General features: G+C 39.2%; 17 protein-coding genes and 1 long non-coding RNA gene across 53 annotated transcripts in view; 17 read left to right on the plus strand and 1 right to left on the minus strand.

Annotated features, from left to right (window-relative positions):
- The window catches only part of zgc:173726, an 11,076-nt gene extending 2,436 nt beyond the window's left edge, over window positions 1–8,640 (plus strand). For 2 of the 3 annotated variants that reach the window (XM_068216223.2, XM_068216224.2), the window contains exons 3-5: window positions 4,591–4,716; window positions 5,199–5,330; window positions 7,211–8,640. In XM_068216223.2, coding sequence (XP_068072324.1) covers window positions 4,591–4,716; window positions 5,199–5,330; window positions 7,211–8,256 — 1,304 coding nt within the window. In that variant the 3' untranslated portion in view covers window positions 8,257–8,640. 3 annotated transcript variants of the gene reach the window in all.
- Window positions 8,641–11,412: 2,772 nt separating this feature from the next.
- znf1003 (zinc finger protein 1003) lies at window positions 11,413–19,829 on the plus strand. The gene is made up of 4 exons (XM_017353384.4): window positions 11,413–11,465; window positions 12,120–12,302; window positions 12,411–12,536; window positions 15,500–19,829. Exons 2-4 carry the CDS (start codon window positions 12,248–12,250, stop codon window positions 16,327–16,329), a joined length of 1,011 nt encoding a protein of 336 aa, XP_017208873.1. The 5' UTR covers window positions 11,413–11,465; window positions 12,120–12,247; the 3' UTR covers window positions 16,330–19,829.
- Window positions 19,830–36,614: 16,785 nt separating this feature from the next.
- Window positions 36,615–45,361, plus strand: zgc:175284. The gene is given in 4 exon segments (NM_001113614.1): window positions 36,615–36,720; window positions 39,477–39,845; window positions 41,281–41,634; window positions 44,399–45,361. Coding segments are annotated over 4 exon segments (1,278 nt in total). The 5' UTR covers window positions 36,615–36,665; the 3' UTR covers window positions 44,899–45,361.
- Window positions 45,362–61,598: 16,237 nt separating this feature from the next.
- Window positions 61,599–76,445, plus strand: si:ch73-92e7.6. Its single transcript, XM_073936763.1, has 7 exons — window positions 61,599–61,729; window positions 63,399–63,929; window positions 67,215–67,675; window positions 69,763–69,870; window positions 70,287–70,422; window positions 71,179–71,697; window positions 75,758–76,445. Exons 1-7 carry the CDS (start codon window positions 61,675–61,677, stop codon window positions 76,303–76,305), a joined length of 2,358 nt encoding a protein of 785 aa, XP_073792864.1. The 5' UTR covers window positions 61,599–61,674; the 3' UTR covers window positions 76,306–76,445.
- Window positions 76,446–82,587: 6,142 nt separating this feature from the next.
- Window positions 82,588–96,076, plus strand: LOC101882596 (uncharacterized). The gene is made up of 6 exons (XM_073936765.1): window positions 82,588–82,750; window positions 85,773–86,447; window positions 88,997–89,293; window positions 90,870–90,871; window positions 92,731–92,866; window positions 95,325–96,076. Exons 1-6 carry the CDS (start codon window positions 82,696–82,698, stop codon window positions 95,969–95,971), a joined length of 1,812 nt encoding a protein of 603 aa, XP_073792866.1. The 5' UTR covers window positions 82,588–82,695; the 3' UTR covers window positions 95,972–96,076.
- Window positions 96,077–101,468: 5,392 nt separating this feature from the next.
- LOC108181080 (uncharacterized) lies at window positions 101,469–115,895 on the plus strand. Of its 2 annotated transcripts, XM_068216555.2 has the most exons (8): window positions 101,469–101,495; window positions 102,093–102,275; window positions 102,586–102,936; window positions 106,244–106,663; window positions 109,675–109,778; window positions 110,442–110,616; window positions 110,956–111,318; window positions 114,371–115,895. In XM_068216555.2, exons 2-8 carry the CDS (start codon window positions 102,221–102,223, stop codon window positions 115,015–115,017), a joined length of 2,115 nt encoding a protein of 704 aa, XP_068072656.2. In that variant the 5' UTR covers window positions 101,469–101,495; window positions 102,093–102,220; the 3' UTR covers window positions 115,018–115,895. The 2 variants fall into 2 exon arrangements, with proteins under 2 accessions (XP_068072656.2, XP_073792968.1); XM_073936867.1 differs by lacking the exons at window positions 101,469–101,495; window positions 102,093–102,275; window positions 102,586–102,936; window positions 106,244–106,663 and having other exon boundaries at window positions 109,752–109,978.
- Window positions 115,896–116,012: 117 nt separating this feature from the next.
- On the plus strand, window positions 116,013–127,534 carry LOC103909513 (uncharacterized). Of its 2 annotated transcripts, none has more exons than XM_009295886.5 (4): window positions 116,013–116,039; window positions 116,544–116,729; window positions 120,464–120,826; window positions 125,140–127,534. In XM_009295886.5, the coding sequence occupies exons 2-4, from the start codon at window positions 116,675–116,677 to the stop codon at window positions 125,403–125,405; spliced, it is 684 nt and encodes a 227-aa protein (XP_009294161.1). In that variant the 5' UTR covers window positions 116,013–116,039; window positions 116,544–116,674; the 3' UTR covers window positions 125,406–127,534. The 2 variants fall into 2 exon arrangements, with proteins under 2 accessions (XP_009294161.1, XP_073793069.1); XM_073936968.1 differs by having other exon boundaries at window positions 116,013–116,177; window positions 125,140–126,508.
- Window positions 127,535–128,539: 1,005 nt separating this feature from the next.
- Window positions 128,540–136,558, plus strand: LOC137488991 (uncharacterized). The gene is made up of 4 exons (XM_068216539.2): window positions 128,540–128,566; window positions 129,033–129,215; window positions 129,614–130,144; window positions 132,536–136,558. The coding sequence occupies exons 2-4, from the start codon at window positions 129,161–129,163 to the stop codon at window positions 133,165–133,167; spliced, it is 1,218 nt and encodes a 405-aa protein (XP_068072640.1). The 5' UTR covers window positions 128,540–128,566; window positions 129,033–129,160; the 3' UTR covers window positions 133,168–136,558.
- Window positions 136,559–136,659: 101 nt separating this feature from the next.
- zgc:110821 lies at window positions 136,660–146,772 on the plus strand (the record flags this gene model as incomplete). Its single annotated transcript, NM_001013285.1, is given in 5 exon segments — window positions 136,660–136,710; window positions 137,743–137,809; window positions 140,429–140,842; window positions 145,267–145,668; window positions 146,729–146,772. Coding segments are annotated over 3 exon segments (840 nt in total).
- Window positions 136,684–159,693, plus strand: znf1162 (zinc finger protein 1162). 13 transcript variants are annotated; one of them, XM_073936473.1, is made up of 6 exons: window positions 136,684–136,848; window positions 148,438–148,620; window positions 148,744–148,927; window positions 151,670–151,793; window positions 151,879–152,247; window positions 155,688–159,693. In XM_073936473.1, the coding sequence occupies exons 5-6, from the start codon at window positions 151,884–151,886 to the stop codon at window positions 156,266–156,268; spliced, it is 945 nt and encodes a 314-aa protein (XP_073792574.1). In that variant the 5' UTR covers window positions 136,684–136,848; window positions 148,438–148,620; window positions 148,744–148,927; window positions 151,670–151,793; window positions 151,879–151,883; the 3' UTR covers window positions 156,269–159,693. The 13 variants fall into 13 exon arrangements, with proteins under 13 accessions (XP_073792574.1, XP_073792577.1, XP_073792569.1 ...); XM_073936476.1 differs by having other exon boundaries at window positions 151,670–151,771; XM_073936468.1 differs by lacking the exon at window positions 151,670–151,793 and having other exon boundaries at window positions 148,729–148,927.
- LOC141380129 (uncharacterized) lies at window positions 149,080–153,319 on the minus strand. Its single transcript, XR_012397615.1, has 2 exons — window positions 150,824–153,319; window positions 149,080–150,247 (listed from the first exon to the last, which is right to left on the minus strand). It is a non-coding gene; the product is annotated as an uncharacterized lncRNA (long non-coding RNA).
- Window positions 159,694–160,574: 881 nt separating the features above from the next.
- On the plus strand, window positions 160,575–173,629 carry LOC100334054 (uncharacterized). Of its 5 annotated transcripts, XR_012397599.1 has the most exons (5): window positions 160,604–160,843; window positions 160,993–161,268; window positions 163,501–164,381; window positions 165,481–166,380; window positions 172,578–173,629. XR_012397599.1 is itself a non-coding variant. In XM_073936955.1 (4 exons), exons 2-3 carry the CDS (start codon window positions 161,214–161,216, stop codon window positions 164,352–164,354), a joined length of 909 nt encoding a protein of 302 aa, XP_073793056.1. In that variant the 5' UTR covers window positions 160,575–160,627; window positions 161,089–161,213; the 3' UTR covers window positions 164,355–164,381; window positions 165,481–166,989. The 5 variants fall into 5 exon arrangements, 4 of the variants coding, with proteins under 4 accessions (XP_073793056.1, XP_073793057.1, XP_073793054.1 ...); XM_073936955.1 differs by lacking the exon at window positions 172,578–173,629 and having other exon boundaries at window positions 160,575–160,627; window positions 161,089–161,268; window positions 165,481–166,989; XM_073936956.1 differs by lacking the exon at window positions 172,578–173,629 and having other exon boundaries at window positions 160,575–160,627; window positions 161,089–161,268; window positions 161,701–167,628.
- Window positions 168,525–170,242, plus strand: zgc:194221. The gene is made up of 2 exons (NM_001135988.1): window positions 168,525–168,911; window positions 169,321–170,242. Exons 1-2 carry the CDS (start codon window positions 168,622–168,624, stop codon window positions 170,213–170,215), a joined length of 1,185 nt encoding a protein of 394 aa, NP_001129460.1. The 5' UTR covers window positions 168,525–168,621; the 3' UTR covers window positions 170,216–170,242.
- Window positions 173,630–174,320: 691 nt separating the features above from the next.
- On the plus strand, window positions 174,321–193,333 carry LOC101882237 (uncharacterized). The gene is given in 7 exon segments (XM_073936766.1): window positions 174,321–174,451; window positions 178,133–178,501; window positions 180,188–180,275; window positions 180,277–180,988; window positions 185,504–185,660; window positions 186,559–186,825; window positions 190,474–193,333. Coding segments are annotated over 7 exon segments (2,796 nt in total). The 5' UTR covers window positions 174,321–174,396; the 3' UTR covers window positions 191,622–193,333.
- Window positions 193,334–195,532: 2,199 nt separating this feature from the next.
- On the plus strand, window positions 195,533–202,459 carry znf1171 (zinc finger protein 1171). Of its 6 annotated transcripts, none has more exons than XM_073936900.1 (4): window positions 195,533–195,559; window positions 195,932–196,113; window positions 197,173–197,261; window positions 200,042–202,459. In XM_073936900.1, exons 3-4 carry the CDS (start codon window positions 197,207–197,209, stop codon window positions 201,010–201,012), a joined length of 1,026 nt encoding a protein of 341 aa, XP_073793001.1. In that variant the 5' UTR covers window positions 195,533–195,559; window positions 195,932–196,113; window positions 197,173–197,206; the 3' UTR covers window positions 201,013–202,459. The 6 variants fall into 6 exon arrangements, with proteins under 6 accessions (XP_073793001.1, XP_068072644.1, XP_073793003.1 ...); XM_068216543.2 differs by having other exon boundaries at window positions 197,184–197,261; XM_073936902.1 differs by having other exon boundaries at window positions 195,978–196,113.
- A 1,033-nt stretch (window positions 202,460–203,492) lies between these two features.
- On the plus strand, window positions 203,493–209,790 carry LOC794515 (uncharacterized). The gene is made up of 4 exons (XM_005170374.6): window positions 203,493–203,562; window positions 203,941–204,096; window positions 204,821–205,093; window positions 206,211–209,790. The coding sequence occupies exons 2-4, from the start codon at window positions 204,042–204,044 to the stop codon at window positions 207,356–207,358; spliced, it is 1,476 nt and encodes a 491-aa protein (XP_005170431.1). The 5' UTR covers window positions 203,493–203,562; window positions 203,941–204,041; the 3' UTR covers window positions 207,359–209,790.
- Window positions 209,791–212,645: 2,855 nt separating this feature from the next.
- Window positions 212,646–225,144, plus strand: LOC103909512 (uncharacterized). 6 transcript variants are annotated; one of them, XM_073936893.1, is made up of 4 exons: window positions 212,646–212,910; window positions 214,804–214,939; window positions 216,953–217,306; window positions 220,841–222,393. In XM_073936893.1, exons 1-4 carry the CDS (start codon window positions 212,872–212,874, stop codon window positions 221,587–221,589), a joined length of 1,278 nt encoding a protein of 425 aa, XP_073792994.1. In that variant the 5' UTR covers window positions 212,646–212,871; the 3' UTR covers window positions 221,590–222,393. The 6 variants fall into 6 exon arrangements, with proteins under 6 accessions (XP_073792994.1, XP_073792996.1, XP_073792995.1 ...); XM_073936895.1 differs by lacking the exon at window positions 212,646–212,910 and adding an exon at window positions 223,919–225,144 and having other exon boundaries at window positions 214,809–214,939; window positions 220,841–221,521; XM_073936894.1 differs by lacking the exon at window positions 212,646–212,910 and adding an exon at window positions 224,707–224,953 and having other exon boundaries at window positions 214,809–214,939; window positions 220,841–221,493.
- A 76-nt stretch (window positions 225,145–225,220) lies between these two features.
- Window positions 225,221–232,448, plus strand: znf1173 (zinc finger protein 1173). Of its 6 annotated transcripts, none has more exons than XM_073936586.1 (5): window positions 225,221–225,281; window positions 225,350–225,435; window positions 226,186–226,252; window positions 229,103–229,471; window positions 232,000–232,448. In XM_073936586.1, the coding sequence occupies exons 3-5, from the start codon at window positions 226,198–226,200 to the stop codon at window positions 232,365–232,367; spliced, it is 792 nt and encodes a 263-aa protein (XP_073792687.1). In that variant the 5' UTR covers window positions 225,221–225,281; window positions 225,350–225,435; window positions 226,186–226,197; the 3' UTR covers window positions 232,368–232,448.
- The last annotated feature ends 6,809 nt before the right edge of the window (window positions 232,449–239,257 follow it).

A 239,257-nucleotide genomic window follows, 5' to 3' on the forward strand; every position in this document is an offset into this window, starting at 1 on the left:
CAAGCATCTTTTAAACTTTAGATCTGGGGGGTATTCCAGAAAGCAGGTTATGTGACATACCCGGGTAAGTTTGAGAGTAAGTAAGTGGATAACCTCAGCTTTCGGTTCCAAAAACGGAGGTAACTTTGTGGGTATGTATGTAACCATAGCAACTCACTCTCTGAAGATAACCTGCTCGGTAGCAGGTTATGTTCCAGTGTAAGTTTGTGTCAGAAGGTAAGCGAGCATGGCGTGCCCTTTTGATGAGGATCCTGTGGACGTAGAAGCTCAAATTATACGAGGTTTTTTTTCGCCGGGAGAGAGTTATAAGACCACGTATTGATGTGTTTTCATACCCTAATGATTATTTGAAGGAGCGTTATCGTTTTTCAAAAGAGTCGTTAGTTTATTTAACACGTCTTTTAAAACCGCATATTGCGAACGTCACAAACCGTGGTTCTGCTCTTAGCACAGAAAGCATTCTGTCCATAGCACTAAGGTTTTTTGCGTCTGGCCATTTTTTGTATAATGTAGGTGATGCAGAGCATGTGGGAAAGGCAACTGTTTGTAGAGCCGTTCGTACGGTATGTCTGGCCCTTAAACACCTCTTACCCACATTTGTACAGTTCCCTGGCCACAAACCTCTGCGTGTTATTAAGAACGAATTCCACAGAGTGGCAGGTTTGTTCTTTGAAGGAAAATCTATTACGCATATTTAATATGCAGTCTTATTAGTTATATCTATACATGTTTTCTTTATGCACACTCAATACTTCCATAACTTTGTTTCAGGGTTACCAAATGTAATTGGGTGTGTTGATGGCACCCACATTCCTATTAAAGCCCCTTCAATAAATGAGGGGGACTATGTTAATAGGAAATCTACTCATAGTATCAATGTGCAGGTAACAATTTCCGTGTGTCCTTAATTTTTTTGCCTTGTTAAAACCATTGAATTGTAATATTGCTTTTTTTCCCACCAACTAGGTAATATGTGAAGCAACCCAAATAATTACAAACGTCGAGGCAAAATGGCCAGGATCTGTGCATGATGCCAGAATTTTCCGCGAGTCATCATTATGCCAGGCATTTCAGCAGGGTATATTTTGCTTGATATAATGAATTATTTTGTTTTATTTATTTATTTTTTTACTATATTTGTATTATACACTTTAATCATTACAGGACAGTACAATGGTTACTTGCTGGGGGACAGAGGATACCCTTGTCTGCCCTATTTAATGACACCCTACCCTGAACCTGAGCCTGGACCACAGACACGGTTAAACCTGGCTCACAGCCGAACAAGAGCTAAGGTGGAGATGACCATAGGGATTCTCAAATCTCGGTTTCAGTGTCTGCGTGGGCTCCGGGTCAGTCCAGAGAGGGCATGTGACATCATAGTGGCTTGTGTTGTACTTCACAACATTGCCACTATAAGAGGAGAGAGCCTCCCTCCTTGTATTGAGGGAGATGGCCCAGAGGAACACCTAGACATTTTAGAGGCCAACAGAGACGGAAGACTTTTGAGAGACAGGATCTGTCAAAATTTTTTTTATTTTTTTTGCACTGGTTTGCCAGACAGTTCATTTCTTTAATTCCTGAAAAACAATAAATGTACAATTCAGTAAGATTTTTTTTATATATATATTACTTTATACACACACAAACTTAACATGCAACAGATTAATATTCACAGTTCTCACCTTAAGGCGATGCTCCAGTAATTGAATTTCAAGTGCTGCTTTTTTTATAAGTGGCCTTTTCTCTTCCATTTGAAGCTGTATAAGGTCCATCTCCATGTCACTTTTACTTATTTGTTTCTGAAGATGGACCTTATACAGCTCTTTTGCTGGCAACTAGGAATTGGAAAATGTATAATAAATGAGATTGTTTGGTCAGACAATAAAATTAAAATATGGACAACTGGCCACAAGTTCTTACACTGCTTAGATTATGCGTTGAGGTTGAAGGACCCTCATCTGTGGGCAAATCCCCAGGTATGTACTGTCAAATGACAATGACAATGAGTTTGTTACTCTGATGCAAAGGCGGCCATGCATTATAATGGTCTGCATTATACCTCAGTGGGCCTAGGAGCATTGTCCACTTCTGTCACAGCAGATGTGGTCTCTTCATCATCATCTTGATCATCCTACAAGAGAAATATGCAAGTTTACATCATCTGACAAAAAATAAATAAATAAATAAAAAAAATAAAATAAAAAAGCAACTAAAGGTCCCTAACAACAAATTACTTACAACTGTGACGGACCGTGTTCTTTCTGGAGGGTCCAATAACACAATATGTCCATCAGTATCTATATGAACACACAACCATTAAAATTATGTATATTATCAAATAAAACCAATACTACATGAAAGAGTAGCATGTCACAATAATACAACCAAGATCACAGTAGTCTATACATCATATGCAGTTAAATAAATAAAAGCTTGTATAAATTAAACATGTTCAAAAAGCCTTTAAGTGACAGAAATAGTCAAGTGAAAAAATGAAAACAAATCATAGAGGTAAACTTACATTTCACCATTTTTTCACCATCACTTGTTGTACATGATGAACTGCCCCCTTGAATGCCAGCAACCACTGGTCGTCCTTTATTAAGGGACAGAGCCAGCTCCTCACATGGGGTAAGGGGAGGTGGTGGTGGACCCCCGCCAGTTAGACGGGCTTCAGCCTTCTTTCTATTAGCTACATGACAGAAAGAGTACTAAATAGTGTTTAATTAATAGTTCAGTAATTGTGTAATGAAATATTACCTTTTTGCAGAATGTTTTTGTGTTTCATTTTAACTTGGCTCAGAGTTCTTCTGGCTCCAGAAGGATTGCACCTTATTAAATAAATAAATTAAATATATATATATATATATATATATATATATATATATATATATATATATATATATATATATAAATATATATATAACTATATATATATATATATATATATATATATATATATATATATATATATATAAATGTACATGTAGACATCACATTTAATTATGTTGCATTATAAGAAAACAGGAAACAATAACACATTTGTAATTTTATACACTCACGCATTTACTCTGTCCGTTATTTTTTGCCAAGCCAACTCTCTATCTTTAGCAGATGCAGCTGTATTGCTCCTTTTTAATATTACTGGCTTAAATTCCTCGTACGCATACATTAAAACCTCCAACTCCGCCTCTGTAAAATACGCCGCTCTCTTTTTTTTCGCTTTGACTTTCCATGGTGACTCATGAAATCAGCGATCCATTGAGAATGTCTTTATGTATGCTCTGTGCACGCGCATTAACTCTAGGTAACCAATTGAGGGTTGATTAAACTAACTCTTCTCAGGTGTTTTGGAACCGACATACTCATGGTATGCCGGTTTGGGGTAAATCAACCCAGAAGTTATGATTTACCAAATGGTAAGTTAACCCAGCTTTCTGGAATACCCCCCTGTAGTGTCTGCTTTTTGCTGGCTGTATGTGGGCGGAGTAATACACAAAGGGTAAAGAGGCTGCAGGAGTTTTGATATTGCGGAGTATCACACGGCTATCAGCCAATCAGATTTGAGAACCAGACAGAACTGTTGTGTGTATATATATATATAAATATATATTTATATATATATAAATATATATTTATATATATATAAATATATATTTATATATATATATAAATATATATTTATATATATATATATATATATATATATATATATATATATATATATATATATATATATATATATATATATATATATATAATATGAGCAATTGATGTTTAACATTTAAAAAAAAAAAAAAAGTTTCAGTAAAAAAGCTCTAAAATACTCAAAAATGCATCTGTCAATGTTTTCATACAATTATATTTGATTCACCAAAGTCACACAAGTGGCAATTTCACATCTGTCACATCCATAACAGAGAGAAGTCACATACATAACGACACTTTTTCCACATAAATGTAAAATCAAATAAAATCAATCATGTTTTGTTCTATAGTGAGCCGACTCTTCTCCTTTTTATAATTATTCTTTCTTTTGGGTTTTGCAGTTCAAGTCACAGAATTTCTACAAAGTATGTTGTATACTGTAAACTTGCTGACTTTTTTTGTCACATCCATAACACATGTTTATTTTACACATTTAAAATATAAAAAATGTTTACAGATTGAAATTTTTCTGCTCCCATGTCTCTGTGGCTAGTTTTTTAATATAAAGAGATGTTTCAATATACTGTTAAGATATACTTCCTCTGTCAATTTATGTTTTGAGAATTTACTGCAAATGTCACATCCATAACGCTGGACTTGCTCATATATATATATATATATATATATATATATATATATATAGATATATATATATAGATATATATATAGATAGATATAGATATGTGTGTGTGTGTGTGTGTTCTAGATACTAAAGGTTTTATTTGCACACATGCTTTTAAATGACATTTTACAGTTGGCACACATCTAATTTTAGTTGCAATTGCTCACAGTTTTTGATACTTGCTGGGGCACCATCTGCTGTTAGCAAACTGTTACAAACTAGCCTCTTTTCATTTAACTTATTGGCTTAATTTTTAGATGTGAAGCAGGAGAGTGAAGAACTGAGTGAAGATGAGGAGAAACATCAGGTCAAAAGTGAAGAAGAAACTCAATCAGAGACTGAACATTTATCTTTTCTACAATCAAACACGCATAACAATTACAGTAAGTACCTCTATCTTAAGATCCAGCCCTTCAGGTCTTATTATTTATGGAATTTAATTGCTCCCTGCCGCCATTGAAATTTGAATAAATTTACTGTCATTTGAAAAATAATAAAATGGCCGGTGAGTGTATTAAAAGACTATAGAATACACAAGACATGTCACTTGTATCTATTTGAATATATTATATTGTATATATTATATATATATATATATATATATATATATATATATATATATATATATATATATATATATATATATATATATATATATATATATATATACACACACATTTATTCATTTTTTTTTTCTTTTTTTCTTTTTTCGAGATACTAAATGTTACTTGCACACATGCTTTTAAATGACATTTTACCGTTCACACACATCTATTTTACATGGTCCTTGCTGGAGCACCATCTACCGTTAGCAAACTGTTACAGACTAGGCTATTTTCCTTTAACTTATTGGCTTAATTTTCAGATGTGATCGTGAAGGAGGAGAGTGAAGAACTGAATGAAGATGAGGAGAAACATCAGGTCAAAAGTGAAGAAGAAACTCAATCAGAGACTGAACATTTATCTTCTCTACAAACAAACACAAACAACACTCACAGTAAGTACCTCTATCTTAAGATCCAGCCCTTCAGGTCATATTATTTAGGATAACTATGGAATTTGATATAGTTTAAATAAATTTACTGTCATTTGAAAAAAATAATAAAGTGTCCAGTGAGTGAAAAGACTATAGAATACACAAGACATGTCACTCGTATCTGTTTGAATGGGGAAATGTGTAGCGGTCAATATGGTGAATAAAGCCCCACCTACTAGTACAGGAGCCAATCATTGATCGCTATATGGTGAATAAAGCCTGCCTTCTTGTACAGGAGCCAATCATGACCTTGCTGCAATTTTAGTTTCCCAAAACGGTATAATAAAGTTGAGTCGGAGTCTGTCTGAGGTGATCATAGGTCGAGGTGGACAACCATGACATGTGGAGTGCCACAAGGTTCAATTCTGGCACCTCTCCTGTTCAACCTTTATATGCTCCCACTAAGCCAGATAATGAGACGGAACCAAGTGATGACACTCAGATCTACTTAGCCTTACTGCCTAATGACTACAGCCCTATTGATACCCTCTGCCGGTGCATTGATGAAATGAACAGTTGTAATGTAATGTGTGTTTATATAGCGCATTTATTGTGTATGGCCATACACCCAAAGCTCTCCATAATCATGGGGGGGGTCTCTCCACACCACCTCCAGTGTGCAGCATCCACTTGGATGTTGCGACAGGAGCCACAGGACAACGGCGCCAGTGCACTCACCACTCACTAGCTATAGGGGGAGTGGAAAGACAGTTATAGAGCCAATTCAGTGGATGGGGATGATTGGGAGGCCATGATGGTTAAGGGCCGAGATGGAATTTGGCCAGGACACCGGGGTTACACCCCTACTCTTTACAAGAAGTGCCATGGGATTTTTAATGACCACAGAGAGTCAGGTCCATGGTTTGATGTCTCATTAGAAAGACGGCACCCATTGACAGTATAGTGTCCCCTACACTTACACTGGGGCATTAGGACTCACACAGGTCACAGGCTGAGCGGCCCCTGCTAGCCTCACTAACACCACTTCCAACAACAACCTAGTTTTCTCATGTCGTCTCCCATCCAGATACTGAACAGGCTCAGCCCTGCTTAGCTTCAGTGAGTAACCAGTCTTGGGCTGCAGGGTGATATGGCTGTTGAATAAGTTGGATATTCCAAAACTTTGTTCAGTTAAACAAAGAGAAAACTAAAGTCATTGCATTTGGGAACAGAGATGAGGTTCTCACGGTGAAATGCGTACCTTGGCTCTAAAGGTCAAACAACAAAAAAACAAGGTCAAGAATCTCGGTGTGATTCTGGAGTCAGATCTGAAATGTAGTCAGTCAAAGGTCTTTTTTGTCACATACACTTCCCTGTAGTCAAATACACTGTCACACCCCCCCCCCCAAAAAAAAAAAAACACTTCAAAGACATGTGCTGTTGGTCAGGGGTGTCAAACTCAATTCCTGGAGGGCCGAAGCCCTGCACAATTTAGTTCCAACCCTACTCCTACACACTCACCTGTAGGTTTCAAACAAGCCTGAAGGACTCGATTAGTTTGATCAGGTGTGTTTAATTAGGGTTGGAACTAAACTGTGCAGAGCTGCGGCCCTTTTGGAACTGAGTCTGACACCTGTGCTGTAGGTGAATTGAATAAACTAAATTGGCTGTAGTGTATGGGTGTTTCACAGTGCTGGGTTGCAGCTGGAAGGGCATCTGCTGTTTAAAACATGTTCTGGATAAGATGGCAGTTCATTCAGCTGTGTAAACACCAGAGACTAAGCCAAAAGAAAATGAATGAATGAATTGACCATCGATTGAAAGGGTCACTGACAATCATTGATTAATCATTTGCTTCCCAACTTGACATTTTTCCTACTTTTTCTTCATTTCATTTTTAGACCTGACGGTGAAGAAAGAGGAAAGTGAAGAACTGTGTGAAGATAAGAAAGTCTATCAAAGCGTTCAAACAGAAGTGAAGTCAAATACTTGCTCTTTGTGTGGAAAGACTTTTATAAAGCCATCGTATTTAAAACGACACCAGAGGACTCACACTGGAGAGATACCGTACACATGCGATCAATGTGGGAAGAGTTTCAACAAACCATCAACCCTTAATCAACACATGCTGATCCATACTGGAGAGAAAACACACAAATGTGATCACTGCGGCAAAACATTTCTAGAGCCTTCAGATCTAAACACCCATCTTACAGTTCACACAAAAGAAAAGCCTTATTCATGTTCTGAGTGTGGAAAGAGGTTTACACTGCTGCCATATTTAAAAAAACACGTTAAGATCCACACTGGTGTGAAAGAGTTCGTCTGCTCTGAGTGTGGGAAGAGTTTTAATACAGCCCGAAACTTGAAACAACACCAGATGATCCACACTGGAGAGAGACCTTACAAGTGTTCACACTGCGACAAGAGCTTCATTTACTTACAAAACCTGAAATCACATCAGAGGACTCACACTGGAGAGAAACCACACAAGTGTTCACACTGCGACAAGAGATTTGGTAATTTACATAACCTGAAACTACACCAGATGATCCACACTGGAGAGAGACCGTACAAGTGTTCACACTGCGATAAGAGATTTAGGCAGTTACAGATTCTGAAAAACCATGAGAGGACTCACACTAAAGAGAAGCCGAACACATGTACTCAGCACACATGTACTCAGTGTGGAAATAGCTTCACAAAATCACTACACCTTCAATGGCACATGATGATCCACCCTGGAGAGAGGCTGTACAAGTGTTCACACTGCGATAAGAGATTTAGGCAGTTACAGATTCTGAAAAACCATGAAAGGACTCACACTAAAGAGAAGCCGAACACATGTCCTCAGCACACATGTACTCAGTGTGGAAATAGCTTCACAAAATCACTACACCTTCAGTGGCACATGATGATCCACGCTGGAGAGAAAACACAAATGTGATCAATGCGGCAGAACGTTTTTGAGACCTTCAGAGCTGAAGAGATATCTTATAGTTCATACAAAGGAGAAGCCTTATTCATGCTCTAAGTGTAAAAAAAGTTTTACGCAACAGGCAGAATTAAAATCACATCAACCAAACCACACTGGTGTGATAGAGCATGTCTGTTTTGAGTGTGGGAACACTTTTGATACAGCTTTAGGCTTGAAAAAGCACCAGAAGATTCACACTGGAGAGAGACCACACAAATGTGATCAATGTGGCAAAACATTTTTGAAGCCTTCAGATCTGAATCTTAGAGTTCATACATAGAAGAAGCCTTATTCATGTGCTGAGAGTGGAAAGAGTTTTACGCAACAGGCAAAATTAAAATCACATCAACAAAACCACATAATAGTTTTCTTCTTTGGTCTGAAGCACACAGCGTCCATTTCTCCTAAAAAAAAAAAATATCTGAATATATAGTCATAATTTGTTTTAGAATCATGCCTAAAATCTACAACAATATGGGTCGTCACATTCAGATCAGCTCATAGATGGAGTTCCTCACCAAAGATTTTTGTCTGAAGGTTTTGTAATTGTAGGGCTTTATCATTTTGCACCATGATACAATTTATATAATTATGCAAAACTTCAAAATACAAAGCTTGTTTTGTTTGGTATAATGTTGAATTCTCTTAGGCCCCGTTTACATTAATGCGTTTTAGTTTGAAAACGCATAAGTTTTAAGTTAAGTTTTAAGTTACGCCAACCGTCCACACTACGCCGGAGTTCTCGAGCGCCGAAAACGGAGCGTTTTGAAAACGCTGGAGAGGCCATTTTCATTCTGAAACGCTGCTGCTCCGTCTCAGTGTGGATGAGCAAAAACGGAGACATCTGAAAACAGAGGCGGGGCTGCTGACATTCGCCTCTCTGATTGGGGCTTTTCCTCAATATTAAGTAGCCTAACACACACAGTTCAGTCCTGCATCCTCTCCTTGTAAGTTCAGACTTCGCAAGTTTGATCAAGGCTGCAGTCTCTTCTTCTCAATTTGATATGGAAAACAGGCTATACCGAGGACACGGGTAAATCTTCAAAGGGAACAGTGCACTTTATAACTTCATTCACATCACCCTGGCTACGTTGTTTCACTTTCTCAACAATAAAATGTAAACATGATTTAAGGAACTGCCTATTTTCATTTTAATATTAGCAACTTAGACAGCAGACATGTTGAGGCGTCGTGCTGCATGACCGTCATCTTCACTGTGTGGATATTTATTTTAAATTTCAGTGAAAATACGAAACACACCCTCTCTTTTGCTGATTATCAGTTTTAATAATCGATAATGGCCATTATAAAAGTATAACATACAATAAGTTTATACATTATAGGAAATAAAGGCAAGCGATCAGTCAATATACATAATGTAGGCTACGTGGTAACATTAATCATTAACTTATCTTTGCGCTCAGCCAAAACACGTTACCTGAGAACAAGTAATAGATTCCAATGACCAAAGTCAGAATATGTCGTTAGATAAAGACAACAAGATGAATGAAATATCCCGTTTAATAAATATAGTGAGATTAGATCCAGCAGGAGATGCTTGATGAGAAGTCCGACTAGCAGAGCTCTCATCTGGGTAGATGGGCTGCAGCGCTTGCCCGAGAGTGTCTGTGTGGTCACGTGATGTGCGTTTTCAGCGTTTTGGTGTGGACGGAGAGCAGTTCAGAAACGCTGGGTAAAACGCGAGTGTGGACGCGGATCGTTTTCATTCTAAAACGCCGTTTTAAAACTAAAACGCACTAGTGTAAACGGGGCCTTATACATCTTATATACAGGGCTTGACATTAACACCCCCCTAATGCGGGAAGATTTTAGCCGTGGTAGGTTAGACAGCCACCGTCACTTGCCACTTTGGCTGGTTGAAAAAACATTTTAAATTGTAGTTTTCTTAAAAGCAGTGTTCGACCATAAGGATGGCCTAATATTTGTGCAAATGGGATCTTACAATTGAGAAGAAACACAACTGCCTAAAATAATTGTTCGCACGAGCAAAAGAAAGCAGGTAAATACTGAATAAGAGGATAATCCTTTGCGCCAACGGCTGATGTGATGCGCTCGACTAAAACGCGTGCGTGCTCCAGTTTCCTTGCGTGAAGCAACTGTGCCTGGAAATGCAACTGTAGTGATTGGTTCTCTTTCAAATAGCTTTGCTCATGCACCCGACAGTCTTGCTGCTTTCAAGAGCTCCAGCACCGGTTGCTTTCACTTTGACCGTTCTTTGAGTAGATTATTCATTGGCCTATCGTTAACCGTGTGTGTTTGAGATCATCCTTTCTTTATCGCACATGGTGTGTTTTTCATTTGCTTTCTTTTGCTCACACTTATTTTTGTTAATATGGTTTAATTATCATCCTTTAAAATAGCATTGCTCTAATATGAGATTAGCTCCCTATTTATGTGTAGTTAACTGCTGTTCTGGGATATTTGGCCAGGACAGATTAGTGTGCATATTTTAGATGCATGACAGTAATTATGTTTTTTGAATGTCCATTTTTTTATTTTTTTAAGAATTGTTTTGTTAAATAAAAAAGTATACAGCTTTATTTTACTTGTTTTGACACATTTAAATTTTGTGGCTATGAAATAATTAATATTTATGTTTGGTGTGGTCAGAGATAAATTAGGTAAATCCTTCATTTTGAGCTCTGGAAAGTGATGTGAAATAAATCTGCTCATATATCACATAGCTGGAGAAACTTGAAATGGTAAAGATGAAATAAATGTTTACATCTCTTATATAACATATAGGTTTATTTCAACTTCTCAATTTCAGGTTTCTCTAGCTATGTGATATATTGTTTCTCCCAATATGGTAGTCATTTTGGTATATTTTTATTAACCATATTTTAATATTTTGCTGACTTTTGTTTACTGAATGTAGTAGCAAAATTCTTAAATTTGTCCGTCATGAAGATTTACTTATTAATTTGGATAAGTGCAGTTTTTACAACGTTTTAAATGTCTAATAAACAGTATTTCACCTCCTACATGATTAAGATGTTTTACCAATGAAAGGTGAGAAGGTTTGTTATTTGAAGATTTAATAAAAGTATAGTGAGGAAAAAGTAAAATTGGCGCTTTTTTTTGACCCATTGTTCCCGCCTTGCCGTGATGACGTCAGCACTGACGCGTTCATTGAGCGTCGAGTCTTCAGAGCTGAGGTGAGTCGTTGACGCTTTTTCTCGTGTTTACACAACAATAAAACACACTTTACAGTTTATTAAAGCGACAATCTGCGACTAGTTTCTGCATTGAGTTCACCTCTATCTGTGTGTCTGCTGACCAAAACAATACAGCAGGCAGAGAGCAGTTCTGAGAGGACAATATGAGCGAGTTTGTGTTTTTCTTCGTGAACTGATTGTCAACTGTTGTGATAAAACATGATGAATGTATTTTGGGAATTTAGAGAGGCAGATATATTAAGCTTAACATTAAAATAATGGTTTGTGTTTGCTCGTCATGTAAAGGGGTTTTATGGTTTGTGCGTTTTTACACACCATATAAACCTGTTTACCAGATATGTAGTAACAATAAGTTGATTTCTAAAGATAAGCTAACAAAATGTTTATAAGCTAAACCACAATATGTAGTACCTTTCACTTATTAAATAAAAACGCATAACTTAAAAAAATATGGCTAGATATAATTTAATTTATGAAGTAAGCACATTTAAAGAGATCTTTATTTTTTTGTCGTCATTGTAATCGAGAACTGGTTCTCAATTGACTTACCTGGTTAAATAAAGGGGTTTTATAATATGCTTTATTTCATCATTCAGTGTAAATTAATCAGATTTTTCTGTTTTTCTTTTGCAGCTCGTCCTCCTACAGTGCAGCTGTAAATACTGAAATATCCCCATCAGTTTACAAGTGAAGACGAGCATCAGACCATCAGGAAGAAGAGAAATCTGCAAAGACAGAGTTTATTGAAGGACAGTGAGAAGATGAGTGATCCAGAACCCTGCAGAATTAAACAGGAAGAGACTGAAGAACTAATAGGTTTGTGTTTATTCATTACTCTTTTGGTGCAAGCCATATATATATAGTAGTCAACATTTAGCAAACGATTAATAACTCGTCTCTTAAAATGAACTTATTGATTTTCAGATGTGAAGGAGGAGAGTGAAGAACTGAGTGAAGATGAGGAGAAATATCATGTCAAAAGTGAAGAAGAAACTCAATCAGAGCCTGAACATTTATTTTCTCTACAAACAAACACAAACAACAATCACAGTAAGTAGGAGATTTTAAGATCCAGCCCTTCAGGTCATATTATTTAGGATAATCATGGAATTTAATTGTCTCTGTTGTTTTCTCGTCTTTCTTCCAACAATGTTTTTAAGCCACTTGAATTTGGATTGTGTAAATTTCACAGCAAACTGCATTAGTTAAAGTCACTAATATCCTGCTAATGGCCTCCAATTCTGGACATCTGTTTAAACAGACACTTCTCTATCTTACTGATGCTTTCGCCACTATAGACCACATTTGAACTAGGGTTGTGCCGATAGACGATGCCATCCTCCATCGCCGAAGGCCGACAAACTTCACGATGCTGAGCCAGCATCGTGATCCATTGCCTCGCCCCACATTTATATTGATATATAACTTATTATTTGCATGTCATCTTAATAGCAATAACGGTCTTTTCATGAGCTGTGTTAAATTTTACATATAGCTGCTGCTTGCACATCTGACAGCATCGTGAGGATTAAATAAAAGGATTATACAGCACCTCTTGTGCTAATAATAAAATAACATGGTGGAATGTTAATCCACCATTAACACTTTTCCAAGAGTTGATAAAAGACTCGAGTGGCTTCAAGTCCGCTATGAAAATGACTAAAGCCATTCACTGTAAAGTCTGTGGGACGGGGTTTGCAGGTAACAGCGTTTGCCACTGAATCTACACATTTTAAGCGAGAGAGGTGCTGTATAATCCCTCATTTACATTTAGTCATTTAGCTGACGCTTTTATCCAAAGCGACTTACAAATGAGGACAAGGAAGCAATTTACACAACTATTAGAGCAACAATGAAGAAGTGCTATAGGCAAGTTTCAGGTATGTATGTTAACATGTTGTTATCTCTCTACTTTGTTGACCTCTAAGAAGGTTATCCGGGTTACAAATGAGAGAGCGCGCAGGGGAGGGGTTGATGAGGGGAAAAGTTCAGTTGAAGATGTCTCGTGTGTGTGCGAGGAGGGAATGAACAAAATAAAGTGTGCTTACTAAATAAACGTCGTGTTTATTCAACTTTACATGTAAAATGTAAGAAGCCAAAACATTAGTAATTATTATTTATTCATTAATTTTTTTTGTAATACAGTTAGCGCCGAGCCAGAGAGGCAATTGCTGAATAGTAAGAAAAGTAGTAAAAGGAGACTAAATAGTTGAGTTTTTAGTCGTTTCTTGAAGACAGCGAGTGACTCTGCCGTTCTGATGCAGTTAGGGAGTTCATTCCACCAACTGGGCAGATTGAACGCGAGAGTTCGGGAAACTGATTTCTTCCCTCTTTGGGATGGAACCACGAGGCGACGTTCATTCACAGAACGCAAGTTTCTGGAGGGCACATACATCTGCAGGAGTGAGAGCAGATAAGAAGGAGCAAAGCCAGAAGTCACTTTGTAGGCAAACATCAGAGCTTTGAATTTGATGCGAGCAGCAACTGGCAGCCAGTGCAAACGGATGAGCAGCGGAGTGACATGTGCTCTTATAGGTTCATTAAAGACCACTCGTGCTGCTGCGTTCTGAAGCAGCTGAAGAGGCTTAATAGAGTTAGCTGGGAGCCCAGCTAGCAGAGAGTTGCAGTAATCCAGTCTGGAGAGAACAAGAGCTTGATAATTTAATCCGCACGATGCTGTCAGATGTGCAAGCAGCAACCAAATGTAAAATCTAACAGAGCTCATGATGAGACTGTTAATGCTATTAAGATGACATGCAAATAATAAGTTATATAAATATAAATGTGGGCCGGGGCGATGAATCAAAATGCCGGCTCAGCATCGTGAAGTTTGTAGTAGAGATCTGCGCGGGACTAAATTTTGAATCCCGCTCCTGCCCGCACCTGCCAGGTTTTAGCCCGAACCCGACCGCTCCCGCTTATATTAAGAATTTGTTGTCCCGCTGCCCGACCCGCCCCGTTTTCTGCCCGCCGCGCCCGATCCCGCTAAAGAGCGGGGGAGAACAAAACCGAAAATCACTCAGCTATACAGTCCAGACAGCCAAGCTGTCTGTATACACACACACACACACACAGCACCAAGCACACACACACACACACACACAGACAAAGCTCTCTCTCATACGCGCGCGCGCACTAACACACATACACAAGCACCAAGCAAACACACAGGCGTTTGCTGTTTTATCAACTCAAAGGGTTGTAATACCATGTATCAAGTACCAATGTAATACCAAAAGGTTTTATATAAAGGTATATAAATGCTGAGTCCAGCTCCGGGCCGCAGCGCACATTACTCTCGGTCCGATTCCGGCGCGGATGCGGTAGCGCCGGCTCGCTTGCGGCCGCCGCATCTGGCCCGATTGATTCGAGCCGGAATCGGGCAGTGAGTCCACAAGCATCCGGCCCGAGTCCGGCAGCCGGAGCCGGGCCGAGTGGTAAGTCTCCGGCAGGCGAGAATCTAGCCGGAACTGGCCCGAGTGTATTTTGCTATCTGGGAAAGCTCTCTCTCTCTCTCGCTCGCTCTCTCTCTCGCTCTCTCATTCGTGCGCGCACTAACATACACACACACAAGCACACACACAGGCAAAGCTCTCTCATTCCCATAGCAATTTCCGCGATATTGCTAGACAGCCCGCTCCCGTCCCAAATTAAACCCGTTACCCACCGCTCCCGCGATTTATTCGGAAATTTATTCCCACGCCGCAGAAATCTGGTTGGGTCCCTCTGCAGACCTCTAGTTTGTAGACCATCGGCGATGGATGATGGTATTGTCTATCGGCCCAACCCTAGTATCCTCTCTTTCCGCTCAATGTTGATCCATATTTATAGCCGATTTGCAAATAGCGCAACTCGCTGCAGGTTCACAACGGCGGACTCAAGGAAACAAACAGTGAGTGATGTCATGGCACACACAAGTACAGACAGGCAACAGCCGTGTAACACAAGGACAATACAGTTTTACTGCTATTCACTACTTAAGATGTAACTTTGTTTCTGTACTTAATTTTCAGACCTGATGGTGACGAAAGAGGAAAGCGAAGAACTGAGTGTAGACAAGGTCCATCATAGTGTTCATACAGAAGTGAAGCCAAATTCATGTACTTTGTGTGGAAAGAGTTATAAACAGCCGTCACATTTACAACAACACCAGAAGATTCACACTGGAGAGAGACCGTACACATGTGATCAATGTGGGAAGCGTTTCAGACGATCATCAACCCTTAATCAACACATGAAGATCCACACTGGAGAGAGACCACACTATTGTGATCAATGCGGCAGAACATTTTTGAGGACTTCAGAACTGAGGAGACATCTTACAGTTCATACAAACGAGAAGCCTTACTCATGCTCTGAGTGTGGAAAGAGTTTTAGTCGTCTGTCAAATCTAAAAGTACATCAGAAGATCCACGCTGGGGTTAAAGAGCATGTGTGCATTGAGTGTGGGAAGAGTTTTATTAATGCACAAGTACTGCAAATACACCAGAGGATCCACACCGGAGAGAAACCGTACAAGTGTTCACACTGCGACAAGAGATTCAGTCTGTTACACTCTCTGAAATCACACGAGAGGATTCACACTGGAGAGAAACCTTACACATGTACTGGGTGTGGAAAGAGTTTCAAAAATTCATCACAACTTCGTCAACACATGATGATCCACACGCGAGTGAAAACGCACAAATGTGATCAATGCGGCAAAGCGTTTTTGAGGCCTTCACATCTGAAGAACCATCTTACAGTTCATACAAAAGAGAAATCAAGTTCTTTAGCTCCTTCAGAAATGTTCTCAGCTCCTCTACAAGGATTTCCAAATGATTTTTCCTGTTTTCATTCATGAGATAACTCAGGCAAAAAACAGTCAGTTTCTGTGTACATCCCTTCACCAGTAAGTCCCCGGCATACTTTAAACAAAACTGAAGAACAAACTGAAAAATCCATCTGATACTGAGTTAATTTTCAGTTTACTGTAGAAGTTCGAATCAGATGAGGGAGTTAATTTAGGCTACTTAACCCCTTTGAGCTGCCATTGGTCTGTGGTGATTCTGCTGTCAGTGTGTCTGTTCTGGTGCTCCGGCTTCTTTGACGTGCCGTTTCTTCCCTCAAATTAATTTCCTATTCCACGAGGGGTCAGAGAGGACAACATCCAAAACAGCAAATACACTGGAGGGTGTTTGTTGTGTTTTATTTTTATGGCACATTTAAAAAAAACACATGTTGACCAAAGTTCTTTTACAAATCAAACAACACAAATGTACACTTGCTTATATGAGCAAAATAAGATTCATCACAATCAAAAACCAGAGACAAAAGATGATTTTAAAATGAGATTTAAAAGCACCAAGGGAAGAGCGTGATCTGATGTAGAAAGGTAAACCATTCCACAGACGAGGGGCTGCAACAGATAAAGCCTCATCTCCTTTTGATTAAATTGAGACTTGGAAACCACCAACTGAAACTGTTGTGCTGACCGAAGAAGCTTAGATGAAATATACCGATGAAGAAGCTCACCGTAAACTTCACACTTGGTTCAATTGCCTGGACCATACCCAGTTCGATTGGGTTTTGGACATAGAGAAAGCGGCTAACGTCTATCTGCCGCAAAAATATTATATTCGGTCAGAACATCAAGCGATGTCTGCAGAAGCTGCTTTCGGAGGAGACAAGCGGACTCTATCACTGTGTTTACCCTGTCCTGTTTGTTACCAAGGTACAGTATATGATACATTCACACACACACACACACACACACACGAATAAATATTATGTAAACGATAGTTTGTTGTACTGTTGGCGGTTTACATCCATTATTTGGTACTATTGGTTTCATACCCGAATTGAACCGGACCAGAGTTTGTGTGAACCATACCTTTAGGTGGACTCAGGTACGGTTTATGGGTGCGCACAAGAGTTCAGAAGACACTTTCACACTAGCTAAACGTACCGTACTCTGATGTCAAATGAACTCAGGTGCGGACCAAAAGTGCTACTGAAACAGCAACAACTCGTACTGAATACTGCCGTAATCTAGCAGATTTATTAGTTTATTAAGGTGCTTGCATAGCTGTAGATCAATTTTGTTCTGAAACCGGGATTAAAGTTGTTGATCTTTGTTCTTGGTGCGGTTTGCGTTCATTCGGAAAAGTTTCTAAATGGACCACAATGATTAAAACAAGCCTTATGTGAGTAAACTCTCTTCACATTTCTCAGAGTTTAGTTTATTTTCCTGGATTCTGCTCGGCTGTCATCCATCATTTTTTAAATTTACGACAATGAGAAATCAGACATTATTACCAAAAATGTGCACTTTACTTTTGATGGTGATAGACATAGACATCACCAAATATAAATCAGAGATAAGAGTTTCCCATACATAGTCTCATTTAAATTTTGATTTTGATTGGTTGGAGGGTGTGTCAGTCAGTTTCGATTACAGTTCAAACTTAATATTAAAGTAGGGCTGTGCAATTAATTGAAAATTCGATTTCGATTTTGGCTTCTAACGATTATGAAAAAACATTAATCTAGGTAAACGATTAAAGGAAAAGACCGCATGATTCTGTGTGTGAGGCACGCACACAGAACAGAAGCATGCAGTCAGCATTCGGTCTCACTCGCACACTGAGACGAGCAGAGCGCAGTCAGCGCACACATCTAAAGTCATCTTAACGTGAGCGCTTTAATAGTCAAATAGGTGTCAAAACGTGGTGTTTAGTGATTGTTCATATTAACCCTCATTTGTGTAATAAACGAGTTTAGGATCAAAAGACATGTGAAAGAGAAAGTGGGATTTAGTGTAATTAGGCAGGTCATTGTATAACAGTAGTTTCTTCTGCAGACAATCAAAATATATTGCTTAAGGGGGCTAATATTATAGACTTTAAAATGGGTTTCAAAATATTTAAACATGCTTTTATTCTAGCCAAAATAAAAATAAAAAAAGAAGAAAAAATATCAGAGGAAATACTGTTAAAATTCATTGCTCTGTTAAACATCATTTGGAAAATATATATTTTTTTTTAATTCTCTGGAGCACTAATAATTTTGACTTTAACAGTAATCGTTTTGAATAATCTTGATTACAATTATGACCAAAATAATCGTGATGTTTCCCAAAATCGAGCAGCCCTATAATAAAGCATAATTAGAAAAATACTCATCAATTATGCCACAAAATTAAGTTTTAAGACTAGTTACAGGCGAGAATATAATTGAGAAATTCAGTGCATATGTCAATCTTGCCATGAAAAAAAATTAAGTTTTCACCAAAATATGGAAACCGTTTCTTGTTTTTTTTTTTTTTTTTTTTTTTTTGTTAAGCAAGTATTTTACATTACTTTAGAAATACTCAAAAATGCATCTGTCAGTGTTTTCAAACTACTCTATTTGATTTACCAAAAGACACACAAGTGGCAATTTCACATCCACCAGAGAGACGGAGAGACGTCAAATCCATAATCACACTTTTTAACAATAAATGTGAAAATATATAATTAAATAAAACCAACCATTTTTGTTCTATAGATAGCCGACTCTTCCTTTTGATTATCATTGTTTCTTTTGGGTTGTGCAGTTTAATTCACAGAATTTCTACAAAGTATGTTGTATACTGTAAACGCATGTTTATTTCTCTCATTTAAAATATAAAACATGTTTGCAGATTGATATTTTTCTGCTCCCATTACTCTGTGCTCAGTTGTTCTAGAAAATATACACAGATGTGTCAATATAATGTTAATATACACTTTCTATGTGAATTTATGTTTTGAGCTTTTACTGCAAATGTCACATCCATAACCCTGGACTTGCTCAATTAGTTTTTAAGTTATATTGGCAGTTTATGTATGGGGAAATCATGTCTTTACAAATTCGAAAGCTCCAGGTGGTCAGCGGGAGCTCTGTGAACAGTCACCCCCTCCTCCTCCTCCCCCAAAAGAAGCTTTATATCGGTCAGACCATCTCAGGACCTTCTGCTGGATCTAATCTCTTGCATCTCTGTTGTTAAAGTGTGATCTGTAGTTACTCTTTGTTGTATTTAACGGTCAGTATTTAGACTTTTGAACCTATTATCTGCTCTGATGTGTTAGTTTTGGCAGATCGCAAACATACGTGTTATAATTCATTTTTGACCGTAAATAATCTAATATCAAATGATGTCACTTTCGACTCATAGCTTTAAAGTTGTATTGCACGCATTACATGTTAAATTTTATGCAAATGTGACAGGACTGACAGAAACACGGGACGGTTGTAAAATTATTTATATCATATATTTGTAGAGTTTATTTATAATTTCATGTTTTTGATCAATAAATGTGAATAAAAACAATTTAAACATTATATTTCTGAAGTATTTTTTTTTCTAAATAACAGTTTTTAGCATAACAAATGGATTAAAGCTGTAGGTCCAATTGGGCTGAGGACAATGACAGGGTTTGTATAGTGTAAAGTGTTTTTAATAAAGAACAAAAATCCGAGAACCAATTGAACGACATATTCCTTTACAGGACAACTCAAAGAGATCAACCAGCTGTCTATTTTAGATGTAATACTTTTTATTAACTATATTAATGTTTTTAATTTTAGATAATGTACATTTCTGGTAGAACGTCCAATATTTTTACTCAATCGGCCGTGAAAAAAGGGATTGTAATAAGTGTCCTTTTAATTTTTCAAGAATCTAATTAACAGTATTTTAACTCTAAACCGAACGGGAATCCGACGGCTTTTTGGCGAAATTAGCAATTGTTTTGTATTTTAATTTGGCGCGTTTTTGTTTATCCGCCCGTGCTCCCCGTGATGACGTCAACTGAACTGACGCGTTTATTGAGCGTCGAGTCTTCAGAGCTGAGGTGAGTCGTTGACGCTTTTTCTCGTGTTTACACAACAATAAAACACATTTTACAGTTTATTAAAGCGACAATCTGCGACTAAATTCTGCATTGAGTTCACCTCTATCTGTGTGTCTGCTGACCAAAACAATACAGCAGGCAGAGAGGAGCTCTGAGGGGAAGATATTAGGGAGTTTGTGTTTTTCATTGTGAACTGATTGTCAACTGTTGTGATAAAACATGATGACTGTATTTGGGGATTTAGTGTGGCAGATATATTAAGCTTGACACTGAAAACATTAAGGTATTGGTTTGTGTTTGCTCGTCATTTAAAGGTGTTTTATGGTTTGTACTTTTTTACACACCATATAAACCTGTTTACCCGATATGTAGTAAAAATAAGTTGATTTCTAAAATTACGAAATGCTTTAGATAAACCTCAATATGAAATCCTTTTCACTTATTAAGTACAAACGCATAACTTTAAAAATATGACTAGATATAGTTTCCTTTATGTGGTAAACACATTTAAAAAGACATTTACCGTAAAATGTTTTATATTTGAAGAGTTCAGATGCAAAAACCTTTAAAAGCCGTCTGTAATTTTCCTCTAAGCTGAGCATTTTCATCAGGCTCCTGTGTATGTTCAGTAGCATAACTTTTATGGCAAAGAATAAGGCCTTTTCCTGGTCTTTAAAGTGAAATATCTCAAAATAAACAAAGGAGGCTGAGAAAAATGTTTATTTCCAATGGAAATTTCAGACGGCACTTAGAGGTTTACCCATCTGAACACTTCATTTATTATCAAATTAACTTTAATGATCTTATTTGAACTGTCTTGTTTATTTATGGTAGCTATAAACTTTTTTGCCATGAATCTATAAAATCTGCAAAATAAGTTTTAAGAGCAAGTTATGTGATCACCTATTGTGTTACCTAAGAGATAATATTAGCACACTGGATGTTATTTAGCATGCAGCAATTCATTTTGTTACTGGTGCGCCATTTAATACTCATGACTGTCAACTGTAGTCTTCATGGAATCAGCCTTCTCTTCAATCACGTCGACAAATTCCTTAGTTTCTGTTAATTTACGAAACTCCTATTGGGAAAAACTCCACTTTATTTAGTCACTTCTTCAGAATTCAGAAAACATGTGGAAATCTGCACTCTAGTAGTTTTATTAGCCTTTGCATACCCAAAGATCGCTACTCTTCAGTTTTCTGCTGCTGATTCTTGGAGTCATCTGCAGCAGACCTTAAAGCTCAACACTTTCATTCCACTATCATCCTTTAAAAATTCAATCCAGTAAATAGTACAAGATCCCTGTGCTTGTATTTAGTTTTTCATTTGTTTTATTTGTTATTATCTGCATTTGTGAAATTGTTATTGTATTGTGTCCCTGCTGCTTTGTACTGTATCTGCTTTTTATGTTGCCTCTTGGCCAGGTCGTCATTGTAAATAAGAACTGGTTCCCAATTGACTTTCCTGATTAAAAAAAGGTTATTATAATATGCTTCTTTAATCAGTGTAAATTAATCTGATTTTTCTGTTTTTTCATTTGCGGCTCGTCCTTCTTTAGTTCAGCTGTAAATACTGGAGTTTTTCCATCAGTCTACAAGTGAAGACGAGCATCAGACCATTAGGAAGAAGATGAGTGATTCAGAACCCTGCAGAATTAAACAGGAAGAGACCGAAGAACTAATAGGTAATAGGTCACTCTTTTGATGCAAGCCATATAAATATAGTAGTCAACATTTGAAGTTAAAATGAACTTATTTCCTAATTTTCAGATGTGAAGGAGGAGAGTGAAGATGAGGAGAAACATCAGGTCAAAAGTGGAGAAGGAACTCAATCAGAGCCTGAACAGTTACCTTCTCTGCAAACAAACACCAACCACAGTAAGTTGGACATTTTAAGATCCAGCCCTTCAGGTCATATTAATTAGGATAATTGTGGAATTCAATCGCCTCTTCTCTGTTGCCTTCTCGTCTTTCTTCCAACAATGTTTTTAAGCCACTTGAATCTGGATTGTGTAAACTCCACAGCACTGAAACTGCATTAGTTTAAGTCACTAATATCCTGCTAATTGCATCCAATTCAGGACATCTGTCTATACAGACTCTTCTCGATCTTATTGCCACTATAGACCACATTTGAACTACTTTAATCTCTAGAGTAGAAAGTATGTTTGGAGTTACCGGTTCTGCTTTGAAATGTGTTAAGTCTTATGTTCATGAGCTCAAGCAGTTTGTGGTAATGGGTGCCTGCAGCTCTGAGGTCGCTGTGGCTGGCTCTGGTGTACCTCAGGGATCAGTATTGTGCCCTTTACTTTTTAGCCCCAATCTCAATTCTGTTTTTGTACCCCTTTCACTTGGCTTTTAAAACAGAGTGTGAAGGGGAAGGGCTTCAACATTTACCCCTGAGAGATAGGACAGCACTACGACACGTGCACAGATCATCATATGTCATCACGATCTCTTGTTTATATGAGATCGGCGATCGTCACTGCTGTAGTTATTCCGGTTGTGTTATTTTTTTGTTTATCTTCAGGAAGTCACTGAAGGCATATATCATGTTATCATAATGATACAATGTGGCAATAAGCTCGTAACTTTACCGTAAGACATCCTTTAATACTTTATGCAACAGCACTTTTATAAAGTTTTCATCGGCCAATCTCCACCACAAGAAATCAATACTCATTTTCGGCTGCAAAAAACTGACTCAAGAAGAGGAAAAAATTCTAGTGTTCATATCTGGTGTTTAACTATTTGTAGATATTACTCAGCAATGTTAACTTATTAATTTGTGGGAAGGAGTTGTAAAGCATTACTTTGCTACAGCAATCCACATGTAAATAACGCATTAGTCTTTTAGGGGCGAAATTCAACTCAAACACCACCAAACTGCCCAAGTTACTTCAGAATCCGATGTCTACTTTACAAATATTGTGAAAAGTATTAAAAAATATGAGGCGATGTACATCGAAATAGGGGGTGCCATTGTATGGTCACCAATTGAAACCTGAATGCAAGCTGGTGGCTTAATAAAATTTTTATCAACCAATCACCACCACAAGAAGGCAATACTCATTTTTTGCTGCAAGAAATTCTCATTGGAGCATGAGATATATATATATATATATATATATATATATATATATATATATATATATATATATATATATATATATATATATAAAGAGAGAGAGAGGAGGATCTAAACGACTGGGAAAAAATAAAATAATTTACCATCGAATAAAAGGGTTGCTGACAATTGACAATTAATCAATCATTGATTAATCATTTGCACATTTCTCTCTTAAAGGGTCATGAAACACCAAAACACATGTGTTTGAGCTGTTGACAGTCGTTTATGTGTCCCACACTGCTAAAAACACTATTAGGACACCTATATTTCACTAAAAAGTGTAAATTGGTTGTTTTTGCGTTATTTCAAGCAAATTCGTACTTCCGGTTTGAAACTAATTTTTGAAGCTGCGTCACGGTCATGACATAATAGCGTGTATTCCAGCGTGCAGACTGGACGTCTGTGCCAGAGTGTGTCTTATTACGTCTTACAGTGTGCTGCATTAATGCATGAGTAAGGCTTGGTTCAAACCAATCAGCGCGCTCTATTGTGCAACTTCATTAATATTCATTACTGTCACAGTGTTTAGACGGCAGAGACGCCACGTTGTGTTGGCAAAATAAGCGTGTAGTGTTGCTTTTATAGTTTGCTGCAGTTCAGTTTCGTTTTCATTTTCTCTCTGTGAGAGCTCAGAGTCACGTGTGGATTAACAGTGTACGCGACGCTCGACAACAATAACTTACGTGTCTAAGGAGGATTATTGTTTACCTGAGAGCTGTTCTCATCTGCAAACGCTGAAATCCGGATTCGCTTGTAGTCTCCTCTTAATAAAGACGCGGCTCTAGTTGCTGGTGATTGTCCTGTCTCTACAGATTTGGTAAGTGAGCGACCAGTGCTCTTTGTTTATTCAGTTTGTTCGTATCGAACTAAGTTAACTATTGCACTGAGTGTAAACATGTTAGCATCACAACCAAACTTTAACCTCGTTTAGGATTTTCACCGCATTTAGTGACCGGAATAACAAACGCGGCTTTCTGACGCTACCTGCCGTGTGCATCTAAGTTTCCGGGAAATGCGGAGGGGTCTTTTCTCTCATTCGCCGTGCGGTATCAAACATTGCATGAAAAATACACGCTTAGAGCAGCTCCTCGAATCAAATATTTTGTTTGTCGCGAGGGGCATGAATGAATTTCCTGAATGAAAGAGCCAAACTGCAGTTAAAGTCCACCATTTAATAATTCAGCAAATAATTCGACTACAGATGTCCATGTAAACAAACTTTATCCCCTGTGTGTGTGTGTGTGTGTGTGTGTGTGTGTGTGTGTGTGTGTGTGTGTGTGTGTGTGTGTGTGTGTGTGTGTGTGTGTGTGTGTATATTTTGACTCTGAAACTCGCGCGTGCCCAAATAGACACTCCCACACCATCCCACTTTTCTTCCTCCGACACTCCCCCCTAAACAGAGCTGGACACGCCCACTTTTCTGACTTTTTCCAAAGTAGAGGTGTGAAAACACCCTGCTGAAACGAGGGGGTTTCATGGCCCTTTAAGATGTAACTTTGTTTCTGTACTTGATTTTCAGACCTGATGGTGAAAAAAGAGGAAAGTGAAGAACTGAGTGTAGACAAGAAGGTCCGTCGTAGTGTTCATACAGAAGTCAGGCCAAATTCATGCACTTTGTGTGGAAAGACTTACAAACGGCTGTCACATTTAAAACAACACCAGAGGACTCACACTGGAGAGAGACCGTACACATGTGATCAATGTGGGAAGAGTTTCAGTCTACCATCAACCCTTAATCACCACATGAAGATCCACACTGGAGAGAAAACACACAAATGTGATCACTGCGGCAAAACATTTTTGAGGTCTACAGAGCTGAGGAGACATCTTACAGTTCATACAAACGAGAAGCCTTATTCATGCTCTGAGTGTGGAAAGAGTGTAAGTCGTCTGTCAATTTTAAAAGAACATCAGAAGATCCACGCTGGTGTTAAAGAGCATATTTGCTTTGAGTGTGGGAAGAGTTTTATTAATGCTCAAGTACTGCAAATACACCAGAGGATCCACACCGGAGAGAAACCGTACAAGTGTTCACTCTGCGGCAAGACATTCAACCAGTTACAAAACCTGAAACAACACCAGAGGATCCACACTGGAGAGAAACCTTACAAGTGTTCACACTGCGACAAGACATTCAATCAGTTACAAAACCTGAAATCACATCAGAGGACTCACAGTGGAGAGAGACCTTACAAGTGTTCACACTGCGACAAGACATTCAGTAAGTTACAAAACCTGAAATCACATCAGAGTATTCACACTGGAGAAAAACCGTACAAGTGTTCACACTGCGACAAGACATTCAGTCAGTTACACGCTTTTAAATCACATAAGATGATCCACACTGGAGAGAAACCGTACAAGTGTTCACACTGCAGCAAGGCATTCAATCGGTTACACACTCTGAAATCACATAAGAGGATTCACACTGGAGAGAAACCGTACACATGTACTACGTGTGGAAAGAGTTTCAAACAATCATCACATTTTCATCAACACATGAGGATCCACACTAGAGTGAAAACAGTTCCAGCCAGTTCCGATTACAGTTCGAAATAGATGAGGACAGTTAATGGTGAACGGGGAAATTCTCAAAATTAGAAAAATACTCCTCTGTTATACCACAAAATCAAGTTTTAAGACTATTTGCAGACGAGAATATATTTGAAAAATTCTGTGCATATGTCAGTCTTGCCATAAAAAAAAAATACGTTTTTACCAAAATACGGAAATCGTTTCTTGTTTTTTTTTTTGTGTAGCAAGTATTTGACAGTACTTTAGAAACACTCAAATTCATCTGTTAGTGTTTTCAAACTATTCTATTTGCTTTACCAACGTCACACAAGTGGCAATTTCACATTCGTCACATCCGTAACGACACTTTTTCACCATAAGTGTGAAAATATTAAATTAAATAAAACCAATAATTTTTGTTCTATAGAGAGCAAACTCTTATCCTTTTTATTATCATTGTTTCTTTTGGGTTGTGCAGTTTAATCCACAGAAATTCTACAAAGTATGTTGTATACTGTAAACCAGCAGACTGTTTTGTCACATCCATAACGCATGTTCATTTCCCTCATTTAAAATATAAAACATCTTTATAGATTGTTATTTTTCTGCTCCCACAACTCTGTGCTCAGTTGTTCTGGAAAGTATACACAGATGTGACAATATAGTGTTAATATACACTTTCTATGTGATTTTTTTGTTTTGAGTTTTTACTGCAAATGTCTCATCCATAACGCTGGACTTGCTCAATTAGTTTAAAGTCAAATCGGCAGTTTATGTATGGGGAAATCACGATCATTCAGAAATCATTCTTTACACATTTCAGAAGCTTCAGGTGGTCAGCGGGAGCTCTGTTATAAAGAACATGTCTTTGGACTGTGGGGGAAATAATAATATTAATAATAATTCCTAACATTTATATAGCGCTTTTCTGGGCACTCAAGGTTCTTTACACAATGGGGAGGAATCTCCTCATTCACCACCAGTGTGCAGCATTCACCTTGATGACGCGACAGCAGACCACAAACCAGCTGATGGGTGGAGAGGAGACAGAGTGATGAAGCTAATCATGATATGGGGAGGGTTAGCAGGCCATGTTGGACAGAGGCCAGTGGGCAGATTTGGCCAGGATGCTTGGGTTAAACCCCTACTCTTTTTCGAAGGACATTCTGGGATTTTTAACGACCACAGAGAGTCGGAACCTCAGTTTAACGTCTCATCCGAAAGGCGGCGCTCACTGAGCAGTATAATGTCCCTGTCACTATACAGGGGCATTAGGACCCACACAGACCACAGGTTGAGTGCCCCTTGCTAGCCTCACTAACACCATTTCTGGCAGCAACCTAGCTTTCCCATGTGGTCTCCTATCCAGGTACTGACCGGGCGCAGCCCTGCTTAGCTTCAGTGGGCGACCATGTGAGAGTTGCAGAGAGCTAGCTGCCGGCTTCTGAGAACCAAATAAAGGACTTTTTTTATTTACAGAACATCTCACAGATATCGACCATCAGTCCATTTTGGAAATCTTTGGGATGTAATACTTTTTATTTACTTTATTATTGTTTTTATTTCAGATAATGTACGTTTCTGGTAGAACATCCCATATTTTAACTCAATAAGCCATGAAGGGATTGCAATAAGTGTCCTTTTACCTTTTTAAGAATCTAATTAACAGTATTTTAACTCTAAAACTGAAGACGGCTTTTTGTCCACATTAGTAATTGTTTTTGTTTTGGTATTTTAATTTGGCGCGTTTTTGTTTATCCGCCCTTGCTCCCGCCTCGCCGTGATGACGTCAGCGCTGACGCTTTCATTCAGCGTCGAGTCTTCAGAGCTGAGGTGAGTCGTTGACGCTTTTTCTCGTGTTTACACAACAATAAAACACACTTTACAGTTTATTAAAGCGACAATCTGCGACTAGTTTCTGCATTGAGTTCACCTCTATCTGTGTGTCTGCTGACCAAAACAACACAGCAGGCAGAGAGGAGCTCTGAGGGGAAGATATTAGGGAGTTTGTGTTTTTCTGTGTGAACTGATTGTCAGCTGTTGTGATAAAACTTGATGACTGTATTTGGGGATTTAGTGTGGCAGATATATATTAAGCTTGACACTAAAAACATTAAGGTATTGGTTTGTGTTTGCTCGTCATTTAAAGGTGTTTTATGGTTTGTACGTTTTTACACACCATATAAACCTGTTTAGCAGATATGTAGTAAAAATAAGTTGATTTCTAAAAACAAGCAAACGAAATGCCTGAGCGAAACCTCAATATGAAATATCTTTCACTTATTCAATAAAAACGCATAACTTTAAAAATATGACTAGATATCATTTCATTTATGTGGTAAACACATTTATAGAGATATTCACTATAAAACTATATTTGAAGAGTTCGATGCAAAAACCTTTTAAAGCCGTCTCTAATTTTCCTCTAAAATGAGCATTTTCATCAGGCTCCTGTGTATATGGTCAGTAACATAAAATTTATGGCAAAGAATAAGGCCTTTTCATCCTCCCTAACGTGAAATATCTTAAAATAAACAAAGGAGGCTGAGAATTTTTTTTATTTTCAATGGAAATTTCAGACGGCACCTAGAGGTTTTCCCATCTGAACTCTTTATTTGTTATCATATTAACATTAATGATCTTATCTAAACTGTCTTGTTTATGGTATTAAATTTTTTTTTGCCATGAATTTATTAAAATCTACAAAAGTTTTAAGAGAAAATTATGTGATCACCTATTGTGTTACCTAAGAGATAATATTATCACACTGGATGTTATTTAGCATGCAGCAATTCATTTTGTTACTGGTGCGCCATTTAATACTCATGACTGTCAACTGTAATCTTTATGGAATCAGCCTTCTCTTCAATCACGTCGACACATTCCTTAGTTTCTGTTAATTTACAAAACCCCTATTGGGAAAACTCCACTATATTAACGATCACTATTTACAAAACATGGAAATCTGCACTCTAGTAGTTTTATTAGCCTTTGCACACCCAAAGGTCGCTATTCTTCAGTTTTCTGCTGCTGATTCTTGGTGTCATCTGCAGCAGACCTTAAAGCTCAACACTTTCATTCCACTATCATCCTTTAAAAATGTAATCCAGTCACAAGATCACCGTGCTTGTATTTAGTTTTTCCTTGGTTTTACATTATTATTGTATTTTGTTTCTGCTGCTTTGTATGGTATCTGCTTTTGTTGCCTTTTTATGTTGCCTCTTGGCCAAGTCATCATTGTAAATAAGAACTGGTTCCCGATTGACTCACCTGGTTAAATACAAGTTTATTGTTGTTTCATCGATCAGTGTAAATTAATCAGATTTTTCTGTTTCTTCTTTTGCAGCTCGTCCTTCAGTTCTGCTTTAAATACTGTAGTATTTCCATCAGTCTACAAGTAAAGACGAGCATTAAACCATCAGGAAGAAGAGAAATCTGCGACGACGGAGTTTATTGAAGGACAGTGAGAAGATGAGTGATCCAGAACCCTGCAGAATTAAACAGGAAGACACTGAAGAACTAATAGGTTTGTGTTTATTCATTACTCTTTTGGTGCAAGCCATATATATAGTAGTCAACATTTAGCAAACGATTAAAAACTAGCCTCTTAAAATTAACTTATTTACTCAATATTCAGATGTGAAGGAGGAGAGTGAAGAACTGAGTGAAGATGAGGAGAAACATCAGGTCAAAAGTGGAGAAGGAACTCAATCAGAGCCTGAACAGTTACCTTCTCTGCAAACAAACACCAACCACAGTAAGTTGGAAATTTTAAGATCCAGCCCTTCAGGTCATATTATTTAGGATAATCGTGGAATTCAATCGTATATTCTCTGTTGCTTTCTCGTCTTTCTTCCAACAATGTTTTTAAGCCAATTGAATCTTGATTGTGTTAATTCCACAGCACTGAAACTGCATTAGTTAAAGTCACTAATATCCTGCTAATGGCCTCCAATTCAGGACATCTGTCTACAGACTCTTCTCGATCTTATTGCCACTATAGACCACATTTGAACTACTTTAATCTCTAGAGTAGAAAGTATGTTTGGAGTTACCGGTTCTGCTTTGAAATGTGTTAAGTCTTATGTTTATGAGCTTAAGCAGTTTGTGGTGATAGGTGCTTGCAGATCTGAGGTTGCTGTGGTTTGCTCTGGTGTATCTCAGGGATCAGTATTGGGCTCTTTACTTTTTAGCTCCATTGCCAATTCTATTTTTGTACTCCTTTCACTTGGTTCTTGAAATGGAGTGTAAATGGGAAGGGCTTCAAAATTTTCCCATGTGAAATGGGACAACACTACAACACCTGCACACGTCATCATATGTTAACATAATCTCTTGTTTATATGAGATCGATGACCTGCTGTAGTTATTCCAGTTGCGCTATTTATTTTGGTATTTGATTTCAGGAAGTCACTGACTGTCATAGATCATCTTATCATAATGATATAATGTGGCAATAAGATCGTAACTGTGCTGCAAGACATCTTTTTAGTATTTTATGCAACGGCACTTTTATAAATCTTTTATCGGCCAATCATCACGACTAGAAATTAATACTCATTTTTGGCTGCAAAAATCTTCATCTAATCATGTAATATATTGAGAACAACTCAAAAAGAGGAAAAAAAATCTAGTTTTCATATGTGGTGGCATATATATATATATATAAATTGTATGAATATTACTGAGCAGTATTACTTATTCATTTGTAACAAGAGTTGTAAAGTGGATTGCTGTAGCAAAGTAATGCATGTAAATAACACATTAGTCTTTTAGGGGCGAAATTCAAGTCAAAAACCACCAGACTGCCCAAACTACTTCAGAATCTGATGTCTACTTTATAAAGTTTGTAAAAAGTATTAAAATATATAGGGGGGTGTACACAGAATCATGGAGCGCTATTGTATGGTCACTATGGAAACTGAATGCCAACTGGTGGCTTAATAAAGCTTTTATTGGCCAATCACCACGACTAGAAATCAAAACTTGTTTTTGGTTGCAAGAAACCCTCATTGGAGCAGATGATAAATATAGAGAACGACTCAAAACGATTGGGAAAAAAAATTAAATAAATGACCATCAAATCAAAGGTCAATCATTGATTAATCATTTGCACATTTCTCTCTTAAGATGTAACTTTGTTTCTGTGCTTAATTTTCAGACCTGATGGTGAAGAAAGAGGAAAGTGAAGAACTGAGTGTAGACAAAAAGGTCCGTCGTAGTGTTCATACAGAAATCAGGCCAAATTCATGCACTTTGTGTGGAAAGAGTTACAAACAGCTGTCACATTTAAAACAACACCAGAGGACTCACACCGGAGAGAGACCGTACACATGTGATCAATGTGGGAAGAGTTTCAACCAACCATCAACCCTTAATCAACACATGAAGACCCACACTGGAGAGAAAACACACAAATGTGATCAATGCGGAAAAACATTTTCAAGGCCTTCAGAGCTGAAGAGACATCTTAGAGTTCACACAAAGGAGAAGCCTTACTCATGCTCTGAGTGTGGAATAAGTTTTAGTCGTCTGTCAAATTTAAAAGAACATCAGAAGATCCACGCTGGGGTTAAAGAGCATATTTGCTTTGAGTGTGGGAAGAGTTTCAATAGAGCTCAAGTACTGAAAATACACCAGAGGATCCACACCGGAGAGAAACCGTACAAGTGTTCACACTGCGGCAAGACATTCAACCAGTTACAAAACCTGAAATCACATCAGAGGACTCACACTGGAGAGAAACCGTACAAGTGTTCACACTGCGACAAGACATTCAGTCAGTTACACACTCTGAAGTCACATAAGATGATCCACACTGGAGAGAGACCGTACAAGTGTTCACACTGCGACAAGACATTCAGTCAGTTACACACTCTCAAATCACATAAGAGGATTCACACTGGAGAGAAACCGTACACATGTACTCGCTGTGGAAAGAGTTTCAAACAATCATCACATTTTCATCAGCACACGAGGATCCACACTGGAGTGAAAACACACAAATGTGCTCAGTGCGACAAAACATTTTTGAGGCCTTCAGTGCTGAAGAGCCATCTCAGAGTTCATACAAAGGAGAAATCATGTTCTTCAGCTCCATCAGAAACTTAATCAAGGATTTCCTAATGATTTTCCATATATATACACACACAAACTGCTCAAACAAATAAAGGGAACACTTAACATCCTAGATCTAAATGAAGTAACTGTTCTTATTTAATACTTTGTTCTTTAAATAGTTGAATGTGCTGACAACAAAAGAAATTATCAGTGGAAATCACATTTATTAACCCATGGAGGTCTGGATTTGGGGTCACACTCTAAATTGAATTGGAAAAACACACTTCATGGTGATTCAACTTTGATGTAATGTCCTTAAAACTGGTCAAAATGAGGCTCGGTAGTGCGTGTGGCCTCCATGTGCCCGTAGGACCTCCCTACAAAACCTGGGGATGCCCCTGATGAGTTGGCGGATGGTCTCCTTAGGGATTCCCACCCAGACCTGGACTAAAGCTTCCGCCAACTCCTGGACAGTCTCGCCCTATTCACACGGGGCTTCAGCGTCAACGCTTGACAGAGGGCGTGTCTGAAGTTGGAGCTGAAACGATCGTCATAGAAGCGTCAGCCAATGAAATTCAGTCAGCAATAGGCCACTGTCTGAGCTGGTGTATTTGCATACAGCGATCTGATTGGCTGACGCTTCCGTCGGCGCTTGAAAAGTTGAGCTGGTCCCAACTTCTGCAGCGAGGAACGCTTCTGAAGCGGCGCCGACGGATCCACAATGCAGTTCGGCAGTGCCTGACGTCACCCATTCAAAGTGAATGGGAAGCGTTGACGCTGACGCCCCGTGTGAATAGGGCGTCTGTGTTGCAATGTGGCGTTGGTGGTTGGAGCGAGACATGATGTACAACATGTGCTCAGTTGGATTCAGGTTTGGGGAACGGGCGGGCCAATCCATAGCATAAATGCCTTTATCTTGCAGGAACTGCTGACATGCTCCAGCCACATGAGGTCTAGCATTGTCTTGCATTGGGATGAACCCAAGGTCAACTGCACCTGCAAATGGTCTCACAAGGGGTCCGAGGATCTCATCTCAGTACTTAATGGTAGTGTGGCTACCTCTTGCGTGCGCACAGTGGATGGAGCAAGACATGATGTCCCACATGTGCTTAGTTGGATTCAGGTTTGGGGAACAGGTGGGCCAGTCCATAGCATCAATGGCTTCATCTTGCAGGAACTGCTGACACACTCCCAAGGTCTGCTGCACCAGCATATGGTGTCACATGGCGTCTGAGGATCTCTTCTCGGTACCTAAAGGTAGTGTAGCTACCTCTGGCGTGCACATGAAGGGCTGTGCGGCCCTGCAAAGAAATGCCATCCCACACTATTATTGACCCGCTGACAAACCAGTCATTCTGGGGGATGTTGCACATGTGCGATTGTCTTGTTTTAACAGTATTTAAAAATGGTGCTTCCTGTGTTGTCGTTTCTATTCTTGCGCATAAGTAACGATTCTCTGTAAACCAATAAACGTTTAGCAGTGAGTCCAAACTTAAACAAACCTTATCATCTTCATGAATAGCCAAAAAGCCAAGAAGACAAGCATAACCTGCTGTGTGTCATGTTGTTTACAAGGGCGTCCAAAAAAGCTTGAGTGATTTCACTCTCTCCAATGAGCTTGCAATCGCTTGCTGTGTGTCTAGGTCTGTTGCGATAGTCAATGTATTGACTGATCGCGCGATATACAAAAATGAGGGCGGTTAATTTTTGGAGTTACGATATATTCAGGGCCGGTGCGTCCATAGAGGTTACCTAGAATAGTGAGGGTGGCATCTGCGACCTCACTTTCATCCATGACACCCCTCTCCCTTTCATTTACGACACCGCCAACTTTCACTTCGCGGCACTTCCGTTTTCACTTTCGGGTTGTGGGCAGCGTGATCGTTGTTTGTCTAGAGCGCCAGTTCAGCTTGCTATGTATTGATATAGAATAGATATATTGTCTATTTTATAAAGAAATTTAAGATGATGATGATTAGGCTACATAATATAACAAGCTAACTTTTTTGTTGAACACACTGCATTCTGCTTTCTGTGGAAGACCGGGCTTATGCAGCATCTCCATGCACGCAAACAGAGAGGATAGTGGAGGTGAAGACAAGACGCAAACTCACTGACTCGTGTTTAGAAACTACAGTCAGTTAGGATAAACAAGTCGAGATGGACTTGGTTTCAAAGCCACGGTCTTCAGCTCTGGTGTGCAAACATTTTTACTTTAAGGCGAATGAGAAAGGAGAGTCCGCTAACGTGAATAAGCCAATATGTTGAATTAGTTTCAGAACAGTGGCAACGAAAAAAGGCAACAAAACTTATCGGAAATCACACCTTAAACATAACCACCCAACCATGGTAACAACAATCGCAATTGGTACTGCAGAGGGGTCTTCCAGACAGTTAACTGTAACAGATGTATTTACCTGCCAGCAGGGCCGAAGCAAGCTGAAATGGCGCTCTAGGCGAACAGCGATCACGCTGACTTAAACACGAAAGTGAAAAAGAAAGTGATCAGTTTGCCGATGTAAGTGAGGACTCGGAAAGAGGGGGAGTGGGTGTCGCGAATGAAAGTGAGGACCAGGGGGTTCGCAGCAGCCGCCCTCACTATTTTTCCACCCTAGGTGGGCGCCTAGGTCGCCTCTATGGACGCGTCTGCCCCGCCTGCCAGTGTAAATATAAACGTGACAGCACGAAATGGCACACACTCTCAGACTGGTACCGTTATATGGCTATAAAGATGTAGCCTTTAAACCAACCTGATCTCACGAGAAAACGTAAGTGTTTTATGTTTTGCCAGTTTCGTAAGAGTTTAAGTCATACGAAATTTGTACGATTTTAAAAATGAGGCGTGGCACCTAACCCCACCGCTAAACCCAATCGTCATTGGGGGATGAGCAAGTCGTACTAAATTGTAAGAATTAGATCGTACAAATTCATACGAATTGGCCACTAAAGCAAAAAGTTACAAATTGCCGTGAGATTGTGTTGGTTAAACACTTAAAATAGCATCATTTACAAAAAATATGCCGCAAACATTTAACAGTCTTGTTTTAGAATCTGACTGATGATTAAAAAAGGCGGCTGAGATGCATTAAAAGTCTACATTTGTTTACATCTACTATTTATTAATACGTATTTGTTTTAAGATATTTTTTCATGTTTCAATTTCAAACCTAAATATTCTAAATATTACTAAAGATAAAATATTCTTTGTAACGGTGTACCTGAATGTTTACACTATTATGTTCTATTATTAATGGATATAAGTTATAAAGTAGCAATAATGTTGTTTAACGCAATTAATTTGGGTGCAATATATCGCCCAGCAAAAAAATAGATATCGTGACAGCCCTATGTGCGTCTATATTTAAAATAACATGAGAGGCTCTAACTGAAGCTTATCATTCTCAAATAAATCATACAAAAAAACAAGCATAAAATCAAATTCAATGATAGAACATCCTTGATCACTGTCAGCTTCTCCGTCAAATGATGTCACTTTCAAATCATAGCTTTAAATGTGTATTGCACGCATTGTATGTTAAATTTAATGCAAATGTGACAGGACTGACAGAAACACGGGGACAACAGTTAATTTATTTGTGTTATATATTTGTAGAATTTATGAGGGATTGATTTTTAAGGTGCCTAATATATAAGTAGTAATAAGACTTTTTCGTGTTCATTAGCAAATGTTTTGGCTTGTCAGAATTATTTTAATTAGCCGCGTTGGAAAAAAAAACCGCCTTTGCGACATCCGTCCACCTCAACGTGATGACGTCAGCCATTACGCGTTCTGTCAACGTCGAGTCTTCTGGGCTGAGGAAAAAAATCTTCTGAGGTGAGGCGTTGTTTACAAAACAACATGACACATTTACACCGATTATAAAGCAACAATCTGCGAACGTCCTTCTGCGTTGAGTACGTCTGTGTGTCTGCTGACCAAAACAACACTGCAGGCAGCGAGTAGCGTTAGTTCTGTGAGGAAAATATGAGTGTTTTTCCATGAAAGTGCGTTTCGTTTTACGTTTTGAGTTATAAAATTGCGTCTGTGATCCGTGAATAGGAATTTATTTACTATATGAATGAAGTTTGACACTGAAAATCTTACATTTGTAGTTTGTGGTGGTTTTAATGGTTTGTCATTTTACATGCCACATATATGTAGCAATCTAATTTCTGTATTAAGCTTATGTTAAACATATATATATATATATATATATATATATATATATATATATATATATATATATATATATATATATATATATATACACACACATGGATATTTTAAGATAATCTTGCAATCATTGAGTATAAAATGAGCTGATCTGCTGTTCATCCTGAATGGCTGTTTAATGAGTGTTTATAGTGTGATTATAGTCATCATTTCATAGTATGATATAGGCTTATCAAAGTTATCAGAGCTGCTGAAATTCTCCTAATTTCATGCCAAAAGCTCCTCTTTGTTTATCACATTAGTTCCTTCAGATCTACATTATCATGATGATTTACTTCCTTCATAAATCAGTGTAAATGAATCAGATTTCTCTGTTTGTTCTCCTGAAGCTCTGCCGCCATCAGTGAAAGACAAAGACAGAGTTTATTGAAGGACAGTGAGAAGATGAGTGATCCAGAACCCTGCAGAATTAAACAGGAAGACACTGAAGAACTAATAGGTTTGTGTTTATTCATTACTCTTCAATAATGAGGCTGAACAGCAGTGAGGTTGTTATTCTATAAGCACTTAATCAGTTTTACTTATATTTGTTATCAATAACAATAAAAAATGTAGGGGTGTAATGGATCACGGTTGATCCGTGAATCATACGGATCACAACCCATGGTTTGGAACACACATGGTACATTTTTCTACTTGCAGATTAATCCTAAATTTGCAACGATCACAGAGAGATTGCATCAAGTGTCATTGAAATCATATGTTTGAAAACATTTAGGCTTTTCTCGTAAAATATAATGATGACGGAAGAAGTTGTGGTGGGTTATTGAGGATGTGGTGGGTTTCTTAGGTTATTAAAGGTGTTTTCTGTCACTATTTGTTTAGCATGCTATAATGCGTTAAGTGGAAGCTGCACAATTAATCAGTAAAAAATTAAGATCTCAACACTCACGAAACATAAATTATAAATGATGGTGATTTGCATGTTTAATAATCCTTCGTATCGCTGCATTTAATTCTGTTTCTGAAAAATGCAAAAGTTAAGAAAGAATAACACAAAGACTGAGAGAACAGTTTTAGTTTAGATAAAACTACTGATGTTTATGGTAAACATTAAAATTACTGTAATATACATTTAATGATGCTCAAAAATGAAAGTTGTAGGCAGTAATTACATTATTTAACCAATATGTGGCGACAACCAGCCATCAAAAATATGCCACTGAATAATTCTTCAAAAGTGATCATCTAGCAATAAAACGTGATGTTTTATGAGTGAATAACTGAATCATTTATTGAAAATGAGACTTAATGTAAATAAATATGGGTTGTACAAATTATAATAAAATATTATAATTTAGCGTCATCACCAACAATAGCAGTAACTGGATTTTTCACAGAACTGAATATTTGACAGTTTATTTTTATTCAACTGATTATTTCTTAATTTTATTTTATTTCTTAATTTTTTAAATTACTTTATATATATATATATATATATATATATATATATATATATATATATATATATATATATATATATATATATATATCACAGTTGAAGTCAGAATTATTAGCCCCCCTGTATTATTAGCGCCCCTGTTTATTTTTTTCCCAATTTCTGTTTAATGGAGGGAAGATTGTTTCAGCACATTTCTAAGCATAATAATTTTTAAAACTTATTTCTTAAAACTGATTTATTTTATCTTTGCTATGATGACAGTAAATAATATTTTACTTGATATTTTTCAAGACACTTCTATACAGCTTAAAGTGACATTTAAAGGCCTAACTAGGTTAATTAGGTTAACTAGGCAGGTAAGGTTAAACAGGCAAGTTGTTGTATAATGATGGTTTGTTCTGTAGATTATTGGGAAAAAAATAGCTTAAAGGGGGTAATAATTTTGTCGCAAAAATGTTTTTTAAAAAATTTAAAACTGCTTTTTTTCTAGCCGAAATAAAACAAGTAAGACTTTCTCCAGAAGAAAAAATATTATCAGACATACCGTGAAAATTTCCTTGCTCTGTTAAAAATCATTTGGGAAATATAAAAAAAAAATAAAAAGGGGGCTAATAATTCTGACTTCAACTGTATACACACACACACACACAGAACAAGAACAAACATTAGCTCGTACTTTAGACAAACAAAAGACAATATAAAAAAAACAACAAGGAAAAGAGACAAAATAAACACAAAGAAAAAAAAGCACATCATAGTCACAAAACATACAATCAAAACTGGTGAAGGTGTATAGCTTAAACCTCAGAGGGGTCACTGGATTGCTCTTGAGATGTTGATTTGTCAAATATTTCAAGAAATTGACCCCAAGTAGCCAAAAATTTTCTTGTGGAGCTAGTCAGTAAAAATCTGAGTCTCTCCATCTGAATAACAGACATCAGAAATCAAGTTCTGGAATGAGGGGGGTAACGGTGATTTCCAATTATTAAGCAATAGTCTTTTAGCCACCCCAATGCCATGCATTAAAGACGCTTGCATGGTTTGAGGGAGAGAAGATGTGTTTTGTGAAAGTCCAAAGATAGCAAGCTCGGCATCTGCCAGAAAAAGTGTATTGTAAGCCTTGGAGTACCAGTCAAATATGTTGGTCTAGAATTTGTTCAGTAGGGGACAGAGCCAAAAGGCATGAGCCACCGTGTCCTCAGCTATCTTGCATCTATCGCACATTGGCGAGACCGTAGGAAAGATTTTATGGAGCTTGGCTTTAGTGTAGTGTAGACGATGTATGACCTTGATATCTTCAATTCTTTTTGTCAAAATTACAGGTTTTAGGTTCAGTTTGGTAAAAACCAAAAGTGTCTTGCAGTGCTGTTTGTATAATAAATGGAAAACAAATTACATTTGTCATCTCCCCTTTTTGGCTGATCCAAAAAATGGTCTGATCCATGACTAAAAAAACCATAACGTGATCCGAACCATGAAATTTGTGATTCGTTACATCACTACTTACCTCCCTTGCTATAGTGTAATACACATGCACAGGTGGAACAAGTTTGCTAGATGGTGTAATGTCTTGTCATGGGAGTAATATTTAGCCTCCGCTGCTCTTATGCTTTGCTCGACGGAAGCCATTGAAATGAATGGGTTTCATAGTGCAGCACTTTCTGCGTCTGGTGTGAAAGCTGCTACTTATTATAATTGAAAATGTTTGCACTGTTGAGTGCTGCTTGAGCCTCATCTGCTGTTATCAAACTGATAAAATATAACCTCTTAAACTGAACTGATTTACTCTTCAGATGTGATGGTGAAGGAGGAGAGGGAAGAACTGAGCGAAGATGAGGAGAAACATCAGGTCAAAAGTGAAAGTGAAACTCAATCAGAGACTGAAAACAGTATTTTAATGAAAGAAACAGCCGCAAAAGATTTGACCTGCACTCTGTGTGGAAAGAGTTTGGGGCGCAAATATGATCTCAAGCGTCACATGAGGATCCACACTGGAGAGAAACCTTACAAGTGTTCCCACTGCGAGAAGAGGTTCAATCATTCAGGATACCTCAAAATACACGAGAGGACTCACACCGGAGAGAAACCGTTTCACTGCACTGCTTGTGGAAAGAGTTACACACACTCATCTTCTCTACAGACACACACTAAAAACGTTCACAGTAAGTAAAAGATCTACATGTCGGTACAGATCAAAGTCACCCTCATCAGCTTGAAAGCAACTCAATCTCACATGACCATTTGGGCTTCTTTATAAACTCAAGTTATCTATTTTATATGCACAATAGAGGAAGTATTGCGCACTTTCTACATCGTAAAATATCAAACTTTGTCAATAGCAAGCTTAGGTGTGCAAGCTTGTCATCTTTCAGCAAAGTTCTCCATTTATACATTGAAATAGGCCATTCATGCGTAATGTACAGATCTGTAGTCCAAAACAATTGGGAGAAGGATGGGGGTAAGTGGTTAGCACTGCTGCCTCACAGCAAGAAGGTCCCTGGTTCAAACCTCAGCTGGGTCAGTTGGCATTTCTGTGCGAGTTTGTATGTTCTCCCAGGGTTTCCTCCGGGTGCTCTGGTTTGCCCAAACACATGCGTTATAGGGGAATTGATGAACTAAATTGGCCACAGTGTATGAGTGTGTGAGTTAGTGTGTATGGGTGTTTCCCAATACTGGGTTGCAGCTCAAAGGGCATCCGCTGTGTAAAACATATGCTGGAAAAGTTGGTGGTTCATCCCGCTGTGGCGACCCCTGATAAATGAGGGACTGAGTCAAAGGAAAATTAATAAAAGTTTGGCACGGATACATTAAAACTTGAACATGAGTTGAACTGAGATTCAGATCAGAGCATCATTCTGCAGTTCACACTAGAATTGCTTCAGTTCGTATCAAGGTTTTAGGGCAGGGGTCACCAATCTCGGTCCTGGAGGGCTGGTGTCCCTGCAGGGTTTAGCTCCAACTTGCCTCAACACCTGCCTGGATGTTTCAAGTATACCTAGTTAGACCTTGATTAGCTTTTTCAGGTGTGTTTGATTAGGGTTGGAGCTAAATTCTGCAGGACCTCCAGGAACAAGTTTGGGGATCCCTGTTTTAGGGTCCCGATGTTTGGCACAGTTCAAAACATGATATGTTCAGTACAAAAACAGTACGCCATGGGTCTCAAACTCAATTCCTGGAGGGCCGCAGCTCTGCTCCAACCCTAATCAAACAGCTGATCCGACTAATCAATTGTTGTAAAGATTCTGAACACCTCGATTAGTTGCATCGCCTGTTAGATTATGGTCGGAGCAAAATGTGCAGTTTGAGAGACATGCAGTATACTGTCAAATAAGATAAAGAAAAAATGGATGTACAAGCAAAAGCACACATGAATACAGTAACTTTAGACATCATGTGATGCCTAATTGGTTGACATCGCCCAACCCTAGGTTGTACCGAACAGTTCGATATTGTTTGCAGTTTTGTGGCATCTCTTGCTTGCGCACATTTTTTTGTTGGAAATCCAAGTCAAATCTTTAGCCCTGCTAGAGCGCCTCCTGCTGTTTACAAACCTTTAAAAACTGGCCTCCTTAAATGAACTTTTTACTTCATTTTCAGATCTGATTGTGGTGGAGGAGAGTGATGACGTGAGTGAAGATGAGGAGAAACATCATAATAAAAGTGATGAAAAAACTCGATCAGAGATTGAGGATAGTATTTTATTGAAAGGTTTGACCTGCACTCAGTGTGGAAAGAGTTTTTGGCACAAATACCATCTCAAGCTTCACATGAGGATCCACACTGGAGAGAAACCTTACAAGTGTCCACACTGCGACAAGAGATTCAATTTTTCAGGAAACCTGAAAACACACTTGAGGACTCACACCGGAGAGAAACCGTATCACTGCACTGCTTGTGGGAAGAGTTTCTCAGATTCATCTACTCTACGAAGACACACAAAAAACTATCACAGTAAGTAGCAGATATTATCTAAAGATAAAGGTTGTGTTATTTATGATAACTGTAAGGTTGATAACACATCTGTTACACATCTTTTGCATCTAATTCATTATTTCAAATGCACCAACATGGAGATGAAGTATTGATGTTTTGTTTGTCTTGTTGCAGGCTAGGCCTCTCACGATATCTATATAAAGAGTTTCGTTGCAAAACAAGATATATATTCATTTTGAGAAATGTTGGTTATTTGACATAATTATTTAAGACATCAACAGTCAAGTTCATTTACAATTTGTGTACATTAAACTATTACTTGAGCTCAGTGAAGGCCAGGAACACAATATTCTTCAAATCCAGGATATTTTTTATTTAATTGATGTCCCTAAATAGTTCATAAATATGTCAAAAACCATGCCAAAATGCAACATATTTATATTAACATTAGCCCCTTTCACACATACAGACCTTTCCGGAAAATTACCGGCAATTTTCCAGAAAAGGTTGTATGTGTGAACAGGTCCTTTTTGAAATACCGGTAAATTCGTTCCGGCTATTTTCCGGAAAAAGAAGTTGTAACATTACCGGCAATTTGCCGGAATGCTGCGCTGTGTGAATGCAGAAGGAAGATTGCCGGAAATAGCGCGTCCACGTCTAGAACGTGCTGACGTGAGACGTCTGCTTTAGCCAATCAGAACAGTCAGACGCATTCACGTGCGCGCGGTTTATGAGAATAAAAGCCTTTGAATATTTTTCCAGACACCTTTAGCTGCTAGATGTTAGTCAGATCACGTTTATATGTTCCTTCTTAATGCTAACTGTGTAAATAATTATCGATAAAATGTTTATGATAATCTGTTGTTTGTTTACCTTCAAGCTCTGCGTGTGCCCATGAGCGCCCATAGCGCCAGCACACACACATAATGAACATCTCGACATGCGAAAGTGTTTCTCTATACGTTTTTATTAGAGTTGTTCACAATATTGATCATCCAAAGAGTTTTTAATGCAGTCAAATATTTACAAACGCAAGCGCAGCCGTTTAGAGGTCATTTCTGGTTAATGATGTCAGAATTTACCGGCATTTTGGGATGGATGTGTGAATGCTCTTTTCCGGAAAAATTCCGTTACGTCCTCGCCTGTGTGAACAGCGCTTTTTTGAATATACCGGTAAAGTCGTTCTGGAAATTTTCCGGATATTTACCGGTATCACTGTGTGAAAGGGGCTAATGTGAAGCATCTTAAATTGGTTAAAAAAAACTATACATCAGAAATATATGGAATAGTATATACAAAGATTGACTAATAATAAAATTCTGAGTTCGATTTAGCCTGAATATACACAACAAAACATAATTTTTAATTTAATTTTTTTTTTTTTGCAAATTTATCCACCTTAGGCTTTATTCTACTACTGTAATACCATTAAGGAAAGCTGGTGATTCAATGTTTTGTTCGATAAGTGAGATTAGGTTAGTTAAATAAATGACTTATAGCTTGTTACAGAAAAAGTAAAGGCCGGCTCCTGTATACTGCTGCTGAAAACCAAACCTGTATGATCAGCACGGGCGGAGCCGCAGTGTCACAGTTCTTGTCTCAGGGTGCTTTCACACCTGTGAATCGATTCAGTTGTTCCGAAACAGAGATTACAAATGTTACATTGTTGCTCTTTGCTCTTGGAGCGGTTCACTTTCACACTGCAAAGTTTCTAATCGGACCAAAAGAGCTAAAACAAGTCACGTGTGAGTAAACTCTCCTCACATTGGTCAGAGTGTCAGGGTTTATTCTGCAGAGTCCCACTCAGCTGTCAGGAGAGGTGGTGGTTTGGTGGTGTTTGACACGGTGCGCGTGACAAGTCTGAATAGTGAGGAGAGATGCGGTGGGGAGGTGGTGAGAAGGGTGCGTGACGTATTTGAGGACCAGGAGGGAGATGCGATATTACCGGGAGATCATCACTCGTTTGCGGGCATCCGGGACACTTCCAAACTTCCCGCCCTACTCATAATTCTCTCTTCATATAGCCGTATGCCTATTATATATCCATAAACCACAGTGGCATAACCGTGCTCGGATCGTTTGCTTTCTCACTGCAATCGATCCGCTCCAGAGTTTCACATATGCCAAACGAACCACGCTAACTGGGCAAACGAGACAGGTTCCGAAACAAATGTGTAGGTGTGAAAGCACCCTCAATTGCACCGTGTCTGCGACACAAGCTCGCCTCGCCCTGTCATACTGAATGAATTATTTCACTGTAATAATAATAATAATAATAATAATAACAGCTTATTTATTTGGTTGTTGTGAAAAAGCAAAACCGTTTATTTTTCTCCATAACAACCTGTGCTTTTTATGTTTCCCTAATAATAAATCAACAACAACAAGAATTAATGTGAGGTTTTAGGCTATAAATATTAGGTGCAAGCGCATAAATAAATCTTCAGATAGGCTACATGTAAGTAATTATTTTAAAAATAAACTTACAAAGGACATTTCGAAATGTTGCCTTGCAGACAGGTGTCTTGTGATGGGGAGGAGCGCAGGAAAAAAGGCGCACCCTGGCCTTCCTCTTAATTGACATCAGCGGAGACTCGTTCTCTGCTGTGTTGTGACTACAATATTTAAGGTTTTGTTTTCAAAGAAAATGTCGATGATGTCCATGCTTAATCAATGATCGACTAAAAGAGTCATTTAACCAATAATCAATTGTTTACTAATCGTTTGCATCCCTACTTCACATTTCTCATAAAATGTAATGTTTTCTTCCTTTAATTTTTAGACCTGATGATTAAAAAGGAGGAAAGTGTCCATTCCAAGGAGAAGCCACACTCGTGCTCTTTGTGTGGGAAGAGTTTTAAACAGCAGTCGCATCTGAGACGACACCAGATGGTCCACACCGATGAGAAGCCGCACAAATGTGATCAATGCGGCAAAGTGTTTCAGAGGAATTCAGACCTGAAGAACCATCTCAGAGTTCATGCAGACGAGAAGCCGTACACGTGTTCTTGGTGTGGAAAGTTCTTTTCCTATCAGTCGCACTTGAGGCAGCACCAGATGATTCACACCGGAGAGAAACCGTATAAGTGTTCGCACTGCGACAAGAGATTCAGCAAGCTGAATAACCTGAAATCACATCAGAGGATCCACACTGGAGAGAAGCCGTATACTTGTGCTCAGTGTGGGAAGAGTTTCAGACACTCATCATCTATTAATCAACACCTGCTGATCCACAGCAGAGAGAAAACACACAATCTGATCATTACAGCCATTCATTTATGAGGGCTTCAGATCTGAAGGTCCATCTTAGGCTCCATTTACACTAATGTGTTTTAGTTTGAAAACGCATGAGTTTTGCTATTGTTACACCATCCGTCCACACTACGCCGGAGTTTTCGAGCGCTGAAAACGGAGCGTTTTGAAAACCCTGAAGAGGCCGTTTTCATTCTAAAGCGCTGCTGCTCCGTCTCAGTGTGGATGGGGGAAAACGGAGACATCTGAAAACGGAGGCGGTGCTGCAGTCATTCGCCTCTCTGATTGGGGGTTTTCCCCCAATATTAAGTACCCTGCACACAGTTAAGACCTGCATCCTCTCCTTGTAAGTTCAGAATTTGCAAGTTTGATATGGAAAACACTCCTGAGGACGCGGGTAAATCTTCAAAGGGAACAGTGTACTTTATAACCTTATTCACATCATCCTGGCTACATTGTTTTAATATATCTTAATAATAAAATGAAAACATGATATTATGAGCTGCTATTTTCATTTTGATATTAAGAACTTAACCGACAGCAGAAATGTCGAGGCAAATGTTAACAAAATTGTTATATTTTGTCGTCAATTTTCAAAGTAACAAATAAGTTTTTTTTGCCAATCAACTAATAAAAGATGTTCTGTTTCATCTTTATATCTGTACATTTAGAGAGCAACAAATTATTATGGTATATTTGTAAAATATTTAAATTAGTTTCTTTACAGCCATGCTTTCCTCCAGTTAACTCAATTAATATGAAATTTCAAGAAAATTTCCTTCTTGGAATAACTTCATTTTTTACTAAAGACTTTGTTATTGCCTTTATATAATATAATTTTGCTTATCATTTATTATCAATATATAATTAGATTCCTTTTGTTCTATTTTGTAATAGGTAAAGTAGCTGCGGATTAAATGAAAAAATCCATTATAATCTATTAAAAAAAAATTTCCATTATCGTAAAAAATTCTTTACCTTTTGTAGAAAAGTTGACAAGAATCAGTTTAAAAAAAGGAATAAAGATTAATCATATATATCACTTGAATATATTAATCCGCGCTCCAAACATTTCTCAACAAAAACATAACGTCTTTCCTTTTAATAATTCGTTATAATGCTGTGAGTTTTATTTTTTTTTTTTTTATTGTAACATTTTAACAATACAACAAGAAATATATATATATATATATATATATATATATATATATATATATATATATATATATATATATATATATATATATATATATACACATATACATGCCAGGGGGTAAGCATAAATCAAATACAAATATACATATGTAAAAATCAAATAAATACATTGTAGAGTTCACAAAGTTTTAAAGTGCGAAGGGCTTTCTTATTTAGAGAGTCTCTGATACTACTAATATATTAGCATAATTCCGTCATCAACACCTTAAAGTTGGGTTTCTTATTGGTAAATTTACATTTATGAATGTAAAATTTTGTTAGCAAAATGATTAAATTAATTAAATAAAAACAATTTTCCTCTTGAATAGGGTACATAGAAATGCCAAGTACATGCTCCCATAACAATGATAGAGGTTTAGAACACTGTAATTTGTTATTAATACATTTTTGCACCTCACTCCATAAGTTTACTGAGTATGCGCAATGGCAAAGTAAGTGTAACGCAGTCTCCTCATATTCATTACAAAAAAATACAATTTATATCAATCCCATTTTTTAATTTTTGTGAATAATGTTTTGCTGGATAAAATCTGTGGAGAAGTTAAGATATTTCTTTAATTTTATTTCTAACATTGTATTTCTGTGGTAACAGCCACACTTTTTTCCAGCAAATCAGTTGATCCTTTAATAAAGACATCCAATAAGATTGAATATAAGAAATGCTGTGAGTTTTAACCGACCTCCGTTGCTCCCGCCTCGCCGGGATGACGTCAGCACTGACGCGTTCATTCCGCGTCGAGTTTTCAGAGCTGAGGTGAGTCGTTGACGCTTTTTCTCGTGTTTACACAACAATAAAACACACTTTACAGTTTATTAAAGCGACAATCTGCGACTAGTTTCTGCATTGAGTTCACCTCTATCTGTGTGTCTGCTGACCAAAACAATACAGCAGGCGGAGAGGAGCTCTGAGAGGACAATGAATGGGTATTTTGACGGCTACAGTTAAATGAAGTGTACATATTTAACTTTTGGAGTAATCTGTGAATATAATACGAATTTATTGAGTATATGAATGAAGTTTGACACTGATAACTTAAATTATTAATTTTTGGTGCTCATATGATTTGACAAATTATGATTTGTCAGACTCTTTACACACCTCATATGTGTATTAGCAATCTAATTTCTGTAGTGGCATGGATACTTGATAGGTTTTTAGACGTTAAATAGACTTCTGTACAAACAAATTGGTAAACTAGAGTAATTAGGGTATCCTGAAAACAGTCATTAAACATATTGAGGTAAAGTTGGCACATTATTCGCACATTTGTTCAGTGACAACTTGTGACCAATGACTGTAAAAAATATGGACGACGCGACAGCCCTTTTTCCCATTGAACGCCTTGAGGGCAAAACGCCTGCTTGACGGGCACAAACTGTCGCAAAAGACTGCTGAAATTGGAGCCAGACATGCGCAGAAGGACTGTCTGATGGAGCCAGAGGAGGAGCCGCGAAAATGAGCAGAGTCGAGCTTCCAACCAAACGGTTTATGCAAAATCAACTACGCCCCCCGAACTTCTCAGCATGCGTTTGCTGTCATATCAACACAAATGGATGTAATAACGTTAACAAATATGAGGGTTTTATATATTCAATCGCGCCAGCTCCGGGCCACAGCGCATAACTTACTCGCGGCGTCACGGGCTGATTCCGGCTCGCATGCGGCAGCGCCGGCTCGCTCGGCCGCAGCATCTGGCTCGATTCACTCGGACTGGAATCGGGCAGTGAGTCCAGGCATCCGGAGTAGGTTCAGCAGAGGTAACATTAGTCAGTCTGAGCTCTAAGAGATAAGTCTCCGGCAGGCGAGAATCTAGCCGGAACTGTGTTTTGCTATCTGGGTGGCTAGGCGTGTATCAGCAAACTAATAAAGCCCGAAAAAAGCCCTGAACTTAGCGAATAAACAGTGTTCCACCAGGATCATGTATGTCAGAAACTATAGTTTACTGCTGAACTCATTTTGTCATGGTAAAATAACACAGAAATCGAATAATAACATTTCAGTCTACTTCAGTCTCCTGCCGAAGCTCAGACGCGCTGCTTTGAGAAACTGTCAATCACAGCTATCAATCACGATGACACGCCCAGCATTAAATTACTGCTAAAAACAAACTGTTTACAAAAATGAAGATCTGCACCTATTTCAGCACAATAACCAGTGCCTTAATCGACCAGAACTATCTTTCGGGACATTTTATTGCAAGTGTAATATTTTTTTTTATTTGGGCTCAAGTCTCCTTCATTAACACGGAGGAGGCGGGCTTTATGACTTGTACTGCAGCCAGCCCCCAGGGGGCGATCTAACGGCCGAAACCTTCACTCAAACGTAGGCTTGCGGCACACTTGCTTGTGACACTGTCTTTAATGTTTACCATGGTACTATGAATGTTCGGTCTAAACTAGCATGTAGGAATGACTTCAAAACAACATTAGCACTATTCAATTGACTGTACACAATGCTGTACTTTGATAGTCATTGGCTGATAATATGATTTCTCTCTTTTTTAGAAAATACTATTATGGAGAATGTGTGAATATAAAACCAAATTTACCTCAATGTATAAAATGAGCTGATCCTGAATGGCTGTTTAATGTGTTTATATTCTGAGGCTCAACAATAATATCAGAGCTGCTGAAATCCTCTTTGTTTCATGTCAACAGTTCCTCTTTATTATATTTCATATGTTTTCAAATTTACAAATTGCCACATTAACTATCATAATAATTGCATGAGTGAATCAGATTTCTCTGTTTATTCTTCTGAAGCTCTGCCGCTTTTTTATTGAAGGACAGTGAGAAGATGAGTGATCCAGAACCCTGCAGAATTAAACAGGAAGACACTGAAGAACTAATAGGTTTGTGTTTATTCATTACGCTTCAATAATGAGGCTAAACAGCAGTGAAGCCAAATGTGCCTAGATGTAGGCTTTGAAAATAGTTGGAGCATTTTTTGCTTACATGCACACACATCTCATCCTGCCTGAGTATGCTACTCAGATATCCGAGGAACTAGTTAACTACATAGAAATGCCCTGTCGGTACATGATTTGAGCAGACTTTGTTTTTCTATTGAGCCTGGGCGGTTCTTGCATAGATAAGTATACATGTTCATGAGCGAAATATTGAGCTGTTTCAAACTGTTATGGTGGCGAGCTAGTCAGTATGTGCTCTGCAGCACAATTGTGGGCAGTGTGGTGGAGCATAGCTGATATTTTCTCTGCATTTTAGAAGGATAATTTTCTGCGGCAGATAATTCGGTGCATTCTTTTAATCAATGGTCTCAAACTCAATTCCTGGAGGGCCGCAGCTCTGCATAGTTTAGCTCCAACTCACACCTGCTTAATAGTGTCTAGTAGTCTTGAACACCTTCATTAGTTGCATCAGCTGTGTTTGATTAGGGTTGGAGCAAAACAGCAGAGTTGCGGCTCTCCAGGAGTTGAGTTTGAGACCTATGCTTATATTGAACTAATCACAATCATTTAGAACAGGGCTGCTCAATCCTGTTCCTGGAGATCTACCTTCCTGCAAAACACAACTCTCACCCTGATCAAACACACCTGAACCAGTTACTTAGGACCTGAATAGCACTTGATAATTACAGGCAGGTGTGTTTGATATGGGTAGAAACGGAAATCTGCAGGAAGGTAGATCTCCAGGAACAGGATTGAGCACCCCTGATTTAGAAGTTCACTCTTGTTTGATGTTTAAAATGAAAGTGAAAGTGTTATTTGTATTATTATGGCCTAGCTCTCATATGAAACGCAATGAATTCTTCTTTAAAGCCAGAGAAAGAAAAATGTTTTGCTGAAAGAGCCACAAAATTACCAACACCCTGAGCCAGTGAACAGCACCATTAGTGTGTGTAGGCTAAAAAATGTGTGAGAATTTTGGCAGATATGATACACATAAGCGATGCATCATTTCCTGAGTGTAAATTCGACTCTAGTCTCCTACGCTATAAATTACTTAGCTGTAAATGATATGTAGCAGGGCTTGATTTATATTAAGGGTGGGAGAAGAAATCCATTGACCACGATATCGTGATGATTTAAAAATCGATTGGTGTATTTCAAACTCGATTTACATTAAATTATGTAGTTTTTCTTTAGACGTGGAGAGTAGACGCTACCACTTTTATGCCACCAGAGGTCAACATGAATTTGTTGACGGTATCAACTTTAGATGATGCTGTATCCATTTTAAACTAGCGTAAGAAAGCGAAACCATGGTGGAGGCAGAGGATTTAACTTCTTTACATTGTATTTGTATATTTATTTTTGGGTAGTGCAATTTGCTAATCATTATTATGATTTGATTTCGATTAATTAGTTCACACATCTATTTTAAATCGGAAATGCTTCCAGTGTAGAGCATTAACTGCTATTAACAAGTGATACAAACTGTTAAAAACTAGCCTCCTAATATGAACTTAATTTTCAGATGTGATGGTGAAGGAGGAGAGTGAAGAACTGAGCGAAGATGAGGAGAAACATGTCAAGAGGGAAGAAAAAACTCAATCAAAGACTGAACGTAGTGTTTCAGTGAAAAGAAAAGCTGTGAAAAGTTTCACCTGCACTCAGTGTGGAAGGAGTTTCTTGCGTAGAAACGCTCTCAAGCTTCACATGAGGATCCACACTGGAGAGAAACCTTTCAAGTGTTCACACTGCGACAAGATATTTAGACATTCTGGAAACCTGAAAACACACGTGAGGATTCACACTGGAGAGAAACCGTATCACTGCACCGCTTGTGGGAAGAGTTTCACACAATCATCTTCTCTACGAAAACACAGAAAAAACAATCACAGTAAGTAGATCATCTAAAGATCCAGACCTTATAAACCGTCTAACCAGTTCAACAATAAATTAATCAAATAAAACATAACTAGCTAGACTATTCATGTGTACTAATAAGCTGTATTAGTACAAATACAAAAGTCCACAATATCCAAAGTATGAAGAAAATCCGCCAGTAGATGGCGACAAGTCTTAATAAGTGCGTCATTGAGCCTCAGAGATCAGTTCCTGAGTGTTTTACATAATTTGCTGACAACATACTGCAAAAACACACAGTCAAAATGATTAATTTGTTTGGTTTCTAGTTAGTTAACAGGTTTATTGGCATTAAATGTCTTTTCTGAGGTGAAAGTAGTGACTTAATTTAAACGCCGAACACTAAGAATTATTTTAGAAGGCATTTAAATTTGTAATACAGCTTTTTTCATCATACCCTAAAGTTTTGTATTTTGCAGATTGATTGGTATTTATTCAGAGTTCAAAAGTTCATGGTAAACCTGGAAAAGTCATGGAATTGTGACAAGGCGTTTTACTGGGCTAAAAAAGTTTTGGAAAAACAGATCATAGAAAGTCATGGAAATTAGTTTAGCAAATATCTGTATACTTGAAGTAGGGCTGCGCAATATTGGAAAAATCTGACATTACTATATTTTGTATTTCCTTGGTATCTCCCCCCCCCCCCCTAATTATTAACCCCCCTGTTTATTTTTTACCCCAATTTCTGTTTAACGGAGAGCAGATTTCCTCAACACATTTCTAAACATATTAGTTTTAATAACTTGTTTCTTATAACTGATTTATTTTATCTTTGCCATGATGACAGTAAATAATATTTGACAAAATATTTTTTAAGACACTTCTATACAGCTTAAAGTGACATTTAAAGGCTTCACTAGGTTAATTAGGTTAACTAGGCAGGTGAGGGTAATTAGGCAAGTTATTGTATAACGATGGTTTGTTCTGTAGACCATCCTAAAATAAAGTAAATAGCTTAAAGGGGCTAATAATTTTTACCTTAAAATGGTTTTTAAAAAATTTAAAACTGCTTTTAATTTAGCCGAAATAAAACAAATAAGACTTTCTCCAGAAGAAAAAAATATTATCAGACATACTGTGAACATTTCCTTGCTCTGTTAAACATCATTTGGGAAATATTTAAAGGAGAAATAAAAAATAATAATAATCAAAAGAAGGGCTAATAATTCTGACTTTAACTATATGTATTGCGATGTGAATACAATTTTACCAGATGATTTAACAGCTTTATTTGGATTGATTGGCGGGATTTTGTAGAGGGAGTGAATCTCAAATAATATACAACAATTAAATGACAACCATAGACAAATATAATATAGTAAAGACAAAAGTTAGTTCTAGTTTTCAGGTATTTATTATTCTATACTGAAACGATATATTGTGCAGCCCTAACTTGAATACAGGTTGTCCAAAAACTTGCTCACATTGTTAGTGCTGTGTAAGCAATGTTAAAATCAATTTTACATAAGGATAAAAACAAAATTAAATGAAATATAGATTGTGTGTTTTACGATATGCTGTAATAAATTTGATCGTCTTTGTTCTTATTATTTACCATGTATATGTAGACATTACATCAATCAAAAGGTCATAAAAATTTACTTGAAAGTTCTGGAAAACTCTTGGAAAAGTCATGGTGCAACAAGGAGTCTGATACGGAGGGATCCATTTGCAGTATATTTAATAGACACAGTTCAAACACAATCATACAATACGCACTCGCGTGCAAACTCACATCAACTGTATTCAATATGGGTCGAAGGGCTGGCGGCTGACAGTCACAGAGTAAAAGAACAGGCATGGGTCAGTGGCAGGCGGCGTGGTTCAGAGTCTAGATCACAGGCGTGGATCAAGGGCAGGCGGCGTGGTTAAGAGTCCAGATACAATCAAGGGTTAGGGCAGGCAGAAGGCAACTCAGAGTCAGTAACAGTCCAGGATAATACACGGTAGATCAGGCAAGGGAATACCGCTCAGAGATGTTAGCTGTGGCAGAACAAGACTTCGCTCTGAACTGGTGTGTGAGAGTGGCTTATATTAGGGAGCGTGGGTCGTTAGCGGGATTAGTCTCAGGTGTGTGCGCCTATCAGTTTAAGTGGATGATGTACTGCTAAAAGTCCGGTGATGGTGGCCTCTGCTGGCCAGCGAGGGAAATGACTGGGACCGAGTCAGTGACGCATGGAATTTAAGTTGTAAAAATGTGTATGAACCCTGTTCATTACTTTTTTTCTGCAACAAAACTGACAGAATTTAAAGGCAGAATTGCCCACACAATATTAGAATTTAAATGCCCTTAACAGATGAGAACTGATAACGTGGACCATATTTAAATAAATACTAAAATAACTTTACATTTAAAAGTCGTTTTTACACTGTCAAGTGTTGAGCAGGCACAAAAGAAGGCATGAAGTTAAAAAACAGCCTGTTAAAGTGTAACTTATTTACTTGATTTACAGATGTGATGGAGGACAGTGAAGAACTGAGCAAAGATAAAGAGAAAAATCAGGTCAAAAGTGAAGAAATAACTCAACCAAAAACTGAACATGGTCTTTTAATGAAAAGAACAGCTGTAAAATATTTGACCTGCACTCAGTGTGGAAAGAGTTTCAAGCACAAGTACAATCTCAATATTCACATGAGGATCCACACTGGAGAGAAACCGTACAAGTGTCCGCACTGCGACAAGAGATTCTATCATTCAGGGCACCTGAAAACACACGAGAGGATTCACACTGGAGAGAAACCGTATCGCTGCGCTGATTGTGGGAAGAGTTTCTCAGATCCATCATCTCTACGAACGCACACAACTAACTATCACAGTAAGTAGATCATCTAAAGATCCAGCCCTTACAGGTTGTATTATTAGCTGATGACACGTTTAAAGGGTGTTATCAACTTTACGTTTAATATTGTCCTTTGCAAAATCAAGTTCATTATTTCAAGTCAAATTTCAGACTCTTGTGATGATGGATTTGCCAGGCGAGCCCAATTTAAGAAAAACTACTTTAGAAGCACGTTCCACATTAGCCACAGGTTTGTTGGAATATCTAGCCAATTCCATGCATGTTCAATAAGAAAAGGTCTGGAGAGGGTTTTCTTCAATGCCAAAAATATTAGTAATTTATTAGATACAAATGAATAATTGGATGACAGAGCTCTGGGTTACGTTACCCCACTGCAATACAAGAATTACATTCAAGAGGTTCACAACTAACATACATTTCCTGACTCCAGCATATATACACAACTGATATTAACAGGTGGAGTTCTGGTTTAACGTCATTTGTCAGTAATTGTTCAGTCCTCCATTGGCCGCACCTTAGACATACTTCCTCTTTTTCTACGAATTCTCTGCACAACAAAAAAAGCATACAACTTTCTGTGTTCTGTGTTCAGTTTTAACACCTCTCTTCAGACAGGAAGTTTCTGCAGAGCTGAATTTAATTTTGGACCCGCATCTATCTACTTCTGCAAAAATGCTAATTAGTATGCACAGCACTCACACACAACAGTAGAAGTTCAGTTAATATATGACCCTTACATGACCAATACAAATAATTTTGTTTGAGTAAAAGAAAAAGAGACAAAAATAATAATAACAAAACATTCCTATTTTCCAACAGGTTTCAAGCTATATGGGAAAAAGAAAGGATCTTTCTGCAGCCGAAAAGTGTCAAATTGTGCAATGCCTTGGACATTTCACTAAAACATAAGAGTGATTGTCATACTGTGAAGAGATTTGTGGCTAATTTAGAGCACAGATGGGAGTAAATATAGTTTAGAATAAGAAAATTCAAGAGTTCACACTTAGCTGATAATCGATTATAAAGCTTGTTTGTCCTGGGAAAGAGCCTTGAGCTCAAAAGATCTTCGAGCCCACGGCTCCCTCTCGTTGCAGGGCGAGAGGAGAGTTTGAGCTTAGGTAGATCTCGAAACTCCCCTGCTGTAGAAGCTAATGAACAGATAGGGATTGCTATGAAGAGATAAATACTTACTAGGAGCATGTCTATGGTTCCGATTTGGATTAGTCAATTGACTTAAGGCTGATTTATACTTCTGCGTCAAACGCCGGCGTATGCTACGGCGCTGACGCATAGCCCTTCGCCGTGGCCATCGCCGTCACTGACATGCACCTCTCAAAAAAATGTAACTACACGTCGCAACGACGCGTAGCGTAAGCTCTGTGAGAGCCACGCGAATGGCGCAAGCGATTGTTTACAAGTGTGGAGTACCGTGAAGGAGCTCCGGATGGAAAGTTTTGTTTTGTGTTTACCTCATAGTTAAAGTTGTTGCACGTCCGCCGGTTCCTGCTTCAAAATGAGCGAGTTTGAGCCACTTGTACATCCCGGAAGTGTTCAGTAAAAGCAAAAAAGCATCGAAGAAACTCGACACAGAGGAACATTTACACCTCACTGCCAACTAGCGTTTCGGAAGTGTTAATGCAGACCAACAGAGACAGCGCGCAGAAGTATAAATGCACAGCCATGCGCGTTGCATGCGCCGTGGGTTACGCCGGTGACCTGACGCAGAAGTATAAACCAGGCTTTAGTTTGCATGTTTTTGGACGGTGGGATGAAACCAGGGGAAACCCATACAAGCATGGGGAGAATGTGTAAACTCCCCACAGAAACGTATGCTGGCTTGGTAAGGACTAGAACCAGTGACGTTCTTGCTGTGAGGCAACAGTGCTAACCACTGGGCCGCCGTGCCACCCATCTAGGAAAGGAGGTGGAGTAGGGGTGGAAGGGGGGATTCTTCAAAACGAAGATGACTGTGGTATGGAACTTAGGTGATTTATAGTGACTTAGGAATCGTCTGATTGGTGAATAATGAATTGGCTAATGCAGGACCAGCTGTGTTCAATCATAATCATGTGATCCTCTCGAAATTAGTTTATAAAAACTTCACTAACTGACCATCAACCATAGAAAGTGACAAATTTGCATCTGTATTTCACATTTTTCTCTTAAAATGTAAAATTTTTTCTTTACTTAATTTTCAGACTTGACGATTAAGGAGCCACATTCCTGCTCTTTGTGTGGAAAGAGTTTTAAAAAGCGGTCACATTTAAGGCAACATCGGATGATCCACACTGGAGAGAAACCACACACATGCACTCAGTGTGGGAAGAGTTTCAGACAACCATCAAACCTTGTTCAACACATGACGCTCCACACTGGAAAGAAACCGCACAAATGTGATCATTGTGGCAAGGCATTTTTGAGACCTTCACAGCTGAAGACCCATCTTAGAATTCATACAAAGGAGAAGCCTTACTCGTGTTCTGAGTGTGGAAAGAGTTTTACATATAAACAAAGTTTATGTCTACATCTGCAGATCCACAGTGGCGTGAGAGAGTTTGTGTGCTTTGAGTGTGAGAGGACTTTTATTAAAGCTGGAGACTTGAAACGACACGAGAGGATTCACACCGGAGAGAAGCCTTACAAGTGTTCACACTGCGACAAGAGATTTGGTTTGCCTGAATGCCTGAAAAGACATGAGAGGATTCACACTGGAGAGAAACCGTTCACATGTACTGAGTGTGGGAGAAGTTTCATACAGTTATCACACCTTCATCAACACAGGCTCATCCACACTGGAGAGAAACCACATAGATGTGATCAATGCAGCAAAACATTTTCGAGGGCTTCAGAGCTGAAGAGCCATCTTAGAGTTCATACAAAGGAGAGGTTGCATGTGCTTTCATAGGGTGCTTTCACACCTACACTTTTGTTTCGGAACGTGTCTCGTTTGCCCAGTTAGCGCGGTTTGTTTGGCATATGTGAACAGGGCAATCGCGCTCTGTTCCGCGCCAAAGTAATCGCTCCGAGATCGCTTGAATGAGGTGGTCTCGGCTCGATTGAAACGAACTCTGAAGCGGTTCGATTGCAGTGAGAAAGCGATACGATCCGAGCGCGGTTATATCACAGAGTTTTATGTATATGTAATAGGCTTACGGCTATATGAAGAGAGAATTATGAGTATGGCGGGAAGTTTCACGAGTCTCCGGATGCCCGTAAACGAGTGATGATCTCCCGGTAATCTCGCATCTCCCTCCCGGTCCTCAAATAGGCATCGTCGCGCACCCTTCTCACCCCTCCCCACCGCATCTCTCTGCTCAGACACGTCGCGCACGCACCCTGTCGATCACCACCAAACCACCACCTCTCCTGACAGCTTATCGGGATGCTGCAAAATAAACCCTGACACTCTGACCAATGTAAGGAGAGTTTACTCACACGTGACTTGTTTTAGCTCTTTTAGTCCAATTATAAACTTTGCAGTGTGAAAGTGAACCGCTCCAAGACCAAAGAGCAACAATCTAACAATTGTAATCTCTGTTTCAGAACAACTGAATCGATTCACAGGTGTGAAAGCAACCATAGTTGGTAAAGAGTTTTACACACCACATTAAAATGAACGTTCCTGAAAATTCCTCTCTGTATTCACAAACATTAGATTTGATTGTTAAATGTGTGTATGTTAATTCATTCCTCCATTGTCTGCCACTTATCCAAGGCTGGATCACAGGAGCGGCAGTCTCAGGAGAGAACCCCAGAATTCGCTCTCCACAGACACTTCCTCTAGCTACTCTGGGGAATCCCAAAGCCTTTCCTGGCAAGTAGAGATACATAGTCCCTCCCTGGGTCTTTCCCTGGTAGGTTTCCAGGAGAAGCATATGCCTGAGCCGAGTTTTTCTGGGTTTGACCAAGCTCCTCACCCTATCTCTAAGGGTGCACCTTGTCATTCAGGAAGAGAAGCTCATATCAGCCACATTTATGCAAGATCTTGTACTTTCAGTTGTGAACCAAAGGTATTTATTGACCACATTGTTGCTGCCACTGCACCAATCAGCCTGCTAATTGCATCCCTCCCTCGCTCTTGAGCAAAACCCCAAAATATTTGAACTCCCCCACCTGGGGCATAGACTCTCTTCCAACCTGGATTGGGCAAGCCACTAGTTTGCAATTGAGCACCTTGACCACGTTGAGTTTTAGGTGCTTATTCTCATCCCTGCCATCTCACCTTCTGCAGCAAACCGTACCATTGCATGTTGAATGACCAAGTCCAATGAAGACAACATCATCTGAAAATAGCAGAGATGAAATCCAGACCAGAACCTTATTTATTACTGGCAATGCAACCCAAACTCCTGCTTTTTTCATACAGGGACCAGACAGCCTTTAACAGAGCGTCTCTGACCCAAGGCTCCCAGATCACACCCCATTCACATGGGGCTTTCAGCAGTCAACGCTTGACAGAGGGCGTGTCTGAAGTTGGGGCTGACACGATCGTCATAGCAACGTCAGCCAATGAAATTAGTCAGCAATAGGCCACTGTCTGAGCTGGTGTATTTGCATACAGCGATCTGATTGGCTGATGCTTCCATCGGCGCTTGAAAAGTTGAGCAAGTATCAACTTTTGCAGCGAGCAATGCCTCTGAAACGGCGCAGACGGATCCACAATGCAGATCTGCAGTGCCTGACGTCACTAATTCAAAGTGAATGGGAAGCGTTAAAACTGACGTCCCATGTGAATGGGGCATCACACCCCACAGAATGCCATGATGGACACTGTTGAATGCCTTCTCCAAGTCCCAAAAACATGTGTGTAGTTGTGGCTAGTTAGGCATACTCCCATGAACCCTTGCAGTTCAGACTAAATCTGCAATTTCTTCTGAATCTGAGGTCCAGATATTGGCTGGATTCTCCTCTCCTGCAGTGTGATTTCCCTAAGGTTTGAACACACCCTCCGGTCCCTCTTTTCTAAAATGAGAATCACCACCCGAGTTGCCCAGACTAAAGGTACTGTGTCCAGTGATGTTGTGGAGTTGTTTCAGCCAAGACAGCCTTTCAACATCCAGCAACCTGAGGTTCAAAGGATGTATCTCGTCCATCCCTGCTGTTTTGCCACTGCTCACGGCATCCCCAGTCTCTGCTTCCTCAAAGATAGGCATGTCAGTGAGTTTGTAGAGATCCTCAAAGTATTCCGTCTACCGTCCGACGATATCCCCGGTTGAGGTCAGCAGCACACCACCTCCACTATAAACTCGTAGTCAACATTTAAAGTGGATCATCACCTTTTATCCAAGTTGTCCTAAGACAATTGAACGGCACCTATTCTTGTCCTAGGACAGTTTCGAAAACATTTTTTGGCTCACTTCGAATGTTGACTATGTTGTTGTAGAACTGCTTACTTTTCCTGGGGTGTCAGACAGTTTGCAGAATCCCTTAGAGGCAAAACTAGTTAGATTGACAAATTGTTGAATCTTCTTCCATGGTCTCCCCAAATTCTTCCCAAGCTCAAGATTTTGCTTTCGCAACCACCCGGGCTGCAGCACACTTGGCCTGGCAGTAAGCATCAGCTGCATTGGGAGTCACACAAGCCAACAAGACCTGGTAGAACTTCTTCTTCAGCTTGACAGCATCCCTTACTTTCAGTGTCCACCCCAGGTGGGGCTTTAGCCCATCAGAAACTTGCTCAGCCCCTGAATAATTCCTAATGATTGCCTCACACTTGCCTTCATTGATGATTAAACATAAAGTGCATAATAAACAATTTGAACCCAGTATTTAAGTTATTTTGCAGTACGCAGTTAGAGTAAGTAAAGTCATTATCATTGAGGACTTATACCTGTGCTGGGGCTGATGTTGGCAGATAAAACAGCTCTCTTGAGTTGGCGATCACTCTCTTGTCCTCCATTTATTTTGTTGTCTTATTTGTTTTTGAAATCTAGTCCTACTTTAATAATATATTTATAAGTTATTAACCGTGTCTTCTTTGTCGTGACTTGCAAGTCAGCTGTGACAAACTTTATAGGACAGACCGGTTAACAATATTTCCACAGTGCAAATTAGTGTTTGTTGTTATCAACAGCTTTCACGATGGAGCACTTTTTTTAACATCGAGTAAAACGCAGAATTTCAGACAAAGCAGAATAGCTCAGTAATATCACAACAGTTTTAATAAGTTCAGTTTGGAGAGAACTGCAATCACACAGGAGGAACAGTCAGCTTTCACTGGTGTGACTGAGTAACAGAGGTAATACATGTGTGGAAAACAGAAACAGTCCTCACTTTATTTACTTTCTGTGTGTGTTCATAAATTGTAGGAGCTTGTAAACATCTTGCAATGGTAGTAGGCATATGAGAAGTTTAATACACCTGAAAAATGTAAACAGGCCCTTTAAAAGCTTTTTTAATATGCACATTAAAAAACTGAAACTGTAAATTGAAATGGATTTAGCACCCCTTTAGTGTTACCCTCCTTTAACGCCTTGTGCTCTATTTTGACGATTTTATAAATTAATTGTAGAAAAGCTGAATTAAAATCAAGTGTAGAGTCGAATCGAGATTGCGATCTTTTTCCAATTAATCATCAAGCCCTAATAGTATGGATTATCATCACTTGTGTTTTAGCATAGACAAATTGTGCCTGTTCAAGAAAGAGAGAGTTTTTTTTAAGGAAAACAAAGATTTATTTTCTTTGTTATTTCGTCACCTTGGAGTTATAAGGTTCTGTCTGCGTTCTGAATGATTTTGAGATATCGAGCTTCAAAGTTTTTGCATTCAAAATTGCAAGCAGTATGTGTGTAACATTTGTTTTTTTAAATAAAAAGTCTTAAAATATAAACAACTTATAAAAAACATACGATAATGTAATTAAGTTGTCAATTAATAAGAATATGTCAATAATTAAATTGAGAAAAATGTCAGATAGACCAATAATTCCAAGGTGACGATTTCTAAAACTGTATACCACTACGTGATATGATACATTTTTCCCATTATTTTGATCAAGTATTTATTTTTTTAAATATTTCTTTTTATTAATGATCTTTTAATACTTTAAGCATTTATTTAATGATGATAGTCAGTAGTATTAGGAAAACATCGTTATATACCAGGGATGTCTGTCAGCCATAAAGGATTACATGTACTTTTCCATTTTCTGCAAATTTTACAGTGCCAGCATTTTTTTCACATCACACATGATTGTGTGTCAGATTTGGCAATCGTTTTTTTTTTTTTTTTGACAATCCTCCGTTGCGTCCGCCTCGTCGTGATGACGTCAGCGCTGACGCGTTTATTTAGCGTCAAGTCTTAAGAGCTGAGGTGAGTCTTTGACGCTTTTTCTTGTGTTTACACAACAATAAAACACACTTTACAGTTTATTAAAGCGACAATCTGCGACTAGTTTCTGCATTGAGTTCACCTCTATCTGTGTGTCTGCTGACCAAAACAATACAGCAGGCGGAGAGCAGCTCCGAGAGGACAATAGTGTTTGTTGGTCTTAGCAGTCTAATTTCAAAAATAAAAACTAGGATCTAGGACTATAGATTTCTGTTTAAAAAAGAAACGTTAGTTGGTAAACTAGAGTACTTTTATCCTGCAAGCTCTCTATAAAATTAGCTTGTCTTCTGCTAATCCTAAATGGCTGTTTAACTAGTGTTTATAGTCTGAGGCTCATCAATATGATCAGAGCTGCTGAAATCCTCTTTATTTCATGTCAACAGTTCTTGCTTTGTTTTCATCTCATTTGTTATAATGATGCTTGCAGGTCTACAAATTGTCACAATAGCGTTATTGTAATCATGACCAATCTTAAATTAAGCAGATTTTTTTTATATATTGCAGCTCGTCCTCCTTCAGTTCAGCTGTAAATACTGGAATATTCCCATCAGTTTACAAGTGAAGACGAGCATCAGACCATCAGGAAGAAGAGAAATCTGCAAAGACAGAGTTTATTGAAGGACAGTGAGAAGATGAGTGATCCAGAACCCTGCAGAATTAAACAGGAAGAGACTGAAGAACTAATAGGTTTGTGTTTATTCATTAATAAGATCTCTATCAGTTTGTTCTTTTTCAGTTTAAAAATAAATTTGTTTTAAAAAGTAATCTCTCTAAGTAATTTGACTTGATTTAAACATATCAGGATACAACTTGTTTAGAGTGAACCCCTGACTTGAGAGCTTGATTTGTCTAAACTGTGGCTTTAGGTTTGATGGTAAAGCAGGGCTTGAAATTAACTTTTTTACTTGGTAGCACCGGTGCTCCCAACTTCAAATATTTAGGAGCAACAAAAAATTTTAGGAGCACCAGAAAAAATTTAGGAGCACCCACCAAAAATGAATGAGCACCGCTGCAAATAGTTTTTTAAGGGATTTATTGTATTTTAAAACAACATCAATAGGACTGACAAAAACCAGAAACAACTATCTAACTAATGCTGCGAAGACATTGATATTTGTGTGCAATAATTCCAAAATGAATGTCTAATAATTAGGCCACAGAATATTAGTGATGATGAAAATGACAATAATAGTAACAATGAATTCCATTTCTCATTATGATACTGCCTTGAATGTGCATGAATGTAGGTTATCTGCTATAAAAAGTCTGTTCCTTTATGAAAAATAATTGTATAGTTTGCATCAAACAAAAATGAAGCATTGCAGTAAGAAATATTGATTTTGTGCTGCTGTTTTTATATGCATGTCAATTTAATAAATAATATTTCTGCTACAAAACAAACAAAAGATTATAATAAATAATTCAATTCAATGATGAAAGCTGCAAAGCAGTCATCAGTAAATAAATAAAAAAATAATATACACCTCAAACAAGAATAGACAAAAGAAAGAAAGTAAGTCTCACTTCTATCACTCTTTAAAAGTTTTGGTTTCAGTTTGTGTCAATTTAAAGGTTCAGTCTGAGCTGATCTTCATGTTTCTGTGTTTGTGGAAAAGCTGGCGAGTCAGCCGACCCAATTTATGAGCAGGCAGAGCAGGATTCTTGCGCTAACCATCGGCAAAATACCGGTCTTTGTTATGAGCCACAGTTTCAGTGTAAACTTAGTAAAGGCGAGCTCCTTTGGCGATGATATGTACAGTATTAGATTTGACTTTTAGCGGACATTTGCGCTGCATGGAGATTCGGGCACCTTCTCCAAGAAGCGTGCTCGATTGATCTCAGCTGGCGGATCATTATTCACCACGTGACGTGTCATGATCGCTCTCATCTGCGCCTCAACTTTAGGTGGGGTTGGCAAACCTGTGTGCTTTAAGTTTTCACTCTTCAGCTGTTTGTATTTCCCGTGGTCATAAAAGCTCCTTCCCTGTCATCTGACAGCGGAATACCTTGAGTGAATGACAGCTAATATGAACCAATATAGTGGCAGAGAAGAGCGATTCAGCACGTTTTTACAAAAAATCAAAACAGGTCGCACTACAACTATTATCTGCAGTCGCACTAATGCGCCCAAAAATATAATGAGGTCGCATAGATTAATTTTCGGGCACATATGCGACCAAAATGGTCGTAATTTCGAGCCCTGTAAAGGCCTAAGACTTGCTCGGACTTGACCATGTGTGTCTTGTTTCCACCTCTGCTTTAAATTACCTGACTGTGAGTGATGTGTGTGTGAAACCACAAACTGCAGCAGTGGTTCTCTAGCCTCTTAAAATCTAACTTATTTACTTAATTTTAGATGTGAAGCAGGAGAGTGAAGAACTGAGTGAAGATGAGGAGAAACATCAGGTCAAGAGTGTAGAAGAAACTCAATCAGAGACTGAACAAAGTATTTTAATGGTAAGAACAGCGGTTAAAGATTTGACCTGCACTCAGTGTGGAAAGACTTTCAAGCGTAAAAACACTCTGAATCATCACATGATGATCCACACTGGAGAGAAACCGTACAAGTGTTCACACTGCGACAAGAGATTCAGATATTCAGGACAACTGAAAAAACATGAGAGGATCCACACTGGAGAGAAACCGTACAAGTGTTCACACTGCGACAAGAGATTCAACGATTCAGGACGCCTGAAAACACACAAGATGCTGCACACTGGAGAGAAACCTTACAAGTGTTCACACTGCGACAAGAGATTTCGGGATTTAGAAAACCTCAAAATACATGAGAGGATTCACACTGGAGAGAAACCGTATCACTGCACTGATTGCGGGATGAGTTTCAGACATGTATCTTCTCTAAGAACACACACAGAAATCTTTCACAGTAAGTAAAAGATCCAGCCCTGCTAGATTTCATGTTTTTCTGTACCTTTGGAGTGTGACGAGCTGTTTGTGTTTATATGAGATCCGTAAAGTCTCAAAGACTAATATCTAGTTTCCACTCAGCAGTACGGGTCACCCTGAACATAGTTTTTCAGCCGAACACGTTACATTTTTTGCAAAGTCTAGTTCATCCTTTTAAATGTAGAAATACAGAAATAAATAGAGGTAGTGATGCGAGTCCTGTTTTGATTTTCATTCATTCATTTTCTTCTCGGCTTAGTCCCTTTATTAATCCGGGGTTGCCACAGCGGAGTGAACCACCAACTTATCCAGCAAGTTTTTACGCAGCGGATGCCCTTCCAGCCGTAACCCATCTCTGGGAAACATCTACACACACACTTACACACTACGGACAATCTAGCCTACCCAATTTACCTGTACCGCATGTCTTTGGACTGTGGGGGAAACCGGAGCACCCGGAGGAAACCCACGCAAAGGCAGGGAGAACATGCAAACTCCACACAGAAACGGCAACTGAGCCAAGGTTCGAACCAGCGACCTTCTTGCTGTGAGGCGACCTACCTACCTACTGCGCCACTGCTTCGCCCTGTTTTGATTTTGAACAACAATAAAGGACACAGCAGATCCTGTTTTTCTTCTTGGCTTGTGGCTGTTTGTTATGTGGCGTTCACACTAGACGTGGCTTGCACAAATAGATTGTGCGTCATTATATGCATGAGTTTACTTGCTTTATTTGCGCGTCAAACTTACTTTGTGGAGTTTCACAAACTAACTTATGGCTCGTTTCCACTGACTGGTACAGTACGGTTCGGGTCGGTAGGGGTCACCTTTATTAGGCTTGCGTTTCCACTAGCAAGGGTACCCTTTTAGTGGGCGTGTTGAATGACAAAGTTTTAGTCGACGTCATGCTCGCTCGAGAAAATGTCTACAATAAAGCGGCACAAGTCGCTCACATATTATATAAAAAGCACTTCTCACAAAATAGATGCTTTACACACATAAATACTTGCGTATAAATGTTTATTACTAACTTTTCTATGAACATGAGTTGATTATAACTGCAGATCAATGACGGTGCGAAATAGCCTACTGTAACGTCTGTAATTATATTAAATAAATAAATAAATGAACATATATGAACACATACAGCCCCTTACAGTCCCCGATATGTTACCAACTACAGAAGAACTACACAAAGCAGACATTTCGTCCTTAATTAGGTCCAAAACAACACAAAGTATAGCCTACAGTCAGTGCAAACCTCTCATCTGTGTCTGCAATCTTCAGCAGCACATGAAGCCTCTGTTAGAGAGTCATTCCATCATTCCCAGTTCATATTAGTGATGATGATAAAAATTAAAACAAGGCAGTTTGTTCACATTTGCTGAAGAAATAACGTGCTCATTGGCTTTCCTTTTTTTTCCGTGGTCCACTCTCGCGTTTGTCCTTTTCTTTCTGAATGTGTCACTCTCGCGTTTGTCAGCTTCTCACAGGATCGGGTTTCCAAAGCTTGTCAATAATCATAATAATAATCAAGTTATTATTATCAGCTCAAAGTTCGTTATTTCAGATATAGACGCGCGGCGAGCGCAAGTAATCTCTCGCTGTGTATTTCAAACATGGCGGGTCCTTTGTTTACATTCTGGCTTGTTGCGTAAGCGAATGACGTATCTCTGTAAACCAATAGCGTTCAGCTGCGTGTCTAGCTCCGCCTTTTGGTACCCTTTCTTGTGTTTGGGCCCCTTTCGAAAAGAGTGCTAAAAAAGTGGTACATTACGCCTTTTGACAGTGGAAACGGCCATAAAAGTGTACCACACCGAACCGTACCGTACCACTCAGTGGAAACGGGCCATAAGAGAGGAGCATGTGATATGATTGATCACGCCTGGTCTCACATCTGTAATCCTTAGTAAGCCAATCGGATCATTTCAAACTCACTATAAATAATCTGACAAATATTAGTTCCTCATCTTCGGTTTTTGATGAATCCCCCCATCCACCCCATCTCCACCTTTCCTCCTTTACCAGGGGAAGCTCTCGAGAACTGCCTGATCTTGTACGCCCTCACATGCTCATTGACCTAGGCTCAATTATCTCCAAGCTCAGGGTTCTCTTCCGGGACAGCATGCCAAACCTGCTATTATTATCAAGCAAAATCTAAGTGTGAACTCTTGAAACAATAGATGCGTATTCGTGTCATGGGAGGGGCGTCTGAATTTTTCCAGTTTGAAAATCTGAACACCGGACCTTGGCGCTGCGTTAAACAATCAGGAGCTTGCTCTTGTGGGGGCGTGATTATGACGTATCTCCTGTTGTTGGTGTCCCGGGGGCTCAGTCAGAAGCACAGCTGAAAGCCTTCGTCATCCAGGTATAGTTTCTAGAGGATAACTTATAAGCTCACAAAGCTGCTGCACCTCTGAAATGATCTAGTGGACTCAGACACTGCTCCAAACGTATCAACGCTGATTTTCAGCATTCATAAAGCACATAAACACTGTTATTTTCTCAATAAAATCCATGTTAGCCATTTAGCAATGAAGGTACAGTCACCGGGCTGATAGAAGCCCTGCCCATGATGGAAATCCGGGTCTGTTCTGAAGTGATTTTGACGTGCAAATAAAGCGGATTTTGACGCGTGAATGAAGTAGATTTTGACACGCGAATGAAGCGGATTTTGAAGTGTGAATGAAGCGGATGTTGAAGTGTGAATGAAGCGGATGTTGAAGTGTGAATGAAGCGGATTTTGACGCGCGAATGAAGCGATTAACTCAAAATGTTTACATGCCTATTTATCCATGCGTTCCGCATCTGGTGTGAACACATCATAATTGCTGTATTAAGTGTTAGCGCTAAACTCAGATTAGGAATATGGATTATCTAGATACCTCCAGTTATCTTTAAGGGTTTTAACAGCTGAAGAACAGTAGAAGAACCTAGATGTAATTAAAGGTCTAAAAAGCCTCAAACCCTGACTCTATGCTTTAACCCCTACAAATATAGTGTTGTTAGCATAATCTGACAAGTAAATGCTTTCAGTTGTTACTGTTTCAGCTCTGCTTGAGCTGAGACCAGTGTGTTATTGTCCACACAGTGGGGTTTAATGAGTCTCCCACACGTAATGTCAAGAGACCAGCTCGAAAAGTGGGAAAAACATCATCAAATAATATAAATAACCGTTGATTAAGATGCTCATTGACAATTCCTCTGTCACTGATTAATCATTTGCAATCCTATTTCACATTTCTCTTCTGTTCTTAATTTTCAGACCCGATGGTGAAGCTGGAGGAAAGTGTCAATAGTCAACATTCATGCTCCGAGTGTGGAAAGAGTTTTGCACATCATTCATTTTTAAAAACACATCAGAAGATCCACAGTGCTGTGAGAGAGTTTGTGTGCTTTGTGTGTAGAAGGACTTTTATTAGAGCTAGAGGCTTGAAACGACACCTGGTAATTCACACTGGAGAGAAACCGTACAAGTGTTCACACTGCGACAAGACATTTGGTTGGCCGGAAAACTTGAAAAAACATGAGAGGACTCACACTGGAGAGAAACCGTACAAGTGTTCGTACTGCGACAAGACATTCGGTTGGTCGGAAAACATAAAAAAGCATGAGATGACCCACACTGGAGAGAAACCGTACACTTGTACTCAGTGCGGGAAGAGTTTCACACAATCAACATCCCTTAAGAAACACATGAAGATCCACACTGGAGAGAAAACCAGCTAGGTATTATCAAAAGATGCAAATTAGATTCAGGTGCAAAACTAGTAAACATTTGTAAATAAAGCAGCGTTTCCATCAGCAACGGACTGCGACAAAAGTTCTGCCCTGGCACTGTAGCCACACCAGCCACTATTACCACAGACACAGCCCCACCCATGGACACGCACATTCACTACTTACATTTGTGTACAGATGATGAATATAGGCAGTACTATATCATGTGTAACAGATATTTAAACATTTAATGTATGTGACTGGAACAAAAACAACACATTTATAACTAATTTATACATACTAAAAAAAAATCTGTGAATCTTTTAGAGTCTGTGTGCCATCCCTTTATACCAGGGGTGACCAAACTTGTTCCTGGAGGGACGGCGTCCTGCAGATTTTAGCTCCAACCCTAATCAAACACACCTGAACAAGCTAATCAAGGTCTTACTAGGTATACTTGAAACACCCATGCAGTTGTGTTAAGGCAAGTTGGAGCTAACCCTGCAGGGAGACCAGCCCTCCAGGACCGAGATTGGTGACCCCTGCTTAATACCTTCTAATGCCCTCTATAGAAAGTCTAAAATTACTATAGAAATGGACCACTTGTTTAATTAAATGTCAAATTCTAGGGACATTTCTACCAAAACAAACATTTGTCATGTCCTGTCACGTTCGATTTCTTGAAACCATTCTTGTATACCTGTCAACATTGGGATGTGAAAATAAGGGATATGCCCACCATAATAAGGGACCCCCCCCTTCCTTAAAAAAAAGCCCCAAATTACTAAATATGTTCACTTGGAGCTGTTTCGTTGTAAATAAACAGTTAAATGGTCAGTAATATTTTTTAAATTATTATTTGTGTAGAGTTACTGAAGTTTGCCCTGCGCGCTTGCGTTTTTTTTTAGGAATTTCTTTGGTTTGGTGCGTCTATCTTGTCAATGCTATTATTAAAAAAAAAGGTAATGATTCGCAATCAAGTAATTGCTTTGTACTGTTTTTATTTTTTCTTTCTCTTACATTTTACGGGTGATTAAAAGACACAGACGTTTTGGACCAAAGCCTTCCTCAGTTTGTCACACTGAGGAAGGCTTTGTGCTGAAACGTCTGTGTCTTTTAATTTCACAATTTTGTTAATAATATAAAAAGATTAATAATTTAGAATATTAAGAAAAAAAAAAAATATATATATGTAATTATAGAATATTAAGAATATATATATATATATATATATATATATATATATATTTATTTATGTATGTAAGTAAAGCTTCTGTTTTGTTGTTAGTTAAAACCAAACAAAACATTTTTTTCATTGTATGGTAAATGTCTTTTTCCGCATCCTCAATTACAAAAAGAGAAACATCTTTCCAAAGCAAATGGGAATAACTGCATTGCCAAAATAAGTTAATTGTTTTTTAGCGTCCTTTTTTTATAGCTTTAAAACATAATATAAAGTAATAATTCAGATATATGCTATATCCAGGAACATTACAATAATTACAACAACAACCAGAAATGATACTGAAGCAAAAACATTTTTAAAAAAAAAAGTATTACAAAATACTTGTATACATATAAACAAAAATAATAACTTTGGATACAATCATCGACTGCAGCGGGGGATCAAAATTCCTTCATGAAATCTAACATTAAATCAATCTTTTTGTTTTTAATTTGCATTAGAGACTTTTTTTAATTTTCCATTTCTAATAAAAAGATATTGCATTTTGGTATACATTTCGCAAATTGTAGTTTATGTATAAAATATTTACCTTGTAAAATGTAGAAGTTAACAACATACTCAAATGTTCTTTTTGTGTGTGGAAAAAAGTGCAAATGACATCTTTTAAAGAGAGCCTGTAATTAACAATTCTTTGCCCAAATAACACGACACTAACATCATTCCAAAATCTAAGAGAGACATCACAGTTATAGAAAAGACGAGATCAGTCTGTTTTTTAGCGTCCTCCGTTGTTCCCGCCTCGCCGTGATGACGTCAGCACCGACGCGTTCATGCAGCGTCGAGTCTTCAGAGCTGAGGTGAGTCGTTGACGCTTTTTCTCGTGTTTACACAACAATAAAACACACTTTACAGCTTATTAAAGCGACAATCTGCGACTAGTTTCTGCATTGAGTTCACCTCTATCTGTGTGTCTGCTGACCAGAACAATACAGCAGGCAGAGAGCAGCTCCGAGAGGTGTGTAGGAGTGTTTTTCCACTGTTTGTTATGTCGCAAAGTATGATATGAGGAGGGAAAGAATGGGAATCTACTGAAATAAGGGTTTGAAGCACGACATGGTCATAAATTTGTGTGTTTCTCGTTGGTGTTAGCAATCTAATTAAATTTCTGTACTGGACTGAAAGCGTACTAATTTTAAACCAAATAAATTGCTATGGAAAAACAGTTGGTAAACTACAGTAATGTTCTGTATTTCATGTCAATAGTTTGTGTTTTACCTCAGTTATGCTGATGCCTTCAGATATACGAATTAGCATATTGTTTCATTATGATTTATTTCATGAATTAGTGTAAATTAATCTGACTGTTCTCATTTTTATTAAGAAGCTCGTCCTCCTTCAGTTCAGCTGTGAATACTGGAGTATCCCCATCAGTCTACAGGTGAAGACGAGCATCAGACCATCAGGAAGAAGAGAAATCTGCAAAGACAGAGTTTATTGAAGGACAGTGAGAAGATGAGTGATCCAGAACCCTGCAGAATTAAACAGGAAGACACTGAAGAACTAATAGGTTTGTGTTTATTCATTACTCTTCAATAATGAGGCTGAACAGCAGTGAGGTTGTAAAGCTTTAAGCTCTCTATCGGTTTCACTTTTACCTTTTATTTTATATTGTTAACAATGTTTGTTTTAAAAATGCACAAATCCTGATTTTTCCTTTATGAGTAATTTTGTCATTAAACACTGTACCAGCAGTCAGGTGTACAAACTGAACCTAATCGTGCATGTAGTTTGTCCCCCGCAGTAAAGGCGATTAATCCTCCTCCTGACTGCTTTACTGGGCTGTTGAGTTCTAACATTTCAACTGTAATGAACTGAATGGCTGAAGAAGATATGATTGTTTTGGAGATTGAACGAGGAGAAAAACCCTTTACTGTTATTGAATTTAATAAAAAAAAACTGGATTATAAATGTTCTATTATATTAATATAGCAAAAATGCATACAAATAATTACAGATATAATAAGATACATAAGTTAATCTCAGTTTAAGAATAAATATGTGTTAAATAAAGAAATCTCTTTAAGTAATAAGACTTAATCTAAAGCTTATCAGGGCCCGACTTTACTTGTTTAGAGTGAACAGCTGATCAATGAGACTTTCTTGATTTGTCTGAACTGTGACTTTAGAATTGATGGAGAAAGACTTGAGATTTATTAAATATTTTTTGAGACTTGAGGTAAATTAAATTACCAGACTGTGAATGATGAAACCACAATCTGCAGCAGGGGTTGACTAACCTATTAAAATCTAACTTCATTTTCAGATGTGAAGGAGGAGAGTGAAGATGAGGAGAAACATCAGGTCAAGAGTGAAGAAGAAACTCAATCAGAGCCTGAACAAAGTATTTTAGTGGAAAGAACAGAAGTTAAAGGTTCGACCTGCACTCAGTGTGGAAAGAGTTTCAGGGACAAACACATTCTCAAGCATCACATGATGGTCCACACTGGAGAGAGACCTTACAAGTGTTCACACTGCGACAAGAGATTCAGATATTTAGGACACATGAAATTACACGAGAGGATTCACACTGAAGAGAAACCTTACAAGTGTTCGCACTGCGACAAGAGATTCCGACAATCAGGACTAATGAAATCACACGAGAGGATTCACACCGGTGAGAAACCACACAAGTGTTCACACTGCGACAAGAGATTCCGACATTTAAGACACCTGAAATCACATGAGAGGATTCACACTGGAGAGAAACCGTATCACTGCGCTGACTGTGGGATGAGTTTCAGACATAAAGCTTCTCTAAAAATACACACACGAAACTTTCACAGTAAGTAAAAGATCCAGCCCTTCTAGATCGAATTATTTAGGATAATGGTGGAGTTGATGACACATTTAAAGGGATCTTATAATGCGATTTGACATTTTACTTTGGAGTGTGACGAGGTACTTGTGTTCATATAAGATCTTAGGGGTGAGACAAAATATCAATACGCAGATACATCGTGATTTTCCAGCTGCGTGTAATGGTGGCAGTGTACAATTCAATAGAAGTCATTAATTTGTGTAAACAATGAAGAAAAATATATATTTGCCGAGGCGGGATCTGAACCCGCGTCTCTGTGGGTCGGAGCTCTGCGACAAATTGTATTAAGGATTTCTGCACTTCACAAATCAATTAACATGCAAGATTAATGTAACGAACTGTTCGGGCACCAATGAGGATTGAAACCTGTCAAAAAAAAAAATGTGTATTTGATTATGCACCATTACCCCATACCTGTCAACATTGGGATGTGAAAATAAGGGTCCCCCCCTGTTTAATAAACAGTTAAATGGTCAGTAATGTTTTATTTTATTTGCAAAAAAAAATAAAAAAATAGTATACATCAACAGCGGCGAAGCAGTGGCGCAGTAAGTAGTGCTGTCGCCTCACAGCAAGAAGGTCGCTGGTTCGAGCCTCCGCTCAGTTGGTGTTTCTGGGCTCTATTTTGACGGTCCATGCGCAGAGCGCAAAACGCTTTCAGGGTGTCTCAGAACGCATTTTTGCTATTTTAAGGACGGAAAAATTGGCTTTGCGCCATGGCGCATGGTCTTAAAGGGTTGAGTTTATTTTCTTAATGAGTTATAGGTGTGTTTTGAGTATAAACCAATTAGTCTCATCTCCCATTACCCTTAAGAGCCAGCTGCCTCGCGCCATAAGCGCATTGCTATTTACAGGACGTAAAGTAAGTCTAAGTGGAAAAATGAGAGAATGAGAGATAATGGATCACTTTCACTTTCGCTCTTGGATAGGGAAACCTTTACACACAGACATCAATTAGTCTATAAATAAATAATTTTGTTTGTTAAGCACAAATATTAGTTTCAAAACTATTTCTAAATTCAGTTCTTATTTCCAGCAAACAAATAAATGAACAATATTAACAAAGTGTGTTCAAAAACCTGAGTTATATCCTAAAACACATGCTGTGCCACATATGGTCTAAAACCTGACAGGTGGACAAATCTAAGCTTGTTTTTAATAAAACAAATATAAATATGGATATAATAAATAATACTGCTAATAATAATAACATTACACAAAAGCAAATTGTTATGAATGAACTGAAAAAGCCTCCCGAGATGAAGAAGACATAAAAGCAGTGATTTTTCATATTTATGAAGGCTAGAAAATAATATGTTTTGTAATATTTTAATCCTTTATATTTATATTCTATATCTATTCTTATTATATCCTATATATATCCTTAATATTTACATTTTTTCATATGTAAAGATATTTGTCTATTGCTCTCTTGTGTGTATTAAGCAGTGTGTAAGCGAGGTGCAACTCTACGCTGGAGTTTAGACCGGGTTAGTTTTGGTCTGATGAAAAATCTATTATAGTTTCTCAAAATAGAGACGCGCCAGCGGTCCGCCTCAGAACGCCTTCCTTTTTAGACCAGAACGCCTATGGGCGCACAAATGAGCGCTAATGCATTTGCTATTTAAACAGCGTAGCGCAACGCCTCAAAACCACTCTTGCGCCAAGCTGAAACTACCAAGAGACTATTGCGCCACATTGCGCCGGGTGTATGATAGGGCCCTATGTGTGGAGTTTGCATGTTCTCCCTGTGTTCGTGTGGGTTTCTTCCGGGTGCTCCGGTTTCCCCCACAGTCCAAAGACATGCGGTACAGGTGAATTGGGTAGGCTAAATTGTCCGTAGTGTATGAGTGTGTGTGTGGATATTTCCCAGAGATGGGTTGCAGCTGAAAGGCCGTTGCGTAAAAACTTCTTGGTGGTTCATTACGCTGTGGCTACCCCGGATAAAATAAAGGGACTAAGCTGACAAGAAAATGAATGAATGAATGAATGAATACATCAGCAGCAGATACGTTAGCTAACAGTTCAGCTTTTTAAAATTAATAGCCATTATAATGAAGTAGAATCAAGTTATTAAATCTCATTAGCCGTTTCTTCATTGTATAACTTACACATTCTGATTAAAGAGCAACGAATACATCTCTTATTCATTTAGAGTTTCCATTTGATTATTTTAAATGACAGGTGTCACTTTAAAAAATGCACACATCTAACATTATAATGAAAGCATTCGACTGCTTTTTTAACTTCTTATGCTCATTTAAGATTAAATTAGTTGTGTTTAAAAAAATAAATAGATATTTTTTACAAACTATTTCATTCCGCATACATTTATATTACATAAAGACATTAACAGAACGCAGACATATTATTTGGGGGGCCTTGAGTTTATTCAGCCACCACAGACCTTGGGACAGTCTTGTAGATGATATTTTGAAAACCTTGGCTGACAATATTAGAAAAGGAAAATTGTTAAAATTGGATCATTTTCTTGTGATATATTGTTAATAAACCTAAAAACCTGTGTTTCCTACCTCTATAAGATCTGTAAAGTCTCAAAGACTAATGTTTTGTTTACATTGAGTAGTTCAGTCCGGTTTGGTACGGGTCACTTGTCAAAAAACTCCAAAAGAGGGAATAACATAATAGTAGGGGTGTAACGATACACTCAGCTCACGATACGATGTGTATCACGATATAATGTTCACGATTCGATATGTATCACGATATTTGGAATAAAAATTGAAAATTAAACTGAGATGCAAATTTTACCAAGTAAACTATTTTTTATGTATTTCTTTTGTTTCAACTTGTTAAACTGAACCTTCTTTTAGAAAATAAATTAAACAGGCCTGTCTCTGGAAAATAAAACAATTAAAAAACTTCTTAAAAATATTATTGAAATGACAGAGACAAAATTAAGGAACAATTTAAGTAAAGGTGCAAAAAAAATAAGCTTTCTATTCAATTGAATTTAACAGTAAGAGCTTAAGGCTTTGCTTGGTCACTTGCGTTTTTTGTGTGTGCAAAAAAAAAATCCACATTTCCAGGTATTTAATTAATATTTAATTAAATTCATTTAGAGATATCTCTAATTACAATTGTGACTAGTCAAAACTCATTTAGAGATATCTGCAAATATTTTTCAATGGAAGTCAATGGAGGAATATGACTAGTCATAATATATTTGCAGATATCTCCAATCTGATTTCGTACTAGTACAATTGTAATTGCAGATATCTCTAATTGTCATTCTGACTAGTCGAATTATAATTATGACTAGTCAAAATATAATTAGAGATATCTCTAAATATATTTATGGATAGTCAGAACAAAGGTTTAAATGCTAAAACGGCTTGCCATACGTGCGCGTCTATCAAAGTCTGCCCTCTGTAGTAACAGCTCACGGTCAGCTCACGTCTTGTGTGATTTTGCGGCGGGAACATTATATGAAGACAGAATGATATTTTAGGGTGAATTGTACCTTATAAATACAGTATGTGACTCTTTCAACACCATTAGAAGCTATCCCTGTGGCTGTGCAAAGTATGTAAATCACTGTGAAGACTTTAAAACTTAGGATGTTTGACCCAGTATGCGTGACAAAAAGCGAACGAGTCTAAAGCAATGACTGTACAACCCAAATGTTGCCAGACGTCTGATTTTGAGAGGATGGGCCATCCTCTATTTCAGCTCCACTCATCTTGGTCTGCTAACATTACTGCTGCTGCAATCTGAACTCACGTGCGACAGCAGGTGGAACGTAGCTCACGTGCAAACAGCTCAACTGATAAGAGAAAACGGACGTCATATCGTAATCAAATCGTCATAACGCAAAAATGCATATTGTGACATTTTTGCATCGCAATAAATCGTACAACGATAAATCGTTACACCCCTACATAATAGAATGACTTAATTGATTAAAATGGCTATTGCCAATTAATCTGTCTCTGATCAATCATTTGCATCCTCTATTTCACATTTCTCGTGTTAACTGTACCTTTTCTTTCTTAATTTTCAGACCCGGTGGTGAAGCACAAGGAGATCAGTGTCAATTATGAACATTCATGCTATTTGTGTGGAAAGAGTTTCATGGATCAATCAAGTTTATGGAAACATCAGAGGACTCACACTGGAGAGAAACCGTACACGTGTACTCAGTGTGGGAAGAGTGTTGGAAAACTATCACACCTTAATCAGCACATGAAGATCCACACTGGAGAGAGACCGCACACATGTGATCAGTGCGGCAGATCGTTTTTTAGACCTTCAGATCTGAAGAAACATCTTATGCTTCATACAAACCAGAAGCCTCATTCCTGCTCTGAGTGTGGAAAGAGTTTCGCGCATCATTCATATTTAAAAAAACATCAGAAGATGCACAGTAGCGTGCGAGAGTTTGTGTTTGTGTGCTTTGAGTGTGAGAAGAGTTTTGTTACACCTGGAAGCTTGAGACGACACCAGATTACTCACACTGGAGAGAAACCGTACACATGCACTCAGTGCGGGAAGAGTTTCACTCAATCGTCAACCCTTAAGAAACACATGAAGATCCACACTGGAGAGTAAACTAGCTCTGCTTCCATCCAAAGATGCAAACAAAAGCGATTCGCAAACTGGAATATCGCATAAAACAGTGCTCCCCAGCCTTTTTATCAGCAGTGACCGGGACAACGCTTGACAATTTTACCGCGGACCAGGGGGTGCGGTGGCTCGTAGGTTGCTAGGCGATCATCGACCGTTTACTCAGAGGATGACAAGCTGACAAAACATTGCTGCAGCTCTGATACAAGTTGTATTTATGGAGAAAATAACAAAGCACTGCAGTGTTTGGGTGATAATTAGTCTACCTTAATATGTATATTCCATACAATGTATGAAGCTTATTGGTTAGATCTTGACATGTGAGACGAGATGCACTCATGGGATTTATTTAAATGGGTGCGTCTGGAAGGTGCGAGTGTGCTACTACACTTGCGCACGCAAGCCACACACATCTATTGAAATAATGAACCTGCACGAAATACGCGCTATGCGAACGACTCCTCAAAGGCTGCCGTCATTTGCGATCTCCAACTGTTGATCTTCTTGCAAAGACATGCTGGATTCACCTGATTTGTCGACAAATGGGTTGCGGAACCATTCCTTGGCAGTTTGTGAGTCCTTCACTGGGCCTTTTCCCCTTAGCAAAGAATCTTTCCTGAGTTAAATGTGGGCGTTCAAATGACCAAGATGTAGTTGAGAGAATATGGTCATTTTTCAAAATAAGAAATCGTGCATTCATTCGTTTACTTTTCGGCTTAGTCCATTTATCATCCTGGAGTCGCCACTGCTGAATGAATTAACTTATCCAGCTTATGTTCTACGCAGCGGATGCCCTTCCAGCTGCAACCCATCACTGGAAAACATCCATACACTCTCATTCACACACATACACTACGGACAATTAAGCCAACCCAGTTCCCCCTATAGCGCATGTATTTGGACTTGTGGGGGGAACCGGAGCACCTGCAAACATGGGGAGAACATGCAAACTCCACCCAGAAATGCCAACTGACCCAGCCAAGGCTCGAACCAGCAACCTTCTTGCTGTGAAGCGACAGCGCTACCCACTTTGCCACCGCATCACCCCTAAAAGATCGTTCAGACTCAGATCATTAATAAAACAGAAATAATAAATGATTTCTAGTGCCGCCAGGAACCCATTGATCCTGGTGTGACCCGGTGGTTGAGGACCACTGGCATAATACATTTGTGAATAAAGCAGGGTTTGCATCCAATGAGTCAAGCAGAACTAAATTGTCACGTCATGATAAACTAGCAGCAAATATCAGACAGAAAAATGTAGTTTTGTGCGGTGGGAGGAGCCAATGTGGGCTGTTTTTCTTCTATAATTAATTGCGGATCAGAAGATGAAACACAATGAATGCAATGTGGTGGCTTTTGGGAGCGTGAGATGCTCAAGCAGTTCTTGAGGTAATACTAAAATAATAATAATAATACTGAACCACTGTGATGACAGACTTTGGCTGAGGCATTTTAGAAAGTCCAAAGCAACATTTCAGATGTTTTACAATGTGGTTTGTCCATTAATGCATCCAATCACACACATTTTAATCATCTCATTGTTGGGGAACGTACAGTATTAATCCAAAAATCACCGATGTGTCAGATGAAGAAGAACCAGAGTCAAAGTTTACTGAAGATAGCTTGCAGTTTCATCAGTAGAAGCCAGCTTCAACACTCAGTTCATAGCCTCCTGTGCTTACAATCTCAAAACAACAGCAATTATACTCTCACAGAACATTATAACGGCAATAAGGGCCAAGTGGGAAGAGTTTTGCTGCAGACAAGCGGAAAGTTTGTGTGTAAAACTCTTAAGCAGGTTACGGATGAAGAAACATCGTCTAAAACTTTGACAGCAGCTTCATTGTGGGATTTAGATCAGCCTAAAGATGGAGTTCCTCACCAAACAACATGATCTGAAGCTTTTATTATTAGAGACATTTGATTAGTCATTTTGCTTCAATTTATATAATTATGCAAATTATCAAAATGCAAAGCTTATGTTTTATATCATGTTGAATTATGCATATTAATCACCTGTAATTGTTCATGTTTATTCATTAGAGGTTTTTCAACATGAGGCTACAGTTTTAAGATAAAAACTAATATTTATTAAACTTAATCCTTATGATTTTTGAAACTGGATACCAACAGTGATATATTATTTCATTATTATGACCTAGCATACATGTTTAAATGTTACTTTTTATTAGCCATCTTTCAATATTTTGTTAAAACTGTTTATTTCCTAAAATTTAGTAGTTACTTCAGGAAAAGATCATTTAATTTTACACTGTCATGTCTGTCAGATGAATGATCACAAATGTTTCAAATTTAGCTACTTTTAAAGTGCCAAATAAACAGTATTTTACCTCACGATTAAGGTTTTTGTCCTCATTATCAAATGTTTTGGCTTCTCAACAGTTGATTTGGCGCGTTTGTTTACGTTCCTCCGTTGCTTCCTCGCCGTGATGACGTCAACACTGACGCGGTCATTCAGCGTCGAGTCTTCAGAGCTGAGGTGAGTCTTTCACGCTTTTCCTTCGTGTTTAAACAACAATAAAATACGCAGCGTCCTACCTCGAGTACTTAAACTACGCCCTAAAAGTATGTACTTTTTTGTGAAGGAAAATATCTACTTTCGAGTGTGTAACAAAAGAGTACGCTAGCTTTGAAAAGCTACTTCCTCTTTTACAGATCGCTGTTGCTTATAAGCCCTGTCAGCCACATTTCTGTCATGTTTAATTTAATATCTTATTTGAGAAGCAGCAGCAGGTTAATCTCCCATTTACGAGTCTTTCATGGAGAGAAATCTCCTCATGTCTTTGGATAATTCTGCATGCAGACGTTAATGTCCAAACACGTCTTTAGATAACTTCAGTATTGTTGTTGCAGATGAAATATAACAGAAAGTTTAATTCTAAATGAATGTAGATTTAAATATTTTCCAGTGGGCTAGATATTAATGAACAATCATACAAACATCTTTACCGAAGCCTCTCTACTTCCTCTACTTCTCTCTCTATGGTTGGTCTCGCGCGTCCACCATGTTTGTAGTTTATTTACACTTTTCAACCGCGTTTGTAGTTCTAATCTAATTCACGCCCAACGCACAATATACTGTCGGCAATATCAGCGCTTAGAGTAAGGACTGTTCTACACTCAAAATTTTTAGCTGAAACTAGTAAACCATCCAGGAACATTTGGCATGCTCTTTTCCAATATGGTACTAGGGATGCACAAAATGATTTCTTTGGAACCGATCCAATCCCGATACTACTTATGACCCTAATCATAACACAAACAGGTCTGTTAAATAAAGTATTAATACAATTATAATAAGGCTAAATAATTTTCTGTTAATGACAATCCATATTGTGCCTGTCAGTTTCACTTTCATTCATTTGATTTAATCAACTACTTTGACCACAAAGAGCCAGGCTTTAAAAACTATTCACAGCACTAAGAGTATTCCCTTCAAAATGATGAACCCAGTCGGAAGGATGAGAGAACAGAAACTTTTAATATTACAGAATAATTTTACGCACATTGTTGCGCACATAGTGTCTGCGCAGCCAGTGCGTGAATGAAGCACTTGATGCATCACTAACACACACTGCGGTATCTGCAAACACTTTCATTCCAAAACAGCAGCAAAAAAGGCCGGAAATCAGTGCGTTGAGCATCTGTCTTGTGTATTATTAAGACTTTGCTAAATCAAAATTTTCAGGTAGGCCAACTTGAAGAGCAAGATCGGATTTGGATCAGTACCAGCTGGCCGACACCTGATCCAGCAAAAATATGCGGTATCGAACCAATGTCCAATACAAATATTGGGATCGGTGCATCCCTATATGACACATACTAATTCTATTTTCAAATACTATTTAGGATGGATAGTTTATGAAATGGGACGCAGCAACTGTTGGAAAATAGGAATAATTTTTTTATTATTTTTGTTTCTTTTTCTTTTCAATAAACAATTATTTGTATTGGTCATGTAAGGGTCATATATTAACTGAACTTCTACTGTTGTGTGTGAGTGCTGTGCGTACTAATTAGCATTTTTGCAGAAGTAGATAGATGCGGGTCCAAAATTAAATTCAGCTCTGCAGAAACTTCCTGTCTGAAGAGAGGTGTTAAAACTGAACACAGAGCACAGAAAGTTGTATGCTTTTTTGTTGTGCAGAGAATTCGTAAAAAAAGAGGAAGTATGTCTAAGGTGCGGCCAATGGAGAACTGAACAATTACTGACAAATGAGGTTAAACCAGAACTCCACCTGTTAATATCAGTTGTGTATATATGCTGGAGTCAGGAAATGTATATTAGTTGCGAACCTCTTAGATGTAACTCTTGTATTGCATTGGGGTAACGTAACCCAGAGCTCTGTCATCTATTTATTCATTTGTATCTAATAAATTACAAAATTTTTTGCCATTAAAAAAACCCTCTACTGACCTTTTCTTATTGAACATGCATGGATTTGGCTATATATTCAAACAATAGTATGTGAAATGGGACGCAGCAACTCTTGTTGGAATATCTTCCTCAATTTCATGCGTGTTTAATAAGAAAAGGTCAGTAGAGGGTTTTTTTCAATGCCAAAAAATATTAGTAATTTATTAGATACAAATGAATAATTGAATGACAGAGTTCTGGGTTACGTTACCCCAATGCAACACAACAATTACATTCAAGAGGTTCACAACTCGCTTACATTTCCTGACTCCAGCATCCAACACACAACTGATATTAACAGGTGGAGTTTTGGTGTAACGTCACTTATCAGTCATTCTGCAGTCCCTTGGCTCTTGTAACCAAGACATACTTCCTCTTTCTGCAACCCTTCTCTGCATACCAGAACTGAACAATTATGTGCATCCTCAATATATTTCACAACTTCTACAAGCCTCATGACAACTTGTGACATGTCTAGACTTTGTGTTAAACAAAGGCCCCCACACTTATTCTTATTCTGCTTTTTCCACTTGTCAGCATGTTCCTTTTAAAAGTATGCAGCACAGTAAAAAAGAGGAAGTGTGTCAGGTCAAGATGTGTTCTAATACAATAGGAAAGGTTGATTAATCTGTTGCTAGCCTAAACATTTTTCTAATAAAAAAATAAAGACACAAAAGTAATAAAAATAAATTCCTTTTTTCCAACACTCTTTACATCAATGGTCTCAAACTCAATTCCTGGAGGGCCGCAGCTCTGCATAGTTTAGCTCCAACCACTTCCAACTCGCACCTGCTTAATAGTCTCTAGTAGTCTTGAACGCCTTCATTAGTTGGATCAGCTGTGTTTGATTAGGGTTGAAGAAAGACTGCAGAGCTGCGGCCCTCCAGGAATTGAGTTTGAGACGTGTGCTTTACAGTTTATTAAAGCGACAATCTGCGACTAGTTTCTGCATTGAGTTCACCTCTATCTGTGTGTCTGCTGACCAAAACTATACAGCAGGCAGAGAGGAGCTCTGAGAGGACGATACGTGTAGGAATTTATTCCACGTTTGTGTTTGTTATATGGCAATTGGCAAAGTATTATGTGAGAAGGGTAAGAATGGGTTTTGTTGGAATATCAAGCCAATTCCATGCATGTTCAATAAGAAAAGGTCTGGAGAGGGTTTTCTTCCATGCCAAAAATATTAGTAATTTATTAGATACAAATGAATAATTGGATGACAGAGTGACAGAGCTCTGGGTTACATTACCCCAATGCAACACAAGAATTACATTCAAGAGGTTCACAACTAACATACATTTCCTGACTCCAGCATATATACACAACTGATATTAACAGGTGGAGTTCTGGTTTAACGTCATTTGTCAGTAATTGTTCAGTCCTCCATTGGCCGCACCTTAGACATACTTCCTGTTTTTCTACGAATTCTCTGCACAACAAAAAAAAGCATACAACTTTCTGTGCTCTGTGTTCAGTTTTAACACCTCTCTTCAGACAGGAAGTTTCTGCAGAGCTGAATTTAATTTTGGACCCGCATCTATCTACTTCTGCAAGAATGCTAATTAGTATGCACAGCACTCACACACAACAGTAGAAGTTCAGTTAATATATGACCCTTACATGACCAATACAAATAATTGTTTGATTAAAAGAAAAACAGACAAAAATAATAAAAAATGATTCCTATTTTACAACAGTTTGTAGCACAAAATATTCATAAATTTGTGTATATCATTGGTGTTAGCGCTCTAATTTCTGTACAAATTGGCACATTGTTTAATAATGATGTTTCATAATTAAGCTGATTGTTTTCTTTATTATTTTGCAGCTCGTCCTCCTTCAGTTCAGCTGTAAATACTGGAATATTCCCATCAGTCTACAAGTGAAGACGAACATCAGACCATCAGGAAGAAGAGAAATCTGCAAAGACAAAGATGAGTGATCCAGAACCCTGCAAAATTAAACAGGAAGAGACTGAACAATTAATAGGTTTGTGTTTATTTGTTAGGGGCCAATCACATGAATGCACTTTTTGTGTTGAGAGCCGCCTTTTTAAAATGATTTACAAACGGCCGCAGACATTTTACACGCTGCTCATGCGCCCTGCGTGCCTTGCTTTTTAACTGCCTGCTGCGCCTTGTGTTTTTGCCCTTGCGCAATGTGCGCTCACAGTTGAAAAAAGTCAACTCTGAGCGGAAAAATCACGTTATGTCACTCGTGTCTTTTTCATTCTCTAATCAAATGAAACCAGAGCAAAGAGAATAGATCAGGGGTGGCCAACCCTGTTCCTGAAGAGCCACCTTCCTGCAGATTTCAGTTGCTACCCATATCAAACACACCTGAACTAATTAATTAGGACCTGAACACCACATGATAATTACAGGCAGGTGTGTTTGATATGGGTTGCAACTGAAATCTGCATGAACAGGGTTGGCCACCCCTGGCCCTTGCATAGAATGACCAAAAGGAAAGTGAAAGTGAAAGTGATCGGCTGTCCATTGGATCTTATGGCTGTTGCGATGGCAAGCAGCTGCTTTGTTTTTTATTTATTTATTTAAAAAGCACATTAAAGCTGGGATGCAACTTGAAAGATGACAATACAGCACTTATTATCACAATCATCAGCACTTTTAATAGTTTATTTTACAGACTTATTATATGCTGTTGTTCTATTGAACTTTCATTTCAAAATGGCCGCCGCGCCATCTAGTGGCTGTTTCCCAAATCGCACTAGAGTGTCACCTCTTGGTGATTCTATGCTCTTTGACCAGCGGTGGGGTTTTCGTTGAGGCACCTGCAGTGTTTGTGTTGTCAAGACAACAACAGAGACTTTTGAAGATGGAAGAGAAACTCGCGGTTTGCTGTTTTGAGTTATACAGAGCTGTAGGGCTTCACAAATCTTGAATATCACAATATTATTAAATTCATTCATTCATTTTTGTTTTCTACTTAGTCCCTTTATTAATCTGGGGTCCCCACAGTGGAATGAACCGCCAACTTTACCGGCATATGTTTTACGCAGTGGATGCCCTTTCAGCTGCAACCCATTATTAGGAAACACCAATACACACTCATTCACACACATACACTACGGACAATTTTAGCTTACCCAATTCACCTGTACCACATGTCTTTTTACTGTGGGGGAAACCCATGCGAACAGGGGGAGAACATGCAAACTCCATACAGAAACGCCCAGAAACGGCTGACCCAGCCGAGGCTCAAACTAGCAACCTTTCTGCTGTGAGACCACAGCATTACCTACTGCGTTGCGTCACCCAGATATTATTAAATATTAAAGTTTATATTAATATCAACAGCAACACTCGCACAATACCGAGCTGATTCATTAGTTGCCTAGAGACATAAAATTGCTTGCTTGTCAGCAAAAAAGTCAGTGAGGGGCTGTTTATGGAACGTGAAAGCGTGTTTGGTGTGATCGACCCCTTACTCTTCACTAATGAAGCAGGCAGGTTGTAAAGCTTTAAGCTCTACATCTGTTTTCGTTCTTTTTCATATTACCCTTTTATATTGTTTACATTTTTTTTTTATTTAAAATGGCATTGCGTCCACAATTGAATTTGAAAACAAAGATCAGATAATCAGTGCTCATTTTCAAGTGTTTGTGTGGACTAACATTTCATGTGGAAGCTGAATAGCAGCACGCTTATGCCGCATGATAGTAGGCTAACATAGAGATGCTGATGCAATCACTCCATCATTCATCAGTCGTGTGAAGATGCAGGACGAAAATGAACGAGGAGAAAATGCCTTCACTGTTCCTAAATTGAATTAAACAGACTTAAATAGACATGTTTGACTGGATATCCTAACATTTTAAGTCACACAATTACTTTTTCTTTCAGATTTTAATGTAGCAGATATGCAAATAATTAATTGCGTTATTATTAAAATACATACGTTAATTTTTTAAGTTTAGAAATTAATTTGTATTAAAAGTAATCACTTTAAGTAATGCCTAGTTCAGACTGCGCGATTTTAGCCCCTATTTTGGCTAGTCGACAGGTTTTGAGAAATCGCCGACAAATGCCTGAAATCACAGGCAAATCGCTGCTCGTGCACGTAATGACAATCACACAGTATGAACTATCAAAGACGCTGAGATCTGAGAGAATCGCAGATGAGTCGCCGATGCCTGTGAGATATTTGGTGTGCTGAATATCTGGAGCTGACGGCGATTCAAATCATGCCGTGTGAGTTTTGACTGAAAATAACATCAGCGATCGCCTACAGCTAATGAGAGAGCAGCATTCACTTGTGTGTGCGTGTGTGTATACCTGCTGCAGGCCAGCGGGAGGCTGGGGGAGAAGTTAACAGCGCTCTTTTTCAGTTTATTTGGACCCACGAAAATGGAGGAAAAACTAGTGGAGGTTTGACAGGACTCAGGAGCACCCGTGTCTATTTGACGTTTCATTCAGAAAGAAATTAGTTTATTATCAACTTAAGTTGAGAAGAAATGGCTAATTCCCTTTAAACACAGGTGAACAAATATGCACATTTTCTTCCCCATTAAAGGCTTCTTTCTCATTATGTAGTCAATAACAAAAGATATACGACGTGTTTTTGGCTGTGAGACGTAGTTTGGACGAAGTTGTCTGTGATTCTTCCTATAGTAAAGTCATGCAATGTGAAAGCCCCTGTCGCCGATACATTTTGCAGTGTAAACAAAGCAGCGACGAAACGCTGGCCCAGATAGTCAAGCAGTGTGAAAACATCTGTGACACGACTACTTGGAAAATCATGCAGTCTGAACTCGGCATAATTCGACTTGACCTAAAGCTTGTCAGGACTTGACTTGACTTGTTTAGAGTAAACCCCTGACTTGATTTGGACTTGATTTGTCTGAACTGTGACCTGAGACTTGCTCGGACTTGACCATGTGTCACTTTTCCCCATCTCTGCTATAAATTACCAAACTGTGAGTGATGTGTGAAACTGCAGCAGGGGTTGACTAACCTCTTAAAATTTTACTTGTTTACCTAATTTTCAGATGTGATGGTAAAGGAGGAGAGTGAAGAACTGAGTGAAGATGAGGAGAAACATCATGTCAAGAGTGAAGAAGAAACTCAATCAGAGACTGAACATAGTATGTTAGCGGAAAGAACAGCAGTTACAGGTTTGACCTGCACTCAGTGTGGAAAGAGTTTCAAGAGTAAAAAATCTCTGAATAATCACATGAGGATCCACACTGAAAAGAAATCCAGTAATTCAGGAAACCTGAAAACACACGAAAGGTCTCACACTGTAGAGAAACCTTACAAGTGTTCAATCTGCGGCAAGAGTTTCAGTCGTTCAGGACGCTTTAAAATACACGAGAGGACTCACACTGGAGAGAAACCGTACAAGTGTTCACACTGTGAGAAGAGATTCAGTAATCCAGGAAACCTGAAATTACACGAGAATATTCACTCTGCAGAGAAACCGTACACGTGTTCACACTGCGGCAAGAGTTTCAGCCGTTCAGGACGCTTTAAAATACACAAGATGATCCACACTGGAGAGAAACCGTACAAGTGTTCACACTGCGAGAAGAGATTCAGTAATCCAGGAAACCTGAAATTGCACGAGAATATTCACTCTGCAGAGAAACCGTATCGCTGCACTGAATGTGGGAAGAGTTCACGACATTTATCTTCTCTACGAAGACACACAAAAAAATTTCACAGTAAGTGAACGTCCCAGCTCTTCTTGGTCATGTTATTTAGGGTAATTATGTGGTTGATGACACGCGTTTAAAGGAGTCGTATTATTTGATTTGATGTTTTCCTTTGTCTTTGGAGTGTGACTAATGTCTTGTTTTTACTGAGCAGTTCATTGTTGAGAGCTTTATTGCCAGGTATGTTCACACATATAAGTAATTTGTTTTGGTGACAGAGCTTCTACAGTGCAACAGAATGACAGAGACAAGTAATATATTTTAAAAACAGAAGTAGTGAATGCACATATACAAATAGAGAAGTGTATGTAGAGCTATATACAATGTTATATGTGCAGCTGTTATGTGCAAATTGGCATGTAAAGTGCGTTTTTAAATAAGTGTATATGTGTATAGCAAGTAGTTATCATTGTTTTACAAATACTATCATCAAGTGTTAATGGGATGGATTGCCTAAGGCAAGAACTGTTTCTGTGTTGGGCTGTTCTGCTGTGTAGTGTTCGTAAGCGTCGACCAGAAGGTAAAAGTTCACAGAGTGCTGGGTGTGAGGAGTCCAAAGTGATTTTGGCAGCCCTACTGCTCGCTCTGGATAAGTACAGTTCTTAGAGAGTAGTACCAATGGTTTGCTCAGCAGTCCGAACTATTCGATATAGTCTTCGAAGGTCGGATTTGGTAGCTAAGCTAACTCAGACAGTTGGTGATGTGCACAGGGCTGATTCAATGATGGAGGTGTAAAGCTGTTTCAGCAGCTCCTTTGAAAGGTTGAACTTCCTCAGCTGATGAAAGAAAGTACAGCATTTGTTGAGCCTTTTTTGACAATGGAGTCAATGTGAGAGTCCCACTTCAGGTCCTGAGAGATGGTGGTGCCCAGGAACCTGAATGATTCCATTCTGTGTCGGACTGTTCTGGTGCGCAGTGCTCTGTAGCGTCGACCTGAAGGTAAAAGTTCACAGAGCGCTGGGTATGAGGAGTCCTGAGTGATTTTGGCAGCCCTTCTACTCGCTCTGGATAAGTACAGTTCTTGGGGAGTAGGGAGGGTTGTACCAGTGATTCACTCAGCAGTACGAACTGTTTAACATAGTCTTTGGAGGTCAGATTTGGTAGCTGAGCAAAACCAGACAGTTATTGACGTGCACAGGGCTGATTCAATGATGGAGGTAAAGAACTGTTTCAGTTGCTCCTTTGGAAGGTTGACAAAGGAATTACAGCCTTTGTTTAGCTTTTTTTGTCAATGGAGTCAATGTGAGTGTCTGACTTCAGGTCCTAAGAGATAACCTGAATAGAACCTGAATGACTCTTTTCAGGGCCGGGCTGTTCTGGCGCGCAAGGCTTTGTAGCGTCGACCTGAAATTAAAAGTTCACAGAGTGCTGGATGTGAGGCATCCAGAGTGATTTTGGCAGCCTTTCTTCTCGGTCTGTATAAGTACAGTTCTTGGAGAGTAGAGAGAGTAGTACCAGTCATTTGCTCAGCAGTCCAAACTATTTGACGTAGTCTTCGGAAGTCGGATTTGGTAGCTGAGCTAAACCAGACAGTTATTGACGTGCACAGGGCTGATTCAATGATGGAGGTGTAGAACTGTTTCAGCAGCTCCTTTGGAAGGTTGACCTTCCTCAGCTGACAAAAGAAGTACAGCATTTGTTGAGCTTTTTTGACAACGGAGTCAATGTGAGTGTCCGACTCAAGGTCCTGAGAGATGGTGGTGCCCAGCAACCTGAATGACTTCATTCTATGTCTGGCTGTTCTGGTGCGCAGTACTCTGTAGCATTGACCTGAAGGTAAAAGTTCACAGAGCGCTGGGTATGAGGAGTCCTGAGTGATTTTGGCAGCCCTTCTGCTCGCTCTGGATAAGTACAGTTCTTGGGGAGTAGGGAGGGTTGTACCAGTCATTTGCTCAGCATTACGAACTATTCGACCTAGTCTTCGGAGGTCGGATTTAGAAGCTGAGCTAAACCAGACAGTTAGTGACGTGCACAGGACTGATTCAATGATGGGAGGTGTTGAACAGTTTCAGTTGCTCCTTTTGAAGGGTGACGAAGGAATTACAGCCTTTGTTGAGCTTTTTTGACAATGGAGAGTCCCACTTTAGGTCCTGAGAGATGGTGGTGCCTAGGAACCTTAATGACTCTACAATGCTGACCATGATGGTCAGTGGGGGACAGCAAGGGCGTTTCTCCTGAAGTCCACTATCATCTCCGCTGTTTTGAGTGTGTTCAGCTTCAGGTTGTTGTGATTGCACCGGACAGCCAGCTCCTCAACCTCCTGTCTGTAGGCAGACTTGTCATCGTCCTGAATGAGGCAGATAAATGTGGTGTCGTCTGCAAACTTCAGGTGCTTGACAGAGGTGAAGTGCAGTCATCCGTATACAGGGTGTGTTTTTGTCCACACAGTGGGGTTTAAAGCGTCTCCCACATGTGATGTCAAGAGACCGACTCGGAAAGTGGGAATAACTTCATAAAATAATTGACCATTGATTAAATGCTGATTGACAATTGATCTGTCACTGAATAAGCATATGCAATCCTATATCACATTTCTCTTTTCTGTACTTAATTTTCAGGCCCAATGGTGAAGAAGGAGGAAAGTGTCACTTGTCAATATCTGTGCTCTTTGTGCGGAAAGATTTTTACGCAACAATCCAGTTTAAACACACATCAGCGGACGCACACTGGAGAGAGACCGTACACATGTACTCACTGTGGGAAGAGTTTCACACAATCAGCAAACCTTCACAGGCACCTGAGAATCCACACTGGAGAGAGACCACACAAATGTAATAAGTGCGGCAAATCATTTTTGAGTTCTTCAGGTCTGATAAGACATCTTGGAGTTCATACATATGGGAAGCCTTATTCGTGTTAGTGCAGAAAGAGTTTTATTAAACCTGGAAGCTTGAAATGACCCCAGGTCATTCACACTAGTGAGAAGCCATACAAGTATGTAAGCCTAAAAAACACAAAAGGACTCACACTGGAGAGAAAACCAGCCCTGTTTTATCCAAAGATGCAAATTAGATTCATGTGCGAAACTGGAACGTCGCATAAAACATTTATGAATAAAGCAGCGTTTCCATCCAACGAGTCAAAGAGAACGAAATGGTACTCCCTGATAAACTGGAGCAAATATCAGACAGAAAATGTAGATTTATGCAGCAACTCAAAGAGTTCTGGAGGTAATAATAATACAATGATGACAGACTTTGGCTGAGGCGTTTTAGAAAGACCAAAACAACATTTCAGATGTTTTACAATGTGGTTTGTCCATTAATGCGTCCAATCACACACATTTATCATCACATGATCTGTTCAAACTAAATCACATTACATCTCTTTGATGCGCATGCTGGAGTTTAATCTGTAATTGTGTTTCCGTCGCAGTTTATGATTCGTTGATTCACATCAGCTTATAGATGGAGTTCCTCATCTGAAGCTTTTATTATTGTAGACCTTTCAGTCATTTTGCTTCATGTTGTGATTATGTTATTATGCAAATTATCAAAATGCAACGCTTATGTTTTTATATCATGCTGAATTATGCATATTCATCACCTGTGATTGCTCAATTTAATTCATTAGAGGTTTTTCAGCATGTTCAGTTTGTGTCTGTTCAGGAAAGAGAAACTTCACAGTTTTAAGATAAAAACGAAGATTTATTGAACTTGTTTTGTGTGATTTCTGAAACTGGATACCAGCGATGAATATATGTTCATTATTTTATTGTTATTAGCTTAAAGTAGACATTTTTAAATGTTACTTTTTTATTAATCATCTTTTAATAGTGTGTTAATAACGTTTGTTTATAGTAAGTTAGTTGGAAGCAAGCTGAACTGACGCTCAAACCGAAAGTGAAAGTGACCGCCCTATGGGCTCTGACTTCAGGAAAAAAAGATCATTTTGTTACACTGGTATATCTGTCAGCATGAAGGATCACGTAAGCAGTCTTACACCTCACTCATGATTAAGATTTTCGTCCTGATTAGCAAATGTTTTGGCTTTTCAATAGTTAATTTGGCGCGTTTGTATACGATCCTCCTTTGCGCCCGCCTCGCCGTGATGACGTCAGCACTGACGCGTTCATTCAGCGTCGAGTCTTCAGAGCTGAGGTGAGTCGTGCGCGCTGTTTCCTCGTGTTTAAACAACAATAAACACGCGCAGCGTCTCAATCGCGTGCGCATACTGCGCCCTAAAAGTATGTACTTTTTTGTGATGGAAAATATATACTTTCGAGTGTGTAACAGAAGAGTACGCAAGCTTTGAAACGCTACTTCCTCGTTTACAGATCGCCGTGTTGCTTACTTATAAGCCCTGTCAGTCATCGACATTTCTGTCATATTTAATTTCATATCTTATTTGAGAAGCAGCAGCAGATTAATCTCCCATCCACGAGTCTTTCATGCAGAGAAATCACTTGTCTTTGGATAATTCTGCATTCAGACGTTAATGTCCAAACACGTCTTCATATTTCAGTATTGTTGTTGAAGATGAAATATAACTCAGAAAACGTGATTTAAATGTTTTCCAGTGGCCTTCCATGCATGTTCAATAAAAGGTCAGGAGAGTTTTTTCTTCAACCTTTTACATATAAGCAATTTGTTGGATACAAATGAATATTTGATTTACAGAATTCTGTTATCCTCAATGCAATGCAAGAGGTACATTCAGGAGTTGCGCAACAACTTTCATTTCCTGACCTCGACTTATATAGGCAGCTGAAATTAACAGGTGGAGCTTAGTGGAATTCGTCACATGTCAATCATTCTCCAGTCCTCCATTGGCTGCAGCCCATACATACGCCCTCTCTTTCTACAAGTTCTCTGCACAACATTAAAAAGTCTAAGCCCTTCTCAACTGCACATATTCTGTGTTAAATATACTGCTGACAGGAAGTTTCTAGCTGCTTAGCTCAAGTCAATTTTTAGACAATCAGGCCTGTTCATCTCTATCTACTTCTGCAAAAATGCTGATTAGTATGCAGAGCATCCCACACACAACAGTAGAAGTTCAGTCAATATGTCTTTAAATGACCAATACAAATAATTGTTTATTGAAAAGAAAAAGAGACAAAGATAATAAAATATATATTCCTTTTCCCCAACAATATGTCCACCTGTCATGTTTTGGACCATATAGGGCACAGGATGTGTGTTTGGATATAACTCGGTTTTTTGACCACACTTCGTTATTATTGTTCTTTTATTCGTTTGCTGGAAATTACAACTGAATTTAGAAATAGTTTTGAAACGAATATTTGCGCTTAATAAACAAAATTAAATATGTAGGGTAATAAATGCCTGTGCGTACAACACCGTTTCCTGGTCTATGAAAAAGAGAAAGTGAAAGTAAAGGGTGATTGGAGAAGGCTCATTCTTTATCCTCTTATTGCAGATGCTCTGTTTAACTGTTTTCTTGCTAGTGAAGCGTTCAGTTTTTACACTTACAAAGTCGCCATGTAAATAGCAAATGTGCCATGGAGTGACGCAACTGGCTCTTAAAGGGAATGGGAGATGAGACTCTGATTGGTTTTTCACACCTATAACTCATTAAGAGAATAAGCTCAACCCTGTTAGACCATGCGCTACCGTGCATAGAGTATTTTTCCATCCTTAAAACAGCAAAAGTGGATTCGGATATGCCCTTAATGCTTTTGCACCCTGTGCTTTAGACTTTGCGCCTAGATCGTTAAAATAGAGCCCCTACACTTAAAATGTTTACTGGTAATAGTAAACCATCCATGAACCTTTGGCATACTTTTTCAACATACTACAATTTGGGACATGCTAATTCAATTTTCAAATACTATTTAAGACGGATAGTATGCAAATTGGGACACGGCACTTTACAGTTTATTAAAGTGACAATCTGCGACTAGTTTCTGCATTGAGTAAACCTCTATCTGTGTGTCTGCTGACCAAAACAATACAGCAGGCGGTGAGGAGCTCTGAGAGGAAAACTGCGTAAGATTGAGTCCCACGTTTGTGTTTGTTATATTGCAAAGTATGATATGAGAAGGGTAAGAATGGGAATCTACCAAAATATGAGTTTGTAGCACAACATAGTTCTAACCATATAGATTGCTATGCAGAAAAACTGTTTATATGCTACAGTAATCTCTTTATTTCATGTCAATAGTTTCTGTTTATACCTAAGTTATGCTGATGCCTTCAGATCTGAAAATTGGCACATTGATTTATTATGATTTATTTCATCAATGAGTGAAAATTAAGCTGATTTTTCTCTTTATTATTTAGAAGCTCGTCCTCCATTTCAGCTGTAAATACTGGATTAATCCCATTAGTCTACAAGTGAAGACGAGCATCAGACCATCAGGAAGAAGAGAAATCTGCAAAGACAGAGTTTATTGAAGGACAGTGAGAAGATGAGTGATCCAGAACCCTGCAGAATTAAACAGGAAGAGACTGAAAAACTAATAGGTTTGTGTTTATTCATTACTCTTCAATAATGAGGCTGCACAGCAGTGAGGTTGTAAAGCTTTAAGCTCTTCATCAGTTTTCGTTACTCATATTTCATATTGACAATTTTTTTTATTAAAAATTCGCAGCACGCTTATGCTGCATGATAGTAGGCTAACGTGGAGATGCCGATGCCATCAATCCATAATTTTCAGTCATACGAGAATGCAAGATGAAAATGCCTTCACTGTTCCTAAACTGAATTAAAAAGATTTGAATAGACATGCTCGACTGGATATCCTAATTTTAAGTGACACAATTTTTGTTGTTATTATTATTATTATTTTTTCGGGGTTTTCAACTTTTTTGGCCAGGACAGTGGAGAGTATTGACAGGAAAGTGTGGGGAGCAGAGAGAGGAGAAGGATCGGGATAGGACAGCGAGACTGGAATTGTGAGCAGCGGAGTGCATGTGTCGACGCACTAACCACTACACCACTGACACCGACACAATTTTTCTTTCAGATTTTATGTAGCAGATTTGCATAAGATTATTGCGATATTAATAAGATACATAAGCTCATCTTTTCCGTTTAAAAATGTATATGTATAAAAAAGTAATCACTTTAAGTAATGTGACCTGATCTAAAGCATAACTTGACTTGTTTAGAGTGAACCCCTGACTTGACAAGAGCTTGATTTGTCTGAACTGTGACTTAAACCTGGTTTATACTTCCGCGTCAAGTGACCGGCGTAACCCACGACGCATGCAACGCTCTGCTGTGCATTTATACTTCTGCGCGCTGTCTCTGTTGGTCTGCATTAAAGGGCACCTATGGTAAAAAATCTACTTTTCAAGCTGTTTGGACAGATCTGTGTGTTGGTATAGTGTATAGACCGTCATACTGGGGTGATATGAACACACCCAGTCCTTTTTTTTCAATTTAACTACAAAAAAAGGGTCGGCCAATTGGAGCTGTTTTCAAATCGATCACACCATTACATAGGTGTGCGATCCCGCCGCCCACCGAATTGATTGACAGCTGCGCGCATTAACATGTTCCGGTAGTCGCGTGTATATGTCAACAAGACCAGGCAGACATACGCAAAGCAACCGGGAATAAAAGCTCTGTTCTGTTCGCTAGGATCAGCAATCATCATCACATGTGATTAAGAGTGAGTTTCACATGTTTAAAGTGTTTTAAAACAGAGTATGTGTGTAATTAATTACAGCGGTTTACTTCAGCTTTACTTCATCAGCACAGCCGCGTGTCAGAACAATTATAAAAGAAGACGCTTCAATCCCGGTTTGTGGAAGTTAAATCAGGTTTATTTTGTACATTAACATAACAGATATCCACACTTGAGGTTAGCCTTAACTAGGCTAAGCACTCTGTCTGTCTGCCTGCCTGCGTGTGTGTGTGTGTGTGTGTGTGTGTGTGTGTGTGTGTGTGTGTGTGTGTGTGTGTGTGTGTGTGTGTGTGTGTGTGTGTGTGTGTGTGTGTGTGTGCGCGCGCGCGCGCGTTAACTTTGTAACGATATTGTGTGTGACTCATCAATTCATGCTTAACAATACTGATTAGTAAAGGTTAGTTCTTACTGTAGTATCTCACAAACGCTACGTGAGACCTCCTTCCTTTAAGTCTGTCTGTTGTCTGACGCAGCTGAGGGAGGAGGCATGTAGAAACAGTAGGCGGGCAGAACTCGGCTTAAAGGTGCAGTACGACAAAACCACCCCCTGCTGGAAATCAGTATAAAACAGCATCTTGTAAAAGGTATAATGAAAAATCTGATGGGTATTTTGATCTGAAACTTTATATACACATTCTAGAGACGTAAAAGACTTATATTAAATCTGAAAAAAGGGGTAACCTAGGTGCCCTTTAACACTTCCGCAACGCTAGTTGGCAGTGAGGTGTAAATCCTCCTCTGTGTCGAGTTTCTTCGCTGCTGTTTTGCTATTCCTGAACATTTCCTGGATGTACAAGTGGCTCAAACTCGCTCATTTTGAGGCAGGAACCGGCTGACGTGCAACAACTTTAACTATGAGGTAAACACAAAACAAAACTTTCCATCAGGAGCTCCTTCACGGGACTCCACACTTGTAAACAATCGCTCCATTTGGCTCGCGTCCAGCTCGCGCTATTTGCGCGGCTCTTGTTCCCGCCCAGACTCGTCAGGGCTACCAAGCCGACCAATCACAGAGCTTGCGCTACGCGTCGTTGCGACACGTAGTTACAATTTTTGAGAGGTGCACATCAGCGACGCCAACGGCCACGGCGAAGGGCTATGCGTCAACGCCGTAGCATACGCCGGTGTTTGACGCAGAAGTATAAATCAGCCTTTACTCTGACTTGACCATGTGTCACTTTTCCCCACCTCTGCTACAAATGACCAAACTGTAAGTGATGTATGAAACCACAAACTACAGCAGGGGTTAAGTAGCCTCTTAAAATCTAACTTACTTACTTAATTTTCAGATGTGAAGGAGGAGAGTGAAGAACTGAGTGAAGATGAGGAGAAACATCAGGTCAAAAGTGAAGAAGAAACTCAATCAGAGACTGAACAAAGTATTTTAGTTGAAAGTACAGCAGTTAAAGGTTTGACCTGCACTCAGTGTGGAAAGAGTTTCAGGGACAAACACATTCTCAAGCATCACATGAGGATCCACACTGGAGAGAGACCTTACAAGTGTTCACACTGCGACAAGAGATTCCGACATTCAGGACACATGAAAACACACCAGAGGACTCACACTGGAGAGAAACCGTACACGTGTTCACACTGCGGCAAGAGTTTCAGTCATTCAGGACGCTTTAAAATACACAAGACGATCCACACTGGAGAGAAACCGTACAAGTGTTCATACTGTGAGGGCCTACTCACACTATGCCATCCGTACCGTGCCCAGGCCCGTTTCCCGGATCGTTTGAGAAGTGTGAGTGCGTTGAATCGGGCTCAAGCACGGTTCACTTGGCCGGCCCTGGCCCGGTTGGAAGAGGTGTGCCTGAGCGCGGTACGCTTGTGTGTGAGCGCGAAACGCGCCACAGCCCGAAACCGAAAGCGAGACGTGACTTTTAAGGGACTTTTTGATATGGATTTATTAATCATTCTTACTGTTCAGTGATCGCAAACTGCCGTAGTTTATTAAAGACGAGAACTCCTCACAGCACGCCAGCTGCGCGCCTTCAGCAGATCTCCTCATTCCTGCAGCACGAGAGCTTAATGATTGTTTATGAGCGCCAAAAGTGGCGGATCTGTTCGGTAAAATATCTGACTGTGTGTCCCCGCATCCCTAAGGACTGTTTGGCGAAATATTTGACTGCATGTCACTGCATAACAAACGACTGAAAGGATATAACTAGAGAAATCTTCACTGTGCTGCTAAATGAGAGCGTATGGCAAGCCGTTTTAACATTTAAACCTTGTTCTGACTATCCATAAATATATTTAGAGATATAATTATATATTTTGACAAGTCATTATTATAATTCGACTTGTCAGAATGACAATTAGAGATATCTGCAATTACAATTGTACTAGTACGAAATCAGATTGGAGATATCTGCAAATATATTATGACTAGTCATATTCCTCCATTGACTTCCATTGAAAAATATTTGCAGATATCTCTAACTGAGTTTTGACTCGTCAAAAATCCAATTCAAGATATCTACAACTGTAATTCGACTATTAGTAAATTAATTAGAGATATCTTCAAATATATTTGTAAATATCTCTAAATATTACGAATTAAAGACATCTCCAAATGTATGACTAGTAAAAACTCAGTTAGAGATATCTCTAATTACAATTGTGCCGAGTCAAAACTCATTTAGATATCTGCAAATATTTTTCAATGGAAGTCAATGGAGGAATATGACTAGTCATAATATATTTGCAGATATCTCCAATCTGATTTCGTACTAGTACATTTGCAATTGTAGATATCTCTAATTGTTATTCTGACTAGTCGAATTATAATTATGACTAGTCAAAATATAATTAGAGATATCTCTAAATATATTTATGGAGTCAGAACAAAGATTTAAATGCTAAAAAGGCTTGCCATAGAGAGCGCTTCTGAACAGCGCAGCAGCGATGACGTAAGCGTGCCGTGGCCCGGTATGGTGTGAGCGCGGGCCGTCGGGGGAGACGGGAGGGGGGACAAGCGTGCTTTGGCCCGGTTCGAGGCAACTGTACCTAGTGTGAGTACGGCCTGAGAAGAGATTCAATAACTCAGGACACCTGAAAACACACGAGAAGATTCACACTGGAGAGAAACCGTATTGCTGCAGTGATTGTGGGACGAGCTTCTCACAATCATCTTCTCTACGAAGACACACACAAAACTTTCACAGTAAGTAAAAGATCCAGCACTCCTAGGTCGACTCATTTAGGGGTAATTGTGTAGTTGATGACACACATTTAAAGGGGTTGTATGGATTTAGTAGGATTTTTTGCCTTTAGAGTGTGACGAGCTGTTTATGTAAGATCTGTAAAGTCTCGTTTTCCACTGAGTTGGTCTTAGCTGGTCAGGCTGGGAGATGACCAGCTAAAACCAGCCTAGCCAAGCTGGGAGTCCAGCCAAAACTAGCTATATCCAGCTTAAACCAGGCTAGTCAAGCTGGTTTTAGCTGGATTTGGCTGGTCATTTTCCAGCCTGACCAGCTAGGACCAGGCTGGAAATGGCTGGAAACCAGCCTCGAAGTGGCCAAAACCCCTCTAAAACCAGCCTGGTCGACCAGCTAAAACCAGCCAACCAGCCTAGGCTGGTTTAAGCTGGTCGACCAGGCTGGTTTTAGAGGGGTTTTGGCCACTTCGAGGCTAGTTTCCAGCCATTTGGTCTTAGCTGGTCAGGCTGGGAGATGACCAGCTAAAACTAGCCTAGCCAAGCTGGGAGTCCAGCAAAAATCAGCTATATCCAGCTTAAACCAGCCTGGTCAAGCTGGTTTTAGCTGGATTTTTCTGGTCATTTTTCAGCCTGACCAGCTAGGACCAGGCTGGAAACCAGCCTGGAAATGGCCAAAACCCCTTTAAAACCAGGCTGGTCAACCAAAACCAGCCAACCAGCCTAGGCTGGTTTAAGCTGGATTTTTCAGCAGGGTTGACATTAACTTTTTTGATCACCAGCTACTGTGGCTAGTAGATTTCCAACATTACTAGCCACTTGCCATTTTCACTAGCCACACCTTTCTTGTTGGGAAAATTTATTTGGCTTAAATTCGATGTTGATATGCTAAAATGACTTGATTTAGATGTTGTGTTGTGTCCACATGCCTTCTCATTCATTTAACATCTAGTGTGTATTGTGTATGAGCTTGCTCAGTGTGCATGAGCAAATGGGTTGTGTCACAGTGCAATCAGTTTTTATTTCATGACTTTTCAGGACTCAAAATTCAGGATTTACCCAATTTGTCTCTGACCACACCAAATAAGTATTTCTTAGCCACATTTTTTTTAATGTGTAAAAACAAGGAAATTATAGCTTTATATATGCACTTTTTAATACAACAAAACTTTTCTTAAAAAAAAAAACTTTATATTTAAAAAAAAATTATGGTCATGTATCTAAAATATGCACAGTAATCTGTCCTGGCTAAAGGTCTCAGATCACCAGTGAACTACACATAAACGGGGAGTAATCTCCCATTAAAGCAATGTTATTGTAAAAAATTAATCTGTCACTGATTAATCATCTGCCTATTTCACATTTCTCTTTTCTGTACTTAACTTTCAGACCCGATGGTGAAGCTGGAGGAAAGTGTCAATAGTCAACATTCATGCTCTGAGTGTGGAAAGAGTTTTACTCAACAGTCCAGTTTAAACAGACATCGGCGGACGCACACTGGAGAGAGACCGTACACATGTGCTCATTGTGGGAAGAGTTTCACAGAAACGGCAAACCTTAACAGGCACCTGAGAATCCACACTGGAGAGAGACCACACACATGTGATCAATGCGGCAAATCATTTTTGAGTTCTTCAGGTTTGAAGAGACATCTTGGAGTTCACACAAATGGGAAGCCTTATTCGTATTAGTGTGGAAAGAGTTTTATTAAACCCGGAAGCTTGAAGGAAACTGGGAAACTGTACAAGTGTTACCACTGGAGATTTTGTTGGTCAGTAAGCCTGAAAAAACAGGAGAGGATTCACACTGGAAAGAAATTGTACACACTTTTTTATTTTTTTTATGATTATTTTTTTCTCAACTTTGTTTTTATTGATTTTAATTATAATACAAAACTCAACAAACAGTACAGAATGTTAACTTATGATATTTCAGAGTCTACTTTCACACACCAACATTTGTTAAATTAAAATAACATTTAAAATAAATTATAACATAGAATAATATACAATACTTAAAAAATTTCTAAAATAAATAATAAAAAAATAAAATGCAAAAAAAAAAAATTATATATATATATATATATATATATATATATATATATATATATATATATATATATATATATATACCAAAATAAATAAAATAAAAATAAAAATAAAAAACTATTACATTGAATTTTAAATTACAGTCATCTTTCCAGAGAAAAGTGTACACACTTAGTGTGGGAAGAGTTTCACACAATCATCAAACCGTAATAGGTTTCTATCCAAAGATGCCAATTAGATTCATGTGCAAAACTGGAACATCACACAAAAAATTGTGAATAAATCAGCATTTCCATCCAATGAGTCAAAGAGAACTAAACCATCATGTGCTGATTAAACTAATTAGCATTATTATCGACAGCTATCATGATGCAGTGTTTCCTCTAGGATTTTTTCCAGCTGTGGTGGCAGACTCTGTTGGGCCTTTTAAACAGATCCACCATCTACCTGTGGCGTTATTTCATTGACAAATGATGACTGCAGTATTATAAGTCAAAATCTCATTCATGTAATACGAGCGAATCTCTGTCCTCGAGTGCAGACTTCCTCTGTTCGTGAACAAAACTTCTTGCGCGCCCTCAGATATACGCTGCTCAAGTGCAGATCTTCTTGTGCGCTCTCGAATAAACGCTGCTGAAGTGCGATTTAGTGCGTTTATGTAGTGAGTATGTCTCCAACATTTATTGGATTTGCTAGGAATATTTATGAATGTCTCCATTAAACCTACATAGTGACATTATTGCGTCCTGAATGAAAGTGAAACGGCTATAAATTCCAGCAAGATAAAGTCATTATATGCAGAGCCACAGACCTTTATCTATAAAGTGTAATTATGGAAACTGTGTTCATCATAACAGAAAGCTACGTCGTGTTTGCTGGCCTCTGTCAGTAAGTCAGTCAGCACGTCACTTTAAAGGGTTAAACAAATTACGCACAGCATTACTATGATTACAGAGAAGTTTGCGCTGTTATAATTCACTTACCTTTTAATTTGTTTTGGTGCGATTATAACCCGCTATTAAAAAACGGCTGAATGTTTTGAATGAGAAGCTGTAATGTAGCCGTGGCGGGATGAATTTTGGTGTGGCGCCCCGCCATGGAAGAATGAATGTAGCGGAAACCATGTGATGGAGCACTACTTAGCATCAAAGACTGAATTTCAGAATGCCGAACAGCTCACTAATAACGCAACAGTCTTCATCTGTTTAGTTTGTATTTTTTTCTGTGGTGTTTTCAGGGCCGGAGCAAGCTGAACTGCCGCTCAAGGCAGAGGTCGATCATGCCGCCCTCAACCCCAATGTGAAAACCAAAGTGACCGGTTATGAAAATGTAGTGAGTTGTCGCGGACCTCTTTTCCAGCGCATTATGTGCAGATATAACTGAGGACGCGCGGGTGCTGAGGGAGGGAGGAAGGTGTCGCGGACACTGCACTCTCTTTTCTGCCGCCCTATGCGCGGATATAACTGAGGACGCACGGGTGTCGCGGACCTCAATTCTACCACCCTATGTGTGGATATAACTGAGGACACGCGGGTGCTGATGGAGGTGTCGCTGATGCTGCCCTCTCTATTCAGTCATCTATGCGCGAATATATTTGAGGATGCGGGTGGCGAGGGAGGTGTCGCGGACATAACTGAGGACGCGGGTGGTAAGGAAGGTGTCGCAGATGCTGCCCTCTCTATGGACGTGCCGGCCCTGGGTGTTTTATGAATGAGGTCCAGTGGGAAGAGTTTTGGCCGCTCATCTAATCTACTCAGATGAGCAGAAAACAATTAGTTTGTGTGTAAAACTCTTATGCGGGTGACGGATGAAGAAACGTCATCTAAATCTTTGACAGCAGCTTATTGTGGGATTCAGATCAGCTTATAGATGGAGTTCCTCATCAAACAACATGATCTGAGGCTACTTAAGATGATATATGATCATCATTTCATTGTCATAACCTCCAATAATTTTTAAATATTACTTCTTATAAATCATCTTTCAATAGTTTGTACGTTTGTTTACTCAACTCAATCATAATACTGTTATTTCTGTCAACATGAAGGATCAAATTTGCTTTTTTATTATAAAGTGCCAAATAAACAATATTTCACCTCACTCGTGATTAAGATTTTTGTCCTCATTAACACATGTTTTGGCTTCACTGTAGTTGATTTGGCGCGTTTGTTTACAATCCTCCGCTGCTCCCGCCTCGCAGTGATGACGTCAGCACTGACGCGCTCATTCAGCGTCGAGTCTTCAGAGCTGAGGTGAGTCGTTGACGCTTTTTCTCGTGTTTACACAACAATAAAACACACTTTACAGTTTATTAAAGCGACAATCTGCGACTAGTTTCTGCATTGAGTTCACCTCTATCTGTGTGTCTGCTGACCAAAACAATACAGCAGGCGGAATGGAGCTCTGGGAGGAAAAAAATGTGTGAGAATTGTGTTATATCTCGAAGTATGATATGACAAGGGAAATTATGGGAATCCACTGAAATATGAGTTTTAAGTACAAAATATTAATAAATTTGTGTTGCTAGTTATTGTTAGCAATCTAATTTCTGTGTTGGAATGAAATCTCACTTGGAGTCTAAACTTGTAGATCGCTATGCAAAAACATTAGCCGGTAAACTAGAGTAATTAGTTTATCCTGCAAACTGATCTGCTGCAGTTTAATGAGACTTCATAGTCTGAGGCTCATCAATATTAACAGAGCTGCTGAAATCCTCTTTATTTCATGTCAGGAGTTCCTGTTTAACGTTATGTTAATTGTATTATTGTTTTAAGATCACATTAACTTTCATAATATTTTTTTTCATCAATTGGAGTAAATTAAACATAATTTGCTGTTTCCTCTTGCAGCTCATTCTCCTTGAGTTCAGCTGTAAATACTGGAGTATTCCCATCAGTCTACAAGTGAAGACGAGCATCAGACCATCAGGAAGAAGAGAAATCTGCAAAGACAGAGTTTATTGAAGGACAGTGAGAAGATGAGTGATCCAGAACCCTGCAGAATTAAACAGGAAGAGTCTGAAGAACTAATAGGTTTGTGTTTATTCATTATTAAGATCTCCATCAGGTTGTTCTTTTTCAGTTTAAAGTAATGTGACTTGATTTAAACATATCAGGACTCAACTTGTTTAGAGTGAACCCCTGACTTGATGAGAGCTTGATTTGTCTGAACTGTGGCTTTAGATTTGATGGTGAAAGACTTGACACTTGCTCGGACTTGACCATGTGTGTCTTGTCCCCTTTTCTGCAATAAAAGACCAGACAGTTAATGATGTGTGGAACCACAATCTGCAGCAGGGGTTGACTGGCCGCTTAAAATCTAACTTATTTACTTCATTTCCAGATGTGAAGGAGGAGAGTGAAGATGAGGAGAAACATCAGGTCAAAAGTGTAGAAAAAACTCCATCAGAGACTAAACAAAGTATTTTAGTGGGAAGTGCAGCTGTTAAAGGTTCGACCTGCACTCAGTGTGGAAAGAGTTTCAGGTATAAATATGATCTCAGTCGTCACATGAGGATCCACACTGGAGAGAAACCTTACCAGTGTTCACACTGCGACAAAAGATTCAGCGATTCAGGGTGCCTGAAATCACACGAGAGGATTCACTCTGGAGAGAAACCGTATCGCTGCACTGATTGTGGGAAGAGTTTCAGACATTTGTCTTCTCTAGGAAGACACGCACGAATCTTTCACAGTGAGTAAAAGATCCAGCCCTTCTAGATTTCATGTTTTCCTTTATCTTTGGAGTGTGACGAGCTGTTTATGTTTATCTAAGGTCTGTAAGATTTCTCGCTCACGTTTCGATTTACTAACAATGAAATGAACGTGAGAATGTGCGTTGGTCCGTGCTAACTTCATGCCTGGCGTACGTGCATTTCTTGTGTGTGTTTGTTTTATTTTCATCTGCGACTCCTAGAGGCAGTTGTGTTAAATTGCACACTACAAAGTATCTTTGGGGCGTGCAATGGCAGCTGTATGAGACGGGATCATCCGCATGTCTAGCAGGTATATAAGGTTTCCATACCATGCAGTTGACCAGCCAAATATTAAAGCGCAATTTGCAGCGATCGCCGATTTTCCAATGTAATCCGAGCGATCGACTGCACACACATTGCTATAAAGGCGCCATCTGAAGACGAATTTGCATATGTAAATCAGAAACATTTCCATTTAATAAATGTACAAATAATATGATGCTCAAATGCGCTTAACATAATACACACACTTATTAATGATTCCTACTTGTCTTCCTCGTGATGAAGAGAAGGCAAAATCTGCTATGTAGTGGGGGAAAAAGAAGATTGAGTTGTGTGGGATTCGCCGTACGCAGTGTGTCATACATCTGAATTTTCTACTGCGTACTCACATTTACAGCTTTGTCCGTACGCAATGTTTTAGTATGATTTCAGCGCAAGTCTTTGTACATGAGGCCCCAGGTCACTCTGATCAGCTTGTGTTTCCACTGCCAACAGCACCGTTACTTTGCAGTCGTGGTGTTTGCAAGAATATTCAACGTCATTCTCGACTGAAAGAAAGCTTTTAAGACGTTCACACATTGTATCATTTGTCAGCTGAAGTGGTGGCAGAAATTGATGGCTCTCTAATAGCTGTGATAAGTGTTGGGAATATGGATTATATAGATATGTAGTATAGTTCGTTGTTGTAGAGGGAAGAAGACAGGGGGTCCGTTCTTCGTACGTGGATTACTCAGTTAGCTGGATTTGGATATTGACGATTTGACACGATCCAGGATCTTTTCGTTCTTCAAAGCTGATCCGAGAGTTGTTGTCATGGCAACAGTTCTGCTAGCTCAAACCTGATCGGGAGCAGGTTCAATTCATATAAACAGGATTAGATCGGCTCAGTTCAAGCAAAGATGATACAGAAAGTATGTACCGAGTTCTGATATTTTCTTATAGTTAAAGTTATATACACTTGGGAAAATAGTAGATTTTAACTATATATATAAAGTTATAGTCATTAATAAAATAAATAAAGTTTTACATATTAATAAAATGTATGCAATCTGCACCCTCGAAATGAAAGTACAAAGACTGCCACCTGGTGGTGCAAAGAGAAAACTTATTGATATTAACTTTTTAGATCGCTTTAGTACAAATTGTGTATAATAGAAATGCACAATATGTGACTTTTTTTAAAAGCAATAATACATAGAACTAAACACATTGATTTGCATTGAAATACATGATGAATACTCTTGTCTTGACAAATGAAAGTGTAAAGCCTGCAGCTCACAACAAATGTGAAGTTATTGCGTGTCATATTTATCAAGCCGTTTACTGCTAATTTGATGTAATTTTGCTCACATGGATAATTGAATATTAATCAGATGATGTCATTACGCTGCTGTGCCGTCAGCCAATCGTTGCATTGCTGATCATGATTTCGAGGATCGATAGATCTGTCCTTAACAACACACGCCGCGATATCAGATCAGTTCATCCAGACATTCTAATCTGATTCACAAACTTGTTTGAAGAACCAAATAAGCGAGAGATCAGATATCAAGATTAAAAGATCCAGGATCTGCCAAATCATCTTAGATCATTTAAGCGAGGTACGAAGAACGGACCCAGGGTCGGCGATTCAGGTAAACAAACTGTTTTATTAATTTTATATGCCACCACACTTGTAGGTGTGTGTGTGTGTGTGTGTGTGTGTGTGTGTGTGTGTGTGTGTGTGTGTGTGTGTGTGTGTTTGTGTGTTTGTGTGTGTGTGTGTGTGTGTGTGTGTGTGTGTGTGTGTGTGTGTGTGTGTGCGTGCGTGTGCGTGCTCTCTTCTCTCGACTGCTCCTCTCGTTCCCCTTAAGAAGGGAGTCTCTCCGGCCCAATCACTAGAAAGACAGGTGTCATTTATCATTTCTGATTGACCTGCTGATTAGCCGCCGGGCTCCTAGCATGCTTTCTCCCCTTATTGGGTGTTCATCGCGCTTACCTCTCCACAGGATACCTCCAATTATTTACAGTGCTGGCCAGCTGAAGATTGCTGTGCCACCCTCGATGTAATTATAGGTCTAAAAGGCCTCAAACCCTGACTATCCTGCTGAAAAATCCAGCTTAAACCAGCCTAGGCTGGTTGGCTGGTTTTAGCTGGTTGACCAGGCTGGTTTTAGAGGGGTTTTGGCCATTTCCAGGCTGGTTTCCAGCCATTTCCAGCCTGGTCTTAGCTGGTCAGGTTGGAAAATTACCAGCCAACTCCAGCTTAAACCAGCTTGAACAGCCTGGTTTAAGCTGGATATAGCTGGTTTTGGCTGGACTCCCAGCTTGGCTAGGCTGGTCAAGCTGGTTTTAGCTGGTCATCTCCCAGCCTGACCAGCTAAGACCAGGCTGGAAATGGCTGGAAACCAGCCTGGAAATGGCCAAAACCCCTCTAAAACCAGCCTGGTCGACCAGCTAAAACCAGCCTAGGCTGGTTTAAGCTGGATTTTTCAGCAGGGTATATTCTCAAATCCATACAAATGTAGCATTGTTAGCATTAGCAATAATTGCCACAACACCTTTTGTTTAATTTTAAAGCTAACCTCCAGATTTCCTGATCATTCTCAGTGTTTTAGTGGAGATTATGGCAAGATGATTCTCTCAATGGTGTACCGCACATCTCTTTGGTGTTTAAAAAAATGAAGCCTGAGCTTCTTACTATTTCTTTTCTGACACCCAACAGTACAATAAATCATGGATCCTGCATTTCTGCTGTTTTTTAGCCGCCTCAATGCAGACGCAGCTGACAGTGATGCCAAAATGGCGTAAATGCTTTCAGTTGTTACTGTTTTGGCTCTGTTTGAGCTGAGACCGGTGTGTTATTGTATACACAAGAGGGTTTAATGCCTCTTCAACATGTAATGTCAAGGGACCGGCTCAAAAAGTGGGAAAAACATCATAAAATAATATAATTGACCATTAATTAAAATGCTCATTGACAATAATCTGATTAATCATCTGCATCCCTAATTCACATTTCTCTTTTCTGTACTTGATTTTCAGACCCGATGGTGAAGGAGGAGGAAGGTGCCAATGGTCAATATTCATGCTCTGAGTGTGGAAAGAATTTTACGCAACAATCCAGTTTAAACAGACATCAGAGGACTCACACTGGAGAGAAACCACACACATGTGATCACTGCGGCAGATCATATTTTAACCGTTCAGATTTGAAGGTCCATCTTGGAGTTCATACAAATGAGAACCCTTACTCCTGCTCTGAGTGTGGAAAGAGTTTTATTCTTCAGGTATATTTAAGAAAACATCAGAAGATTCACACCGGTGTGAGAGAGTTTGCGTGCTTTGAGTGTGGGAAGAGTTTTGTTTTACCCGGAGACTTGAAACGACACCAGAGGACTCACACTGGAGAGAAACCGTACACATGTACTCAGTGCGGGAAGAGTTTCACACAATCAGCAAACCGTAAGAAACACATGAAGATCCACACTGGAGGGAAAACCAGCTCTGTTTTATCCAAAGATGCAAATTAGATTCAGGTGCAAAACTGAAACATCACATAAAACATCTGTGAATAAAGCAGCGTTTCCATCCAACGAGACAAACAGAACTAAACCATCATGTCCTGATAAACTAGCAGCAGATATGAGACAGAAAAATGTAGTTATGTGCGATCGGAGAAGCAAATGTGAACCTTTATTATATTAAATTATTTGCGGATCAGAAGACGAAACGCAATGAACGCAATGTGTTAGCTGTTGGAGGCGGGAGATGCTTAATAGAGTTCTGGGGTCCGTTCTTCGTACCTCGCTTAAATGATCTAAGATTATTTGGCAGATCTTGGATCTGTTAATCTTGATAACTGATCTCTGGCTAATTTGGTTCTTCAAACAAGTTCGTGAATCAGATTAGAATGTCTGGATAAACTGATCTGAGATCGCTGCGTGTGTTGTGAAGGGCAGATGTATCGATCCTCGAAATCATGATCAGCAATGCAACGATTGGCTGACGGCACAGCAGCGTAATGACATCATCTGATTAATATTCAATTATCCATGTGAGCAAAATTACAACAAATTAGCAGTAAACGGTTTGTTAAATATGACACGCAATAACTTTCCACATATTTTGTGAGCTGCAGGCTTTACACTTTCATGTGTCAAGAGTATTCATCATGTATTTCAATGCAAATCAGTGTATTTAGTTCTACATTTAGAGAAGATTTTCTTTATTATAGTAGCCGTTTTTTAATCGGTGTAAAGAATAACTGGATGTTTACAAAAGCATTTTCATATTGGTAAAGGCATCTGCAACTTTTGTGAAGCATCAATCACTGGCATATTAACTATCAAAACATGTTTATGATTGCATAAATGTATTATTGCTTTAAAGAAAAGTCACATATTCTGCATTTCTATTATACACAATTTGTACTAAAGCGATCTAAAAAGTTCATATCAATAAGTTTTCTCTTTGCACCACCAGATGGCAGTCTTTATACTTCCATTTCGAGGGTGCAGATTGCATAAGTTTTATTAATATGTATAACTTTATTTTATTAATGACTATAACTTTATATATATAGTTAAAAAATGTGTACCATTTTCCCAACTGTATATAACTACTACTGTAAGAAAATATCAGAATTCGCAACATACTTTCTGTATTATCTTTGCTTGAACTGAGCCGATCTAATCCTGTTTATATGAATTGAACCTGCTCCCGATCAGGTTTGACCTAGCAGAACTGTTGCTATGACAACAACTCTCGGATCAGCTTTGAAGAACGAAACGATCCTGGATCGTGTCAAATTGTCAATATCCAAATCCAGCTAACTGAGTAATCCACGTACGAAGAACGAACCCCTGAAGGTAATAATATATTAATAATGAACCACTGTGATGACAGACTTTGGCTGAGGCCTTTTAGAAAGACCAAAACAACATTTCAGATGTTTTACAATAAGGTTTGTCCATTAATGCATCCCATCACACACATTTTAATCATCAGATCATCTGTTCAAACTAAATCACATTACATTTCTTTAATGCGCATGCTGGAGTTTAATCTCTAATTGTGTTTCCATCATAGTTTATGCCCATTTTTTCTTATCAGATCGAATGTTTATCCCACTCTACAGTAAGACTCCAACTGCATTTAATCCTGTTGCATTTTCCATCAAGCCTTTCTTTAATGCGATAATCCAAAATGCACATAGAAAACAGGAGAATGGAAACAGCTAAAGAACTTTACCTTTACACAAACATCCGATTTGATCATTGAATCTTCGTTACCAAATGTTCCAATTATTTCTAAATGAGGCATGTTCAGTCACAAAAAGCACAATAAACAATCTGCATTATAATATAGATACCAGTTGGGCAGACTTCTACAATGCAAATTAGCATTCATTATTATCGACGGCTATCATGATGGAGCATTATTTAACATCAAGTAAAAGACACTGCAGAACAGCTCACTAATAACACAACAGTCTTCATATGATAAGTTTGTATTTTTTTCTGTGGTGTTTTATGAATGAGGCCCAGTGGGAAGAGTTTTGGCCGCTCGTCTAATCTACTCAGACGAGCAGAAAACAATCAGTTTGTGTAAAACTCTTATGCAGGTTACGGATGAAGAAACGTCTTCTAAAGTTTTGACAACAGCTTCATTGTAGGATTCAGATCAGCTTATAGATGGAGTTCCTCACCAAATAACATGATTCTGAAGATTTTATTATTGTAGACATCTGTCATTTTGCTTTATGATATAATTTATATAATTATTCAAATTACAAAGCTGTGATTTCTAAAACTGCATACCAATGATGATATCCCTACTGAAAAAAAACAGCTTAAACCAGCCTAGGTTGATTGGCTGGTTTTAGCTGGCCGACCAGGCTGGTTTTAGAGGGGTTTTGGCCATTTCCAGGCTGGTTTCCAGCCATTTCCACCCTGGTCTTAGCTGGTCAGGCTGGAAAATGACAAGCTAAAACCAGCTTGACCAGCCTGGTTTAAGCTGGACATAGCTGGTTTTGGCTGGGCTCCCAACCTGGCTAGGCTGGTCAAGCTGGTCATTTTCCAGCCTGACCAGCTAAGACCAGGCTGGAATTGACTGGAAACCAGAATGGAAATGGCCAAAACCCCTCTAAAACCAGCCTGGTCGGCCAGCTAAAACCAACCAACTGGTATAAGCTGGATTTTTCAGCAGGGATATAATCATTATTATTGTTATTAGCATAAAGCAAACATTTTAAATGTTATTTTTTTATATTAATTATGTCAATGTTTTGTTAAAAACGTTTGTTTACTGAAAGTTAGTTGTTTCTACAGGAAAAGGTCGTTTTATTTTACACTGTTATGTCTGTCAGTCACGAAGGATCACGTTTGCTTTAAATTTTTACGTTTCAGATAAACAGTATTTCACCTCACTCGTGATTAAGATTGTTTACATTAGCAAATGTTTTGGCTTTTCAGTAGTTGATCTGGCGCGTTTTGTTTACGATCCTCCGTTGTTCCCGCCTCGCCGTGATGACGTCAGCACTGACGCCTTCATTCAGCGTCGAGTCTACAGAGCTGAGGTGAGTCGTTGACGCTTTTTCTCGTGTTTACACAACAATAAAACACACTTTACAGTTTATTAAAGCGACAATCTGCGACTAGTTTCTGCATTGAGTTCACCTCTATCTGTGTGTCTGCTGACCAAAACAATACAGCAGGCGGAGAGGAGCTCTGAGAGGACAATATGAGTGAATGTGTTTGTTGTATCGCAAAATATGATGTGAGGAGGGAAATTATGTGAATCTACTGAAATATGAGTTTGAAGTATAATATAATAATAAAAAGTATTTATAATTTTTAATAAATAAAATATAGATAAATTTGTGTTGCTAGTTAGTGTTAGCAATCTTATTTCTGTGTTGGATTGAGATCTAATTTGGAGTCTAAACTTAACTAAAACTTAAAACTTAAGCTAAACAGCCGGTAAACTAGAGTAATTAGTTTATCCTGCAAACACTTAATATAAATTAACCTGATCTGCTGCTGTTTAATGAGTGTTTATAGTCTGAGGCTCATCAATATTATCAGAGCTTCTTAAATCCTCCTTATTTCATGTCAACAGTTCCTGTTTTTACGTTATTAAAAATACTAATGTCTTAAAATCACATTAACTTTCATAATGGTTTATTTTATCAATCAGATTAAATTAAGCAGATATGTCTGTTTTTTTTTTTCATTTGCAGCTCATCCTCTTTCAGTTCAGCTGTAAATACTGGAAGATTGCCATCAGTCTACAAGTGAAGACGAGCATCAGGAAGAAGAGAAATCTGCAAAGACAGAGTTTATTGAAGGACAGTGAGAAGATGAGTGATCCAGAACCCTGCAGAATTAAACAGGAAGAGACTGAAGAACTAATAGGTTTGTGTTTATTCATTATTAAGATCTCCATCAGGTTGTTCTTTTTCAGTTTAAAAATAAATATGTGTTTTAAAAAGTCAGCTCTCTGAGCAATATGACTTGATTCAAACATATCAGAACTTGACCTGTTTAGAGTGAACTCCTGACTTGATGAGAGCTTGATTTGTCTGAACTGTGGAGTTAGATTTGATGGTGAATAACTTGAGACTTGCTCTGACTTGACCACGTGTGTCTTGTCCTCGTCTCTGTTAAAAATTACCAGACTGTGAATGATGATCCACAAACTACAGCAGGGGTTGCCTAGCCTCTCAAAATCTAACTTATTTACTTCATTTTCAGATGTGAAGGAGGAGAGTGAAGAACTGAGTGAAGATGAAGAGAAACATCAGGTCAAAAGTGAAGAAGAAACTCAATCAGAGCCTGAACAAAGTATTTTAGTGGAAAGAACAGCTGTTAAAGGTTCGACCTGCACTCAGTGTGGATACACTTTCAGGCATAAAAATGATCTCAGTCGTCACAAGAGGATCCACACTGGAGAGAAACCTTACAAGTGTTCACACTGCGACAAGAGATTCAGCGATTCAGGACGCCGGAAATCACACGAGAGGATTCACTCTGGAGAGCGACCATTTCACTGCACTGATTGTGGGAACAGTTTCAGACATAAATCTTCTCTGCGAAGACACACACAAATCTTTCACAGTAAGTAAAAGATCCAGCCCTTCTAGATTTGATATTTGTGCCTTGGAGTGTGACGAGCTGTTTATGTAAGTGTAATGAAGTTCATGGCCCTTTGGCCGCCAGAAAGAAGGAGGTGGAGAACCAACACAGTTTTTAAATGATTTATTAATAACAGTGACGGTGGTCTAAACCAAAACAAACTGAAAGCAAAAGTAAAATGCCCGGGCCCGGTCCTCTCTCGGCTTCCTCTGCCATCGTTCCTCCTTTTATGGTCCACAGCTCCTTCCGTGGGATCCGAGGCAGGTGCGCACCGCAGGTGTATCCACTTACGCGGTGGCCTCACTCCGTTCCCACGGCTCTCGGCCACGCCCCCTCGCCACAGTAAGATCTGTAAAGTCACAGAGACTAATGTCTCGTTTCCACTGAGCAGTTCATTTCAGTTCAGGTCACCCTGATCAGCTTGTGTTTCCACTGCCAACAGCTCCATCACTTAGCGGTTGTGGTGTTTGCAAAAATGTTCAACGTCATTCTCACATGAAGAAAGCTTTTCGGCCACTCATATATTGCATCGTTTGTGAGTTGAAATGGTTACAGAAATTGATGTCGCTCTAGTAGCTGTGTTAAGTGTTAGGAATTTGGATTATCCGGATACCTCCAATCATTTTAAGGGTTTGTTAGCTCGTTGTGCCACCCACGATGTAATTAAAGGTCTAAAAAGCCTCAAACCCTAAAGGCCCGTCCACATCGTGGCGCTTTTTGCTCGTGTTTTCTTTGTATGTTTAACACCTTGAGAGTAAATAAAAGCCAATGTGATCGTGCACACCCACACGCAGAACGCCAAGCATAAAAGCGTCATTTTTAAAGAAACGCCTCATGCTCTTTTTTTTTTTTTTTTTTTTTTTTTTTTTTTTTTTTGATGTGCCACGTAGGGTTGTAACGGTATGAATTTTTTACGGTATGATAATCGTAAAAAACAATACCACGGATTGACGGTTTCGCGGTATACGGTATTAAATAGTAATTCTCATAGCAAAGACCCTGAAAAGAATAAGAACACGTTTTCTGACTGAACAAAGGTTTTTCTATGGGGGAAAAAAATGCATTTATTTACTGACAATGTATTTGCTCAAAAGGTCTGGGAATGAACTAAACAGAAAAAAGTGTTACAAAATAACAGAACAGTGAAGCAAATTTGACTTTTTCCAAATGATATATTTTCAGTTACTATAAACAACACCACTTACAATAAACAAATAAAAAAAAATAAGAAAATAATAAATAATGTGTCAAAGTCCAAATAAACATGGTGCAAATCCTCAGTAAAAAATGGATATAAATATTTACTATACTATAAATAGTTACATAACGAAACTAGATTCAATATGGAACATCCTTAGGTTTTATGTGCCAGCATGGATATGGTTGTCTGTGGATATGGATTTGGATATGGTTGTCTGCAATGCAGACAAACAGCTGCACCTTCATTTGCGTCTTTTGAAAACAGCAAGAGCAGCAGTTCGTCTTTGCTGTGTCACTGTTTTGTCATGTTTCTGTGCTGCTGTGCATGCAAAAGTACTTAGTATGAGAATTATTTCATGCAAAACTTTTTTTTTGCGTTTTATTTAGCCGCGCATAAATGTATGCCTATCTCTCATTCCGTGTTGTTCAAAAAGCTTGGTCCACAAACAAAAGCGAAACCTATGCTTATTGGTTGTGATATAGCGAGTTTGAACCAATCTGGGCATGGAGGAGGGACAATGCATCAATGTATCGTGTCTGGTTTGTCCGGAGACACAGTGACGAGCGTTTCTTTGTCAAATCAGCGTTGTCAAATGTTGATGACGTAACCGCACTGATTCCGGAGCCTCTGAAAGTCTGCAAATGTTATGTGATACAGCACTGGAAAGCTGAGATTCTCTTCTTTATGCCAATCTTTGAATTGTATGAATGGGATCAGCGGATCAAAAGTTATTAAACATTTAAGAGCAATACTTATTTTTAGCCGCGGGCGGCTGTCTCGGTCTTTAAGGGTTAAAACCGTTGATATGCAATTGTTCATGGTATGATAATCGTGCACGTACAAATCGTGGTAAACCGTCATACCGGTATATTGTTACAACCCTAGCGCCACGCCAAAACCTTCTCCACCAATCAGATTGGCTCATTGTTAACATGAATGCTTGTAATATAATGTTGGTCTAGTTTTAATGGCAATACTACTTTTCAATAGATATCCACACAGGGAACAGTGTATTAGCGAGCACCACCATGTTCTATGGTAATTTAAAGAAGAAAAAGACAGAACTGGCTCTTCCTGCAGATGAAACTGAGGGTGAGATGAGTTTTAGTGACCATGAGAATGATGCAGACTGGACATTTGATAGAGAAAGTTCAGGTAGGTTAGCTCAGATGCAGATAAGACAGGCGTAGTATAGTATATAGTATAATATATATAAACAATGTTAGCTAGCAGCGTAACATTATTCTGATGCATCTGGATATACTAGACTTGTTATTTATTTGTTATAATATTTACTGAAGAAAATAGTTATATTTACTGTATGTTGTATATATGATAATACAATACTATAATTGATCTCAATGATATTCAGTAAAAAAGCTGTTGGAATATGAGTTGTGGTAAATTATGTATAAGGGGTCATTTTTAAGTTCTGTGGTAAAGCTCATAATGCTGCAACACCAATTAAATTATTTCAAACAAAAAAAAATTAATTATAAGTAAAATTTGAAATTTTTAGGTAGATCCACTGTTGGACGTTGTTGACATACGTCAACATATCATAAAGTAACTTTTTTTTTTTTATCATAATGCGTGCGGTAGGGGGTAATGTTTTGGCTCTGTTTGAGCTGAGACAGGTGTGTTATTGACCACACAGTGGGGTTTAATGCATCTCCCACATGTAATGTCAAGAGACCGACTCGAAAAGTGGGAAAAACATCATAAAATAAAATAATTGACCATTAATTAAAATGTTCCTTGACAATTAATCTGTCACTGATTAATCATCTGCATCCCTATCTCACATTTCTCTTTTCTGTACTTAATTTTCAGACCCGATGGTGGAGGGGATGAATAAAAATGTCCGTTGTCAATATTCCTGCTCTTTGTGTGGAAAGAGTTTTAGGCATCAAGCATGTTTCTGGAGACATAAGAAGATTCACACTGGAGAGAGACCGCACACATGTGCTCAGTGTGGGAAAAGTTTTGTACAATCATCATACCTTAAAAAACACCTGCAAATCCACACTGGAGTGAAACCACACGCATGTGATCAATGCAGCAAATCATTTTTTACCCGTTCAGATTTGAAGAAACATCTTGCACTTCATACGAACGAGAAGCCGTACTCCTGCTCTGAGTGTGGAAAGAGTTTTATTCTTCAGGCATATTTAAGAAAACATCAGAAGATTCACACCGGTGTGAGAGAGTTTGCATGCTTTGAGTGTGGGAGGGGTTTTATTATACCTGGAGACTTGAAACGACACCAGAGGACTCACACTGGAGAGAAACCTTACCAGTGTTCACAATGCGAAAAGAGATTCAGTCAGTTACATATCCTGAAAATACACCAGAGGACTCACACTGGAGAGAGACCGTACACATGTACTCAGTGCGGGAAGAGTTTCACACACTCATCAAACCTTAATACACACATGAAGATCCACACTGGAGGGAAAACCAGCCCTGTTTCTATCTAAAGATGCAAATTAGATTCATGTGCAAAAGTGAAACATCACATAAAACATCTGTGAATAAAGCAGCGTTTCCATCCAATGAGTCAAACAGAACTAAACCATCATGTCCTGATACACTAGCAGCAAATATCAGACAGAAAAATGTAGTTATGTGCGGACGGAGAAGCCAATGTGCACCTTTATTATATTAAATTACTTGCGGATCAGAAGACGAAATGCAATGAACGCAATGTGTTGGCTGTTGGAGATGCTCAAGAGAGTTCTGAAGGTAATACTATAATAATAATGAACCACTGTGATGACAGACTTTAGCTGAGGCGTTTTGGAAAGACCAAAACAACATTTCAGATGTTTTACAATGTGGTTTGTCATCTAAAACATCGTGCCAATAGTGTGACGCATTCATGTGTTCTGACCAGGGCTTAATTAACATAATTAAGCACATTATCAAAATGCAGAGCTCATGTTTTTATGTAAAATTTTCTTAAGCATATTTATCACCTGTAATTGTTCATTTTTATTCATTAGAGGTTTTTCAGCATGTTCAGTTTGTGTCTGTTCAGGAAAGAGAATCTTTACAGTTTTAAGATTAAAAACTGAGATTTATTGAACTTCGTTATTTCTAAAACTGGATAACAACTGTGATAAATGATCATTATTTCATTAACATTACCTTCTAGCAGACATGTATAAATACTAATTTTTATTAATCATCTTTTAATATTTTGTTAAAAAACGTTTGTTTACTGAAAGTGAGTTGTTAATTATGAAAAAGATGATTTTATTTTATAATCTTATTTCTGTCAGCCATGAAGGATCACGTTTGTTCTTCATTTAGCTACTTTTAAAGTGAAATAAACAGTATTTCGCCTTATGATTAAGATTTTTGTCCTCATTACTAGTAAATGTTTTGGCTTCTCAATAGTTGATTTGGAGCGTTTGTTTACGATCCTCTGTTGCGGCCGCCTCGCCGTAATGACGTCACTACTGACGCCTTCATTCAGCGTCGAGTCTTCAGAGCTGAGGTGAGTCGTTGACGCTTTTTCTCGTGTTTACACAACAATAAAACACATTTTACAGTTTATTAAAGCGACAATCTGCGACTAGTTTTTGCATTGAGTTCACCTCTATCTGTGTGTCTGCTGACCACAACAATACAGCAGGTAGAGAGGAGCTCTGAGATGTGTGTTGGAGTGTTCCCACTGTTTGTTATATCTCGAAGTATAATATGAGGAGAGAAATAATGGGACCCATATGAGTTTTTTGTAGCACAAAGTATTTACAAGTTTGTGTTTTGCTAGTTTGTGTTAGCGATATAATTTCTGTGTTTGAATAAACCTATGTTCTAACTATATAGATTGCTATGAAAAAAACTTGATAAATTCCTGGTATGTGGTATTTCATATCAATAGCTCTTGTTTTTACCTGAGTTATACCGATGACTTCAGATCTACACATTGGCACATAGCTTTATTATCATTTATTTCGTCAATCAGTGTAAACTAAGCAATTTTTTGTTTCCTATTTAGAAGCTCGTCCTTCTTCAGTTCAGCTGTAAATACTGGAGTATTTCCATCAGTCTACAAGTGAAGACGAGCATCAGACCATCAGGAAGAAGAGAAATCTGCAAAGACAGAGTTTATTGAAGGACAGTGAGAAGATGAGTGATCCAGAACCCTGCAGAATTAAACAGGAAGACACTGAAGAACTAATAGGTTTGTGTTTATTCATTACTCTTTAAAATTGAGGCCGAACAGTAAGATTGGGAATCTTTTAAGTCTGCATATATTTTGGTCAATTTTTATTATTATTTGGTTATGAAAAAAAATGTAAAACAAGCCTTTTTTTGTTTACGTTTTAAAATTCAAAAATTAAAATAGAAATATGAGGCGTCTTTCTTTTTTATGATTTTCATTTTGTATTTCAAATGACAAAAAAAATTATATCACCAGTAATATTGACTCATTTACGGTGATGAAATGTTGCCACACACAGACTACCACAGCAATTTATTTTGTTAAATTATGTTATAAAAAGGTATGTGATAACTGGATTTTGTTATGAGATAAATCTCATTAAAACAACATATTTCTTGTATAACAGCAGGTTATATACAGTTGATGTCAGAATTATTAGCCTCCTTTATTTATTTTTCTTTTTTAAATATTTCCCAACAGAGCAAGGAAATTTTCACAGTATGTCTGATAATAGTCTGATAATATTTTTTCTTCTGGATAAAGTCTTATTTGTGTTATTTCTCCTAGAATAAAAGCAGTTTTTAATTTTTTATGAACCATTTTAAGGTCTGTATTATTAGCCCCTTTAAGCGTTTTTTTATGTTCTACATAAAAAAAAAACATCGTTATACAATAACTTGCCTAATGACCCTAACCTGCCTAGTTACCCTAATTACCCTAGTTAAGCCTTTAAATGTCACTTTAAGCTGTATAGAAGTGTCTTGAAGTTTATCTAGTCAAATATTATTTACAGTCATCATGGCAAAGATAAAATAAATCAGTTATTAGAAACGAGTTATTAAAACTATTATGTTTAGAAATGTGTTGAAAATATCTCTCCATCTCTCCGCTAAACAGAAATTGGGGGAAAAATAAACAGGAGGGCTGATAAATCAGGGGGCTAAAAATTCGGACTCCAACTGTATGTTGTAGGGATAGTTTACAGTTTAACCCAAAGAATGAGCAGTCTGGTAGATGAAGAAGAGCCGGAGTCAGAGATTTAAATAAATAAATCAAGTTTACTGAAGACAGTTTGCAGTTTCATCCGCAGAAGCCAGCTTCAACACTCACAATGAGTTCCTAGGCCGCTCTGCTTACAATCACCAATCAATAACAATTATACTCTCACATAACGTCATTAACTGCGTCATACATATAGGTGTTCTAGCCTGATTGGTTAAAACACAGATAGACTAGGAACATTTCCACGTGAGGTTCGTGCGTACAATTCTGAACAATATCTAAACATAAACGTCAGACACCCTTTAGACTGATTAGAGCTGACTCCAGACCTGTGAAATGGATCAACAATCAAATACAACACACACACTTTAAGTATAATCTGTTTCTTATCCAAGGCTGAGTGTACTGTCAGCCGTCTTTATCAAAACTGGTTAAAAACTGGTATAATCTACATTCAGGCAGTTATATTCTTACTACACAAAGTCTATCTTGAATAAAAAGTAGAATCACTTTAAAAGATTTAACCGTAAAACTATAGCAAAATCACTTTAGACATTTTAGACAGTATTAACTCCTAGAAATAACAATAGAAACAGTTGTTTCCAGTCCTCAGTTCCACTCAAGATGTCCATGACCTCTGACCTAGTTTGCTGGCTCCTGAAAATAGGTATAAAGAGACAGGCAAATGCACTGAACATTCTTATATTAAGCAATGTGTTAACTTACTCATTAATTCAAATCAATTCACAGTTAAATACTGAGAAACAGGATGATGAAAAGGATAAACGTTGGTCCATGATGAGACGGACTGGAAAGCAGAAATCCGAATCCTTCAATGTATTCTGTGTTGGATGCTTTTATTTATACAGCGGCCCCATGGCATCAAAGAAGGAAGCAGAGAGTTTTCACTGATGCATGCACAGGGATTTATTTGTCCAAAAGCAATAATCCTCTTGAGACTGTATGAAACGCTGAATATGCTTCACTTATTTCTTGTCAACGTGTTGCCTATTGCACCGCAAAACTACGCAAAACCAAAAAAAAACAGTGTAAGCAATCATAAGAACGTGAAGCATAATATATTTATATTCACAATGTAAACCATATACATAGAGCATAACACGTATAAGAACGCAAAGCAAAGATCAATAATTACCACTAAAAGCACTAATATACAAACATACATCGCTCCGCTTTGCCATAAACGAGGAAACTAAATAACCTTTATCTTTTTTTATAACTAGAATCTGCTGTTCATAGCTGTGTCTCGAGCATGATGTAACAAAAGACAACCTGTGCACATTCTGACGCAAAACTACTAAGCCCAAAATCACTAAGCAACTTACAGGCTGTTGCCCTCTAGAGGTGGCTTAAAGATAGGTAGGAACCCCCCTAAGCAGGGCTGAGCCTGGTCAGTATCTGGATGGGAGACCTCATGAGAAAGCTAGGTTTCTGCAAGTGGTGCTCGCTGCAGAGCCATTTAAGGAGAGCTGAGCTCCAGCGAGGGGGAGCTTAAGCTTGAGCTCCACCTTTTTTGCACTTCTTCTACGAGTGATGTCACTGGGGGTAGGGTTAGGGGTGGGGTTGGTGTACGCATTAAAATAGCTTACAGGAGGCAGAACGAGAGCTCATGCTCCCCCTCGCTGGAGCTCAGCTCTGCTCAAATGGCTCTGCAGCGAGCACCCTCTCGGTTTCTGTGAGAAAAATGGTGTTAGTGAGGCCAGCAGGGGGCGCTCAACATGCCGTCTGTGTGGGTCCTAATGCCCCAGTATAGTGAAGGGGACACTATACTGCCAGTGAGCGCCATCTTTCACTGCAAAAAATGCTTTTCTTGTTTAGATTTTATGTCTTGTTTCTAGTCTAAATATCTAAAATTTCTTATATCAAGAAGAATTTTCTTGATGAGCAAAACATATTGTCTTGTTTTGAGAAATAATATGCCAATATTAAGTGTTAATATTAAGTTTATATTAAGTGAGTTTTTCCTTAAAATAAGCAAACCAATCTTGTTTTTTCTTTTGATGTAAGATTATTTTGCTTACCCCATTGGCAGATTATTTTGCTTGTTTTAAGGAAAAACTCTCTTAATATTGGCATATTATTTCTCAAAACAAGACTATTTGTTTTGCTTGTGTAGAAAATTCTTCTTGATTTAGGAATTTTTAGATATTTGGACTAGAAACAAGACAAAAAATCTAAGTAAGAAAAGCATTTTTTGCAGTGTTGGATGAGACGTTAAAGCGGGGTCCTGACTGTCTGTGGGCATTAGAAATCTCATGGCACTTCTCGTAAAGAGTAGAGGTGTAACCCAGTGTGCTGGCCAAATTCCCTCCATCAGCCCTTACCCATCATGGCCTCCCAATCATCTCCACCCACCAAATTGACTCTATTACCGCCTCTACATTCCATCTATAGCTGGTGTGAGGTGAGCGCACTGGCACCATTGTTTTGTGGTTGCTGTTGTATCATCCAAGTGGATGCTGCACACTGGTGGTGGAGTGTAGAGGACCCTCCCCCCCTCATGATTGTCAAGCACTTTGGGTGTATGGCCATACACAATAAATGCGCTAAATAAATAACCATTGCATTTGACTAAACTGTTTTACAGAGTGCTGATGAAAGACTTGCTTGGACTTGACCATGTGTGACTTTTCCTCCTCTCTGCTATTTATTACCAGATTGAATGTATCCACATCTTCAGCAGAGGCTGACTAGCCTTTTAAAATCTAACCTATTAACTTCATTTTCAGATGTGAAGGAGGAGAGTGAAGAACTGAGTGAAGATGTGGAGAAACATCAGGTCAAAAGTGAAGAAAAAACTCAATCAGAGACTGAACACTGTATTTTAATGGACAAAACAGCCATAAACGATTTGACCTGCACTCAGTGTGGAAAGAGTTTCAAGCGTAAAAACACTCTGAATCATCACATGATGATCCACACTGGAGAGAAACCCTACAAGTGTTCACACTGCGACAAGAGATTCAGGGATTTGGGAAACCTGAAAACACATGAGAGGATTCACACTGGAGAGGAACCGTATTGCTGCACTGATTGCGGGAAGAGTTTCAGACATTTATCTTCTCTACGAAGACACACACAAATCTTTCACAGTAAGTAAAAGATCCAGCCCTTCTAGCTCGTATTGTCCAGGACAGTGGTTCTCAAACTTTTTTCATCAAGTACCACCTCAGAAAAAAATGGTCTCTCCAAATACCACTATAATGAGCAGTGTTGAAATACAGTGGCGTAGTAGGCCCAGTAAAGCAGCTACAGCTATGCACAGTTCTAAAAGGTGGCAGATTAAATCCTATTATTAGGCCCACATGGAATCTGTGCGCGCAGAATTCCGCAGATTTTCCGCAGATTTCTGGAGATTTTTAGCCCATTATTAATTCTATTTATTTACTTCAATAAATGTGTAAATATGAATATTCAGTTTTTATTCAGTAATTTATTACTTTTTATTTAATATATTAAGATTTTAGATATGATACTCAGTTGGATACTCCCAAAATAATTCCACAGAAATCCGCAGATTTTTACCAAAATTCTCAGCAGAAATAGCAAAAAACATTAGCAGGTTCCTTCTGGCCCTGCCTATTATTAAGAATATTTATTATTGTCAGCCATTTGAAACATTATAAATAGTCTGAACATTAACACTGTAGTGTATTGTGCTTATATGTAAAAAAAAAAAAAAAAAAAAACCAACAAACTAAAAATGTCAACATTTAAAATTAAAATGTGCTTTTAAATGTTAAAAATGGTAGGTTAATGTTTGTAAAAATAAAAAGAAAAGTGCTGTAGTTAAATGTAAAGTATTAACATTTAGGCCCCGTTTATAGTAATGCGTTTTCATTTTAAAACGCATAAGTTTTGCTACGGTTACGCCATCCGTCCACACTACGCCGGAGTTCTCGAGCGCAGAAAACGGAGCGTTTTCATTCTGAAACGCTGCTGCTCCGTCCCAGTGTGGATGCGAAAAAACGGAGACGGAACTGCTGAGATTCGCTACCTGATTGGGGTCTTTGTGTCATTGCGTATCCTTCCCTTATTCGTCAAGCCCCTATCACATGACTATAACACATGGCTTTAACGCTACCGGAAAACAGTACTGTAAACAACAACATGGACACAGAAATGGGAGCGTTGTTTGCACTATTGTCTGTTTTAGGTGCCATTGTGCAGTTATTCATTTGTTACGTTTAGTAACAACTCAACCTCGTCGTCTGTCCACAAAAACACCTCTCTTGCTTTCTTTGCCATCGTGTTTAATGTCCAACCGGCGTCTGTTGACCAACAATAACCAAATGCGGAGTGAGACGCATGCTTCCTGTTTATACTAGAACACGCATGCCCAGAGTGCGCGAATGGTCACGTGATATACGTTTTTGGTGGCGTAGTGTGGACAGAAATATGTTCAGAAACACTAGGTGAAACGCTAGTGTGGACGCGGATCATTTTTGATCTAAAACACCGTTTTAAAACTAAAACACACTAGTGTAAACGGGGCCTTAGTAGCCAATTCATGAACACCTAGAAATGTTGCCTGGACCTCAGAAATGTAGGCTATATATATATATCCTATAATAAATATTATTATATGTCTTATTTATATATAAATCATTTTTGATCAATTTTGAAATATATGGAGCAAATACATATGACACATTAAATCTCCATGTACCACAAGAAGGAAGCCTGCGTACCACTAGTGGTACACGTACCACAGTTTGAGAACCACTGGTCTAGGATAAATTTGGAGTAGATAACATATTTAAAGGAGTCATATGATGTGATTTCAAGTTTTCTTTTGTCTGTGGAGTGTGACGAGCTGTTTATGTTTATATAAGATTTGTAAAGTTGCAAAGACTAAGGTCTCATTTCACTGAGCAGTTCAGTACGGTTTGGATCAGGTCACCCTGATCAGTTTGTGTTAGGGATGTAACAATATTGTAAATACCTTCATACCGCAATAGTAATTTTTTTCAATATTACCGTAGGCGCATGACTCAATAAAACTATATTTCTGATAAAAGTTTGCTCAGGCGAATGAAGCGAACGGGAGGTAGCGGGAACTACAATTCCCATCAGCCCAGGCGTGGCCATCATCCTTTGCAGTCTGTTGTCACTACAGATCCAGTAATGCGGAAATGGAGTGGGTTGATAGTAGCGGGGATGAAAAAGAGCTGGAAATGATCGAACCTAAATTTTAAATCGGATGTGTGGAAGCATTTCGGTTTTTTTCTAAAAAGATATGAAAAAGGAGAAAAGGTGACAGACAAAGAAAAAAACAGTATGCAGGCACTGCCAGACTGTGGTGAAATATAAGTCGGGGAATACGGCTAAAAACAGTCATGGGGACTGCAGAACACAGCACACTTGTTAGATTGATGCAGACATTGACTTGTACCGCAAAGAGACCTCTATCTCACTCATGGCTTGTCCTCTCAAGTGGTGGAAAGACAAAACCATTGCTGTTATCCTTGGCTAAATCATATCTCAATGTCCCAGAAACCTCAGTCCCAAATGAGAGGGTTTTCTGTTGCAGGGGACATGCCCAGAGATCCCAGCTTTTCCCAGATTATGGTTATATGGTAATTTTCCTCAAAAACCCATCTCTATTTAAGTGAGTGAGTGATTAAATGTTGAATGTGATGAGTTTTTCAACAATACTAAATTGAAACTTTATTTTTTTAATATGATTTAATAGTTTTTTGTTAATAAAATTGAAAAATTGAAGTTCCTGTTTTAAAACTTACAGATAGATGGCTGATTTGTATGTCATTGATATGTTCAGTGCTAAGGCAAATAAACACTTTTGGCATTTTTTTCGAGTCTTTTCATTAGTTTTGTTTTTCCTGTAAATTATTCAATAAATACCGTACCGTGCCTTTCATACCGAGGTATTACCGTACCGTGAAATTCTTATACCGTTACATCCCTAGTTTGTGTTTCCACTGCCAACAGCACATTTAGTCACACATTGCATCATTTGTTAGCTAAAGTGGTGGACAGTGACAGTGACGCCAAAATGGCGTAATCGCTTTCTGTTAGGGATGTAACGGTATTGTAAATACCGTCATACCGCAATATTAATTTTATTCGATATTATCGTAGTTGCATGACTCGGTAAAACTATAGGTCTTCTGAGAAAATTTGCTCAGGCGAATGAAGCGAACGGGAGGTACCGGAAACTACAATTCCCATCAGCCCAGGGGTGGCCATCATCCCTTGCGGTCTGTTGTCGCTACAGATCCAGAAATGCGGAAATGGAGTGTGCTGCTAGAAGCGGGGATGAAAAAGAGCTGGAAAACCCTAAAGCGGGTGTTGTCGCCGCGCGCGTACTGAATAGCGGTGTTGTCGCGCGAGTTCTTATCAGCTGTGTTGTCGCGCGAGTTCTGATCAGCTGTGTTGTCGCGCGCGTTCTGATCAGCTGTGTTGTCCCGCACTAACTGTAAAGCAAGATGGAGCGTGTGTCGCGTCGCGGGGGCACTTTTGATCATTTTGGAAGGGAACTTTCTATCCAAGACTAAAAAGGGCATGTGCACTGCACAGGTTGAGCCCTGTGTGTGCACGTGCCTGCAAGTTGGGGAATACGACTAATAATCAGTCATGGGGACTGCAGAAACACAGCACACTGTTCAGATTGATGCAGACATGAGATCTCTATCTCACTCATGGTTTGTCCTCTCAAGTGGGGGAAAGACAATGCACAACGTTACCCACTGCTGTCAACCTGGGCCAAGTCATATCTCTGTCCCAGAAACCTCAGTCCCAAATGAGAGGGTTTTTTCTGTTGCAGGGGACATTGTAAATGCCCAGAGATACCAGCTTTTACCAGATTATATTTATATGATAATTTTCCTTTAAACCCATCTCTATCTAAGTGAGTGAGTGATTAAATGTTGAATGTGATGAGTTTTCAACAATACTAAATTGAAACTTTATTTTTTTACATGGTTTAATATTTTTTTGTTATTAAAATTGAAGTTCCTGTTTCAAAGCTTACAGATAGATGACTAATTTGTATGTCATTGACACTTTTGGCACTTTTTTGGAGTATTTTCATAAGTTTTGTTTTTTCCTGTAAATGATTCAATAAATACCGTACCGTGACATTCATACCGAGGTATTACCGTACCGTGAAATTCTGATACCGTTACATCCCTACTTTCTGTTGTACTGTTTCAGCTCTGCTCAAGCTGAGATCGGTGTGTTGTTGTCCACACAGTAGGGTTTAATGCGTCTCCCACACGTAATGTCAAGAGACCGACTAGAAAAGTGTGAAAAACATTCTAAAATAATTGACCATTGATTACCATACTCATTGACAATTAATCTGTCACTGATGAATCATCTGCATCCCTATCTCACCTCTTTTAAAGTGTTTTAATTGTTTAACTTTTTTCTAAATTTTCAGACCCGATGGTGAAGAAGGAGGAAAGTGCCAGAGCTCAACATTTATGTTCTCTGTGTGGAAAGAGTTTTACGCAACAGTCAAGTTTAAGGAAACACCAGAGGATTCACACTGGAGAGAAACCACACTCATGTGCTCAGTGTGGGAAGACTTTCAGACAATCATCAACTCTTAATACACACATGAAGATCCACACTAGAGAGAAAACTACACTGCAACGACAGATGTGTCAAAAACCGACACACATGGTTGTGTTTATAGCACTCTGACACATGCTGTGCAGATTTTTAACACACAATGTGTAATTTGTTTTTGATGCCTCGCCATAGATCAGCGGTGTCCAAACTCGGTCCTGGAGGGCCCGTGTCTTGCATAGTTTAGCTCCAACACACCTGCCTGGAAGTCTGGTATACCTAGAAAGAGCTTGATTTGCTGGTTCAGGTGTGTTTTATTAGGGTTGGAACTACAATATGCAGGACACCGGCCCTCCAGCACCAAGTTTTGACACCCCTGTCATAGGTCTACACAGCACATGTTTTCTCCTGGGAGAAGGACGGTTTGCATTTGTGAAATACATCACATTTTATATGATTGACACATGAAAATCCCTCAAATATATTTTTGAATAGGGGGCTCAGTGGTTAGCACTGTCGCCTCACAGCAAGAAGGTTGCTGGTTTGAGTCCTGGCTGGGTCAGTTCGCATTTTTGTGTGGAGTTTGCATGTTCTCCCCAGGTTTGTTTCTTCTGGGTGCTCCGGTTTCCCCCCTAATTCCAAACACATGCGCTATAGGTCAGTTGATTAAGCTAAGTTGTCCATCGTGTATGAGTGTGTGGGAATGCAAGAGTGTGTGGGTGTTTCCCAGTACTGGGTTGTGGCTGGAAGGGCATCTGCTGCGTAAAATATATGCTGGATAAGTTGGCGGTTCATTCCGCTGTGGCAACCTCTGATAAATGAAGGGACTAAGCTATTAAAGGGACTATTTATTACAAATAAAAACAATTGCTATATAAACATCTGACTATATTAAATTTTTCCACCAATCATGTAATTTCTTCGCCATTTTAAATAGGGTATATGCGGAGCTAGTGTTTGTTCTCATACTAAAAAACTTCCAGTGAACGGTTCATGTGACCATTTTATACGGTTTATTTTACAGCAGCGATGTTGTAATGTCATTAAAATACAACCAGTTAAACAGACTTTGGCATTCATTGAGCTGCTCATGCGTAAAATGGGACGAAAAGCTCTTCACCCGCATGCGCCCGTCAGATTCGGCAGGTTAGTGCAGAAGCTCCATTGAATACACTGGGGTAAAATAAATGCTCATATTATAAAGACATGGCGGGGAAAATGTAATTTAATGCAGTGCTTTTTGTACAATCTGAGACCCACTTTATATCGGATATCACTCAGCCAGTGGAGATAAATTTTGCAACGGCATACAGTTAACCAGAAGCACTCAACCCAGGTCACCCTACTGAAACAACCAGCTTAAACCAGCCTAGGCTGGTTGGCTGGTTTTAGCTGGTCGACCAGGCTGGTTTTAGAGGGGTTTTGGCCATTTCCAGGCTGGTTTCCAGCCATTTCCAGCCTGGTCTTAGCTGGTCAGGCTGGAAAATGACCAGCCAAATCCAGCTGAAACCAGCTTGACCAGCCTAGCCAGGCTGGGAGCCCAGCTAAAACCAGTTATGTCCAGCTTAAACCAGGCTGGTCAAGCAGGTTTTGGCTGGATTTAAGACCAGGCTGGAAATGGCTGAACACCAGCCTGGAAATGGCCAAAACCCCTCTAAAACCAGCCTGGTCGACCAGCTAAAACCAGCCAACCAGCCTAGGTTGGTTTAAGCTGGATTTTACTGCAGGGTGACAAACCGAAAGTTCTTTAGCATACTTTGGCATTTACCCTATTGCATCTGCTATTTTTTCACTATGGCTGCCTTAAGAAGAACCATGATGGATGTTTATCAGAGAAGATGGGGAAATTATTTGGCATGTATGGAGGATGAATGAGGTCACTGTGGTGGGACACACTGCAAAAGTATAATTTTCTTACTTTATGCATTTTTTAACTATTAATCGTTTTTTGTACGTGTGCTTTTTTATTTATTGAGTTTGTATTATTTATCTGTGTTTATTTGATATATATGATAGCAGTATCTAATTACGGTAACTGAAGGGAAAGGGGATGTAAAAAAATGTATACGTGTGTAAACTGACTATACTGTTAAATTATTGAAGAAAATAAAGCAAATTTGAGGGCAACATGGTGGCTCAGTGGTTAGAACTGTCGCCTTACGGCAAGAAGGTCACTGATTTGAGTCTCGGCTGGGCCAGTTGGCATATCTGTGTGGAGTTATACTAGTTTATTAAACTTGTTCTTTGTGATTTCTAAAACTGAATACCAACGGTGATATGGATCATTATTTGATTGTTATTAGCTTCAAGTAGACATTTTTAAATGCTACTTTTTATTATTCATCTATAGTTTGTTAAAAACGTTTGTTTACTCAAAGTTAGTTGTTACTTCAGGGAAAAATCCTTTTATTTTATACTCATGTCTGTCAGCCATGAAGGATCACGTTTGTTTTTAATTTTGCTACTTTTAAAGTGCCGAATACACAGTATCTCACCTCATGGTTAAGATTTTTGTTCTCATTACTTGTAAATGTTTTGACTTCTCAATAGTTGATTTGGAGCATTTGTTTACGATCCTTTTTTTAAAAAAAAATGTATTAACAAGTACATAACTATACAATACTATACACAAAAAAATACATGCCAGAGTGTATATATATATATATATATATATATATATATATATATATATATATATATATATATATATATATATATATAATATAAATAATAAACATTCAGTAATTGAAAATCTTATATTCCTTAAAAATATTACAAGTCTTCTTTGCTTTGTTATTAAAAATGTTTTCCAAACTTGTGCAGTAGTCCTTAGTCTCTTGAAGAAAGTGAACAAAATTTGGCTTTGATCCAGTCCATTTTTTTATGTATATGAAACTTTCCCAAAATAATAAAAAATTGTACTAGAAAGGTAATATTAAAATATTAAATGCAAATATCATTTTTTTAACTTGAACACAATATTTGTTTTCCTTCTTAGAAAATTTTCCACATCCACCCAGAAAATCCTTGTATATACAATCACAAAACATGTAGACAATAGATTCCCTTTCCATACAACAAAAATCACAGGAATAATCGATATCCAAATTAAATCTCTCCAAAACCTCTTTAACTGGATATGTACTATGTAAAATTTTAAATGTAACTTCTTTTACTTTGTTATTTATACAATATATTTCACAAGAACGTTTGTTTACAATCCTCTGTTGCGGCCGCCTCGCAGTAATGACGTCACTACTGACGCGTTCATTCAGCGTCGAGTCTTCAGAGCTGAGGTGAGTCGTTGACGCTTTTTCTCGTGTTTACACAACAATAAAACACACTTTACAGTTTATTAAAGCGACAATCTGCGACTAGTTTCTGCATTGAGTTCACCTCTATCTGTGTGTCCGCTGACCAAAACAATACAGCAGGCTGAGGGCAGCTCTGAGGAAAATAGGCGGGAATTGTGTCTGTTATATTTCGAAGTGTGATGTGAGGAGGGAAATAATGAAAATCTACTGAAATATGAGTATGAAGCACAAAATATTTATAAATTTGTGTTGCTCCATAATGTTAGCAATCTAATCTCTGTATTTCAATATTATTAAAGCTACTAAAATCCTCTATTTTATGTCAGTGGTTCCTGTTTTTACGTTATTAAATATACTAATGTCTTTAAATCACATTAACTTTAATAATGGTTTATTTCGTAAATCGGTGACGGTGTAAAATAAGCAGATATGTCTGTTTCATTTGCAGCTCATCCTCCTACAGTTCAGCTGTAAATACTGGAATAATCCCATCAGTCTACAAGTGAAGACGAGCATCAGACCATCAGGAAGAAGAGAAATCTGCAAAGACAGAGTTTATTGAAGGACAGTGAGAAGATGAGTGATCCAGAACCCTGCAGAATTAAACAGGAAGACACTGAAGAACTAATAGGTTTGTGTTTATTCATTACTCTTTAATAATGAGGCTGAACAGCAGTGAGGTTGTAAAGATTTATTAAGATCTCCATCAGTTTTTTTCTATTTCAGTTTAAAAATAAATATGTATTTATTTAATCTCTAAGTAATCTGACTTGACTCGATTTAAACATATCCGCACTCGAGTTGACCTGTTTAGAGTGAACCCCTGACTGGATGAGAGCTTGATTTGTCTGAACTGTGGCTTTAGATTTGATGGTAAAAGACTTGAGACTTGCTTGGACTTGACCACGTGTTGTCTTTTCCCCACCTCTGCTATGAACTACCGGACTATTAGTGATGTGTGTGAAACCACAAAATGCAGCAGGGCTTGACTTGCCTCTTAAAATTTAACTTATTAACTTCATTTTTTAGATGTGAAGCAGGAGAGTGAAGAACTGAATGAAGATGAGGAGAAATATCAGGTCAAACCTGAAGAAGAAACTCAATCAGAGACTGAACAAAGTATTTTAGGTGAAAGAACAGCTGTTAAAATTTCCACCTGCTCTCAGTGTGGAAAGAGTTTCAAGAACAATTACAATTTCAATCATCACATGAGGATCCACACTGAAGTGAAACCTTACAAGTGTTCACACTGCGACAAGAAGTTCGATTTGTTAGCAAGCCTGAAGCGGCACGACAGGATTCACACGGGAGAGAAACCGTACAACTGTTTACACTGCGAGAAGAGATTCAACACTTCAGGACAATTAAAAATACATGAGAGGATCCACACTGGAGAGAAACCGTACCAGTGTTCACACTGCGAGAAGAGATTCAATAACTCAGGACACCTGAAATCACATGAGAAGATTCACACCGGAGAGAAACAGTTTCGCTGCGCTGATTGTGGGATGAGTTTCAGACATTCATCTTCTCTACGAAGACACGCACAAATCTTTCACAGTAAGTAAAAATCCACAGGGCTCAAAGCTAAGGATTTTTTTACTTACCCTGCCTAAATTTTCACTGGCTCCGCAAATTTAAAAAAGGTTTAATAGCTATTTCTTAGCCACATATTTTAAATATGTCAAAAGCCAAACATAATTGTTTACAAACACTTTTCTTTAAATTAAAATTATTAGTTTTAATTTTTACTTTTAATTCTTTAAATGTAAAAAAATACAACTCTGATGAAACTTAATAAAAAAATGTAATTACACACACACACACACACACACACATATATATATATATATATATATATATATATATATATATATATATATATATATATATGTAGTTAAAGTCAGAATAATTAGACCCTTGATTTTTTTCCCCAATTTCTGTTTAACAAAAAGATTTTTCAAACTCATTTCTAATCATAATAGTTTTGATAATGATAATGATTCTCTTCAAGCAGGACTCGGTACGCTTTTTTTTTGTTGTCTGCTTTTGGTGCGCACTCGAGTACGATTGCTGCACTCACACCTGCCCAAACAAACCGCACCAAGAGGAAAAACGAACTCAAGTGCGATTCAACCGAACTAAATAAGGCCGTACTCACACTAGGTACAGTTGCCTCGAACCGGGCCAAAGCACGCTTGTCCCCCCTCCCTCCCGTCTCCCCCGACGGCCCGCACTCACACTACAATCGGGCCTGGGCACGCTTACGTCATCGATGCTGCGCTGTTCAGTGAGAACCGCTGTCCCTCAGCAGCACAGTGGAGATTTCTCTAGTTATATCGTTTCAGTCGGTTTGATATGCAGTGACATGCAGTCAAATATTTCGCCAAGCAGTCCTTAGGGATGCGGTGACACGCAGACAGATATTTCACTGAACAGATCCTCCCTTTTTGGCGCTCATAAACAATCATAAAGCCCTCGTGCTGCAGGAATGAGGAGGTCTGCTGAAGGTGTCGTGCAGTGAGGGGTTTGATTCTTTAATAATCTAGGGCAGTTTGTGTTGACTGAACGGTAAGAATGATTAATAAATCCATATGAAACAGTCCCTTAAAGTCACGTCTCGCTTTCAGTTTCGGGCTTTGGTGCGTTTTGCACTCACACTAGAGATCTGTGCGGGACTAAATTTTGAATCCCGCCCGCACCCGCCAGGTTTTAGCCGGAACCCGACCGCTCCCACTTCTATTAAGCACTTGATGTCCCGCTGCCCGACCCGCCCCGGTTTTTATCCGCCGCGCCCGATCCCGCTAAAGAGCGGGGGAGAACAAAACCGAAAATCACCCAGTTATACAGTCAAGACAGCCTATAACAAGCTGTCTGTATAAACACACACACACACACAGCACCAAGCACACACACACACAGACAAAGCTTTCTCTCTCATTCGCGCGCACGCGCTCTAACACACTCATAAGCACCAAGCACAAACACAGGCAAAGCTCTATCTCTCATTCGCACACACACACACACACACCCCCCCCCACCTCTCTCATTCGCATACATACACACACACACTGCAACAAACAAGCTAAACACAGCATCGCGCTATTTCATTTACACACATGCATACGCGTGCTCACTCGGGAGTCGGGAGCGATATTGCTAGACAGCCCGCTCCCGTCCCAAATTAAACCCGTTACCGACCGCTCCCGTGATTTATTCGAAAATTTATACCCGCGCCGTAGAAATCTGGTCGGGTCCCGTGGCGCCCGCGGGACAGCCGCGGGAATGCAGACCTCTAACTCACACTACAAAAGCCCAAGTGAACCGCGCTCAGACACACCTCTTCCAACCAGGCCAGGGCCGGCCAAGTGAACCGTGCTTGAGCCCGATTCAGCGCACTCACACTTCTCAAATGATCCGGGAAACGGGCCTGGGCACGGTACGGATGGCGTAGTGTGAGTAGGCCCTAAGGCAGGTGTGAAAGCACCCTATAAGTTCGTAAAGTCACAAAAACTGATGTTTATATATTCAGATATATGATATATCCACCCTGGTGCTCGCGGCGACCTGGGTTCGATTCCACCTCGCGGTCCTATGCCAATCCTTCCTCTCTCTGCTCCCCATGCTTTCCTGTCAATTCTCTCTACTGTCCTGTCAAAATAAAGGTGAAAACCCCGAAAAAAATTATTATGAAAAAAAAAGAAAACTCAAGTTCCTCCTTTCAAATGTAGAAATAAACAAAAGAATAGAGGTAGTGGTGCGATTCCTGATTTGATTTTGATCAACAATAAAGGATCCAACACGTTATGTCAAGAAACATGAAAAGTGAGAATTACATCATTAAATAATATAATTGACCATTGATTAAAATGCTCATTAACAATTAATCAGTCACTGATTAATCATTTGCATCCCTATTTCACATTTCTCTTTTCTGTACTTAATTTTCAGACCTGATGGTGAAGCAGGAGGAAAGTGTCAATGGTCAACCCTCATCCTCTTTGTGTGGAAAGAGTTTTACTGAACAATCAAGTTCATGGATACATCAGAGGACTCGCACTGGAGAGAGACCACACAAATGTGATCACTGTGGGAAGTCATTTTTTAGCCGTTCAGATTTGAAGATCCATCTTAGAGTTCATACAAAGGAGAAGCCGTATTCATGTTCTGAGTGTGGAAAGAGTTTCACAACACACTCGCATTTAAAAGACCACAAGAAGATCCACTCTGGTATAAGAGAGTTTGCGTGCTTTGAGTGTGGGAAGACTTTCAATAGAGCTGGAAGCTTGAAACAGCACCTGGTAATTCACACTAGAGAGAAACCGTACCAGTGTTCACACTGCGACAAGAGATTTGGGTTGCCTGAATGCCTGAAAAGGCACGAGAGGATTCACACTGGAGAGAAACCGTACAAGTGTTCACACTGCGACAAGAGATTTCATTGGTCAGAAAGCCGGAAGAAACATGAGAGGACTCACACGGGAGAGAAACCGTACACATGTACTCAGTGTGGGAAGAGTTTCACACAATCATCATCCCTTAATACACACATGAAGATCCACACTGGAGAGAAAACCAGCTAGGTTTATATCCGAAGATGCAAATATCTGGGATGAATGGCTTTTACAATGGACACAGACTAAGGGTGCTTTCACACCTACACTTTTGTTTCGGAACGTGTCTCGTTTGCCCAGTTAGCGCGGTTCGTTTGGCATATGTGAACAGGGTAATCGCGTAAAAGTAATCGCTCCGAGATCGCTTGAGTGAGGTGGTCTCGGCTCGATTAAAACGAACTCTGGAGCGGTTCGATTGCAGTGAGAAAGCGATCTGATCCGAGCGCAGTTATATCACAGTGTTTTATGGATATGTAATAGGCTTACGGCTATATGAAGAGAGAATTATGAGTAGGGCGGGAAGTTTCGCGAGTCTCCGGATGCCCGCAAACGAGTGATGATCTCCCGGTAATCTCGCGTCTCCCTCCCGGTCCTCAAATAGGCATCGTCGCGCACCCTTCTCACCCCTCCCCATCGCGTCTCTCCACAGACAAGTCATGCGCACCCTGTCAATCACCACTAAACCACCACCTCTCCTGACAGCTTAGCGGGACGCTGCAAAATAAACCCTGACACTCTGACCAATGTGAGGAGAGTTTACTCGCACGTGACTTGTTTTAGCTCTTTTGGTCCGATTAGAAACTTTGCAGTGTGAAAGCGAACCGCTCCAAGAGCAAAGAGCAACAATGTAACAATTGTAATCTCTGTTTTGGAACAACTGAATCGATTCACAGGTGTGAAAGCAGCCTAAAACAACATTTCAGCTCATTAGTAACACAGCAGTCTTCATCTGTTCAGTCTGTGCTTGTTCTGCTGCTGTTTCATGAATGAGGCCCAGTGGGAAGAGTTTTAGCCAGTCGTCTAATCTCAGACAGGCAGAAAACAATCAGTTTGTGTAGCTTAAGGATGAAGAAACGTCATCTAAAGTTTTGACAGCAGCTTCATTGTAGGATTCAGATCAGCTTATAGATGGAGTTCCTCACCAAACAACATGATCTGAAGCTTTTATTATTGTAGACATCTGTCATTTAGCTTTATGATATAATTTATATAATTATGCAAAATATCAAAATGCAAAGCTTATAATTTTATATCATGGTAAATTTTCTTATGCATATTCATCACCTGTAATTGTTCAATTTTTATTCATTAGAGGTTTTTTTAGCATGCGGCCACAGTTTGTGTCTGTTCAGGAAAGATTTCCTAAGATTTATTGAACTTGTTCTTTGTCATTCATTTATTTTCTTGTCGGCTTAGTCCCTTTATTGATCCGGGGTCGCCACAGCGGAATGAACCGCCAACTCATCCAGCAAGTTTTTACGTAGCGGATGCCCTTCCAGCCGCAACCCATCTCTGAGAAACATCCACACACACACTCGTACACTACGGACAATTTAGCCTACCCAATTCACCTGTACCGCATGTCTTTGGACTGTGGGGGAAACCGGAGCACCAGGAGGAATCCCACGCGAAGGCAGGGAGAACATGCAAACTCCACACAGAAACGCCAACTGAGCCGAGGATCGAACCAGCGACGTTCTTGCTGTGAGGCAACAGCACTACCTACTGCGTCACTGCATCGCCCAACTTGTTCTTTGTGATTTCTAAAACTGTGTACACCAACGATGATGTAGACGAATTACCATCTTTGTAAGCATTCAGGATGCGCGCGCAGAGAGGTGGCAGCAAAAAAAAACAGGAGCGCTAGCATTTACAGCGAGGGAATGACATCCGATGCGGTACAGAGTTTGTTGTTGTATAAAAAATAAGTTATATTGATTGCATATTTACTATTTACATAATGCTTTCAGCGTATTATAACAGCTCGTCAAACAGTGATAAGCACAGGGATTCTGCTAAATTAATGTGTAAAGTGAGCGGCGTTCATCTGACAGGTCCATTTGTGATGGCACGCTCCTAATGAATATTGGATAAGACGAAATGACCGAGCATCCAGCCCCAAATAAACAATCTCACGGAAGCTGCAAGTGATTTAACAAGAGAGAAGTTTAAGGCCTACAAGTCTTTGGATGCCAACAATGTTGTTCTGTGGGGTCATGTGCAAGAAATATTGCTCCATGATGACCAGATTCAACACTAAAAACCGAGGTTCTGCCTAGCCAAAGACAAAGAAAGAAGACGGAACTGTACAAGGCCTGTAATCATCAACAAGCAAAACGACTGCATTCTGACAGCGAACTGCATCTGTACGGCAGGGTATGTGAACCTACACATAGCGGTTAAGTTGGATTTATATTCGCAGATTCTTTCTCCTTAATAATATAATTTCATAAAAGTATTATTTGCAAACTTTAAATCGTGAAATCATATGATCAGTCAATGACTATCAAAGTAAACACATTCACAGTCAAATAAACTGTGTTAATGTTGTTTTCAAGTCACACTTGCAGGTTATTTCAGACCAAATATTCAAAGTGCCGAGGTAAACAATATAGGGAATGTGTCACAAGTTGGCACTGAATGAATGTGACTATAAAACCAGGTTTACCTTAATATCTTACACTTTCACGTTTCATTCTCAGCATTCAGTGTCAGCTGTTTATTCACCATATGTAACTGTTTTGCTGAAATCATTGCTGCAATCAAAAACAAGTAATGTGTATTATTCAGCATAGCGTCAACTTGCCTGATATAAAGAGAGAACTGCAGAGTCCAGCATTTCTAATTAGGTCGTCAGACTTCATTCAGTTCTCTTTTAGCCAAAGACGTCTGCAGTTAGCATTAAAAGCAGTGTGGTGTACGGTAAAAGTTATGTTTTCTATTTTTAGACGAATTTGGCATCTAACCGCACTACACGACATATTTACTATTGCAACCGCCCTGCTGAAAAATCCAGCTTAAACCAGCCTAGGCTGGTTGACCAGGCTGGTTTTAGAGGGGTTTTGGCCACTTCCGGGCTGGTTTTCAGCCATTTCCAGCCTGGTCTTAGCTGGTCAGGCTGGGAAATGATCAGCCAAATCCAGCTAAAACCAGCTTGACCAGCCTGGTTTAAGCTGGATATAGCTGGTTTTGGCTGGACTCCCAGCTTGGCTAGACTGGTCAAGCTGGTTTTAGCTGGTCATCTCCCAGCCTGACCAGCTAAGACCAGGCTGGAAATGGCTGGAAACCAGCCTGGAAGTGGCCAAAACCCCTTTAAAACCAGCCTGGTCGACCAGCTAAAACCAGCCAACCAGCTTAGGCTGGTTTAAGCTGGATTTTTCAGCAGGGCGGAGACCCGTGTGACGTCATTTGGGTAAATGTAGCTTTTTATTAATCTTCTTTTAATATTTTATTAAAAACTTTGTTTATTGAAAGTTAGTTGCTACTTCAGGTAAAGATCATTGTATTTTATACATGTTAGTCAGCATGAAGGATCACGTTGTTTTATTTTAAAGTGCCAAATAAACAGTATTTCACCTCACTCATTATTAAGTTTTTTTTCCTCATTAGCAAATGTTTTGACTTTTCAATGGTTAATTTAGCGCGTTTGTTTACAATCCTCCGTTGTTCCCGCCTTGCCGTGATGACGTCAGCACCGACGCGTTCATTCAGCGTCGAGTCTTCAGGGCTGAGGTGAGTCGTTGACGCTTTTTCTCGTGTTTACACAACAATAAAACACACTTTACAGTTTATTAAAGCGACAATCTGCGACTAGTTTCTGCATTGAGTTCACCTCTATCTGTGTGTCTGCTGAACAAAACAACACAGCAGGCAGAGAGGATGTCTGACAGGACAATATGAGCTCAGTGTGTTTTTCTACATCGTGTATGAATATTTCGACGATTGTATGAGTAACATGGCAAACTATGATCTGTGAAGAGATATAATGGGAATATTCTGTGGTAGATGAAGTTGCATACACTAATTCTTTGTGGTGCTGTTTATTTTTTGTAAAGTATACAGGATTTCCCAGTTACATAGCACATGGGTGTTGCTACTGCTTATAATCATTCATTTTCTTTCGGCTTGGTCCCTTTATTAATCAGCGGTCGCCACAGTTGAATGAACCGCCAACTTATCCAGAATATTTTTTACGCAGAGGATGCCCTTCCAGCTGCAACCCATGACTGGGAAACACCCTTACACTCTCATTCACACACATGCACTATTGACATTTTATCTTACCCAATTCACCTGTATCACATGTCTTTGGAATTGTGGGGGAAACTGGAGCACCCGGAGGAAGCCCATGCGAACAGTGAGAACATGCAAACTCCACACAGAAACGCCAGCTGACCTAGCTGGGGCTCGAACCAGTGACCTTCTTGCTTTAATCTAATTAATCTTTTAAATTATTTAATTTTAATGCATCAATTATACTTAATTAGGTAAACTAGAGTAATTAGTGTTATTTCAAACACTTGTATAAAATGAGCTGATCTGCTGCTGTTTAATGAGTGTTTATAGTCTGAGGCTCATCACTGTTATCAGAGCTGCTGAAATCCTCTTTATTTCATATCAGTAGTTTTTGTTTTTTTGCCTGATTCATCATACTGATGTCTTCACATTTACCAAGTTCCACATTAACTACCTTGTTGATTTTGTTTTCTTAAATTTTTGACATTTAAAGAAAGTAAAAAAAATGTTTACTTTTTTTTGTTTAAGGACAGTGAGAAGATGAGTGATCCAGAACCCTGCAGTATTAAACAGGAAGAGACTGATGCACAAATAGGTTTGTGTTTATTCATTATTCATGACTGATCAGCTGTGAATGTCATCAGAGTGCCCCCCCACTATTCAAAAAATTTATTCTGCACATGCCCTTTGGATGGTCTTTGCACGGGCCTGGATGCACATACACCAGAGTAGTAGTTCTCAAACTGTAATACGCAGGCTTCCTTCTAGTGGTATGCGGAGGAATCGCTGAATAAAGTTAAAAAAATGATCACTTTTAACCCTTTGATGTGTTCGATAACACCAATGTGATTAGTAAATTGATTTTAATAGGCTAAACCCTTTATTTTTAAATTTTCTAAAGTTTGTTATGTATTCTGTCATTTGAAGCTAATTTCATCCCCATGTTTGTAACGGTTGATGGGGGAGTATCCCGTTGTTTTATTGTTATCGCGCAATGTTGATAGATTTAGTTTACTCACTTGCTTTTCTGACACACATAGTTTACTCTAACTCACTGTAAGCAGATCTAATTTAAATATGTAAATCCAATTTATAAATCTAAATTACAAGTTAATGTTAAGATTTTAAAGATAAACAGTTAAGTCATATATACAGGCAACGTACTTTAAAATTTATCAAAAAGAGTTTATATATAAAATAGCGTTGGGCCGATAGACAATGCCATCCTCCATTGCCAATGGCCAATAGACAACACGATGCTGAGCCGGCATCGCCGATCCTCCGCCCTGCCCCTGTCGCAACCCTGTTTGCGAAAACTACACACTTTTGCTGCGTTAACACCGCACTCGAAACGTGCGTCAAGCACGAGTGATTTACATGTTAAGTCAATGCAAGCGCGCAAAAAGAGATCCTGCGGCGCGAATGATGCGGCCATGACGCGGAATGCGCGAATGACACGGTGTGAATGGCGTGGTGCGAATTGAGCGTTTTGCTCGTTGGACGCGCGTTTTGCGCAAATCGCTCGAGTTCGAAAATCTGAACTTCAGCGGACATTCGCGCCGCGTTAACCAATCAGGAGCTTGCTCTTGTGGGGGCGTGATTATGACGTAGCGCCTGTTGTAAGTGTCCCGGGGTAAATAATCCAGCCAACACCGACAAAAAGTTCATCAAACTGGGCTTGGCTCAATTAGAAGCCAGCCAGGTTCAGTTTCTGGAGAAGTTTATGAGCTCATAGAGCTGGATGCATGACAAACATTTATAATTATTATCTTTAAACAAAAACAATGAGTGTAAGCCAAATCAAAGAAATTAACAAAACAAAACAATCCTTAAATCTAAAATCTAAACTAGGCGTCAAAAAAAAACACAAAATGAAAACCGAGATCTTCAGTGTATACGACACCCGAACTAAATTAATTAAACTACAAAACTCAAAATTGACGGGTGGCAAACTAATCTAACAAAACATCAAACTATACTAAAACAAACAAACCGGATAAGTCCGTCAAAGCTTAGTTTAGAATCACACAACAACCATCATATGTTACCTAAAGCCAACGAAGTTCAACAAGCAAACTCGAATTACCACAGTAACTGAGATAAATCACTAAATAGACGAAGCATTTGCACAAACAATCTGCGTGGAGCACAAATGGTACGCCAAGGCAGAGCGCACCACACACACTGGTCTGACAGGGCTTTAAATCCTTACGGCTCGTCCTGGGATTGGTGGAACCGGAGAGCGTCATAATGATGGTGGACAGAATAATAGACCAATAAGAAACCTACGGGTTGAGCAAACGGAGAGGACGGTGAAAAAAAAAGACAGAAAGAAAACATAATAAATCATAACAGAGTGGCAAACAGCAGTGTGAGTGGCGTTGCTTGTAAAGCGCATGGCAACATGCTTTGACACGATCAATCATGAACCTGGTTCGAATCCAGTTCTTCAAAATTCTTCTTTTTCCCCTGCTACATATCAGATTTTGCCTACTCTTCATCACGAGGAAGACAAGTAGGAATCATTAATCAGTGTGTGTATTATGTTAAGCGCGTTTGAGCATTATATTATTTGCACATTTATTGAATGGAAATGTTTCTGATTTACATATGCAAATTCGTCTTCAGATGGCGCCTTTATAGCAATGTGTGTGCAGTCGATCGCTCTGATTACATTGGAAAACCGGCGATCGCTGCAAATTGCGATTTAATATTGGCTGGTCAACTGCATGATATGGAAACCTTATATACCTGCTAGACATGCGGATGATCCCGTCACATACAGCTGCCAATGCACAGCTTAAAGATACTTTGTAGTGTGCAATTTAACACAACTGCCTCTAGGAGTCGCAGATGGAAATAAAACAAACACACACAAGAAATGCTTGTACGCCAGGCATGAAGGTAGCGTATACCAGCGCACATTCTCACGTTCATTTCATTGTTAGTAAATCCAAACATTAGCGTGAAATCTAGCGTTAGCAAAGTTTTTGTGCAACCGTCGTGTCCCAATGTCGTGTGCAGTGGAAAGGCGGCTCAGACTCAACACTGCTCAAATGTTAGTGAAAAATGGACGTTTTTAAAATGTCAATTCTGATTGGTTCCAAAATTTGGTTTCGTGACAACAGTACACTGTTTTGCCCTGCTAGAGCACCGTCTGCTGTTAATTAAATCGTTAAAAACTAGCTTCTTAACATGTTTGCTCAATTTTCAGAAGTGATTTTGGAGGAGAGTGAAGATGAGGAGGAACATCATGCCAAATTTCAATCAAAGACTGCACATTTTTCAGTGGAGGGAACAGGTTTGATCTGCCCTCAGTGTGGAAGGAGTTTCAAGAACAGTGTCACTCTGAAGCGTCACATGATGATCCACAATGGAGAGAAACCCCACAAGTGTTTGCACTGCGAGAAGAGATTCATTCATTCAGGACAACTGAAAATACATGAGAGAATCCACACCGGAGAGAAACCTTACCAGTGTTCGCACTGCGAGAAGAGTTTCAGCGATTCAGGAAACCTGAAAAAACACGAGAGGATTCACACTGGAGAGAAACCGTATCACTGCACCGACTGTGGGAAGAATTTCAGCCATTTCTCTTCTCTACAAAGACACACACAACAGATTCACAGTAAGTAGATCATCTAATGATGTGCCCATTCAAGGTCACAGGATTTAGGATTATTGTGGAGTCAAAATGCATATTTAAAGCTGTGTATGATGCAGTATCGTGTTGTCCTTTCTCTTGGAAGTAACACAAATTTTTAAAAGATAAGTTTTCACTAAGAGGTTCAGTTCCCTACGGTTCGGTAGTCATTCTTTGTAGTTGTGTAGACCAGAAAGTACTGATCAACCTGTTTCTTGCACCAAGAAGATTTTCAGGCCATTCACATATTCTTTGCAAACTCAAGTTCATTATTTTAAATGCACTAATACAGAGAGCAGGTGTAGATTATGTTTTGACATGACCTGAAAAGCTCTGTAACGAACACTGGAGACACACTGGAGATTCTGTTCTTCTTCTTGACTTTGGTTCGTTGCTGTGCACTGATTAATTCGGTGTCTTTAAAATGGTGGGCCTTCCTGTGTTGTTGTTTTCTTCTCTTGTTGCACACGCCAAATTACGCTTGTTAATAAGCGTACCAATAAGTTCATTCACTCATTCATTCATTCATTCATTTTCTTTTGGGCTTAGTCCCTTTATTAATCCAGGATCACAACAGTGGAACCGCCAACTTATCCAGCACGTTTTTACGTAGCAGATGCCCTTCCGGCCGCAACCCATCTCTGGAAAACATCCACACACACTCATACACTGTGGACAATTTAGCCTACCCAATTCACCTGTACCGTATGTCTTTGGACTGTGGGGAAAACCGGAGCAAACCCATGCGAACGCAGGGAGAACATGCAAACTCCACACAGAAACGCCAATAGGCGAACCAGCGACCCAGGGACCTTCTAGTTGTAAGTGACAGCACTACCTACTGTGCCACTGCGTCGCCCACCAATAAGTTTTCAGCTGCAAGTCTAGATCCACCCTTTAGTACAGTGTTTCCCAACTCTATTCCTGGAGGCACACAAACAGTACATATTTTGGATGTCTTCCTTATCTGAGACATTAACTTCAGGTTTTGGAGTCTTATGTTCTGATGAGTTGAATTGGTTGTGTTTGATTAGGGAGAGGTCGAAATTGTGTAGTGTTGGTGTGGGTTAAGAAACAGGGTTGGGAAACACTGCTTTAGTACTGTTGTGCTACGTACTCTTATGGCCCGTTTCCACTGACAGGAACAGTATGGGTCACCTTTATCAGGCTTGCGTTTCCACTACCAAGGGTACCCTTTTAATGGGCGTGGTGTATGACAGAAAATTTCAGTCAACGTCATTCTAGCTCGAATAAATGTCTACAGTAAATCTGTACAGGTCGCTTACATCATATGAGAAGCACTTCTCACAAAACAGATGCTTTATACACATGAACACTTGTTTAAAAATGTTCATTACTAACTTTTCTATAAACATAATTTGATTATAACTGCAGATCAATGACAGTGCGAAATAGCCTACTGTAACGTCTGCAGTTATATAAAATAAATAAATAAATGGACATATGAACACATACAGCCCCTTAGAGTCTCCGATATATTACCAACTACAGATAAACTACACACAGCAGACATTTAGTCCTTATTTGAGTTCAAAAACAACACAAAATGTAGCCTACAATCAGTGAAAACCTCTTATGTGTCTGTAATCTTCACCATCACATGTAAACTCTGTTAGAGAGTCATTCCATCATTCAGAGTTCATACTAGTCCAGAAGGCAATGATAAACAAGGCATTTTGTTCGTGATTCAGGTTGCTGAAACAATGTGCTTCTCTGTGTTGTCGGGCTTCTGCTATGTTCGCGCTTCACTCTCGCACTTGGCCTTTTCTTTTCTGAAAGGATCAGATGTCGGAGACACTTCAATAATCAGGCACACGTTATTATCATCAGCTCAAGAAGTTCGTTATATCAAATATAGATGCGATCGCGAGCTCCCTGGACAAAGTGAAACTGCTCACACTTTTAGACGGCCTCGTAAAACAGCAACAGGACACGGCTGATTTTGTTCTTCTTGGCTTTGTGGCTGTTCATTAAGACGATGACAAGGTTTGTTTGAGCTCGGGTCGACTACAGCTTGTTGTTATATGTATATAGTATTACGGTGTAATGTCTCGGCTGTGTATTTAAAACATGGCGGTTCCTTTGTTTTCATTCTGGCTTGTTGTGCAAGCAAATGACGTATCTCTGTAAATCAATAGCATTCAGCTGCATGTCTAGCTCTGCCTTTTGGTACCCTTGATAACCTTTGCAAAGTGTAACCCAGCTCACTGACTAGGTCACTTAAACAAATTATAAATAGTTTATTTTAAATTATAACATTTTATTTTATGATTGTACGGAGAAACATTGGATAAAGTTAATTTATATTATATACATAGTGTTTAAAAAATAATAATAAATAGAGAATAAAGTAAGTTTTGACTTGGTGGAGGTCGGAGGTTAGCTCCGCCCGCTTGCGTGTGTGTGAGAGCTGCCGGTGACGGAGAGTCACTTTGATTAATCAGCGCGAGCAGATTGAACGACATTAGACACTTTGAAACAGAAGTTTAGATAATCCAAATGATCTAAAAATCATATTGTTTGGGTGATTGACTGAGAAAAGCCCTAAAGTTTCTGATTTTAAGGATAGGAAGCTGACAACAAGGGATAGAAACGAGAGAAGTGCGAGAGGAGTACATTAATGAGACAACAGAAAACTTATATTTAATCTTTATTCTCCCTGTTTATCTTTATCTTTCCTTGGCTGGGTTTTTTTTTTTTTCTTGTGTGTGCGTGTGTTTCCCCTTTCGTGTTTCTGCTACAATATCCCGATCTGTCCCTGCCGTGGATGCTTTCTCGGTGGTCCGGACATGGCGAGCCGTCCTCTTTGAAAGATCGTGCCTGAAAGTAAATTAATTCGTTGCTTACTGAACTGGTAGGACAAAACATTCTTGCACTTTCACTGCGCTCATATTTTTGTTTTTATTCATTTTTTGGATTTTTCTCTATCTGGACTGATTTTTTGGATTTTTCACATCGAACTGGAGCTAAAAGAACTTTTGAGTGTTGAAACATTGAACTTGGACTCTGAATTACTACTTTTATTCAAATTTTTCCTTCGTATTTTTATTTTTCTTCCCCATTGTATATGAATTGTGAAACTGAATTGTCTCAAGTGAGTTTATCATCTGAAGTGTGGTGATTTAAGTATATATTCTATTGTTTTATTCTAGTATTCATCAAACTGAACTGTTTTGACATTTATTTATTTGTTTTATTTTGTTTTCCTCATCTAACTTGCTCAAACAAGCTCAAACAACTTACCTCAGTTATTCAACTTTATCTTTGAGTCTGACTTATTTGACTATCTAAAACTGGTTGTTATTTCTATACACTCTTGCGAGCGAATTAAAATCTTCTGACATCTGGTCCTAATAAGAAAATAGCAAATACTGTAAAAATAGTGCAATAGAAAACACATCAATAACACATAGATAAGGGTTACAAAAGGGTGCCGAAAAAGTGGTACGGTTTAGTTCGGTACACCTTTTGCCAGTGGAAACTGCCATAAAAGCGTAGCGAACTGTAGTGTACCCCTCAGTGGAAATGGTCCATATACATCTTTTATTTATTTATTTATCATTATTATTATTTTGTAAGTTTTGCTTTTCCACTTGTGTGAAAATCATCAACTTGTCAGTCGAAAGCAATAGGCTAACCTTTTCACTTGGTTTATTTTGCTTCTTTGGCAAAATACGCCTGTAGGCATGTGGGGTTGCACGTGTTAATGCCCCGTGAGTTAACGAATATACAAATCAAATCACGTTTGTTGTCACATCATCAGCAGCACTTGTGTGTGTGATGTGTGAAAAGCTTAGTTGCTGGCTCCAGCAAAATACAACAACATACTCCCAAAAAACAGGACAATGTAAAATTGGCAGTGCTGACAGCGATATGTACAATAGGCAGCTGTTGGCAGTATTGTTTCAAGTATGGGTTGGTTAAAGTGCAGTGCATGCTACATATTGATGGTGTGCAGTGAGGGTAAGAGTCTGTGTGGAGTGTGTTAAATGTTCATCAGCCTGATAGTCTGAGGGAAGAAGCTTTCCTTCAGTCGGCTGGTGCGTGACCGGATGCTGCGGAATCGTCTGCCTGAGGGTAGCAGAGAGAAAAGTCTATGGCTTGGGTGGCTGAAGTCGCTGATGATTCTCTTGGCTTTCCACATGCACCGCCTGGTGTAGATGTCCTGGAGGGAGGGAAGCTCACCTCCTACTACGCGTCCAGCAGTTCGCACAATCCTATTATGCAGGCCTTTGCGATTACTGCTGGTGCTGTTTCCATACCAGGTGGTGATACAGCCAGTCAGATGGTGATACAGCTTGTGTTGCATATTTATGCAGCAAAACTTTAAAAAATAAAACAATAATGATAACTCTTCTCTCAAAATAAACGTATTTGCTTAATTTTAGATGTGACGGTGAAGGAGGAGAGTGAAGAACTGAGTGAAGACGAGGAGAAACATCATGTCAAAAGTGAAGATGGTGAACAAAGTATTTCAGTGGAAGGAACTGCCATAAAAAGCTTCATCTGCACTCAGTGTGGAAACAGTTTTAGCCGCAAAAACACTCTCGATCATCACATGAGGATCCACACCGGAGAGAAACCGTACAAGTGCTCACACTGCGAGAAGAGATTCAGACGTTCAGGACACCTGAAAATACACCTGAGGACTCACACCGGAGAGAAACCGTATCACTGCAGTGAGTGTGGGAAGAATTTCACACAGTCTTCTTCTCTACGAACACACACAATAAACTTTCACAGTAAATGGATCACCTAAAGCTCTTCCAGGTTGCCTTATTTAGGGTAGTTGGGAATAGGGTTGTAACAATATACCGGTATGACGGTTTACCACGATTTGAACGTGCACGATTATCATACCATGAACAATTGCATATCAACGGTTTTAACCCTTAAAGACCGAGACAGCCGCCCGCGGCTAAAAATAAGTATTGCTCTTAAATGTTTAATAACTTTTGATCCGCTGATACAATTCAAAGATTGGCATAAAGAAGAGAATCTCAGCTTTCCAGTGCTGTATCACATAACATTCGCGGACTTTCAGAGGCTCCGGAATCAGTGCGGTTACGTCATCAACATTTGACAATGCTGATTTGACAAAGAAACGCTCGTCACTGTGTCTCCGGACAAATCAGACATGATACATTGATGCATTGTCCCTCCTCCATGCCCAGATTGGTTCAAACTCGCTATATCACAACCAATAAGCATAGGTTTCGCTTTTGTTTGTGGACCAAGCTTTTTGAACAACACGGAATGAGAGATAGGCATACATTTATGCGCGGCTAAATAAAACGCAAAAAAAAAAAAGTTTTTCATGAAATAATTCTCATACTAAGTACTTTTGCATGCACAGCAGCACAGAAACATGACAAAACAGTGACACAGCAAAGACGAACTGCTGCTCTTGCTGTTTTCAAAAGACGCAAATGAAGGTGCAGCTGTTTGTCTGCATTGCAGACAACCATATCCAAATCCATATCCACAGACAACCATATCCATGCTGGCACATAAAACCTAAGGATGTTCCATATTGAATCTAGTTTCGTTATGTAACTATTTATAGTATAGTAAATATTTATATCTATTTTTTACTGAGGATTTGCACCATGTTTATTTGGACTTTGACACATTATTTATTATTCTCTTATTTTTTTTATTTGTTCATTGTAAGTGGTGTTGTTTATAGTAACTAAAAATATATTATTTGGAAAAAGTCAAATTTGCTTCACTGTTCTATTATTTTGTAACATTTGTAACATACCGTATACCGCGAAACCGTCAAACCGTGGTATTGTTTTAGACGATTATCATACCGTGAAAAATTCATACCGTTACAACCCTAGTTGGGAAGTTGCTAAAATGTGTATAATGATAAAATAAAAGCATGAAGTGGTTTCTTGTTTTCCTTTGTCTTTCGATTGTGATGAGCTGTTTATGTGTATATAAGAACTGTAAAGTCTCGAAGACTAATGCCTTGTTTCCACTGAGCGGTTCCATACCGGTCGCCCTGATCAGCTTGTGTTTTTACTGCTATCACTACATTTACTTTATAGACGAGGTGTGTAAGAGGATTCATAATTCAATTCAAACATTTTCAAAACTAGATACCACACCAGCTTTGGTATATTGTTTTTTATTTTTGTATTTGCCTAAAGTAGTCATCATTTAAATATACTTGTTATTAATCACCTTTCTATATTTTGGTAAAAATGTGTGTTCACTGATGGTAGGTAGTAGTTGCTTGAGGAACAGCTCGTTTTATTCTGGTCATCTGTCAGCCAGGTGGACTACATTTGCCTTGAAATTTTCGCCAAGTGACTAATAAACAGCATTTCAGCTCACGAGGTTTGCTTTCATTTTTGTATCCGCATTATTACCTCGTGCGTTTTACTTATGTCAGATGAACAAGTTTTAGTAGTTTAAACGGTTTGATGATGCCATCATAATAATATTTCATCATTCAGTGTAAATTATAGTGCAAATCAGTGCGAAAATTAAGAAATGTCCTGTTATTTGAGTGAATTGTGCTATTTTGGGGTGCGTTTTGCAAACAACGACATTGCACGCAGCTGAACTATCAAAGTATGATGCATCGTTTAAAAATTAACATAAAACATATTAAGTCTTTAAAAGTAGTATCCAAAGAAAACAACCCTGCTGAAAAAAACAGCTTAAACCAGCCTAGACTGGTTTTAGCTGGTTGACTAGCCTAGTTTTAGATGGTGTTTTGACCAACTGGTTAAGCTGGGAGATGACCAGCATGACCAGCTTTAACCAGACTGGTCAAGCTGGTTTTAGCTGGTCATTTTCCAGCCCAACCAGCCTGGAAATGGCCAAAACCCCTCTAAAACCAAGCTGGTCAACCAGCTAAAACCAGCTAACCAGCCTAGGCTGGTTTAAGCTATTTTTTTTTCTGCAGGAAAGGCTTTAGAGCACAGTTGTCAAACTCAGTTCCAAAAGGGCCGCAGCTCTGCACAGTTTAGTTCCAACCCTAATTAAACACACCTGATCAAACTAATTGAGTCCTTCTGGCTTGTTTGAAACCTACAGGTAAGTGTGTTGGAGCAGGGTTGGAACTAAACTGTGCAGGGCTTCGGCCCTCCAGGGATTGAGTTTGACACCCCTGCTTTAGAGGAATTGCATGAGTCAATTTCTGTTAAAAATGTAAACAAAACAATTTTTTGTTATGTATTAAAATATATGTGTGTGTGTGTATGTACATACACATAGGGATTATTTTCATTCTGTATGATGTAATTGTGATTTTTGCGTTGTTGTTCTCCATTTGAGTTTGTAATTGGTATTGTTAAAAATAAATAAATAATTGGCGCGTTTTTATTGATCCGCCGTTGCGCCCGCCTCGCCGTGATGACGTCACAACAGACGCGTTCATTCAGCGTCGAGTCTTCAGAGCTGAGGTGAGTCGTTGTCGCTTTATCTCGTGTTTACACAACGATAAAACACACTTTACAGTTTATTAAAGCGACAATCTGCGACTAGTTTCTGCATTGAGTTCACCTCTATCTGTGTGTCTGCTGACCAAAACAATACAGCAGGCAGAGAGGAGATCTGAGAGGACAAAACTATAACGGTTAACGTTACTATTATTGTTTGATAAACTAGAGTAATTAGTTTATCGTGTAAACACTTGTATAAAATGAGCTGAACTGATCCTGAATGGTAGTATATAGTCTGAGGCTCGACAATATTATCAAAGCGCCTGAAATTCTCTATGTCATGTCAGTATTTCCTGTTTTTTTTACTTCATTCATTAAACTGATGTCATCAGATCTGTTAATTGCCACATTAACTACGATAATGATTTAATTTGTCAATGACTTCTGCAGATTTTTTGTGTCCAGTTTTTTCCTCCTTCAGTTCAGCTGTAAATACTGGAATATCCCCATCAGTCTACAACTGAAGACGAGCATCAGACCATCAGGAAGAAGAGAAATCTGCAAAGACAGAGTTTATTGAAGGACAGTGAGAAGATGAGTGATCCAGAACCCTGCAGAATTAAACAGGAAGACACTGAAGAACTAATAGGTTTGTGTTTATTCATTACTCTTCAATAATGAGGCTGAACAGCAGTGAGCACCTCATCAGTTCAGTTCTTTATTATATTACCTTTTATTTACCTTTGTTAATTATTATTTTTGTTTAGAAATGCACTGCATACTAAATTTTCTTTAAGTATATTCTTTCATTATTTTTAAATTATATCTAGCCATAATATTTAGATTCTGTGTTTGGACACCCCTGGCTTAGATTAATATTTTTGTATTTTATAAGCAGGATCAAACAAATTTGAATACTAGTTTTAATTTTGAAAATCATTTCCACATGCAGGTGAACTGCAAGAAAATGCTTTTCTTTCTTAGTTTTTGTCTTGTTTATAGTCCAAATATCTAGAAAAGTAAAAACATTCTCGTTTTTAGAAATATATTTTGTCCAAATAATTTTTTCCTTAAATCAAGCAAAATAATCTCGTTTCAAAGCAAAAGCTAGATTATTTTGCTTACCGCCTTTTCAATACTTGTATGCACTAGATATGATCTGCACTACCTCTCAATAAGGACCATCAGTCAGCTGCTGTATACATGATTATTGTTAGTTATTTATTTACTTATTGTTAAGTGTTTTAGGGCAGCTCAGTGGTTAGCACTGTCACCTCACACCAAGAAGGTCGCTGGTTATGAGTCAGTTGGCATTTCTGTGTGGAGTTTGCATGTTCTCCCCGTGTTGGCGTGGGTTTCCTCCGGGTGCTCCGGTTTCCCCCACAGTCCGAACACATGCGCTATAGGGGAATTGGATCAACTAACTTGGCAGTAGTGAATGTGTGTAAATAAGTGTGTATGGGTGTTTCCCAGTATTGGGTTGCAGCTGGAAGGGCATCCGCTGTGTAAAACATAGGCTGGCAGGTCATTCCGCTGTAGTGACCCCTGATGAATAAAGGGACCAAGCCGAAGGAAGGAAGGAAGAATGAATGAAATTGGCCCTATTGTATGACTTCTGTGTGTGAATATGAGTGTGTATGGGGGTTTCCCAGTACTGGAAGACATCCGATGCATATAACATGTTGGAATAGTTAGTGGTTCATTCCACTGTGATGACCCCTGATAAATAAAGAGACTAAGCTAAAGGAAATTGAATGAATGCATATTTAGTGTTAATCTTTTCTGAAACTCCAGAGCCAATACGACAAAATTTAGTTCGGTGTACACCAGTATGTTTGAATGACAATAAAGCTTGTCAAATTCCAAACAATCTAATCAGAATCACTCAAATGTTGTCAGCGCCAATAGTCTAGTGATTAGTGCGTCAACATATAGCACCCAGGTGCTTATGTAACCCCACCAGTCTCCGCTACACTCACTCCCCTAAACCTCACTCCCATCCAGGTCACGACACCAATGTAAGTCGGCCGGTCCTACGCAGGGCCGGAGCAGGCTGAACTGCCGCTCTAGGCAGAGGACGATCACGCCACCCTCAACCCCAATGTGAAAACGAAAGTGACCGGTTATGAAAATGAGTGAGGTGTCGCGGACCTCTATTCTGCCGCCCTATGCGCGGATATAACTGAGGACGCGCGGGTGCTGAGGGAGGGAGGTGTCGCCGACGCTGCTCTCTCTATTCTGCCGCCCTATGCGCGGAAATAACTGAGGACGCGCGGGTGTCGCGGACCTCTATTCTGCCGCCCTATGCTCGGATATAACTGAGGACACGCGGGTGCTGATGGAGGTGTCGCTCACTGACGCTGCCCTCTCTATTCTGTCCCTATATGCGCAAATATATGTGAGGATGCGGGTGGTGAGGAAGGTGTCGCGGACATAACTGAGGAAGCGGGTGGTAAGGGGGGTGTTGCGGACGCCGCCCTCTCTATACTGCTGCCCTAAGCGGCTGCCTAGGTCGCCTCTATGGACGCACCGGCCCTGGTCCTACGCCACCCAACCCGCTCCGAGCTGGTATCGAACCGGCGACCTTCCGCATGGGAGTAGGTTGCTCTAACAAGGATAACAAGGTTGCAGTAGCATCTGTCACTAGAGCACCTTTAGAGGTCATAGGAGTGAGGTTTACCTGCACAGCACTTACATGTTACACTCACGGTGACCCGAGTTTGATTCCTGGCTCGATATCTATTGCCTTTCCTTTCTCTCTCTCTGCTCCTCATACTTTTCTGTCTGCAAATCTTCAATGTCCAGTCAATAAAGGTGAAAACCCCTAAAAAAAATAAAAAAAAATAAAGAAGAATCAATCAAATGTCCACTCCATGAATGTAAAAAAATGCATTTTGCTTGAAAACACAGAGCAAATAGAAAGTGAAAGCATCTTCTGTATGATTATAGCCTAGCTTTCATGTGAAACCCTCGATTCTTCATTCAAGCCACAGAGAGACAAATGTTTTGCACAAGAATCAGCAGCATCCTGAGCCGGTGATCAGCATGTAGGCTTCTAAATATGTGTGCTTTGTTTCCTGTGTGCAACCTCATCGACTCGTTTCCTACGCTATAGATTACTCAACTGTGAATGATGTGAAACCACTTAGGAACTGCAGCAGGGGGGGTTTATTATTATTTATTTATTTGTATTACAATTTAGAGACAGTATTACAGCCTTTTTTGTAGATTGTAGATACATTTTTATATTCACACGTGCTCCCAAAATACATTTTACAGTTTGCACATATTTTTAGTCAGAAATGCTCACACTGTAGAGCCATGCGAGAGCGCCATCTGCAGTTAGCAAGCTGTTTTAAACTAGCCTCTTAAAATGAACTTGTTTCAACAGTATCTGGATGCAGCCTTTATGATGCAAGCTGAGATTGCATCACTCAGCGATGCGATGTCAGACACAATGCACTCAATGGAGTTGGTGACATCACTGTGACGGGTAGGGTTAGAGGTGGGCATAGGTGAGCCCATTAAAAAGCATTGGATGCAGCCCAGATTGCACTACACCACATCCAGACTCCTCTCACTTGTTTACCTACTTTTCAGGTGTGATGGTAAAGGAGGAGAGTGAAGACCTGAGCGGAGATGAGGAGAAACATCATGTCAAGAGTGAGGAAGAAACTCAATCAGAGACTGAACATAGGATTTCAATTGAAAGAACAGCTGGTAAAGGTTTCACCTGCACTCAGTGCGGAAAGAGTTTCAAGAACAAACACCTTCTCAAGCGTCATGTGATGATCCACACCGGAGAGAAACCTTACCAGTGTTCACACTGCGACAAGAGATTCAATGATTCAGGAAACCTGAAAACACACGCGAGGACTCACACTGGGGAGAAACCGTATCACTGCACTGCTTGTGGGAAGAGTTTTACACAATCGTCTTCTCTGCGAACACACACAAAACACAATCACAGTAAGTAGATCATCTAAACATCCAGCCTGTTCAGCAGTGAATTGTCATTTTGTTATTACTTCATCGTGTTTTGACTGTGAATTAAAAAATAGAGCTTGTTATCATTTCCTTATCATATTGCACATGCAAGTGGCGATTCCCTGTAAGCCAATCAGCATTCATCAGTGAGTCTAGCTCCACCCTTTAATACCATAATGTTGCTGTTGAACGAATAATTGAAATTGGCGAAAAGAAAATGTAAAAAAGGCGATTTGAAATGTTGCATTTAGATATTTGTAAAGCATGCAATGTGAATGCAATATAAATATAGAAACATATATTTATTCTACATTCAAGAGCAAATGCATGACTGTCCTATTTGTGTGACATAATTATTAAACAAAAGTAGCAGTAGCCAAGGGTCACGCCCACCATAACCGGACATCATGATTGAGCCAAGCACAATGCAATCCTAAATTAACATTTATATTGATTCCCAAATTCAGAGGGGAATAACTGTTGGATAACAATCACGTAGAAGTGCATATACCTATTCTGTAAGCCTAAACCTAACATAATCTGTAAACGTATCCCTAATACGTTTCCTAATACGTAATCCTGATTGGCTGATTGGAATGTTGTTCCAGGATCAACATAGATGTTAAACCAGCTACATGTCCTACTTGGTCAAATCAGGTTGGTGCACCATAATCATACCGGGAGTTAGAGCTGCACGATTCTGGCTAAAATGAGAATCGCGATTTTTTTATTTTTATTTTTTGCTTAAAATAAAGATCACGATTCTGTAGATGTAAAATAAAGGTATGGTGAAAACAAACATATGGCACATCGATAATAATATGTGTAGGTCTACTGATTTCTATAAATGATTCTATTCTACTTATAATAATTCTGATGTTGAATTATTATGTTTAAGATATATGCTTGCAATCTGTCATATTAGACAATTTTATTCACTGTTAACATCACACATTTGCCGTTATCAGATTATATTCAACAATATATAGGCTGGAGTAGTTATACTGACATTGTAAACATTTATTTTCATGCACAACTGTGTGTTCGCTATGACAGAAAAAACAAATAAAATGCTTGCCGTAATCATAACTCTAAAATGCGATATGATCATTTAAATGAAGTGCACACTTTCGGTTTCATTTTGACTGCTAAGTTCTTGTTCATACTTCTGGCGGCTCCCAAACGATCACTCTGCGCCACAAACAGAATATTATTTACAACTGTATAACCTGTTACTCTCAACATATGCAGGTTCAGTTCACTAAAGTAGACTCTACTTAAATATAGACTCGCGCGCGTGCCTTCTCTGTGATAACAGCTCACGGTTAGCATCTCAAGTCACGTGTGATTTCCCGGCCGAGAAAACATCATTATATTAAGACAAAAATGACATTTTAGGTGAATTATACCTTATAAATACAGTATGTGACTCATTCAACATCATTTGGAGGTGTCAATGTCACTGAGCAACGTATGTGAAACAATGAAAAGACTTGTGCAGCCGCCTTTTCTTCTCTCCTGAACTTGAAAATATGATTGACAGAATCGTAGAAATGTTGGATTAAGATCGTCTAGGGGTCGAATCGAGATTGCGATCTTTTAACGATTAATTGTGCAGCTCTACCAGGAGTGATGATGGTTTCTCTTGAGAGATCATATAAACGTCGATTTGCCATCGGCATATTCACGTAAAAGCCAAAAATAATATGTAAGGGCCAAAATTATTAAATATTAAAAATATTAGGTTTTCCTTTATGCTAAAAATCATTAGTATAGTAAGCAAATATCATCTTCCATGAAGATATTCAGTAATTTTCCTACTGTAAGCACTTTTAAAATGACATTTTTTGTGTGTGGATGCAGCAAAACTGCCAACAAAAATGTCCTGAAACAAGCCAACATCTTCACTCTCTCGTGTGCACTTTTTGGGAATTACCCATGCATGTTCAGTATCTATGTCAGGAGTGTCCAAACTCGGTCCTGGAGGGCCAGTGTCCTGGAGAGTTTAGCTTCAACCCTAATCAAACACACCTGAACCAGCTAATCAAGCTCTTACTAGATACTAGAAACTTCCTGGCACGTGTGTTGAAGCAAGTTGGAGCTAAACTTAGCAGGACATCGGCCCTCCAGGACCGAGTTTGAGCACCCCTGATCTATGTAAAGCTTAGGAATTCACCTTTCAGGACCATCTATTCTTCAGTCAATGCAGCGGTTACACCCGATACACTAGCGCCCCATTCACTTGTGGCATCAGCGTCAATGCTTGCCATTCACTTTGAATGGGTGACATCAGGCGTTGCCGAACTACATTGTGGATCCATTGGTGCTGCTTCAGAGGCGGTGGTTGCTGCAGAAGTTGGGACTTTCTCAACTTTTCAAGCGCCAACGGAAGCATCAGCCAATCAGATCGCTGTATGCAAATACACCAGCTCAGACAGTTGACGATTGCTGACTAATTTCATTGGCTGACACTGCTATGATGCTCGCATCAGCCCCAACTTGAGACACGCCCTCTGTCAAGCGTTGACACTGAAGCCCCATGTGAATCGGGCGTAGGGGCTTCAGCGTCAAAGCTTGATGGAGGGTGTGTCTGAAGTTAGAGCTGACGTGATTGTTGTAGCAGGGTCAGTCAATAAAATTAGGTAGCAATCGGCTTCTGTCTGAGCTGGTGTATTTGCATACAGCGATCCGATTGGCTGATGCTTCCGCCGGCACTTGAATAGTTGAGAAAGTCCCAACTTCTGCTGCGAGCAACGCCTCTGAAGCAGCACCAACAAATCCACAATGCTGATGTGATTGTTGTAGCAGAGTCAGTCAATGAAATTAGTCCGCAATCGGCTAGTGTCTGAGTTGGGCTATTTGCATAAAGCGATGCTATTGGCCGACTCTTCCGTTGGTTGTGTCCAAAACGTTGAGAAACTCCCAACCTCTTCAGTGTCAACGGATCCACTGTTCATTTCAGCAACACTTGACATCACCCATTCAAAGTGAATGGGAAGCATTGACACTGAAGCTCCTTTAAACAAACCTCTCTTGCATTAACAAAACGTCCAGTTATAGCGCCTCTGATTGGCTATTGACTTCATCACGTGCACAGAGGTAACTCTGCAAATTCCGAGGTAGTACATTTGCTCAATTTAACGCTAATGACAGCTATATTTTTGCAATCCAAGTAAATACATTTTTCACATATCATTTGGAAGATGATACAGAATGTCCAGAGACCGTCTTTGCAAAGGAAGGATGCCCTGGAAGATAACAAATTTGATCAATGTTTGGATCATCACGACTTTATGGAAAGTTCCACAGTGGAAGTTACTGAAAAGTTGCAGACTTTTAATTCGAGCATGTTAAGTAGGAAAATAGCTTGCATCCCCATTTCACATTTCTCCTCAAAGGTAACTTCTTTCTTTAATTTTCAGACCTGATAACAAAGGAGGAGGAGAGTGAAGATTTGAGTGAAGCCAAGAAGGTCAACTTCAGCGTTCGTATGAAGGAGGAACCCTATTCATGTTCTGTCTGTGGAAAGAGTTTTAAACATCAGTCGAGTTTAAGTCAGCATCAGATGATCCACACCGGAGAGAAACCTCACGCGTGTATTCAGTGTGGGAGGAGTTTTGGACAATTATCAAACCTTATTCAACACATGCTGATCCACTCCGGAGAGAAGCCGCACAAATGTGATCAATGCGGCAGAACATTTTTTAGGCATTCACATCTGAAAAACCATCAGAGCGTTCATACAAAGGAGAAGCCTTATTCGTGTGCTCTATGTGGAAAGACTTTTACGCGGCAGTCGAGTTTAAGTCTACACGAGAAGATCCACACTGGTGTGAAGGAGCATGTGTGCTTTGAGTGTGGGAAGACTTTTTTTCAAGCCGGATATTTGAAGCGACACCAGAGGATTCACACTGGAGAGAAACCTTACGCGTGTTCACACTGCGACAGGAGATTTGTTTGGTCAGAATGTCTGAAGATACACGAGAGGACTCACGCTGGATAGAAAACACATCAATGTGATCAATGCCGCAAAACATTTTAAGATCTGTATAAACATCTTCGGGTAGGGACACACCAAGTTGGTTTGGTGTTTTCCTCGTCACCTCTTAACATCAGTGCTTATTGGCCAGATTCAGCATGTAGAATTGGCTGAAGGGACCAATCTGATTAGTTATTCAGCAGTGAACCTGAGTGTGTCGTGTGTGTGAAGTGACATCACTAATAAACAATTCAAGTCAAGAACGAACACAAAGAGGCCAGCTGTAATTTCGCTGCATCTCTCGAATATTTGCAGACTATTTGGATTATTAGATCATCAGACATATAATTTGTGTGTTAGCATCGACTTGGCTTGCGTTGGTTTTCCCTGTGCGCTTATAATTGAGTAGTTTGTTCGCCATTTGGGTTTATAAAGAAACAAGCCGTCTAACGTTAAGTAGTAATGTCTTGGGGACTTCCGGCGGCAAGACGAGGAGGTAGTCGTGTTTTGTTCACGCTCTCACTATCTTTACCATTATAAGCACCAGTTACTCGCGAGTATACTTTGAAAAGAGACGACTTTAGTCCTAACCTAAAGCAAGCTAGCATGGAGGCTGCTGCTAACGCTACAAGCAACAGTTGCGCAGAGCAATCTTCGTTAGGGGACACTTCTGGTTAAAGCCTGGTTTATACTTCTGCGTCAAGTGACCGGCGCAACCCACGGCACATGCAACGCGTAGCTGTGCATTTATACTTCTGCGCGCTGTCTCTGTTGGTCTGCATTAACACTTCCGTAACGCTAGTTGGCAGTGAGGTGTAAATGTTCCTCTGTGTCGAGTTTCTTCGCTGCTGTTTTGCTTTTCCTGAACACTTCCTGAATGTACAAGTGGTTCAAACTCGCTCATTTTGAGGCAGGAACCGGCGGACGTGCAACAACTTTAACCCTGAGGTAAACACAAAACAAAACTTTCCATCCGGAGTGTTACGAACCCTTTTTTAATCAAATCAAAATAATTAAGTCATGAAGGGAACGCAACATAAAGAGTACACATGAACTTTGTCTAAAAAAGTTGTCTAAATTAATAAATTTATTACAACCAAAACAATCAAACAAATCATGTGTCACAACTAAATAAGAATGAATAAAGAATCAATAACTCACGTTCTCCCACAACATACAACACTAACCAAAGACTAAACAACCCAACGAATTAACAAATTAGAGCAAAGTAAGACTTAAAGAAAACAAAACAGTAAATTAAAGAAACGAATAGAAGCTTGATGGCTGGCTGTGAAGTCTCCTCTGTCTCCACTCAAGGATGGTCCATATTTATAGCCAATTTCAATAAGCGCAACTCGCCGCAGGTGCGCAAAGGCGGACTCTATAGGAAACAAACAGTGAGTGACGTCATGACACACACGCAAGCACAGAGACAGGCACTAGAGAGAAAGGCAACAGCCGTAACACGGAGCTCATTTACGAGACTCCACACTTGTAAACAGTCGCTCCAACAGACTCGTGCGGCTCTCGGTCCCGCCCACAATCATCAGCGATTCCAAGCCAACCAATCACAGAGCTTGCATTACGCGTCGTTGTGACGTGTAGTTACATTTTTTAAAAGGTGTGGGTTAGCGACAACGACGGCCATGGCCACGGCGAGGGCTGTGCGTCCACGCATAGGCCGCGTCGTAGCATATGCGTGCGCTTGACGCAGAAGTATAAATCAGTCTTAAGACTGAACTGATATCCTCATCCGACCAGATGGCAGTGACTATTAAAACGGAGATGTCAAGCTTTCAGATTGAAAGCTGAAATCAGATTGTCGAAACATTCCATTCGTAAATCAAAATGGATGCTCTACAACTAGAGATAGCGGGGCAAATTCATTCCGTTCAAACTAAGCAATCCTGTATGACTGACACTTTGGAGAAAATGGAGTAGTAAAGTTTTGGATAAGTAGCAGATCATCTTTTCAAGAAAGGTGCCTTAAATTAATGAATTATTTGAAGTTTTGTGCTGAGCTCATCCAACTTGCACCCTGATCCATTCCTTGCTCAGTAGCGCCCCCTAATTCCGACTTTAAAAACAAATTTTCCTTATTTTTTCGATGTATTAAAATTTTTTTATTTTTTGGAAAACCTCAGATTTCAGGTATTCAAATAGTTAAATCGCTTGACCCATCCTAAAATTGCATGTTCAGGGGGGAACGGGAGCATATGACGTTATTGTTTTTAAAGACTTACATTTTTGGGTGTTTACAAAGTCATGACAGCTGCAGTGTTTTCAAAAACCTCAACTTTGAAACCTGTTTTCAGATTTATGTCTTTCCAGTCACAAATCCACCATTATTGTGTAAACGAAGAAGCAAAATGCATAAAAAGTTTACTGTTTTTGGCTGAAAGTGTCATGCAGATGGACCCTTAATCTGAAGGGGAACAATCAGCTGTCACTGGCATGAGGTAAGAGCTACTATATGTGTAAAAATAAACAAAAAATTACAGAAAAAACAACAAAACATAATTATTTAACGACTTTCCTGTGCATTCGTACGTTTCATTAATTTGTAAACCTTTTATATGGTAGTTTGCATTAAAAGATTGGCATTATATTACTAAACATAGCCTGTTATTAACAGTAGCCAATGGGAAGTTTAATGGTGTATATGCACACAGACTTATAAATTCAGTCAGCCCCATGGCTTCCGGTTAATTGTCATCCCATACAAAATCGCCACGTTCAAGATCTGATTTAAAAAAAAAAAACACTAATCTTCAACTGCCTGGCTGAGATACAATATAAAGTGGGTATCAGACCAAACAAAAACCACTGTATTAAATTATATTTTTCTGCGTCATGTCTTTAAAATGAGGAAATTAATTTTACCTTTTTACCTATTTTCAATTGAATTTCTGCGCTTGCATGCTGCTAATGACGGAGCCTCCGTTTAAACGGTCAATCGTCTCTTTTTACACTTTAACAACCAAATGAATGCTTAAGTCTATTTAACTGAATGTATTGTAATTACCTTACAACATCGTTGCTGTAGAAGGAACAGTATGAAATTGAAAATAGTCATGTAAAGCTCTAACCGGATGTTCATCATTGGCTGAAAAACACTAGCTGTGCATATAGCCCTATTACAGTAATCATGTCAAGCAACGCAGTGGATTATTCATTGGTTTGACCCAGTATTTTATATAAATAAAATTTAAGAAAATTGATTATGTTGGCGCTATTTCTAAAACTGGATAAAACTACATAATACAATACAATTTTCTTAAATGTTAATTGTCTGTTGATATTTTGTTAATTGTTTACAAGTGGCAGTTGTTACCTCAGGAAAAGATCATTTTCTGATTATATTGGTCAGCCATGAAGGATTATGTTTGCTTTTTAACTTTTTACAACTTTTAAATTGGCTAATAAACTGGTTTTCACCTCAAACATGATTAATATTGGCTTGCCAATTGTTTGCCGTGCTGTTGACAGTCTTCTCTTTTTTTTTTATTGAATACAAGAATAATAACATCACTGCATTGAAGAAAACATACAATAACAAAAAATAAGAAGACAGAGAGAAAAAAAAATACACAGCCTCAATCATTAAGAAAAAAGATTGTCATAAGCTTAAAGAAACTCATTATTCTTATTATTATTAATAAGCTTAAGAGATTCAATATGGTACGAAATTTCAACAAGGAAAGTATTAAAAATAGGTATTGTTTTTAGAAACTTATTTTTGTATACAAAAAATTTACAGTGTAACACAAATAATTTACAATAAGATCGAGAGCATGATCATCATCCGAGAAAAACAGAAATATATCTTTTATTGACAAATTTAAATCATGTTTAAAAATGCATGATAAATAAAAAATAATGTCATTCCAAAGATGTTTAATGTGAGTGCAACTATAGAATAAGTGAAATAAAGTATCTTCATGTATATTGCAGAAAGTACACAAATTAGGTATATCAAAATAATTAGCAATTTGGGGATTTGTAGGATAAACATTATGCAAGATCTTAAAATGTATTTCTGTTATTTTGTTGGATATGCGGAATTTTTCAGGTAATAACCATGCTCTCTTCCATTGAATGCAGTCAGAGAAGTTGGTCCAAAAAATTACATCTTGGGGTGGTATATACAGAGTAATGTAACAATCGTCTGACATTTCTGTTGTCACATTTTTAATCAAAAAAAGACACTCCATCCAAAAAAAAGTTTAGGCATAATTGTCTCCCTCTCATTAAAGTAAAGAAAAGTCTTAAATAAATGCACATAACTTTGTGACAGTTGTTGACGGTCTTCCGTTGCGCCCGCCTCGCCGTGATGACGTCAGCACTGACGCGTTCATTGAGCGTCGAGTCTTCAGAGCTGAGGTGAGTCGTTGACGCTTTTTCTCGTGTTTACACAACAATAAAACACACTTTACAGTTTATTAAAGCGACAATCTGCGACTAGTTTCTGCATTGAGTTCACCTCTATCTGTGTGTCTGCTGACCAAAACAATACAGCAGGCAGAGAGCAGCTCTGAGAGGACAATATGAGCTCAGTGTTTGTGTTTTAACTTGGTGTAATAATACCAAATACATTTTGTTAATGCCAAAACAAATGTAAAATTTGACACCGAAAACAATAAATGGTAGATTTGGGGTGTTAATATCCACTATTTCATGCCAGTAGTTCAAGATTTCACCTCATTCATCATATGAATGTCTTCCTATCTACGCATCAATTGTGTTAGATTCAATCAGTCTATATAACTTATATATAATCATAAAATCATCATTTCATCAATCAGTTTAAATTATGGACGTTTTTTCTGTTTACTTTTTTCAAGCTGCTCGTTCAGTTCAGCTGTAAATACTGGAGTATTCCCATCAGTCTACAAGTGAGGACGAGCATCAGACCATCAGGAAGAAGAGAAATCTGCAAAGACAGAGTTTATTGAAGGACAGTGAGAAGATGAGTGATCCAGAACCCTGCAGAATTAAACAGGAAGACACTGAAGAACTAATAGGTTTGTGTTTATTCATTACTCTTCAATAATGAGGAACTAATTTTAGTTGAAAAATGCGTTGCAACCTCAATTTCCTTAATGTATTTTCCTTTATTATTTTACAATTATGCCTAGCTATATGATCTAGATTTTCTGTTTATTTAGTATTTTAATGGAAGTTCCTATAGTGCTTTGGCTTTACTTAAACAGCATGTTAACAGTTAAACTGCTTGTTTGATTATAGTTTGGTGTGTGTATCATATAGTACATCTAAGCACTGAGGTGCCACTAGTTGTGTTTTTTTTAACGTATAAATGTTTTATACTGCAACATCAAAAAAATGGTCACATGTTGTGCTTTGTTTTTGCGTTATCCCACTTTATCTTATGTAAGTTAATCTTTAAAGCCTGTTAATATGGTTGTTAACTTAAACACGATTGTTTGTGTGTGCAGGCAGGTGTGGGACTAAGAAATGAAAAAGCAAGATGATTCACTTAGTGGTTTACTGCACATCTCACGATATAAAAAAATTAAGTCTATTCCTGTTCTGACTTCCAAAAGCACAACAACTTATTTTCTGAGGGTTGTCTCACTCATTTCATTTAAGAATCATGTGTCTCTGTTGTTTATCCTGCCCCCACAATGCACACACCTCCGACAGTAAAGCCGCCTTTCCACTGCACACGACATTTGGACATGACTGTCGGAATACGCCCCCTTGTGGCAGTCGCACAGTATTTTCAGTACTGACGTGCACCATGGGAGAGAAGCTGTTCTTGCACTGTCCGAAATAAAGGAGTGCAAAAACAGGAGCCTTTGGCTGTTTCTCAATTCCAAGAACGCAGAGAACGGACTTGCGTTCTTGTGGAGAGCGGTCTTGCCAGGTGTCCTCGGAAGAACGAACTCAGGAGACCGCGAGGGCAGAGAACGCGTCCTTTGAGAAATGGGATGCTGCGTTCTTCCTGATGGTCATGTGACCTTCACGCGTTTTAAATGGAAATTATTTAAACATTACAGCAATCATACAACGATTTATTGTTTCCCGCTTCTTCAAAATATATACTTTGCATAAAAACATTATAAATATACTCTGCACAATATAAATAAAACAAATTTTAATACGAATTTCAGCAAACAAACAACCCTTAATGTGTTTATTCCTCTATTAAGATATTCATGTTAATGTTTACTTTCACCGTTTCATTTAGGGAAAGTCCTGAGGTAAATAAGTGATGTCTCTGAACTTTAATAATAAATCTAGATAAAATGCAGCGCTTCCCACCTCCAGTCGCAATGACTTCTGGGACTTCCAGAGCGAGTTCGGTGCTCAAGTCTGCAGCGGTGCGTCCTCGATATCAAGATCACATCCGGGAGGTTTCATGCGTCCTCCGTACTTGCCTGGTTTATACTTCTGCGTCAAGTGACCGGCGTAACTCACTGCGCAGGCAACGCGCACAGCTGTGCATTTATACTTCTGCGCGCTGTCTCTGTTGGTCTGCATTAACACTTCCGAAACGCTAGTGGGCAGTGAGGTGTAAATGTTCCTCTGTGTCGAGTTTCTTCGCTTCTGTTTTGCTTTTCCTGAACACTTCCTGTTTGTACAAGTGGCTTAAACTCGCTCATTTTGAGGCAGGAACCGGCGGACGTGCAACAACTTTAACTATGAGGTAAACACAAAACAAAACTTTCCATCCGGAGCTCCTTCACGGGACTCCACACTTGTAAACAATCGCTTGCGCCATTCGCGCGGCTCTCGGTCCCGCCCAGACTCGTCAGCGCTACCAAGCCGACCAATCACAGAGCTTGCGCTACGCGTTGTTGCGACGTGTAGTTACAATTTTTGAGAGGTGTACGTCAGTGACGCCAACGGCCACGGTGAAGGGCTTTGTGTCAGCGCCATAGCATACGCCGGCATTTGACGCAGAAGTATAAATCAGCCTTTAGGCAGCTGATGATGACGTTGCACGAGAACACGAGGACGCAAGACCGCTGAAGAACTCATATTGAGAAACAGCCTTTATTCTCTGTGCGCTCACAGTGTATGAATGAATGAATGCCAGAAACTTATAGACCGCTAAAAATATTGCAGGGAATATGGAGACAACAATATTTTTTTTATTTTTTATTACTTTATTAAATAATAAAGGATTCGCAGTGTAGTTCGGCAAAGTTAAGAAATCATTGATTAATCATTTTCATCCCTATTTTGCATTTTTTTCTAAAACCTAACTTGTTCCTTTACTTAATTTTCAGAGCTGATGGTGAAAGAGGAAAGTGAGGATCTGAGTGAATCCGAGAGGCATACGGTGAGAGCTGATATAAAGAAGCCACATTCGTGCTCTCTGTGTGAAAAGAGCTTTGCATATCAGTCACTTCTAAGACAGCACAAGATGACTCACACTGGAGAGAAACCGTACACATGCACTCAGTGTGGGAAGAGTTTCACGCAGTCATCATCCCTCACTCGACACATGCTGATCCACACCGGAGAGAAACCGCACAGATGTGATCAATGCGGCAAAACATTTCTGAGGCCTTCAGAGCTGAAGGAGCATCTCGAAGCTCACAGAAGTGAAAAGCTCTACTCGTGTTCTGAGTGTGGAAAGAGGTTTACGCATAAGCAAATCTTACGAAAACATGAGAAGATCCACACTGGTGTGAGAGAGCATGCGTGCTTCGAGTGTGGGAAGAGCTTTATTAAATCTGGAGACCTGAAACGACACCAGATGATCCACACTGGGGAGAAACCTTGTGTGTGTTCACACTGCAACAAGAGATTCACTCTGCTAGCGGCCCTGAAAATCCATGAGAGGATTCACACTGGAGAGAAACCGTACGAGTGTTCGCACTGCGGCAAGAGATTCATTATATCAGGACAGCTGAAAACACACAAAAGGATTCACACTGGGGAGAGACCCTACACATGTACTCAGTGTGGGAGGAGTTTCAATCAGTCATCACACCTCAGTCAACACAAGCTGATCCACACTGGAGAGAGAACACACAAGTGTGATCAATGCGGCAAAACATTTTTCAGTGCCTCAGATCTGAAGAAGCATCTCCGAGTTCATCAAAGAAGAAGTCTTAAACAAAATTCGCCTTCCTGAAAACTCTCCTGTGTTCACAAGCATGAGGTATCACTAGGGATGTAACGGTATTGTAAATACCGTCATACCGCAATATTAATTTTTTTCGATATTACCGTAGTCGCATGACTCGGTAAAACTATAGGTCTTCTGAGAAAATTTGCTCAGGCGAATGAAGCGAACGGGAGGTACCGGAAACTACAATTCCCATCAGCCCAGGCTTGGCCATAATCCCTTGCGGTCTGTTGTCGCTACAGATCCAGTAATGCGGAAATGGAGTGTGCTGCTAGAAGCGGGGATGAAAAAGAGCTGGAAAACCCTAAAGCGGGTGTTGTCTTGCGCGTACTGAATAGCGGTGTTGTCGCGCGGGTTCTTATCAGCTTTGTTGTCGCGCGCGTTCTGATCAGCTGTGTTGTCGCGCGCGTACTGTAAAGCAGGACGGAGGGTATGTCGCGTCGCGGGGGCACTTTTGATCATTTTGGAAGGGAACTTTCTATCCAAGACTAAAAAGGGCATGTGCACTGCACAGGTTGAGCCCTGTGTGTGCACGTGCCTGCAAGTTGGGGAATACGACTAATAATCAGTCATGGGGACTGCAGAAACACAGCACACTGTTCAGATTGATGCAGACATGAGATCTCTATCTCACTCATGGTTTGTCCTCTCAAGTGGGGGAAAGACAATGCACAACGTTACCCACTGCTGTCAACCTGGGCCAAGTCATATCTCTCTTGTCCCAGAAACCTCAGTCCCAAATGAGAGGGTTTTTCTGTTGCAGGGGACATTGTAAATGCCCAGAGATACCAGCTTTTACCAGATTATAGTTATAAGATAATTTTCCTTTAAACCCATCTCTATCTAAGTGAGTGAGTGATTAAATGTTGAATGTGATGAGTTTTCAACAATACTAAATTGAAACTTTATTTTTTTACATGGTTTAATATTTTTTTGTTATTAAAATTGAAGTTCCTGTTTCAAAGCTTACAGATAGATGGCTAATTTGTATGTCATTGACACTTTTGGCACTTTTTTGGAGTATTTTCATAAGTTTTGTTTTTTCCTGTAAATGATTCAATAAATACCGTACCGTGACATTCATACCGAGGTATTACCGAACCGTGAAATTCTGATACCGTTACATCCCTAGGTATCACAGTTGTTGAGTATAAGAATGCAGAAACATCAACTTCTCCTTTGTTTAGTTCTCGTGCGAGTACTGAAGGTTCGTCAGTGTATTTGTTTCACCCCTCCTCCACTCATTGAATGACTGAATATTAAACGAAAGTGACGAATGCTAATATACTCAAAGTTGAACAGTCTATTAAATACGAACACTTTCATGAGTCCTAAAACTTGTATCTCATGTTCTTAAACACCAGGGTAGGGTTGCACCAGCTGATCGGAAGTTCTTTCTAAAACTGTAACAAAGTCCACAATAGGGGCTTCGTAACTACTAGCTAGTTAAGCCTGGTTTATACTTCTGCTCCAGGTTACCGGCATAACCAATGGCGCATGCTACGCGCGTAGCTGTGCATTTATACTTCTGCACGCTGTCTCTGTTGGTCTGCATTAACACTTCAGAAACGCTAGTTGGCAGTGAGGTGTTAATTTTTCTCTGTCGAGCTTCTACGCTGGTGTTTTGTTTTTTCTGAACACTTCCTGAATGTACAAGTGACTCAAACTCGCTCATTTTGAGGCAGGAACCGGCGGACGTGCAACAACTTTAACTATGAGGTAAACACAAAACAAAACTTTCCATCCGGAGCTCCTTCACGGGACTCCACACATTAAATCGATCAAATTCATTAATTTGATTGAACTAATTATATAGTGTTGAGATTAATTAATCGAATTAAACGAATTTAGGCGGCACGCTAGCTCAGTGGTAAGCACTGTCGCATCACAGCAAGAAGTTTGCTAGTTCAAGTCCCGGTTGGGTCAGTTTGCGTTTCTGTGTGGAGTTTGCATGTTCTCCCTGTGTTGGCGTGGGTTTGGCCCACAATCCAAACACATGCGCTATAGCGGCTTTCCAGTTAGCACTATCACTGTTAAGGCGGATTTATACTTCAGCGTCAAACGCCGGCGTATGCTACGGCGCTGACGCATAGCCTTTCGCCGTGGCCGTCGGCGTCGCTGACGTGCACCTCTCAAAAAATAGGCTCGTTTGAGGTGCGCCTCGCCTTGACTGCATTGTAAACGAGAGCAGGCGTGCGCAGTAAGAGGAGGGCTCAAAAATTACATCAGAAGTCGGACACCTGCCGAATCTCGCTGTTAAGCCACCTGGAAACGTCACCAGTGGCGGAGATCTCGTTCGCGTTTTTTATCGCAGACGAATGACCTCATGAAAAAATACTATGGTGATTTATAGTAAATATTATTGCATTTTGAACATGTTTATTCAGTATTGTGTTGTGTTTATAGTTGTTGTGATACCAGAAATATAAAATTTAAATAGGCTATTTTATAACATGGTTCAAAAGCACTACAGTATACATTACTATAGTATTTTTAATGTGGGAGTGGATGCAATAGAAATATCACAGAATTACAGAAGATGAACAGCTCATTAACTAAAAGGGTGTATTAAAAATATAATTCTGTGTATTCAACAAACGTTAAAAGAATAACAAAATAAACAGCTTATACAGCAAGAAAACTTTCAAGAAACCTAATTTGGCTACATTATAAATGAAGGAGCTATAGCAAGATGCTTTTGAGTGACGGGTCATGACAAATGTTTGTTTGACAAATAAATTCTTAGGGGGTTAATTATATTGACAAGCTTATTAGGTCTATATAAACTGCTTTTACTCCAGCCAGACTAAAATAAACAGCCCAAGACTTTCTCCAGAATAAAAACTATTAGACTGTAGGAAAAACTATCAAAATATTCTTGGTCTAATAAACATGACTTTTGACTTCACATACATATATATATACAAATATGTGTGTGTGTCTTGTTTACTACACCCTTTTCACTTCTCATATGAAACCACACAAAGATGAGGCATAATGACAAATCAGTCTGATTATCTTTGTATGTATGAATATATGTATATATTGGATTGACTTTAATGGAATAATGCTGCATAAAAAATACAATACAAAATTCACACAAACATACAAAAAGTGAAAATGACAACAAACAGGACTTAAAACTGAGAAATACACACACAAATCCTAATGATTTATTAGTAACATTTAGTTATATTACATAGTTCACGTTATGTTTTACAAAGATGTGTTTTGTTTTTGTTTGTGTGTAAATCTAAATAAATAACCATATGTTATTCTCTTTATGACTTTTTTTTAAATTATCAACGAAAATACAAAAAAAAAAGGTATTCAACAAATCCAGGAATAAACCTTAGTAAAACAAGATAATAAAGTGTAATGTGTCAGTCTCATCCAATCAGCGTTAAGCTGTGTCGTCAGCCAGTCGTTTCCCATCATGCTTTTGGTAACGCAGTCTTTTGAGAGCAACTGCGGCCGACTGCTCTATCCGATGTACCTGCCTCGCGATCGCGAGAGTTTTTTGGCGCACGTCAGCGTGACATCAGAGCGAGGCGAAGGCAAGGCGGACACATTTCTAACCGGCATGCATCTTGCGGTGATCACCGGTGATCGATTCTGCGCAGATTTTGGCCAAGTCAAACGAGCCTAATGTAACTACACGTCGCAATGATGCGTAGCGCAAGCTCTGTGATTGGTCGGCTTGGTAGCGCTGACGAGTCGGGGCGGGACCGAGAGCCGCGCGAATGGCGCGAGCGATTGTTTATAAGTGTGGAGTCCCGTGAAGGAGCTCCGGATGGAAAGTTTTGTTTTGTGTTTATCTCATAGTTAAAGTTGTTGCACGTCCGCCGGTTCCTGCCTCAAAATGAGCAAGTTTGAGTCACTTCTACAACCAGGAAGTGCTCAGGAAACGCAAAACAGAAGCGAAGAAACTCGACACAGAGGAACATTTACACGTCACTGCCAACTAGCGTTTCGGAAGTGTTAATGCAGACCAACAGAGACAGCGCGCAGAAGTATAACCCTACGTTCACACCGAAAGCGGCGAGAGCGTCCAAGGTCGCTCTGGCCGCCCTGGCGACAACGCTGTCTGCCTTCAGCTCCGGCGGCGAGAGCGTCAAAATCCGCTACATTGTATATGTAAACATCTTGTTTTTAAAGGGGCCGTTGCTGAACATAAGCAAATCGCTTGCATTCCCGCTAAAAACATGCTTTCTAGCGGCAAAATGTTGCATATAAATAATAACGTGCGCAGTTTTATCAAATACATTTCACTATGGAAGATCAAGTTGTTGCGTGTTGTGTGGCTTTGCTCTACCTGCGGAGGAGAAGACGCCGAAGATCGGTGTGGGTGCATGAAATTCTTCAAGCCCGTCATCAGCTTGGAGAATTTCACCGGCTGGTGCAGGAACTGCGGCTGGATGACGGCAGGTTCCAGCGGTACTTCAGGCTGGATAGAGAGCAGTTTGACAGCCTGCTCTCCAAAGTGGGACCGCAAATTGCGAGACAGGACACCAATTACCGGCAATCTATTGAGCCGGCTGAGCGTCTCGCAATTTGTCTTCGGTGAGTTAATCATTTATTTTGTTTAATTGTTAAAATTTTGTTCAAATGTTTTTATTATTGTTATATGGCTATTTACCTTTTTATTAATATCTTACTGTCCAGTTGTGGACTAATTATTAAGAATCATTTACTTAAAGCATAAGCATAAAACAAATTTACAAGCCTAATAATATTAATAGTGAATTTTGACTATTTAGGTTTAAAACGTATCTTTTTCCTTTTATAGTATTATACATTAAATTATCTTTATTGCCACATCAGCAACATTTGACTATTTAATGGAAAGTTTAATATACATAAGAACATATTACATAAGTGCAAGCACCTGAAATTTGCATGAAAGTAGGGCAAAGTAATTCTAACCATCATAGATTACTTTGTTCTTAATTGATAGCTGTTGTTTTTGCAGATTCTTGGCCACAGGAGACTCCTACCGCACCATAGCTTTCAGCTATCGTGTTGGAGTAAGCACAGTGGCAGGGATTGTTGCAGCGGTCACCAGAGCAATATGGGACACGTTGGCACAAGAGGTGATGCCAGTCCCCACCACTGAGGACTGGCGAAACATCTCCACTGACTTTCTCCATCGGTGGAACTTCCCTAACTGTCTTGGGTCCATCGATGGGAAACATGTTGTGATCAAGGCTCCTGACAACTCAGGGTCCCTATTCTACAACTACAAGGGGACTTACTCGGTTGTGCTCCTGGCTGTGGTAGATTCACAGTACCGCTTCCGAGTAGTGGATGTAGGCAGTTATGGGAGGATGAGTGATGGCGGTGTACTAGCCAATTCCATCTTTGGCCAGGCACTCCGAGATGGGGCCCTTGGTCTGCCACAGGATGCTCTGCTGTCAGGTGCAGAGCATTTTGGGCCACAGCCACATGTGTTTGTTGCTGATGAGGCCTTTCCACTCCGCCGAGACCTCATGCGCCCTTTTCCAGGACACAACCTTTCAGGCAGGCAAAGAATTTTTAATTACAGGCTGTCACGTGCAAGGCTGATTGTTGAGAATACTTTTGGTATTCTCACAGCTCAGTGGCGTATGTACAGAGGAGCCATTGAGATCAGCCCTGCCAACGTGGATGCGTGTGTGAAGGCTACCTGTGTCCTGCACAACTTCCTGAGGTCCACAACTTCCACAAGGATCCCCCTACCATCAGCTGCTGATGGAGATGCTGCTGGCTTACAGGAGGTCACCCGAGTGGGCAGCAACAACGCCACACGGGAGGCCATCCGTGTCCGGGAGACATTCACATCATATTTCTCCACAGAGGGAGCCGTCCCCTGGCAACCTGTGCCATAATAAATGGCTTTAACGGCTCTTTTAAGAGCCACAAATTCATTTTAAAAGAGCATTTTTACATTAAAATATTATTAAATGTGACATGACACACTTTTCCCTATTGAAACAAAAATAAAGTTCCATAATGTGCTTAAAGTGCTTTACGTTTTGTTAATTCTTTGTTTAATTTTTTTTTTCAGCTGAAGACAAACTAATATATTTTATACATTGACTTTCATTGTAACAACTATGGTATAAAAATCAAAATATTTTCTTTTGTAACCAAATAAAGACAAAAACTCAAACTGGTTTTTAACAAGTCAAGGGTTAAGATTATCCTAAGGACACACACACGCACACACACACACACATATATATATATATATATATATATATATATATATATATATATATATATATATATATATATACACATGCTTTTCACCTTGGTCCACTACATGATTTCATAATAATATGGTAAACCATGGCTCATTTGAGATTATAAAAAACACATTTACCCATCGGATGCAGACAATTGTTTTATTGACAAGTAACCTTAAAACATATAACAAACCTAAAAGAACACTTAGAACAAATACTTTAAGAATAATTTTAAACCCTATTTTAAGCTGTGTGTGTGTGTGTGTGTGTGTGTGTGTGTGTGTGTGTGTGTGTGTGTGTGTGTGTGTGGGGTGGGGGGGTGGGGGGTGGGGGGGGATGGTTGGGGAGAAAGTACAAGGTGCAGCTGACAGGGCTGCGAGGGAAATAAGCTTACAAACACCCCTCACAGACTTGTCAGCTGCCCCCCGTTTCTTTCTCCCCAGGTATCAGCCATATCAGCTTCCATACATTTAGCTTCATATATTAGCTGATGAATTTTGAACTTTATGTCCTGTCTGCTTCTTACTGACAAGGACTTAAAGTCTTCGAGTAAACTTTTAAAAAACAAAGTGTCACTGTCCTCCTGAGGAGCAACAGTTTTCTTTGATATCGCCTCTAAAGTTGACATTATTCTGTCCTCAAATTCTGTACTGTTCTGTGCTGCTTTCTTTCTCTTAGTTCCTTTCTCTTGCACACTCACACTTTGGCTTGTCATGAGTGAGCTGCTGGACTCTGCTGGACTTGATGGTCCTGCCTCACTGGTCTGGCTCTCTATGTTTTGTGCATGTGTGGGTGTAGTCTGCACTGCTGCCTCATTGTCTTCCATGGCATCATCCCTCTGCTCTGGGTTTTGGGCTTCACCAACCCCCCCCCACCATGTTACTGCTGGTCGCTCTTTCTTCTAGGAAGGGGTTGAGGAAGCCCATGACCCTACTGTACCGCCATGGACGCACACTATTAGCTCCTGCTCCACTCCTTTTCCTCTCTGCCTCTTTCTTCCTCTCTTTTCTGTATGTGTCTCTAAGAGACTTCCATCTCTTTCTGCACTCATCCACTAGTGAAAAGACAATACAAAGTGCACAATTAATATAAACACATAATCTCTGAATAACTTCTTTGCTAGCTGTCTGAGAGGGTGTAGCTGTATGTACCACTGCATCACCGACTGTATTAAAACCGGATAAAGTTTACTATTGTTTTTTTTTTTACTATTAATTTCTTTTTTTTCTAAAGCTCACACACACACATTAGTATTTTATTTATAGTATTTTCTCATTATATATATATATATATATATATATATATATATATATATATATATATATATATATATATATATAATTTGTAATAGGACAACTTTGCTGCAGCTCTTTTAACACCTATTTTAAATTTTTATCCAATTTAGGTTTACATGTCTGATATATTCTGAAGCAGCAGTACTTTTTTGTAGTTGTCGTTGATTCCCGCTTTTTTTATTCAAAAATATTTAACATTAATGCACATCAGTAACTCACCAGGAACACCCACAATCTCAGACACCTTGGTCCATGCTTCGTTTTTTTTACTTGTATCCCTGTAAGCAAACAGGGACACGTCGTAAATGATTGGAAATCCGGCGACCGCTAAAATCAATCTCTCCTCCATTTCGCTTTTAGGAACAACTGTAGTCGGAACCAATATTCACAGACATATGTTTTCAGAACTCCTCTCAAGCGGTGGACTTCTACATTCCGATTGGTTGCCGCGGAACCGCGTCATAGCTCATTACCATAAAGTTGACTTGATTTCAACTCTTCCCGACGCCCACGCCGGAGAAGACGCGCCGCGCTGCTTCTCGCTGCTTATCGCCGCTTGTCGCCGCCGGCTCTCATTGAAAATGAATGGCTTCCGGCTACTTTGACGCTCTCGCCGCTTTCGGTGTGAACGTACGGTAAATGCACAGCTACGCGCGTTGCCTGCTCCGTGGGTTACGCCGGTCACTTGACGCAGAAGTATAAACCAGGCTTTAGAATGAGCTAGTTTTGTATGAGTAACAGTCCGTAGGCAGAATAGATGTAAATAAAGCATCTTCATTTGTTTTCCAAAGCAACAAGAATCAATCATCTGTATCGCATGCTACTCTTTAGTACATATTGTTAAAACTGCTTCCTACCAATGCTCTTTCTCAATGCAATGATGCCATCTTATACAATCTATGGCTCCTACATGCACTATAAGTGAATTGGATGAACTAAATTGACCGTAGTGTATGAGTGTATGTGTGAATTTGAGAGTGTATGGGTGTTTCCTAGGCCTGGGATGCAGCTGGAAGGACACCTGCTGCGTAAAACATGCTGGAATAGTTGGTGGTTCATTCCGCTGTGGTGATCCCTGACAAATAAGGGACTAATTTGAAAGAAGAATGAATTAATAAATGAGTCAAATAACCGGAATCTGCGTGCAGATTTTTAGCCCATCATTAATTCTGTTTATTTACTTGAGTAAATGTGTGTAAATCTATATTTATTCAGTTTTTTTTTTTTTGTAATTTCAGTAATATTATTGACTAATGTGTAAATGTTAGTCTGATTTATGTACAATGCAGTTTGTAAAGTCTTTTAGTATATATATTATATGACAAACTTGCTTTGTTTACCAAATAAAGTGAATTTAATTGGATTTGCATTTTAAACATTAAATAACATTTAAAAAGATATTATTTTTTTATTTCATACATTAGGTTATTTCATATTAGTTATGATACTCCCAAAATAATTCCGCAGAAAGACTTTTACCAAAATTCTCTGCAGAAATAGCAAAAAAACGTCCACAGATTCCGTCTGGCCCTTCATATGAGGGATAGGCATTGAGATAATGCAATTTAATTGGTTATTTAGTAAATAATATGAATTGCACTCGGTGTAATTACTGTTTTTATATTACTGAGATGGCTGGGGGGATCGATAACAAATGATCCTGGTTTCATAACAAGCACACTAGGTGGCGATGTTTACAAAAAATTCAACTCGCCATAAAACCAAGAGTAAGAAAAAGCGTCGAGTCTTCAGAGCTGAGGTGAGTCGTTGTCGTGTTTACACAACAATAAAACACACTTTACAGTTTATTAAAGCGACAATCTGCGACTAGTTTCTGCATTGAGTTCACCTCTATCTGTGTGTCTGCTGACCAAAACAATACAGCTGGCGGAGAGCAGCTCTGAGAGGACAATATGAGTGTGATCTGTGACTAGAGGGAATTTAGTGTGGCAGTATGATGTTTGACACTGAAAATATCACTGGTTTGTGGTGCTTGTTAGTTTTTGAGTGATTTTAAAGTGTCCGTTTTATACCCTACAGATGTGTTAGCAGTCAAGTTAATGCATTGCTATGGGTACTTAGAAGGTACTTAAACTAGATTTCTTGCAAGAATAGTTGATAAACTATAATAATAATTAGTTTATCCTGCAAATACTATATAAATATATATAATATATATACTATAATATATAAATAATCTGATCTGCTGCTGTTTAATGAGTGTTTATAGTCTGAGGCTCATCAATATTATCAGAGCTGCTGAAATCCTCTTTATATAATGTCAATAAGTCCTATTTTTACTGACTCCAGATCTACTAATTGCCACATTAACTACTATCTTGATTTATTTTGTCAATCATAATAAATTATGCAGATTTTTTTGTTTCTTCATTTGCAGCTCGTCCTTCTTCAGTTCAGCTGTAAATACTTGAATATTCCCATCAGTCTACAAGTGAAGACGAGCATCAGACCATCAGGAAGAAGAGAAATCTGCAAAGACAGAGTTTATTGAAGGACAGTGAGAAGATGAGTGATCCAGAACCCTGCAGAATTAAACAGGAAGACACTGAAGAACTAATAGGTTTGTGTTCATTCATTACTCTTCAATAATGAGGCTCACAAACACAGATCTTTGGATGTGCATCACAAACCAGGTGCTAGTCCTATTGCCGTTTCATCTAAGAGCCACCACAGAGGCAGATGAGACTTCACTGAATACTCCTCATCTTTTCCAAGGGCCAAATACAATAGCGGCATCAATGATCCATTGATGTTAATTACTTTGAGAACCTACATCAGCATCTAAACAAAGCAAATCCAGTGTTCATGTAGTGCAAGGGTGGTCAACCCTGTTCCTGAAGAGCCACCTTCCTGCAGATTTCAGTTGCAACCTATGTCAAACACACCTGCCTGTAATTATCATGTGGTGTTCAGGTCCTAATTAATTGGTTCAGGTGTGTTTGATATGGGTTGCAACTGAAATCTGCAGGAAGGTGGCTCTCCAGGAACAGGGTTGGCCACCCCTGATGTAGTGCATGGTAGTTTGTTGTTATAACAGAGATTATGAGCAATAATAACGTGTTCATGCATCATACCATAGTTTAAAGACGGAAAATGCAAGGGAGAATAACATGTTGACTCAGTGAATTTGAAGGGATTAGGGATTCTCCGTTCAGGATTTTTGCAGCCGATACAGAGTACCAATTCCTTGTCATGGTGATCGGCCGATACCGAGTACCAACACATAGAGCACATTTTTACTCCAAGTATGATACATGAGTGGAGATGTTGCATATATTTCCTTAAACATGTCACTTATGACATATAATGTAGACATGTCATCAGTGGCGCAACAAGGGGGTATGCAGTATATGCGGCGCATAGGGGCGCAACACATGGGGGGGCGCCGTTGTGCCAAAACTATTTTTTTTTAAATTATCCTTATTAAAAGTTTAAAATAATAAAAATAAATAAATATGTTTTGTTAAAAAAACATTATTTTGCATTTTAAACGAATATAATATTGTTATTGTTTAATTCAAAATAATTTAACACAATAACATGCAGTCCCACAGCCTAAAGTGTTCATGTAGATGTAACTGTTTAAATTTGTTTTTATTTTTATCAAAATAAACTGTCATACATAATGTTAAAAGTTATAAGATTAATCTGAAAATTTGTCTTCATTTATTATTAATTAATTAATATAAAATAAGAGGGATCACACAAAATTTGAACCCGCATACCCCTCAGTAAATGTGTAGTTGCGCCCCTGCATGTCATGGTCGGAAGCAAATTTACAGATCAAAATATGGCAAGAAAAGTCACTAATAAAGCTATTTGGAAACATTTCAAATCTTGAAAAGAGAATTCAACAAGTCTCAGTAAAGTTTGGAGTTCATGTTTGACGCATAAGGAGTTAAAATGCAAAACTATAAATCCATTACTTCTTTATTAAAAGTAGACAGATTCATAAACTACTGCTTACTACAAAACGTATAGCACAATAATTTATATTATTAAATATTCAAGTAAATATATACAGTTGAAGTCAGAATTATTTGCCCCCTGGTTTATTTTTTTTCCCCAATTTTCGTTTAACGGAGAGAAAACATTTTTTCAGCACATTTATAAACATAATCATTTTAATAACTAATTTCTAATAACTAATAACTAATTTTAGATTTTTTTTTATATTTATTATTTTATTTTTATTTTATCTTTGTCATGATGACAGTAAATAATATTAGACTAGATTTTTTTCAAGACACTTCTATACAGCTTAAAGTGACATTTAAAGGCTTCACCAGGTTAATTAGGTTAACTAGGCAGGTTAGGGTCATTAAGCAAGTTATTGTGTAACGATGGTTTGTTCTGTAGACTATTGAAATCAACTTAGCTTGAAGGGGTTAATAATTTTGTTAAATATTATCAGACATACTGTCATCATTTCCTTGCTCTGTTAAACATCATTTGGGAAATATTTAAAAAGTAGAATAAATTCATTCATTCATTTTCTTGTCGGCTTAGTCCCTTTATTATTTCGCCATAGGGTCGCCACAGTGGAATGAACCGCCAACTTATCCAGCAAGTTTTTTACGCAGCGGATGCACTTCCAGCTGCAACCCATCTCTGGAAAACATTCACACACACACACTACGGACAGTTTAGCCTACCCAATTCACCTGTACCACATGTCTTTGGACTGTGGGGGAAACCGGAGCACCCGGAGGAAACCCACGCGAACGCAGGAAGAACATGCAAACTCCACACAGAAACGCCAACTGAGCCGAGGCTCGAACCAGCGATCTTTTTGCTGTGAGACGAACGTGCTACCCACTGCGCCACTGCGTCGCCAAAAATAAATTTATGGGGGGTGGGGGTAGGCTAATAATTCTGACTTCAGCTGTATTTATGTACTTTTTTTTATTTGCCTAATATTTCAAGCCAGGATTTAATGAACTTACAGTATTTTTGAGAACACAGAACATTTAGTTCTGATATATATAAAGATTTCAGTTCTTATGTGTCCTCTGCTTGTAAACAAACAATTGTGATAAGATTGGCCAGATTAGTGAGTACTGATCGAGTCTGAAATGTGATTATCGACCGATGGCAGTCATTTGGAGCATCCCTAGTATAGATAGAGGCTGTTTCTCAATTACAAGAATGCAGAGCATAGACTTGCGTTCTTGTGGAGATCGGTCTTGCCAGGTGTCCTCGGAAGACTCAGGAGACTTCGAGGGCAGAGAATGCGTCCTCTGAGAAATGAGATGCTGCGTTCATCCTGATGGTCACATGACCTTCACATGTTTTAAATGGTAAATTATTTAAACATTACAGCCTTCATACAACGATTTATTGTTTTCCCCACTTTTCAAAATATATACTTTGCATAAAAACATTATAAACATACTCTGCACAATATAAATAAAACTGATTTTGATACGAATTTCAGCAAATAAACACCCTTAATGTGTTTAATCCTTTATTAAGATGGCCATGGTATTGTTTATATTCATCATTTTATTTAGGGAAATTCCTGAGGTAAATAAGTGATATCTCTGAACTTTAAAATCCTTCGCTTCCTACCTCCTGTTGCAATGACTTCTGGGACTTCCAGAGCGAGTTCGGTGCTCAAGTTTGCATCTGTGCATCCTCGATAAGTTTGACCTGTCCTCTGTTCTTGCGGTCTTGAGTATTGGAACTGAACTTTAGCAGCTGATGATGACGTTACACAAGAACACGAGGACGCAAGACCGCTGAAGAACGCATATTGAGAAACAGACAGAGATTCTTACGCTGCTATTTCAAATATGGCGCTCAAAGCGGATTCAGTTCATCTTGTTATTCACTGTAAAACACTTCAGATGCTGCGTTCCAGACTATTCAGAATTGGGAGTTTTCCTAATTGGAAATTATGAGTAGAACACTGCTAGAAGTCACACAGTCGACATGTGAACTTGGGGCAGATCAAAGAACCCAGACTATGAGACACGTCATTTGGCATCACAGATGGCGGCTAAAGTGAGATTGGCGCTGAGCAATTTTGTGCAGAACATAAATAATAAACATATAAATAAACTTTTTGTTTACTACTAGCCGAAATTGAGTTCTATGAGTGGGATCCCTACTGATCAAGACTAATAATAACCCTAATAATAATAATAAAACTATTTTGGCTTGATAGCGTAACATATATTTGTGCCTTTTGTTCGTTAAAAACTAGCCTCTTACAATTAATTTATTTACTTATTTTCAGGTGTGATGGTGAAGGAGGAGAGTGAAGAACTGAGTGAAAATAAGGAGAAACATCAGGTCAAAAGTGAAGAAGAAACTCAATCAGAGACTGAACAAACTATTTCAATGAAGAGAAAAGCAGTAAAATGTTTGACCTGCACTCAGTGTGGAAAGAGTTTCAAGAACAAAGTCACTCTCAGTCGTCACGTGAAGATCCACACCGGAGAGAAACCCTACCAGTGTTCACACTGCGGCAAGAGATTCATTCATTCAGGACAATTGAAAATACACGAGAGGACTCACACTGGAGAGAAACCGTATCACTGCACTGATTGTGGGAAGAGTTTCACACAAATATCGTCTCTAAGGACACACACAAAGCACATTCACAGTAAGCTGATCATGACAGTTGAAGATCCAGCCCTTGTTTTTATAAATAGGTATTTGAGATGTGGAGTTCATTCTTTCATATTCTTTTCAGCTTAGTCTCTTTATTATTCTGGGATCGCCACAGCGGAATGAACCACCAACTTATCCATTTTGGTTCCTGGTTTCCTTGATTATTTATTTATTTATTTGTTTATTTGGCAGGGACAGTGTACATTAATTAGCATTTCTGCCAATGCACCAGAATTAGCCCGAAGGCTATTTTTCATCTGTTGTCCCTTAACAACCTAGAAAAAACAATAGAAAAATTATACAATCTATCAAACATTTAAACAGTACTAAAATAGACATGCTCATATAGATGTTAAAAGAGAATATTTACAAATTAAGCTAAAACACCAACATTTTGTAATAGAGATAAAAATAGTTGAAACACATTTAAACAACAGATCATTCAGATCTGTTGTCAGCTCAGCTGTGTTTGATCAAAACTGTGCAGAGCTGCGGCCCTCCAGGAATCGAGTTTGAGACCTGTTGTCTAAACCAAGGGTGCCTAAACTCGAATTGAGTCAGTGTCTTACAGAGTTTAGCTCCCAACACACCTGCCAGGACATTTCTAGCAAGCCTACTGATGCTGCGTTAACACCAGACGCGGAACGCTCATCAAGTGCAAGTGATTTACATGTTAAGTCAATGCAAACGCGCGAATAGACATCCTGAATTGAGCGTTTTGCGCGTTTGACGCACGTTTTGCGTGAATCGCTCGAGTTCGAAAATCTGAACTTCAGCGGACCTTCGCGCCGCGTTAACCAATCAGAAGCTTGCTCTTGTGGGGGTGTGATTGTGACGTGGAACCTATTGATGGTGTCCCGGGGGAAATCCTCCAAGCGACACCGACAACAAGTCATCAAACTGGGCTCGGTTCAGTCAGAAGCACCGCTGAAAGCCTCCGTCAGTTTCTGGAGGAGTTTATGAGCTCACAGAGCTGGATGCACCTCTGAAAGGATCTAGTGGACTCTAAACGTATCGACGCTGTTTTTCAGTTTTCATAAAGCACATAAACACTGTTATTTTCTTCATAAAAGCCATGTTAGCCATTTAGCTATGAAGCTAGAATCACCGGGCAGGCAAAAGCCCTGCCCAACACGTGAATCTGCGTCTGTTCTGAAGTGAATATAACGCGCGAATGAATCGAGTAACCTCAAATGTTCACGCGGCAATTTATGTGCAAATAGCGCGATTTATCCGTGCATTCCGCTTCTGTAGTGAACACAGCATAAGAGCTTGACTGGCTAGCCCATGTGTGTTTGATTGGGCTTGGATCTAAACTATGCAGGACACAGGTCCTCCAGGATCGAGTTTGGACAGCCCTAGTCCAAACCTTTCGACTTATTACAAACTCTGTGCCCAAACAAAACTATGCAGGGCCGGTGTCCTGCATAGTTGAGCTCCAACTTTCTTCAACACACCTGTCTGGAAGTATCTAGTATACCTAGAAATAGCTTGATTAGCTGATTCTTGTGTGTTTAATTGGGGTTGGAACTAAAATAGGCAGGACACTGGCCCTCCAGGACCTAGTTTGGGCACCCCTGGTCTAAAAGGTCATCGGCATTTATTTGATCAATGATTAATCCTTTGCTTCCTTCATATCACTCTTATAAATTCAATTGTTTTCTCTTTACTTTTTCAGACCTGCTGGTGCAGGAGGAGAGTGAAGCACAGAGTGAGGCCGAGAAGATCCACCTTAGCGTCCATACAAAGGAGAAACCGTATTCATGTTTTGTGTGGAAAGAGTTTTAAACATCAGACTACATTAAGACTACACCAGAGGATTCACACTGGAGAGGAGTTATTCATTTGCCTTGAATGTGGGAGGAGTTTCACTCAGTCATCACATTTTAATCAACACATGCTGATCCACACCGGAGAGAAACCACACAACTGTGATCAGTGCGGCAAAGCATTTGCAAGGGCTTCCGACCTGAAGGACCATCTTAGAGTTCATACAAAGGAGAAGCCTTACTCATGCTCTGAGTGTGGGAAGAGTTTTGCGCATCAATCAAATCTAAAAGACCATCAGAAGATCCACACTGGACTGAGAGAGTTTGTGTGCTTTGAGTGTGGGAAGACTTTTATCAGGGATGGACACTTGAAACAACACCAGAGGATTCACACTGGAGAGAAACCGTACCAGTGTGCACACTGCGGCAAGGAATTTGGTTGGTCACAATCCCTGAAAACACACAAGAGGACTCACACAGGAGAGAAACCCTTCACGTGTACTCCATGTGGGAAGAGTTTTGGACAAGTATCACACCTTCATCAACACATGCTGATCCACACTGGAGAGAGACCACACAAGTGTGATCAATGCGGCAAAACATTCTTGAGAGCTTCAGAGCTGAAGATCCATCTTAGAGTTCATGCAAAGAAGAAGCCTTATTCATGCTCTTTAGCCCCATCAGAAACTTCCTCCGATTCTCAAAAGTTTTAAGTGGTTCCAATTCGAGCTTTCGATTTACCGGTCGATCTACGTTCCTACTCTCACCTATGATCATGAGCTTTGGGTCTGGACTAGGGTTGTAACAATATACCGGTATGACGGTTTACCACGATTTGAACGTGCACGATTATCATACCATGAACAATTGCATATCAACGGTTTTAACCCTTAAAGACCGAGACAGCCGCCCGCGGCTAAAAATAAGTATTGCTCTTAAATGTTTAATAACTTTTGATCCGCTGATCCGATTCATACAATTCAAAGATTGGCATAAAGAAGAGAATCTCAGCTTTCCAGTGCTGTATCACATAACATTCGCGGACTTTCAGAGGCTCCGGAATCAGTGCGGTTACGTCATCAAAATTTGACAAAGCTGATTTGACAAAGAAACGCTCGTCACTGTGTCTCCGGACAAACCAGACATGATACATTGATGCATTGTCCCTCCTCCATGCCCAGATTGGTTCAAACTCGCTATATCACAACCAATAAGCATAGGTTTCGCTTTTGTTTGTGGACCAACAATGAGCTTTTTGAACAACACGGAATGAGAGATAGGCATACATTTATGCGCGGCTAAATAAAACGCAAAAAAAAAGTTTTGCATGAAATAATTCTCATACTAAGTACTTTTGCATGCACAGCAGCACAGAAACATGACAAAACAGTGACACAGCAAAGACGAACTGCTGCTCTTGCTGTTTTCAAAAGACACAAATGAAGGTGCAGCTGTTTGTCTGCATTGCAGACAACCATATCCAAATCCATATCCACAGACAACCATATCCATGCTGGCACATAAAACCTAAGGATGGTCCATATTGAATCTAGTTTCGTTATGTAACTATTTATAGTATAGTAAATATTTATATCTATTTTTTACTGAGGATTTGCACCATGTTTATTTGGACTTTGACACATTATTTATTATTTTCTTATTTTTTTATTTGTTCATTGTACAAGTGGACACATTCTCTCACCTCAGCGGTCAAGATTAAGTCCTGAAAATCTCAACATGCTTACATTTCTTCATCACAACCCAGACTGAAAAAAACAACGCTTTAAATACATGTTTACAGCCATAAACTTGGTATTGCACTTTTGGTCTCCCATTTATCCTGCTTATAAGGAAGGACAGTTTAAGTTTATTTTTGTCTAATCTTAAAAGACCTTGCTTGTTTATTCCTTCTAATTTAATTTATTAAAATGGGAGATTTTTCAGTTTATTTTTATAAAAGACTTCTATAGTTCTATTAAAATGGTTCTTTCAAAAGTTTGTTGAAATAAAACCTTTGTTCAGTCAGAAAACGTGTTCTTATTCTTTTCAGGGTCTTTGCTATGAGAATTCCTGTTTAATACCGTATACCGCGAAACCGTCAAACCGTGGTATTGTTTTAGACGATTATCATACCGTAAAAAATTCATACCGTTACAACCCTAGTCTGGACCGAAAGGACAAGATCTCAGATACAAGCAGCCGAAATGGGTTTCCTTCACAGGGTGGCAGGGCGCACCCTTATAGACAGGATGAGGAGCTCTGTCACCCGAGAGGAGCCCAGAGTAAAGCCCATGCTCCTCCACATCGAAAGAAGTCAGCTGGGGTGGCTCGGGCATCTGTTTTGGATGCCTCCTGGACTCCTACCTAGGGAGGTGTTCATGGCATGTCCCACTGGGAGGAGGCCTCGGGGAAGACCCAGGACATACTGGGTGCGCGGAGCCCTGCCACGATTCAGGACACTTAAAGTTTCTGCCGCGCCACAGAGCGCCATCTGAATAGTTTCTTTTAAATAACGTCTGAATAGTCGGCGGTAATAGCCTAGTGGTTAGTGCGTCGACACATAGCACCTAGGTGCTCACGGCGACCCGAGTTCGATTCCCGGCTCGAGGTCCTTTGCCGATCCTTTCCCTATTTCTGCTCCCCACTCTTTCCTGTCTGTAAAATCTCCACTGTCCTAGCCAAATAAAGGTGAAAACCCCTAAAAGAAAATAATTTAAAAAAATAAATAAAAAAAATAACGTCTGAATGTGCGTGTCTGGTGTGCCGTATCACGGCGCATCTGGTGCCTCAGTCAAAGTTAATCCAGTAAGTGTTGGTGTACAAGCGCAAAACTTTAAACTAGCATACAGTTGGCTGTAAAACTAAACAAAGACACAAATGATTTTGTTCTCTCTGCTTGGTCTGTGTCTGAGTCGTACATGTAAAGCTGAATGCTGATCCTCTCACTGTTGCTTCTCTCTGTCTGTCTGTTTCTAAACACAGAGTGAGGGAGCTCTTGGCTCCGCCCCCTTGTTACGTTGGGCGGGAAGTCAAAACTAATTTTCATGTGAAGTAACACACCTCTAAAACAGCGAGCTGTGGACACACCCCCAACATCACACTTTTTAACACATTATAATAAAAAAAATCTGAACTGTGTTTTGAACTGAACCTAAACTGGCACACTCAGAGTAACCATAATATTAATATTAAATCATAAAACAGGGGTAAACTATGTGCCCTTTAAATAATATGATGATAATATTGTTTAGACTAAGCATGGCTCCTGATAGATTTTGTGCATAAAGGAAAAAAGGAGGGATGACGAGTCCGTAAGGTAAGACTTAATAAACCTTATTCTCGCCCACGAGTTCGGTGTAAGACAACACACAACAAATAATTCTATAAAACGTCAATTGTCTATAGAATTTCTTTCAAAAAAACTAATATTCATGCAAAAGATTTCTTAAATTGTCTTAGCATCTTAGCAGTTGTGTCTTTAGATTGTTACATTCCAGTTACATTTAGGATTAATTTTTATATATAAGCCTTTAAATGCCACTTTAAGATGTAAAGAAGTGTCTTGAAGAATATCTAGTCAAATATTATTTACTGTCATCATGGCAAAGAGAAAATAAATCAGCTATTAGAGATGAGTTATTAAAACTTGTCTAGAAATGTGTTGAAAAAAAAAATCTGTCAGTTAAACAGAAATTGGGGGGGGGGGGGGGGGAAATAAATGGGCTAATAATTCAGGGGGTTACTTAATTCCGATTGCAACTCTCTCTCTCTCTCTCTCTCTCTCTTTCTCTATATATATATATATATATATATATATATGTGTGTGTGTATGTATTGATTCATTTTCTTGTCGGCCTAGTCCCTTTATTAATCCGGGGTCGCCACAGCAGAATGAACCGCCAGCTTATCCCGCAAGTTTTTACGCAGTGGATGCCCTTCCAGCTGCAACCCATCTCTGGGAAACATCCACACACACATTCACACTCATACACTATGGACAATTTAACCTACCCAATTCACCTGTACCGCATGTCTTTGGACTGGGGGGAAAACCGGAGCACCCACGCGAACGCAGGGAGAACATGCAAACTCCACACAGAAACGCCAACTGAGCCGAGGATCGAACCAGCGACCTTCTTGCTGTGAGGCGACAGCACTGCGCCACTGCCTCGCATGTGTGTGTGTGTGTGTGTATATATATATATATATATATATATATTTTTTTTTTTTTTTTTTTTTTTGGAAGTAGTAGAGTCCCAGTAGAGCTTTGTCTAGCAACGGCAACGCCCGTGGTTATCATCCCATGCCTAGCAAAAACATAACTTCATATGTCTTTCTAAACAGCCTACTCTACTGCTTGAGAAAGTGAAAATGAAAGTGAGTCGTTTGGTCTAGTAATCTAACTACAAGTTTACAGGCTGTATTACTAAAACATTTTGTGTGTAACGACTTTAAATATGAAGCTCAAAGCTTAATTTTTATTGTATCTCAATGGAAGCTTTGAATGTAAATAAGCGACAATATGACGTCTTGTATGAGAACGCTCAGAACGACCGCAACGGTCGTTATAGAATCTTTATCTGAAGATTAAGATGTTTTGTTTTTTTTTGTTTTCCTTTACATTTGGTTTGTTGACAGTATTGTATTTTGGCGTATTTTTGATGATCCGCCGTCGCGCCTGCCTCGCCGTGATGACGTCAGCACTGACGCGTTCATTCAGCGTCGAGTCTTCAGAGCTGAGCTGAGGTGAGTCGTTGACGCTTTTTCTCGTGTTTACACATCAATAAAACACACTTTACAGTTTATTAAAGCGACAATCTGCGACTAGTTTCTGCATTGAGTTCACCTCTATCTGTGTGTCTGCTGACCAAAACAACACAGCAGGCGGAGAGGAGCTCTGAGGAAAACATGAGCTCAATGTTGTGTTTCTTTGTAAGTGTATGCTTTTTTACAGTAATAACATCGCAAACCGTGATCTGTGTATTTAATGAGAATTTAGCAGATAAATTGGGTTTCACACTGAAAACATTCAATTATTGATTTGTGGTGCTCATTAATTCTGAAAGTTTAGGATTTTACAGTTTCGTTGTTATTTCACATAGTTACCTCATAGAAGCTTTCACAATCTGATTTCTATATTTGTAAGATTATACTTATTTATTTATTAGGTGTTTTTTTTTTGTTTTTTTTTATTTGATGGTCATTTTCCTTGAGTGCAGCTGTAAATACTGGAGTATTCCCATCAGTCTACAAGTGAAGACGAGCATCAGACCATCAGGAAGAAGAGAAATCTGCAAAGACAGAGTTTATTGAAGGACAGTGAGAAGATGAGTGATCCAGAACCCTGCAGAATTAAACAGGAAGACACTGAAGAACTAATAGGTTTGTGTTTATTCATTACTCTTCAATAATGAGGCTGAACAACAATAAGGCTTTCAGCTCTTCATAAGTTTTGCTACTTGAACTTTTGATTTGGCCAAACAGTAATAGTAGCGCCTTACAGTTCGTATCAAGCTGTATTAAATTAATACATTTCAGTATAATAATTTAAAAGAGTCTCTCAATCTAACCCTCCTCACTGTGTTACCGTCTGTAGCTTGCCTTTATGTTTGTCTGTTCTGGTAGAATCCGCTTAAAATCATGAAAACAGATAAAAAATGAAAGTCTCTTTAGCCCTGAAAATGTTTGTGCATGCCTCCAGTTTGTTGCGCTGCAAAATGTCGTCCCGATTCTTTAGCCTAATGCTTTGACCACAAGGGTTGATCGTTTTGAAACCAGTGTCTGATTCTTTCATGATGTGCTGATGTTCAAGAAAGCTCAGCTCAAACTGAGTATTTGTGTTTTATAATCAGACTCTTGTGTCTGCAAATTTAAATGCCGATTATTCAAAAGCAAGCAAGTCGACGGCGCACTCCGCTGCTTTTGTGCTATGGTCGATTCAGAGCTCATATGTGGAGATTTTAGTCTGTTATTTTACAGTTCGCACACATCTGTTTTTTGTTGTAGATGTAAGTGAAATGCTCACACTGTTGAGCCCTGATAAAACATCAAACTGTTAAAAAACTTGCTTCATTTACATTTACATTGTCATTTAGCAGACGCTTTTATCCAAAGCGACTTACAAATGAGGACAAGGAAGCAATTTTCACAACTAAGAGAAACAATGAATAAGTGCCATAGGCAAGTTTCAGGTCTGTAAAGTCTAAGAAGGGAAGTATTAGTAGTATTAGTAATTGTTTTTTATTTTTTTTTTACAATTAATTAATTTACTTATTTTCAGGTGTGAAGGAGGAGACTGAAGATGAGGAGAAACATCATGTCAAGAGTGAAGAAGAAACTCAATCAGAGGCTGAACATAGTATTTCAATGGAAATACCAGCTGTAAATGGTTTGATCTGCACTCAGTGTGGAAAGACTTTCAAGAACAAACACACTCTGAAGAGTCATATAAGGACGCACACTAGAGAGAAACCGCATCACTGCACTGATTGTGGGAAGAGTTTCACACGGTCAACTTCTCTACGAAGACACAGAAAAAAATATCACAGTAAGTAGATTACCTAATCATTCAGCCACATGGGGAAACTAAGTTTCCACTGACTGGTACAGTACGGTACGGTTCGGGTCGGCATGGGTCACCTGTATCAGGCTTGTGTTTCCACTAGCAAGGGTACCCTTTTGGTGGGCGTGGTGTATGACAAAGTTTCAGTCGACGTCATTTTTGCTCAAGAAAATGTCTACAGTAAAGCTGCACAGGTCGCTCACATATCATATGAAAAGCACTTCTCACAAAACAGATGCTTTACACATAAATACTTGTGTATAAATGTTCATTACTAACTTTTCTATAAACAGGAGTTAATTATAACTGCAGATCAATGACGGTGCGAAATAGCCTACTGTAACGTCTGTAATTATATTAAATAAATAAATAAATGAACATATATGAACACATACAGCCCCTTACAGTCTCCGATATGTTACCAACTACAGAAGAACTACTAAAAGCAGACATTTCGTCCTTAATTAGGTTCAAAACAACACAAAGTATAGCCTACAGTCAGTGCAAACCTCTCATCTGTGTCTGTAATCTTCAGTAGCACATGTCATGTAGCCTCTGTTAGAGAGTCATTCCATCATTCCCACTTCATATTAGTCCAAAAGGTGATAATAAAGATTTCAACAAGGCAGTTTGTTCACGTTTGCTGAAGAAATAACGTGCTCATTGGCTTCGCCTTTCTTCCCGCGCTCCACTCTCGCGTTTGTCCTTTTCTTTTTGAATGTATCACTCGCGTTTGTCAGCTTCTCACAGGATCGGGTTTCCAAAGCTTGTCAATAATCAAGTGCATGTTATTATTATCAGATCAAGAAGTTTGTTATTTCAGATAGAGACGCGCGGCGAGCGCAAGAAAGAAAGCGAAACCACTCGGGTTTCAGACTGGCTCGTTGAAAACTACGCGGCACAGGGTGAATCTGCTCATCTCCATGGTTTTGTGGCTGTTTATCATGACGACAAAAGGGTTTGTTTGCAGGACCGACCATGGCTGCATATGTATTTATATTTCCGCTGTAATCTCTCGCTGTGTATTTCAAACATGGCGGGTCCTTTGTTTACATTCTAGCTTGTTGAGTCTACAAATGACGTATCTCTGTAAACAAATAGCGTTCATCTGCGCGTGTAGCTCCACCTTATGGCACCCTTTCTGCAGTTTTTCGAAAGTGTCCCGAAAAAGTGGTACGGTATAATAATAATTCGGTATAATAAAAATTCGGTTCAATAAATAAGAAGGAAAAATAATGGATAAAAAGAGTGAGGCTATGGTCAAATAATTAAATAAATGAAAAAAACTGCGACTGCTGCTTTCTCCATTCGCCATGCTGGAGAGAAACAGTCTGCACAAATGAAGCGCAGAGTGGGTGTCATTGACTACAGCTCTCATCTGATTGGCTGAAAGGTACGAGTTACCCTGCCTCTGGCAGTAAAGTCTCAAAAATACACACACACGTATCCAGGGGGAGTCGTACGTGAAAGAGGATTTGCACATTCTCATTCAGGATAAACTCGCAAGTTTTAAACATTCTAAACATTTTGTACACTCTTATACATTTGCAAATGGTGTTTTGCATTTGTGAAATGTATTTTATGAAAATGTATTTTTATTTTGAGCACGTGAACATTTTTTGTGATTATAAAAAAATATTTTACTCATGTGAACTTGCCTCAACACCTGCCTGCCTGGGTGTTTTAAGTATACCTATTAAGACCTTGATTAGCTTGTTCAGGTGTGTTCAATTAGCGTTGGAGCTAAAATCTGCAGGACACCAGACCTCCAGAAACAAGTTTGGTGACCCCTGGTCTAAATTATGTAGTTCCCCCACGTAGTTTCAAGAGACTGACTCGAAAGCATGAAATAATTGACCATCGATTTAAAGAGTCGTTGACATTTAGTAGATGTTACGTAGCGGATGCACCCCGCTACGCACATAAGTTTAAGGATGACCGCTATAAAAAGAGGTCACCCGGAGTCCCCGTTCCTGCTCCCTAAGCACACACACACACAGGCCAAGCTGTCAAAAGGGGTAATAGATTTATTAAACAAAAAGATCAATATCAGAATCAGGGAACAAAAAGGCCAAAACAACAAACAAAACAAGGTACGCTACCTAATATTAAACTTCTTACCTATACCAACCATAAATAAAGCATACAATTCCACCCTCCATAACTAACCACAAAACAGGAGAAAACTGGACAAAAGAAAAAGGGCCTTCCCTTTGATCATTCAGCATTAAGGTAAATATTAGCCACAGCTAACACATGATACCGTCCCATAGATATATACACTAGATATCGCATAGGGACCCTGAGCATGCGTCAATAGCGCCGCCACATTGGTACCGTGCTCCCAGGACAAGCGTCATTCAACCGCACTAGTCAAGACAATGTTATTACGTGAAGATGCTGGACTTTAGCGCTGTCTACGGGTGTAGAAATGAGCAAACAAAGAAATCAAAGCACAAAGGCAGAACATTTCATTGGTCAGATTAAGTTTTTTTCTGTTTTTGTATGTTCTGAACTTTTGTGCTAATCAGGTAACGTTATTGATGATGACAGTCACTTACTGCATTCACCATACGGCAAAGCAGCTCCAACTCGCACTAAACACTCGGCTTATGCTAGTTTTGTTGAATAAAATCAGCAAACAATGCAAAAGAAATACGACAACGAGATGCTGCGCTGCCAGAAACTTGTATTATTGTCGGCTAGTGAACGAGTCGTTCATAACAGAGATTCATTCACAAACGAATCGCTCCCTCCGTCAGTATGAGAAGTGAAAGCAGGAGAGGAGCTGTGTTTCAGGACATGATTAGATCAAATTTAACAGGAAGGGTGGATAGTACATTTCTGTACACACAAACACAAGCTTTTTGTCAGGAATGCCCGTGCGGTCACTGATCTATCAATGAAGAAAAGTGATGTAAAATTATAAGTTTCGTAATTCGAAAAAAAATTACATACTAACATCCAGGAAAACTCCCGATCACAGATATATGTTTATATGTGTATATCTCTGGCTTTGGATGGCCACAGTCCTCCACTGTACCTTTGTCCCGCATTCATTTCCAAGGAGCGCTACCCTGTAGCAAGATGGCGGCGATATTGACGCATTCCGTCCAATAGACAACATTAGGCCAGGTGACATCTAGTGTATATATCTATGATACTGTCCTAGTACCGTATTTAACAGAGTATCTCACCAGATGACTTTGAAACAGGGTCGTAGAAAGGCATTAAACAATCAGCCACCGCTAATGCCTATTTCCGTATTTAACAGAGTATCTCACCAGATTACTTTGGAAAAAAGGTTTCAGACAGATCACTGCCACACAGAGAACTCAGAGCGAACTGCTCAGACACACACACACAATAGCGAGGGGAAACAGGAAGAGAACTCAAGGAGCGTCAACGGCGTGCCTTTATAGCTGGTGCCGCCCCTTTCACAGCTGCACCTGATCTCCGCTCATGTGGAGAGAGAGAGAGAGAAAGAGATAGATAATGGAGGAAACACACACAGGAACAATACACACTAGCATTGTCAAAAATAATGTTGCTCAATATGTAACAGTAGATCATTGATTAATCATTGCTTCACATTTCTCTCCTAAAGTGACTTTTTTCTTAATGTATTTTCAGACCTGGTTGTGAAACAGGAGGAGAGCAAAGAGCCGAGTGAAGCCAAGGAGACCTATCCATGCTCTTTGTGTGGAAAGAGTTTTAAATTTCAGTCAAAGTTAAGACAACATCAGATGATTCACACCGAAGAGAAACCGTACGCATGCACTCAGTGTGGGAGGAGTTTTAAATTTGAGTCAAACTTAAAACAGCATCAGATGACTCACACTGAAGAGAAACCGTACACTTGTGATCGATGCGGCAAAATATTTTCAAGGCGTTCAGAGCTGAAGATCCATCTTAGACGGCACACAAACGAGAAGCCGTATTCCTGCTCTGAGTGCGGAAAGAGTTGTATTAGAGCTGGAGACTTGAACTCGCACCAGATGGTCCACATAGGTGTGAAAAAGCATGCCTGCGTTGAGTGCGAGAAGACTTTTATTAGAGTTGGAGACTTAAACCGACACCAGAGGACTCACAGTGGAGAGAAACCGTACAAGTGTTCACACTGCGACAAGAGATTCGGTCTTTTACAAATCCTGAAAGTACATGAGCGGACTCACACTCGAGAGAAACCGTACTCATGTACTCAGTGCGGGAAGAGCTTCAGATATTCATCAAAACTTAATGAACACGTGGTGATCCACACTGGAGAGAGAACACACACGTGTGATCAATGCGGCAAAGCATTCTTGAGGCGTGCAGACCTGAAGGCTCATCTTAGAATTCATTCAAACGACAGGCCTTATTCATGTTTGTTATGTGGAAAGAGTTTTACATTTAAGAAATGTTTAAAAAAACATGAGCAGATCCACACTGGTGTGAAAGAGTTTGCGTGCTTTGAGTGTAAGAAGACTTTTATCAGTGTTGGACACTTGAAAAGACACCAGGTGGTTCACAGTGGAGAGAAACCGCACAAGTGCTCACACTGCGACAAGAGCTTTGCCAGGTTGGAATGCCGGAAAGCACATGAGCGGATTCACACCGGAGAGAAACCGTACACATGCACTGAATGTTGGAAGAGTTTTACCCAATTATCAAACCTTAAATCACACATGCTGATCCACAATGGAGAGAAAAAACACAAGTGTGATCACTGCGGCAAAACATTCCTGAGGTCTTCAGAGGTGAAGAGCCATCTTAGAGTTCATGCAGTGGAGAGGTCTTAGTCATGTTAGTAAAGATGTTTACACATCAACGTCATTTACCTCCCAGAAAACTCCATTGTGTTTTCACAAACATCAGATTTAATAGTTTAGCATATGTCCATATTTTCCTGCACATGTCTGTTTTTGAGGACTGAATGCACCTGCATTGATTTCTACATTTCCTGAGATGTCCAGGATTCAGCGTTTGCTTTCTACAGTCTTCATTAGTTGAATGATTATTTTATACCTTTCTCTCTTTAAGCTGGAGATAGAGTTGTGGAGGCTTTTATATTAGACACACTCGCCTTTGTAATATTATTTCCAGCATCGGTTCTGTCGTGAAGAAACAGTGCAGAAGAAGAGATCAGCATGTGAAGTTGCTGAATGAATTTAATTGTGTCTAAAAAATGAGTAGTTTGTGGATAAATGTAGAGGACACTCCTAAAAATGTGTGTCACGCCACCATCACTCAGTCATGTATATTGGAGCTGCACCATACTGGAAAAACCGACATTGTAGTATTTAGTATTTCTGAGATGTTTTGTGATCTGAGTTAGGGTGCTTTCACACCTGCCTAATTTAGTTCGATTGAATCGCTCTAGAGTTCGTTTCCCCTTTTGGTGTGGTTTGTTTGGGCAGGTGAGAATGCAGTAATCGTACTCGAGTGCGCACCAATAGCGGACCAAAAAAGCGTACCAAGACCTGCTTGAAGAGGTGGTCTCGGTACGCTTTTAAACGAACTCTGGAGGGGTTCGTTTGTGGTGAGAATATGATCCATGCTAAAACAGGTCCAACCGCAAAAAGTACTGCGCGTTTTGAACTAATTCAGCTGCCGTAGGCCGATGCGCTGTGCATTATGGGATATGGAGGAAAAATATTTGTTGGCAGCGCTTTACCAACAGAGAGAGATGGGAAAACATTACCTGATGGATCGTTGGTAATATTTCCGCAAGATGACCATGTCGCAGTTTAGCAAAATTAATTCACGCCTCCTCCTGAAGTGACGAGCGATGTATTAAACACTGTTTTCCAGCCTCGGCCGCGCTTCTTTTTCGTAATGTATAGTTTGTCTAAAGCAGGGATACAATCAGCCAGCGCAGTCGTCCCTCCAGAGTTAAAGGTTTTGTTTACCTGCGGAAGTTCACATGCATTTTCCCGCACGTGAATTCTGACCAATCAATAAGCAGTTTAGGAAATATGTTCAATAACATCTGGCCAATGAGAGATGTGGATTTTGTCACATGACTGCATTTTGGTTCGTTTTAACTGGTTCGGACCAAAGCCAGCAGTGTGGTGTGAAAACGACCCAAAGATGGCAGAAAATGCAACAATGTATCATTTATTGCACTTGGTCTGGACCAAATAAAGCGAACTACAGATGTGAAAGCACCCTTAAACGTCTCTGTCTGGGAAGAGTTCTTCACTTGTCATTGATCAGGAGGAGTGCATCTGCATAACATATAAACAAATCACAAGCATAAATTAACACGAGAGAGCAAAGATACTCATGAAATAAACTGTTATTAGGGGTTTTCTGGACAGTTTTAACAGTATTGAGGTACAGAAATGTAATAATCAGATGTAGGATAACATTGTTTACAGTGGTCAACATCTGAAATGCTTTAATTAAAGTTGTCCTAAAATTATTGAACAACACCCATACTTGTTTCATCTACACTTGCCTTAAAAAATAACTCACTCTGTTTGGATTAAACTATGCATGTGTTTCTGAACTGTTTTCTGTTTAAATTCTTAATTATAACTAAGAGGACTGCTTGACATTGCGGGGTGACATGGTGGCTCAGTGGTTAGCACTGTCACCTCATAGCAAGAAGGTTGCTGGTTTGAGTCCTGGTTCAGCCCGTTGGCATTTCTGTGTGGAGTTTGCATGTTCTTCCCATGTTGGCGTGGGTTTCCTACATGTGCTTCGGTTTCCCCCACAGTCCAAACACATGCGCTATAGGTGAATTGAAAAAACTAAATTGACCGTAGTATATTAGTGTGTATGGGTGTTTCCCAGTACTGGATTGCAGCTGGAAGGGCATCCGCTGTGTAAAACATGCTGGATGAGTTGGCGGTTCATTCCCCTGATGAATAAATGGACTAAGCTGAAGGAAAATAAATGAATGAACTCAACGTTGCAGATCCTGTGATGTGACAATTGCGGATTCACACATTGCGACATTAAACAGCCATATTTCAGCTAATTTTATATTCATATTTTATCAAAATGCAAATCTTGAGTAATGTAGAAGTTCTAAATGCATATTCATCTCCTTTAATTTTACATTTAGTGAATTTTCTGCTTATAGGCCTACAGATTGTGCTTGTTCAGGTAAGGGTAACTACACTTTTAAGGAAAAAAATATTTAACTTGTTTGTTATCTCTTAAACTCGATACCAACTACACGATATGATACATATGTTTATTAGTTTCAGGTAGTCCGTTTTTAAATGTTACGTTTAGTTAATCATCTTTAATACTTTGTTAAAAGCGTTTGTTTACTGATGGTAGATAGTTTTTTTTTTACCTCACACGTTGCTAAAAACAGCTTTACACCACTGAAGAGGCACATAAACCAAACCTCCAGATATAAATTCACAAAAATGATCGCTTAAGACACAGGTGTCAAACTCAGTTCCAAAAGGGCCGCAGCTCTGCACAGTTTAGTTCCAACCCTAATTAAACACACCTGATCAAACTAATTGAGTGCCTCAGGGTTGTTTGAAACCTACAGGTAAGTGTGTTGGAGCAGGGTTGGAACTAAACTGTGCAGGGCTTCGGCCCTCCAGGAATTGAGTTTGACACCCCTGGCTTAAGATAACTATTTTGTCTACATTAGCAATTGTTTAGTAAAAGGTTATTAGTTTGGCGCATATTTCACAATCCTTTTATTTTTTATTTTAACAAACTGAAACATTTACATTACATTATATTACGTTACATGCCAGGGATTGTAGTGGTTTTCTTGGTTTTTCTCTTACTAAATCAAACTCAGTCTGGAGGTTATGAATATCAGAAGAATATACTTTATTGTCGACAACAAAGGAGAACTTTCAGGAGACCCCCAGTAGCATCTCTGTCTGAAAAATTCTGTCTCACTCATCTTCTGCCCTCCTTAAATACTCTGTTTTTTCCTTTGTTGTACATATGTCACACAAGATCCCTCCTAGTTTAACCCTTGACTCCAAATTCCACCTCTGTCATCTATTTTTCCCTTATTTCTACTTATATCACACAAGACCCCCCTAGTTTAACCCTTGACTCCAAATTCCACCTCTGTCATCTGTTTACACATGTGTTGCTCTATTCTTATCCATTTCCTGAGATACCTTAGTTGTTTACTCAGGCTTTGTCCTGCTGTCTTCTCATCCACTTCTTTTTATGACCCTTTCTATAGCACCTTAATTCTTTTAATGGTATGCAAGTCTACAAGCAGATTATACACATACAATTTGAATATATAGATTAACTTCACACTTTAAGGAGTGTAAAATCCACCTCAGGATCAAAACAGAAATGTATATTTTAAACAGATTCACAGTTTTAACAGCTTTTTTGTTAGTACATTCAGAAATCACAGACAAAGATTTAGATCTTCAAGAAAAATCTGAAAGGCTTGCGCTTACAAAATTTACACTTGTGTATAAAATATTTGGCCAGAAACATTATAGGATTAAATAATTAAAAAGCATCTGGATGATCATTTTGATGGTTATATCCTAAAATAACATTTTCATATTTTAATATAACATCAGGAATTATACCACTAAATATACCTAATACATTTTCCCCAAAAAAATTTTGGTATATTGACAATTCCAAAAAAGGTGAGACAGATCTTCAGTTTGGTGATCACAGAAATATTTCAAATATTTCACGATCCTATTTGCTCCCGCCTCGCCGTGATGACGTCAGCACTGACGCGTTCATTCAGCGTCGAGTCTTCAGAGCTGAGGTGAGTCGTTGACGCTTTTTCTCGTGTTTACACAACAATAAAACACACTTTACAGTTTATTAAAGCGACAATCTGCGACTAGTTTCTGCATTGAGTTCACCTCTATCTGTGTGTCTGCTGACCAAAACACTACAGCAGGCAGAGATCAGCTCTGAGAGGACAATATGAGCTCAGTGCTTGTGTTTATCTGTTAACGTTATTATAGTGTGTTCGGTTTTAAACGTTTGGAGTAATAATATAGCAGAATAAGATCTATTAATGCGGTAAAATGTGACATTTTAGACTGAAAACATAAAATTTAATGTTAATAGTTACTGTTTATATCTCAATATACTAATTCAACTATCGTAATTTAATTATTTTGCTGACCAGTTTCTTCTTCCCAACGTCGCCCTAAATACTGGAGTATTCCCATCAGTCTACAAGTGAAGACGAGCATCAGACCATCAGGAAGAAGAGAAATCTGCAAAGACAGAGTTTATTGAAGGACAGTGAGAAGATGAGTGATCCAGAACCCTGCAGAATTAAACAGGAAGACACTGAAGAACTAATAGGTTTGTGTTTATTCATTACTCTTCAATAATGAGGCTGAACAGCAGTCAGATAATATATATATATATATATATATATATATATATATATATATATATATATATATATATATATATATATATATATATATGGATATTATCCGCTTGTTAAGTGATGTTTTGGTGAACTATTTAATACTGTTTCAGGGTCCAAGCTGCCATTCATTTGAGTTGAGAAATTATTTATTTATGATCACTTTTAATTCATATCACACATTAAAGTTCATTTTATATAAAGTCATAGTGTACACAACAATCTCTGGCCTTGCTGCATAAAAATACCAAAATTTTAACAATTTATAAAAAAATGAATTACTTTTTGGTTATCGGATATTAGGCATGAACATATATACTGCGATCGTGATTTTAGAAAGTATTAAATTGCTTTGTAAATGTTTATAATTACCATTTCATGAGTCTCCCCATACAGTTGAATAGAGCACTTGGACCCGGAAGCCGCTTCGCGTGACTTTACACTTAATAATCGTGTATGTATATGTATATATATGTGTATGTATGTATGTATGTATATATATATATATATATATATATATATATACATATATATATATATATATATATATATATATATATATATATATATATATATATTTATATATAGTTATAAATTAAGGGTGTACGGATCACAACCCACAGTTTGGAACACACGTGACCTGTGGATTAATCTTTTTTTTTTACTTGTAGATTAATCCTAAATTTGTAACAATAGCAGAGAGATCACCTCTCGCGTCATTCAATTCACTTGTATGAAAGCATTTAGGCTTTCCCAGTTTTGCCAACTATTTCCAATGAAAAAGTGATAAGCTCTGCCCCAAAAGTCGCTAGATTACGTCATACGTCAATTTGCATATTACTGACGTCACCACGTTCTGCCATTTCTGTTCGTTTAACAGCTTGTGGGTAATAAAGGGGTATTTATATTAGCACTACGCTTCATATAAGCATGTCAATTTAACAAAATGTATTGCTGTTTAAATACAGTATATCAGTATAGATGTGTAGTTAATTTGCAGGAATCTTGAAGGACAGTGAGAAGATGAGTGATCCAGAACCCTGCAGAATTAAACCGGAAGAGACTGAAGAACTAATAGGTTTGTGTTTATTCATTACTCTTCAATATTGAGGCTGAACAACAGTGAGGTTGTGAAGCTTTAAGCTCTTCATATGTTTTGCTACTTGAACTTACTTTTTGCTCCGAATGTTGAAAGAGGCGCCATCCCACCGTTCTTAACAAGCTTTAAAAGTCTAATCATCAGCAGCAAAAGCCATTATCTTTTAAACTGATGTCTGTTCATCAGGATTAATCCAACAAGTGGTAATATACCACAAGGAATGTTGTGGAAAAAAGATTCTGGTCTGCAAAAATATTCTAAGTCTCTAAGTCAAACTAAAAATGACAAAGTCTGAAATCTCCGAAGTCTTTAGACGAAGCAGTTTATTGTTACAGCATCAGTAACAACAGAGACAGGTCGTTCGAGTGTCTGCCGAACACAGGCTTGCACACAGTTTAAATACATTTCTGTGTCTTAATACTCCACCCAAATTTACACATTACACTCCTCCATCAGCTTCTCCGCTAATGGGATCTTAAATCTCTCAGGTGCCCGCCACCAATAGAATCTCAGGGTCTTTCAGGGGTCTTACCCATGTCCAGTTAAGAGCCCCTTTCACACATACAGACCCGGAAAGGTTGTATGTGTGAACAGGTCCTTTTTGAAAATACCGGTAAATTCGTTCTGGCTATTTTCTGGAAAGAGGAGTTGTAACATTACCAGCAATTTTCCGGAATGCTGCGCTGTGTGAACGCAGAAGGAAGATTTCCGTAATAAGCGCGTGCACGTCTAGAATGTGCTGACATGAGACGTCTGCTTTAGCCAATCACAACAGTCAGATGCATTTACGTCCGCGCGGTTTGTGAGAATAAAAGCCTTTGAATATTTTTCCAGACGCATTTAGCTGCTAGAAGTTAGTCAGATCACGTTTATATGTTCTTCATAATGCCAACTGTGTAAATAATCATCGATGAGATGCTTATGATAAGCCGTTGTTTGTTTACCTTCAAGCTTTGCGTGTGCCTGTGAGCGCCTGCACACGCACATATTATGAACATCTCGACATGCGAAAGTGATCCTGCGAAAGCTGTTCACAATATTGATCATCCACAGAGTTTGTAATTTAGTCAAATGTTTACAAATACAAGCGCAGCCGTTTAGAGCTCATTTCTGGTGAATGATGTCAGAATTTACCGGTATTTTGGAATGGATGTGTGAATGCTCTTTTCCGGAAAATTTCCGTAACGTCCTCGCCTGTGTGAACAGCGCTTTTTTGAATATACCGGTAAAGTTGTTCCGGAAATTTTCCAGATATTTACCGGTATCACTGTGTGAAAGGGGCTAAGGTCTTTCCTTCCTGCTTCAAAAGCGGTGACTCAGCCAAAAAACAATGCTCAACAATATATCTTGTTCACTGACCACTGAACTGTCGACTGTAAGTTCAGCTGAAGTTCATATGTACTCATAATTCTTTAGATGTCAGTACAGGTGTGTGGGCGCACGTGCAGGTGTGCTTTATCACGAGTTACAGAACAGAACGCAGGTGTCCTTATGGCCTTGCTTCCATAAATCAGCCCTCATTGTGACATTAATGCTGCTCTTCTAATTTACCTTCTCATCTCTGACTGCATTTACACAGAATGACTTTTTGATTTACCAAAGCACACATACCTGATAATAATGCCACAGCATGGGTAATACTATAATTGATAATAATACTGAAATCACTCAAATAAGCATATAAATGAGAGTAATACATTCATCAGAAATTCATCAAGACACAATGAAATCCCCAACAGGAAGAGCAGTGGAAAATTCCTGCTTCACAACTTTAGCCCCTTTCACACAGTGATACCGGTAAATATTTGGCAAATTTCTGGAACGACTTTACCGGTATATTCAAAAAAGCGCTGTTCACACAGGCGAGGACGTCACGGAAATTTTCCGGAAAAGAGCATTCACACATCCATTCCAAAATACCGGTAAATTCTGACATCATTCACCACAAATGAGCTTTAAACGGCTGCGCTTGTATTTGTAAACATTTGACTAAATTACAAACTCTGTGGATGATCAATATTGTGAACAGCTTTCGCAGGATCACTTTCGCATGTCGAGATGTTCATAATATGTGCGTGTGCAGGCGCTCACAGGCTGTTTCACAGGCACACGCAAAGCTTGAAGGTAAACAAACAACGGCTTATCATAAGCATCTCATCGATGATTATTTACACAGTTGGCATTAAGAAGAACATATAAACGTGATCTGACTAACTTCTAGCAGCTAAATGTGTCTGGAAAAATATTCAAAGGCTTTTATCCCCACAAACCGCGCGGACGTAAATGCGTCTGACTGTTGTGATTGGCTAAAGCAGACGTCTCACGTCAGCACGTTCTAGACGTGCACGCGCTTATTACGGCAATCTTCCTTCTGCATTCACACAGCGCAGCATTCCGGCAAATTGCCGGTAATGTTACAACTTCTCTTTCCGGAAAATAGCCAGAACGAATTTACAGGTATTTTCAAAAAGACCTGTTCACACATACAACCTTTCCGGAAAATTGCCGGCAGTTTTCTGGAAAGGTCTGTATGTGTGAAAGTGGCTATTGTCCAGAGACAATACAGACCTTGAAATGGAGACATTCTCTTACCTCTTACTCCTGTCGCTTGAATCCACACGGCTATAAGATTATAACAATATAGAAAATTAAAATAAATATTAAAGCAATAATTATTTTAAAATAACAACAATAAAATATAAAAACATCCTTAGATTCTTCACTAGACTCTTACAATGAATTGATTTACTTATTTTCAGATGTGATGGTGAAGGAGGAGAGTGAAGAACTGAGCGAAGATGAGGAGAAACATCAGGTCAAGAGCGAAGAAGAAACTCAATCAGAGGCTGAACAAAGTATTTTAATGGAAATACCAGCTGCAAATGATTTGACCTGCACTCTGTGTGGAAAGAGTTTCAAGAACAAACACACTCTGAAGAGTCACATGAAGACGCACACCGGAGAGAAACCGTACAAGTGCTCGCACTGCGACAAGAGATTTGGTAGGTCAGAATGCCGGAAAGTACATGAGCGGATTCACTCTGGAGAGAGACCGTACACATGCACTGAATGTTGGAAGAGTTTTATACAATTAGCAAACCTTAATGCACACATGCTGATCCACACCGGAGAGAAAGCATTCACATGCACACAGTGTCGGAAGAGTTTTACACTATTAGCAAACCTTAATCAACACATGAAGATCCACACTGGAGAGAAACCACACACATGTGATCAATGCGGCAAAGCATTCGTGAGGTCTTCACAGCTGAAGAACCATCTTAGTGTTCACACAAACGAGAAGCCGTATTCCTGCTCTGAGTGTGGAAAGAGTTTTATTAGAGCTGGAGACTTGAACCGACACCAGATGATCCACACTGGTGTGGAAAAGCATGCCTGCGTTGAGTGCGAGCAGACGTTTATTAGAGTTGAACACTTAAAAAGACACCAGGTGGTTCACACCGGAGAGAAACCGTACAAGTGCTCACACTGCGACAAGAGATTTGCAAGGTCAGAATACCGGAACGCGCATGAGAGGACTCACACTGGAGAGAGACCTTACAAGTGTTCACACTGCGACAAGAGATTCGGTAGGTCAGAATGCCGGAAAGTACATGAGAAGATTCACACTGGAGAGAAAAAACACAAGTGTGATCACTGCAGCAAAACATTCCTGAGGTCGTCAGAGGTGAAGAGCCATCTTAGAGTTCATGCAGTGGAGAGGCCTTAGTCATGTTCTCGGTTTACACATCAACATCATTTCCCTCCCAGAAAACTCCATTGTGTTTTCACAAACATCACAGGGCTTGAAATTACGACCATTTTGGTTGCATATGCGCCCGAAATTTAAGCTATTTGACCTCATGATATATTTTAGAGCATTTGTGCGACTGCATATAATGGTTGTAGTGCGACCTGTTTGGTTTTTTTCTAAAAACGTGCTGAATCGCTCTTCCGTGCCGCTGTATTGGTTCATATCAGCTGTCAATCACTCAAGACTTTCTGCTGTCAGATGACGGGGAGCTTTTGTTACCGCAGCGAATGCAAAAGACTGAAGAGTTAAAAGTACACCGAATCTCGGTGCGTTGCATTCACTGCGTGTTTAGCGCAAATGTTCGCTAAATCTAAAATCGAACACCTTCGCCAAAGAAGCTCGCCTTTACTAAGAGCCTACTCACACTATGCTATGCAAACCGTGCCCAGGCCCGTTTCCCGGATTGTTTGAGAAGTTTGAGTGCGCTGAATCGGGCTCAGGCACGGTTCACTTGGCTGGTCCTGGCCTGGTTGGAAGAGGTGGGCCTGAGCGCGGTTAACTTGGGCTTTTGTAGTGTGAGTGCAAAACGCGCCAAAGCCCAAATCTGAAAGCGAGACGTGACTTTAAGGGGCTGTTTCATATGGATTTATTAATCAATCTTACCGTTTAATGAACGCAAACTGCCCTAGATTATTAAAGACGCAAACCCCTCACTGCACGACACCTTCAGCACCTCATTCACCTGCAGCACGAGGGCTTTATGATTGTTTATGAGCGCCAAAAGTGGCGGATCTTTTCGGCGAAATATCTGACTGCGTGTCACCGCATCCCTAAGGACTGTTTGGCGAAATATTTGACGGCATTTCAAACGACTGAAACGATAAAACTAGAGAAATCTCCTCTGTGCTGAGCGAGAGCGCTTCTCACTGAACAGCGCAGCATCGATGGCGTAAGCGTGCCTAGGGATGTTTGTAGTGTGAGTGCGGGCCATCTGAGGAGACGGGAGGGGGGACAAGCGTGCTTTGGCCCGGTTCGAGGCAACTGTACATAGTGTGAGTACGGCCTAAGTTTAAACTGATGCGGCTTATAACAAAGAATGGTATTGCGCCAGTGGACATCGGGAGAATCCTGCTCTGCTCTTCATATATTGAGTCGGCTGACTCGCCTGCTTTTTTCTACAAACACAGAGATGAAAATCTGATACAAACCGAAACCAAAACTTTCAAAAGTGAGACTTTTCTTCCTTTTTTCTTGTCCATCCTTTCTTGAGATGTACATATTTTTCTGTTTAATCACTGATTACTGCTTTGCAGCTTTCAGCCTTAAATTGAATGGTTTATTAAAATCTTTCGTTTGTTTTTGTATTTATTAAATTGACATGCATATAAAAACAATAGCACAAAATAAACATTTCGTACTGCTATGCTTCATTTGTGTTTATGCAAACCACACATTTATTTTTCATAAAGTAACAGCAGGACTTCATACAGCAGATAACTCGCACTCAAACACATTCAGGGCAGCATAATCATGAGAAATGTAATTCATTGTTAGTGTTACTGTCATCGTCATCATTAATATTTTATTTTTATTAGATATTCATTTTGGAATTATTGCACAAATATTAAGTCGTCACAGCATTAGTTAGTTGTTTCTGGTTTTTGTTAGTCCTAATTGATGTTGTTTTCAAATACAGTAAATCCCTTATTGTTTAGTTTGCAGTGGTGCTCATTCATATTTGGTGGGTGCTCCTACATATTTAAAGTTGGGAGCAGCGGTTCTGCCAAGTAAAAACAAGTGTTTTTACCAAGTGTTTCCCAGTACTGGATTGCAGCTGGAAGGGCATCCGCTGTGTAAAACATTTGCTAGAATATTTGGCGGTTCATTCCGCTGTGGAGATCCCTGATGAATAAAGGGACTAAGCCGAAGGAAAATTAATGAATGAGCAGATCTTGTGATGTGACTATTGCAAATTCACACATTGTGATATTATACACCCATATTACAGCTATTTCATATTCATATTTCATCAAAATACAAATCTTGCCTTTTAAAGTAATGTAAATTTTTCTAATTGAATATTCATCTCGTTTATTCTTACATTTAGAAGATTTTCTACATACAGGCCTACAAATTGTGCCTGTTCTGGTAAGATTAACACTTTTCAGAAAAAAAGATTCGTTTAACTTGTTTGTTATCTCTTAAACTTGATACCAACTACATGACATGATACATAATTTTATTAGTTTCAGGTTTGTCCATTTAAAAAAATTACTTTTTTTACTATTAATACTGTGTTTACTGATGGTAAATTTTTGTCTCACATATTGCTAAAACGTCACTAAAACATATTTACACCGCGAAAGAGGCATAGAAACCAAACCTGGAAAAAAGTGCACTTAACATGACCCTTTTTTTTTCTACATAAGCATTTGTTTTGGCTTGTCAGTTCCTCCGTTGCTCCCGCCTCGCCGTGATGACGTCAGCACTGACGCGTTCATTTAGCGTCGAGTCTTCAGAGCTGAGGTGAGTCGTTGACGCTTTTTCTCGTGTTTACACAACAATAAAACACACTTTACAGTTTATTAAAGCGACAATCTGTGACTAGTTTCTGCATTGAGTTCACCTCTATCTGTGTGTCTGCTGACCAAAACAATACAGCAGGCAGAGAGAGCTCTGAGAGGACAATATGATCTCAGTGTTTGTGTTTAACGTTATCTGTGCTAGTGTGTTCGGTTTTTAACGTCTGTGGTTATAATATTGCAAAATGAGATCTGTTAATGCGGCAAAATGTAACGTTTGAGACGGAAAACATTTAGTTTTACGTCATTAGTTACGGTTTATACCTCATTAAACTAAATCAACTATCATAATTAATTTCTTTCATTGACGTTTCTCTTGCAGTCCTCCTTCAGTTCAGCTGTTCTACAAGTGAAGACGAGCATCAGACCATCAGGAGGAAGAGAAATCTGCAAAGACAGAGTTTATTGAAGGACAGTGAGAAGATGAGTGATCCAGAACCCTGCAGAATTAAACAGGAAGACACTGAAGAACTAATAGGTTTGTGTTTATATTGTTTGCTTTAAAAGTCGAATCATCATCAGCAAAAGCCATTATCTTTTAAACTGATGTCTGCTTATTTCTATTTAAAATTAGTAATATGGTGGTAGATAATTCCAACTGATTTTTCTCACTGTGTTGACGCCTATAGTTCGCCTTTATGCTCATCTGTTTTAGGAGAATCTATTTAATGGAGAGGATGATCCATTTGTGTGGTGGAAAAATAATGAATGTCTCCTGAAACCTGTGTGCACCACAAATTGTCGTCCCGTTCTGTAGCTTAATGCTTTGACCGCAACGGTTGATCGTTTTGAAATCAGTGTCTGATTATTTCATGATGTGCTGATGTTCAGGAAAGCTCAGCTATAACTGGCTATTTGTGTTTTATAATCAGACTCTTGTGTCTGAACATTTAAATGCTACTTTGTTTAAAACCTAGCTTACCAAGGGTCACCTTGTGCTTTGGTAAATCCTGCAACGCATTGCTCCTGTGCAGGCAAATAAATGTGTGGAAAGTTTAGCAGACTCATGTCTTATGTGGAAAATGTGAGTGGATGGGCTACATTTTCTTTTAAAATAGATCTTATATATTCACACACATGCTAATTTTTCAGTTTGCACACATTCTTTTGTAAATGTAAGTGAAATGCTCACACTGTTGAGCCCTGATGAAGCCTCTTTATAAAACTAGCCTCTTACAATTAATTTTTTTACTTATTTTCAGGTGTGATGGTGAAGGAGGAGACTGAAGATGAGGAGAAACATCATGTCAAAAGTGAAGAAGAAACTCAATCAGAGACTGAAGATAGTATTTCAATGGAAAGAACAGCTGTTAAAGGTTTGACCTGCACTCAGTGTGGAAAGACTTTCAAGAACAAACACACTCTGAAGAGTCACATGAAGACGCACACTGGAGGGAAACCGCATCACTGCACTGATTGTGGGGAAAGTTTCATGCAATCGTCTTTTCTACAAAAACACAGAAAAGTCTATCACAGTAAGTAGATCATCTACAGATTCAGCCCTTCTAGAGTTGATTTAAAGTTGATGATATATTTAAAGGAGTCGTATGATGCAGCTTTATGTTTTTCTTTGAAGTGTGATAAGCTGTTTGTGTTTATAAAACATCAGTAAAGTCTCAAAGACTAAGGGCCTACTCACACTATGCCATCCGCACCGTGCCCAGGCCCGTTTCCTGGATCGTTTGAGAAGTGTGAGTGCGCTGAATCGGGCTCAAGCACAGTTCACTTGGCCGGCCCTGGCCCGGTTGGAAGAGGTGTGTCTGAGCGCGGTTCACTTGGGCTTTGGCGCGGTACGCTTGTGTGTGAGTACAAAACGCGGCAAAGCCCGAAACCGAAAGCGATATGTGACTTTTAAGGGGCTGTTTCATATGGATTTAATAATCATTCTTACTGTTCAGTGATCGCAAACTGCCGTAGTTTATTAAAGACGCAAACCCCTCACTGCACGACAGCTGCGTGCCTTCAGCAGACCTCCTCATTCCTGCAGCAAGAGAGCTTAATGATCGTTTATGAGCGCCAAAAGTGGCGGATCTGTTCGGCGTAATATCTGACTGCGTGTCCCCGCATCCCTAAGGACTGTTTGGCGAAATATTTGACTGCATATCACTGCATAACAAACGACTGAAAGGACATAACTAGAGAACTCTCCACTGTGCTACTGGGTGAGAGCGTATGGCAAGCCGTTTTAGCATTTAAACCTTGTAAATATATTTAGAGATATCTCTAATTATATTTTGACTCGTCATAATTATAATTCGACTAGTCAGAATGACAATTAGAGATATCTGCAATTACAATTGTACTAGTACGAAATCAGATTGGAGATATCTGCAAATATATTATGACTAGTCATATTCCTCCATTGACTTCCATTGAAAAATATTTGCACGTCGTGCGTCAGCGATAATGTGTTCAGTATTATGTTATTATTATCTACACAAGTAGATGTACTGTAGTTACCCTCGTATAATGTCAAGGGACTGACTCGAAAGCATTTAAGCATTTAAAGAGTCGTTGACATTTAGTAGATCATTGATTAACCATTACTTCACATTTCTCTCCTAAAGTAACATCTTCTTGATTTATTTTCAGACCTGGTTGTGAAACAGGAGGAGAGCGAAGAGCCGAGTGATGCCAGGAAGGCCTATGCATGCTCTTTGTGTGGAAAGAGTTTTTATAGACAGTTTAATTTAAGACAACATCAGCGGATTCACACTGGAGAGCAGCCGTACACATGTGCCGAGTGTGGGAGGAGTTTTAAACAACTGTCGAATTTAAAAGTACATCATAAGATCCACACTGGAGAGAAACCGAACACATGCGATCAATGCGGCAAAACGTTTTCTAGGCTTTCATCGCTGCAGAACCATTATAGACTTCATACAAAAGAGAAGCCTTTTTCATGTTCGTTATGTACAATGAGATTTGCATATAAGCAGAGTTTACAAAAACATCGGCTCATCCACGCTGGCGTGAAAGAGTTTGTCTGCTTTGGGTGTAAGAAGACTTTTCTTAGAGCTGAAGACTTGAAACTGCACATGAGGATGCACACTGGAGAGAGACCGTACAAGTGTTCACACTGCGACAAGAGGTTTAGTAGGTCAGAATGTCGGAACGCACACGAGAAGATTCACACTGGAAAGGCAACATTCACATGTACTCAGTGTTGGAAGAGTTTTACGCAATTAGGAAACCTTAATGCACACATGATGATCCACAATGGAGAGAAAAAACACAAGTGTGATCAATGCGACAAAACATTCTTGCGGCCTTCACAGCTGAACATCCATCTTAGACGTCACACAAACGAGAAGCCGTATTCCTGCTCTAAGTGTGAAAAGAGTTTTATTAGAGTCGGAGACTTGAACCGACACCAGATGGTCCACATAGGTGTGAAAAAGCATGCCTGCACTAAGTGTGAGAAGACTTTTGTTAGGGTTGCAGACTTAAAACGACACCAGAGGACTCACAGTGGAGAGAAACCGTACAAGTGTTCACACTGCGACAAGAGATTCGGTGATGTACAAATCCTGAAAGCACACGAGCGGATTCACACTGGAGAGAAACCGTTCACATGTACTGAATGTGGGAAGAGTTTTACGCAGTTAGCACACCTTAAATCACACATGCTGATCCACAATAGAGAGAAAACACACAAGTGTGATCAATGCGGCAAAACATTCTTGAGGACTTCCGAGCTGAAGATCCATCTTAGAGCTCATGCAGTGGAGAGGTCTTAGTCATGTTCTCGGTTAGTAAAGATGTTTACACATCAACAAAATGTACCTCCCAGAAAACTCCAGAGATGGCAAAGATACACACAACCTTTACTCAAGTAGAAGTAAAACTATGGTAAGAGTTAAAGTACTGACTACACTTTTGTACTCGGGTAAAAGTAAAGAAGTACGGCCTCAAAAATGTACTTCAGTAAAAAGTACCCATTACTACTACATGTTTTAGTTTCACTGGGCAGGTAACTATCCAGTTTCCTCCCAAAGTCCAAAGACATGCAGTATGGGTGAATAGGTAACTAAATTAGCTGTAGTGTATAAGTGCATATGTGAATGCAAGAGTGCATGGCCCCGTTTACACTAGTGCGTTTTCGTTTTAAAACGGCGTTTTAGATCAAAAACGATCCGCGTCCACTCTAGCGTTTCACCATCCACACTACGCCACCAAAAATGTATATCACGTGACCATTCGCGCACTCTGGGCATGCACATTCTAGTACAAACAGGAAGCATGCGTCTCGCTCGACATTTGTTTATTGTTAGTCAACAAACGCCGGTTGAACAATGAACGCGATGGCAAAGAAAGCAAGAAAGTTATTTTTGTGGACAGACGACGAGGTCGAGTTGTTAATAAACGTAACAATTGAATAACAGCACAATGGCGCCTAAAACAGACAATAGTGCAAACAGCGCTCCCATTTCTGTGCCCATGTTGTTGTTTACAGTGAAGGCTGGTCTGCTGTCTTCTGGTAGCGTTAAAGCCATGTGTTATAGTCATGTGATAGGGGCTTGACGAATAAGGGAGGGATACACAATGACACAAAAGCCCCAATCAGATAGGCGAATGTTGGCAGCCCCGCCTCCTTTTATAGATGTCTCCGTTTTCTCTCATCCACACTGAGATGGAGCAGCAGCGTTTTAGAATAAAAACAGCCTCTCCAGCGTTTCCAAAACTCTTCGTTTTCAGCACTCGAAAACTCTGGTGTAGTGTGGACGGATGGCGTAGCAAAACTTCTGCGTTTTCAAACTAAAGCGCATTAGTGTAAACGGGGCCTATGAGTGTTTCCCAGTACTGGGTTGTGGCTGGAAGAACATCTGTGTAAAACATATGCTGAAATAAGTGGTGGCTAATTCCACTGTGGTGACCCCCGATAAATCAGGGACTTAAGAGTGAGTGAGGATTGGTAGGTAACTAGACCTCACTTCCTGTTGATACAATAATACCCTACATTTAAGTCTTCTATGTAAAATGTTTGTTGCTAAGTTTTATGAAAGCAGCCAAGCAGCATTACACCCTGCAATATTGCCCGGCATTGCTCGAAAATCCGGCCCATGTATTACCATCCTGACGCAAACTCACAGCGTTCAGCATGTAGTTTTGCGGCTGTTAGGTCGAAAATCATTCATGTTCATACAATCTAAAAATATTCTGTAGGCCTGTATATCTTTAAAAAGTATTATTTTTTTTATTATATTTGACTAAACTATTTTTGTTTGCATTAGGCTAAAGCTGCTTTATTGTCTTTAAAGAGCAGCTCTCATACATAACTCGTTATATCAGTGTTTTTTTTTCCAGGGTTTTGTGAATATTAAATTTAACAGCAGGGCTGCAGAATTAATCGGAAAAAAGATCACAACCTCGATTCGACCGCCCACACAATCTTAATCCATCATCTCTATAATTCAGCCAATTAATTTTCAAGGGCAGGAGAGAAGCATAAAAGCGGTCACACAAGTCTTGACATTGTTTTATATACAGTTGAAGTCAGATTTATTAACCCACCTTTTGAATTTTTTTTCTTTTTTAAATATTTCCCAAATGATGTTTAACAGAGCAAGGAAATTTTCACAGTATGTCTGATAATATTTTTTCCTCTGGAGAAAGTCTTATTTGTTTTATTTTGGCTAGAATAAAAGCGGTTTTAATTTTTTTTATATATATATTTTAAGGTCAATATTATTAGCCCCTTTAAGCTATATAGTTTTTTCGACAGTCTACAGAACAAACCATAGTTATACAATATTTGGCTAATTACCCTAACCTGCCTAGTTAACCTAATTAACCTAGTTAAGCCTTTACATGTCACTTATAGCTGTATAGAAGTGAAATATTATGTGCTGTCATCATGGCAAAGATAAAATAAATCAATTATTAGAGATGAGTTATTAAAACTATTATGTTTAGGAATGTCTTGAAAATTATTTTGGGGGAAAAAACAAACAGGGGGGCTAATAATTCTGACAACTGTACATTGCTCAGCGATGTGGACACCTGAAAGTAGTGTTAAAAGTGACATACTGTATTTATAAGGTATAATTCCTCCAAAAATGTCATTTCTGTCTTCAAGTAATGATGTATTGCGTGCATGCCTGCAAATGATGTGTGAACAGAACCTGCATAGGCTGTGAATTACAGGTAATAAAGTTGTAAATAACGTTCAGTTTGTTGCACAAGTTGGTCCTACACCACCCAACCCGCTCTGAGCTAGGATTGAACCAGCAACTCTTCGTATTGGAGTCAGACTAAAGGCTGATTTATACTTCTGCGTCAAACGTAAGCGTATGCTACGGCGCAGCCTACATGTCGACGCATAGCCCTACGCCATGGCCATCGGCGTCGCTGACGTGCACCTCTCAAAAAATATAACTACACGTCGCAACGACGCGTAGCGCAAGCTCTATGATTGGTCGGCTTGGTAGGGCTGACGTGTCTGGGTAGGACAGAGAGCCGCGTGAATGGTGTGAGCCAGATGGAGCGATTGTTTACAAGTGTGGAGTCCCGTGAAGGAGCTCCGGATGGAAAGTTTTGTTTTGTGTTTACCTCACAGTTAAAGTTGTGGCACATCCGCCGGTTCCTGCCTCAAAATGAGCGAGTTTGAGCCACTTGTACATTCAGGAAGTGTTCAGGAAAAGCAAAACAACAGCGAAGAAACTCGACACAGAGGAACATTTACACCTCACTGCCAACTAGCGTTTCGGAAGTATAAATGCACAGCTACATGCGTTGCATGCGTCGTGGGTTACGCCGGTCACTTGACGCAGAAGTATAAACCAGGCTTGAAGATCATGTCCTCTAGTGTCTGTCGCTAAAGCACCTTTAGAGGTCAGAGGAGTCAGGTTTACCTGCACAGCACTTCACTAGCTGGCCTCCATTACACTTACCCCATAGGTCACGGCACCAATGCAAACCCGCTGGTCCTACACTACCCAACCCACTCTGAGTTGTGATCGAACTGGGGACTCTTCGTATGGGAGTCGGTTGCTCTAACAAAAAGGTTAAAGACCATGGCCTCTAGCGTCTGTCTGATCAGAGGAGTGAGGCTTACTTGCACAGCACTTCACTAGCTGACGAATCTCTGTCTCATCTGTGTAGCCATCCTAGCCTTTGTCATGGTAATCTTCTTAAACCAGCCTACATAAGTTGTGTTGGTTATAAAAAGTTGTGCACTGCAGCTCACAGGTGCACGGTGACAAAAAAAATACACTATTTGCATCAAATAGGCGTTCAAATTGAGCAATGACAAGAAATAATGAAGATCGCACTAACTGTTACGTTATAGAACGCATTAATTATTTGTTTATTTTATATATATATAAATATTATATATATACAGATTTGTGTTTTGTTTATGCATTTGGAGCTGATGTTGTGTTGTGGGCTGTGGAGCATGCGCAGCTTTCTCTCTCTCTCCCCCTCCCTCTAGAGCTGCGCTTGATTGCGGTCCAGCCGTGTTGCGTGTGGGAGCGTATATAAGCTGGAGGAGAGGAACAATGGGGAGATCTTTCTGCTCGGTGCAGGTCGCAAATCTTCGTCGTCGTCGCCGCCGCCGCCGCCGCTGCTATTGTTCCGAGCGTCTCCTATCTCCTGCCCCAAACTGTTGGTTGACTTGGTGTGAATTGATTGATTTCTGTTACTGACAATTTAATTATTTTCTAAAACGGCTCTCTGTTAAATCTGAATCTATTGGCTTTTCTGATTAAATATTTATATATATATTATTTTTGGTTAGAAACAGAAGCGGTAGGTTGGGAATCGCCATTTACTTTAAAACGTTTTCTCCTGGTTTGTGGTAGCAAGGGAGAAAGGGAAGTTTGCTGTAGTTTTATTTGGGGTACTTTTATTTGAGCAGGTAAGTTAGAATTATTTCCCCACAAGTTAGCTGTCTTTTTGTTTATTATTTTGGCCTGGATTCCCTTCCGAAGAGATGCTTCTATCTTTGTTGTCTAAGTAAATAATAAATATTGTTACTACTTGATCAGCGTTGTGATTATTGTGAGTTGGGACAGGAGAAGGGGAAAAACCTAAATTGAGTATTTGAGTTTATCTCTTTGTTTTTTTTTTGTACACTTGTTATTGTTCCCACCAACCCTAGACTGGTCGGGACGTAACACTAACAAACACATAAAAACTAAAGTAAAGACTGGTTTAAAAATGTAAGGAGTAGAAAGTACAGATATTTGTGTAAAAATGCCCATTGGTCGCCTCACAGGAAAAAGGTCGCTGGGTTGAGTCAGTTGGCATTTCTGTGTGGAGTTTGCATGTTCTCCCCCATTCAAAAATTTCGATATTATACACTCATTTTTCAGCGATTTCATATTTCATCAAAATAAGCTACAGATCTTGCTTTTTTGTGTGATCTAGAATTTTCTAAATAAATATTCATCTCCTTTAGTCTTTCGTTTAGAAGATTTTCTACATATAAGCCTACAGATTGTCACTGTTCAGAAAAGAGAAACTACACTTTTAAGAATAACTAAGATTTATTAACTTGTTTGTTTTCTCCTAAACTTGATGCAACTACATGATATGATATATACTTATATTAGTTTCAGGTTTGTCCATTATAAAATGTTACCTTTTATTAATCATCTTTCAATACTATCCTGAAGGTGATTGTTTATTGATGGTAGTTTTTCACCTCACACATGATAGTTAAAGCATCTTTACTCTGCTATGGAGACACCGAAACCAAACCTGATGCGGGGATAAATTCATAAAGCCGTGCACTTAAAGAGCCCATATTATGGGTTTTTGAAAATTCCCCTCCATGTAGTGTGTAACACAGCTCTAAGTGAAGTGAAGTATCCAGCTAAGGCTTAAATCTGTAAGAATACAGTGTTTAAAACTGTTGATTCATCTATAAAAGAGTCGAATCATAGTGCTTCAAACGAGTCGCCTTGATACCGACTCATTAGGTGTTTCGCCATGACGTACGAACGAAACAAAGTTTTTCACGTGCACGCGCAAACCCGGGAGATTTCAAACCTGAGGCCCCGCCCTCTGACGCAGTAACCCAGACACACACACACACACACCCACAAACACACGCACACCCACAAACACACGCACACAAACATGCCGGTCGATTGAAGTCACACTGCAGATGGATATTATATTGAGTCTCTACCCAAAGATGAAACATCAGCATTATAACCAAGCAGTTGGAAACTTCTGGAAGCTACATGCTACAAAGAATACTTCATCTGAGTTTGTTAAAGGAAGGATCAGTAAAGAGTAACTGATGGACGTCAGGATGGGTTTCTTCCTACATTTCTCAAGTGTAAGTACGTGCGGTTAAAGTTGTTGCCTCGTTTACTCTAGCTTGCAAATGTATTTAGTTGTGATTTGTTACTTGTAACCGCGTGTACTGTATCAGGTTAACTGGATATATTATCTTATCGCGTGCAAAGTCACGTTAAAAACGCGACGCGTGCTGTTTGTTTATGGAGCTCCGTGCTAGAGTTCTGCTCCCGCGATTTATTCGGAAATGTATTCCCGCGCCGCAGAAATCTGGCGCGGGGAGAGAGAGAGAGAGAGAGAGAGAGAGCGAGCGAGAGAGAGAGCGAACGAACGAACGAGCTTTGTGTACTTTGTGCTGTGTGTGTGTTTTTATACTGACAGCTTGGCTGTCTGGACTGTATACTGGGTGATATTTGGTTGTGTTCTCCGCTCTAGCGGGACCGGGCGCGGCGGGCAGAAAACGGAGCGGGTTCTCAGGCTAAAACCTGGCGGGTGCGGGCTGAAGCGGGAGCGTTGTCATCCGGAGATGTGTGTGTGTTTTTGTGTGTGTGTGGTATGGCGAGTACACGACTGTCTCCTTCGTTCGGTTATCCGTGGCACTATCCACTCGCCATAGTGTGGCAGCTAAAGTCCACGCCTACACTATCGAGCGTGTATGAACTGTGATTACTTTTTAAATTGCTGATTAGCTATTGGCCATTTCCCTCTCTGACTGAAGGCAGTCGACCAATCGCGACAGACTGTCATCGGTCCAATCAGCGCAGATTAGCTTCGCGCTAAGGAGGGGTTTGGGAACAAATGAATCACTGGACGATTCATACAGGAGTCGCTGGGATAATTAGGTAAAAATAAATGCAGATTATAAGACCATGAAAGTGTTTTTTGACCTTGCATGCATATTAGACTGTTGTTGGAGACCCTTACAACCAAGATATGACCTTATTTCATGTATAATATGGGCTCTTTAAGATGACTTTGTGTATTCATTAGCAATTGTTTTGTAAACCGTTATTAGTTTGGCGCTTTTGTTGCTCCCGCTTCGCCGCAATGACGTCAGCACTGACGCGTTCATACAGCGTCGAGTCTTCAGAGCTGAGGTGAGTCGTTGACGCTTTTTCTCGTGTTTACACAACAATAAAACACACTTTACAGTTTATTAAAGCGACAATCTGCGACTAGTTTCTGCATTGAGTTCACCTCTAGCTGTGTGTCTGCTGACCAGAACAATATACGAGTATTTGTTTTTTATGCGTGTACGTTTCTGTGACAGTTATGATAGCAAATATATGAAGTTTGACACTGAAAAAATGAAATTATTTGTGGTGCTCAGTTTAAAAGGTGTGTTATTTGTCCGTTTTCCTGTATTTGTATGAATCCTAGGTTTGAAACTAAAGCAATTAGTTTAATAAGCTAGAGTATTTAGTTAATCCTGCAAACACTCAGCATAAAATGAGCTGATCTGATTCTGAAAGGCTGTTTAATGAGTGTTTATGGACCATTTTGAGGGATGTAAACGAAAACATTGGTCCTAATGTATTTCCTGTTGTAGATATTATTTTTTTTTTATAGCTATCAGTAATACAAAAAGGAGCCACGTAATGATAAATAATGTTATGACAGCTGTTTTAACATTAAGTTATAATTGAATTACCTCTTGTTACAGTTAGGAAATAGTTTAAATAACAAGCAGGAAATGTTATTTGGTCAATTACATGACCACATTAAAATGGTCTATAGTCTGAGGCTCATCAATACTATTAAAGCTGTAAAAAAAATTATGTTATGTCCATAGTTCCTGTTTTTACGTTATTATACTGATGTCTTCAGATCTACAGATTGCCACATTAACTATGGTCTGTTTCATTGAGCAGTGCAAGTTGTGGAGATTTTTCTGTTTACTTTTTTGCTGTAAATACTGGAGTATTCCCATCAGTCTACAGGTGAAGACGAGCATCAGACCATCAGGAAGAAGAGAAATCTGCAAAGACAGAGTTTATTGAAGGACAGTGAGAAGATGAGTGATCCAGAACCCTGCAGAATTAAACAGGAGGAGACTGAAGAACTAATAGGTTTGTGTTTATTCATTACTCTTCAATAAAGAGGGTTCACTTTCAGAATGGTAGGCTATTAGCTGAAGCTGCATGAGAATCAGATCTAATAAATACACATTTTGTGGTGTAATATCATGTCATTAATATTGAGATGCAATTTCAATTGGTAAAATAGTCAATAGGAAATAATGAACAATAATAATTGACCACTGCATGCGATGTCAGATGCGATAACAAATTAAAGCTTACAGCTACACCTAATTAATTATAAATTTGTTTAGTGTTATAATTTATTCTTTAGTTAAGACCATGACATCAATATAATTGGACCATTCATGAATTGGATAAAACATCTAAATTTGTTCATGTGTTGGGTCTCAGAGGCTCTGTCAGGCTATTAGGGCTATGTCTACACTAATCCAGATGAATCTGAAATATGGTGTTTGAGTCCTAAAATGCCGTCCACATGATCGTTTTCAATTCTTTCTGAAAAAATGGTCCTCACTTAAATGGCTGAAAATGCTTTTGTTCATTTACTGATGTAAGTCGCCTTTACTTAAATCATATCATCACATCCGCCTGCTGTTTATTTACTTTCCATCTCTTAGAAATATTGCGGAAAACAAGTTTAGCCACCACGCACGGCAGTGTTTAGGTCTCACCCAAAATCTCCATGTATGCTCTGCAATGGTATTGGTGGTCTGGTTTCACCATTATATATATATATATATATATATATATATATATATATATATATATATATATATATATATATATATATGCATAGATAGATAGATTTAGAAGATCAGAGTCAGAGATCCAATTAGAAAAAAGTTTACAGAAGATTGTTTGCAATTTCATCAGCAGCCAGCTTCAACACTTGCAAATGAGTTTACAGACGGCTCTACTTATGATCTCAAAACATCAACAATTATACTCCTTCATAACGTCATTACCTGCTTCATACATATACAGTTGAAGTCAAAATGGAGGGAAGATGTTTTTCAGCACATTACTGATCATAAAAGTTTTAATAATTTTAACTGATTTATTTCATCTTTGCCATGATGACAGTACATAATATTAGACTAGATATTTATCAAGACTCTTTTATACAGCTTAAAGTGACATTTAAAGGCTTAACTAGGTTAATTAGGGTAACTAAGTTAATTAGGGTAATTCGGCAAGTTATTGTATAACGATGGTTTGTTCTGTCGACTATTGAAAAAACATATAGCTCAAAGGGGCTCATAATATTGACCTTAAAATGGCCTTTATTTTAGCTGAAATAAAACAAGACTTTCTCCAGAAGAAAAAATATTATCAGACATACTGTAAAAATGTCCTTGCTCTGTTGAATATAATTTGAGAAATATAAAATAATTAAAAGGGGGCTAATAATTCTGACTTCAACTGTAGGTGTTTTGACCTGATTGGTTAAAACACAGATAGACTAGGAAAATTCCTGTGTGTGTGTGTGCATACAATTCTGAGCAATATCTCAAGCATGTAAGCATCAGCCACTAGGCTGTCCAGACCTGTGAAATAATCCACAAAGGAATAGAACACACTCACAGTACAGCCTGTTCTTTCTCAAGGCTGTGTCGTGTACTCTCAGGCGTCTTATCAAAACTGGTTTAAAACTGGAACAATCAACATCCAAACTGGCAGCTAGCATACAAAGGAGTTCACTGTAAAAGATTTAACACATAAAAAGGCAAATAATTCAGGAAACTGTTGTTTCTGATTCTTCATGTGTCCAGGTCAACTCAAGAGATCTGTGTGACCTCTGACCTGGCTAGGTAGATCCTGAGGAAACAAATCATTTGACATACAGAAAAAGCAATGCCGCACATATTGTTCCAGTTTTACTCTGAAGAGGGATGAGACCAAGGTCATCATATGATCTTGGCTCTTAATCATTCAACTTGATAATCATAAAGACTTGAGAAATTATAAGTGTTACTCCATCCTGGAGTGGACGTCCATCAGAAAACCCACACCTTCATAACTTATTCACTTCATTTTCAGGTGTGATGGTGAAAGAGGAGAGTGAAGAACTAAATGAAGATGAGGAGAAACATCAGGTCAAAAGTGAAGAAGAAACTCAATCAGAGACTGAAGATGATATTGTAATGAAAGGTTTGACCTGTACTCTGTGTGGAAAGACTTTGAAGCACAAATACACTCTGAAGAGTCACATGATGATCCACACTGGAGAGAAACCTTACAAGTGCTCGCACTGCGACAAGAGATTCAGTCATTCAGTATACCTGAAATCACACGAGAGGATCCACACTGGAGAGAAACCGTATCACTGCACTGATTGTGGGAAGAGTTTCAGGAATGCATCTGCTCTACGAAAACACAAGAAATTCTACCACAGTAAGTAGATCATCTAAACACTCAGCCCTTCCAGGTTGTATTATTTAGGATAACAAAACAGGAGACTGTGAATTTTAAATTGATTCTTCATTTTTCTGGCTTGTCGCATGCACAAGTGATGATTCTTTGTAAACCAATCACCATTAAGTCTAGCTTCACTCTTTAGGTACCGTACTGTTGTGCTTATAAAGCCTGGTATATACTGACCCACGGTGCATGCAACGCGCGTAGCTGTGCATTTATACTTCTGCATGGTGTTTATGTTTTTCTGCAATAACACTTCCGAAACGCTAGATGGCAGTAGGTGTTTCTGTTTCTTTTGTGTTGAGTTTTTTCTCTGGTGTTTTGTTTTTTCTGAACGCTTCGTTAATGTACAAGTGGCTCAAACTCGCTCATTTTGAGGCAGGAGCCGGCGTGCAACAACTTTAACCATGAAGTGAATACAAAACAAAACTTTCCATCCGGAGCTCCTTCATGGGATTCGACACTTGTAAACAGTCGCTCCAACGGATTTGCGTGGCTCTCGGTCACGGCCACACTCGTCAGCACTTCCAAGCCGACCAATCACAGAGCTTGCGTTACGCATCCTTGCAACGTGTAGTTAAGTTTTTTGAAAGGTGCGCGTTAGCAACGCCGACAGCTTGCATAGAAGTATAAATTAGCCTTAACACTTACAAAAGAGTCCCAACAAAGTAGTATTAATAATAGTACAGTTCAGTTTGCAATTTCTTTCTCTTCTGATAGTGGAAAGGGACAAAAATGTGTAACGAACCATAATCTATCACTCAGTGTAAACAAACCATCAAGTCTCAATCAAAAAGAGATGTTTTCTTATTGTTCTTTCAAATTTGTAGTTTGGTCATTTGGTCCGGACCAAGAGCAACAAATGACACATAGAATTTTCCTGCCGTTTTTGGGTCCTTTTCACACCCCACTGATTGCTTTGGTCCGATGCACATGCACAGAAGACAGCATGAGCATTAATAGCAAATAAACTAATGTAAATATTATCCTGCTTGCTTTTTGAGCACTGTCAAGCAAGTTCTTACACCCCATGTCTGATGTCACGGGGTTGGTTCTGTTTCCTCAGCTGAACAGATACAGTGGAAGTAATAGACTGAACACGGAGACTGCAAAGCGTAATTTAACCCAATGTTTGAAGTTGTGGATGTGGAGCTGCTGCAAATACAAGCATAAGATGTGTGTCTTATATTGAAAATATATATTTATTTCAGTTTTTCTTTTTCTCCCCTTTCTTTTTTAACGCCAGCCACGTCAAATTTTCCCACGTGGGAATTTTTCAGTTGCCGCTCTAATGCTAATGCTAAGGCTAACTTGTCAAGCTGGATAACGAGTAAAACACCAGAGACTTTGCGGTCCTCACTTCAAAACAGAACAAAAGTAGGATTCTTTATTGGTTTACCCTGCTGTTGAACTCTATCTATGAGGCGCTGAACTCTGTATCAACCTAAATGTTTTTTTTAAATAATCAAACGTCCCTGTGTCACGTAACATAACAAATTGATTATAAAAATTCATTGCCGATGCTTTTAGTAATCGATTTTATGATTTATTTGATTCACTGTTGCAGCCCTACTGTGGACTACCTCTTTAAGGTTTAAAGGGTCCCCCACACGTAATGTCAAAAAACTGACTCAAAAAAAGAAACTGACTCAAAAAAATAAATAAAAAGAAACTGACTCAAAAAGAAACTGACTCAAAAAATAAATAAAAAGAAATTGACTCAAAGAAGTAAATATAAAGAAATTGACTCAAAAAATAAATAAAAAGAAACTGACTCAAAAAAAGAAACTGACTCAAAAAAAGAAACTGACTCAAAAAATAAATAAAAAGAAATTGACTCAAAGAAACTGACTCAAAAAAAGAAAGAAACTGACTCAAAAAAAAGAAAGAAACTGACTCAAAAAAAGAAACTGACTCAAAAAAGAAACTGACTCAAAAAAAGAAATAAACTGTCAAAAAAGAAACTGACTCAAAAAAAGAAAGAAACTGACTCAAAAAAAGGAACTGACTCAAAAAAATAAATAAAAAGAAACTGACTCAAAAAGAAACTGACTCAAAAAAAGAAACTGACTCAAAAAATAAATAAAAAGAAATTGACTCAAAGAAACTGACTCAAAAAAAGAAAGAAACTGACTCAAAAAAAGAAATAAACTGACTCAAAAAAAGAAATAAACTGACTCAAAAAAGAAACTGACTCAAAAAAAGAAAGAAACTGACTCAAAAAAAGAAACTGACTCAAAAAAAGAAACTGACTCAAAAAAGAAAGAAACTGACCAAAAAAAGAAACTGACTCAAAAAAGAAAGAAACTGACCAAAAAAAGAAACTGACTCAAAAAAAGAAAGAAACTGACTCAAAAAAAGAAATAAACTGACTCAAAAAAGAAACTGACTCAAAAAAAGAAAGAAACTGACTCAAAAAAAGAAACTGACTCAAAAAAGAAAGAAACTGACCAAAAAAAGAAACTGACTCAAAAAAGAAAGAAACTGACCAAAAAAAGAAACTGACTCAAAAAAAGAAAGAAACTGACTCAAAAAAGAAATAAACTGTCAAAAAAGAAACTGACTCAAAAAAGAAACTGACTCAAAAAAGAAAGAAACTGACCAAAAAAAGAAACTGACTCAAAAAAAGAAAGAAACTGACTCAAAGAAAGAAACTGACTCAAAAAAAGAAAGAAACTGACTCAAAAAAGAAACTGACTCAAAAAAAGAAAGAAACTGACTCAAAGAAAGAAACTGACTCAAAAAAAGAAAGAAACTGACTCAAAGAAAGAAACTGACTCAAAAAAAGAAAGAAACTGACCAAAAAAAGAAACTGACTCAAAAAAAGAAAGAAACTGACTCAAAGAAAGAAACTGACTCAAAGAAAGAAACTGACTCAAAAAAAGAAAGAAACTGACTCAAAAAAGAAAGAAACTGACCAAAAAAAGAAACTGACTCAAAAAAGAAAGAAACTGACTCAAAAAAGAAACTGACTCAAAAAAGAAAGAAACTGACCAAAAAAAGAAACTGACTCAAAAAAAGAAACTGACTCAAAAAAAAGAAAGAAACTGACTCAAAGAAAGAAACTGACTCAAAAAAAGGAAACTGACTTAAAAAAAAGAAAGAAACTGACTCAAAAAAAGAAAGAAATTGACTCAAAAAAAGAAACTGACTCAAAAAAGAAAGAAACTGACTCAAAAAAGAAACTGACTCAAAAAAGAAAGAAACTGACCAAAAAAAGAAACTGACTCAAAAAAAGAAACTGACTCAAAAAAAAGAAAGAAACTGACTCAAAGAAAGAAACTGACTCAAAAAAAGAAACTGACTCAAAAAAAAGAAAGAAACTGACTCAAAGAAAGAAACTGACTCAAAAAAAGGAAACTGACTTAAAAAAAAGAAAGAAACTGACTCAAAAAAAGGAAACTTAACCTTAAAAATTAAAATGGGTTTAATCAATTAAAAGGGTCAAAATCAATCATTGATTAATCTTTTGCATTCCTAAAATATAACCTTTTTCCTTATTTGTTTCAGAGCTGATGAAGGAAAGTGAAGAACCGAGTAAAGCCATGAAGGTCCATCGTAGCGTTCCTAAAAAGGAGAAATGTTATTTCTGCTCTGAGTGTGGTAATAGTTTTGCACATGTGGCAATTTTAAGACAACACCAGGTGATTCACACTGTAGAGAAACCTTACAAGTGTTCATATTGTGACAAGACATTTGGCAGGTCAGAATGCCTGAAAGCACACGAGACGATTCACACTGGAGAGAAACTATTCACATGTGCTCAGTGTGGGAAGAGTTTCAGACGATTATCCAACTTTCGACAGCACTTTAGGATCCACACTGGAGAGAGACCACACAAATGCGATCAATGCGGCAAATCGTTTACGAGGCCTTCAGATCTGAAGTACCATCTCAGAGTTCATACTAACGAGAAGCCTTATTCATGTCCTGTGTGTGGGAAGAGCTTTACACAGCAGTGCTTTTTAAATGCACACCAGAAGATGCACACAGGGGTGAAAGAGTTTGTGTGCTCGGTGTGTGGGAAGAGTTTCATAAGAGCTGGAGAATTGAAACTGCACCTGGTGGTTCACACTGGAGAGAGACCGTACGAGTGTTCACTCTGCGACAAGAGATTCAGTCAGTTACAAGGCTTGAAGATGCATGAGAGGATCCACACTGGAGTAAGACCACACAAATGTGATCAATGCGGTAAAACATTTATTAGGCCTTCAGATCTGAAGAAACATCTTAAAGTTCATATAAACCAGAAGCCTTAAGGTAGAGGTCTGCAGCCGCGGGATCTGACCAGATTTCTTTCGGTGCAGGAATAAATTTCCGAATAAATCGCGGAAGCGGTCGGTAACTGGTGTAATTTGAATGGGAGTGGGCGGTCTAACAATATCGCTCCTGACTCCCGAGCGAGCGAGCACGCGGGATGCTGTGTTGTCGCCTGTTTGTTGCTGCCTATGTGTGTAAATGAGAGAGAGAGAGAGAGCGTGATGCTGTGTGTTGCTAGCTTGGTGCTGTCTATGTGTGTGTGTATATGTGTAATACTTAAACCCCCCTGTTAGCGGGAATGGTTACGGCAGGTAGAAAACGGGGCAGGTCGGACAGCGGGACTACAAATGCTGGATATCGGTCGGGTTCGGACTAAAACCTGGCGGATTAAAAAATTTTGTCCTGCGCAGATGTTTACCTTAAGGTAGAGCTGTAATCGAGTCATAAAAGTTTGGCCTGATAGGGCCCTAGCTCGACAGAATTCGGCCCGAGCCCAACAAGTAAATTTTGATTGACAGCTTTTGAAAAGCCCGAACCCGTTTACAGCCCGACGTTATTCAAATGTGCACATGCACACAGCTCTTTTGCCTTTTTTTCATGAACGAGTCGTTTAAATGTGTTTTAACATTATTTATTAGTAAAAAAACATAAACCATAGCCCTCTTGGAAGTTGGAACAAAGAAATAAAATTAGTCCTCTAACATCGTAACATCTCAGCACTCTAAATAGGCCTAGGTACATACACTTAGCATTTAAAGGGCCATGAAACCCCCTCGTTTCAGCAGGGTGTTTTCACACCTCTACTTTGGAAAAAGTCAGAAAAGTGGGCGTGTCCAGCTCTGTTTAGGGGGGAGTGTCGGAGGAACTAAAGTGGGATGGTGTGGGAGTGTCTATTTGGGCACGCGCGAGTTTCAGTCAAAATACACACACATGAGAAAGTGATGGTGTTTAACCCACATGGACATCTGTAGTCGAATTATTTGCCAAATTATTAAATGGTGGACTTTAACTGCAGTTTGGCTCTTTCATTCAGGGAATTCATTCATGCCCCTCGCGACAAACGCAATATTTGATTCGAGGATCTGCTCTAAGCGTGTATTTTTTCATGCAATGTTTGATACCGCACGGCGAATGAGAGAAAAAAAAACTCTGCATTTCCCGGAAACTTAGATGCACAGGGCAGGTAGCGTCAGAAAGCCGCGTGTGTTATTCCGGTCACAAAATGCGGTGCTATGTTTGCACTCAGTGCATTAGTTAACTTAATTCGATACGAACAAACTGAATAAACAAAGAGCACTGGTCGCTCACTTACCAAATCTGTAGAGACAGGACAATCACCAGCAACTAGAGCCGCGTCTTTATGAAGAGGAGACTAACGTTACAAGCGAATCCGGATTTCAGCGTTTGCAGATGAGAACAGCTCTCAGGTAAACAATGTTCCTCCTTAGACACGTAAGTTATTGTTGTCAAGCGTCGCGTACACTGTTAATCCACACGTGACTCTGAGCTCTCACAGAGAGAAAATGAAAACGAAACTTAATGGCAGCAAACTATAAAAGCAACACTTCACGCTTGTTTTGGCAACACAACGTGGCGTCTCTGTCGTCTAAACACTGTGACACTAATGAATATTAATGAAGTTGCACAATAGAGCGCGCTGATTGGTTTGAACCAAGCCTTACTCATGCATTAATGCATCACACTGTAAGACGTAATAAGACACACTCTGGCACAGACGTCCAGTCTGCACGCTGGAATACACGCTATTATGTCATGACCGTGACGCTGCTTCAAAAATTAGTTTCAAACCGGAAGTACAAATTTGCTTGAAATAACGCAAAAACAACCAATTTACACTTTTTTGTGAAATATAGGTGTCCTAATAGTGTTTTTAGCAGTGTGGGACACATATACCACTGTCAACAGCTCAAACAAATGTGTTTTGGTGTTTCGTGACCCTTTAAATTGGTCACAACACCAATAACACTGTTGCCAACTATTTTCAATGAATAAGTGCTAAGCTCTGCCCGAAAATTCACTCATATTACTGACGTCATCACGTTCTATCGTGTCTGTTTGTTTAACAGCCTATGGTTAATAAAGGGGGATTTATATTTGCACTATGCTTTATGTAAGGGTTCGTTCACACCTGAGAATCAATGCCTTTGTTCTGAAACGGGGATTAAAATCGTTACATCGTTGCTCTTTGCTCTTGGTGCGGTTCGCTTTCACACGGCAAAATTTCTAAACGGACCAAAAGAGCTCAAACAAGTCACGTGTGAGTAAACTCTCCTCACATTGGTCAGAGTTTTACGGTTTATTTTGCAGAGTCGTGCTCAGCTGTCAGGGGGATGGTAGTGGTTTGGCGGTGTTTGACAAGGTGCACGCGACGTGTCTGAAGAGGAGTACGGATGCGTTGGAGAGGAATGAGAAGGGTGTGTGACGTATTTGAGGGCCTGGATGGAGATGCGCAATTACCGGGAGATTATCACTTTGTTTGCGGGCATCCAGGAGTCTCACTTGCGGGAGACTTACGAAACTTCCAGGAGACTTGGGATGTCTGGAATGACCTCCCGCCCTACTCATAATTCTCTCTTCATACAGCTGTATGCCTATTACATGTCCATAAAACACTGAGATATAACCAGTCTCGGATCGGATCGCTTTCTCACTACAATCCATCCACTCCAGAGTTTGGTTCAATCGTGCTGAGACCACCTCATTCAAGCGATCTCCAACTGATTGTTTTGTCGCGGATCAGAGCACGACTGCTGGATTCACATATGCCAAACGAACCACCCTAACTGGGCAAACGAGACAGGGTCTGAAACAAAAGTCTTGGTGTGACATCACCCCGAGCATGTAAATTTACCTAAATTTACTGCTGTCTGAATACAATGTATTAATATAGAGGTGTAGTGAATTTGCAGTAATCTCTCAGACGTGATAAACTCAGACAAGATCCAAAACTGTCACTAAAATATCTCTGATTGTGAATAAGAAAAGAATAAACGGTCAAGTTATATAGTTAAAATAAGGGAGAAGCAGATCGATTTGACTGTACAATGAATATACCTCTTACTTCCTGTGCTAAATCATTTGCCGTCGATACACAGAGGAGTGATCTGCTCTCAGGCTGCAGGTGGGAGAGGCTGCTGTACGAGGACTGGGCCGACTGTCAGCGCATTGAGGCAGTTGAGGGGCTGACGGCATCAGCCGCAGCTCATTGAAAAGAGTAGTGATGGTAAGGTATGGACAAATGACAGTCTTCAAAAATCTCCAGTAACACACACACAAAAAAAGACGAATCAGCAATGTATTCTTGACTGTATTCTCCTCTGCTGTCATCTGTTTTTATTTTGTATTGTATTTTATATATGAGTTTCATGAATTCTGTTATTATGCTGTGCCTCTATTTTAGGTGTGCGTTTTTAACCTTCTGTAAGGGGTCTATAGATGAAAAATAGCCATTCTTGGCTAATTCTGGCACATTTTACAGTAATCTTTATTAATGTGCATTGATCCTGTTAACAAATAAACTAATCTAAACTAAACTAAACACAGAGCAATGACAAACCGTCAACTAATGATCCTAATAACATAACATGCACACTAGATGGCGACATCAGCACAGAATTGAACTCGCCATAAAACCTAGAAGAAGAACAGGCGTCGAGTCTTCAGAGCTGAGGTGAGTCGTTGACGCTTTTTCTCGATAAACACACTTTACAGTTTATTAAAGCGACAATCTGCGACTAGTTTCTGCATTGAGTTCACCTCTATCTGTGTGTCTGCTGACCAAAACAACACAGCAGGCAGAGAGGAGCTCTGAGAGGACAATATGAGTGAGTTTGTTTTTGTATGTTGTATGGTATGAATAAAATGGTAATGTAGTTCAGCAGACACTAAAAACATTAAATTGTTGATTTATTTTTTGAAGGATTTTATGATTTGTCAGTTTTTTGTCCAAGTAGATGTTTTTGCAATCTTATTTCTGTATTTGTATGAATACTTACTAGATTATTAAGCTATATAAAGACACGCACACACACACACACACACACACACACATATATATATATATATATATATATATATATATATATATATATATATATATAGTTATAGTTATAAGTTAATATATAGCAGGGGTGTCCAAACTCAGTCCTGTAGGGTCGGTGTCCTGCAGATTTTAGCTCTAACTTGCCTCAACACACCTGCAAGGATGTTTTTTAGTAAGAGCTTGATTAGCTAGACCAGGTGAGTCTGATTGGGGTTAGAACTAAACTTTATATATATATTATATATATATATATATATATATATATATATATATATATATATATATATATATATATATATATATATATATTAATTTAAAATTAATTAATTAGTTTATCCATAATGGCTGTTTAATGAGTGTTTATAGTCTGAGGCTCATCAATTTTATCAGAGCTGCTGAAATCCTCTTTATTTCATGTCAACAGTTTCTTTTACATCGCTATACTGATGTCTTGTGAAGACGAGCTTCAGACCATCAGGAAAAAGTGAAATCTGCAAATATATAGTATAACAATGACCTCTGTTTATTGAAGGACAGTGAGAAGATGAGTGATCCAGATCTTGGCAGTATTAAACAGGAAGAGACTGAAGAACTAATAGGTTTGTGTTTATTCATTACTCTTTAATAATGAGGCTGAACAACAGTGCTGGTGTTATTTTATATTGTCAACATTTTTTTTTGTTTAAAGGGTTAAAATTGTTGCATTGATTCAATTTGTTAAATTGTTCTCTGATATCCACATATTAGGTTGTGCCTCAGGTAAGTTAAAAAAAGTGTATGGAAATGATTTTACATCATTTTTTACCCCATAAAACCCTTGAATCAGACGTTTCATATTGACTATATTTGGCACAATCATGAATATTTATGAGTTCTGCTCTGCCTCACTTAGGCCCTGTTTACACTAATGCGTTTTAGTTTGACAAGGCATTAGTTTTGCTATGGTTATGTCATCTGTCCACACTACGGAGGAGTTATCAAGCGGCAAAAATAGAGTGTTTTGGAAACGCTGCTCTATGTTAAGCTACAGTCACAATAGAGTTTGTGTGTGCGAAATTCTGTCGTGTGGCGCTGCAAAAAGGAGTGGTAATAAACAAGATTATTAGGCATTAAAAAAGCGGACTATTGCTCTATGTTTTAAATTTCTGCCCAGAGAGGTCATTTTTTGATCCTCGGTTGGTCTCACGTGTTCAAGTGATGCGATTTCGCAGGTCAGAGTTCACCAAGCTTGAACTTTGCACCGCAGCAACCTGCGAAACTTGATGCATGACCGTCGTGGCTGTAGACATTCGCCTCTCTGATTGGTGCTTTTCCTCAATATTAAGTAGCCTAACGTTACACACAGTTCAGTCCTGCATCCTCTCTTTGTAAGTTCAGACTTTGCAAGTTTGATATGGAAAACAAACTCCCGAGGACACGTCGGGTCAATTTTCAAAGGGAACGGTGTACTTTATAACCTCATTCACATCATCCTGGCTACATTTTCACTTTTTATTATTATTAATGAATTTTTCAGTGTTTTCACCTTAATTGGATAGGACAGTAGAGATTATTGTCAGGAAAGCATGGGGAGCAGAGGGAGGGGAAGGAGTGGCATAGGACCCTGAGGCGGGAATTGAACTTGGGTCACCGTGAGCAACGGAGTGCATGTGTTGACGCACTAACCACTAAACTGGCCCTGACTGTTGTTTCACTTTCATAACAATAAAATGAAAACACAATATAAGGAACTGTCTATTTTCATTTTGATATTAGCAACTTAACAGACACCAGAAATGTTGAGGTGTTGTGTAGCTACATATTTATATGAGCGTCATCTTCACTGTATGCATATTTATAACAAAACAGAGCCTAAAACAGAACTGCCTTCTTTCATTTTCATTAAAAATACCAAACATACCCTCTCTTTTGCTGAATATCAGGTTTGATAATCAATAATGGCCATTATAAAAGTATAACGTACAGTCTGTTTATATAATATAGAAAACAAAGGCGAGCGATCAGTCAGATGTGCTGAATCAGTGTTCGCGGTTACATTAATTAAAGGGTCATGACACCCCCCACTTTCAGTTCAGGTCTACCTCAGAAAACTTTCAAATGATGCATCGTAATGGGCGTGGAGCTCCGCGAGCAAAGGGCAGGTGTGGGCGTGGCCAGCAGAGCAGGGGAGAAGGAGGGGAGCGAACAACTGTTGTCAGTCGGCTCTCAAAATTATACACAGACGTGAGGAGACGCATGATTTTATAGTTTACAAAGTTAAAATGCAAAGAAATGAACAGTATTTTAATGCCGTGCTACATTTGTTATTCGTGATTTCATATACACAAACACAATTTATATAATTGTAAAGATAATCGTGTTCATATAAACACTATAAATGAGGAAATCTCCCTCAATCCTTGTGTCTGAATGCAGACTCAGTGCAGCAGGTCTCTTGCCCTGCCTATTTCAACTATTAGCCCTGCTGGTAATCTGAAGGATTTAGGCGAACACAGCAGCACGACGGTGTGTCTAAATGTGAACGAACTCCTGATAAAAGACAACGTCCGCCATTCTCCAATTCTTGTACAGCTCTCCCGACAAAAATATTTGCTGCACTCATACAGCTTAGCTGTATCAACCCTGACAGCATCGCAGGGAAAAACATGCAACAAACCCTGTGGATCATGGAAACAAACACTTATGACCCTTCATGAACAGCTAAATACTGTGTGCCGTGGGTCCGTGGACTCAATTTCACCCAGTCATCAAGGTACGATCTCACAGCTTGGCACTGGCAGGTCCGTGTCTTGCCTTCAGAAAGCACGCGCAGTCATGAATAATTAAGAAGCCGGCTCTTCTCATAGGATAAATAAACTCAGCTATGAATAATAATGAGGTACCAATGCGTCATGTTTGCTCTTGCAGTTTTCCGTCACCGATTTTGATCCATCCCAAAAATCATTTTAAACCCGGAAGCTCAAAATTAGCTGAAAATGATCCAGTTTTCCCCACAATTAAAGCTAACAGGGGCTAACATTGTCTTAACTGATGCTCAACACACACAAATCTGTTAAAATCTTTAAAAAAAAAAGTCCTCAAGGGTTTCGTGAACCTTTAATAAATTATCTCACACGTTAGCTGAGAACAAGTAATAGATTAAAAAGACCAAAGTCGGGGAATATGTGGTTGGATATAGACAACAAGATGAATTAAATATCACGTTTAACAAATATAGTGAGATTAGATGTCCTACAGACACCTCTATGATTGACAAACTCTCAATTATCTTATTGTTGGAAGCATGATGTGGGTGGAACCACTTAGAAATTGCACCAGGGCTGTACTTTTCATGTATATTAGATCTGAAACATGCTATTTAACAGTTTGCACCTATAGTTAGTTGCTCACATCTGCTGTTAGTGAACTGTTCAAAACTAGCCTCTTTAATTTGTTTGCCTAATTTTCAGATGTGATTGTAAAGGAGGAGAGTGAAGAACTGAGTGAAGATGAGGAGAAACATCAGGTCAAAAGTGAAGAAAACACTCTATCCGAGACTGAACAAAGTATTTTAATGAACATAACAACCGTGAATGGTTTCATCTGCAGTCAGTGTGGAAAGAGTTTCAAGAACAAGTACACTCTCAATTATCACATGATGATCCACAATGGAGAGAAACCGTACACGTGTTCACACTGCGAGAAGAGTTTCAGTCATTCAGGGAACCTGAAAAAGCATGAGAGGACTCACACTGGAGAGAAACCGTTTCACTGCGTTGTTTGTGGGATGAGCTTCACACAGTCATCTTCTCTGCAAAGACACACAAAAAAGATTCACAGTAAGTAGATCATCTACCTTTCCGGGTTATATTGTTTAGGGTAATTGTGGAGTTGATAACATATTTAAAGGGGTCGTATGTTCTGGTTTCATGTTATAAGATCTGTATGCCTCATTCATTCATTTTCTTTTTGGCTTAGACCCTGTATTAATCTGGGGTCGCCACAGCGGAATGAACTGCCAATTATCTAGCATATGTTTAAAACAGTGGATTCACATACAAACTCATTCTCACATACACTACAGACAATCTAGCTTACCCAATTCCCCTACACTACGTGTTTGAACTTGGTGGAAACCGAAGCAACCGGAGGAAACCTACACCAACACGAGGAGAACATGCAAACTCCACACAGAAATGCCAACTGACCCAGCCCTGGGGCTCGAACTAGCGACCTCCTTACTGTGAGGCGATTGTGCTACCTAATGCGCCACTGTGCTGCCCCTGAGCAGTTCAGTTCAATACTATTTATTCAATGAATGAGAGCCATAATTTGATTTAATTTAATTGATTAATAGTGCTTAAACACATGTACAGTTTACATATGTTGATATGTTTAAACGTGTACATTCGCTGATTTCACCCCTACTGTCGTTTGTGATGGTTTGCTTTGCCTTTATTGGACTGGTTTAAGTTTTGTACGAGAAAGTGAGAGAAGGACAGACAGGGCAAACACAGTTTTCGACTGGAGTTCATTTAGTAAACATTTTTAAAGGGCCACAATACCCCCATTTCAGCAGGGTGTTTTCACACCTCTACTTTGGAAAAAGTCAGGAAAGTGGGTGTGTCTAGCTCTGTTTAGGTGGGCTTGTCGGGGGAGTGAAAAGCGCATAAAATTAGCATAAAAATGGGAGTTTCCAGTTGGGCATGTGCTGATTTTCAAAACAAACACACAGACGCAGGGCAGAAAGACAGTGACTGTGTTTACATGGACATCTGTAATCAAATTTTTGGCAAATTATTAAAGGGTGGACAAACTGCAGTTTGACTTTTTCATTTTTATTCAGGAACAATTCATGCATGCCCCCGTGACAAACAAGATATTTGATATATGTTTAGGGCCGTGTCTGAGTCCACTACATCCTTTCAGAGGTGCATCCAGCTCTGTGAGCTCATAAACTTCTCCAGAAACTGAACCTGGATGACGGAGGCTTTCAGCGGTGCTTCTGACTGAGCCAAGCCCAGTTTGATGAACTGTTGTCGGTGAAGGCTGGAGGATTTCCCTCGGAACACCGACAACAGGTTCTACGTCACAATCACGCCCCCACAAGAGCAAGCTTCTGATTGATTAACGCGGCGTGAATGTACGCTGAAGTTCAGATTTTCGAATTCGAGAGATTCGCGCGAAACGCACGTTAAGAGCGTCAAACGCGCAAAACGCTCAATTCGCCCCGTGCCATTCGTGCAATTTGCGTCATTCGCGCGTATCGCACCGCAGGATGTCTATTCGCGCGTTTGCATTGACTTAACATGTAAATCACTCGCGCTTGACGCGCGTTCCGCGTCAGGTGTGAACGCAGCATTAGAAAGCTGTGTATAGACTATCCTGTCACAAAATGCGTCGAAAATCCTACACAGCGGTAATAGTTTAATTGCGGTGTTTACATGTTTACACTAACAGCATTTACAACCAATCTTTCAGTTTATAATATTGTAATGATATTGACGTAATGTAAACATAGTAACTAAATCATTTTGACTAAGGTCTGTCTTTAAAAACTGAAAGAGTACTGCTGACGACACGAACTAACTTTGCCTCTGAATAAAATAAACAAAGACCACTGATCACACACCTACCAAATCTGTAGAGACAGGACAGTCAACACCAACTGGAGCCGCATCTTTTTTTAAAGGAGACGAGCAGCAAATCCGGATTTTACCATTTCCAGATGAGAAAAGCTCTCGGGTTAAAAACATTCCTCACAAACGTATTTCTGTCGCATGCATTGTAATGCACACGTGAGTCCAGCTGCGCTCTCATTTATAAACATCTACAAACAACTCTTGTTCTTCCACTTGTTTTGGCAACACAACGTGGCGTCTCTCTGCCGTCTGAACACTGTAACAGGTAAACAGTCTTCGAAGCTATCATGCATATTAATGAAGTTGCACCGCAGACACAATAGAGCGCGCTGATTGGCTTGAACCAAGTCTTTCTCATGAATTAATGCAGCACACTCAAGAGACGTCACGATGCACTCGCAGATTCAGACAACCAGTCTCTAAACTGGAATACAGGCAAGGAGCTAATCAGCGTGACGCAGCTTAAAAAATTTCGCCCTGCGAAAGGGGGGAGCCCTAGGCCCGAGGATCCCTTAAGCTCGGGGCTCTCTCTCCCAGGACAGCATGCCAAACAAGTGTGAACTCTTGATATAGTCTCAATATGTTTAATTTTTGTCTTTTGCGAAATCCTTCTTTTTCATCTCCAGCTTAGATTTTGTTTCAAGGGGCCCTTTTTTACGGGGCTTAAGAGGATAAAACTGCATTGCAATTTGACGATTGTGTCTTTTTCATTACTTTATTTTCAGACCTGATTGTGAAGGAGGAGGATGAGGAGGAGGAGGAAAGTGAAGAAGTTGTTGAAGCCACGACGGTCCACCGAAGCGTTCAAACAAAGGACAAACCGCATTCATGCTCTTGGTGTGGAAATAGTTTTGCACATCAGGCACATTTAAGAGAACACGAGCGGATTCACACTGGAGAGAAACCATTCACATGTCCTCAGTGCGGGAAGAGTTTCAGACACTCGTCATCCTTTACTCAACACATGATGATCCACACTGGAGAGAAAACGCACACCTGTGATCACTGCGGCAAAACATTTTTGAGGCCTTCACAGCTGAAGAAACATCTTGGAGTTCATAAAAGGAGAAGACAGATTCATGTTCTCTGTTAGTAAAGAGTTTTACACACTTAAACAATATTCACCTACCTGAACACTCTACGTTGTTTTCATTAAACATCTCATTTGATAGTTGACGATGTCGATGCATCCTCAGTTTGGGTTGTATGGCCTTAATTTGTAAACTTCCTGAAATGTCTGGGATTCCGTCATTGTGCTTTCTCTTTATACCAGTGGTCACCAAACTTGTTCCTGGAGGGCCGGTGTCCTGCAGATCTTAGCTCCAACCCTAATCAAACACACCTGAACAAGCTAATCAAGCTCTTACTAGGTATACTTGAATCATCCAGGCAGGTGGGTTTAAGCAAGTTGGAGCTAAACCCTGCAGGGACTCGGTCCTCCAGGAAGATTGATGACCACTGCTTTATACCATAGGTCTTATGCCTAGTTCAGACTGCGTGATTTTAGCCCCGATTTTGGCTCGCCAACAGGTTTTGAGAAATCGCCGATAAATGCCTGAAATCACAGGCAAATCGGTGCTCGTGCACGTGAGTGACAATCACACAGTGTGAACTATCAAAGACGCGATCTGAGAGAATCGCCGATGAGTCGCCGATGCCTGTAAGATATTTGGTGTGCTGAATATCTGGAGCTGAAGTGATTCAAATCATGCTGTGTGAGTTTTGACTGAAAATAACATCAGCGATCGCCTACAGCCAATGAGAGCGCAGCGTTCACTTGTGTGTGTGTATGTGTATACCTGCTGCAGGCCAGCGGGAGGCTGGGGAGAAGTTAACAGCGCTCATTTTCGGTTTATTTGGACCCACGAAATGGAGGAAAAACTAGTGGAGGTTTGACAGGACTCAGGAGCACCCGTGTCTGTTTGACGTTTCATACAGAAAGAAATTAGTTTATTATCAACGTTGAGGAGAAATGGCTAAATCCCTTAAAACCCAGGTGAGCAAACATGTACATTTTCTACCCCATTAAAGGCTTCTTTCTCATTATGTAGTTAATAACAAAAGATATACGACGTGTTTTTGGCTGTGAGACGTAGTTTGGACGAAGTTGTTGGCGATTCTTCCTATAGTAAAGTCATGCAATGTGAAAGCCCCTGTCGCTGATCCATCTTGCAGTGTAAACAAAGCAGCGACGAAACGCCAGCCCAGATAGTCAAGCAGTGTGAAAACATCTGTGACACGACGACTTTAAAAATCATGCAGTCTGAACTCGGCATTAGACTGGATTCCTGGAGAGCCGCAGCTCTGCACAGTTTTGATTCAACCCTAATCAAACACAGCTAATCCCTGTAATCGAGGTGCTCAAGACTACTGAAGACTATTGAGCAGGTGTGAGTTGGAGCTGGTTGAAGCTTAACTATGCAAAGCTGTGGCCCTCTAGGAATTGAGTTTGAGACCACTGCTTTATACCATAGGCCTCAGACTGAATTCCTGGAGGGCCGCAGCTCTGCACAGTTTCAATTTAACCCTAATCAAACACAGCTGATGCAACCAATCAAGGTGTTCAAGACTACTAGAGACTATTAGGCAGGTGTGAGTTGGAGCTGGTTGAAGCTAAACTGTGCAGAGCTGCGGCACTCAAGGAATTGAGTTTGAGACCACTGCTTTATACCGTTCTCTTCAAGCCTAATTTTTACTTTTTTAATTTTAGGTGGTTATTATTTTACTCTGTGCTTTCACACTGAGAGCGTCAAAGTAGCCGGAAGTCATTTATTTTCAATGGTTATGAGCTATGATGCGGTTCTGTGGCAAGCAATCGGTATGTAGAAGTCCAGCGCTCGAGAGGAGTCCAGGGAACACAGCCCTGTGAACTTTGGTTCTGACCACAGTTGTTCCCAAGAGTTTTATTATTGCAGTCGTTCATTCATTTTCTTGTCGGCTTAGTCCCTTTATTAATCCGGGGCCGCCACAACGGAATGAACCACCAACTTATCCAGCAAGTTGTTTTTTTACGCAGCGCTTGCCCTTCTAGCTGCAACCCATCTCTGGGAAACATCCACACACACATTCACACACACACTCATACACTACGGACGATTTAGCCTACCCAATTCACCTGTACCGCATGTCTTTGGACTGTGGGGGAAACCGGAGCACCCGGGGGAAACCCACGCGAAGGCAGGGAGAACATGCAAACTCCACACCGAAAAACGCCAACTGAGTTGAGGTTCGAACCAGCGACCTTCTTAATGTGACTAACACAGTCTCACCCAGTATTGCAGTTGCTGGACTTCCAATTATTTATGATATTTTCTAATGCTGTTCACGCCAGATGTGGAAAGCACGGACACATCGTGCCATTTGCGCGTAAATAGACGCTTTAACATTTTGAGTTTACTCGCTTCATTCACACGTCAAATTCAATGAGCAATAGACGAGGATTCACGTCAAGGGCAGGCTTCTGTCTGCCTGGTGACCATGGCTTTGTTGCTAAATGGTTAACATGGATTTTATTAAGAGAATAGCTGTGTTTATGTGCTCTATGAAGGCTGAAAAACACGATGATTCATTTGGAGCAGAGTCTGAGTCCACTAGATCCTTTCAGAGGTGCAGCAGCTCTGTGAGCTCATGAACTCCTCATCCAGAAACTGTACCTGGACGATGGAAACATTCAGCGGTGCTTCTGACTGAGCCGAGCAGAGTTTGATGAATTGTTGTCGGTGTCGGCAGGAGAATTATCCCCCAAAACACCAACTACAGGCGTAACATCATAATCACGCCCCCACAAGAGCAAGCTCCTGATTGGTCAACGCGGCTTGAATGTCCGCTGAAATTCAGACTTTCGAACTTGAGCATTTCGTGCCAAACACGCGATATGTGCATCATGTCAAATGTGCAAAACACTATACTCGCGCCACTTCTGTCTGAATGCAGAGTAACCCGCATTGATAAGAAACAGTGTCATTTAAAATGTGCTTCACATAGAATATCATAGTAAATTGAACAGAGTAGTTTTCAGTGTTTAAGTTCAGTTTAGTTCAGTGAGTGTGATTTAATAATCACTACTGAGAGTCCAAACACTGAAGAGCAAATCCATTGATGTGCAGCTCTATATATATATATTGTTATTTGTTATTGAAATAGACGGGATGTTATTATTTTGTGTATTAAAGTTCAGTAACCGTTTCATGGTTTTTCCCCATTTATCAATGACAATCTCCTGGAAATATATGAAAATGCTCAACCTCCTTTGGTGGGTACAACCAGGAACCCGGAGTTTTAAGATCTTAAAAAGCACGTCCGATTGTACCGAGACAGAAGGTTGGTTAGGTAAACAAGAGGTCGATTATTTAAAGCTTTATACAGTGCTCTGTATAAATGAGTACACCCTATTTTGAAAAGGAATATTTTTATGCATTTCTCAGAGAATATAGGTCATAAATATTGGTGCATTTGAGCAAAACAGATTTATTAAACAGATGTATTTATTAAAATAATATTTTAGTCACAGAACATCTTCAGAAATGGAGAGATAATACATTAAAATTAATGCTAAATATTTTTTTTAATTACAAACTACAATATTTCAACAAAATTATAATTTTTTTTTTGTTTCTTTTGATTTTTGCTATTCTTGGAAATGTTCTTTATTCTTTTTACCCCACATATAAATTTGTTGAACTCTTATTGTGAGTTATTTTGTTACATTGGCTTCAGTACTGACTAATCTAATGTACTGCTTATGCACAAATATAATATTGGATGGGGGAATCACCAACCTACGTCACACATGACGTCACACGGGTTCGACTGCACATACGGGTTGCAAAAAGAGGCTGGTTTTAATAGCATACAATTTGTTGTTGCGCGGTAGGATGACAAAATCGAAAGTCTAAATATAGAAAACTTAAATTTTACCGTACACCACACTGCTTTAATGCCAACTGCAGACGTCTTTGGCTAACAGCCATCATTAGAGCTGAGTATAGTGAGGACCTAATTAAAAATGTTGCACTCTGCAGTTCTCATTTCATATAAGGTAAATTCACGCTGTGCTGAATCATACATTACTCGAATTGATTCCAGTAATGATTTTCAGCAAAAACAGTTACATATGGTGAATTAAACTGCGGACACTGAATGCTCAGAATGAAATGGAGACATGTACGTGCACATACCCTGCCGTACAGGTGCAGTTCCCTGTCAGAATGCCGTTGTTCTGCTTGTTGATGATTACCCAGCCCTTGTACAGCTCCGTCATCTTTCCTTGTCTTTGGCTAGGCAGAACTGCGGTTTTTAGCACTACAAAGTGTTGAATCTGGTCATCATGGAGCATTAGTTCTTGCACATGACCACACGGAACAAAACTGTTGGTGTGAAATTTGACAATATATCTAATAATATTATATGTATAACAATATATATATATACCAATATAAGTGTAACAATATGCTTTGTGACTGAATGAGTGTTATATGGTGCTCCAATGTCATATGGTGCTGCACAGACTATATTTGTCTTACTGATGCTGCTCAGACTAATCTGTCTTACTGATAGCTTTATTATATTGGAAGTGTAATCGTTCAGATGCATATCTCAGTATTATCTATGTAAGTGATGTTTTACCTGACTTCTACTACCTCATAATATCCGCTTCTATTAGGAAAAGCGGCTATGAGATACAATACGCCTGAGGGAGATAGCTATTAGGTCATTACATTCCCTGCTGTCTTCAAGGGGGCACCCACACCAGAGCACTCGTATCATCCCAAAAGATCATAGAGAAAGACTATAGAGGGGCTATTATCCATAAGACACAAGGGACTTATCTGTAGTCGACATGGTAAGGTTATCCTTGGGCTAAATAACAATTAAAAACTAAACTTAGGGGATACGTCAGCCTGGTCTGACGAAATTGAGACTAATGATCAAACTGTAGATATTGGGGAGATATGATGTGTTGTCAACCCTAAGGGAGGAAGACAGTATGTATAAGAACTGCATGAAAGGGGCTGCTCAGTGGGACATTTGATCGGATCACTCCTGTTGTTGCAAACTGCGCTTGTCACCTATAGCGCATGTGTTTGAACTGTGGGGGAAACCTGAGCACCCGGGGAGAACATGCAAACTCAGAAATGTTAACTGACCCAGCCGGGACTTGAACCAGCGACCTTCTTGCTGTGAGGCAACAGTGCGAACCACTGAGCCACCATGTATGCCCTGAATAAATCACCCCAATTTGATCTTGATGATAAACTACTGTTTCTTTTATACAGTGCTCAGCATAATATACGAGTGCACCCCTCACAAATTTCTCAATTAAATGAATATTTTCTATAGACAAATTAGCGGTTTGTAAACATTCAGGATGTGAGCGCATCGAGGTAGCAGAAAAAACGGGAGCGCTAGCCTTTACAGCGAGGGAATAACACCCGATGCGGTAGTTTGTTGTTGTATTAGAGATCGTTATACTGATTAAATAATATATATATATATATATATATATTATTTACTTGATGCTTTCAGCGTATTATATGATGCATTCAACCTGAGTAACTCAGAACGACTTCAGACTTCTTTTGTAGACTTTGTTTGTTTCCTGAATAAAATCTAAAGAACCAGAAGAGATTTCCACAACATTGGCATCCAAAGACTTGTAGGCCTTTAAATTCTCTCTCCTAAAAACACTTGGAGCTTCAGTGAGATTGTATATTTGGGGCTGGATGCTTGGCCATTTCGTCTTATCCAATATCCATCGCAAATGGACCCGTTATATGAACGCCGCTCACTTTAACGGTAATTTTGCAGAATAACTGTGCTTATCACTGGGTGACGAGCTGTTATAATACGCTGAAAGCATCACGTAAATAATATATATATATATTATTTAATCAGTATAACTATCTCTAATACAACAACAAACTGTACCGCATCGGGTGTTATTCCCTCGCTGTAAATGCTAGCGCTCCCGTTTTTTCTGCTACCTCGATGCGCTCACATCCTGAATGTTTACAAACTGCTAATTTGTCTATAGAAAATATTCATTTAATTGAGAAATTTGTGAGGGGTGCACTCGTATATTATGCTGAGCACTGTTTAAAAGAAACAGTAGTTTATCATCAAGATCAAATTGGGGTGATTTATTCAGGGCATACATGGTGGCTCAGTGGTTCGCACTGTTGCCTCACAGCAAGAAGGTCGCTGGTTCAAGTCCCGGCTGGGTCAGTTAACATTTCTGAGTTTGCATGTTCTCCCCGGGTGCTCAGGTTTCCCCCACAGTTCAAACACATGCGCTATAGGTGAATTCAACTAAATTGGCCGTAGTGTATGAATGTGTGTATGTATGGATGTACTGTAGGGCATCCGCTGTGTAAACCATATGCTGGAGAAGTTGGCGGTTCATTCTCCTGTGGCACATTTATATTTAATGTTACATTTTGATATTTGATAAATGTTGTGTGCTGCAACAAATCATGTTAACGTGCACGAATCCCATAAATTATATAATTATTCAAAATTGTATGTTGTACATATCAGTCACTATAAGATACTAAGATGTTTAAATGGTTTCGCTTCACATGATCGAAACTAAGATGGTTTTTGTCGACATTAGCAGTTTTGTTTTGGCTCGGCAGGAGTTAACTTTGCGCGTTTTTGAGCATACTCCATTGTAAGATATTCGCTTAGGTATTAGTTAGGTATTAATGGTGCTCGGATCTCTTGCATAGGTTTTTGGAATAATTTATTTGGTGACATATACTGCAGTTTTGGCTTTTTATCTAATAAAGCTGTTGAAGTCTCAATTAAAATCATTCATAATTGCTACCCGATAAATACCAGACTAGCTTAATTTAATAACAATATTTCCCCTAAATGCTCATTTTGTACTCAAAATGATGAAACACTAAACCATTTATTTTGGGAGCGCACTTAATTACTGTAAAGTGTTTTAGGTTGACTTTTCCAATTTCAATAAAAAATTCT

Source organism: Danio rerio, chromosome 22, assembly GCF_049306965.1.
Source record: "Danio rerio strain Tuebingen ecotype United States chromosome 22, GRCz12tu, whole genome shotgun sequence".
In the NCBI taxonomy this organism is placed as follows: Eukaryota; Metazoa; Chordata; class Actinopteri; order Cypriniformes; family Danionidae; genus Danio; species Danio rerio.

Bases quoted from the DNA above. Each gene is read 5' to 3' on its own strand.
- znf1171 (XM_068216543.2), top strand. From the start codon at position 196,059: ATGAGTGATCCAGAACCCTGCAGAATTAAACAGGAAGACACTGAAGAA. The intron at 196,114-197,183 runs GTTTGTGTTTAT...GTTAATTTGCAG, and splicing joins AGACACTGAAGAACTAATAG to GAATCTTGAAGGACAGTGAG. The intron at 197,262-200,041 runs GTTTGTGTTTAT...ACTTATTTTCAG, and splicing joins AGAGACTGAAGAACTAATAG to ATGTGATGGTGAAGGAGGAG.
- znf1003 (XM_017353384.4), top strand. From the start codon at position 12,248: ATGAGTGATCCAGAACCCTGCAGAATTAAACAGGAAGAGACTGAAGAA. The intron at 12,303-12,410 runs GTTTGTGTTTAT...ATTGATTTTCAG, and splicing joins AGAGACTGAAGAACTAATAG to ATGTGAAGGAGGAGAGTGAA. The intron at 12,537-15,499 runs GTAAGTAGGAGA...CTTAATTTTCAG, and splicing joins AAACACAAACAACAATCACA to ACCTGATGGTGACGAAAGAG.
- LOC103909512 (XM_073936893.1), top strand. From the start codon at position 212,872: ATGGACGTCAGGATGGGTTTCTTCCTACATTTCTCAAGT. The intron at 212,911-214,803 runs GTAAGTACGTGC...TATTCCCATCAG, and splicing joins TCTTCCTACATTTCTCAAGT to TCTACAGGTGAAGACGAGCA. The intron at 214,940-216,952 runs GTTTGTGTTTAT...CTTCATTTTCAG, and splicing joins GGAGACTGAAGAACTAATAG to GTGTGATGGTGAAAGAGGAG.
- si:ch73-92e7.6 (XM_073936763.1), top strand. From the start codon at position 61,675: ATGAGTGATCCAGAACCCTGCAGAATTAAACAGGAAGAGACTGAAGAA. The intron at 61,730-63,398 runs GTTTGTGTTTAT...ACTTAATTTTAG, and splicing joins AGAGACTGAAGAACTAATAG to ATGTGAAGCAGGAGAGTGAA. The intron at 69,871-70,286 runs GTGTGTAGGAGT...TATCCCCATCAG, and splicing joins GCAGAGAGCAGCTCCGAGAG to TCTACAGGTGAAGACGAGCA.
- LOC794515 (XM_005170374.6), top strand. From the start codon at position 204,042: ATGAGTGATCCAGAACCCTGCAGAATTAAACAGGAAGACACTGAAGAA. The intron at 204,097-204,820 runs GTTTGTGTTTAT...ACTTATTTTCAG, and splicing joins AGACACTGAAGAACTAATAG to GTGTGATGGTGAAGGAGGAG. The intron at 205,094-206,210 runs GTAAGTAGATCA...ATTTATTTTCAG, and splicing joins ACACAGAAAAGTCTATCACA to ACCTGGTTGTGAAACAGGAG.
- LOC108181080 (XM_068216555.2), top strand. From the start codon at position 102,221: ATGAGTGATCCAGAACCCTGCAGAATTAAACAGGAAGAGTCTGAAGAA. The intron at 102,937-106,243 runs GTGAGTAAAAGA...CTTGATTTTCAG, and splicing joins ACACGCACGAATCTTTCACA to ACCCGATGGTGAAGGAGGAG. The intron at 109,779-110,441 runs GTGAGTCGTTGA...TTTCATTTGCAG, and splicing joins GTCGAGTCTACAGAGCTGAG to CTCATCCTCTTTCAGTTCAG.
- LOC101882596 (XM_073936765.1), top strand. From the start codon at position 82,696: ATGAGTGATCCAGAACCCTGCAAAATTAAACAGGAAGAGACTGAACAA. The intron at 86,448-88,996 runs GTAAGTGAACGT...CTTAATTTTCAG, and splicing joins ACACACAAAAAAATTTCACA to GCCCAATGGTGAAGAAGGAG. The intron at 92,867-95,324 runs GTTTGTGTTTAT...CTTAATTTTCAG, and splicing joins AGAGACTGAAAAACTAATAG to ATGTGAAGGAGGAGAGTGAA.
- LOC100334054 (XM_073936953.1), top strand. From the start codon at position 161,214: ATGAGTGATCCAGAACCCTGCAGAATTAAACAGGAAGACACTGAAGAA. The intron at 161,269-163,500 runs GTTTGTGTTTAT...CTTAATTTTCAG, and splicing joins AGACACTGAAGAACTAATAG to AGCTGATGGTGAAAGAGGAA.
- zgc:194221 (NM_001135988.1), top strand. From the start codon at position 168,622: ATGGAAGATCAAGTTGTTGCGTGTTGTGTGGCTTTGCTCTACCTGCGG. The intron at 168,912-169,320 runs GTGAGTTAATCA...TTGTTTTTGCAG, and splicing joins CGTCTCGCAATTTGTCTTCG to ATTCTTGGCCACAGGAGACT.
- LOC137488991 (XM_068216539.2), top strand. From the start codon at position 129,161: ATGAGTGATCCAGAACCCTGCAGAATTAAACAGGAAGACACTGAAGAA. The intron at 129,216-129,613 runs GTTTGTGTTTAT...TTCATTTTTTAG, and splicing joins AGACACTGAAGAACTAATAG to ATGTGAAGCAGGAGAGTGAA. The intron at 130,145-132,535 runs GTAAGTAAAAAT...CTTAATTTTCAG, and splicing joins ACACGCACAAATCTTTCACA to ACCTGATGGTGAAGCAGGAG.
- znf1173 (XM_073936586.1), top strand. From the start codon at position 226,198: ATGAGTGATCCAGATCTTGGCAGTATTAAACAGGAAGAGACTGAAGAA. The intron at 226,253-229,102 runs GTTTGTGTTTAT...CCTAATTTTCAG, and splicing joins AGAGACTGAAGAACTAATAG to ATGTGATTGTAAAGGAGGAG. The intron at 229,472-231,999 runs GTAAGTAGATCA...CTTTATTTTCAG, and splicing joins ACACACAAAAAAGATTCACA to ACCTGATTGTGAAGGAGGAG.
- LOC103909513 (XM_009295886.5), top strand. From the start codon at position 116,675: ATGAGTGATCCAGAACCCTGCAGAATTAAACAGGAAGACACTGAAGAA. The intron at 116,730-120,463 runs GTTTGTGTTTAT...CTTCATTTTCAG, and splicing joins AGACACTGAAGAACTAATAG to ATGTGAAGGAGGAGAGTGAA. The intron at 120,827-125,139 runs GTAAGTAAAAGA...CTAAATTTTCAG, and splicing joins ACACACACAAATCTTTCACA to ACCCGATGGTGAAGAAGGAG.
- znf1162 (XM_073936468.1), top strand. From the start codon at position 148,873: ATGAGTGATCCAGAACCCTGCAGAATTAAACAGGAAGACACTGAAGAA. The intron at 148,928-151,878 runs GTTTGTGTTTAT...CCTACTTTTCAG, and splicing joins AGACACTGAAGAACTAATAG to GTGTGATGGTAAAGGAGGAG. The intron at 152,248-155,687 runs GTAAGTAGATCA...TTTAATTTTCAG, and splicing joins ACACACAAAACACAATCACA to ACCTGATAACAAAGGAGGAG.